The sequence below is a fragment of the Tursiops truncatus genome, chromosome 15, assembly GCF_011762595.2.
Source record: "Tursiops truncatus isolate mTurTru1 chromosome 15, mTurTru1.mat.Y, whole genome shotgun sequence".
NCBI classification, from domain to species: domain Eukaryota; kingdom Metazoa; phylum Chordata; class Mammalia; order Artiodactyla; family Delphinidae; genus Tursiops; species Tursiops truncatus.
In genome coordinates this window covers 73786616-74030408 of record NC_047048.1, presented here as the reverse complement: position 1 = coordinate 74030408, position 243793 = coordinate 73786616, and the positions used below count along the sequence as shown (strand labels likewise).

The window sequence follows — 243793 nt, the reverse complement described above, 5'->3', positions numbered from 1 at the left end:
GATATTACATGAGTCAGCCGATCCACTGCAGAGACACAATCTCTGGCCCTTGAACAGGGGCAGGTTAGGAACTGTGTGGACAGTATGGAAAGTGGGGCTGGGCTAAGAGGGCTGTTCATACATGCAATATTAATAATAAACATTTATAGAGAAATTTCTAGGTGCTGGGCACTGTTCCAAGTACCCCTATGGATTAACACATAACCCTGTAGGACCCCATTAGCTACGTACCATGATTATTCCCACTGTAATGATAACACTGAGGCTGTTGAGGTAAGGATACCAGGGCACGGTCACCCGAGGAAACTAGCAAGTGCGGGAGCTGGGATTTTAACCTGAACAGGTCCCAGAGGGATCGTCCCTTCACATCGTCTAGTGCGGCAGGTGAGGACACTTGTCTAGCAGTTTGCTGATTATCAAGGTCACACAGAGCAGCCTAGACTAGAAGCCGGGTTTCCAAAGGCCTTGTGGGGGCTGGGGGTGTATGGAAGGAGGCACGGGCAGAGCAGCTGCCGCTTGATTAGTGACTGGAGAGCAAATAATTTCCTCTGAGAAAGGTTGGAAAGGGCAGGCTCATCTCATGGGAGGCATAGAAGTTATAAAGAAAGAGAAAAAGAGAAGAAGGAAGGAAAGAAAAAGGAAGGGGAAAGAGAAAAGAGGGGGTAAGAGAGAGAACGAGAGAGCCGTGCGTCTTCCTTCCCAAGGTCGTGGCAGCGCCCGAGGGCACCCAAAGGCCTGGGTGTCCCAAAGGCAGGGGCTGGGGTCACCGCTTTCTTCCCGGGGCCGGCGGGGGCGCGCATGGTGGGGAGGGCTTTCTCCTGCGCGGCTCCGCTGCCAGCTTTTCCAACAGGGTGTTGACTCAGCCCGAGCGGCGGCGGCCGGCGACCGGACCTGCGTGTTTGTGCTGCGCGCGGTGGGTGTCGCGTGTGTCGGGGTGGGAGTGGCGTAGCCCGCGGCGGACGGGGGGGCGCCACGCGTCCTGGCGCGGAGTTGGTGCGTTGGCCGCGGCGGGCGCGCTGCTTCGGACTCTCGGGGCTCTGCGGGGCCCCTCGCGGAAGATTTTCGCCCAAGAGCCCCGGACGCCCAGCTCAGGCCAAGCCGAGCTTCCGACGTACCAGCCCAGCGCCGCGGCGCGTCTCCAAGGGGCCCAGTGCGCGCACGGAGCGCCTCTGCGGCCCGAGCACGGCGTGGTACTTGGCAGACGCTCCCTTGGCGGCGGGGGAGGCGGCGGCCTGGCCAGCCGTCTGGGAGCCCCGAGGGCCGGCCTCCTCCCGCCCCTCGTCCTGCCTCCGCGCGCTGCCTCCGCCCCCGGCCCGGGCCGCCCGCCCCCAGTCCCGCCTGCTCGCCCGCCGCGCCATGCGCCGGGCCCGCCGCTGAGCCCGGCCCGCCGGCGCGCCCCGTCCGGGATGGAGTGCCTGGACGCCTGACTCGCCGCTCGGCGCGACCTCCGCGCGGGGGAAGGAGCCGGTGCCGCGCGGCCGCGCTAGGATGGAGGTGCCCGGCGGCAGCGATCCCAGCGGCGACGGGGCTGGGGACGGTGCCCACCTGGACCCCCGGGCACCCGGCGCCGCTGCGCCCATCTCCGGCCAGTGCGCGGCCGCCCGGGAGTCGGAGCGCCAGCTGCGCCTCCGCCTTTGCGTCCTCAACGAGATCTTGGGCACCGAGAGGGACTACGTGGGCACCTTGCGCTTCTTGCAGTCGGTGAGTGTAGCCCGGGGAGCGCGGGGACAGCCTCCGCTCCAGCCGCCAGCCCCGCTGCGGAGCGCAGGGGCCTCCGGCGCGGGGTGGTCCCCACAACCTGTGGCCACGGCCCCCGGGCGGCGCGAGAATCACCTCAGACGTGGGGAGGGCGGCCTCCTCCAGAGCGGGGCTGTCGCCTCCCTGGCCGGCCCCGACCCGGGGTCTCCCTCACTCCGTTTCTCCTCACGGCACGCTGTCCTTTTGTCTTTTTCTTTCCCCTTCTCCGCCTTTCAAATAGTTTTAAAATTAGTTACATCCGTGAGGCAGGGTCTCTGGGAGCCAGGCGCCGGGAGCTTGGGCTTGCGTTTTTTTTCCCGGGGATTTCTTCGCCACCTAGTGCATCACAGACTACTCATCTAGGACGGACCCTAGAAATCCTAGAGCCCAGAGTCCCTAAGCGCCCAGTAGAGTAGGATAAAACCCAAAGCCCGGAGTAGGGACAGAAGTCGACAAAACCTCGGGGTAGGACCCCTCTTTCCCACGCACACGCTTTTGCTGGAGCTTGGGGACAGTGGGTTTCGAACTCACGACTCCGAGGTTCAGTCCCATCCTCCCCATCCCCAACTCCAAGTTGCAAAACCACAGCGTCAGATGCTGTAAAATAATTGACCACTTATTATGTGCCAGGCGCTTACATTTGTCATGAGAAGGTTGAACCTTCACAAGTGGCCCATGAAGTAGGGACGAATATTTCCCTCATTTTTTAGATGGGCGAGTTTAGCTCCAGAGAGGTTGAGTAACTTGCCCAGAATCAAACAACTGGTTACTTGGGGATACCGGATTTTGAACCAGGGCAGTCTGAGCTAGTGCTCCAAACCCCTATTCTCGGCTGCATTTTTCTTTCTTCTCCTTCTTCTTCTTTTTTTTTTTCTCTGTGAGAGGGAGGAAGGGGCCACTTCCCTACTCTCCTAGGAAGTGAGAAAAGTGGCTAGGGGGTGGGAGTGGGGTGAGCCTTGCTGGAAATTAGGAGACTCCGAGGGCTTTAATCTCCAAACCTCCTACTGGGACCTCATTTACTCCCTTCTCTGCTCTAGGAAGTCTTTTAATCCTGGTTCAGGAAGGGCTGGTTGGGGGGGTGGGGCGGGGGCGGTTGATGTTTCCTTCAGAAACCCCAGAGCCAGGCTCTACAGCTCCCAGTCTCCGGGGAAAGAGGGAGACTCTGGCATCCTCTGGGGTCCCCCGTGGCTTGGGGGTGCAGCTGAGGCTGTGTGAGGTCCGAGTTTTAACTCAAGGAGGACAGAGCCCTTCTCTCTGTGAAAAGAGGTGTGTGTGTTGAGGGGTGGATGGGCGGGGAGGAGAGTTGTGCAGAGGCATTGAAAACCATTTGGCTAAAGGACCCTTCTAGAAAGGCCTGTGAGAATGAGGCAGGGTTGACCTTTCTTTCCCATTCCTCCCTCTCTCACAGTTAAAAAGAAAAGAAAAGAAAAGAAAAGAAAAAAGAATCTGCTCAGTTTGAATTAAAGATGTAGACAGCCCTGGTATCTCTGAGCAACGTCAGATTCTAGGGGACTCCTCATTTCTCCTTCTAGCCACTCCCTGCTTCTCAGTCTGGAAGGGAAAGAGGAAAGACAAGCCGATTTTTATATTAATAGGAAAGAAAATATACATCTTCCTCCCACGTCCTTGCTCTGGACGGTGTGGTGCCTTTCAGAACAGATAGAGATGGCATTTGGGTTCACTGTGGTTTTAAATTGTCCATGTGTAGAGTCTGAGGAAGCTGGAATGATGGAAATTGATTGGAATCAACCATCCTTATTAAAGAAACAGAAAAAAAAAGATTTCTCTACTTCCATAGTATCTCCTTGACACTTTGAATTTGCTGAGCTCATCAGTTTTTTGTTTTTTTGTTTTTTTTGTATTGACCTGTCAGTTTTGAGATGAGCTGGTTCTGACTTGGACATCTTGGATCAGTCGTGCACATGTCCTGGCCTCAGTTTCCCCACTTGTCAAATGAGGGAAGGGGAATCCAGGCTTTCTTTCTGCCATGTCCTTTTGGGTGTCCCCAAGCTGGTGCCAGAAACAGACTGGTTGTGTAACCCGACTAGCGGTACCTCGTTTGTGAGCTGTAGGAGACCTCTCTTGTTTGGCTCCATCAGAAACGGTCCCTAAACGACGCAAGATCTTTCAGTTTTGAAAACCCAGGGCTTAGAGCTTCACGAACTGCTAATTACCAAGGTTTTCCATGGCAGCGAGGCTGGCAACTTGCACGTTGTGATTCTCTCCTGTCTTCCCACTCTCTCCTCCCAGCCTTTATACTTACTGAGGGCTTGTTCCCACTCGGAAGAATGCTGGGTAATCCCTCCCTGCTTTTAATTCCATGTGGCAGAGGCAGGTCTCGAAGGGTTGCCTTGGCCTCCTTGTGTCCCTTGCTTTAAGGTCCTGTCGCCAGTAGAAATGAAGTCTTTGGGGTAGACTGAGCATTGTGCGAAATGCGGACAAGCCAGTTCTAAGCTCCTGCCCTCGAGGAGGGCCAGGTTCTAGTCAAAGGTGGCGAAATGGGTGTTTACAGAAATCCAAGTATGAGGCTGGGCTGGAGCCAGACTGCTTGGGGTCGGGTCCTTGGGCTGTGTGACCTTAGGCAAGTGGCTTGACCTTTCTGAACCTCACTTTCCTCATCTGTGAAATGGAGAATGATAATAGATCTTATAGGGTTTTTAAGAGGATAAGTGAGTTATATAAATATATATAAAGCACTTAGAACAGTGCCTAGCAGGTAGTAAGGCATTTCTAAATATTAGTTATTATCATTAATTGTTATATGATAATTAAATATTACAGATGATTATTATTAAATATTAAAGATGATTAAGATGATAGGATTCTAGCATCTAGCAAGCAGGAGTAGTCAGGGAGGGCTGCTTGGAGGAAGTGAGATGTGAGTCAGCACTGAAAGGAGGACAGGAACTCTGAGTGAATTTCCTTTTGACCATCTACACTCCGGAACCAGTGGTTTTGTTTGGTTCCGGGCCTGGGGCTCTCTGGTTCCTCTAGAATCTCCCCATCATTGCCCACCTCCTTCAGGAACTGGATTGCACCTCCTCCCCTATCTCCGATGGGGACTGATGACTTTGGTGCCGTATTTTGTGTGTTTATTGAAGAGTCATGGAAAGGCAAGGACAGCCCTCTTGTATGGATGCTGGATCTCTCTTGGGGGACCCCATAGAGATTGTGGGAGAAAATGCCCCGGGTTTTGGCTGAAACTTGGATCTCAACATCTAGAAGCCCCGGCTGTGTTGGGTGCACTGTGTGTACTCTTGGGCAGTGTTAATAATGATAATAATAATGGCAGTCATTACTGTGTAGGAGCTGACACTGATTCATCATTTACCCTTCTATCAACTCATTTGATCTTTCCAACACCCCTATGAAGGAAGTGCTGTCCTTATCCCTATTGGCAGATGAGGAAACTGAGGCATAGATAGTTTAAGTGAGCTGCCCTGGGTCATGTAGACAGCTGCCCACCCCAGAACTCATGTTCCTAGCCACTTCGCAGACTACCTCTGGCTTATAAAGGGCTTGACACCTGCCTTATTAGGGTGGCAAAACTGGGATTCGAATCCAGGTCTCTGTGACAATTACCCTCTGCCTATGCTTCCTCTGGTTACTTCCCCTCTGTGACTCCTGTTCTCTCTTCCGCACAACGGGCAGAACTTAGAAGAATGGAAACGTCAGGCTGCTGGGTTCCTCCTTTGCACTCTGTGTCTGTTCATGGCGTGAGGGTTGAATGTGGGGCTCTGGAGCCAGGCTGCTGGTGTTCAAATCCTGGCTTTACTCCGCACCGCCTGTAGGTGGCCCTGGGCAGGTCACCAGCCTACTCTGTGCCTCAGTTTCCCCATCTGTACAATGGGCATAGTACAGCACCTGCTGCATCATAGGGGTGTTGTTGAATCCTCAATGAGCCTGAGGTTAACGCTCTTAGCACTGTACCAGGCACCAGTAGGTGCCCAGAATGCTCTGGTGGCTTTTGGGGGGATGTGCAGCAACGGGGGGCAGTTGAGGTTGTCTCTTTGGGGCTCAAAGTCTTCCCCCTTAAAGAAAGGCCGGGTGAGCCTTGAACCCACTTGCCTCTTGGTTGGATTGGTTTGGGGTCTCTGCCTGCAAGCGGGGTGGGGGGTCTGTCGTCAGGGGTAGGTGCCAGTGGGTCCCCTGATGGACGTGCCATCCAGCCTGGGCGGATGAGCTGAGAGACTCCTGAGAGATGAGCTGAGAGTGAGTGGTCAGCAGCCCCCCCTGAAGGGCTCCCGTTGGCTGAGGACAGAGACCTGTCACTCTCAGGCAGCCAGAGGGTCTGCCTGAGCTGGCTGGGCCAGGGTCCCTGAGGATCAGGGGGTGTGGGCAGAAGGCTCCCAGAATATCTTCTGTGGTTCTGCTTTTTGGGGTTAGGAGACGAAAGCTTTTCTTTTCATTGGAGCTCTGCTTGCCGAAACAAGAAACTGTGTGGTTTTGTGTTGTCACTATTTTTTTTTTTTTTTTTTAAGATTTTTGTAGTCCTAGTCTGACACTAGGGAGCAGTGCTGGGGAGTGGGGACGGGGGGGTACGTTTTAAATTCCGCGGTCACTGAAACAGAATGACCTAACCAGTGATGTGGGGGTTCTTCACAAGCTTGTGTTGTGCAAAGTAGGATGCTAAGAAGTTCTGCCTTGGGAAAAACACTAACCATAACATGATGTACGTTGTATGTATAACATTACAGGAGTTTGGAGAGAAAGATGAAAAGACGTGTATCTTGTGAAGAAAGGCAAGCAGAAAGATGAAAAAGGAAAAAATGTTCTAAGAAAGGCTGTTTGTAATGCCCTTTGCACGTAAAATTATGCATATGTATGAGAATATATTTTTTACAAATCGCCGATGGAAGTAATTGCATTTTCAGCATGATTATTAGATGAATGTACAGCAATAGTAATAATAATTTTGCTAACATTTATGTAGTGCTAGATGTTTGTAAGCCCCATATAAAGCATTCTCTGTGTATCAGCTCAAAAGTTCCAGGTATTATTGTGCTTACCATTTTACAAATGAAACAAAAGCACAGAGAGGCCAAGTCAGTTTCCCAAGGTCACACAACCTGACCCAGCTGGGATTCAAACCCAGGTAGTCTGGCTGCATAGCCCCCATTCTTTACCACTACCCTTAACTGCCCCAACATGGTGCTGTGTTCATGACCCAAATTACTGTCTTTGGGAGGCCTCTGGGCTGCCCAGGTGGGCAAGAATTAAGCCAAAAGGTCCAAATTATCTGAGCTTCAGGATGCTAGAGGGCCAGGACCAGGCCACTTTGTATTGGCCTGAACATTTTCAGGAAGCAAGTGAAAATTTTGTGCTGATAAAAACCTAAGCACCAGTAAGAGTTAGGTGAGGCCCATCTTTTGTGTATTGCAAACAGAGCTACGCATAGGTAAAGCCATAAAGAAATTAGACAGTTTTTCTCAGCGTGTACGTGTATAGGGAGCACCTGCTGTATATTCCGGGCAGTGTTTTAGGCCACAAAGATGCAGCCGTCAACAGGGCAAACGTGGTCCTTGTCCTTATGAGAAAGATGACTCAGGGATGCTAGAACTCGTGCATTTGAATGAGAGTGCTCTTCAGAGAAGCATCCCGGACATCCATTCACTATTATTTTGGTGTTTGCTCTTGTGACCATTTCTCTGTCACTTTAAGAAGAGATGGATGGGATTGGTGTCCCTGGCTTCTGGAGGCTTCAAGGGGCATCTCTTTCTTAGAGAGTATCCCTCCTTTATCAAGCCAGTGAGCAGAAGAGCTGTTGGGCTTGGGGCCACACCCTCAGATTAAGAAACCCACATCCTCTCTGCTTTACAGCGCTCCTCTCTTAAAGCTTTTGCAAGAGTTGAGTCTTTGAAGTAAGCCATGCCTTGCTGCAGAACTTTACTTCCCAGATTTTTGTGATTTCTCTTCTTTTTTCCAATAGACACAGGTTCTCTGGCTGGAACCCTAGTGAGAGGTGGGCAACCAGAGTATCGTGTCCCACTGGCTTTGTTTCGCAGGCACCAGGTGAGGTCAGAGCTGGTTCTTGCCCCAGAATTTAGGAGACGTAGAACTTGCGAGCAAGCCAGGGGGTGGAGGGTCTGAGACCCCCCTGGAGGGACCCCCTGCAGCAGTTGCGGCCCCAAGGGGGAGGTGAGCCCTGGTGAAGGGTGGTGACTCTGCAGCTGGTCAGGGTTCCAACCTGAGAGTTCTGGGGAGAGAGGGCTTGGGGGCCTTCTCTGGGGATTTGTGTTTTAGCCTGGGTTCAACATCCTCCTTAAACAGGTTCACCTACAGGGGGCATTTCCAGCCCTAGTACCTGGTCTGGGGTGAATCCCTCCATCTTCCAACCTTCGGCACTATTGACATATTGGGCGGGATTATTCTTTGTTGTGGGGTTGTCCTGTGCATTGCGGGATGTTTGACAGCAGCCTTGGCTTCTACCCACTAGATGCCAGTAGCATCCCCTTCCCCCAGTTGGGATAATCAGAAATGTCTCTAAACGTTGCCACATGTCCCCTGGGGACAAAATAGCTCCGGGCTGGGAATCACTGGCTGAAACCTCCTTTGACCACCAGCTCTGATTTCAGACCATTTTAGGGCATTTACAGGCCTACATAGCCATGTATAGCATTGATGTGTATGTGTAAATGTGTGTGTGTTTACATAAATGGCATGGTACGGTTTGTTCTTTTCACTCCGCAGTGTGTCTTGGGTTCGTGGTTAAGAGCACAGACTCTACAGACAAATGGTCTGGGTTTGAAACCCAGCGCTGTGACCTTGGACAAGTCCTTTTGCCTCTATGAGCCCTGGTTTCCCCATCTGTAAGATGGTCGTAGCCCTCCTAGGGTGGCTGCAAGGATGGAGTGTAGTCTTCCATGCACCTGGCACAGCTGAGTGTTGAGCAGGGTCAGCCTTCTTGAAGTACTTGCCACAGAAGGAAGCCCTGAGGAAGGAGGGAAGCCCTCCAGCCTCCCAGCCGAGTGTGGAGTTTTAGCTTTATTTTTATTTTCTCGGCTCCTGGAGGACCAGAAGAGGATCTGCCTGCCCGCCCCTCTTTTGTCTTGTGGTCAGACACACAATCTGTGTTTACCCGCCTGGTTCCTTCCCCAGGGTGGAGCTGACAGCCGATCCCTTGTTTCTGGGCCAGGAGAGGTGAGGCTATTTCAGGCTGGCAGGACTAGGGCCACTGAAGGTTGGTAGAGGCAGGTGGCCAGTTGCCACGGAGATCTGAGGTCTTTCCTCCCCTCGCTGGAGAGGGTGGGTGGCTTCTGCAAGGGGCTACTCCCAGGAGGGGTGAGGCCAGGGTCAGAGCGGGGCGTGGGCAGTCAGTGCTTTCATTCACAGATTCACTTGTTCATTCACTAAACGGACGTTAAGCACCTACTAAGTGCCAGACACTGGGCTAGGTGTTGGCATGTGGCCAGTACAAGATGGACAAGGTTCTTGCCCTCATAGAATCTTCAGACCGTACAAAAAGAGATCACTTGGGAAAGTGACAAGAGGTGTAATAATGATAAACTAATCCACTGAGGCCCTGCTGTGTGCCAGGTGCTATGTGAATTATCTCCTTGAACCCTTGCAACAACCCTCTGAAGTAGAGACCATCATTATACCTATTTTGCAGGTGGGGAAACTAAGGCCCAGAGAGGTTGAGTGACTTGCTCAAGTCCACACAGTTTGAGAGTGGGTGCACCAAGGAGGAAATAAAATGGGGATATGTTGGTGACAGGGACGGTGGCATCTATTGAGATGGGGTGGTCAAGGGAGGCCTCTCTGAAGAGGTGGCATCTGAGCTGAGTCCTGTGGCAGAGAAGGAACCAACTGTGGAAAGAGTCGAGAGAAGTGTGTTCCAGGTAGAGGGAATGGCATGTGCCAAGGCCCTGAGGCAGGACCGTGTTTGGCTTGTTTGAGGAATAGCAAGAGGCCAGGGTGACTGGAGGGGAGGGGAGGTTGGCATGGGCAGCGGGGGCCTGGTGGCATGGGCCTCACACACATGGTGAGCAGTTTGGGTTTGAGTCTTAGTGGGCTGAGGAGCCCCTGGGGGGTGAGATGGCTTCCTGCTTCCCGGGAGGGAGGGGGCACCCCTTGTTTTCTGTTCAAGAAACTGATTTGTATGATTAAAAACTGTTAGGTGGCACCTTGGACTCCACCCTCCACTCACAGCTGTCATAACAGCACTTTATCTGGTATCAGCTCCCACCCCTGCCCTTGGGGGGAAAAAAAAAGTCTTTTTCAGACCCACTTCACAGATGAGGAAAACTGAGGCACAGAGGGTAACTTGCCCAGGGACACACCATCTGGAACTGGCCATCGCCTCCTCTGCTCTCACCCTTGCCTCCCACGGTCTGTTCACCATACACAGCCTGAGGAGTCTAGTTAGCACTTAAGTTAGGTCATGCCGCTGCACCACTCAAAGCCTTCCTGTGGCTGCCACCGCCCTCAGAGTAAAAGCCACGTCCTTAGAGTGGCCTGGAAGGTCCTGCATGCTCTGCCCCTGTCACTTCTCCCATCCCTCTCCTAGTCATCTTTTTTTCTCATACAGTTTTTTTTCTTTAATTGAGATGTGATTCACACATGGTAAATTTTACCCCCTAAAGCGTACGATTCTGGGGTTTGGGGTCTATTCACAAGTTGTGCAATCATCACCGCCATCTAATTCCAGAATCTCCTGTTGCTCTCATTCCCTCCCTCACTTCCCTCCAGCCACACTGGCCCTTTCTCAGATGCACCTGGCATGCTCCTGCTTCAGGGTCTTCTCACTTGTTCTTTCTGGAATGCTCTTCCTCCAGTATCCCTGTGGCTCACTCCTTCAGGCCTCTGCTCAAATGTCATGGTCTCCATGAGGTCTTTTCTGACCAACCCCCACTTCTAATTTGAAATTGTACTCCACCCTCACTCACCACTTCCTGTCTCCTTTTCAATTTTAATTTATTTAAATTTAATAAATTTTTAATTTTATTCTCTCTCTGGTTTTTAATTTATTCTCTCTCTCCAGCACCAAGAACAATGCCTAGCACATAGTAGGTCCTCATTAAATATTTGTTGAATGAAGGAAATAAAAGCCTCTCTTCTGTATACATGTTTATATATTTTTTAAATAATGTGATTATCTTGATTTATATAACTGCTAAATTTTGTGTGTGTGTGTGTGTGTGTGTGTTACGTGGGCCCCTCACTGCTGTGGCCTCTCCCGTTGCGGAGCACAGGCTCCAGATGCGCAGGCTCAGTGGCCATGGCTCACGGGCCCAGCCACTCCACGACATGTGGGATCCTCCCGGACCGGGGCACGAACCCGTGTCCCCTCCATCGGCAGGCAGACTCTCAACCACCTCGCCACCAGGGAAGCCCCCTAAATATTTCTGTGTGGACTTTTGGGGCCCAGGGTCTGGCCCAGACTGTCTGGGTCTGAATTGTGTCTCTGCCCCTCAGTGGTTGTGTGGCCCTAGGCAAGGATCTTCCCCTCTCTGGGCCTCAGTTTCCTCATGTGTAAATGGGTTGGGACACTTTGCTCAGTGTCTGGGACATGGCCAGGCTCCAGTCAATGGTGGTCGTTCTTTCATTAAAATTATTATTATGTTTTAAATTCTTAGTATTTCCCTATTTTTTGTACAAGGACAGTTACAGGGCCTCATCTTGAAAAAAGTGCCTCAGATCATTCCTGGGGCTTGAAATAAGCAACTGAATTCATTTTGACCAAGTGGCCCCTTGCCCGGGACTCCTGGTCTCTGTACTCTGAAGGCAGTTGGAAACAAGGGCATCTCTGGAATGACTGGCATTTGGAGCTAGAAGAGAATAGCCATCTCCTTCCCTAAGGAACCCACTTAAGGATAGAAAAAAAATGGTCAACTTCTCAAAAATGCGTTAAGGCCCCCCAGCACCCCACTCTGAGATCCCTCCACAGACTTGAGTAGACATGGAATAAACCATTCCCTACTTCCTGGGTGAGGCTGTTACACATCCTGCTTCCTTTGCATTCTCACAGTTGTGCAGATGAAGAAAGTGAGGCCAGAAATGTGAGGCCACTTGCCCAGGATCACAAGAGAGGACATATCCGTTATCTGTTGCTGTGTAACAAATTACTCCACAGTTAGTAGTTTGAAGCAGCCCTATGGATAATCACCTTGCAGTTCCTGTGGTCAGAATTCCGGGCATGATGTAATTGGGTTTCCTGCTGCAGGTCTCACGAGGCTGCAGTCATGGTATTGGCCAGGGCTGTGGTCTTGTCTGAGTCTTGGGGGCCTCTGCTTAGGTTCTTGGTTGAATTTACTTTCTTGTGGCTGTAGGACTGAAGTCCCCATTTTCCTGCAGGCTATTTGCTTGTGATGACTCTCACCTCCTAGAGGCTGCCCTCAGGTCCTTGTCATGTGCCCCCTTAAACATGGCCCCTTCCCATAACCTCATCACAGGAATGAACTCAGCTGCATGGTCCCACCTATTCAAAAGGAGAACAGATCCTCCAGGGCATGGACACAAGAGGGCAGGACACCTGGGGGCCATCTCAGGCTTCTGCTTACCACCATGGTAGGTGGTGGATTTGAACTCAGATTGATTCCAAAGTTCATGTTCTTGACCACTGTATGTTGTTTTTTCCCTCTCTGGCCCTGTCCAGGATGGACCCTGAGTGAGGTGGATTGATTGGTTGGTGGAGTCATTGGGTTCATTTTGAGCGAGATGGCTTAAGTGGGATGTCAGTGGGATGCCACTTCCCTCCCTGGCAGGACCTGGTCTCTCTAACACAGACCCCTGGTATGTCTTGAAGTGATTTGCTGATGGGGTTGTTGAGGATGAGCCCGGAGCATCTGCTCCCCTAGGTCCCCTCCCCCTCCTAGTGGGGGTTTAGGCTCAGACCTGGCCATGGGGCAGGTGCCTGATGGCTCCCTCCTTTAGGAGACATTTGTGTCATATGTTGTCACCCTAAGGGTGGGATAGGGATTGCGGCAGCCATGCTGGTTGGTATTAATTTCTATATATTGGGGCTTTTTCAGATAACTTACTATTTAGTGATTTTTAATTTAATTCTGTTGTGCTCAGAGGATATGCTCTGTGGATTTCCAGCCCTTTGAAATGCTGGTTTACGACCCAGCATACGTCTGCCTTAGTGACCATTCCCTGTGCACTGGAAAAGAATGTGTGTAGGCAGACCTCAGAGATATTGCGGGTTTGGTTCTAGACCACCGTAATAAAGTGAAGATCGCAATTCGGGGAATCACACTAAATTTTTGGTTTCCCAGTGCATATAAAACTATGTTTACACTATACTGTAGTCTATTAAGTGTGCAATAACATTATGTCTAAAAAAAACAATGTACATACCTTAATTAAAAAATAGTTTATTGCTAAAAATGCCAAAACAATTGCAATAGTAACATCAAAGATCACTGATCACAGGTCACCATAACAAATATAATAAAGAAAAGGTTTGAAATATTGTAAGAATTACTAAAAGTGACCCAGAGACATGAAGTAAGCAAATACTGTTGGAAAAATGGTGCCTACAGACTTGTTCGACACAGGATTGCCACAAACCTTCAATTTGTAAAAAACACAATATTTGCGAAGCATGATAAAGTGAAGCGCGATAAAATGAGGTCTGCCTGGGCTCCTCTGTTGTTGGGTAGAATGTTCAACAAATGTCATTTAGATCAGCGTGGTTTATAGTGTTGTTCAGGTCTTCTGTGTCCTTACTGACTTTTTTTTTTTTTTTGCGGTATGCGGGCCTCTCACTGTTGTGGCCTCTCCCATTGCAGAGCACAGGCTCTGTACGTGCAGGCTCAGCGGCCATGGCTCACGGGCCTAGCTGCTCCACGGCATGTGGGATCTTCCCGGACCGGGGCACGAACCCGCGTCCCCTGCATTGACAGGCGGACTCTCAACCACCGCGCCACCAGGGAAGCCTCCTTACCGACTTTTGGTCCCCTTGTTCTACCAGTTACTGGTAGAAGTCTCCAACTATGGTTGTAGGTCTGTGTATCTCTTCCTTGAATTCTTTCAGTTTTACTTTAAAGTCATTTTGTTGGAACATACACGTTTATGATTGTGTCTTCCTGATGAATTGAGTCTTTTATCATCATGAAATACTGCTCTTCACCCCGATAATGCTCACTGTCTTGAAGTCTCTTTAGTCTGATATTAATATAGCCACGCCAGCTCACTTATGCTTTCTGCTTTCTGTCTCTTTCCTGTTAGCCTCTTTGTGTCTTTATATTTCAAGTCCATCTCTTATAGGCATCACAGAGCTGAATCTTGCTTTTTTATCCATACTGACAGTCTCTGCCTTTTAATTGGACTATTTAGCTCACATACATTTAATGTAATTATTGACAGGGCTGGGTTTAGGTCTAATATCCTGCCATTTCATTCTGGTTTGTTTGATGAGGCAATGGCAATCAAAAAGGATCTCCTTCTTCCCCATCCCCATTGCACTAAAGGTAAGGGGAGCAGGAAATTGAGGTTGATTGAATCCAGACTCCTTGCTGTGGCTTACAAGGCCTCTGTGATCTGGACTCTGCTCACCACGCCAACCTCATCTCTCCCTACGTTCACTATGTCCTGGTCCCATCAGCTTTCTTTCTGTTCTTGAACTTGCTAGGCTGGTGAACCTTTTCATTTGCTGTTCCTCTTGCCTGCATCACCCTTAACTGTGCCACATCAGGGGTCCTTCCGTCTTGTTCAGCTGTAACTCCAGTGTCACTTCCTCAGAGAGCCTTCAAGTCATGGTCTCTGTATTCTTGGTTCCTGTCACTCCCTGAAATAATCTTGTCTGTTTACTTGCTTAGTGTCTGTCTACTCCCCTAGGATGTAAGTCATATGGTCTGCTGTGTTCACTGACACCCCTCCAGCACCTAGCACATAATGGGTGCTGTTAGTATGGGTCGAGGGAGCGAATGTGTGACTGAAAGGGATCGAATGGGGTGCACTCTGTGGCAGAGGCCCTCCTGGTTCCTGCCACCAGGCCTCCCTGGTTCCTTGACTTTGGGGAGCATGGGCCACAGCATGGGGAGGGGCTGCAGGCTAGCATCCTTGACCTCCTGCCCCTACCACACTGGGAGGGCAGAGGGAGCTCTGTGTGGTCCCAGCCACTAGCTGATGGCTGGCCAGGCTGTCGATTGGGTGGTCTTTTAAGGTTTATTTCCCCTCAATCACAAAGGTAACAAATACAGTGGGGGCGTGTGTGTCAAAAGCCCATTCCCTTATGTCCGTTCAATTACAGGCTCTCTCTTATGGAACCAAGTGTGGTAAAAGGATGTTTTATGTATGTACCTGGCTGTGTATGTTATACCTTTCTACATATGTTCAGGGGTCTAGACGTAGAACTCCAGTGTGCTGAATTTGTGGACATTTTAATGCATTTTTTTCAAAGTTAATTTTTTGGTAACTTTTTATTTTGACATTTCAAGAATATAGAGCACCCCGTGTACCTTTCACCTGAATTCACCGATTGTTGGCCCTGGGCTACATTTGTTTTAAAATTCTCCCCTTGTCTTTCCCTTCCTCCCCACTTCCCCTGCCCTCTACATACAAACATATGCGTGCATACACACACACACAGACACACACACACACATTATTATTATTACTTTGATCCATTTGAGAGTAATTGCAGACATGATGCCCCTAAATAATTCAGCATGTATCTCCTAAGAACACAGACATTCTCTAATATAACCACAAGACACTGAACAAAATCAGGAAATGTAACACTGATGGTAAATTATACAATCCATGGGAATTCCCTGGCTCTCCAGTGGTTGGGACTCCACGCTTTCACTACCGAGGGCCCAGGTTCAGTTCCTGGTTGGGGAACTAAGATCTCATCAGCCATGTGGTACAGCCGAAAAAAAAAAAATTATACAATCTGCAATCTATATTCAAATTTCACCTATTTTCCCAAAAATGTTCTTTATACCTCCCCTCCCCTCCTTCCCCATCCCCAGTCCAGGGTCCAATCCTGGATCATGCATCATATTTCGTTGCTTTCTTTGGCAATTTTGACTGTGTGTGACTTTTAGCCTTGTGCGGGTAGTAGGAACTCTCCACTAAGACGTGGCTCTGACAGTGCTTCTCCCAGGCCACTACTTACCAGCTCTGTAATGCTGGGCAAATGCCTCTTGGGCCTCAGTTTCTTTGGCTATAAAAAGGGGAAATCTCTGTTTCTCCCCCATAGGCTTCTTCTCTGCCACACATTTTATTGAGCGTCTACTGAGTGCCTGGCTGTGTTGTAGATGCTGGTGAGTCAGCAGTCTCACCCATTCATTTCATTTTTCCAGGCAAACATCTGGGCCCCCGGGGCAGCGGCTGAGAGGAGAAGGTATGGTGGAGTAAAATAGTAGGTGTTGGGCACAGAGCTGGCTTCCAGGGACGCCCTCCATGCATTGGCCGTTTTTGCTGTCTCTGCTCTTTGTAGAACATTTGGAAAATCAAGACAAGCAAAAAGATCTCACCCTTCCAAACAGTCACTTCACCTTTTGGTACATTTCCTGCTTGCTGTCTGCGTTCTGTTTGAGCTGAGGTGTGATCACGCCGCACACACTATGTTTCGTCTTCTCTTGCCCCTTCTGTGCAGCTCCTCGTGTCCCTGCCAAGCACTCTTCGTCACTAAGCCTTTAATGGCTTCGTAGTGAAACGTGGGGCTCTGGATCTGCTCTGTCCAGGTCGAGTTGTTAGGGAACTGTTGACTGAAATCGCCCACCTTGACCAGGCCTGCTCGCCTGAGTTGTCTCGCAACCGGAGGTCCCGATAAGGAACATGGTGCCGCTGTGGAAAACTAACGGAAAGAATTCGGGAGGGGCCTAAAGAGGGACGAGACAACCAACCTCCCAGAGTCCCTCGCGCTGGAATCCATCTTGGCTGAGAGATGCGTGCGCCACGAGGAAGGATCCTGACTCAGACTATGGGTCACGCAAGGTGATTGGCCAGAGACAACACGGAAACTAACGCCATTACCGTAAAACCTGAGGCTGCAAACCACGTGGCAGAGCAGTTCTCCTGGGGTCCCTGACCCTGCTGCTCTCTGCCCAGGCGCCCCTTTCTAGTAAAGTCTCCTGCTTTGTCAGCACGTGTGTCTCCTTGGACAATTCATTTCCAGATGTAGACAAGAGCCCACTCTCGGGCCCTGGAAGGGGTCCCCCATCCTGCAACAAAATCCTGGCTACTTACCGGCTGTGTAATGGTGGTCAAGCTGCTTTACCTGGGCATGCCTCGCTTCCGGAAATAGTGCCCACCTCTTAGATTGATGGGGAATTAGATGAATTAAGATCCGTAAGATCTGTAAGCTCTCAAAACAGTGCCTGGCACATGGTAAGCACTCCGTATTTATTAGCTATAATTATAATAATTATTATAATAACATAATAATTACAAATAAAATTATTATCAGTTAACCATTCCATTTATATTGGGCATTTACATAGATTTCAGCTTTTCACAATTACAGAGTACATACGTCTTTGTTCTAGTTGCCAGTTCTTTTATTGATTCAGTAACTGGGGGCTGAAGAAACTTTGGTTTAGGGCCTTTTGGTTTTTAAAAAAAATTTTTTTATTTTTGGCTGCGTTGGGTCTTCGTTGCTGCACGCGGGCTTCCTCTAGTTGCGGTGAGTGGGGGCTACTCTTCATTGTGGTGCGTGGGCTTCTCACCGCAGTGGTTTCCCTTGTTGCGGAGCACGGGCTCTAGGCACGAGGCTTCAGTAGTTGTGGAACATGGGCTCAGTAGTTGTGGCTCGCGGGCTCTAGGCATGCAGGCTTCAGTAGTTGTGGCACATGGGCTCAGTAGTTGTGGCGCACAGGCTTAGTTGCTCCGTGGCACATGGGATCTTCCCGGACCAGGGCTCGAACCCATGTCCCCAGCATTGGCAGGTGGATTCTTAACCACTGTGCCACCAGGGGAGCCCCGGGCCTTTTGGTCTTTACTAACCCAAAGAAATCGTTGGCACCTAGAATCCTAGAATCGGGTTGTCAGAGCTGAGAGAGACCATGACATCATCTCACCCATTCATTTCATTTTTCCAGAAGGGGAAACTGAGGCCCAGAACTGTTCAGTGACTTGGTCCAGGCTTACCAATTGAGTTTGTGACGGAACTTGAAATTGAAAGCAGTTTTCCTGACTCCTATCCCATGATTGTTCTGCTTTTGTCCAACAGCTCAGATGCTTGGAGGGCAGAGAGGGAGCTTTAAGTTGTGTCCAGATGAGTTGGAGGAATCCTGTGTGCCTAGAGGATGCTTGGGAAACTTTATTTTCAGATTCTGTAACTTTAGTGACCATAAATGGTATGCGTGTGTCTGTGTCTGTCTGTCTGTCTTACTGTCATTAATCCTCCATGGGTCCATAGCACCATGAGTTCCAAATTGGGGGTCCTCAAGCCAGCGCAGGCCCGTAAATAGGTTTTGTCAGGCCTGTACAGTGTTTTAAAATTTTTTAATTGGTTGCCAGCATTGAAAAATCAAGAAATTTCGTACAAAAATTTATATTTCTGATTTCTTAAATAATCAGAAGATCTGCCCACATCAAGCTTGCATGCCTACAGGCCAACGCTTGGCTGGAGCTGAACAGTAGCTGCCGTCTTTAGACAGGGCTTGCAGTCTTCAGTTTGCCACAGTCTCCACCCTTCCGTAATGTCCCTGACATTGAAACCAAATATTGGTTGCCATTTATCATTGTGCTTGCTCTGCTGTTTTTTAGTTTTTTTTTTTTTTTTTTTTTTTGCGGTACGCGGGCCTCTCACTGTTGTGGCCTCTCCCGTTGAGGAGCACAGGCTCCGGACGTGCAGGCTCAGCAGCCATGGCTCACGGGCCCAGCCACTCCGCGGCATGTGGGATCTTCCCGGACCGGGGCACGAACCCGCATCCCCTGCGTCGGCAGGCGGACTCTCAATCACTGCGCCACCAGGGAAGCCCTTTTTTTTTTAATACAGTTAAGAGGATATTGGAATATTTTTTCTAAACCTTGTTTCTATCAAATGGAAAACTGAAAGCCAGACCAAGAGGGTTACATATTTTAAGAAACAAAGGAGGGACAGGTCTATTCTCTGAGGTGAGTAGAGGGGGAGAAGGTTGTTGTCTCTTAGAGAGGGTGACTCTCTTGTCCTGACTTCCATTTCCTGTGGCCTGTGGGCAATCATTCTCTTTTCTTTTTTGCAACATCAGCTGTTGAACTGGAGGTTGCCACATTCATCTGTCCTACTTCCTGCATCTTGTTCTGTACTTACGCTCCTTTGGGAGATCCTGGGGTGCACATCCCAGAGAGGAAGCAGTGAGCATCCTACAAGGGTGTTAGGGGTTCCCTCAGCTACCGTCTGGGGCCTCCTCTTGGACTTCAGGACGCTGGTACTATCCCAGTCAGGCTTGGTGTTTTCCTGCGCTTGTGCAGCCCCGTGGAAACCTCTCCCCTGCTTTGTTTCTCCCAAATCTAGAAGGTTTTAAAACAATAACAACAACAGCAATAACAACTATAACAACAACAGCAATAACAACAACAACTATAACAACAGTAATAGCACTGCTCTTGCTCACAAGATCAGCAAATGCTGGTTGTCAAGATTCTTTGGTTGCAAGTGACAGAAAACCCAGCTTAAACTGCCTTCAGCAAAGATGGGAATTGCTTGGCTTGTGTTAAGGAAGGGTCTGTCTGTTGTCCTGGGGTGGCCTCTGATTGGCTGCCTTGAGTCATGTGCCCATCACTGAGACTGACTGGCCAGGTCTGGGTGAGGGGCCCACCTGTACCACATGGCAGTGGGGGAGCCATGGTTCCTGGAAGGAAGACTCCAGGCTGCTGGGACCAGAAGAAGGGGAGGGATGCCAGCTGGGAGCATCTCTCCTCCTCTGTGCTGGTACCATCATCCCAGATTGGAAGGCTTTACCTTCTCCAGAGTCTTGGGTCGCAGGGAACCCTGTTGTCACTTGGGCTGCCTGCAGTGCCCCATGGCTTTTCCACATCCTACCTCAAAGCCTTGCTCATCTCCTGCTTCCTCAAGAGGTCCTCCCTGTTCTGGCTCTTTCCATGGACCTAATAATAGCATCAGCATCCACATGTGTGAGATGTCTTCAGTGGACGTGTCTCAAGCAGCATAACCTCCCAGGAATCTGGAGGGGAAGATGTTCCAACGTTGCCTATTTTATGGATGAGGAAACAAAGGCTCAGAGAGGTTCAGCAACCAGAAAGGCTTGAGGGTCACACAGCATCCTTTTCTCTCATTGGAGGCTCCATCGTGTGTGTTTTGTCTTCTCTAAGGCCATACAACCTGGATTTGAATCCAGGTTCTGCCCCTTCTAGGTGTTGTCACCTTAGGAAAATGGCTTAACCTCTGTATCTGGGGGAAGAGCATTCCAGGCACAGGGAACAGCAAGTGCAAAGGCACTGAGGCAGGAGCATGTTTCAGGAACAGCGAGGAGGCCAGAGTGGCTGGAGTAGAGTGAGCCAGGTGAAGCGTGAATCAGAGGTGAAGTCAGGGAGGTAACAGAAGGATGGGGGAGGCTGGTGGGCAGATTGTACAGGGTCTTATGGGCCATTGTAAGGACTTTGCATTTTACTTTGAGTGAGGTGGGAGCCCTTGGAGCTTTTGAGCAGAGGAGGGACAGAATCTCACTTAGTTGTCACAGGATCCCTCTGGCTACCAGCGGAGAATGGACTGTAGCGGGGCAGGGTGGAGGCAGAGGGAGGAGGCTGCATGGTAGCCCAGGTGGAACAACATGGCAGCTGGGGTGTGGGGTGTTCCACAGGTGGCTTGAAGTTAGTTAATTGCCCCTCCTTTGTGTTCCTGTGTTGTTCGTTAGCTGTATTGGTTTGGGTCCTGGCTTTATCTCACTGAGCCTCAGTTTTCACATCTGTAAAACGGGGTTAATGGTGCTACTTCTCTTATCAGGCTGTGGGCGTGAGTTACATGCGATGATAAATGTAAAGTGTTTCCCGGAGTGCCTGGCACGTTGTAAGCTCTCAGCAGATATTTGTGGAATAAACCAGTGAGTGAACGACAGGGAGTTTGGGGCTGCTCCAGCTCTGCCCAAGGCATCTACCCATGAGGTAGCCCCAGAGCGGGAAGCATCCCGTCTCCCTGCCCAACTCTACCCTCCTTCCCACACACACGGAGATTTGAATGAACAGAACCCAGAATGTTCTGGCAACAGTCGCTCCCTCTTTCCTAGTGACAAAGACATCTTTGTTATGCCTGGGTGTGAAATCCGTCTCAGAAACGAGGATGGTGCAGGCTCAGGAGGCAGCTGGCAAGGAAGGGGAGGAGCTTGGGAGGAAGGCATCTCAGGGCCCTGTGGAGGGACAGCCTGCCCCCGCACAGTCATCTAGCCTCATGTGGGTCAGAATGCTCTTGCACTGGTAGTGCTTTGTGGAACGAGAACTATGCGGGGCCACATTTCTGCTGAGTAACCACATCGGTCAGCATTACCTTCTGTAGCGTTACCATTATCTCTCTCTCACACACAGAAAAAGTGATAATACCCAGTGCTGGTGTGCCTGCTGGGAAGTGCACAGTTCCATAGGGTTGCTGTCAGGAGTCTTAATGCTGCTGTCTTTTGGGAAAAATAGTCTGGCCATGTTTTCTTATTTATTTATTTTCCTTCTCGTTTCATTGAGATATAATTCACCTACAGCCCTGTGTAAGTTTAAGGTGTACAGCGTAATGATGTGACTTACGTCACGAAATGATGATCCCAGGAAGTTCAGTGAACATCCATCAGCTCACAGAGCTACAAAATAAGAGAAGTAGAAAACATTGTCCTTGTGATGAGAACTCTTAGGATTTACTCTCTTGACAACTTTCATATCTAACGTACAGCTGTGTTAAGGATATTTATCGTGTTGTTGTCTGGCAATGTTTTCAAAAGTGAAAACCCAGGATACCCTTTGAATCAGTTCCTTTGGGAATCTCTCCCGTAGAACCAAGAAGAAAAAGTCTGTAAAGATGTCAGAAAGTTGTTTGTTCCGGTTTTGTTTATCATGGCCCTCCCCGCACAAAAGGCAACCACTTGGGTACTCATTCGCAGAGAAAAGGCTAAGGTCTTTGCTCACCCGTGGTTGGGATGTTGGGCAGCTGTTTAAAAGAATGAACTAGATCTCTTCTCTTGATGTGAAGGGCCGTACGTGCTGTACTGTTGAGAAAGGTTGAGTTGCGAGTCAAGTGTAGAGCGTGATCCCAGTTTTGTAGGAGGAAACCCAACAGCCCAAAGACCCTCTGGATGGGTGTTGACGAATGTCGAGAGAGGCACTGGAGGCTGCAGCCCAGGATATTAACATTGGTGGCCTTGGGCTGAGAATGGGGAGGGTTTTAGAGAAAGATATTTTGTTTATCTTTGTATTTTTTTTCATTGTTCACTAATAATGAACACATTATTTTTCAAATTAAGATAAACTGACACTTAAAAAAAGACAGTTGCTGGCTTCTCACTCATGTGTGGCGGACCCGTACATAATATTGGGTCATATGAACCCTCCCATAGTCCTTTGAGAATCAGGATAATGGGGTGGTTGAACAAGATTCTGAATCCAGGCCCCTTATGTTAAATCTGGGCCCCAGATTTGGCCAGTGGATCTTTGCCCTTGTGGAGCTGACATCCTGGTCAGTGTAGAACTGCGCCCAGAACAGGGGTGTCCGAACGAGGGCACGTTTTGCTCCCCAGGGGACAGCTGGCAAAGTGTGCAGATGTTCTTCGTTGTCATAATTGCAGAGGAAGGATGCTACTGGCATCTGGTGGGTAGAAGCCAAGGATGTTGCTAAATAACCTACAGTGCCTTAGGACCACCTCCGTGGCATGAATTATCTGGTCCCGAACATCAGTAGTGCTGAGACTGAGAACCATGGGCTAGGTCAGTGTCTGGCACACATTAGAAGCTCAACAAATATTAGCTGCTGTGATGAAAAGATGACATAAACGTGTCTTTGTTTGCCGCCCATCTTAACAGACAAGGAAATTGAGGCTTGGAGAGAGGTGCGCCATCCCTGGGGTAGGGAGGTGGAGTTCGGGGCTCGGGGCTGGCCTGTAAGTCCAAGAAGTGGGAGACCTCGATGCTGGGGAGACTCTGGAGACCCAGGCCTGAGCTGGGTGCTGGCCACCCCTCCTGGCTCCGCAGCTTGGTGCCAGCACTGTCGTCTGCCAGTCACCACGATATCTCGATGTCTCGGGCCAAGGTATGTTCTCAGCCCCCTCCCCACGTGTCAGTCTTTGTCGCGTCCTCTGTGCTGGCAGCCCCGGAAGGTGGGGTGGGGGGGGCGGGGGTCCTTTTTATTTCTGCTCAGGAAAAGCTGTGTTTGGTAGCAGCACATGGTGTCGACAGCCAGGGGCCCGATTCGGGCAGGTCTGCCAGCTGACAGCCTTTGGACTACCTTGCGACAGCCTTGTCCCTCCCCGAGCCTCAGATTCCTCAGCTGGGTGATGCAGTGGGGCGGGCAGTGCTGTATCCTCCCCTGCCTCTTTCTTGGACGCAGGTGAGATGCTGGATGTGCAGCTCCTTTGTCCACAGCAGGTCCTTCTAGAAGGAGGAGCTGACGTCATTATTACTCTTTATCACCTGTGGGGGTGGGAGCCCAGTGTCAGGGGGCTGGGGATGGCTCCTTCCTTCTCTCCCTCTGTCATTTTCTCCTCATTCTGTGATCGAGTTCGTCTTGTTCAATCACTTTAACTGCCATCCCTTTGCTGACATTTCCCAAATTTGTATTTCCTGCTCTGACCTCTGCCCTGACCTCCAAGCATCTGTATCCGGATGATGATGACGTCTCTCCTTGGGCGTCTAGCGGGCATTGCCAACACCCCACCTTCACCAGCTCGCCCTGCTCACAGCCCCTTCTGTCTAGGTAATGGTCCCTCCATCCTTCCACCTGCTCAGACTCATCCCTGGGGCCATCTCGATTCTCTTCTTCCTCTTACATCCTGCATCCGAAAGCTCAGAAGGTCCAGCTGGCTCCACTTTCAACGAGCGTCCGGAATATGGTTACTCCTCACCCCTCTGCGCTGCCACCATGGTCTCGGCCACCATCGTGTCCTGCCAGGACTGTTGTGGTCACCTCCTCCCTGGTCTCTTGCTTCTGCCCTTGCCCCGGACAGGTGGTTCTCCACACACATTGTCTGTAAGTCAGGTTACATTCCTCCTCTGCTCAAAACCCTCCTATGACTCCCACGTCACTTGCTGTAAATGTCAAGGCCTTGATGATGACCTAGGAAGCCCTTCAGTATCTGTTTTTCCTGCTCCACGTGTCTGTCTGCCTGACTTCATCTCCAAACATACCTGACACATTCCTGCCTCAGGGCCTTGGCACTTACTGTCTGCTTGCTCTAGAACACTCTCCAGGTATTCTTGTGGTTAGTTACCTCTTTGGGTCTCTGCTCTGATATCCCACTTTCTCAGTGCAACCTTCCCTGACCTTCCCATCTAAAAGCATACCTCTTCCCCATGCTCCCTCTCCCCCTTCTCCATTGCACTTAGATTTTACTTACTTGTTTGATGATTGTCTGCTCTCCTCTCACTAGAATTTAAACTCCTAAAGGGCAGGGATTTTTGTCCCTCCTGTTCCCTGCTGCTCCCAGACCTAGAGCAATGTCCGGCATACAGAGGGTGCTCAGTGAATATTTGTAGAGTGAAGGAAGGAAGAGCCACCCATTCATTGTCCCATATCTCTTGAGATTATTTTGTATGTCAGGCTTTCTTCTAGGCATCAGGGACAGCACTAAATCAAACAATGGTTTGTGTCCTCAAGGAGTTCTAATCCAGGGGAGAGAATAGACACAAGTAATGACATTACAGTGTGGTAAGTGCTTTAACAGATATATTAGTCAGAACTCTTTGGGTTGTGAATGACAGAAACTCCAAGTCAGAGTCTTAAGGACAAAAAAAAAGGCTATTCTGGGCTCAGTTGACTCAGGAAAAATGGCTTCAGGCATAGCTGGATCCAGGTGCTCTCCGGCCTGACCCTTAGGACATGGACCCGTCCATGAACCAAGTATTGCTTATCTAGGAGCCCAGAACTCGGATTGCCTGGCTTGGGTCACATGTTCATCCTTATCGATGGAAGTGAGGGATCAGCTTCTCCACAGGTACATGTACCAAGAGCAGGGCTCAGGATTGACTTTCAGGAGGTCACATCTCCGGGAGCTACAGAAAGGGTGGATTCACATAGATTCTAAGCAGTTTTTGGGGTGTGTGGCCCTGTCTGTTACAGGTGGCTGGGAGGTGGAGGAGGGGGTGCTGCAGGTTTCCTGGTGACAGGTGGCCCCCTGCCTCTCCCTGCACTTACCTCCTTTGCCCCCTTGTCCCATGCTTTGTAAATATTTCCGGCTCGCTGCCTCTCCACTGTCCTCCCTTCCCTGTATCACAAAGGGGCTCCAGATGGTGTGGCTCTCGGGGAGTCTGCCACATAAATCTGTTGGGTTCTAATCCCCCTTCTCCCTCCCCACCCACATATGCAAGGCTCTGGGCTTCTCGGATCCTATTTCGGGCCTGAGGGAGGAAGGATGCTCAGGGACCCCGATGGGCCTCACCACTCTTTCTGGCCTGTGGTGCTGGGGGGCCACTTTTTATATGAAGGTGGCTTCATAGGCCTGCCCTCGGTCTTTTGTTTCCCAGGGACACCCTGAACCAGACATGCCTGCTATTGCCTACTCTTCCCGGGGTCTAACCCAGGATGTCTCAAGTTTTACTATACATAGAACTGCCTGGGGTAGGTCTAATTAAAATGCAGATTCTGGGTCAGCAGGTCTGGGGTGGGGTCTGAGATGCTGCATTTGTAACAGGCTCCCAGGAGATGAGATGCCCGTGCTGTTGGTCCAGGGACCACACTCTGAGGGGCGAGGGTCTCAAGTACTTTCTACTCCTTGGCTCGTCCCTCCCCCTCCCCAGGCTGGGTCAGGTTCCCCATTGCTCTCTGCACTGTCTGTCTTCTCTCAGAGCCCTTGTCACACAGGGAATAGGTGATCTACTGTGTTAGATACATTTTAAGCTCCAGGAATCTTATTTTCTAATGTCTTCATACTGTCAGGAAATACTGATTAAGGTCCTACTAGGTGCCAGGCATTGGAGGAGCAACAGAGAGCAAAGCAGACAAAATCCTTGCCCTCAAAGACCTGGCATCTAAATAGGAGGAGATGGACAATAAACAACAAAAATTCTGCAAGTGACAAGTGCTATGAATACCGTAATACAGGGATTATAAATTAGATAGTGTTGGGGGCTGTTTTGGATCTGATGATCAGAGAAGGCCTGTCTGGTGAGATGACTTTTGAACTGGAACCTGGTTGCCAAGAAGCCAGCCATGGGAAGAAGGGCAGGAGGAATTGTGTTCCAGGCAGAGGGAGCAGCCTGTGCAAAGGCCCTGGGGCAGGGATGAGCTTGGCCAGTTTTAGGATCAGCAGGGAGGCCGGTGTGGGGCTGGGGTGGAGTGAGTGAGGGGACAGTGGGTGGGGGAGGAGGTCTGAACAGCGTTGTGGGGTCCGCATCACACGGAGCCCAGGGGAGGAGCTGGGCTTTTATTCTAAGAGCAGCAGAGGGTTTTTGGCCAGGGGGTCACGGTGAATGAGTTATCTTAGAAGAATCCCTCTGGCTGCTATGAAGAAAGTAGATGGATGGGGAGAAGGGGAGAGGAGCGGCCAAGTTCAGGATTTGGGCTGGTTTCTGAGCAGAAAGCCAGTTTCCATGTGGCGGGAACTGTTGCCTTGGCTCTCACCTACTAAAGGATCGTGCTTTGGCCAGAACGGATCCCATTAATGGGTGGTTTTAGGAGCCTTCTGGGTGCTGCTGAGTGGTGGGCCGGTCTGGACTTGCTTCTGTGGAGATGGCTGTTGCTGGGTGGGCGGCTGGGAGGGTCTCATCTCCATGCTTGTCAGCGAGGGGGAGGGCCCGGCTGGGCCTGGCCTCTCGCAGTTTGACATCATTTATCCACACAGACATGGAGAGTTGCTGAAAGAGGGAGTGTGCCTTATCTTGTTTACATGGTTTCCATAAAACTACGCTGCATGTGATGTCAATACATAGTGATACCAATACTACTACAGCCATTAATACTAATAGCTGATACTTATTGTTTCCTTTGTAGATCATGTTCTAAGCCCTGCAGTGTGATCTCACAGGATGCTCACTGTCATCTGTGAGGAGAGGACTCTTATTATCCCCATTTTACAGACGAGGGAACTGAGGCCCAGAGAAGTACAGGAACTTGCCCAAAGGCCACCCAGTTTTTTTTTTTGTTTTTTTTTGTTTTTGTTTTTTTTTGCGGTACGCGGGCCTCTCACTGTTGTGGCCTCTCCCGTTGCAGAGCACAGGCTCCGGACGCGCAGGCTCAGTGGCCATGGCTCACGGGCCCAGCCGCTCCGCGGCATGTGGGATTTTCCCGGACCGGGGCACAAACCCGTGTCCCCTGCATCGGCAGGCGGACTTTCAACCACTGCGCCACCAGGGAAGCCCTGGCCACCCAGTTTTTAAGTGGCACATTGTAAGTTCACATTTTTAGAAATCCTGTGACGATTTGCAGCCACAATAGTTTGGTCCCGTGTCATGTATGTTAAAGACACTGCTCTCATAAAGGTCAGTGCTGAAAGCGGACCATGGCTCCTGGGGTTGTTTTGGCCCACTCCAAGAGCCTCAGGACGTGGCGAGTGGGACCCTCCTGCCATCCGAGAGGCTGTGTGCCCTCTACTTGGTGCTGACCGTGGGCAAGTTGTGCGGCCTCCCATCCTCAGTTTCCTCATCTGTGAAATGGGGGAGGAGGGGAGGCGAACAAAAGCCCCGCCTCCAGGCCTGTGTGGTGAGGAGTCAAGGAAAATCCTGCTTCGGGGGTTTGGACAGAGCCTGGCACGTGTAAGTGCTCAGTGGTTTTCAGCTGCTGTTACTTTCACTGTTATTATTATCTTTATTTTTATTGATGGGTAGAGTGGTAAATAGAGTGACCAGCTGCCTTGGTTTGCTTGAGACTGTTCTGGTTTTAAAACTAAAAGTCCTGGGCTTCCCTGTGGCGCAGTGGTTGAGAGTCCGCCTGCCAATGCCGGGAACACAGGTTCGATCCCTGGCCCGGGAGGATCCCACATGCCGCAGAGCAACTAGGCCCGTGCACCACAACTGCTGAGGCCACATGCCACAACTACTGAAGCCTGTGCGCCTAGAGCCCGTGCTCTGCAACAAGAGAAGCCACGACAGTGAGAAGCCCACACAACGCAGTGAAGAGTAGCCCCTGCTCGCCTCAACTAGAGAAAGTCCATGTGCAGCAGCGAAGACCCAACACAGTCAAAAATAAAACAAACAAACAAATAAATTAGAACAAAAAACCCAAAAAAAAAACCAAGAAAAAAACCTAAAAGTCCCTCATCCCAGGAAGCCCCTCAGTCTTAGATAAACCAGGATGGTTGGTCACCCTCTGGTTAAAGTACTTATAAATAAGTTTAGGCCTGCCCTGGCATCAGCTGAGCCTAGATTTGAATCCAGCTCTGCCACTTGAGCAGGTCACTTAGCCTCTCTGTGCCTCAGTTTCCCCACCTCTAAAATGGGGAGTGATTGTTGTACCTAACTCGAAGGATTTTTATGAGGTTTAAATGCGGTCAGGAGTAAAAGGGTTTGGTGGAACAGTTACACTGAAACTACCTGGGGGGCCCAAGTGGACTGGAGAGAGGCTGAGACCATGTTGAAGGCTGGGTGTGGGTCTTCCCCTCCCCCACAGCTGGCCCCGGCTTCTGAGTCAGGCTGGCTCCATCCTCCACCACATCAAAGTTCTCCCAGGGCCCCTTTATGGCAGGGGCTGCTGGGCCCCTGGTGCGGCGGCTGATGAGAGCAAGATCCTATCTGCATGGGTGGAGGTGCCCAGCAGCGGGGAGGCAGCCCCTGCCCCTCCCACACAGGCCCTCGCTGGTCCTCTTGGGGTGGACAGAAGCCTGCACGCCAGCAGGACCCCAGACAAGCTGGTCAACCTCTCTGCTCCTCATTTTCCTCCTGTCTAAATGGCGATGCTAGAGTCTCCCCGTGGGGTGCACGGGGGGGCCCCTCCAGTCTTGGGCTATGTGAACAGAATGCATCTTGGACCGAACTGGGTCCCAGATAGTGGCGTTTGAAATACTTTACTGTGAACCAACCGTTGCTTTGAAAGCACACCAGCTCCAGGGCAGTGGTGGGACTGTGCTGCTCAAAGAAGGGTTACAGGATTTATAGAAGTTGCTCTTCATTCTTAGGAGGCTACAGACCGTGTGTTGGGGAGCATCTTAAACTCGGTGGTTGCGAGGGTCTCCGTGCAGTGAGCCCCTGCCACCCCCAGCCTAGTGTGCAGGGGAGTGCTGAGAATTAAATGGAGGAAAATAAGTGGCTTCTCAATAAATGGTAGCTGCTAATTTTTTAAGATTAACCTTTTATTTATGTTTACAGATTTAAGTCAGGGTCTCGCAGAGATCTGAAAAGATTCCAACGTAATCCCAGTAGGAGGACAGATACACAGCCCTCTGCAGACTCATTTAGACAGATGACAGTGAGTACAGGATATACATTTTACTGAGCACGTACTGTATGCGAAAGCCGCAAAGTCCTTGCTCTCCTCTGGGTTTGCTCCAGGGACCGACAGCATCCACAAGGGAGTTTGGACCCACTCCAGCGCCACTGTATCAGAATCTGCTCCTAACAGGCCCCCCGATGATTTCCAAGCACTCTGCAGTTTGAGAAGTGTTGGTTTAGCTGTTTTTCCCTCCTTCAGTCCCTCCAACTACCCTGTGAGGTAGAGCTCCTTAAAAAAGGGGAAACTGAGGCACAGAGAGGCTCAGTAACCTGCCCAGGCTCACGCAGCCAGCAGAGTTTCTAAGAGTCTATGACAAGAGGCGGAGGCAGGATTCGAACTCAGGCCTCGCTGCACCAGAACCCTGCTCTTGACCGTCATGTTTCCACTCAGCGGTGCAGCAGCTGAGAATGTGGGAAAGGAGTGGGTGATTCTGGCGGGGGAAGGATTGGCCTCCGGGGCACCCTGATTGAGTTGGGCCTGCAGAGAGGAGGAGGTCTCGGCCAGCAGGGGGGTGGGGTGATCAGTCCCCAGAGCGAGCCTTCATTTGCCCATCCCTGCCCGGCACCTGGTAGGAGGCCCCCGCCCCTTCTCTCTGCTCCAGCTTCAGGAGCTGTATGGAAACCCTGAAATGCAGACCCTCCTCATACTGCAGGGAGATCTTGGCTGGTCCAGTTAGTAGCCCAAGAGCTGGTCAGCAGCAGTTGGTTAGTAGTGCCTGCTTACTGTAACAGAGCATGAGGCAGCTCTTTTTTTTTTTTTTTTGCGGTACGCGGGCCTCTCACTGTTGTGGCCTCTCCCGTTGTGGAGCACAGGCTCCGGACGCGCAGGCTCAGCAGCCATGGCTCACGGGCCCAGCCGCTCCGCGGCGTGTGGGATCTTCCCGGACTGGGGCACGAACCCGTGTCCCCTGCATCGGCAGGCAGACTCTCAACCACTGCGCCACCAGGGAAGCCCATGAGGCAGCTCTTGAATTAAATGCAGTTAAAGAAAAATAGGAGCAATCTTTTGCTAATTAATCAAATCCCCCATCTTTATTGAGCACCTCCTTTTTTTAAAAAATAAATTTATTTTATTTATTTATCCTTGGCCTCCCTGGTTCCCCATCGCTGGGCGCGGCCCTCTCCCCTTGCGGTGAGCTGGGGCCACTGCTTGCCAAGGTGCGCGGGCTTCTTATCATCGTGGCCTCTCCTGTTACGGAGCACGGGCTCTAGGCGTGCGGGCCTCAGCAGGTGTGGCTCGCAGACTCCAGAGCGCAGGCTCAGCAGCTGTGATGCACGGACCTAGTTGCCCCGCGGCATGTGGGATCCTCCCGGACCAGGGCTCGAACCTGTGTCCCCTGCATTGGCAGGTGGACTCTTAACCACTGCGCCACCAGGGAAGCCCTGTTGAGCACCTCCTGTGTGCCAGATGCTGTACTAGGTGCTGGGGACACAGGAGTGAACAAAACAGACAAAGTCCCTGCTCTGGTGGAGCTGATGTTCTAACAGGGGGGCGACAGAGAAATAACAAGTGCAAAGGAGCCGGACCATTCCAAATTTTAACACCTGCATGCTGGGATGGAATCAGGGCAGGGAGGATGGCGGGTGTGATGAAGAGCGACCTGGAGGAGGTTCTGCCTTCTGCTGGGTGCTCAGAAAAGGCCTGACCTGGGAGCAAAGCCATGAATGATGCATGGGAGCCAGGTATGTGCCACTTTTGGGGGAAGAGAGTTCCAGGAGGAAATGGCAAGTGCAGAGACTGGGAGGTGAGCGAGAACTTGGTGAGTTTGAAGTGCAGCAGGTGCTGGAGTGGAGGGAGGGAGGGGAGGACATCAGGTGAGGAAGGTAATGGGCACTTGGGCAGAGCCTGGCAGGTAAAGGTGAGCGGGGCTAGGGGAGGCCCTTCCTCCTGGCGTGGCGGGCAGACCTGGAGGGCTGTAAGCCGGCGGGAGTATGGTCTGATTTATGTTTTAAAAGGGGCCGCTTGGGTCAGAGTGTGGAGGCTGGGCTGTAGGACCAGCAAGACTGATTGGTGGCAGTAACTGGCAAAGGATGGTGGCAGCTTGCACCAGGAGGTGGTACAAAGAGAGGGTGACAAATTCAGGATGGTGATAGAGCTGGCTCAGACTTGAATTGGTGGTGGAGGAATGTGGGAGGTGAGGCTTTTCAGCAGAGGGGAAGTTAGACCTTGACTGGTGTAACCTGGAAGGCTTCCTGGAGGAGGCGTAGGTGGTCAGGATGGGTGTTACAGGCTAGGGGACATTCTGGCAGTAGAAATCCATGAACCAGGGCCAAAGTGGGTTCCTGTGAAGGGCAGTGGGCTCATATGGCTTATGTAACCTCCTTCCCACCCTTAAAGGTCACCAGCTCAGAGTTGTCCCTGAGGTTTCGAAGCTAGAGAGGGGATTAAGGGTCAAAGGTTTAGGTCGCACCCTTGAGTACGGGCAAGAAGACAGCTAAGGGAAAATCAGGACACCCAGGTGGAGGAGTTTTGAGGCTCTTAGCCCTGGCCCTGGCTGGACGGCAGGCCTGTCACCCACCGTTCCTGGACCTCGGTTTCCTCAAGCATCAAGTGGGGTACCAGGGAGGTGCAAAGTGAGCCTGCGGCAGCCTGGCAGGTTGGAACAGAGGTTGCCTGCCGCCCCCGTGCCAGGGCCCAGAGCAGCTTGGTTTGCAAGGCGGCACTTTCTGGGTGAGAACAGAGTTTTTGAGGAGGGCGTGGAGGAGGGAGGAAGGGGGGCTCTTTCTTTTTTCTCTCTGGACAGATCATTGTGGAGGAGCGGGCTCACAGAGGGGCAGTGAACAGAGACAGCGCTGTGGGCCTCTTTTTTGGGGGGCGGGGAGGGGAGAGGGAACTAGGTTAGCTGTATGGGCCACTTAATACCCATGAACTTGCAATTAAATGCGGAAGTGGGAGACAAGGGGGTGGTCAAAGGGGATATTGTTCCGGCTCCGGAGAGAAGGGCGGCTGGAGCCCTGGGGAAATGGCCAGCCTCCAATATGAATGGGCTTCAGTGTCCTAGGGGGGCTGGAGGGGGCAGGGGGCCGTCATTTGGCCCTTTGTCCTGTTCTGCTGGACCCGGCCACAAAGGCCAGCTTGATTCCCGTTTGGTTTCTTTTGGGGGGCCGAGGTGGGGGGGGTGCCTCGACCCCAGCTTGGCCCCCTCCCAGGGCCCCAAGCAAAGTGTTCCCTCTGGCCATGAGGGGCTCTCTAGAAATGCCCCTCACTGTGATTGAACTTTGTTTTTTCCTGAAAAATTTTAATTTTCATTTTTTTAGGCATGTCTTACATGCAGATTTTTTCGGGCCTGTCTTACCTACAATATTAAGTGTACAGCTTGATGAATTTTTACATGTAATTTATCTGTGTAACCTTCACCCACATCAGCTGGTAAATATTGCCAGCACCCCAGAGGGTGTTCCCTCCCAAGTCAGTATCCCTCAGAGTAACTACTGTTCTGATTTCAGTCATCACAGATTAGTTTTGCCTGCTTTTGAACTTTATGTAAAGTAGAATCATACAGTATATGCTCTTTTGTGCCTTTTAATTTTTAAAATATTATAAATATACACGTATACATAACTATATATGTATATATGTGTGTACCTAAAAATTATATATACGTATACTATATATTATTTTTATATGTATTGTATGTAATCATGTCCACGGTTCAAATTAAAAAGGCATAAGTAACGCAGATTAAAAAGTCAGCCTCCCAGAACTATGGAGACAGTGAAAAGATCAGTAGTTGCAAGGGGTTGGGGTGTGTGGAGGGGTGAAGAGGTGGAGCACAGAGGAGTTTTAGGGCAGTGGAACTGCTCTGTGTGGTGGCATAGTGATGGTTGCATGTCATTATGCATTTGTCCAAACCTGTAGAATGTACACGACATAATGTAAGCTGTGGATTCTGGGTGATTCTCGGTAACGTATGAGCGCACGTTCATTGATTGGAACAAATGCACCACTCTGGTGGGGGACGCCGATAAGGGGGAGGCTGTGCGTGTGTGGGGCAGGGGTAGAGGGGACATTTCTGTACCTTCTGCTCCATTTTGCTGTGAACCCAAAACTACTCTAAAAAAATAAGTCAAAAAAAAAAAGAGTCAGCCTCCCAGGTCCCGCCCCAAAGCTAGCCGCTGACCTTGGGCCCTTCAGATGGGACACACCCCTTTTGTTACATGAAAGTGATGGCTTGTTGTACTCACATTTCTGCACTTGGCTTTGTCCCCCTTTCCACCCTGTATCCTGGAGCTTGTTCTATAATAGCACATAGAATTCCACTGGATGGATGCATGGTGGCTTTTTTTTTTTTTTTTTTTTTTTTTTTGCGGTACGCGGACCTCTCACTGTTGTGGCCTCTCCCGTTGCGGAGCACAGGCTCCGCAGGCTCAGCGGCCATGGCTCACGGGCCCAGCCGCTCCGCGGCATGTGGGATCCTCCCGGACCGGGGCACGAACCCGTGTCCCCTGCATCGGCAGGCAGACTCTCAACCACTGCGCCACCAGGGAAGCCCCATGGTGGCTTTTTTTAAGCTGGTCTCCTCTTGATAGACACTGAGGTTGTTCCCATCTTTCGCCATTACAAACGATGGTATGACAGATGCAGACTGCTTCACACCTGTAAGTTCATTCATTTCTGGAAAGGGAACTTTTGGGTTAAGGGTATACACATCTGTTTTAGTATTTATTTATTTAATTTTCCTTCCAGTTTTATTGAGATGTAATTGAGCTACAGCACTGTGTGTCAGCGTAATGACCTGACCTCGTCCATCATGAAATGATCACCACAGTAAGATTAGTGAACGCCCATCATCTCCGGCAGATACAAAACAAAAGAAACAGAAAAAAGTGTTTTTCCTTGTGGTGAGAGCTCAGGATTTACTGTCTTAACACCTTTTATGAATAACATACAGTGGTGCTAATTGTATTCGTCATGTCGTGTATTACATCCCTAGTATTTGTATATCTTATAAGTGGAAGTTAGTACCTTTTGACCAAATTTTCTTACGCCCTGCCTCTGGTAACTACGAATCTGATCTCTTTTTCTGTGAGTTTGTTTTCTGAAGTATAATTGACCTGCAACACTATGTTAGCTCCTGGTGCATATCGTAGTGATTTAGTATTTCTATACATTACCAAGTGATCACCCCAAAGGGTCTGTCCATGTGTAATTTATCGCTCATCTTTAATTACATGACAGATATGAATGCAAAATCTCCTTGTAGAAAATTACAGACAAGGGAACCTTTTCCTTCCTATCCCTGGTTGCCCCCACCTCCAGTGTCTCTTGTTAGTAGTCTACTGTGCAGTGTTCCAGATCTTTCCCTGTGTGTTTGTGTCGTTGACATACATAAACATGAACCTGTGGAAAAGACAGGGTGTGTTTTTAAGCGTGTGCATTTGTTTAAGTAAAAGGCCTCAAACCGAGGCCATGTTTAAAGCTGTAGGCTCCGGAGCCAGCCTCCTGGTTTAAATTCTAGCTCCGTCCCTTTACCTGCTCCCTGAGCGTAATCTCTTGTGATCACCCAGTATTCCGCAGCCTTGTTCACTGTCTAGGGGATCTTTTTATGTTGTTTTGCACACTTCCAGCTCATTCCTTCTAACTTATGCCTACTCTTTCACGGGACAATTATACTGGAGTTTATACATCCGTTCCCCTCTTAATAGGTATCTAGGTGATTCTTTTTCTTTTATATTAGGAATTCTCAACCTTCACATAATTGATAGTTTGGGCTGCGTAATTGCTTGGTGTGGGGGGCTCTCCCGTGCACTGTAGGGTGTTTAGCAGCATCCCCGGCCTCTACCCACTAGATGCCAGTAGCAACCCCCCTCACCCCCGAGTTGTGACAACTGAAAATGTCTCCAGACATTGCCAAGTGTAGTGCTGAGAAGTGCTACAGGGAGCATCGTTCTTCAAGCCTCCCTGTACGCATGGGCAATGGCGTCATTATTGTATTGCTATCTCACAGATAAGGAAATGGAGGCCCAGAGAGGTTGAGTCATTTGCTTAAGGTCACACAGCAAATACATGGCAGAACCAGGATTTGAGTTCATGCTTCTTCCCATTTTGAGGGCACCCGCCAAGTGCCAGGCATGGTTCTAGGCTGAGGTGGGTGTTTAATGGGTACCAGCACTGACCCAAGCCCCTGCCCTCATAGAGCTAGCATTCTCGCGGGAACGGCAGACAGTAAGCTAGTCATCTTAATAGATACGTGACTCATCTGGTGGCGGTTGATGGGTGAGGGTGAGGAGATAGAGAGTCACAGTAACAATGCCACCTGACATTTAATGATATTTTACAGTAATAAATGATGTTTAGTGAGGGTTTAAATACATCAGTTACCGTTCTAAAGAGTTTCGCAGGATTGACTCATTGAATCCCCACCCAAAACCCTTATGACATACCATGAGTCTTATTCTCATATTGCAGATAGGGAAACTGAGGCACAGAGGTATTGAAGTCCTTTGCCAGGAAGTGGCAGGGCCGGTACAAGGACCTGGGCTGCTAGAACTCTTAGCCATTGTGCAGGCCGCCCTCATGCCTGCTCTAGGACCTACTTCCTGGGTGGTCGTGAGGGTCACCTGCTCTAAGAGTGTGACTCAGTGTGGTTTGCATGGAGATAAGGACAGAAACTGAGAGTAAACGTTTAAAGTTTTATAGCAATTTCACAGAGTAATTTTATGCCAGTTTAGTCCAGGACTAGAAAATTAGGCATGTAGTCTGCCTTTTTACTTTGTTTTTCTAGTAATTCACTTTTACTGCAATTTTCGAAAGTATTAGTCTCAAACGGATTAGAAATTAAAGACAAAAATAGTTCTTCCCAACAGATAGTTGGAGGAATGCTGTGTTAGGATGGGGAAAGTGCTAAGAGCAGGCCCTGGCCCATGGTATGACCTCCATAAATGTGAGCTTTATTATTAATCTGTTGTTCTGACATTTGATTCTCTCCATATAAGCTCCTTACCCCTGGGAGCTAGAATGAGCTGAGGGATCTTCTTCCCATTTAATGGATGAAAAAATTGAGGCCCAGGCAGGTTAGGTGTTTAGGATTGGCTGGCAAAGTCTAGGTGCTTGGGGATCTTTTCTTTGCTGACCCTGCCTGGGCCATGATTTTCATGCCCCTCTCCAACCCAGGCAGCTGGATAGGCCCTGACCTGCAGGCTTCCCCGTGGACGTGCGGTTGGCCAACAGCCTGGAGCCCTGGTTAAGCAGGTCCTAGAGAGAGACTGGGCTTCCCTGGGGACTGTAGGCGGCTGGGGCCCCTCATCAGCCCCTCTCTTTGTCTCCGTGGCCATGACAACCTGGCTGGATGCTTGGCACATCCAAACCCAGCCCCCAGCCTGACCAGCCGGCTTCCTCCCTGGCTGAGGCTGCCCTGGCAGGCTGCTGCCTGGCTGGGGAAGCTGCCCCCCAGCCCCCATTCCCCTCTCTCCCACTGATGGGGGCTCCTGGGCAGGCCTGGTGCTGCCATTTCTTTTTTGTTTGTTTTGTTTTTTGTTTTGATTACTAATTGTGTATTGAAAGCAGTAAGAGGTTCCACGACACCAAATAAACCAGTTCTGAGGTTTTCCCCAAGATAAAGTTTAACAGCTCCAGCTTCTTCAGTGTTTATCAAAATACAAAAGAAAAAAGTAGAGGTTATCATTTTTTGATGGCAGATCTGACCCTTGCAGGCTGAGGGAGTGAAAGCACATGTAGACAGGGGCTCCGAGGTGCTGGGGCTCAAGGATGACCAGCCGCGCTCCTGCTGGTGAGACCCCAGAGAGCCCGGAGCAGGCAAGCAAGGGGACTGCAGGGCTCCCGCTCAAACAAGAGTGTTCCAGCCGAAGTGCCCGTGCTGACCCGAGAAAAGGCTGGGCTTCCTCCAAGGGGTCTGAGAGCGGTGGCTGCAGCCTCCAGCCCATCTCCTGGGCAGCCACGTAAGCACAGATACAAGCACAAACGCTATGGAGTGTGGGATGACCCAAGACAGAGCAAATCACAGGGACCCCCTATTGTGACTATGCAGAATGGATCATAGCTGGTTCTGCCCCGTTTCATGTTCCCAACGGGAAACAGACCACTGGTGGACTGGCCTCAGGCCATTACTGCAGAACCTACACTAGGCACATTTCTCCCTTCTGTGTGTCCAAGTGTTCTCCTTATCTTGTATTTGTAACTATTTTAAAAAATGCACTGAGTTTGGGTTAAAAACCAACCACCAAAATGGATCTCAACACAGATGTAAGGCCCAGAAGAGGAACATCAGGCTTTTCTGACACAGCGACTCCTGGATGACCCGTGTGCCTAAAATCCCTTCTCAGTACTAAACAATGGGTTGGTTTTCTTTTTATAATTGAAAAAAGCGGAGTAATATTGCATAGGAGTACCAGAAACTGCCTCATTGGAAACAAAAACCATTTACGTTAAATAAAAACCCAGGTGCAGGCGGCGTCTGCACACTTACAGCACAGTGAAGCACACCGTGACCGACCATGGAGACAGCTTCTGGCCCTCACACCCCAGGGGCACGTTTGCCACGTGAGAGTAAAGCGAGGGTAGAAGGAGGGAGTGAGAGGGGAGGAGAGAGGAGTACAGCTCACTTCTGGTTCTGGAGCTGATTGGACAGCCAGTCCAGTCCCTCATAGAGCCCGTCCCCGCTGGTAGCACAGGTGGCCTGAATGTACCAGTTCCTGTGGCACAGAGAGTGCAGACCCAGCTTGTCCGCGATCTCAGCTGCATTCATGGCATTGGGGAGGTCCTGTTTGTTAGCAGACACGAGCGGAACGGCGTCCCTGAGCTCGTCTTCTGCCAGCATCCTCATGAGCTCCTCTCGGGCCTCATTCACACGCTCTCTGTCATTGCTGTCAACCACGAAGTCACATGAGACCTTGTGTGTTCTGGAAGTAGTGGCGCCACAGAGGCCGGATCTTGTCCTGGCCGCCCACGTCCCACACAGTGAAGCTGATGGTCTTGTATTCCACGGTTTCCACGTGGAAGCCTATAGTGGGAATGGTGGCCACGATTTCACCCAGCTTCAGTTTGCACAGGATGGTGGGCTTTCCCGCAGCATCTAGGTCCACCATGAGAATGTGCATTTCTTTTTTGCCAAAAAGGCCCTTGAAGAGGTTTGCAGAGATATGCCCCACGCTGTAGACCCGTGGGAGCAGCACGGGCCAGAGAAACCCTGGACGGCCGCGGCGCTGGTGCTGCCATTTCGTGTGGGAAGGACCCCCAAACTCAGGCCTCTGGGGGGTCCTCCCTCTGCATCCGGGCCTCTTTGCTGCTGGCTTTGAGCACACTTGTGTTCATTCTCCCCATTTGCTTTCTGTCCCCAGCCCTGCCTCCAGCTTCCTACTGAGCTCTCTGTCAACCTGGGTCTGTCCCTTCCCTTCCCTTCCCTCTGCTTTTCCTCCTCGGTCATATTCTCTGTTTCTTTCTCTGTGTCTCTCCCTCTCTCTGTCTGGCTTCTAATGCATCATCATTTGCAGATTGGTCCCTGCATCTGAGACTGGGGCTGCCTCAGAGACCCCCAATGCAGGGCACCCTTGGGGACCCTTCCGTGCTCAGAGAAAGGACTGCACTTTCTAGGTGCTTGTTTGCAGAAAAGCTGCAGCTCCAGCCACCACCAGCCCAGTGAGATCCTGCTGCCCCAAATGGGGTAAGGATGGTCTTCCCATCTTGCGAGGGAGGAGTTTCTGTTGTCCCATGGAGGGGTCTTCCAGGTGAGGGAGGGGTGGTCCTCCCACCCTGTGAACAGGAGGCTCCTCTTGTCTCGTGGGGTTTCCTCCTGCTGAGGGAGGTGGCCCTCTAACCCGGTGAGGTAGTCTTCCTGCCTGGTGAGTAAGGCATCCTCCCCTGATGGGACGGTCCTCCTGGTCAGACCCTCTTAGGAGGAGGTGGGCTGCTGAGCCCCCTTGCTCTGACATTTGAGCCAGCCATGTGAAGGGCTTGGACTCAGAAAACCCAGAATGTTTTCTTCCCATGCACCTGGGAGAGGGCCATTTCCCACTGTCGGTCGTTAAAGTCATCATTTATTAATGGCCACAGCTGTCCCTATAGATATGAATAAATAGTGTTCCACTACAATGCCCTAGTCTTGTAGGATCCTTGAAGACCTTAAAGGGATCTAGATAAGAGCCATCTCAGTCTGGCCATTTCCCAGAGAGAGGAAATGATTTGCCTGTGTGAAGTTGCAAACCCAGATGCCCATGGGTTGACAGGTAGAGTAGCCAGGTGTAGGAAACATGACGTCACCTCACCATCTGTCTTTTTGTTTCTCTTGTTTCAGCATCAGCCTGGATATCTTTAATCTCCATGTGCCTTGGTTTTTTCATGTATAAAACAGAGATAAGAATACTTGTCTCATAGATTTCTTTAATTTTTTTTTAAATTGAGATACAATTCATACACTGCAAAATTTACCGTTAACAACGTCCGTACCACTGGCTTTTACATAGTCACAAGGCTGTGCACCATCACTGCTTCCTAATTCCAGAACATTCCATCACCCCAAGAAGAAACCCCAAACCCATTAGTAGACCCCTCCATTCTTCCCCTCCCCCATCCCTGGCAGCCACCAATCTGTTTTCTGTCTCTACAGATCTGGAATTATACAATGTGTGGCTTCTTGCGCTTCGCATGACTTTTTCAAGGTTCATCCATGTTGTAGATGTGTCAGAATTTCATTCCTTTTTATGGCTGAATATTAGTCCATCATCTGGATATATCACCTTTTTTTATCCATTCATTAGTGGATGGACATTTGGGTTGTTTCCACTGTCTGGCTGTTATGAATAATGCTACTATGAACATTTGTGTACAAGTTTTTGTACAGACATAGGTTTTCACTTTTCTTGAGTATATATACCTAGGAGTGGCCTCATGGCTTTCTTGGGAAGATTGAATGAGCCCTTAAAAGTACAACTCCTGGGACTACCCTGGTGGTGCAGTGGTTAGGAATCTGCCTGCCAATGCAGGCGACATGGGTTCAAGCCCTGGTGCGGGAAGATCCCACATGCCGCGGAGCAGCTAACCCCTGTGCCACAATTACTAAGCCTGTGCTCTAGAGCCCGCGAGCTACAACTACTGAGCCCATGTGCCACAACTACTGAAGCCCGCGCGCCAAGAGCCCGTGCTGTGCAGCAAGAGAAGCCACCGCAATGAGAAGCCCGTGCACCGCAACGAAGAGTAGCCCCCGCTCGCCGCAACTAGAGAAAGCCTGCGTGCAGCAATGAAGACCCAACGCAGCCCAAAATAAATAAATAAGTAAATTTATAAAAAAAGGAAAAAAAAAAGTACAACCCTTAGGACAGGTCTCGGCAATAGCAAGTACTATATGTGTGCTAGCTCTTACTATTACAAAACAGTACCTCAAGCCTTTGGCCTTGATGTTGGAGAGACAGCGATGCCATTTAACACTTATCGAGTGCTTACTGGGTTCCAGGCACCTGTCCTATTGGGTGGCTGCCCTTTTACAGGTGAGGAAACTGAGGCACAGAAGCAGTAATTGGCCCACGATCACACAGTGAGGGCATGGCAGGGCTCAGATAGCAGTGAGCCTGGCGGACGAGCTCCAGAGCCCTGACCGCATGCCTTCTGGAGGACCGGAGGTCCCGTGTCCCATGTCCCATGTAAAGGGGCAGCTGAGCAGCAGTTCCTGTGTGGGAACACAAACCCAGTGTTGCCAGATCTCCTGACTTTTTAAAGATGTTTTCCAACAGCCGGAAACATGGAGTCTTGTGTATGAAATCACTCAATTTTTAAAAGTTGGCAACTCAGTCATATTTTTAACAGACACTGTGTTGGCCAAACAAAACACGTCTGTGGGCCAAGCCCGTGGGTTGCCAGTTTGCACACTCTGCCCTTGGGGCGACTTGTTGGGTGGGGAGGGGCGTCGCTGGGCCCCCGACCTTGACTGCGGGCATTTCTGGACCTTCCCTGGGGGTTTCGGGCTCATGTCTGGCCAGTCGTGTTTCAGTCTGGCCCCTCACTGGCATGGTGGGCTTGGTGAGGGCCCCAGTGGCATCTGGTCATTGGGGATCCCTGCCTCTTCCCCCCAGGGTCATGAAACCGTGGCTCGCTCATAACGGGTGCTCGCTGTACAGCCCCTGCCTTTGACTTTAGGAGTTAACTACCTTTCTACAGCTGGAAGCCCCCTGGCGCATCAGGGCCTGGGATCTAGAGTCAATCTCTGGTTCCATCCCCAGCCCTGCCCCGTCCCAGCTGTGACCTTGGGCAAGTTGTTTAACCTCTTGGTGCCTCTGTTCTCTAATCTGTACATCCACAAAATGGGGCTAACCCATTATTTCAGGAATTAATATGTAGCTGGTGCTCAGGGTGCATGTGGAGCCCGGCTGGCTGCAGCAGCATAAAGCAGTGACGTGGGTGCAGGCTTGGGAGCCGGACTCCCTGGGTTTGAATTCCAGCTCTGCCACTCACCAGCAGCATAATCTCGGGGCCAGTGACTCTGCCTCCGTGTTTCAGTTTCCTCATCTGTCAGATAGGGGTAATAATAATACCTACGTTATGGGGTTGATGTAGCACGTAGGACAGTGCCTGGCATATGGCAGGAGCCCAGTAACATCAGCCATCGTTAATATTACACACACACACAAGCGCAGACAGACGTGCAGACAGATGCAGGAACCACCAAGGCTCTGCCGTCTGGCAGAAACAGCGCGAAGGTGACTATTTCCGCGTGCGTTTCTCTGTGTGTTTACTGCAGGGAGTGATGTGAGCGTGTGATGCGCGAGCGTGAATCTGCATGTGGGCCTGAGCTCGTTAGCGGGGGTGCTATATTCTGCATAGGCATCGCCACGCATTAGTAGAGTGTGTACATTATGCGTGCATGTGCTCGCTCTATTTCCTTTTCCTCCAGAAATAAACCCATGCTGGGGTTCTTGGGCAGTGAACCCAGCCACCTGAGCAGCCAGTGACGTTTGAGCTGATTGGGGAGGGCAGGTGGCCACAGGTGGTCGGTGGATGGAGGAGTTGTTTGCTGCTCCTGAGGTCGGGATGTGGCAGGGAAAGTGTTGGGGGCGCTGAGGGCTGGGCTGTGGGCCGTGGGTATGACCCTGCCGGCCGTGGCCTTGGGGGAAGGCTCTGCGATTTGACTTTGACCCTTTGGGCAGTCAGCGCAGGTTTGGCAGGCCCAGCGGACTCTGAGTCTTTCTCTGCTTCTCCTCACCTTCCCTTTCTTCTCTGCGGCATATTGCAGGCACTAATTTAGGCAAAAGCCCCTTGGAGGCTAAGAAAAGCTGAAGCACGCAGAAGTAACAGAGCAGAATTTAGCTATCTGGAGAGGCAGCCTGGGCGACTGAATTTAGCCTCTGTTTCTCCCCCACCCCGTGTTCTTTTTTCCCTGTTAAACTTCTCAGATTACCTTGCTGCCCACTGCCCTCCTACTCCCATTGAGCCTGGGGGCTGTGGAGGCCTTTGTTCACCTCTTTTCTCTTTCATTCCTGGAAAACTTTCTGGGGAGGCCAGTGGGACTTCAGGCTGCTTTTGAAGAGGTGAAGGGGTGAGATTTTGGGTCATTTTCCTGTGCTGGTCTGAGGATGGATTCAGTTACTTTTTCTTACTATTAGCTGATACATACCAAGCACTTCGGGTGTATCAAGCTGCGTCCTGGGCATTCGACGCCCGTGAGCTTGCTTAGTCCTTCTGACACCTTAATGGAGGTAATTCTTATTGTTCCATTTTACAGATGAGGGAACTGAGGCACAGAGAGGTTATGTCACTTGCCCAGGGCCCCACAGGGAGGAGAGGCTGAACCAGGATGTGACCCAGCAGTGCGGTTCTAGGGCTCTGGCTCCTCAACACAGCACTGTGCTTCCTTCGTTGACGGGTTAATTCAGTATATTTTTTGAGCCCCTACTATGTGTGTGGCCCATTTTTCTCCTTCTTTCCTCCCTTTCACTTCATTCTTTTTCTCCTTCTTCCCTCCCTCCTGTTCATGCATCCATCCACCTATCCATCCATCCACCCATCCATCCGTATCCATCCTCCCTCCCATCCATCCATCCACCCATCCATCACTCCACCCACCCATCCATCCTTCCATCCATATATATCTATCCATCCATCCATCCATCCTTCCATCCATCCATCCATCCATTAGTGTTTCCTAAGACTTACTGCAATATCAGTCTTATGATTTTTGTCATATTCATATACCGGCTACAACATGATTTATATAATATTTTTACTTAATCTGACCCTCCTTCCTTTTTTAAAACTTCAGTCTCCTCTTTTTTTTAAAATAGTTTTTAAATATATTTATTTATTTGGCTGTGCCAGGTCTTAGTTGCAGCATGCGAGATCTTTGATCTTTGTTGCGGCATGTGGGATCCCCAGTTGTGGCACGCAGGATCTTTTAGTTGTGTCATGCGGCTTCTTTGTTGTGGCATGCGAACTCTTAGTTGCGGCATGTGGGATCTAGTTCCCTGACCAGGGATCAAACTCGGGCCCCCCACACTGGGAGCGTGGAGCCCCTGCCACTGGACCACCAGGGAAGTCCCTAAAACTTCAGTCTGCTCTTAAGCAAGAGCGTTCATGACTCATGGATTTGATAGGATAGCCGTAGTTATTAAGATCAAGATAAAAGTATTCTCGAGTGCTGCCCCTAGGTCGCCTCTCCCCAGCCTCGCTGGGCCCACTCGGAGAATCCTGTCACACGGTGAGACAGAGATCACAGCTCGATGCCAGGCCCAGGGTGGCTGTGTGTCCTTCTGACCAGAACTTCCCAGCTGGAGGACAGTGGGGAGGGTGCCATGCTGTGGTAAAGAACTCTGGGAGGCCACCAGAGATCGCCTCTGGCTGGAGCGTTAGGGAGAGGTGACATTTGAGCTGGAACCCAACATAAGAGCTTAGATTTTGATTCTTCAAATATTTTTCTAGTTCCTGGTATGGGTGTGTGCTGGGCATACGGGGTTAACGGGAGCGTTATTCCTGACCTTGTCGGTCTCACAGCTGGGGTGCTTGAGGTGGGTGGGAGACAGACAGAACCTGAAAGCATGAGTCACGGATCACTTCAGACTGTGTCAGGGCTGTGAAAACTGTAATGCAGGGCGTGGGGTTGATAGCGTCAGGGGTGGGTGTGGATGGCCTGTGTTAGGAGGGCAGGCAGGGAGGCCCGGCAAGGAGGTGGCATTGTCACTGAGCCTTGGGAGGGAGCAGCCGCGTAGAGTACCTAGAGTTTTTTGGGCAGAAGGACTAGGAAGTGCAAAGGCCCTGGGATGCGAGGTGGGCGTGAGGAGCGGTGTGAGTGGGCAGGTGTCTGGGGCCAGATCTTTCCTGGCGAGGTAAGGAATTGGGATTTGTTTCCAGGTGCTTGGGAAGCCGGCCTTTGGCGGGGTGAGAGCAGGGGAGGAACGTGAGTGGGTTGTGTTTCTACAGGATCCCTCAGTTGCTGTGTGGGCTGGACCAGGAGAGACAGCAGGCTGACCAGGGAAGAGGCAGTGCCGTAGTCCAGGTGGGAGATGGTGGTGGCCCTGACCAGGGAGGTGGCAGAGAGGGGACAGGCGTTTAGAAGGTGGTGCCGACAGGATTTGCTGGTGGTTGGATGTGCAGGGAGACCCAGGAGACTAGGGTGAGGCAAGGGGGATGTGCTTTTAGGGGCTGACTCCACCTTGCAGGGCCCTGAGGGTGAGCCCCTCCTCATCCACCTCCCTCTCCCCCATAGCTGCCCCGAAGATGACTCCAGGGTTTGTCTGAGCGTCTAAGTTGGAGGCATCAGGAGGGAGAGAGATCTTCCAGCCAGAGCTCTGTGAGGGAGGAGTCACAGAGCATTTGTGGTTCCCACGGCGGCCCGGGGACCCCCTTCTCTGAGCTCTGCACAGGAGGGTCTCTGCGGGGCTTCCTCCTTCCATTCATCTGTGGCTCTTTTTTCTCTCATGGACGAGGGTTGTCTTCCTATGACTGATCCGTGCATGAGAGAGGCTGAGTCTGAGACAGCCCCAGATGGACTGTGAGGCCGCAGAGATGCTCGTGCTTGCGTACATTCATTCATTCACAGACCTGCCCACCACCCTAGGTGCTATGATAGTGAACAAGGCCAGGAGCTTCTCCCCCTCCTGGAGCTTGCATATGGGTGGAAGGACAGACAGTGAACAAATAAACAAGCAAATACACAGAGTGCCAGCTAGTGATAAATGCTAGTGAGGAAAACAAGGCAGAGACGGGGATAAAGGGTGCAGGGGTGGGAGGGAGTTGCTCTTCTTAGGTAGGCTGAGTGGGGATGGCTTCACAGAGGTAGTGATGTTTGAACAGGGGGCTTTAAGAAGTTAGCCATGGGAGCATCCAGGGAAAGCATTCCAGGCTGAGGGAACAGTAAGTGCAAAGGCCCTGGGGCAGGGGGGTCATGCTGGTGTGGTGAAGGCTCATGTGGCTGGAGCAGCTTGCATGGAGAGTGGCAGGAGGTGAGGGCTGGTGAGAATGTTGGACCTGATTCTCAGTGGGGTGGAAGCCACTAGAGCCCTTGGAGCAGAGGAGGGACATAATCTAAGACTCAGAGAGGCTGAGGCTGCTTGACTGGACAGCAAAGAAGTAACTGATAAGAACAGAGTGAAAGAGCAGAGGAGCTCTCAGTTGTTGAGGGCTGGAGTGCTCCATGCAGGCGTGGGTCTGGGAAAGGGGAGGGACGGGCAGTTCCTGGCAGTGGACAGGTCAGCGTTTGGGGTGGCTGGGTGTGGGCTGGCTGATAGCCTGGCCCTGCCATGGACAGGCTGTGTGACCCTGGCAAGTGACTTATCCTTCTGCAGCTCAGTTTCCTTATCTGGAGCATGAGGATGATAACAATACCTACCTCTGAGGGTTTTGTGAGGATTAAATGAGATACTACATCAAAGTGCTTATGCCGGGCTTCCCTGGTGGCGCAGTGGTTGAGAGTCCGCCTGCCGATGCAGGGGACACGGGTTCGTGCCCCGGTCCGGGAAGATCCCACATGCCGCGGAGCGGCTGGGCCCGTAAGCCATGGCCGCTGAGCCTGCGCGTCCGGAGCCTGTGCTCCACAATGGGAGCGGCCACAACGGTGAGAGGCCCGCGTACCGCCAAAAAAAAAAAAAAAAAAGTGCTTATGCCTTATGCTTGTGGCTGCTCAGCCCATCCTGAGCTCTCAGGAAGAGCTTCCTGTTGATATTCACCCCCTCCCCTCCCCCTCTCCTCCCCTCCTTCACCTTCCCTCTCCCTTCTCCCCCTCTCCTTCTTCGTCTCTTTTCCTTCCCCTTCCCCCTCCTCTTCCAGAAAAGCACTGTGGTGAGGGCTAGAGTCAGGGACTGAGGCTCATAGGTTGTCCTGGCAGTGACGGTGGATGGAGACATTGAGGAAGCCGTTGCCAGATTTCATCGTGAAGCTGGACACTTCACCCATGACACATAAAGGACTTGTTTCATTATGAACTGGTGGTTATTTGGAAGGAGTGGGCATAGCTGGACTTCTGAGTTCCTAGCTAAGGTCAGGGTTTTATTTAGTCAGTGGATGGTGGACTCTCTGTGTGAGTGACTGAAAAAGGAAACCAAACTGATTTAAACAAGAGAGGAATGTAATAGCTCATGCAGCTGGGATGTCAGCTTCAGGTAGAGTTTCATCTAGGTGCTCAGTATTTGTCTCTGTTCCACTGCCCTTCCCATTGCCTTCATTCTTATGCCCTGTGTGGCTCAGGTGGAGGTCAGGTAACACCCCCTTAAGCTGCATTGGGGTGCTTTACTACGAAAAGGGGAAACAAGCTGATGGCAAAAGGCGAGATGCTTGAAAGAGGGGAGAGCCCTGTGTGAGGTGGGTGTGGGTGGGTTTTGGGTCTAAGCCCAGTGTTCTGCAACTGAGATTTCTAAAGGATATTTGAGGACTGCTTTCATGACTCATTCTTGGGTGAATTCACTTCACCCAGGTTACATCATATCCTCAAACATCTGCCCTCCATGCTGCAAAAGGCTCTAGGACACTGCCTGCTTGGTCCTTGGGTGGTGGAGAACAGGGCTTCATGGTGGATGCAGTCTTAACAGTAAAATGTTCTTGGCTTACAGAACACTTCCCATGGGTCCTTTAAACACATCAAGTGAATTGCAAGTTCCATTTGGGTTTGCACACGACCTCTCGTGGTCCCCTCTCCAGCTGTAGAGGTTTGGGTCTGGGTGCGTTCACCGTGAAGCCTCTGGCAGTCTGCAAGTTTAGTCACCACGTTGGCAATTTTCTGAGTTTTTCTTTCCCTGGGTATTTGTGACTTCCCTAATTTTTAGGTTTCTTAAAAGCAAAGAAAATAAAACAAGCCACAGTCGTATTTCCAGACCCCAGCATCTGGTGGCCACTTATAATTTGGGATGTTTGGGAGAAAAAAGTGTTTTGATCATTCTTCAAAATTAGACTTTAAAAATGTATCATTGGGTATTTCTATATTAAAAGTTTTTTTTTTCCTTTTAAAAACATTTTGCAACCAGGCTTCTTTAGAGATTTTCTTAGTCCTTCCCCTACTCTGCAGATCTGCTTATAAAATTCCTTGCAAAAATGGGTATTTCTTTTTTGCGAGAGGTTTTTTTTTTTTTTTTTTTTAACCTTTGTATAAATCTATAATGTTGTAAGCAGCAGAAAGAGGAAACGAACTAGAACAGTGCTCAGGTCTTTGAAGCAGTCTTTCGTGGACCCTGGTTGGCCAGAGGCTCTGCTGCCAGCGGGGATTTGGGCATCCGTTGCCCCTTCAAACACTTGTTACGTGTGACGTTTTGGAATCAGCCTTTTTTTTTTTTTTTTTTTTTTTAAAGAAAAGGATCTTTATGATGCCTTTTAATAGAACTCATTGGAACCGTTTCACCTGGTTAGAAGATTGGTATGTTCAGAGGTGACGTGTAGTCCCGTGGGCTAGGCAAGCAGACGCAGCTGTCAGTGTTTCCAGGGTTAAAAGAATTCTCTTTGTCCCTCTTCAGGACGCTGGTGCACTGCCCACCACCATGGGGGGCAAGGAGGGCATCCTGAATGGCCTGCCCGGCTTTGCGAGACTTGCTGGCCACCAGTGAGGCCCAAGGAGTGAATCCCCAGAGAGTCATCAGCATGCTGTGCTCAAGGGGGTTTCTGAGAGGTGCCCGGAGTATGGGGTGGGGAGGGGGCTGGGAGGGTCATGGGTCATAGGCCAGAGATGCTCTGACCCAGCCCAGTGACCTCTTGCCCTTCCCACCCCTCCTCTTCCCACCCCTCCTCTCCCTCCCCTCCCCCACTCCCTTTCCTCTCTTTCTTTCCCCTCCCCCTCCCACCTCCCTCCTCCTCTCCCCACCTCTCTCCCTGCGCTCGGCCTTCAGAATCCTTGCTCTTCACTCCTTGGCTCTCTGCCTCTTTGCATGTAATGTCTTGGGTCACAGGTGCTGGGGGTCTCTGTAGGATTGATTCCAGAAGGGGATTGGTTTGCTTCTTCTGAGGACACATGGATTTTAGATTTTCGTAGTTGTTGCTCATTTGTCCTGCAAAGGGGTCTCACCACTTGCCCTCCCCCTTCCAACGTAGCACCAAGGTCCCTTTCCCAGGGAACTTTGTGCAAACCTAGATTCCTGGGTCTGCCGAGTGGCGCTGCCCTCCCCCCATCCTCCCCTCTGTCTGGGGGCACCCCAGGCACAGTCCTGCCTCACCCTCTTCCTGCTGCTAACACCCTCCCCCAGGATCCACCGAACCCTCCTCCTTTAGGCCTCTCTCCCCTCAAATACCCTCTGCAGAGAGGCCCTCCCTGGCCGCCCTGTCTGAGAAAACCCACCTTCCCCAGCTTTACCCTTCCGCGTAGCACCTCTCCTCTGGGTCCATCAGGATGTTTGTCGGCTGGTTGCGCATGTGTCTCCTTTTACTAGAAGGCAGCTCTGCGTTTCTCTTGTTCCTGCGACTCCATTGCCTGGCCCATGGTAGGAGGCTGATAAATATTTGTGGAAATAATTTGGGGGAATGTACTCAAACTTTTTTCTCCGGCTGGGACATGGGGGGATCAAAAACCTCAGAGGTACACAGGCTTAAAGGGGGAAAGAAGAGGGGCCACTGGCCGGGGCTTATCGGAGGAGGTGAAATCTTGAAGGTTGGCCGTAAAAACCCAGAGAGGCTGGCCAGTTGGGATGAGTCCTTGTGGCCGAGGGGCTGTGACCATGGGGTGAGAGGAGGAGCCCCCGAGTTTGTATCTCAGCAGTGATTCCTGAGCTTGAAACTGGCTGGGACAGCTCTCCTGCCCTGGTGCCAGGCCCCCTGGAAGGGGTTTTGGGAGCCCTGGGTAGCACAGTGGCTGGAGCTAAGCCTGAAGCCAGTTTCTTGGGGCAGAGTGGACAGCAGTGGAGGACCAGTGGCTCTTAGCGTCCTTTGCATTTTTGTAAATGAATCTGAATGGTGCTCCCTGGTGCTGTTAGCCCTCACTGATTACTGGTGGGGGGCTGTTACAGGAGACCCCAGGCAGGGTACTCACAAGCAGATCAACACTTCTTAAATATATAAACTTTATTGAGATGTAATTTACATAAAATAAAATGTACCCATTTAAAGGCATGCCTCTATCAGATTTCACCAGGCTGGGCCCACTGGCTACAGGCAGGGCAGCCGACAGCTGCTTTCTGCCCAGACAGCAGGGCAGGGAGGGGCTGCTGAGGGGTCAGATGGGTTCAGGAGACGCGCTGGGCACTTGTCACTCAAGGTTTCACACCCAAAGGTCCACTAGCCTTTCTCTTCTGGTGGGTTTGTGGTTCCCGTGAGCAAGTCAGCTTCTTGCCCCTGGTGACGAGGTTTCTCCAGGGAAGGCGGGGAGGCCTTTAGGTCCAGGAGGGCCCAGCAATCTGCATATCTAGGACAACCTCACTGTCCCAGAATGATTTGTACCAGGAAGAGGACTGTGACCAAGAATCCGCTGGAAATAGACCCTAACATAGCAATATTGGGAGTGGGGGGGTGAAGGGCTAGCTGAGGACTTTACCTTGTGGAGGTATCCTAAAAATAAGTTGAATTTTATCCTTTCATTAATTAGGATATAGGATTTAGGATACAGTAGCAACTTTGCATGAATTCTTAGATCAGTAAAGAGGGACTCAAGTGTTGGTTTTTTTTTTTGCGGTACGCGGGCCTCTCACTGTTGCGGCCTCTCCCGTTGTGGAGCACAGGCTCCGGACGCGCAAGCTCAGCGGCCATGGCTCACGGGCCCAGCCGCTCCGCGGCATGTGGGATCTTCCCGGACCAGGGCACGAACCCGCGTCCCCTGCATCGGCAGGCGGACTCTCAACCACTGCGCCACCAGGGAAGCCCTGGTGTTGGTTTTTTTTTTCTCCATTGGAGGATGCGTAATTTTTCTGATGAAATTAAATGGTCTGATGTGATGTCATTTCACATAAAGTTGCCGTTTTCAGTGTGATGGTAAAGACTATGACAGTAAAGAGTCATTCTGCAAAAGCATTAGAGCTGGTTTTCGGTGCTCACGCCTGCCTCCCTTTGATGGTCTGATCACCTCCTGGAACTCTGCTATCTTGTGTCCTTCCTTTCTGTGTGAAGTGGTCCACCTGCTAGGTCCTCATGTGTTTACAGCTTTGCCAGCACCATGTGCTGTTTGCCAACATCACTTTCATCGATGTCATGAAATCTAGCATCTCTTGCAAAACTTGCAGTTTCACTTTGCAACCGATTTGCTTTCATTTTGCCTTGTATTTTGACTGCGGCGTATTCGGGACAGCGGGAGCTGCAAAGATACGGAAGGGATGCTAAGTAGAGTTTGCTGTTTGGGGGATAATTTTAGAAGTGGTCAGCTTGTTTGGAATATGTTGAAGACAGGGTGACCTTTCTCCCTGGGAGGACTTGGATGATGGGCGAATTGGAGTGGACCGTGGAGCATTTTAGGGTGTGTCTTTGTTGCGGAGAAGTTGCCGAGTGGTCCAGGGGACCAGTCTCATTCCTGAAACGAGCGGAGACAATTCAGGGGCAGTGCCCGGATGCCGTGGGTTCCTGCTTTTCCTTCTGTGCCGCTGCTCAGTCTGTTTGCTGAATCCTTCTCTTCCTCCTGGCCTCTGATTGTCGGGGTTTGCCAGGCTCAGCCCGTGGACCTCTTTCCATCCCAGTACTCTCATCTCTACTGTGGATTTCACAGTCGTGTGGCTACTGCCTCCTTACTGTTGCCACGCACATGGATATCTTATAACATCTTATGCTAAACCTGTATCAAACCGAGTTCCTCATCTTGCCGGTGAAACCAGCTCCCCTCTGTCTTTCTATCCCAGTTAATGTCAGCTCCATCCTTCCAGGTGCTGAGGCCACAACACTCCCAGGGGTTGTGAATACCAGGAGAGGGGTTTCACTGGGGTCCATCTCAGAAGCTGCTAACCTCATGGCTCTCTTGAGCAATGTTGCTGTGAACCTTGCTGAAACACCTCCTGGTGCCTATGTGCCGGAGGAGTGGAGGTGCTGGGTTGTGAGGCCCGCTTTGCTTGTTTTTCTCTTATTAATGTATCTTGGAGCTTGTTCTCTATCAGTACATAAAGAGCTTCCTCATTCTTTTTCACAGCTGCACAGTTTTCTGTGTCTTAAATGGACCATCATCTGTTCAGAACTGTTTAAATTGTCCTGTAGTTAATATCCTTTTTAACAGCATTTCTGTGCCTGTGTATGAGGATGTCCCCACTAGGAACTGGGCTGGGTCACCTTCAGCTGTCAACAGGAGATCATTGCTCTGCCCTGCATCCTTGCCTTGCAGAGTTCTGATGCTCATGGAAAGTGCTGTAGGCGAAGTGGGATGTGACTGTGCCTGTGTTCAATTTGAATTTCCGCTTCCTCTCCTAAATCATAGATGAAATGTACCTGTCCTTTAGCCCCTGTATGTGTTGATGTAATGAGAAAATTAACAACACTCAGCATTAGTGGACTGTAGCTTTCATAGCAACTTCATAGCCAGGCCCTTTCATCTGAGCTTCCTGATAACCCCTGAAGGTTGACCCCTGCCCCATTTTCAGAAGAAGAAGGGGAGTCCCTTATCCAGGATCCCCCAGTGAGTTTGTAGCAAGGCCTGGGTTTGAACCCAGATCTTGTTTGTAGGCTACTGCCCTTTTTGCTCCATCCTCTAAGTCTGGCCATAAAAAGCCAGTTGAGAGGATGGGGCTGGGGAACCCGACTTGGGGATTCTTCTCTGCACAAGTTCAGAGAGTTCTGTCTTGGGCCTCCCTGGGGAGGAATGGTGGTGACAGCCATAGACCAGTGTATTAGTCTGCTCAGGCTGCTATGACAAAACGCACAGGCTGGCGGCTTAAACAAGACGTCTGTTTTCTCACAGTCTGGAGTCTGGGAAGTCCAAGAGCAAAGAGTGCGCAGGTTGGTTCTTGGTGAGGGCTCTTTTCCTGGTTTGTAGCTGGCTGCCTTTAGGCTGTGTCCTCAGCTGGCAAAGAGAGAGCTCCGTTGTCCCTTCCTCTTATAAGGGCACTAAACCTATGTTGAGAACCCCACCCTCACGGCCCTATCTAAACCTAATTACCTCCGAGTGCCCCACCTCTAGATACCATCACACTGGGGAGTAGGACTTCAGCAAATGAATTGGGGGGCAAGACAGAAACATTCAGTCCCTAACAACCAGGATTGCAAACCTGTGGTTTCTCGGGCTGCATTTGTTGTGTAGATGTGCGTTATTTGGCCAGTAGATGATTTAGCTTGGTCAGCACAGGGTTTTTGTTTTTTTAATTATCTTAAAATTTTTTTTTAAATATCTGTATTGGAGTATAATTGCTTTACAATGGTGTGTTAGTTTCTGCTGTATAACAAAGTGAATCAGCTATACATATACATATATACCCATATCCCCTCCCTCTTGCGTCTACCTCCCACCCTCCCTATCCCACCCCTCTAGGTGGTCACAGAGCACCGAGCGGATCTCCCGGTGTTATGTGGCTGCTTCCCACTAGCTATCTGTTTTACATTTGGTAGTGTATATATGTCCATACCACTCTCTCACTTTGTCCCAGCTTACCCGTCCCCCTCCCTGTGTCCTCAAGTCCATTCTCTGTGTCTGTGTCTTTATTCCTGTCCTGCCCCTAGGTTCTTCAGAACCATTTTTTTTTTTTTTTTTTTTTAGATTCCATATTTGAGCACAGGGTTTTTTAAACTTTTGATTTTGAGATAATTTTAGATGTCTAGCAAAGTTGCAAATATAGTAGAGTTCCTGTATATCCTTCACCCAACATCCTCTTATGTTAACATTTTATATAAATGTAGTGTAATAAGCAAAACTAAGAAATCAGTCTTGATATAACACTGTTAACTAAACTACAGAATTTATTTGGATTGCACTCGTTTTCCTACTGATGTCTTTTTTCTTTCCAGGATCCAAGCCAGGTCACCATGTTGTAGTTACATATCAGGTCTCCTTAGTCTCCTCCTAATCTGTGACAGTTCCCCAGTTTTTCCTTATCTTCATGATCTTGACACTCTTGAAGAGTACTGGCCAGGTGTTCTGTAGATTGTCCCTCATTTGGGTCTGAGGTTGTGCATTATTGGGAGGAATACCTCAGGGTGATGTGTCCTTCTCAGTACATCCTCTCAGAGGCACATGGTGTCAGTATTTACTGCTGCTGATGTTAACCTGATCACTTGGCTAAGATGCTGAAAGTCAGGATTCTCCAGGGCAGTTACTATCTTTTCCTTTGTAATGGCTGGGTATTTGGGGGGAAGATCGAGACTATGGAGATATCCAAATTAGCTTAAAGTTTCACCCACAAAGTTTAGCGTCCATCCGTGTATCTTGCCTGTGTCAGTTCTTACTGGAGTGTTCTAATGGTGACTTTTTATTTCCTTCCTTCCTTCTGCTTTTATTAACTGGAGCTCTTCTGGAAGGAAGAATTCTCCCCTGTTTACTTATTTATTCATTCAGTTATTTATATCAGTATGGGCTCATACACCAGTGCTGTCATTATTTATTCTGTTCAAATTGTTTCGACTTTGGCCATTGGGAGTTCTCTCTGGTTGACCCCTGTGCTCTCTTAATATGCCTCCATCCTTTTCTTTCTCTTTCTTTTGAGCATTTCTTTCCTTGGTACCATGTGATTTTCCAGGTTCATCTTGCATTTCCCCTATTAAAATAGGGCTAAGGCTAAGGCCCTGGAATCAACTGCTATCCAAGGAGCTCTGGTTCCTTTTATTGGAAGATGGTATTTAGAAACCGAGGTCTGGGGGCCAGGTGTGCTTGTTGCTACTCTGACTGCATGTCACTGCTTCTGGGCCCTGTTGGTGGATAGAGCTAGGAAATGTACATATATGTGCTATTCACACATGTGCACACATCTATATTTCTATAGCATTCTCTCTGTATATAGTCATCCCTTGGTATCCAGGAGGCATTGACTCCAGGACCCCCGCAGATAGCAGAATCCGAGGATGCTGAAGTCCCTTATATGAAACGTCATAGTATTTGCGTGTAACCTATGCACATCCTCCCATGTACTTTAAATCATCTCTAGGTTACTTATAATACCTAATACAATGTAAATGCTATGTAAATAGTTGCCAGTGCGTGGCAAATTCAAGTTTTGCTCTTTAGAATTTTCTGGAATTTTGGGAGAATATTTTTGATCCGTAGTTGGTTGAATCCCCAGATGCAGAACCTGTGGCCATGGAGGAGCGACTGTACGTTAAAAAAAACCCCTCCAAGTTCGTATTGATATCCAATGCAAGACTTTTGAAGATTTAATTTAAAAAACTTATACACAATAAAAATGACTTTGTGGGGGTATAGAGTTTTATGAGTTTTAACACACTTAGAGAGTCATGTTACTACTGGATACAGAACAGTTCCGTCACCACCAAAAAGCTCTCTCGTGCTGCCACCCAGAGGTCACGCCCTCCACACACCTACAACCCTTGAAAAACACTCATCTGGTTTCTATCCCTATAGTTTTGCCTTTTCCAGAACGTATATCTTCCTTATAAACGGAAGCACACAGCACGTAGCATTTTAAGACTGGCGTCTTTCACTTAACATAAGGCCTCTGAGATTCATCCATGGTGCTGTGTGTTTCCAGAGTTTGTTCCTTTTCATTGCTGCGTCGTGTTCCATTGTTTGGATATGTCCATCTGTCGAAGGACATATTGTTTGTTTCCAGTTTTTGACACTTATAAATAGAGCTGCATAAACATTTGTGTACAGGTTTTGATGTGAACAGAAGTCTTCATTTCTCAAGGGTGAATGCCCAGGAGTGGGGCTATATGCTAAGTGGGTGTTTATGAGAAACTGCTACACTGTTTTCCAAAGTTGCTGTGCCGTTTCACATTCCCAGTGGCAGCATCTGAGAGGTCCTGTGGTTTTACATCCTCGCCAGCACTTGGTATTGTCAGGTTTTTGGTTTCTTTTTCTTTAAGCCATTCCCATAGAAGATAGTGGTATCTTATTGTGGTTTTAATCTGCCTTTCCCTAATGGCTAATCATGTTGAATATCTTTTCATGTGCAAATGTACCATCCATATATCCTCTTTGGGGACGTGTACCCATTTTTTGGGGGGGGTTGTTTGTCTTCTTACTGTAGAATTTAGAGTTATATTCTGGATACAGATCTTTTGTCAGACAAGGTCATTTGCAAATGTTTTCTCCCAGTCTGTAGCTTGTTTCTTCATTCTCTTAACAGTATCTTTGGCATAGCAAACGTTTTAAATTTTAATGTATCATTTATTTTCTTTTGTAGATCTTGCTTTTAATGTCATATCTAAGAACTTTTTGCTTGACCTCGGGGCACAAAGATTTTCTCTTATGTCCTCATAAAAGTTCTGTAGTTTTACATTTTGATCCCCCTGATCCATTTTGAGTTAACTTTCATATAAAGTGTGTAGCTTAGGTTGAGATTCATTAATTTGCATATAATGTCAGCTGTTCCAGCACCATCTGTTGAAAAGTCTATCCCTTCTGCATTGAATTGTCTTTGCACCTTCATCAAAAATCAAATGGTTGTATTTGTGTGGGTCTGTTTTTGGACTGTATTCCACTCCTTTGATCTATGTGTCTAACTTCACCAGTACCATACTGTCTTGACAACTGTAACTTTATAGTAATTCTCAAAACTTAGGTAGTGTGAACCCTCCAACATTGTTCTTCTTTTTCAAAATTGTTTCGGCTATTCTAGTTTCTTTGCCTTTCCATGTACATTTTATTTTTTTAATTTATTTTTTTGAAAATTTATTTATTTTAATTATTTCTGGCTGCATTGGGTCTTTGTTGCTGCATGTGGGCTTTCTCTAGTTGCTGCAATGGGGGGCTTCTCTTCATTGCAGTGTGTGGGCTTCTCCTTGCGGTGGCTTCTCTTGTTGCCGAGCACGGACTCTAGGCACGCGGGCTCAGTAGTTGTGGTGCACGGTCTTAGTTGCTCCGAGGCATGCAGGATCTTCCCGGACAAGGGCTCGAACCCGTGTCCCCTGCATTGGCAGGCGGATTCTTAACCACTGCGCCACCAGGGAAGCCCCGTTTTAGATTTAGCTAGCACAGGGTTTTAAAAGTTGGAAAAATTGTTACAAATATGTAGATTTCCAATTTCTCTTGGAAACCAGAGAGATCTGCCTCTATTTCTGCTTGGTGACAGCTGATTGGAGCGGAGTAGCAGCCGCCCTTTTAGATGAGCATCTGCTGTCCAGTTTGCCACAGTCCCTACCCTCCCTTTTGTCCTTCACCTGGCCAGCTTCACTCGTGCACTCTTCTTTCATGGCTTCTGGTATTTGCGGTCCCTGGTGTAGACTTCTTGGGCACTTCTGGCTGTGGGATCTGACCTACTGGTAATCCTGCTGCTGCTGATGGAGCAACAGAAGTTCCTCTCAGAGCTTTGTTTTTGGTGCTATTCTGAGCCCCTGGTCCATGATCTCTCCTCAGATCTTTGCCGCTATAGGGTACGACTCTCATTATGCCCATTTTACAGATGTGGAAGCTGAGTCTCAGAGAGGTAGGTGAGGCTGCTGGCCCCAGGCCATAACAGCTTGGGTTTGCTGTGACCTCAAGCCTATGTTACATCAGAGTTCATTTTTTGTGGTTCTGGCTGCCTGGAAGCTGAGGGCGGAGACCTCGTCAGCATCTCAGTTCTCACTTCCTCACCCGGCTCTACACTGTCAAGGTTTGTTCTCAGATATTTGTAACGTGACATTAAGAGGCCATTCATTTCCTCACAGTAGCTATCTGTAGATGATTCTGGGTGGCAGGAGTGGGATGAATAGCCAGCCTAGTGGCCAGCCCCGAGGGACACTTGGGTTAGCAGCCTTCTGCGTGGTTTCTTGAGGTTGGGGTCCACTGAAAGTATAATGGTGGGGTGTGGCCAGAGTCCCTGGGCCTCAGGCTGGAATCAGGAGAGTCAGAGAACTGGGGACTTGGAGGCTTTTCCAAATTCAGACCCAGATTGTGATTATCGAACACCTGGTAAGTGCCTAGTGTCGTCTGGCAGGTTTCGGTGTCCGAATGCCGGCATTTTTGCTGCAGTTTCACCACTTTTTAGTGAACCTTCTTAGGCAGGTTCTTTACCTCCCTGGGCCTCAGTTTGCTCCTCTGTAAAAAGGGCTGTTCATAACGGCCACCTCCCAAGTTTGTGAGGGTAAAGTGAGCCAATGCAGTCGAGTACTTAGAAGAGTGCTTGGACCATACAACATGCTCAATAAACATTAGCAACTATTATTACCATCATTATTAATGCTGTAGAAAGACTTGCAGACTGGACTAGTGGGTGAGAGAAGCACCCCAGGCCCTTTACACACCAGAGACAGGATGGTAGCATGGGTGAGAGGCCTGGCGTGGAGGTCAGCCTCGCTGACGCTGCCCCTTCCTGTTTGCGTGTGATGCTGTCCCTCTCTGTGCCTCAGTGTTCTCATCTGTGAAATAGGATTAGTCAGAATACCACCTACCTCAGGAGAATTAAATGAGATAGCGGCACATAAAATACTTAGCCCGGAGCCTGGCACACAGGCAGTGCTCCCTATAAATGCTTGCTGTTCTTATTTGTATTTATTAATGCTGAATTCGCACATGTCCCCATGGGGTAGGTGTTGGTCTTCCTTCTGGAGAGAAGCGAAGTGAACCACTCTGGGATCCAGTGCTAGGCAGGATCCTTCACTGAGTGAAGCCTGGGCCTCCAGTCCTGCAAGCCGTGCCTGCTGGCTTTTCTGAGGGCCCATGAGTCACGCTGCTTTAGAGAGGAGCCTGGGAACCCTCCCTTCCCCATTGACTCCCCCTCTGAAGCAGTGCCCAGCCTCAGGCCCCAGCTGCCGGTTGCCATGGAGTCCGGCTGCCATTCCAGTGCACCGTTGCTAGGCAGGCGTCTGGTTGCCAGGCACCACCTCCTAGGACACCTTAGCTCTCAGAGAGCCTATTTCAGGCTGTCTGAGGGGGGTTGGGTCCCTGGGGGTCCAGCATTTCTGTTACACACTGGAACCTGGGAGGTTTGTTCTAGGGGGCAAAGGGGTCGGAGCAGCTGTGAGGCTGGGGTCTGGGATGCCCCAGCCTCCAGTGCCAATGTCTCAGCATGTTCCTCATTGGGCCCCTACAGGAGGCTGGGCAGGCCTTGCATCTCTGTTTTACAGATGGGGACAAATGAGGCTTGTGGCAGGGAGGGGAGGGCCCCAGGGGGGCCGCCGAGTCCTCTGCACTGTCCTAGGGGAAACGGGGCATTACTCACCCCCCGGCACTGAGGAGTAGGGTCTTTCCCCTGCTTGTCCAAGGTGCTGGGTGACCTTCTTCCTCAGGGCCTCGCCCATCATGCTTAGAACACAGTCCGTCTCCTGAGCCTGCATGGTCCAGCTCCTGCTTACCTTTCTGCCTGAGTCCATGACCCATCCCCGCCTAGATCACCTTGCCTAGTCCTTCTACTTACCTGTTTGCTCTGCTCCAGCCACAGTGGTTTCCTTGCTGTTCCTCAGACACACCAGGCAGGCCCCTGCCTCAGGGCCTTTGCACTTGCTGTCCCTACTGCCTGGGCCATGCTCTCCCCTGGTATCCCATGGTTCACTCCCTCATTTCCTCAGGGTCTCAACTGGATGTCCCCTGATCAGGGAGGCCTTTCCTGGCCACTGCATTTAAAATAGCACCCATCCCCCCGCTTTATATCTCCCTTTGCTGCTGAGTTTTCTTTGTAATGCTTAGTATATTGTTGTTTATTGCCTGTGCTTCATCCATCAGCTCTCTGACAGTGGGAGCATCCTCTTTTGTTTATTGTTCTATCCCCAGGGCCCAGAACAGTGCCTGGCCCTTAGTAGGTGCCAAATGTGTTATTTGCTGAGTGAGTGCATGAATGACTTCGTAGGGTTATCAAGGATGCAGAAGCAGTGTGTTCTGGGCTGCAGAGTGGGTGTGAGTGAGAGTGTGGCAGCTGGCTTGCAGAGGAGCTGGCCCGTGGGCATCCCGTGTCCCCAAAGCTGAGAAGACATTGGGTTCTGGTTGCCCGCCGACCGGTCCCCCTCCTCTTCCCCAAAGGGCAGTGGCCCCTGCTGCTCTGCACAGCAGTTTAAGACCAAATTCAGCCTCACTGGGAAAAACGCCCCAGCCCCAAGGAAGCTGTGCATTTTCAGAGAGTCCCATGTTGAACTGACGGAAAATCCCAGCAGGACCTGCCAGGGCCGTGGGGGGCGGGAGGCTCCCCTGGAGCCAGTGGTCCCGGCTGTGGTTTTAGCCCTGCAGGTCCCGCAGCCTCCCTGACAAAGGAGCTTTCACTGAGGCTAGGGGGAGGCACGCCGTGTGGCAGGGCAGGGGGATGGCAACCCTCTCTGGGTTTCCAGAGCTTCACACCGCCCCCCCTCCGCAAGCAGGGACAATCACCCCCTTTCAGAAATGAAGAAACTGAAGCCTACAGGGGTGAAGTTGCCAGTTCAAGGCCACACAACAAGAAAGAGGTGAGTCTGGGATTTGACCTCACTCTGTCTGACCCCACAGCTCAGCCACAGAAGCCATGTTGCCTTCGTTCTTGGACTCTTTCCCCACCGGGTGAGAAGTGGGAGGTGAAGCGATGGGGAAAGTGGAGAACACACGGAGGTAGCGGCTTTCACCGCCTCCCTCGCGTCCCCGGCTCCTCAACCCTCTTGCCTTAGCTCTGATTGTGCCTCCTCCAGGCAGCCTTCCCTGAATGCCCCTGCCTGGGTCACCTCTCCCAGTCCTGCTTCCTGGCACTCAGCACGATTGCCGTTGAGTCCACGCTGTGCAATGTTTTGCTGACCATCTGTTTCTCTTGCCAGACTGGCTTGCATGACAGACACTTAAAATGTCCCCAATTCAACTCTTGCTCTGCATGCTCCCCCCACGCCCAAACCACAGTATTTCCTGTCTCAGTTAGAGTGACCTCCATCCTGCCCGTGTCTCAGGCCAGACACCAGGGAGTCAGCCTCCTCTCACCTCTCACATCCCATCCATTAGCACAATCCTATGGGATCTGCCTTCAAAGTACATCTAGAGTCTGACCGTTTCTCCCACCCCCACATCACCACCCTGGTCGAGTCCACCATCATCTTCCACCTGGACTCATGCCGGCGCCCCCCTCCCTGGGCTCCCTTGGTCCGCCCCACCCCCTGACAACTGCAGTCCACCAGGATGAGAAGCTTGAACTTAATCATTATGAGGGACATTTGTGGAGCACATGCTGTGTGTTGGGCCCTGGGCCAGTTAGCGCTTTACAGATATTCTCTTATTTAGATCGTCATCGTAGCCCTGGCGCGTAGGCACCATTTGACTCGTTTTATAGATGAGTAAAACCGAGGCCACTGAAGGTAGTGAGTGACCTGCCTATGGACACAGTCTCTGAGTAGACTTGTTTGATTTCTCCAGACAGCTTCTCCAGCTGCCCTGGCGTGCTGCCACGTGGTCAGCCCTGGCTGGACGATGGTGGCCAGATGAGCCCTCGGCCAGTCCGAGCAGCCTCTTCCTCTTTCCTCAGTAGGTGTGAAATGATTTGTGTTGCTGTCACCATTCCTCCCTGTGGGAGGCTGACTTCCTTTTTAGCTTGATGTGGCGGGAAGTTCCGCAAAGAGAAAAAGGGAACTGGGCTGTCTGTGCGGAGCTGAGTACAGGATTCTGGGTCTGTGTTGCCTGGCTTGTGGCTGGTGGTCGGGGTGAGATTTGGGGCACTGGGGCGCTCTTCTCCAGGGGCACCGCCTCGCCCGCTGCCGTCTCTGCAGACTCATGCCTTCCTTCAGTCATTATGTTCTGTGCCGTCCTGAGGACTTGGCCCCAGGCCCTGGGCCACGGGCTTGGGCATCTCTTCAGCAGGCAGAGTCCAGCCATACCCACGGATACATGTCACCCAGTGTCGCAGGGACCAGGGCTGGCTTGTCGCCAGGAATGGCTCTGCCACCGGTTGTAGACGGATGATCTCTTGTCCCTTCTCGGGGGTGTGGGTGCCCTGCCAGGCCATCTCCTGTGCCACCTGAGAAACCCAGCCAGCTTCCTGGAACCCTGATTTTGCTCAACAATGTGGTTGGACGATCGTTTTTTTTCCATTTATTTAATTTTTATTGGAGTGTAGTTGCTTTACAGTGTTGTGTTGGTTTCTACCGTACAGCAAAGTGAATCAGCTGTACTTATTGGCAAAGCAGAAACAGAGGCACAGATGTAGAGAACAAACGTATGGATACCAAGGGGGAAGTGGGGGGTGGGGTGGGATGAATTGGGAGATTGGGATTGCCATATATACACTATTGACACTATGTATAAAATAGATAACTAATGAGAACCTGCTGAATAGCGCAGGGAGCTCTACTCAATGCTCTGTCGTGACCTCAATGGGAAGGAAATCCAAAAAAGTGCACAGATCATTTTTATAGGAAAATTGAGTACAGGTGATGATGATGGTGCTGAAACGTGCTTACTGAGTGCTCACTGCAGGCCAGCACGGGGTCGTCAGCCCCAGCCCGCAGGGTTGTGGTGAGGGTCACAGGAATTCACGTTGGTGAATCACTCAGAACTGCATCCAGCATAAAGTCAGTTTCCAGAGAGCGTTAGCCACGGACACTTTGCTCTCTGGGCCTCGGTTCCTCCTCTGTAAGGTGGTGGGGCTGCACCTCTGATAAGGCTCTACCTTGTGGCCTTGGGCATCATTTGGGGGCAGTAAATTGGTGCAAACTCTTTGGTGAAACATTTAGCAGAGTTTGCAGGAACCTCCCAAACATGATGCCCTGGGATCCCTGGATCGCACACTGCAAATGGAGTGCGAGAAAAAGTCCTAAGCATGGGGGAAACTGCCAGACACTTATGTGCCGCAATGTTCATCAGAGCACCGTGTGTGAGAACTCAGCGTTGGAAACACCTAAATGTCCCCAAATGGGGAAATGGTAAGGTGACCAGGCACGCCCCCTTCTCTAGCTGCCGCAGACCAAGGAGAAGGTGACACGCCTGATTATGTACAGCCTGTGATGGCATCTGTGCTTTCAAAAGTGCACAGAGAGAACCATTGAAAGTGACACACCAAAGTGTTAGTGGTGGGTGTGGTTGGAATGCATGATTTCCAGTTTTCTTATTGTGATTTTATTAAGTTTCGCCTTGAAAGGCAACTGTATACATTCAAACCAGAAGGTTAGACTCAACCAGCGCTTCCTAAACTTCAGTGCCTGCCCCAGGCACCTGGGAAAGTGTATTACAAATGCAGATGCCCGGGCTCCACCCATCCCACTGCACTGGAGCCTGTGAGTAGAAGTGCCCAGGAATCAGCCTAGTCTGATTCTGGCTGTTTGTCAGGATCCTCTGTGTCCTCCTCCTCTGAGCAGCCCTCCTTGACTGCCTGCCTGCTCCTGAGTTCCCCATGCTCCCTTGATCCCTGCAGGGTATCTGGGAGCTTCTACAAAGGTACAAGTTCCCTGGCTTTCCCATATCTCTTGAATCAGATTAGCACTTCCTGGACAAATGTGTCTTTTGAAAAGCTCCCTGGGTCATTTTTACACCACCCTTTGGACATCAGACCCCCTGACCTAGGGATTGCCCCCACTTGGCTTTTAAAACCAGACTTCTAGTTGTGCCTTAATTTTAAGTTGTAGAGATAGCACATGCTCATAACATTGAAAAGGACTGAAATGAGGCAGAAAATTATAGGAAAGTCAATCTTGTGATAAGCCTCTGGTTTACCTCCTTGTGCCTATAAGCAATTTATTGGTCATGTACTATGTACCAGGTGCTGGGAATGCCGCAGTGCACAAGACAGACAAAAGCCCTCATCCGCATTGAGTTTACAGTGAAGCTAGACCACGAAGATATTAAGGAAGCAAAGTCTGTAGGGTTAGTAGGAAGTGCTGTGGAAAAAAATGAAGCAAGGTAAGGGCAGTGGGGTACTGGGACGGAGTGGTCAGGGTGGGCCTCCCTGAGGAGGAGATGTGGAGATGTTTGAGCAAAGACCTGAAGGAGGAGAGGAAATGAGTGTGTGGCTACCTGGGGACAGGTGTTCCAGGCAGAGGGGACAGCCAGTGCAAAGGCGCTGTGGCGGGAGCCTGCTGGGTATGTTCCTGGAACATCATGGGGGCCCGTGTGGGAGGAGAGGAGGGAGAAGGAAGTCAGAGGGGTTAGGAAGCGAAGTTGTGTCAGGCGTTGAAGGCTGCCGTTGGGAGTGTGGTTTTATTCTGAGAGTGGTAGGCGCTGTGGGAGGGTTTTAAACAGGGAAGCACCATGCAGTGGCTTGTGATAGACTGTGGTGCACGGGGTGTGCCCACAGCTGGGGCTCCTGGAGGTGCCCCCTTAGTAACTGTACAGCAAACGTTTGTGGATGTCTCTCTGCCCATGGTGGGTGGGGGACACCCGTCAAATACCTGGATAGGATCCTCCTACAGTATTCAAGGCACTTCTCATTCAGTGGGGACCCCTCCCTGCTCCCAGCTCCCCCCTCCCCTGCACGACCACCCTGATCTTTTTGCTTCAGAACCTCAGAGCAGACCGTCTTCCTGTTCTTGCATCTTCTCAGAAGCTGGGCCGCGGGGGGCAGTGAAGGGGTGTGTGTGGAGGGCGGCTTGTCTCTTTGGCAATAGGCCCCACCGAAGCCAGGGCTGCGTGCATGAGGGCCCGGTCTGCCTGAAGCCAGAGGGACGTGTTGGCTGCCAGAGCCTGGGAGACCCACGTGTGGGCAGGTGGTTGAGCCAGGGTGGATGGGAACAGTCTCCTTTCCATCCGTTTGCTGAAAAAAAAGTGTTTGGAATAATTTTTAGAGCAGTATAATTACATCCATTAAAGTACACAGTCTTAAGTGCACATCTCCATGGCTTTTTACTTGTGCGTCACCAAGTGAAGTTCTAGAACGTGTGCTCACGCCAGAGGACACTTCATGCCCCTTGCCAGTCAGCACCTGGAGAGAAAAAGTTATGTCTTTGGTTTTTTGATGAGAAAAATAACCATTTTGGCAACCTCTGTCATCAAAGATGCATTTTGCCAGTTTGTTGGCTTTTGTAGAAGTGCAATCCCACAGGATACACCCTTCTGTGTCTGGCTTCTTTGACTCGGGCAGTGTTTTTAGGGCACACCCATGTCGTCATGTGTGTCAGCAGTTTTTCTCCTGATTGCAGAGTTGTATTCCACTGTGTGAACGCACTACAATTTGTGATCCATTCGCCTGTTGATGGACATCTGTGATTTTTTAAAATCTGAGTTTTTATTGGGTTCTCTTCCCCGTGCTAAGCACTTTATGTTATACGTAATGTTTCCTTTAATCCTCCAAAGAAACCTAAGAGAAAGAGGCTCTTATTTATCCTGTAGAAACGAAGGCTCAGGGGCTTATGTGACTTCCCTTCCTTTCTTCTCTTAAATATTTTTTCAGCCTCTTATATCTGCCTTGTACCAGTCTAAGTGCTGTGGAGACAGTAGTGAACCAGACACACAGAAATCCCAGCCCTCGTGGAGCTGGCGTTCCATGGAGAGAAGGACCACTCGTCAGTGTATAAAATAACATGTAGATTGTGATAACTGCCTTATAGAGAATTAAAGCAAGGTGTGGTGGCAGAGAGTGTCCTGTGCTGTAATAACCTGGAGGAGGAGCCTTCCAGACTGAGAGAACAGCACGTGCAAAGGCCCTGAGGTGGGAATAAGCCTGGCGTGTCATAGGAAAAGGCAGATTAGCCAGTATGTTTGGAGTGGAGTGAGACACCCAGTTTCGGGGAGATGTGAGGAAAATACATTGTGGTCTGTGTGTTGGGGGTGGGGTTTCTTCTGTCATCACGCACTGACAGATAAAAATAACATCAGTGATGGGGATGTAAGTGCTGGCATTTCACGAGGCCTCACTCTGGCACGATGCTGATGTTCAGGTCCATTACTCTTTTATCTCCTGAGGTAGGTGTTTGAATCTCTGTTTACAGATGAGGAAGCCGAAGTTAGCACTTATGCACCTTCTCCCGCTGGGAGGTGGGGGTCTTGAACCAGAGCCTCCCCCTCCCCTCCTCTCCCCTCCCTCTCGGGGTCGCTGGGTGGTGGTTGAGTCCCCCAGGAAAGGAGCTGTTGAAAGACTCGCTTGGAAAAATCTCTGGTGACCTGTCGGACCTGTTGGTCTGCGGTGGGGCTTGTTTTACTGGCAGGGTGTGGGGTGATTAAAGTGTGTGGGTCTGACCCCCAGTTCCAGATCTGGGGGATCCTTCGGGAGCTTCTCATCCAACCCCTGCTATCCCCATTTCACAGAAGAGGGAATAGAGGATGGAATATGGGAACGGCTTCCCCAGGGTCACACAGTGAGTCCATGGCAGGGTCGCATTTGGAAACCAAGTCAGAGGGTCCTGAGCAGTGGGCACTGTGTGGTCCCCATTGTGCGGAAGGGGAAGCTGAGGCCCAGAGAGGAGTCATTCTCCCCAGGTCACCTAGCTAGTGTGCATCATTTCTTAGAATCCTTGTGGTGACCATTGTGGTTGGCACTATTACTCTTCCTGTTTTATAGATGAGGAAACTGAGCCCCAGAGAAAGGGATGTTTCATTCATTCATTCATTCATTATCACCTATTCATTCATCAGAAATGTATTGAGTGCCAGGCACTAAGTGCTGGGGCTGTAGCTATGAATAAAACAGAGTGAATGAAACAGGAATAAAACTGTGGCTAAGCAAGACCTCTAGGAGTTCTGGTGAGGAAGACAGGCATGAATTGAATAATCTCGTAGGTTATTAGAGCTACGAGGGCTCTAAGAAGGGTTTACGGAGCTGCTGGAGCCTGTACGTGGGCTTTGACCTGGTTGGGAGGGCAGGGAAGGTGAATCGATGTTAACTGGGTAAAGGGAGGGCAATGAGCGTTGTGGTTGGGGGGAACCGCATGTGCAAAGGCCCAGGGGCAGGAGCAAGCTTGGTGTCTTTTTGGAACGGCCTGAAGAGCCTAAAGGCTTGGCGGTGGTGGCGAGGTGGGGTCCTGCATGGCCTTTTTGGTTGTTATCCTCAGAGCAATGGGGAGCCATTGGTAAGTGTGGCAGGGCAATGGGGGACCACATTTGCGTTTTGTAAAGATCCCCCTTGTCACTTGCCTAGGGTCGCTCCAGCCAGGGATGCCTAACTGACCTAGGCCTCCCGACTCCTGGTCATCCCACCAGGCCACACCACTCCCCCACCCCCAACTAAATTCTACTCCCTTTTGAACCCAAGAGGCCATCTAGTCCCACGGGAAACACTCTTGACTCTGGAGCTCCATGGGCCTGGGCTCAGTACTGGCTCCGTCCTTTCCTCCCTGCATGACCTTGAGCAAATGACCTGAGATCCCATTTCCTTGTCTGTGAACAGGGCTGCAGCAGTCACCTCCTCATAGACTCTTGGCGTTGGCATACAGTAAGTACTTAATTCATGGTGCTGCTGGTTCTTGTGTCCTACTCCACTGGACACGTGAGCATCATATAGTTCAGCTAACTCGGCATCCTGAGGTTTCCCACATCTGATCTTACTAAATGGCTTCTTGGTTTCTAAATTCAGGAACTGAATAGAGCTGGGTAGTTAAGGAGAGTTGATATTATTATAATTATTATGATAATTTTTGTTTTCAGACCACCAGTCCTTAATGAATATTTGTTAATAGAGACCATCAGTGGTAGGGAAAGAAGATATTTCACAGCTTACTAATTATAAGACTAAATAGAAATGTATGAACTGTGTAGCTGTACTACGTAATAGTGTCTGTTATGTATTCGTAATAATTAACAGTGGAGTATTAGGATTGTGTCAGGCTATTGATGGAGATGTGATGGAGGTTTTGTTTTCTTTCCTGTATGTGTCTCCAGGTGGGTGGTTGTATCAGTTTCCCTTTGCTGCTGTAGCAAATTGCTACCAAATTGGTGACTTAAAGCAACATAGATTTATTATCTTAGATTTCTGGAGGTCACATGTCTGCAGTGGGACTTACAGGGCTAAAATTAAGTTGCTGACAGGGCCGTGTTCCCTCTGGAGGCTCTAGGGGAGCATTCATTTACTTGCCTTTTCAGTTGCTAGAGGCTGCCCGCATTCCTGGGCTCCAGGCCCCCATCCATCTTCACAGCCAGGGATAGCAGGTCTTCCTCACGCTGTATCACCTGACACTCACTCTCTGGCTTCCTTCTTTCTCTTTTAAGGACCCTACGTCCTCAAAGCGCCCAGTTGGGTAATCTGCCGTAATTTCCCCATCTCAAGATCATTACCCAGATCACATCTGCAAGGTCCCTTTTGCTATGTAAGGTCACATATTCATAGGTTTGGGGATTACGATGTGAACATCTTCGGGGGGATCCTTATTCAGCCGACCTTGGTGGTCAAGGGCAGCAGGGGCCTCTCTGCCCCCTGGTGTCCTCAGGCTCCCCTTGCAACATCTCCCTCTCTTTATCTCCTGGACCTGGAAGGCCAGAGGCTGTGCTGGACCATGGGGACAAAGGTGACGGCCCTTGTGGAGCTAGAAGGGAGAGGACTTCAACAAAGCGGCCCCATCACAAGTGGAATGTGGGTGGGCGGTCAGTCAGGGAAGCTAAGAGCACAAGACTAGGTCAGCAGATGCAGCAGAAGGCCAGTGTTCGGACTCTGGTGGCCCAGAGGTCAGATCCCAGCTCTGTCCACTTAGCTGTGTGCTCTGGGGCTGGTGCTTCATCCACTGAGAACCTCGGTCTCCTTTTCTGAAAAACGGGGGTGAGCTTGTCTGGGATAAGGCAGTGTGTGGGAAGCAGTGGGAGCAGAGCTGACACTCCCTAAATTTAAGACCCCAAACTCCATCTGAGCTGCAAATGTCAGTGCTCCTGAGACTGGCACGGCTGTCAGCAGCCTCTTCGAGCGCCTGAATTCCTTCCCTGGGGCCTGAGCAGGCGCTGGGAAAAATAAACCGAAGGAAACCTCCACGCTGAGACCCCTCCCCCGGCCGGTCGCTGAGTGCCACTATTTTTACATTCTCTCACTTTTGTGCATTGTTTCCTGACTCTCCAAAGACAATTCTTCACAAGCCCCGGGGGGGACCGCTCCCCCACCAGCCCCAGGAACAATTGTTTAGGGAAATGGAAAAAAAAGCTGGGCCGAGGAAAAAACAAAACCTCTTGAAAGTCATTGTCTTCAGATGTCAAGTGTCAGCTCCGTGGAGAGGAGACCACATTCCACCCATTGTCCTGCCACAGACAGGCACAGGGACCCCAGGATGCCCAGCCGCCCCACCCTGCATCCTGGGGCCCCCGAGTGACTTGGTTTGCTTTGTCTGGGACATTCCGGCGGGAAATACCACCCAAAGTGGAGCCCGTTCCCAGACACCACTGTCTCAGTCATTGCGGGCTTTTCCTCGAAGCTGCCCGCCCATCTGCATCCCCTGATCGGTGTGGGCTGATGTTGATACTATGGGCTAAGACTCATTTTGTGCTTACTAAGGTACTTTATCCTAAATCATCAAATTCTCACAATACCCCTGTGAGGTAAATACCGTGTGTGTGTGTGTGTGTGTGTGTGTGTGTGTGTGTGTGTGTGTGTGTGTGTGTGTAACAGCTTACTGAGATAGAATTCACGCACCATATAATTTACCCACTTAAAGTGTGTAATTCAGTGGTTCTTAGTATATTCACAGAATTGTGCAACCATCAACTACCCATCTAATTTAAGGACATTTTCATCACCCGCAAAAGAAACTCCATACTCATTAGCAGTCAGGTACCGTTTTTGTATCTGCATTTTGCAGAGAAAGAAACTGAGACAGAGAGGCTGCCCAGGGTCACACAGCCAGTAAATGACAGAGCCAGCATTGGCTTGGCTCTAGTGACATTTTCTTAACTATGATGTAATACAGTGGTTCTTGACTGGGGGAGATTCCCCCTTTGTCCCACAGGAGATATTGGGCAATGTTTGGAGACATTTCTGGTCACAACTGAGGGTGGGGTTTGCTACTAGTTTCTAGAGGGTAGAGGCCAGGGGTGCTGCTAAATGTCCTATAATACACAGGACAGCCCACACAGCAAAGAATTATCTGCTCAGATATCAGTGGTTCCAGGGTTGAGATACCCTGCTCTAATCCCACAATGATGAGCCCATTCTTCAGGAAAAAAAGCCGAGGGGCCCAAAGGAGAAGGGGGAGAAGTTGAGGTTAGAATAGGCAGGATCTCAGATCATGTTATGGGTGTGGGTGATAACAGCGAGGGGAGAGAGATTCTCGACAGTGTAGAGAAGACTCAGCAGGAAAGAGATCTGTGCTCCATCAGTGATGTCTGCTCTGGGTACCGGTATGGGGAGAATTGGTAGGCGTCACATTTGCCAGGTCTAGGATCGGGGTCTCACATTCAAATGCCCACAGGGCCAGGTAGGAAGATGACTGTAGCAAGAGGTTGGGTAGTGGAAAAGCAGCAGCACCTGCCCTGGGTAAATTTGGTAGCTGCCACTCTCCTACAGCCAGCTGTGGCTCTGTGGGCTTTTGAGACCTGTGGTCAGCTTTTTCAAGAGAAGCTGAGATTTTAATGGGAAATCTGGTATTCAGACTTAGGCCTGAATTTCCTCAAAGCACATTGCTGGTCAAACTAAACATGCCTGTGGGCCACCAGTTTGAGACCCATGAGAGTAAATTATAGCTTGGTAGCATGTTGGAGGCACTGGGTGTATCGTTGCTGAAGGAATGACGTGTCATGGGGGAATTCAGGGAGATTGCAGGCCAAGCCCCAGCCCCTGGGGTGGGATCTGTGTGGGGAAGAGTGTTGGCTTCCCCTCTATGGCCCCCCTCCCCCTTCTATTGCATCAGACCTGTTCACAACAGGTTGTAGCAACTCAGTTTTTGCTTTAACTTCCTCCATGGTGGGGAATGGGGTGGGGCTCCAGAGCTCGTGGGCACCTTTTTTCAGGGCCTAGAAGCTGTGTGGTGTGTAGCGGGAGTCTTCTCCAGATGATTAGTTGATTAGTCAATTAAACACGTGTTTGTCAAGGGTATTCTGTGTGCTGGGCCCAATCCCAGACTCTGGGGATACACTAGTGACATAGACAAAAACCTCATTGCCTTTCTGGAACCCATATTCTGGTGGGCTAGAGGGACAGTAGACAGATAAGTGGACACACATAATGTCCACAGTGACTGGTGTTGTGAAGAAAACAGGCCAGGAGGAGGGACAGATATTTTAGTTAGGCTGCTCTTAGATGGATTGAATGTGCCTGAGGGACTTTGCACTGACTGTTCCCTCTACCTGGAATGCCCTTCCCTCGGATGCCTGCAGAGCTGCTTCTTCACCTCAGTCCCCGAGTATCTGCTCAAATGCTGGCTCCTCAGAGAGGCTTTCCTTGAACATCTCTGTGAAATACCTCCCTCACCTGATCCCTCTCTGTTGCCTCATCTTGCTTTATTTTTCTTCATAGCGCTCGTCCCCACCTGCCATTTAATTTTGAAACCTATTTATGGTCAGTCTTGCCACTGCTCCATGAGGGCAGATTTGGTCTGATTTGTTCATTTACCGATGTGTCGTTGGCTCCTAACAGTGCCTGGCACACAAGAGGTGTGCAGTGAGCGTTGAGTAAACAGGTGAGCGCAGGAGTAATCGATCCCCCCGTGGCAAGGTCATGTCTGTGTCTCCAGCGCCCAGCTCCATGTTTGGCACACAGTACGCCCCAGGTCATGCTTGTTGGCGTGGGTGGTCCTTGGTGACAGCCTTTTCCCCTGAGAATACAATTATAAGCAAGTTCCTGTTTCCTTGCATAGTCTAGCTCACCTCCCTCTGCCCCGCTTCTGTGCCACTTCTTCCAGGAAGTCTTCGTAGTTAGTTTTTACGTGCATCATCTTGCTTACGCCTCAGCAACTGCCTCTTTTCCTTGGACGAAGAAATAGGCTCCGAGGAAGAAGTTCAGTGACTCTGAGGTCACGCGGTTGGCAGGCGGATGGAGCAGGGTGGCGAGGTGCCGTGGCAGCAGCGGACGGCTTTGCATGGTGCCAGGCAGATGTGGTGGCACAATACAGTCTGTAAAGCCTTCCCCCTCATCTCACCCCGGAGCCGGGGAAGCCGTTGGTAATAGGACTGTTTTTAGGGTGAAAAAGACAAATAACAAGTCAACGTAACGTAGGATAGATGGAAACGTCTCTGGCGCATAGTAGGAGGTCTATAAATGGGGTTGCTCCAATTCCAGAAGCTTCCTTAAGAAACACAGTGTGTTCATGTCTGTCTCCCTATCAGCTTGAGATGGGGCTGTGGAGGTTATAGCAGCTGATACTTGATTGAGCACTTACCGTGTATCAGGCACCTTTCAAAGTGCCTGCTGTGTGTGTTAGGGTCTGTAATCCTCATTGGAGTCCTGTGTACTCATTTTACAGAGGTGGAAACTGAGGCAGAGAGAGGTTGAGTGAGTTGCTCAAGGTCACACAGCCTGTCACTGGCAGAGCCGGTGTTTGAGCACTTTGCCTGTAGTATTTCATTTTAGCCTCATGGTAGCCTGTGGTGTCAGTAACTTTAGTATCCCCATCCATTTCATAGACGGGGCACAGAGAGGTGGTCTAGTCTAAGTCACACAGCGGTAAGTGACAAAGGCGGGATCTGAACCAGGTGGTCGGTTCCAACCTCTGAAGCTCAGCCCTTCTCATATATACGCTTCCTTAAGAGATGCAGGACCCTTCTGGCATTTGAGAAGGGAGAGTTTCTCAGAGCTGGAGGAGACCTTGGGATGCTGCGGCCTCGTGGCGGGTATGTGCAGATGCCCTGTGACACAGCCGCTGTGCGAAGTCCCCTCCAGGTCTGACTGGGCTTGCCCGCGGCTTCTCAGCTACCTCCTCTGACCTCAGCCCCCACACACTGAGAGATGTTGCCAGTCACCAAAGTATTTCCCAACCAGGAGGGTCATCCTAGTGCAGACCAGGAGAACATCAGTTTGACCTGGGAGGCCCTCTGTCACAATAACCAGCTGGTGCAGCCTTCATTTCTCAGAGGCTGGCCTTGTGCCTTGGAGCAGACGCAGCCGCTCCCCGACTCTCGGCGGCCCTAAACCCTCTTTCTTCTGGAGGCTGCGTTTGGCTCCCCAGCCACTCAGGGCTCTCCAGCTGGATTTCCCCCTGCCAGTACCTGCAGTCCTCCGCCTGCTGGCTTTATCTGGCCAACTGAGCTGCTTCCACACTTACAGGGCAGACTGGAAGTGCCGGTGAATTAGCGCCCAGCCTCCTGCCCTCCATCCAGTGGCCAACAGGATGGGTGTATAAATGCCCCAGCTCCCTCGGCCCCCTCTCGCCCCACCCCGGGGATCACTCAGAGGTGACCACTCTGGCTGTCAGGGGGCCTCAAAGGGATTGAGCCCCCATGGTCCACCCTGGCCACTTGCTTGATCTCATACCCTAAATTGGCTGCCCTCTCTTCCTGGGCCCACTTCTCCCCTCCCCTGCCTGCGTTTGCCAACGTCACCTCCCAGATCAACTACTTGTCTCAGACCTTTGTCTCAGGGTCTGCTCCTGGCGAGCCAGCCCAGGGCTCCCGTCGTGGTAAAGCTACTAAGACATGCCCGTGCTCCCCGTATGTGCAGCTATGAGGGGAACTGATTGGTACTTGATGCGCGGACACAGGTTATGCTTTGCAGACATTTAAATGAAGATTTAATAATTTTGACAGCAGAGTTTTCTTTCTGTATTTGGGGCCAACACCCGTATTTTTAAAGGGCCCCAGTGTTTTTGTAGGTCCAAGGAACGGTACCGCCTGTGGCCAGAGGCTGGCGGGAAAGGGCCTCTTCTTGTTCAGGGGCGACATGGAATTAAAAGTGCCCACCCCTTCTGTGCTCATCTGTTCACCAGGCACCTCCTGTGAGCCTGGCACCGAGCCTGATTGGGGGTCCCTGCGTGGGGTGGGGAGAGACCCTAGGCAATGGACTGTTGACCTGCAGTGTGGCATTTAATCCTTACTTCAACACCTGGCGGGGTGGGGCTCCAGGCACAAAGCTTGACCGTCGGGCTTCAGAGCCCCACTGGTGATTCATGTCCTGGTTTCCTTTTTCCTAAAAAGGGGGTACTCACAACATACCTCATGGGATTGTTACCACGGATAGGCAGGCTGGTCACCAGTAGCCCGCTGAAGCCCTTTTTACTGAGCACCTACTCTGTGCCAGGCATTGGTCAGGCCCGCGAGGTGGATGCCGTATGAACAAGCCACTGCTCCGCTGGAGCTGATGTTGCAGGGCACACGTAGCAACAAGCAGAGATGTAGATTCGTGTAGGTGGAGGCCAGTGCTGTAGCGGGGATAGAGAAGGATAAGAGGGGGAGGGGGGAGGGGGGCTTCTGCTTTAAAGCGGGTGGTGGGAGAAGGCCTCTCGGAAGTGAGCAAGGGGCCCTGCAGATTTCTGAAGAGAGTCTTCCAGGAAAAGGGAAAGCACATGCAAAGGCCCTGAGGTGGGACGGTAAGGACGGTGCCTGGGATGTTCACAGAACGGTCGGGAGGCCTCAATTGTAGCTCATTTTTAGTGCTGAAATGGAAGCCTGTTGAAGACACAATACAAGGCAGCTTATTTTTGCTATTACTATAAAATATCATGATCTCTCGATACATAACGTGCTATGTGAGATGTGAGGTACAGGAGGAAGTCTGAAGTTGTAACAAACGTTATTTTCTCTCAATCCTCTTAGGTAGGACTGTGAGTGAGTAGGTAACCTTCCTTGGGGATGACGTCTCAAATCTGAAATTTGGGCCTCTTGGGAAAGCTAGTTTTGGGCCAGTGGCTCTGTGCTCCTGGCATAGGCCTGACGAAAGGGGGTGCTTGCAGAGAATGGAGTGGAGAGGTTTTTAATCTCTGCCTGGGTGGTGGTAGTGGCTGCGGGTGGGGGAAGCTCTTATGTTCTGCCCAAGGCCAGCTCCTGGGGGGCTCGGCCAGTATGGGCACCTTCCTGGGGAGCCTGGTGGTTTCCAGAGTCAACACGGAGAACGAGGGGTAGGCAGCTCAGAGGCCCCACTGCGGACGGACAGCCTTCTCATCTCACATGTGTCTGGTTTCGTCTCTGCCGGTGGGCACTCCCCTTTCCACCCGGGGACACATGCCCTCTAGGAGGAAAATGCAGACTAGTCTTCCTGATGCTGAAGAAGTGATGATTGGGGTGAGAGCCTGGTATGTGTAGTAACCTCTCCTGTCCAAAATTAAAAAAGGAAACCATACATTTATGTTACAAAATGACTTTTGATTTGAAAGTAGAAATTTGGAAAAAAACAGAAATGAAGAAAGGAGAAAATTGAAATTACTTCTAATTCCACCCTCAGAGTTAGGTTCCATGGCTAGTGATAAAACCCAAACAACAGTGCCTTAAATGATGTGGAATTTTCTTTCTTACTGAATTATAGGCTGCCCAGGATAGATATGTTGGCTCCACTGTCATTAGGGACATAAGCTCCTTCTGTATTGCTGCTCCATCTTCTTCAACCCCTGGCTTTTACTTCGTGGTATAAGATAGCTGCCTGACCTCCAGGCATCACATTTGCTATCCAAGCAGCAAGAAGGAGGAATAGCAAGAGAGAATCCCTGCCTGTGCCTCCCATCATCTCCAAGGATACTTCCATGATGTCGTATGTCATACATCCACTTATACCTCCCTAGCCCAAACTAAGTAATGGGACCACACCTAGTTGCAAGGGAAGCTGGGAAATACAGTCTTTATTCTAAAATCTGGAAAAGGAGAGACCAGATATTGGGCAACAGCTAGTAATCTTGGCCATACTCTCACACAGTTTAGGGTATTTCATTCCATACTTCTTTTTTCTATGCTTACGTAGAAATAATTTATTTAACCAAAAATGAGACTATATTTTATGTGCTCTTCTGTAACTTGGCTTTTTCCCCCCTAGAGATACATTAACAGTCTTTTTCTGTATCATTATATGGATTTCTGCAAATCATTTTTAGCACGATGTCCTTTTGTCAAGATGGACCATAACTAAACCCCAAGTATTAGAATTTTAAATCAGATACTAAAGTTAAATTTTTTTTTTTTTTTTTTGTGGTACATGTGGGCCTCTCACTACTGTGGCCTCTCCCGTTGCGGAGCACAGGCTCCGGACGCGCAGGCTCAGCGGCCATGGCTCACGGGCCCAGCCGCTCCGCGGCATGTGGGATCTTCCCGGACCCGGGCACGAACCCGCGTCCCCTGCATCGGCAGGCGGACCCTCAACCACTGCGCCACCAGGGAAGCCCTAAAGTTAAATCTTGATGCCACATGTGAGATTTAGTTTTTCCTGCAGGATAAGTGCTCAGAACTTAAGTGGATGGAGCATAGCACTTGGGCTTTGTAGGAGCCGCTGCTCATTTGGGCGTCTTCCCAACTCTGGCCTGCGTGTGGCTGCTTGGTGCAGGCTCTCAAAAAGCCCCTTCTGCTGTTGTTGTTGTTACTTTATTATTATTACTTCGATTCACTGCTGTTCTATGACACTCTGCTTCCCTGGACCCTGGGCCACCCAGATCACATAGGGGTTTGGGGTCTTCAGGGCACCTCCTTTCCTCTGTCCTTGTTATGGTCTGGGGGCTGCCCTGCCCCCACCTCCCCTACTTCTAGCCATTCCCCTGGCCCTCTCAGGTTTCGCCATATGTCTGATGAGGTCACCCCAGCCGAGGCGGGGGTGTCCTTGGGGGCAGGCGGGCCCTCTCCTCTCAGTGATCAGGTTGCTGGCATCCGTCTCAGAGGGTACCTTCGAGGCCTCTTTCCCTCCTTTTTATCTCCAGGGAGAGAATTATCCTCCCAAGGCTGTGGCTACAGGTTCCAGACAGATGGAGCCTCCCCAGGGGCACCCCAAAGGGCAGCTGCTACCTTATGCGGTTTTTTGTGTACAGTTACTCACTGCGGATGCATGTTGGAAATGGATTGGAGACTGCCTGGGTTTGAGGCCCAGCTCTGCTACCTACTAGCTGTGTGGCTTTGGGTAATCTCTTCACTACACTGGGCTTCAGTTCCCTCCTCTGTAAAATGGGCACAGTAATAATAGTACCTACCTCCTAGGATTGTTTGAGGAGTAAAACACTTAGAGTAGCACCTGTCACATACTAAGGTCCAGAGGTGTCAGGTATGATAATAATTGCTAAAAAATCTGTTATTGTTATTAATATACTTTTCAATTCTGTACCTGTTACTTCTGGAGCCTATTCTGGGGCTCCTTCCTCAGTTTTTCTCCCTCTCTCCCACCTTTCCTCCACATGTTTCTTGAGCACCTACCGTGTGTCAGACAGTGTTCTGGATGCAAGGGGACAGCAGTGAACGAAACCATCTTCCACTGTGAGAGGGTGGACACTCTCTGGGGAAGGTGTTACCGAACAATCAGATATATACAAAACTTAGTTGATACGAGCACTGCCGATAGTGATGCATTCTGTGAAGGGTAACAGGGTTCAGACGGCTGTGAGGAGTGAGGCGAGACCCTCCTTTATACGGAGCCCGAGAGGGAGACATCCTCGACGAGGGGGCTCCCCTGCCAGTTGAACATCTTGCAGCGGTGGCTTTATAGGCAGAGAGCTGCAACGGCAAAGGCCTGGGCGGGAGGACAGGGTCAGTGTGTTCAGGAAACAAAAAGGAGCCGGCACGGCTGCACCTGAAAGAGTAAAGCCCGAGTGGGGTGGGAAGGGCCCTTATCCTGCAGGATCTCGTCAGCTGTAGAAGGGAGCGGATTGTTTCCTAGGTTTTAGTAAGAGCCACTTCTAAGGCAAGGGTTTCTCTGCATCGACACTATTGACGTTTGGGGCCAGATACATCTTCGTGGAGGCTGTCCTGGGCATTGTAGGATATTTAGCAGTATCCTTGTCCTCTACCCTTGAGACGCCAGCAGCACCCACATCCCCAACTGCGATAACTAAAAATGTCTTCAGACATTGTCACATCTCTTCTGGGGGATAAAATCAGCCCCCCTGGTCAAGGACCACTGCTCTAAGGCAAAGGGGGGCAGGGACAAGGCTGGCCTGGCATCAGGAAACCTGGTTCTGAACTGTGTCTTATCACCAACTTTTTGTTTGAACTCAGACCTGTGTCTCTCACCCTCTGGGTTTCTCAGTCAAGTTGGAGCTCGCTGGACATGGCAAATGCACAGCTCTGCTCCTCTTCTCCTTCCCATGGCCGTGGCAGACATCACTAATCAATTATGCTGTGTCTTCCTGTTCAGCTCAGAGCTCTGGGGACCGTGAAGGCACTTGGGTTAGAAGCTCTATGAGCGGCCTGTCTGGTCCCCTCCTCCCAAGCAGCAAGCAGGAACCAGACAGTCCTGGGCTCAGGTTCGGCTCTCTTGGTTTCTGGCTGCGTGACTTCTGTTAGGTTACTTCACTTATGAGCCTCAGTTTTTCTCATCTATAGAGTGGGACCAAAATAGCTACCCTGAAAGCTGATCATGGGGGTTGCATTGAACTCATGTCGGGACTTTGCTGGTCTCAGCAAATGTTTGTTGCATGAACGAATGAGAGCATGTGGGTCTCGTTCTGGGTATGGAATGGTGGGAACTCTCATCCGCAGCTGGTTGGAGTGTAGGTTGGTACATTCGCGTTGGAGACCCATTTGTCATTAACCAGTCAAGTTGAACATGTCTCTAATCTACGGCCAACCACTCCATACCTAGGTGTACACTTGGAGGAACTTGCACACCTGTGCTCAGGAGATTCAGGTGCGCCTAGAGGATCTGGAGCACCTGAGCCCCAGTGGGCCTCTTCATCATAGCATCGTTTATAGAGAGAACATTTGAAACAGCTTAAACGTCTGCAGCCTGATATACTTACATCTGCTCAGCAATGAAATGGACAACTTGAGGTCTTAGTGTGGGGCTCCCCAGAAACAGATCCTGAGACTGATTCAAGGGCGAGCAGTTTCCTTGGGAGTTCGCCCCAGGAAGCACCAATAGCAGAGTCGGGGAGTGAGGCAGGGAAGGGAGGGCAGCTGAGAAAGGTGTGTCATCAAGCAGGTGACCAGTGCGGGCCCCTGGGGCCCTCGGGGAAGCAGGCCCTCACGTGCCTCAGTCCTCGTCTGTCTTTGCAGCCTGCTCTGCGTGTGAGAGAGGGTCCTCACGCCAAGAGACGCGGGTGCTGGTGGCTGAAGTGGTGCTGGGGCGCACCCCAGGGCTAAGAACCAAGGGAGGTGGGTGGGGTTTGGGCGGCAGGCGTTGCCAAGTGCACGTATGGATGTGGGTAAAGGTGGAAGATGTGATGTTGAGTGAGAAAAGGAAGTTGCTGAAAGGACGTCATTTATAAAAATGTCGTAAGCACGCAGAACGGTGTTCTTCATCGCTCGTCAATTCACACGTGCCTGGTAAGCAGGCGGAGGCATGTGTGGGAGCGAGGACCACATATCCAGGGCAGTGGGTGCCTTGCAGGATGGGCAGGTGCACAGGTAGCTCACCTCTCTCTGTAGTGATGCCTTTCTTCCTGTGTCTCCACTGAGGTTTAATATTTACAAGGTACCTGGATAAAGTGCACGGATCTCAGGTGCACACTGATTAGGCTTTGCATATGCACTTGCCTGTGTAACCGCCACTCAGATCAAGAAGTAGAATATTTCCAGCCTCCGCCCTGAGGGCTTCCTCGTGGCCCTTCCCTGTCTGCACCTCCTCCAGACTTGATGAATTTCTTTTTGAAAATAGTTTAAAGCAAATTTGACATAATGCTAATAAGATTTGCTGAAACTGGGTAGCGATGCGTTTGTGGGTGTTTGTTAAATTTTCCTCTGTCCTTTTCTGGCTCCTTGACGTATTTCATCATCATCATAAAGAGAAGAGGCGGACTTGGCCACATGCAGGGAAGCGGCCCAGGCAGGGGTGCGGCATGGACACGGCATGGGCAAAGATTCCAAGGCCGGAGGAGAGTTTCAGGCAGCCCTGGAAACCCTGAGAACGGGCTTGTCTCTAAGGGAGGTTTCCAAGATGAGAGCTGCTTTTGGCCGAGTGTTTCAAAGCTGTCAAGATTTGGACACGGAGTCACCCTGGAGGGTCCCTTTCACCATCCTGCCTGCACAGAGGGCATTGGCGCCGCCTGGAAAAGCCAGTCGTGCCGTGGGCAGCACGGGGGCTGGGCCCAGAGCCCCTGCCTGCCCATTCTTTCCGGGTCACGAGCTGCCCATTATGCCCATCACAGCAGCCTGTTTGCGGCTCCTCTGTGGGTGGCCCGAGCCTCGCATTGTCCCAGCACAATAGTGGTGGCCGTGCTCTTGTGGAGAAAGTGGGACAGGAAGCTGTGATCTAGGCCAGCCGAGCTGCGCTCCCAGCTTCCTGCTCTCCCTGGCGGTGCTGGGTGAGGCTGCCTTTGTCGCTCTCCTGTCTGAGGAGGCTGGAGGCTGGACTTCCCGGCAGCATCACAGGCCCTGTTAAAACATCCTCTAGGAACTCCTGTCTCCTGACCCCTCTACCCGTTGTCCTTTAAAGAGAAGGATCATCAGGCTTCCAAGAAGCCCGAGTTGAGGTTCCTGCCATGTGTCGGGCACTGTGTCAGGCAAATTTTATCCTTCCTTTGATACGTGAGGGTTTACTGTGTTCCAGGCACTAGTCTAGGCCCTGGGGGTACAGCTGGGAAGCAGACCCTGCCCTCATGGAGCTCCCATTCACTTTATCCTAGTGCATTCTGAAAGGTAGGACGACAGTATTACTATGATCTACGTATTTGCGAAGAGTAAACTGAGACTCAGAGAGGCTAATGCACTTTCCTGAGGTCACACCACACGGAGGAGGAGGAATGCAGTTTAAACCCAAATCATTAGTCTCCAAACCTGGCCTCTGTTGCTGGATTGGGATAAATGTTTCATTCCAGCCATGCTCCCTTCTTATTTTGGTCTTTCCCTTAGGCACTGGTGTAGACTGCTTAATCTTAGTCTTTTTATCTGACAAATGGGCTCTTAATGCAAGATGAGAAGGTGATAAGTGCATGAAGACAAGGAGGGCATCCTGGAGGAGGTGACATTTGAGCTAAGGTCTGATGAATGAGAAAAAGCTGTCTCAGGACAGAGCTCGGAGAGAATATCCTTGCAGGTAAGAACAGCATGTGCAAAGGTCCTGAGGTAGGGATGTGCCTGGCAGGTGGAAGGAATAGAGGGGTTGAAGATGTGGCTGAAGATTATTGAAGTGTGGGGTGAGGGTGGAATGCTGGAAGATGAGTTCAAAGAGATTAACTAGTACAGGTCATGGGGACCTGTAGCTGTGGAAAGATGTGGATTTTTTTTTTTTAAGTGTATGGAGTAGCCATGGAGAGTTTCAAGCCATGGATTGATAGGATCTGATTTACATATTTAAAAGGATCCCTCTGGCTGTGTGTGTGGAGAGAGGAATAGGGATGAGGTGATTGCATTAGTCCAGGCAGGAGGTGTTGGTGACTCGGACCAGGTGGGTGGCTGAGGAGGTGGGGAGAAGTGGTCCAATGTTTAATACATGTTGAAGGTGAAGCTGATAGCATTTGCTGATGGATGGAAATGGAGTGTCAGAGAAAGAGGGGGGTCGAGGACGACACGGGGTGGGGGTTTGGCTGGAGCACTTGGAAGGCAGAGGTGCCATTCCTCAGGCTGGGAAGGGCTTGGTGGTGTGTGGGTTTGGAGGGAAGTTCAGGAACTAGGTTTTGGATGTGTTAATTTGAGATGCCTCTTGGACATCCAGGTGGAGTTGTCGCGTTGTCAGAAATCCACCTAAGTCCAGGCTGGGGATATACACTTGGGCTGCAGGAACTGGTCGAGAACATGCTGCGGTGAGTGTGGACAGAGAGGCAGGGCCACTTTGCTGTGTGTCCCTGACTTTCCTCTCTGTGACCTGCCAGGTGGAGTGTCAGCACACCTCTTCCTAGGAAAGCAGAGTCTGCAGGTGGCCGGCTCCCCGTAACATCCATGGATGTCCCTTCTCATGATGGGAAGGGATCCAGCAACCTCCTCTCTGCTGGCCTGCCCCTGCTTCCCTCCATCCTGGGCTGTCCCTTCCACCTCTCCGCACTCAGAGATCTCCCCTTTGCTCTAAACACCCATGGCAGGGAAGGTGACTGACAGGCCACCATGCCTCATCGTGGCCAGTGGACCGTGAAGTCATTTTCGCAGGGGACTCCGTGTTGTCAAGCTGGGGACAAGCCCTCGAGTCGGGGCACCCCCGGCAGAGTTCGCTGTCAGCGGGGCTGGCCTCAGTCTCCCTCCGATGCTCGCATGTCCTCCTCCCCACGCCCATGTCTGTTCTGTTTCCCCGGCCTGTCCACGGGGTGTCTCAGTGGCTCGTCCTCTGCCTGCTCTGTCCCACCCGTACCAGTGCCAGGCCGCTGTCGTTGCTCATCAGTGGAGGGGCTGCACCCCTCCACTCTGGTCCCTCCACTTTCATGCCTGACCCCTAAAACCTAGTTCCTCACAAAGACAGATGGCTCTTTGCCACCATTTAAAAGCTGGGAGACTTTGCTTTAAAAAAAAATCCTAATTTCTGGTTTCTCTTGGGAAATAAAACAAAAACCCAAACCCGGAACGTCTGGTGATACTGGGCCTGCTGCCCTCCCACCTGGCCGCACTCGGCGGGGACGAGTAGCCACCCCGCTTCGACGCATGTGAGCTTGCCTGTTCCCCACAGTCCCTGCCAGGCCCCGCCTTTATCGTCTGTCACATCACAGAGGAGGGAAATGATTTCTCTGTTCCAAGACCTTGAAAAAAGTGGCAGAACGACTCCGGTCTGTCCATACAGTAGGATCCTGGGCAGCCATGAAAAGAGAATGAGGGTGCTCCCCATGTAATGATATGGAGAGATCTCTAAGTGGAAGAAGCAGGTGCAGTGCATCCTGTGTATGCTGCTATCCCTTGGTGTGTAAAAAGGGGAAAATAAGAATATATGTGTGTGTGTGTGTGTGTGTGTGTGTGTGTGTGTGTGTGTATGTATATACATAAATATATTTGTGTTTTTTCCCCCAGCTTTATCGAGATACAATTGACATGTAACACTGTGTAAGTTTAAGGTGTACAGCTGCCTTTAGTACATTTATATATTGCTAAATGATTACCACCATAGTGCAACTTTAAGTATTTAATAGAGTATAATTAACCATAATCACTGTGCTGTACATTAGATCCCTAGAACTTATTCATCCAATAACTGGAACTTTGTACTCGTTGATCAACCTGTGTATGTTTATTTGGAATGATACACAAGCCCCTAGGAGCTGTGGTTCCCATGGGGTATGGGAAGGACTGGATGGATGGGGCCTGTGGTATAGGAGACGTTTCATAGTTTTGACTTTTTATATTTTTGATTTTTGAGCCATGTGGATGGTTATTATTTAGAAGTTAAGTTTTTAAGCAAGAGGGAAAAAAAGGAAAATGAATTGTAGTCTGAGAGGGTCCTGCAGGTGATGCAGCAGGTGTGAGTGCAGCTCATGAGGGCGGGGTTTGTGTTGGTCTCTGCAGAGCCTGGTGGAGTAGATACTCCGTAAACACATGTTGGCTGAAGGGCAGAGTAGGTTGTTGCTTATTTCCTGCCCACGTCCCTGGATTGTGGTGCCTCCCGGGGCCTAGTTGGCATTTGAACTGGTAACCCTTTTTTCGGGCCACCTCCGGGGGACTGGAGGCGTGGACGCTCACCTCTCCCTGCTTCTCTCCTCCAGGCATTCCTGCATCGCATCCGGCAGAACACGGCGGACTCGGTGGAGAAGGGCCTGACGGAGGAGAACGTCAAGGTGTGGACCCGGGGCTGGCCCCTTTCCCGACTGTCCCTGCTGCTGTGTGTGGAGCTGCCTGTTCCTCCCGGGTGATGCTCAGAGGGTGCCCGGGTCCACCCCGCGGGCAGCTGCCTTTGGCCTCCCAATGGCTTGCCCCCCGCAGCCCCTGGAGGGCTCTGGGTCCTGCAAGCAGACAGTGCTTGGGGGATGTGAGGAGGACTCAGCCTCAGGGCCCCACTCCCCACCTCGAGGCTTTCCCCTTGCTCAATGCAACCAGCCTGTCTTCCAGCCTCCTTATGCCAGGGACCCTGGCTTGGAGCCAGTGGAAAATCCCTTCCCAAGTGCCCCTGGGAGCCTGGCACCTCCATCTGCCCTCCTGGCAGCCCTGGCCCCTGCCCTGCACTGGGTGTTGAGTGTCGAGGCTGGGCGGATGAGGAATTGGGTCCAGGCTAAGTTTGGCTGTGGCTCTGGGGAGTTTTGAAAGGAAGTCAGTAGACCTTGTGTGTGCATGGTGGAGGCCCCAGCGGTCCCCAGGCCTGGCTTTCTAATGTGGCCTCACTCTCTGGGAAGCCACCTCCAGTCCTTGGGGCTCCAGGGTCCTGGTCCTCAGAGAGAGGGGAGACGGGGCAGGGTCGGGGTCAGAGGTACCAGCATGTACAGCATATAAAGGGCTTGGTCAAGCAGGACATCCCCTTGTGTGTGTCCTGGTTAATAAGGATACCTTGTACATTGACAATTCTGAGTCCAGTATTTTGGATAAGAAAGCTGAGGCTTAGAGATGTAAAGAGACCTACACAGGGCCAGTGCATGGCAGGTCCCTGGTAGGGCTGGGATCAAAGCTTTTCATTCATTCTTTGGGCAAATACTTACTGAGTACCTACTGTTTATTAGGTCTGTTTATTACAAACTATTTATTACAACTTAAAAACTATTATAATTAAAATTTATAATTTATTACAGTTTGAAAAAATTACCTTTTTTAGGAGGTATAATTCACACACAGTAAAGGGTACAATCTTAAGTGCAGGCTCCTCTGTGCCCCCCCAGTACATGCCCCCACCCCAAAGATAACCACTGACTTCTAGTGGCGTTAATTAGCTTTGCCTGTTCTTGCACTATATATAAAAATGAGCTCTTTCGTCACGCCCGGCATCTTTTGCTCACTGTTATGTCTCTGAGATTTGCCCATGTTGTGGTATGTAGCCGGAAGCCATTCTTTTTCATTGCTGTGTAGTATTCTGTAGTATGACTGTGCCGTGATTGACTCATTCATTCTCCCGTGGATGGATATGTGTGCCATCTCCAGCTTTTGGCTGTGATGACCGTTCTTGTCTATGTCTTTTGGGGGACACAGGCTCTAATTTCTTTGGGGTATACACTCAGGTGACAGATACTTATTTTGAAGTTCTGTAGCCATTCCTTGAAGTAAGTATAACAATAGGATCTATCCTATGTGTCTTTAATGTAAGCAGATTTAACCATGTGAGCTGGACAGAAGAAGAGAGAAAAATAACCCAACAGTGTGGGTGATTCTTCCAGCCACTTCATGGGACAAGTGTCCCTCAGGGTGAGTTTGAGGAGGACGAAGAGGTACCTTGGCCTTCTGGGACTGCAGCTTTGACGAGTGGTCTCCTGCCCCTTGGCCTTCCCTGCTCACTTTCAGGGCTCTCCCCCTGCAGACTGTCTGGTGCCTCCATAGGGTCCATGGAGTTGGTCTTCATTCCTTGGGACCTTGACTCAAATGTCACCTTCTCAGAGCGGTTGTCCCTGGCCTCCATGTTTATTGATTGATTGATTGATTGATTTTTAATAACATCTTTATTGGAGTATAATTGCTTTACAATGGTGTGTTAGTTTCTGCTTTACAAAAAAGTGAATCAGCTATACATGTACATATAATCCCATATCCCCTCCCTCTTGTGTCTCCCTCCCACCCTCCCTATCCCACCCCTCCAGGCGGTCACAAAGCACCGAGCTGATCTCCCTGTGCTATGCGGCTGCTTCCCACTAGCTATCTATTTTACATTTGGTAGTGTAGATATGGCAGTGCTACTCTCTCACTTCGTCCCAGCTTACCCTTCCCCTCCCCGTGTCCTCAAGTCCATTCTCTATGTCTGCGTCATTATTCCTGTCCTACCCCTAGGTTCATCAGAACCATTTTTTCCACATATATGTGTTAGCATACAGTATTTGTATTTCTCTTTCTGACCTACTTCACTCTGTATGACAGACTCTAGGTCCATCCACCTCACTACAAATAACTCAATTTCGTTCCTTTTTATGGCTGAGTAATATTCCATTGTATATATGTGCCACATCTTCTTTATCCATTCATCTGTCGATGGACACTTAGGTTGTTTCCATGTCCTGGCTGTTGTAAATAGAGCTGCAGTGAACATTGTGGTACATGACTCTTTTTGAATTATGGTTTTCTCAGCGTATATGCCCAGTAGTGGGATTGCTGGGTCGTATGGTAATTCTATTTTTAGTTTTTTAAGGAACCTCCATACTGTTCTCTATAGTGGCTGTATCAGTTTGCATTCTCACCAACAGTGCAAGAGGGTTCCCTTTTCTCCACACCCTCTCCAGCATTTATTGTTTCTAGATTTTTTGATGATGGCCATTCTGACTGGTGTGAGATGATATCTCATTGTAGTTTTGATTTGCATTTCTCTAATGATTAATGGTGTTGAGCATTCTTTCATGTGTTTGTTGGCAATCTGTACATTTTCTATGGAGAAATGCCTGTTTAGGTCTTCTGCCCATTTTTGGATTGGGTTGTTTGTTTTTTTGATATTGAGCTGCATGAGCTGCTTGTATATTTTGGAGATTAATCCTTTGTTGGTTGCTTCGTTTGCAAATATTTTCTCCCATTCTGAGGGTTGTCTTTTTGTCTTGTTTATGGTTTCCTTTGCTGAGCAAAAGCTTTTAAGTTTCATTAGGTCCCATTTGTTTATTTTTGTTTTTATTTCCATTTCTCTAGGAGGTGGGTCAGAAAGGATCTTGCTGTGCTTTATGTCATAGAGCGTTCTGCCTATGTTTTCCTCTAAGAGTTTGGTAGCGTCTGGCCTTACATTTTTGGCCTCCGTGTTTAAATGTCCAAATTCTTCCTCCTGCTCCACCCTGGGACTCCCTTCCTGTTTTATGTTTGTCTTTAGTGCTTCTTTTCACCTAGAAAACTATAGTTATTTGTTGGTTGTCTGTCCCCTTCCAGTAGAATGTCACCTCCATGGAGGCAGGCACTTCCGTTGTTCCCTGTTGTGTCCCCAGGGCCTGGCACACAGTAGGGGCTCAGTTAGTACTTGCTGAATGAATGAATGGTGAGAAACCCTAGGGGGAACCGTAGCCCTAGCGACACTGGTGACCCCTGGCTGCCAGCTGCTGTGGGTGGTGAGTGGGGGGTTGGGTGGGAGAGGGACTCTGTACCATATTTATTTTACTGTTTTGATTTTTGAACCCTGTGAATGCCTTCTTCAAAATTGAATTTAAAATGCACCTGTTTAGGGAATTCCCTGGTGGTCCAGTAGTTAGGAATCGGCGTTTTCACTGCCAGGGCCTGGGTTTGATCCCTGGTTGGGGAACTGAGATTCTGCAAGCCGCACCGTGTGGCCAAATTAAAAAGAAAAAATGCACCTATCTAAAAAAAAAAACAAAACAGAAAAAGTAATTCATGCAGTTCAAAGGGCCTTAAGTCAGTGAAAATCTCCCCTAGTTCTTCTTCTTAGAGGCCCTGACGGTTAGCAGCTTGTGTTATTGTCCAGGGGGGTCTCTGCTTCTGCCAACATAGGAGTGGCCTTTGCGTGTGTTATTTTACACAAATGGACCCATATTGGAATCCCACGTGGCACCATGATTCCCCTCCTCCCCCTGCAGTATAGATCAAGGATCATTCCAGGGCTCCAGATCCATGTCTACAGGCCTGCAGATTCTTTTCACAGGCTCAAAGTATTTCAGAATATGGCGTGTATTTAAGTATAGCCAATCCACTTTATTTAACTGTTTGACGAGTCCCCATTAATGGATATTTGGCTTTTGTCTAATCTTTTACTAGTGCACATAAGGCTGCAGTATATGGTCTTGGCCATCCACCCAGTGCTCAACCTGGGTGCAATGAACAAGTTGGGCTGGACGATTCTTTGCCATGGGGGCCGTCCTGTGTTATAGGATGTGTAGTGGCATCGCTGGCCTCTACCTATAAGACACCGGTAGGATCCTTCTCCCCAGTTTGTGACAACTGAAAATGTCCCCAAACGTTGGCAGATGTCCCCTGGGAGGCAAAACTAGCCCTGGTTGGAAATGACTGGTCAAAAGGTTAAATTCTGAAATGTAGAATTGTGGGTCAGATTGTGCATTTCAAACTTCATAGGTTCCTGTGGGGAAACAGGCGCTCATATATTGTTTGACAGTTTAAATGGCACATTGGGAACATCCTTCCCTATTGTATTTTCTGCTATCAGGTCATTTTAATAGGTGCCTGGAAGTACCCTCGTCGTTTTTAAAAATCAGTCCTATGTGTATGCATGTGGCTGATTCACTTCGCTGTACGGCAGAAAGTAACACAACCTTGTAAAGCAATTATACTCCAATAAAAAAAAATCAGCCCTATGGTTGGACATAGCAGGTGTGTCTGGCCGTGATGAAGATTGTGATGGATGTCTTGGTGTATATTCCTCTGCAGGCTGAGTGTGAAGTTCAGTTCCGCTGCTTCACTGGACCACGTGACCTTGGGAATGTTAATTCTCTTCTCTGAGCGTCCGTTCTTCATCTATGAATTGGGGATGATAATAGCTCCTGCCTCGTGGAGTTATAGTGAGGATTAGATGCCATAAGTGCATATAAAGTTACTGGCACAGGATTAGGCATTAATCCTGTTTAGTAAACGTTGGCAGTACTTTTGTCAGTATCATGATTTCTGTTAGCTCCAGCGTATGAGACTGCCCATTTTCCTACACCCTCCTCGCCTGCACCGGGGGGTTATGTAATTTTTTTTTAAGATTTATTATTTATTTATTTAATTTATTTTTGGCTGTGTCAGGTCCTGGTTGCGGCACGTGGGATCTCTGTTGAGGCATACAGGATCTTTTGTTGGGGTGCGTGGGCTTCTCTCTAGTTGTGGCGTGCAGGCTGGGCGGGTGGGCTCTGTAGCCGTGGCACGCGGGTTCCAGAGCACGTGGGCTCTGTAGTTTGCGGCACGCAGACTCTCTAGTAGAGGTGTGTGAGCTCGGTAGTTGTGGTGCGTGGGCTTAGTTGCCCTGCAGCATGTGGGATCTTAGTTCCCTGACCAGGGATCAAACCCACGTCCCCTGCATTGCAAGGTGGATTCTTCCCCACTGGACCACGAGGGAAGTCCCTATGTATTTTTTTTTTTTTTATGCTTCATTTTGGTCTCCTCTACGCCTTGATTAATGTTCTCCTTGGGCCTCATTTTCCCCTCACAGATCCTGTTCTCAAACATTGAAGACATCCTGGAAGTTCATAAGGATTTCCTGGCTGCCTTGGAGTTTTGTTTACATCCGGAGCCGCAGTCTCAGCATGAACTTGGGAATGTTTTCTTAAAATTCGTGAGTACGATGCCCCAGCCCCTACCAGAGCCTGCAGCTTTTGGGAAGTGGGCTTCCCCGGGTCCCCATTCCATCCACCCTTGGCTAGCTTCGTCTGCAGGTCTATCTGGGATGGGGAGAGGCAGGTGGGCAGGTGGGTCCAGCCTCCACCCCCGGGAACAATGGACAGAGGGTTGGACCCAGCAGACTGGGGCTCTTTTTAGTTGGCTCTCCCTCCCTATAATGTTATGTAGAGTGTGGTCCCCTTTTCCTCAGAGCTCTTTGCTGAATGACTGCGTCCTGGGGCTCCTCCTGGCCTGGCCTGGCGGGGCCCCTCTGCTGCAGCATGACTAAGAGGGTGGACTCGGGTCAGACACACCTGCATTTGAATCCCGGTCTGGCCACCCACTGGCCACCGAGGGTGTCTGACCCTTGGGTGCCCCCTTGGGCTGCTGGACAGGGAGACTGATCCTTGTTGTAATAGCCACTCTCTTCCCAAGTCACTTAGAATTGTGAGGGGACAGCTGGAGGGAGGGGGGCAGCCTAGCCCACAGGAGGCAACTGCTTTTCTCTACCTGTGCTGCGTGGGACCCTCCCCACTGGGAGGAAACCCGCACTGGCCTCACGGGCATGAGGCCTGGGCCAGATTCCAGTCCTCTCTGAGCCTCAGTTTCCTCCTCAGATGGAGCAGTAGGGATAATGGTGCCTCCTTGGGTTGATGGAAGGACTCAAAGAGGTAAAGCAAAAAAGTGTGTAGCCGAGAGCAGCAGTTCTCAACCAGGGGGTGATTTTGCCCCCAGGGGACATTTGGCCACATCTGGAGACATGTTTGGTTGTCACAGCTTGGGGAGGGGCCATGCTACTGGCTTCTAGTGCATGGAGGCCAGCGATGCTACCAAATAGCCCATAATGTGCAGGACGGTCCCCACAGCAGAGGATTATCCGACCTCAAGTGTCAGCAGTGCTGAGATGAGAGACCTTGGCCTGGAGCAAGCACTCGGTCCATGTCGGTGCTTACTTTCGTTGTCATTGTCATCGTTACTAACTCCCTTCTCCAGGGAATCACATCTGTATGGTCTGAGATTAGCATGGCAGAGCCGGGCTGCTCGTGGGCTGTGTCATCCTTGGCAAGTTGTTTTAACTTATCTGTGCCTCAGTGTCCTCACCTGTAAAATGGGTAAAAAACTAGACCTGACCCTTGATGTCCTTGAGGATCGAGTGAGCTAATGCAAGGAAGGAGAGGGCTCCGAACAGCTCCTGGCCCACAGTAAGTGCTCACTAAATGTTGGCTATTAGCTCTTCACGTGGCCACCATTCCTCAGCGTTTGAAATAGGATGAATGTGAGAGCAGACGGGTGAGATGGGCACTAATGGAGGGCATGGTGCAGGGCAGGGATGTGATCTGCTTTGCATTTAAAGGGCTGCTGCTGGGGAAGTGGGGAGACCAGGAAGAGGTCACTGCACGTCTGAGATGATGGTGCCCATCGGCCAGGGTGGTAGCCATGCATGTGGTGAGAGGGGCTGGTGGCAGTACTGGTTAAGGACACATCTTGGTTTTTTTTCTCTTCCCGAGCCGCGAGGCCTGCAGGATCTTAGTTTCCCAACCAAGGATTGAACCCAGGCCCTAGCAGTGAAAGCACCAAGTCCTAACCACTGGACCGCCAGGGAATTCCCCAGGACAAGTATCTTGAATAGGAAAATAGAAAAGATGGGAGGGACAGTCTTCCCTTTGGGTTCAGAGGAAGGAGTGAGCCCCTATTTCTCTGGAGCCAGGCTGCTTAGGTTCCATTCCCTGTTCCATCACTGAAAAGCTGAGTGACCTTGGGCAAGTCACTTCACCTCTCCAGGCCTCAGTCTCCAACTCTGTAAAATGGGAGTAATGACAGTACCTGCTGTATGGTGCTGTCATGAGGATGAAATGAGTTAATTCGAGTAAAGCAGTGAGATCTGGCCTGGCTCCAAGCTGGTGCTGCATGAGTGTCAGCAATGGATGTTATTCCAGCTGGGGCACCAAGGAAGGCTTTTGGGAGGTGGTGGCATAGTTGGGGATGCCTGTGACGTGATGACATCTGAGCCGAAAGTGGAAGAGTCCATACTTTAGACGAAGTGGGAAAGGGGTCCTCAGGGTGCATTTTCCAGCTTGCCAATAACTCCAGGCCCCATGTGTCCCCCGACTTCTCTGCCTGAGCCGCAGAGGTGTGGTAAGCAGGTTTAGCGCACTGGCCAGTGAGGGTCTCCGGCTCCTGAGTCCCTACTTGGGCTAATTTGCTCGGAGATGCAGGGGACGGCTGGAGGAAGGAAGGTGGGGATTTTAGAGCCCAGGAGGCAGCCTCTTTTCCATACCCTCTCCTGCGCTGCCCGGAACCCTCGTCATGTAGCCTCATCAAACTGGACATCTGTGAGGGCAGTGCCTACCCTCAGAATCCGGATGTGCCGACGGTGGGTGTTCAGGCCTTTGTGGGGAGTCAAAAAAACTTATTTAAAAGGGAAATTTGCATGATTATTGGATGTGGAAAATGAGTGTCTCTTGCTATTAAAAATAAATGCAGGGCTTCCCTGGTGGCGCAGTGGTTGAGAATCTGCCTGCCAATGCAGGGGACATGGGTTCAAGCCCTGGTCTGGGAAGATCCCACATGCCGCGGAGCAACTAGCCCCGTGAGCCACAATTACTGAGCCTGCGCGGTGTCTGGAGCCTGTGCTCTGCAGCAAGAGAGGCTGCAATAGTGAGAGGCCCGCGCACCGCGATGAGGAGTGGCCCCCACTTGCCACAACTAGAGAAAGCCCTCGCACAGAAACGAAGACCCAACACAGCCATAAATAAATAAATAAATATTTAAAAAAAAAAATAAATGCAATAGAAACCAAGCTGTGTTACAGCATTCTGTCTAGAAACTCTTGCCCACCTGAGTCTCTGAGCCTGAGACCTGCGCTGGGTTTGATCAAAAGGAAGATGAACGGTGTCAGACTGGCTTTGGTGTCACAGCGCACCTTGCTGAGACCCTTCCTTGAGGTAATTGGAACAGCTGAAAAAGGAGTCAGCTTTCTCCACGTATGATTCCGTGTTTTTAATTTAAAGTCATCTTTTTCATTTAACGTTTGCAATCATCACCCCGCTCCCCCCAGGCTCATGGCAGACGGTGCTGAGTTCTTTTTAAAAGCGGCCACTGCTGTAGGTTGGTTTCCAGGAGATGGAGGCCTGCGTACAGGTGGCCTGTTGGAAGCAGCTGAAGAAGGTTGCACAGTCTCCACCTGGCCTGACCCAACCTGGGGTTGGGGGAGCTCTGGAGCTGGCGTGCCTCTTCCTTCAGGTCGCCTTGAATTGCCATGAGGTGGCGGGGCCTTTGCACCCCCATTGGACATGGGCTGTCCCGGGGAGTGGGTGGACAGCCTCAGGCCAGCCAGGCAGCTGTCTCAGGCTGAGGACGGTCCCTGGGGAGGGACTCACGGATAGGACACACTCACCACAGCATCCCCCGACAGCCCCAAAGGGAGGGGGCACCAGGGCCAGCCAGACAGCATCAGGGTTGTAAGGTGGTGACTGGGAACAGAGCTCTGTGGACAGGCTCTCCAGGAGAGGAAGGGGCACATCAGACCCTGTGAGGGGCCCTGGCTTACAGACCAGCCCACCGCTGCTGCCCAGCCAGTGGACAGTGGGGGACTCCCTCACACCCTCACCCCCAAACCCAACCACTAACTACTGAGGTGATTGCAAACTAGCACTCAGTGAACCTTCTCTTGGTGCTGGGTGCTGGTCTGAGTGCTTTACGTATATTAATTCATTACAACGTCACAACAACCTTTAACAGTGGGTGCTGTTATTATACCCACTCTACAGATGAGGAAACTGAGGCCCAGAGAGGGTAAGTCAGTGCGCAAGCTTACTCAGGCAGTGAGTGTTGGAGCCAGGATTTGAGCCAATGTCATCTGACTCCTGGACTTGTGTTTCTCACCGTCTTACATGATAAAGTCCCTTTAAATCATTATTAAGCACCTACCGTGCACCAGGCACTGTACTTGGCCCTGAGGATGGTGCCCTGAATAAGACAGATTTGCTTTTTGCTGCCATGAGGCTCCATGAGTAGGGTTAGTCGGTTGACAGAGGAGGTCGTTTCAGATGTGGACGTGGGTTTGTGAAGAATATAAAATGCAGATGTGAGGAGTGACTCTCCTTGAGGTTGTCTGAAGTTGGGAAGTCAGGGCCAGGGTTGCTAGATTGAGCAAATAACAACACCCAGAATGGTGGGTGTTTGGATGAATTTGGATTTCAGGTAAGCGACAAATAATATTTTAGCATAAGTATGTCTCATACAATGTTTGGGACATACTTCTACTGAAACACGATTTGTTGTTTATCTGACGTGAGCACTCAGCTGAGTGTCTTGTGTTTTATCTGGCGATCCTGGTCAGGGAAGGCTTCTGTGAGGTGGTGACGTAGGGGATCTTGGAGAAGGATATTCCACATGGAGAGGAAGCCAGGGCAGGGGCCCTGGATGGAGCTGGAGCAGGCTTGGTCCACTGGAGGAAGGCAGGGAGGCCAGAGTGGTTGGAGCAGAGTCAGTGATGGAGCGAATCCAGGGATGTCACGGGGGGGCCCTGTCCTGCAGGGACTGCATTATGAGAGTTGGAGGGTTTAGCAAGAATTGGTGTGGTCTGTGTTAGGTTTTAGCCTCTTCACCCCACAGCTGTGTGGACAGGCGGAAGATAGCTTGCGGAAAGTGACCTGAATCTCATACTCTCCTCCCCACCAGAGAGGTCTACATGGCCAGCTCCTTCCCTTCTCCAAGTCTCAGTCTCTGTGGGTGTGAAATGAGTGGTTGGGAGCAGATGGTCTCCGTGGAGCTAGTGTCACCCCCTGGGTACTGTGGACGGCAGCCACCACTTCTGACAATCCTCGAGCTCTCTCTGGGGGCTAGAGCCTCTCCCCCAGCTGTCCCCAGCTGGCAGCTGTCCTCTTCTCCTCCTTCACAGCCCAAATCCATGGCCACACGCCCCCCACCCCCACGTCTGTGTGTGCGCAATGGTTTGTCCATTTCCTCCAAGCCAAACAAGCAAAGCCCCATGGGGCGCCCCTGGGAGGAAATGGAACACTTGGCCTCTTAGCTGTCAAGGGTAGCATTTCCACATTTGCTGCATCTTCGGCCTGCGATGCAGCTGGGCTTGAGCTCAATGAAAGGAGATGGGAGTGATGAAACTCGGCATGGTTTTGAAGAGGGGTGTTGTCCTTTACTAAACTTAACTTCTCCAAGTCTCAAGCCTTCTCCCCTGGCCTTTTCACAGGCCGAAGGAGAGGATGACATCGCACAGTGTGTCAGAGAAGGGGCTCAGGGAATGAGGAATGACAGACCTGTGGCGATCTTACGACTTATCCCCCTCTCCTGCATCCATGGCAGACATTGCTAGTCAATCACAGCATTCTCCACGGGGTTCCAGAATTCTTGTCACTAGCGTTTCAGACAGCAGCACTTATTGATTGGGGTTGGCATGTGAGAATGAACAGATTTGGCTGTGCTTCTTGGTCCAACCCCTTCACGGTACAGATGGAGATGAACAGGGAGACGGTCATCACACCAGACTTGGGTCCATGTTTTTCATTTTCTTCCCCTTTTAGAGTGTGCATATATTAGGACTGTCTTCACTGCGAGTGACAAAAACAACTCAAATAGGCTTAAAAAAAAAAAGGACTTTATTGGCTCCTACAAATGAAATGTTCAGGGTGTGTTGACATCAGGTATAGCTGGATCCAGGACCCCATATGATGTTTTCAAAACTGGGTTTTTCTTTATCTCTAGGCTCTGCTTTCCTCTGTTTCGGCTTAATTCTTAGCGTGGTGGCAGAGGTGACCCTCAGCAGCTTCAGGGTGACAGTCAGCTAGCTTAGTAACAGAAGTTCAGAGAGAGCTTCTCTTCACAGCAGTTCCAACCTGAGTCCTTAAGGGCTCTCACTGGCCCAGTTTGGGTTGCATGGCCATTGCTGCCAGGACCGGGAGCTCTTTGATTGGTTTGGCCTGGGTCACACACTCACGCATGGTGCCTGGGAGTGGAGTGGAGTCAGTGGGGTCAGAGTGTAGGAGGCAGATTTCCCAGGGGAAAAACTGGGGGCTGTGACCAGAACAAGGGGGAGTGGCTGCTGGGTGGGTGAAACAACACACGGGCCACCGAAAAGCTGAGGCTGCCTTGCGGTGCACCAGGGCTGTCCGGAAGAAACGTGGGGCTGGTGTGAGGGTCTCGGGCACCACTCAATTCCTCCCTCTGCTCTCTTGCTTCATTCATCAAGTAGTCACGAGGCCTGCGCTCTGTCTGGGACTTCAGTCCCCACTGGCCATAGCCATGACCTCATCAGTTTGCAAAGCCTGCCTCCATGGAGCTCATGGTCCAGGGGGTGGTGGTGGGGAGGTGAACAGTGCAAGAATGAGAAATCAAATATACCGGGAGGCGAGAGCCACCACAGTCCTCAAAATCTGCCTGGTGCCTTCCCTGGTGGCCTTCCCCAGACCTAAGAGTCCACTCAGCTCCCTTCCTCCTGACTCTGCCTGTCTCTTTTTTACCATCAAATCCTACCCATCCGGGCTTCCCTGGTGGCGCAGTGGTTGAGAATCCGCCTGCCAATGCAGGGGACACGGGTTCGTGCCCCGGTCTGGGAAGATCCCATGTGCCGCGGAGCGGCTGGGCCCGTGAGCCATGGCCGCTGAGTCTGCACGTCTGGAGCCTGTGCTCCGCAACGGGAGAGGCCTCAACAGTGAGAAGCCCGCGTACCGCAAACAAAACAAAACAAAACAAAACAAAACCTACCCATCCACTGTCCCACCTGTCCTAGATGGATTCACCAGCGGGATGATGAATTTGCTGAAATAGTAACCATGGCAATAACAGCAACGTGGACCACACCGATAACAATAGCGGCTAATAGTTACGGAGCCCTTACTATGCACTGTTTCACGCATTTACTGTGAATTCACCTGATAACCCTCACAGCGACCTTATGACGGGGAGATCATGACTGTCTATAATTTATAGGCACGAATGCAGAGGCTCTGAAACAGTACGTGCCTTGCCCAAGGTCACAGAGCTGGTGAGCTGGGGAGCCGGGCTGTGAACCTGGGTGGTCTGGCTGTAGAACCTGGACTTGCGCTTGTGAGGCTGACGCTGATCGTAGCCATGGGGGCTCCGGTGTCTTATCTTGGAGCTGTGCTAACAGCAGGGCCTCTAGGCTCTTGGCTGCAGAGCCAGACATCAGCGTGGGGGTTAAGAGAGGTTGGATCCTCCTTCTGCCACTTCGCTACGTGTGAGACCGTGGGCTCGTGACCTTTCATTGGTTTCCCACGTGTGAATGGGTTGAGTACAGTGATGACCGTGTCAGGTTACTGTGAGGTGTGAGTGAGCCTACCCGCACGCATTCCAGGAGAGCAGAGGGTGGCGTGTCCTAACTGCTCAGTACATACTACGTGTTGGCCATCGGCTCTGGCTGTGGACACTTCGCTGCTCAGGGCATCTGCTCAGATGGTGTACACGGAGCCCCAGGGGGAGCTGGGCCGGGTTGGGGTGGCTTACTGATTCTGAAACCCATTCTTTCTCCTCGTTGGTTTCCTCTTTCCTGCAGCCACCCACCGGCAGGATGACTGGGGGCTTGTGCAGAAGCAAGACGAGCTGCTTACTTTGCAGACCCACCTTTTCCTTCCTTAGCTTCTTGGGGTCTCCTGGCCACCCCCCAGCCCAAGGTCAAGGCCCTTCAGCCACCTTCAGCCCTTCCTGTCCTGCAGCCTTCCCCAGGACATCCTTGTTTGGGGTTTGGTGGGTTGGAAGGAGGTGTTCTGTGAGCCTTTGGGAACCGAGTATGCTCAGTGGAGAGCTTCCTGCTAACTAAGACGGCTCCTGTCCCTTTCAGTCCCGGAAACCCTGACTGATGGTTACAGACCTGGTGACTCACAGGTGACCTCTAGGCTGGAAAGAGTCCAGCTTTGGGCTCAGGGGTATCTGGAGGTCAAGACAACTATCCCCCTGCCTCAGCACTGCCACTGCTGTGTGGCAGTGACCAGAGATCTACTTGTTCCCCCCAATTCCCGAGTCTTATTTAGACTCTTCTGGTTCATATATACAGGGCATTGTACCTAGTAGGTGTGTAGAGTTCATTCATTTAGTAAGTATTTATTGAGGGCCTACTGTGTGCCAGGCATTGTGCTAGGACCTGGGGACACCTCAGTGAACAAGAGGATGTGGTCACTGCCTTCAGGGAGCCGACTGCCAAGTGGGAAAAGACAGATGATGAACAAATAATCTGGATAATTCCAGATTGTGAGAATGCTATAAAGAAAATGAAGACGGGGGTGGGGGGATGATAGAGTACACCCGAGTGGCCACTTTAGCCAGGGGTCATTTGAGGAAGTGGCATTTGAGTTGAGACCCAAATGCTGGGGAGTAGCCAGGCTTTGGGCAAAAGTGTTCCAGGTAGAAAGAACAGCAAGAGCAAGGGCCCTGAGGTAGGAACAGCCTTGGCAAGTTCAAGGAGCAGATAGAAGGCCAGTGAGATGAGATCTGAGAAACTCAGGGTCACATTGTCTGGCCCTTGAAAGGTATAATAAAGTGTTGGATTTCATTCCTAGTGTAATAGAACACCACTGGAGGGTTTTAAGCAGTGGGGTGACACAGTCTGACTTGTGTGTTGATTCTAAAGACATTTATCGAGCACTTCTTGTATGCTGAAACCTCACCTATTAAATCATTTAATTTCAGTAACAATCCCATGAGTTAGGGACTATAATTAACTCCACCTTAACAGATGAGGAAACCAAGGTCAGGTAACTTGCCCAAGTTCACAGCTGGAAATGCACAGCCAGGGTTCAAGCCCAGGCTGCCTGGCTTGAGTCTGTGTACTTGACCCTGGGCCCTGCTGCTTCCTGAGAGGTTACTGGGTGCAGAACTGGGGCAAGAGTGGAGGCTGAGAGGCCTGTAGTGAGTGGGAGCGACTTCATGTGAAATCCCGCCTGCTGGGTATGTCTCAGGGTCAGGGTGTGGGGTAGGCCTTTCCTCGCAGGCCTGCTGGCCCAGCTGTCCATACATCTCAGAGCGTCTGCCTTCCTGCCATGACCTGTCTCCCACAGGCTCTGTCCTTGTCTTGCAGAAGGACAAGTTCTGCGTATATGAAGAATATTGCAGCAACCACGAGAAGGCCCTGCGTCTGCTTGTGGAGCTGAACAAGATCCCCACCGTGCGGGCCTTCCTTTTGGTGAGTTAACCACTGCCCTGCTTCTCCCTTCCTCTCTGCCTCAGCCTGGTGAATCCACACAGACCCATGGTACCTGATCCCTCCCTCAGCTAGGGCAGTCTGTGTACAGCAGGTATCGCAAACGTTTTCTGTAAAGGGCTAGATAGTGAATACTTTTTGCCTTTTTGCATCATACAGCCCTGTCATCACGACTCTACTCTGCTGCTGTAGCATGAAAACAGCCATAAGTAATATGTAAGAAATGAGCATGGCTGTATTCCAATAAAACTTTATTTATAAAAATAGGCATAGAGGGCTGGATTGGCTCTAGGGCCAAATTTGCCGATTCCTGTTTAAAGTAATGATCCTGATAAGACTGATAACAATAGTATTAATAATTGTATTCAATATTATTAGTATTATTTAATTATAAGTGAAAGAAAATCTGGTTAAAATTGGCTTAAGGAAAAAAAAAGATTTACTGGTTCACTTTCTTTGGAAAGACCTGAGAGAGCTTCAGGTACAGCAGAATCTGGGTGTTCCAGTGACATCATCAGGAGTGTGTCTCTTGGTTCTGCTTTTCTCACCTTGGCTCCATTCCCAGGCAGGCTCTCCGCATGTGGTGGCAACGTAGCCTCCAGTGGCTCCACGCTTATACCTCTCATAGCCGAGCAACTCCAGGATAAAGAGGGCTCCTCTTTTCTAATGGAAACAACAAAAATTCTGGGTCTGATGCTCATTGGCTCAGCTTGGCTCAAGACCATATCCGTGAACCAGTTGCTGTAGACAGAGGGAGTGGCTGGTGCTTGGATTGGTCACTTCTCGAGCTGGAGGGCGGGGTCAACTCCATTCATACTACAGGCCCTAAGGCTGTGGGTGGATCCCTAAAGGATGTTGGTTTGCACTTGCGGAACTAAGTTGGGAATGGATGTTGGTCAGGCAAAACCACAGACACCCATGATGGTCTTTCCTACCATCGCACGATTCACTTGTGTATAAAACGGGTTCTCATTTGTGATCTCCTTGGAGCTTTACCAGCCGCTGTCTGTTGTGTATGAGTTGAGGTATTCATTTGTCTGCCTTACAGACATCCCAAGTAACAGTGGTCTAAACAAGGTAGACATTTATTTCTCTCCCATGTTAAGAACGTGGAAGTAGGCAGTCTGGGGGTGGTATGGGGGTCCCGGTGTCAGGGGCCAGTGCCCTAGTATGTGGCCTCATCGATATGGTCTAAGATGACTTCTCCCCACTTCCACACTCCAGGTGGTGGGATGCAGGAAGGGTGGGAAGGAGGGCCTGCCCCTCCCCTTTTAAGGGCACAGTAGGAAGCTGCACACATCTGCTTACATCCCATTGGCCAGAACTTAGTCACGTGGCCACACCTAGCTGCAAGGGAGGCTGGGAAATGTAGGCTTTATTCTGGGCAGCCCTGTGCCCAGCTGAAAATTCTGTCGCTTTGGAAGAAGAGTACATTCAGGGACACCGCATAGCCTTTGCCACAGGTGGTTTTGACGACTCCAAAATATTAAGTGACTTGCTGAGAGTACATACTTGAAAAGTGATTGAGCTTCTCATGGGTTCCAGTCTTCCTCTTTTGCCTCCAAATTCCCTGCTCATTCAGTCACAGACCACCCACCCCCTGAGCCCCCATGCTGTTTTATTTCCCAGTGGCACACACAGAATTCAGCACACAAAAGTAGAAGAGTTAACTGCCATGGCACGAGGAGTCTTAACCGTGTGCCCAGAGAGCTAAACTATATAGTACAATTCTTAATTGCACTTCTCCCTAATGCACAGTCTCCAAGAAAATACTTCCAGGATCTTGATTCAGAATGTGTGTTTCCTTCACCAGTGAGTTCGTGTTGCTTGGCCCACTTCCAGTGAGCATCTGAGGCAGGGGAGCTTGGCCAGCTGATCGCCACCTTTGTCTCAAGCGTCTTAGGTGTTCAGGACTGGTGCATTTTCTTGTTGGTATCTGCATCTTTACACTTCTGGTTTTTCACTTATAGTCGTAAGAGTCTGGGCACAAAGCAAAGATAAGTCAGGTAGTGTAAGGTCACACACGTGGCCACGTCTCTGTGGTTGGCCCGGGACTTTGAGGCAGCACCGCTCTGCAGTGGTCCTGCTGCCCAGGCTTGGGCTCCCTGAGTCCCACTGTCTGGACTCGGCTGTGTCTTGGGAGGCAGGAAGATGCCCAGGAGGTGTTTGCAGGGGTGCGGGAAGGAAGCGCTTCACTTCTTCTTTTTTCCTTCCTCTCTCTCCTGCAGTCTTCCTGGTAGGCCAGGCTGCCCTTTTCCTGGCAGCAGCTGGGCTGGGCCAGATTGGGCAGGGGGAGGAGGTGTGGGGTGCCAGCACACACGCCATCTGTCTCCCTCCTTGCTGGCATCTCCCAGCTTCTGGCCACCTGCAGAAGAGCCGTCTCGAGTCTATTATGGGATGTTAAGGCATTGGGAACAGACCCAATCTGGCTTTCCATTCATGAGGTACTGTACACTACAGAGAGATGGGGCGGGGACTTTGTCTTTCTGTGCCTCAATTTCTTGTCTATAAAATGGGGATAATTGATTCATGTATTCATTCAACAGCTTTGTTTTGAGCACCTACCAAGTGGTAGGGATCATTCTAAGTACTGGCGATATAACAGTGACCAAGGCAAGAAAAGTCCCTGCTCTCATGGGGTGGCCATTCTCGTAGGGGGGACTTCCATGGCATGTCTCATGGCATTTAGTTCTCTGCAGGGAATAAAGTGAGTTAAGGATGGCAGGAGGTTTGAGCAAGTTTGGGTGGTGGCTGCTGTTTTAGATAGCTCTTTGGGAACACAGTGTCTTAGGTGACATTCAAGCAGAGACCTGGATAAAGTTAAGTGAGAGAGGCAAGGAGTATCTGGAGGGAAAGCATTCTAGGTAGAGGACCTGCGAGTGCAAAGGTCCTGAGGTCCTACTGTGTTTGAGGAATAGCAAGAAGGCCAGGGTGGCTGGATTGGAGAGTATGAGAGGAAAAGTAGAAGGACATGGGGTCAGAGAGATTGAAAGAGGCCAGATAATGAAGGAGCATTTAGACAATGGGACGGATCTGAGAGTTTTAGAAAGCTTTGTTATTGCCGCGTAGCACACTTGTGGTGAGTGTACTCACAGCATAATGAGTATTCGCATATGTGTGCTCCCGTGGAACCACCCCCTGAGATCAAGATTTAGAACACTCCACTCCAGAAGGTTCACTCCAGAAGGTTCCCTGTGCCCTTTCCCAGGCATGCCCCTCTGTGCAGCCAGAGGCAACCTCTATGCCGATTTCTCTCACTAAAGGTTAGGTTTGCCTGTTCTAGAATGTTTCACGAATGGAATCACACAGGAGGCTTTTGTGTCTGCCTTCTTTTGCTCAACATAATGTCTGTGAGGTTCGTCCAGGTTGGAGCATGCGGCAGTACTTTCAATAGAGTATTCAATTTTAGTCTGAGTGGGATGGCAAACTGTGGGATGGTTTCGAGCAGAGGAATGATGTGAACCAATTTGCATTTTGAGCGGCTCCCCTTGGCCGTGTGAGGGTAGGAGCAAGGAGACCAGGGTGGAGGCTTGTGTGAGTTTCCTAGGGCTGCTGTGACAATGACCACAGACTGGGTGGCTTAAAACAAAATTTATTCTCTCACAGTTCTGAGGCCCGAAGTCTGAGATCAAGGTGTCAGCAGGGTTCTGCTTCCTCCGAAGGCTCCGGGGAAGGGTCCTGCCTTTCCTCTTCCAGCTTCGGGTGGCCTCACGTGTTTCTTGCCTTGTGGAACCAGAACTCCAGTCTCCGCCTCCCTCTTCACACAGCTGCCTTCTCTGTGTCCTGTCCTCCTCTTATAAGAACATGGAGCCTGTTGATTTCAGGCCCACCCTAATCCAGAATGAGAATGACCTCATCTTAATGGGACTAATTATATCTGTAAAGACTTTATTTCCAAATAAGGTCACATTCTGAGTTTCCGGGTGGACATGGCATTTTGGGGGACACTATTCAACCCACTCTGGGGCTGCTACAGTGGTCCGGGCGGGAGATGACGGTGGTGAGGGTGGGGCGGTAGCGCTTGGAGAGGTGGTTGGATTTACATAGAGTCCGATTGTCCAGCTGACACGATGTGCCGTGTGGTTGGCTTTGGGGTATTAACGAATGGGAAGAATCAAAGATGTCTCCAGGGCTTGGGGCCCAAACAACTGGAAGAATGGAGGTACAATTTCCTGAAATGGTGAAGGTTGGGTAGGAGCAGGTAGGAGAGGTAAATTTAAAAATTCCCTTTTGTGGAATTCCCTGGCGGTCCGGTGGTTAGGAGTCAGCGCTTTCACTGCCGAGGCCGGGTTCGATCCCTGTTTGGGGAACTAAGATTTCGCAAGCTGCGGGGCGCGGCCAAAAAAAAAAAAATTCCCTTTTGGATGTGTGAGGTTTAAGGATGCCTGTTAGATGTCCAGGTGGGGATTTGGGCCTAGAATCAGAGATGTGAGTCTCGGGTTTTGGGAAGGGAGGGGCCGGGCTGGAGATAGAAAGCTGAGTAGTTTCTGCGTAAAGGATGGTTAAAGTGGTGAAAGTGGTGGGTCTGGATGAGGTCAGCGGGGAAAGAGTGTGGATGGAAAGGATGACCCAGGGGCATGGCTGCCATTAGGAGGTTGGGAAGAGGGTGAGGATGACACCTCACCTGAATCAATTCTGTGAAATTAGGATGGTTTAAAGAGAGGATTCTGAAAAGTTCTTCCCATAGTGCCTGGGGCATAATATTATTAGAATAGTGAATAGCTCTGTGTGTGCTTGCTTCTTTTTTTTTTGTGTCTTTTTAAATGAAAATCTAGGGTGTTTGGGGTGAAGAGGAATTGGTGGCTGTGACAGTCCTGTGAAAACTTCTTGATCCTGGGCAAAGAGACAGGCCTTTCTCCAGCCAAGCCCTGGGGGCGTCTGGAAAGCACACCCCACTCCCAGGCTCCCTCTCTCTGCCTGGAGCTGACATCATCAGGGCAGCTTGTGGGGAGCGCTGGCTTGGAGGACAAAGGCCTGAGTGTGAGCAGTGTGGGACCTGGCACATCCCAGCTGCTGCAGCCCTGATCCCCCGTCTGTGCCAGGGCTGGATGTGGGGCTGGGAGCCATGCAGCTCCTGCTAGAGCAGGGACCCAGGGTCCCTGGGACTATTTCTCTAAGGAGAGGGTCCCCAAAGATCCCCGAGAGGCAGAGGACTTAGCTCTGAGACTTGGGCCAGTGCTTCTGGCCTCTGAGTGCCAGTTTGCCCATCTGGAATAGGGATCTTGCTTATTCTAGGGCTGTGAGGATGAACTTTGCCTATGGGTGAAACACAAGGCACAGAGCCTTAGGCCTGGTAAGCACACGGTAAATGTTCTCTGGTCTTATTTTGCCTTGAGTATAAGCAGGGAAATCGTCTGCTTTTTTGGGCAGTTCCCCAGTGCTTGGAACTGTGCCCGGCACATAGTAAGCATACAGTGTGTATTTGGAGGATGAATGAATGAATAAATGATTGGATGGGGATCCAATGGGATCCATTTTCCCAAGAGTCCCGTTCCATTTCCATTCTGCTAGCACGGTGTTGAGGCGGAAGGCTGAGACCCCTTCATTGCTGGCAGCTTGTTCATCCATTCATTAGTCCATTCATCCATTCATTAGTCTGTTCCTTCATTCATTCATACATTGGGCACACGGTGAGCCCTAGGGACCCAGGACTGTGAGGGGCGTGGTAGGAGACCACAGACATGTAACTCGGTACACTTCTTTCCCGTGCATGACTTTCTACTTCACTACGGATAGGTTCTCCATAAACAATGCCTAGTTTTGTTTTGTGTGTCATTAAAAGCTTGATGTAAATGGGTTCATACCATACGTATCCTTTTGTTTTCCTTTTGTGCACAAGAGCATGTTTTCTAGGTTCACCCGCATTGCTATACATAGCTTTAGTTCTCCCATTTTCACCACTGCGTGGTGTGGAAATGTGCTGCAGACGTTTTTCATTCTCCAGGTGATGGATATTTAGGTTGCTTTCCACTTTTTGCTGTTTCAAGCAAGGCAGTTTTGAGTGTCCATGTTCCTGTGTCCTGTGCATGTGTGTGAGTTTCTGTAGAATGAGGGTTGGCAGACTTTTCTGTAAAAGGCCAGATAGTAAATATTTTAGGTTTTGCAACTATAAGGTCTTTGTTACAACTACTCAGCCCTCAGACGCAGCCATGGACGTTATGTAAACAAATGGGTATGGCTGTGTTCCAGTAAAAATTTAATTGCCAAAACAGGGAGTAGGCAGGATTTGGCCCACGGGCAATAGTTTGCTAGCCTCTGATATAGGCTTTGGGCTGGGTTGTAGAATATACACATTTCTTCCTCCCCTGGGTATTGTTAAGTTGCTTCCAAAGTGATTGTCTGTAGCTGCATTTTGAGAGTGCTTCCCGTGATTATTTGAGGGTGGCCAAGTTCCTTTGCTGTCCTTGGTGAGTTCTAACGAAGGTCTCCTGTCCCTTTTCAGAGCTGCATGCTCCTGGGAGGCCGGAAGACCACGGACATCCCTCTGGAGGGCTACCTGTTATCTCCTATTCAGAGGATCTGCAAGTACCCCCTCCTCCTCAAGGTGAGACGTTCCCCCTGTTCCTTTCCCCTATTTTGAAGCGACAGAAGATTCAGCTTTGCCTGGCTTAATCAAAAAAAATTAAAACTTGTTAGTTCAGGTAGCTGAGAAGTTTAGGGGCAGCATCGGTTTTGGGCCAGGCTGCATCCAGGCCAGGACCCTGCCTCTTTCTCCCTGGTTCAATTCCGCTTCCCACCTTTCAGCTCTTATTTTCAGCACGGTAGCAGATGGCTGTAGTTACTGTGGCTTTGCACCCTCTCAAGTTCAAAGACAATGGGGAAGAGTGAGCCTCTCTTCCAGTAGCTCTGACAAAAGTCCTGAGAGTCACTGAGGCTTTGGTCATCTGTGGCCAGGAGAATGCAATATTAGGAATGCTTTGGGCCTGAGTCATGTGCTTTAATTTGAACCAATTACAGGAAGCCTTTGCTTGTGCTGTTTGCCCTCCTCTCATATGCTCGGACTTGCGCTCTACCCCTGACCCAATCACTGTGAACTGGGTAGTGTTGTGCTTTGATTGGCTGAGATATGGTCCAATGACAGTGAGCAGGGCAGTGTCGTGTTCTGATTGGCTGAGACCACAGTCGGGTGCTCCACCCCTGAACCGATCAACCCTGAGCAAGCCAGCTCTGATTGGCACAGACTTGTGTCATGCGCTCCCACCAGTCACTGGATCCCACAGGCCAAAAGTCCAGTGATGGAGAGAGAGGGACCCCCTCACCCAAATCTGGGCTCTTGGTGGAAGAGGGGTGCGGGTGCAGATGCAGGGGGCATAAACCAGAGCCATCGACACACCTGCTGTCTCCCTCCCCACCCGGCCACATTTGACTTACTCTTGGTCAGGCGGACCAGGGGAAGATGTGCTGCCTGTGGGAGGGCCCAAGAAGTCTCGATCCTCAACTTCTGAGTCAGCTTCCAGGCAGATCTCCAGCTGGGTGCATGGCTCTGCCGCCATCCACTGCTTTCAGCCCAGGCTTTTCCGCCCTTGGAGATGGTGGCCATTGGCCTGAGCCTGCCCTGGCTCCATCCTGAAGGCCTTCTGTCTGACAGCTGTTTCCTGGGGTCCCTGCTGGTGGATTAATTTGGCTGTGGTGCCTCATTCATGCACCTGCACACTGGGGCCACATGCATCTTTGCTCCATGAGCTGAAAGGGAGAGGGGAGGGGAAAGGTAATGGGGATTCTTGAACTTGCCTTTCTGCTGGAGACAGTGTTTGGCCAGACCCTCGCGGGGGCCATCAGCTCTGCCTGTGAACACAGGCCTTTAACATGCGTATCCATGGGTGGTGGGACCCAGCTCTCCCTGCACCTCCTCTGGCCTGCTGCTGTCGATGCCTCCCAGGGAGCTGAAAGAACCGTCTGCAGTTGTTCTTGCAGCTGCTTTGATCCCCAGACAGGTGTTGGAAATGCCGTAAGTAGCTCAGCTCTTCATCATGGTGCTGAAGAAGCTGCAGGTGGAACTTGTGAATTGGTAACCTGTGGACTGCAGTGGACCTGCAGATGTGCTTCACTTGATTCGTTTGGTGTGTTTTCCAAACTTGAATCAGTTGCCGGCATTTAAGAGGTAGTATTCTGCAGCGGTTTAGGGCAGGGGTTGGCAAAACTGTGGCCTGTGGGCCACATCCAGCCCATGGGCTGTTTTTGTACAATCCGTGAGCTAAGAATGGTGTTGACATTTTTTTAAGGGTTGTTAAGAAAGCCCCCCAAACAAGCAAAGAAGAATATGTGACAGAGACCGGCTGTGGCCAGCAAAGCCTAAAATATTTACAGTCCGGCCATGTACAGAAAGAATTTGCTGACCCCTGGATTGGAGCCAGGCTTTGCAGTCACAGGCTGACTGGGTTTGAATTCTAGCTCTGCCATTTACTGGCTGCTTAACCTTGGGAAAGTCACTTCCCGGGGCCTCAGTTTCCCTGTCTGTAATACAGCCTTTGTATTAATAGTACTGATAGGGTTGATATGATGATGAAAGATTTATTTACTTAACTCTTACAGCAACTCAGTGAAGTAGGCGCTGTGATCAGCCCCACTTTAGAGATGAGGCACAGAGGCACAGACAAGGGAAGCGGCCCGTTTAAGGTCTCACGTTAGGTGAGCGGGAGGAACCATGATTGGAACCTGGGCAGAGTCTGATTCTAGAGTTCTGCGCCCTAACCATCAGGCTACACTGCCTGTTGAGAAGCGCTTTGGAGAGTTAAGCCGCCGAAGTGCTGGGGTGTCGGGGATGCTGACCTTCTCAGTTCCCTAGGGGGGGGTCTGGGAAGGTTGGTGGCCTTGTGTTTTGTGGCTTGGTGGCCAGTTTGCTCCTTTCCTGGGTTTCAAAACCTTGAATATCTGACCCATTGGAAGAATCGCCAGCTACAGCCCCAGACCCCAGCCAAGGTTCCCTAGGTACGAACACTTTGGTTTCTGGATCTTGGGAAAGTCTGGTATCCCAGTGGCTGCTTGGAGTGGCAGTTACCGTAATGTATTTTAACAACCAGTGGGGCTGGACCCGTATGTCCTGGTGGACTCTAAGCTCTCGATGTGAAGTCCAGGTGTTTCTGAGGCCTGCTCAGCCCCAGGGGCCACAGTCTGGCCCGGTGAGATTCCTGGACTGTGGCTTCCCAGGAGAGGAGAGAGAGAGAGAGAGGGAGGGAGGGAGGGAGGGAGCGGGGGGGAGAGAGAGAGAGAGAGAGAGAGAGAGAGAGAGAGAGAGAGAGAGAGAGAGAGAACCTGCTTGCAATTGATGGAGGAATAACTGCCCACAGGAAACAATGAGGAAGCGGAGCTGTGGGTTTTCCTCCAAACCAAATGGCTGTTTACATGTCCCGTTTCCTCCATCTCCAGCTGTGTTTATCCGGGGCTCAGAGAGCACTGGGGCACCTGCCAGCAGGGCCTGAGATTCCTGTGGGGACATGCCACGCTCCCCGCCCGACAGAATTGCTCAGAGTGCTGGCCTTTGGCACCCACAGCTGGAATGTTTGCATCAGAAAACAGCTGGGATTGAGGGGAACTCTACGTACCCCTCCTGAGTTCCTTTTTTCTGTCACATTTTCCAGTGGATTTTCAAAGATGATCCTATGAGCCTGGGGCAGCTGAGCCCGAACCCTCAGTCCTGCCCACACCCCCTCCGATTCTGACGCCCTCGCAGATGTCCCTGTGACCTTCCGAGCCCCATTGTTTGAGCTGAACTTTGAACTGAGTAGGCGAACAGGGTCGAGGAGCCTGGGTGGGAAGGGGGACGAGGCGAAAATGAAAGTCTCTTTGGGAATAGCCCCCAAAAGCTGACCTTGAAACGTTGCCTAAGAATAGCCATAACGTTCTGTTCCAGCCTTCAGCCCAGGTCTGGGGTAGCCAGTTGGCATTTGCAGGCTCTGCTGAGTTTTCCATCACCGTTGCCCAGAAAATGATTCGGATTTGGGGTGATGCCCCTGAGGCTCAAATGGCAAGCTCCGAGGGGAGACCCACTGTCACGGACCCTTTTAGTTATTGCCTGGTGACGTGCAGATCTTACTGGCATGCGCACCAGCTGCTGGCACGGCTCAGGGCCACCGTTGTGAGTAAGACAGACCCAGTGCCTGTCCCTTGGAGCTTCGGTCTCGGACTGGACCCACCAGGGCCTGGTATGTAATGGAAGCGGGTTGAGGCCGGCAGGGGGCAAACAGGAGGGGCACATCTGTCTAAAGGGGCAGCTTCCCCTCCAGTCCCCTGTTCCCTTTGTCTCCTGCCTCTCTGACCCCTTGCTTTCAGTCTCCTTTGCTGATTCCTCACCTTCCAGGCCTCCAAGTGTAGGTGGGCTCAGTCCATGGGCCATTTTTCTATCCGGATTTGCACCTGCGGTGGCCTCATCCATTCCACGCCCCACCCCCCTTTGAAAGTATATTCCAAAGTTGTGCAACCATCACCACAATAATTTTAGAACATTTGCATCACCCCCAAGAGAAACTCTGGATCCACGAACAGCCACTTCCCTTTCCCCTCCTTCCCGCAGCCCCCGGCAAGCACTCATCTACTTTCTATCTCTGTGAATTTGCCTACTCTGGGCATTTCATATGCATGGAATCACATAATACGTAGCTTTTTGTGTCTGGCTTCTTCCACTTAGCACACTGTTTTCAGGGTTCATCCATGTTGTAGTATACATCACCACTTTATTCCTTTTTGTGGCGGAATAATATTCCATTGTGTGGGTATACCGTGTTTTGCTTATCCGTTCATCAGTTGATGGGCGCTTGGGTTGTTTCCACTTTCTGGAGGTTATGAATACTGCTGCTGTGAACATCCACGTAGAAGTTTCTAGGTGGACATTCCCATGGCTTTAGACCCCGTCTCTGTCCGATGACTTCCAGCCTGGACCTCTCACCTAAACCTGGTCTTGTTCTCCTGCCCACTTGACTTCTCCGCTTGAAAGTCTCACAGGCACCTTCTACCCACCATATCCCAAAGCAAACGCTTGGCTCTCCCCTTCCCCCAGACCTGTCTCCCCTCCCACCTACCGCCTCGCCCTCATCTCCTTAGATGGCCAGATCAAACATTCTGGGCCCAAACTGGGCACGTCCTGGGAGCCACCTTCTGGGACAGCAGCTGCAGAGGGGTTGCGTCAGGGATGCTTCTGCAGGATCTCTGCTCAGGGTATAGCCTCGGGACCCTGCATAGGCTCCAGTGTCTTCTGTGCCTCCCACGTCTATCTATGGGTGATGCAGCTGTCACCTACACAGAGTGTGAGCACCTTGCCATTTGGTTGTTACCTCTGTCTCCTTGGCCGTCAGGAGTGTGGTGCCCCTGGGGATGGCCCGTGGTCCATCACTAAGGAGGTGTCGGCATCAGTTCTTGGTGCAGGGGGATGACTGGGGAGTGGTGTGTTTCCCAGAATGTGGGACGTGTACCGCTCACAGCTCACCAAAGGATTTTAGGTGGCACAGGAGGAAACTTTACGTGGGGTGGGTGGTGGGAGAGGGGAGAAGATAACACCAAGCACAGTGAATCACACCGTGAGACTAGTACTTCCGTAACGAATCTCTTTCAGTCTTCCTGATTATCTCCAGGAGGGGAGCCACAGTGGGTGCTACACTGTCTAGGGTTTTTGGAGCCGTTCATTCATTCACCAACCATTGAGCAGCTATTATATGTCAGGCATTATAGTAGGTGCTGGAGATACAAAGTGAACCAAAACTGCCCAAACCCCTTCTTCTGTGGTCTGACATTCTACCGGGGGGGTAGAAACAGACAACAAATGAATGAATAGGAAATGTGTATACTTGTTTAGATGGCATGAATACTATGGAAAAAAAAAATCAGGGTTAGTAAGGTCCAGGAGCGATGGATGGAGAAAGTGACATCTGTGCCAAGACCTCAAGGAGGTGAGGAAGGGGGCCATACAGGTACCTGAGGGAAGAGTCTTCCAGACAGAGGGAAGAGCCAGTGCAAAGGCCCTGAGGCAGGAGTGCATCTGAGGAACAGTGAGGAGGCCTGTGTGACCAGAGGGGAGGACCTGAGGGAGAGAGTCGGGGAGTGAGGTTAGAGAGGTGGTGGGCCCGGATTATGTGGGGCCTTGTGGGGTCTTTGTCTGCTCTGAGTGAGGTGCGCACCGTGGGAAGGTTTTGAGCAGAGGAGGGACAGGATCTTAGTTCTCACGGGATCCCTCAGGCTGTTTGTGGAGAAGGGGCTGTGGGGTGATGAGGGTGGAGGCGAGGGGCGGGGAGACCAGGGAGGCGTTGATACGAACGAGTGGTCCAGGCAGGAGGTGACAGGACCAGGGTGGTGGCAGTGGAGACAGGCATTTTATGAGAACCGCCTCTTCATGTCATTTGCTCATGTTCTGTTGGATAGGTGTCTTTTGTGTTGATTTGCCGGAGTTCTTTCTCTTCATTCTGGCTACCTCGGGTCATCTCTTTGGAATTCTTCTCTGACCCTGATGTTACGAGGTGAGTTCCTAATCTGCTGGGGATCTGGCATTGTTGCCGTCTTGCCGAGAAGGCACAGGAAGTCACAGGTCTCTTTTCTGTGGCCCCCTTTGCCCCCGCTCTCGTCTTCCCCCCCAACCACAATGCCCGCCCTGCATCTTGCCTCTCGGGCTGAGCGCTGACACCTTGCCCACATCTGCTTCAGCACCTCTGACTGCACCAGCCCCAATTCAGGCTCTTTCCGTGTGGTGAGCAGCAATAGCCTCGGGCTGCTCGACTCCCTCAGGGTGGGGGACCTGCTCTCTCCTCTCCCTTTCAAAGCCAAGCTGCAATTCCTGGTCTTACTCGGGGCCTCTGAGACCACTCTTCCTCGGAGTCCTGCCTGCATTCTGCTTTCTGCCATGCTCTGCGTGATGGTTAAGAGTCTAAGGTTGAAAATCCAGCTCCACCTCTTCTTAGCTGTGTGACTGAGGGCAAGTTGCTGAACCTCTCTGTGCCCCCATTACCCTATCTGTAAAGTCACTACCTCCCAGGCTTGCTGCAAAGATCGATGAGACAATGCCTGAGAAAACCCATGAGAGCGCTTTGCATTTTACTAGGTATAGTCAGTCATGCTTGGTAAATGTTAGCTACTCTAATAATGTAATGATTTTTATTTTTATTGATCCCAACTCCTCCTCTTATTAGTATTACCTCTTTGAGAAATGACAAACTCTCTGTGCCTCAGTTTGCTCCTCTGTCAAATAGTGCCTTATCATTGGTTACTGTGAAGATTAAATGAAATAATACCTATAAAGGGCTTATAAGTGCCTAGTAAGTATGAGCTATTTTTATTGTCTCAAAGTCTGTTTTGTTCAATATTAATAAGCTACCATAGGTTTCTTTTGATTAGTCTTTTCACGATATATCTTATTTCATCCTCTTACTATTAACAATTCTGTACCGTTAGATTTTTTTAAAATTAATTTTTATTGGAGTATAGTTGCTTTACAATGTTGTGTTAGTTTGTGCTGTGCAGCAAAGTGAATCAGCTATATGCATACATATATCCCCTCTTTTTTGGATTTCCTTCCCATTTAGGTCACCACAGAGCACTGAGTAGAGTTCCCTGTGCTATACAGTAGGTTCTCATTAGTTATTTATTTTATACATAGCAGTGTATATATGTCAATCCCAATCTCCCAATTCATCCCACCCCTCCTTCCCCCCTGCCAGCCCCATCCCCATCCCCATATATCTGTTCTCTACGTCTGTGTCTCTATTTCTGCTTTGCAGATAAGTTCATCTCTGTCATTTTTCTAGATTCCACATATAAGCGATATTGTACGATATTTGTTTTTCTCTTTCTGACTTACTTCACTCTGTACGACAGTCTTGAGGTCCATCCACGTCTCTGCAAATTGCACAATTTCATTCCTTGTTCTGGCTGAGTGATATTCCATTGTATACATGTACCACATCTTCTTTATTCATTCTTCTGTTGACGCACACTTAGGTTGCTTCCATGTCCTGGCTATTGTAAATAGTGCTGCAGTGAACATTGGGGTGCACGTATCTTTTTTTTTTTTTTTTTTGCGGTACGCGGGCCTCTCACTGTTGTGGCCTCTCCCGTTGCGGAGCACAGGCTCCAGACTCACAGGCTCAGCGGCCATGGCTCACGGGCCCAGCCGCTCCGCGGCATGAGGGATCTTCCCGGACCGGGGCACGAACCCGTGTCCCCTGCATCGGCAGGTGGACTCTAAACCACTGCGCCACCAGGGAAGCCCGCATGTATCATTTTGAATTATGTTTTTCTCCAGGTGCGTGCCGAGGAGTGGGATTGCTGGGTCATACAGTAGTTCTGGTAGTTCTGTCTTTAGTTTTTTTTTTTTTTTTTTTTTTGGTACGCGGGCCTCTCACTGTTGTGGCCTCTCCTGCTGCGGAGCACAGGCTCCGGACGCGCAGGCTCAACGGCCATGGCTCACGGGCCCAGCCGCTCCGCGGCACGTGGGATCTTCCCGGACCGGGGCACGAACCCGCGTCCCCTGCATCGGCAGGCGGACTCTCAACCACTGCACCACCAGGGAAGCCCTGTCTTTAGTTTTTTAACGAACCTCCATACTGTTCTCCTTAGTGGCTGTATCAATTTATTGATACCTTCCCACCAACAGCGTAAGAGGGTTCCCTTTTCTCCACACCGTCTCCAGCATTTATTGTTTGTAGATTTTTTGATGATGGCCATTCTGACCGGTGTGAGGTGATACCTCATTATAATTTTATTTGCATTTCTCTAATAATTAGTGACGTTGAGCATCTTTTCATGTGTTTGTTGGCCATCTGTATTGTATCCTTAGATTTTAGATACTTCTTTTGTAAGCAGTATGAAGTTAAAGTTTTAAAATCTGTCCTGTCAGTCTCTATCTTTGAACAGGAGAGTTTATTTAGTCTACTTATATTTATTGATATATTTGATCTTGTTTCTACCACCTTTATAAAATTTTTCAATTTGTCCTCTTTTTTTTAATGCTTCTTTTTTCCCCCTTTCTTGCTTTATTTTGGATAGTTTTAGTTTCTTTGGTTTAGTTACTCTTGTTTTCTTCCTTCATTTCTCCTTCCCTCACCCCCTTCCTTCCTTTCTTTCTTTTTTTTCTTCTACTAAATTGGAATTTAAAACTACCACTACCACCATCATTATCTCTCCCAAGTTTACCCTCTCCTCTCTAGAACCTGGAATTGGGAGTGCAGGATGTAGACTTTGGCAGTAAGGTGTGCTAGGACCTCCTTTGGAAGTTGGATATAGAGTCACTGCATGTTGGAGCCCCACCACTGAATGTCAGTAGATACCAACCCAGGGTGTCAAACACAGGTGCCTGCAGGGCAGGTGAAATAAGTGAGTAGATTGGATGTAACCCAGTGGGTTGGGATGGGGATTGTGACAGACTATATAGCACACAGGTCCCGTCTAAGGGGGTGACCACCAGTCAGGTCAGCCAATTGCTGTTGTCCGGTGGAAGCACAGACCAAAGGTGGCTAGAACTTCTGCTTTGCTGAGAGAGCCTGGCAATAGCATTTGGCCTGCAGCATCTGGATTGTGACCCAGGCTCTGATCCAGTCGTGCATTGCGTAGCCAGGAGACCAAGGCTCGGAAAGGGGATGAGACTTGCCCAAGTCCACATGGCATGTCCTCATCAAAGCCAGAACGTGAACTCCCAGAACTGAGCCCTCTTCCTGCTGTCTCCCGCCATCTCTCCAAGTGGAATGAAGGAGTTTTTAAGACCCATGAGCATTATTTCCTTTCCCCCATTAATTCCTAATCCAAGGGGCTACAATTTTCAACCTGCAGCAGGGGCTGGGATTGTTAAAATCGGAACTATGTTGTCATGAAATATATTTCATATAATAGGCACGCATGGAGGTTTTCTTTACCGTGCCGGGCAGCTTTTCAGTTCTGGGTTTTCACGGACTTACAGCTGTTTTTCGTTTCTTGTTTTTTTTTTCTTTTCTTTTCTTTTTTCTTTTTCTTCTTCTTTCAAGTGGTGGTGGGTCTTGCTAGTGCCTCTTCATTTGCATCTTGCTGTCACCCTAGACAGGGCATGCAGGGACCCAGAACTGAAATACCAGGAAGTCTTGGTCATGAGGTCAGAGCTTGGCTTCCTGAGCTTTGATGGTGGTGCCTTGGGCAGAGGTCTGTGGACAGACACACAGCTGGTGCAGGATCAGCCCCTCCTGGAGCTGGATGAGGTGTCCCCAGAAAGTGGGTGTGCTCCGTGGGATCCAGCCCCCATTGGTGACGTTCCCATCCTCAAGGCTGCCTTTTTCTCTTTGTAGAGAAGACAACGTGGCTTTCTAACCACATGTCTCCTTTTGAGCCTCCAGGAGCCCCAAGTCGCAGCAAGTAACGGGTATGGTCACTTCTTCCAGTGACAAATCCAGCTGTGTTTTCACTCTGTGGTTTTATGGCTCCGTCTCCGTATGGCTGCATCCAGGAGCTCAGATGATGCCATCGAGAATCAGGCTCTTCCCATCTCCTGGCTCAGATTTCCTCTGTGTCAGCTTTAGTCCTGGGAGGCTCCCTTCTCATGGTGGCAACGTGGGCCTCCAGCAACCTCAGGCCTGTGTCTGATGAGCACGGCTACCAAGGGAGAAGAGAGTGTTTTTCCCGAATGTCCCAGGGCTCGTTGGGTCAGCTCGGATCCCACAGGGATCAGACCCGCAACCGTAGCAGTGAAAGCATGGAGTCCTAACCACTGGACTGCCAGGGAGTTCCCCACTATGCTCTCCTTGAGCCGGTAGCTATGGCTGGGAGATGGAAGGCTCTGGAACACGCCCTGGGAGCTGGCCGGGAGTGGCCCCTCTTGGACTCCAGGACGGGAGAGAGGACAGGGGAAAACTGGGGCCGCATCGCCTCCCTGTCTCGTGTCCTCTGCACCCTGTCTGCCTCTGCCTCTGCCTCTGGGCCCTGTGTTTTTCTCCTGGTCCTTTTCTGAATCTCAAGCAAAGCAGAGCAAGAAAGGGGGAGTTGGCTGCAGCTGTTTCCTTGACGCCCGGTTTGGCCTGGAGTTTGAGGCCCAGTGCCCACACCTCCGGGGACATGATGGGGCCGCACAGAGCGGACACAAGCGGGCACCCTTTTGGTAAATGTGATGGGAGGGGAGCGGAAGTGGTGGGTTCCTGTGCTCTGACATCTTCTCTTCCAGGAAGCCCTCACCTCGAGCCCTGCTTGCAAAACCACACGGGGCTGGCAGGACGGATGTTGGGGAAAAGTTACCCAGCCTGGCTCTAGAGGGATTTCCGCTGCTGATTCGCTGGGTGACCCCCGCACACCCCCTCCCTTCTCTGCTCTCAGTGTTTTTAAGGAATACCCAGGGCCTGCCCCTGCTCAGACATTTCGTGTTTGTTCTAAGAGCCTACTTGTGGGGGTGTTCACGCCCTACTGTACTGTTTCTGGAGGGGCCTGTGGATGTGGTGAGGTGTCTACCAGGTCCTGCTTTCTGGCTCTGTGGCCTTGGGCAAGAGGCCTTGCTTCTTTGTGCCTCAGTCTCCTCACCTGTAGAGTGAAGATAAAAACAGTACCTACCTCTTTGGGATGATTTGAGGATGAAATGACTTAAGAAACTGAAGTTTGGAACAGTGCTTGGTACACGTAGTGAGTGCTCAAGTGCTAGCTATCATGATTACTACTATGATTACGACTTTTACTGTTATTATTACTAGAAATAATAGTAAATGTAACAGCTATGATTAGTATGGAAATAATTATGATGATGATAAATATTGTGTCCTTACTGATTACCAACACTTTTACATTCACCATTCCATTCGATCCACACAACAACCTTAGGATCTGATTGTGATCCCATTTCACAGATGTGCACACTTGGTCCACTTGGACCCTCTGAGGTCTTGCAGATCCAGAGGGTTTCTTCTTAGTTTTGTGGTTCTCCCAAGATTCTTAACAAGCAGCTTTTGGGCTCCTTCCAGAAATACTGTTCTCAGCGTCAAGCCCTGTAAGTTCATGTAGCTATTCCACCTTGGATGTGGATTCCAGGGTTTTCAACACCATAGACCGTCTCTTTTGAACTTGACTCTGTTGTAACTTATTAAGACAGTGTGTTAAGTTCGGAACTGGGCAGGAGCCTCCTCACCTCCCTCCTTTTGCATGTGAGGCTTTTGTAGGGCAGCTCAAGCTTCCATTAATTTTGAAGATACCCATATTTTATGCTTGTCTGGGGCTGACTGGGGACACCTTTGGGATTCCGAGATCCTTGCAGTCTCTCTGGGATTGTGAGGCAGTAGAGACTCTCAAATACAAGGAATGGAAAAACTAGCTCAAACAGGCTTAAAAAAAAAAAAAAAAGAGCCCACGTAACTGAAAAGTATGTGGCTAGATGGTTTCGGGTGGGGCTAAATCCAGCTGTCATTAGGGAATTGCCAAACTCTTTTCCAAAGCTGCTGCACCGTTTTATATTTTCTCCTGCCCTGTATGAGGATTCCAGTTTCTCTCCATCCTCAAGAACACTTGTTATTGTTTGTCTTTTTGATTATAGCCATTTTGGGGGGTGTGAAGTGGTGTCTCATTGTGGTTTTGTTTTGCATTTCTGTAATGACTAGTGATATTGAGCATCTTTTCATGAGCTTATTGGCCATTTGTGTATCGTCTTTGGAGAAATGTCTGTTTAAATCCTTTGCTTATTTTTTAATTGAGTTGTCTTTTTTTAAAATCAATCAATTAATTAATTAAATTTTTGGCTGCGTTGGGTCCTCGTTGCTGTGTGTGGACTTTCTTTTAGTTGCGGCGAAAGAGGGCTACCCTTTGTTATGGTACACGGGCTTCTCATTGCGGTGGCTTCTCTTGTTGTGGAGCACGGGCTCTAGGTGCGTGGGCTCAGTAGTTGCAGCACGTGGGCTCAGTAGTTGTGGCTCGCGGGCTCTAGAGTGCGGGCTCAGTAGTTGCGGCGCACAGGCTTAGTTGCTCCGTGGCATGTGGGATCTTCCCGGACCAGGGATCAAACCTGTGTCCCCTGCATTGGCAGGTGGATTCTTAACCACTGTACTACCCGGGAAGCCCTGAGTTGTCTTTTTGTTAAGTTGTGAGAGTTCTTTGTATATACTGGATGCAAGTCCCTTGTCATATATATAATTTACATATTCTGTAGATTGTTTTTTCACTTTCTTTATAGTCTTTGAAGCACAATGTTTTAAATTTTGCTGAAGTCCAGTTTATCTAATTTATTTTTAGTTGCCTGTATATTTGGTGTCATATCTAGTAATGCTTTGCCTAACCCAAGGTCAAGAAGATTTACACCTTTGTTTTCTTCTAACAGTTTTATAGTTTCAGCTCTTACATTTAGTATTTATTTTTGTCTGTGTTGGGTCTCCGTTGCTGCACACGGGCTTTCTCTAGCTGTGGCGAGCGGGGGCTACTTTTCATTGTGGTACATGGGCTTCTCATTGTGGTGGCTTCTCTTGTTGCAGAACACGGACTCTAGGCGTGTGGGCATCAGGAGTTGTGGCACGCAGTCTCAGTAGTTGTGGCACGCGGGCTCAGTAGTTGTGGCACACAGGCTTAGTTGCTCCATGGCATGTGGGATCTTCCTGGACCAGGGATCGAACCTGTGTCCCCTGCATTGGCAGGTGGATTCTTAACCACTACGCCACCAGGGAAGTCCCTATGATCCACTTTGAGTTAATTTTTGTGTGTAGTGTGAGGAAGGGGTCCAATTTTATTTTTTTGCATGTGGATACCCAGTTTTCCCTGCAGCATTTGTTGAAAAGACTGTCCTTTCCCCATTTAATTGTCTTAGCACCTTGTTAAAAATTTATTGACTATAAATGTAAGGATTTCTTTCTGGACTCTCACTTCTTTTCCGTTGACCTATATGCCTATCCTTATGCCAGTACTGTACCACCTCTTACGATTTGGAGAAAGAGTGTGCCCGTAAAGGGCACAGCAAGTGCAAAGGCCCAGAGGCAGGAATGGGCCCTGAGTCTGTGGCTGGGCAGAGCGGAGTCAACACTCCCTTGTGAACCAAGACACCAAAGCCAATACCTTCCCCTCAGTTTTGGCCCAGCCAGGAACCTAGCCAGAAGGTCCTGCTCAGTTTCAATTCTCCATGCCCAGCAGCGATCTCAGGCAGGAGGAGAGGTGGGAGCAGGCAGACGGAAGAGGGAAATGACCTTTTTCTCATTTTTACTAGCTACTGGGTGTTGGCAGCCCCTCAGGGAACCATCAGTAGAGGATTGCTGAAATTCCAACTTCCAGGGGTTTGGGATGTGGTGGCAGTGCCTCCCAGGGTGTGACAGGCCCTAAAACTCTTAGTCTCAAGAATAAGAGAGCTGAGGGCTTTGCACTTGTGGAGGGAGGTGGGAGGAGGTAGGATCCCAGGGACACAGGCTGGAGAAGCATGGAGTAGTGGTTAAAAACGTGGGCTCTGGACTTCAATTGCATGGGTTGGAATGTTGGCTCCACCCCTTAGCAATCTTCGACCTTGGACAAGTGACCTCGCCTCTGGGTCCACCTCAACTTCCTCATGTATCAGGATATATTTTAGCTACAGTGACGGAGACCCGAAACAACAGTGACTTAACGTGTAATTTTATTTCTGTACAAGGCAGTCCAGGGTTTATGTTCTTCCACCCCTGGGCTCTCAGATGTTCACACTGTGTCCACGTACCAGCCAGGGAAAGGGGAGACAGGCAAGGAAAACGGAAGCTGCACGCACCCCAGTGATCAGAACCTGTGTCCTGGTGGACGGGAATGTTGCCTTTATTCCGGGTGGCCTTGTGCTCAGCTAAGAATCTGTTCTGTTGCTTTTGACCAGGGATCAGCAAGCTTTTCCTTTAAAGGACCGGATAGTAAATATTACAGGCTTCACAGGCCGTATGGTCTCTGTCGCGACGATTCCACTCTGATGATGTGGCTACAAAGAAGTGAGGACAGCGGGGAAATGACTGAGCGTAAAGCTTCGTTCGTTGCAACAGGTGGTGGGTTGGACTTGGTCCGCAGGCTTTCATTTGACCCCCTGCTTTTAGAAGGAGAGCATGCTGGATCTGCTTTGGGGGTTGAGCCCCTGTCACTGCTCACTCGGAGGAAACAGGGAGCTGGCTGGCTACACTCCCCTTTTGTGCCTTGGCTGGCTTGGCAGAAGTTCAGATGCTCAAAATTACTTACATTGGAGCATGGGGCTGGGGGTGCTTCGGGGAGTTCAACTGAATCCCGCATCATGGGTCACAGGCTTCTATCGTAGTTTTATCTGTGGACATGTCTACAAGCAGGCCGTCAGCTCCAGGAGAGTTGGGGCAGTGTCTGTGTCATCTGTGTCCTCAACAGAGGGCCCAGCCTGAGGCCAGGTACACAGGAGGCCTCACTGGATGGATGAATGGGGCACAGAGCTTCCTGGTTCCAGCCTTGAGCATCTCTTGCCTGGACCATTGCAGTAGCCACTAGCCAGTCTTCCTGCTTTTACATCCACTTTATGTTCCCTCCAGTGCATCTTCCACTTGGCAGTCAGGGTTTTTTTTTTTTCTTTTTTCTTTTTTCCCGGTACACGGGCCTCTCACCACTGTGGCCTCTCCCGCCTCAGAGCACAGGCTCCAGATGTGCAGGCCCAGCGGCTATGGCTCATGGGCCCAGCCGCTCCGCGGCATGTGGGATCCTCCTGGACCGGGGCACGAACCCGTGTCCCCTGCATCGGCAGGCGGACTCCCAACCACTGCGCCACCAGGGAAGCCCCTAGAGAGGTTTTTTAAAGGCTAAATAAATTGGATGGTGTTAGGCCTCAGCTTATAACCCCCCATCACCTCCCCATGGCTCTTGGGATGAAACCCGGAGACCACACCCAGGCCTTACCTGATCTGTGTTTGGTGTGTGCATCCGACCTCAGCACCCATCCTTCTCCTTGCTCACTCTGCTGCGGCTTCCCTGGCCTCCTTGCTGTTTCTCACTGCCTCAGGGCCTTTGCTTGTGCTCTTCTCTTGCCTGGAGTGCTGTTCCCACAGATGTTTGTATAGCCTGTGCCCTTACTTCGTTCAGGTCTCCACCCTGAGGCCCTTCTCCTCAGAGAGACCTTCTCAGACCAGTGCACCTCCCTCACTGTCTGTCCCTTCACTTGCCTGATGTTTCACCTAGCACTTAATCAATAATATAAATTATATTTACCAGAGAGGAAAGTATTCCTATTTAACTATCTGAAAGGTTATAATAGTATAGATGTTCAGCGCACTAACCTCAGAGCCAGACTGGTTAGGCTCAAGTCTGCTCCGTGACCCCAGGCAGATGACCTGACCTCTCTGTGCCTCAGTTCTCAAATCTGTCAAATGAGGATAATAATAACTACCTCATAGGGTTGATGTGAGGATTGAGTGAGCTCAGAAAGAGTGCAAGCACTCACGAAATGCTGACTCTTACTATTACCGTTAGTGGTAATACTCAACTTCTGGACTGCTCTCTCGACTGTGAGCTCCCTGAGGGCCGTCTCAGTCTCTGTCCAGACCCCGGTGCTCTGGTACATACCTGTTGCTCAGTCTGTGTTTGTTGAGTGAGGAGTGAATGGAAATACGTCGCCTTTGTACAAAAAGCTCAACCCTCAGTGACCAGCCTGCCTCTGTCTTACTTCCTCCTTGAAGCCTTTCCGGCCACACTGTCCTTCCCCTTCTCTGATTTATCACGAGCGCCTTCACCACTTGGGGCTGTTGTTTGTGCCCCCACCCCACTTCCTCCCTTCCTTCCTCCCTCCATCCCTCCCTCCCCCTTCCCTGGGAGCACCTTTCCCAGCTCTGTTGCCTCCAGAGAGAGGGCTCCATCCTTCCCCACCCCTTGCTTCCTTTCTGGTCTGTCCCTGGGCCCAAGGCAGGTGCTCAGCAAACCCACAGGGTCCTGATGTTACAGAACATCTGGTCCTTGGGCCATTCGGATCCGCTCTGCAGAAAAGAGGCTGTTCACGTTCAGGCAGAGAAGAAATGAAGTGACTAGAGAAGACCTATTTTTGGAGCTGGTGCTCCGCAGGGCGTTCTCAGAACAACACCTGCCTGGCCCATTGTGGCCTGCGGGCCCTGCTAACGTGTACCATCCTACGGAAGCGGGACTGATAATGGTCAGCGTAGACTGAGTGTGCACTGAGGCTGTACTTTCCCCCAGAGCTACTTTTCCTGCAGCGTCTGATTTACCCCTCGCCATGACCGTGAGCGGAACCAGATGGCCAGGTTCAAACCCACGTTCCTCCTCCTACTTCCTGGAGCCTTTGGACCATCCCTCTGAGCCTGCATCTCCTCCTCTGTTAAACGGATAATAACAGAACCTACCTCCCAGGCACAGAGTAAAGGCTCATCGTCACCATCCTCCCCCACATCACTGGTTTTCAGTCGATGAACCTGAGGCTGGGCATGGAGGGCATCTGGCCCGAGGTCACCCAGCCGCCCAGGGGCGGAGCTAGCCCTGGAACCCATGTGGGACTGTACTGGGAACCAGCCCACTGGAGTGTCATGTCTGTGATTTTTGAGGGAGCAGAGAGATGGAGAGATACTGGAACATCTGAGCATGTCAGAGCAGGATGATTAGAGAAACTTATCTCTGCAGGCGTGACGCGGCCTGAAAATCTTCCCTGATATCTTGAGACCCAGCTGGTCTCTGCCGTCTCAGTTCCTTTCTCATCACACTTACTATGGGACTGAAACCCTTTGATTAAGACCAGCCTGACCTTTAGAGTGTCCCAGCCTGTGCCGGTGGTGAGGTGCGAGATGAGAGTGAGAAACAGTGGGAGGGGGGCTTGCGGATTAAGCCCCCGACTGGCGTCTTTGTCCTCTACATGTTTCCTCCACGTCCCTGTGAAGGCAAGGGGTTCTTTATACCCATTTTACAGATGAGAAAAACTGGGGGCTAGGGAGAGGCAGTGTCTATGGCCACCTCTCTGGCCAACTGGTCTCTGTCTCTTTCTTTCTCCTTCTCTCTCGCATTTACTCTCCTCCAGCCACACTGCCTCCTGGCTGTTTCCCTTACAGACCCCATACACTCCCACCATGCCCCTTTGCGTTTGCTGTTCCTGTTACCAGGCATGCCCTTCCCCCAGATTTTTGCAGGACTCTCTCCCTTCCTTTATCCAGACTCTCTGTTCAGATGTCACCCCCTCAGAGGGGCTTCCTTGACCTCCCTATTTGAAAGAACACCTCCTTTCCCAGGACCTTCTAGCCCCTCATTCTGATGTGTCTTTGTAATATTTGTCACTGATTTTTCTTAATTTTGGCCCACCTCCTTTATTAGAATGTAATAGCCACCAGATGAGGAATTTTTCTGTTTTATTAACAAATTTGTCCACAGACTCCAGAACACTGCCTGTTGTGGAGGAGCTGCTCAGGGGACATTTATTAAATGAATGAATGAATGAATGAATGAGTGATGTTCTCCAGCTCCAGATCACACCTTTTGTCCAGAGTAGAGCTGGGACTTGGTTCAGGCCCAGGTGTCCTGGAGGCTGTTTGGTGCCCTGTGGGTTGATATCCCTCATTCCTGCCCTCTCCTCTACCCTAGGAACTCGCCAAGAGGACCCCCGGCAAGCACCCGGACCACCCCGCGGTCCAGAGCGCCCTGCAGGCCATGAAGACCGTCTGTTCCAACATCAACGAGACCAAGAGGCAGATGGAGAAGCTGGAGGCCCTGGAGCAGCTGCAGTCGCACATCGAAGGCTGGGAGGTGTGTCTGGGGCAGGAGGAACCTTCTGGGCTGGGGACGGGCCCGGAGGGTGCACAACTTGGGTTCAGACTGTGGTCTGGGCACCAGATTTGGCCTGTAGCATATTTTGTTTGGCCTCCATGGTGTTTGCAAAAAAAAAAAAAAAAAAAAAAAGTTTAATTATTTTTCAATTAGGTCCACATAAAAGTCTAGATTTAAAGTTTCTCTTAAAAAATTGGTAACACTGAGCCCCCATTTTCCATGGCAACAGCCTCTGGAGCCTCTAGATTTCCTCCATCCCCACCACTCCCCAGTCACTCTCCTTCACATGTTGCCTGTCTGCCTGGTGTCCCTTGAGCTTTTGATGCCAAGGTCAAGGGTAGCTTTTAAGGGTTCACTCCAGGATAGAATTCTGGCTTTGACACTCCCTTACTGGGTGACTGTAGGCAAATGTCTTAACTTCTCTGAACTTCGGTTTCCTTATCTATACCTGCATATAGTCGGTACTCAATAAGTGATAGGTATGGATATTACTATGATGATGATTATTAAGGGATGGGATTCTTGAGATCTTCTGTTGTGTCTTCCTTAAATTATTAGAGCTGTCCTAAAAGATCTGTAGAATGAAATGGGAAAATCTGAATCAATAAAAAAGTCAATATCCGAGTAAGTACAGCTGGAATGGGAGATGAAGACTGAGAGGAACGACTCTTGGACGCAGATAATTCTCTGAATCATCTGCCTTAGACCCTTTGGATGTGCTGGCACTGGCTGCATTTGGGATTTCCACTTCATCTCCCTGTGTTGGGGAGTCCTAAATGAGACTGTATAGCTGCGAGGTTGAGGGTATGGCTGCAAAGGGGAAGGACCTGTGCTCTGGAGGAGGTGGGAGTTGTGGATTAATGTTTGCCATGTACCCACTCTCCTCTGCCTGGCCTTCCCGCCCGGCTGGAGAACAAATAGTTGCATTTCTCAGACTCCTTTGTAGCTCAGGTTTGGGATATGATTGGCCAAGATCAGATCCAGCTGCTCGAGATTTGGAAAGCAGGAGTGGGGCGGAGGCCACCCTTGTGCTGTTGGTGCAGCAAAGCACAGCCGTGGTTGTGTTTGACTTTCTGTGATAGCATTTGCAGGGGCCCGGTTTCCAGCTTCTGAGTGTCAAGAGGAAGGGCATCCATTGTGTTGTTGGTGGTGTGTATCTAGCAGGATGGGGTGGCTTTGTAGCTGAGAGTTGAGGCAGCAGCTTCTGAGGGCCTGGAAGCAGCTTGGGCAGGATTTCCCTAGAATATCAGCTCGGGCAGGTGGTGGTCTGATTCTCCTTTTCCCCAGTTGGAGCAGGGGCAGTGGCTTCCCTGGAGGGCCAGTTCTACAGTGTTCTTGGTTTTTCTGGCAGCTGTGATTCTAGGCTCTTCTAACCCCTCCAAGGATTGGATAAGGCCCTCATTTCTTTCTGCTTAAAATGCATAGCTTGGTTTCTGTTCCTGCAGCTGAAAATTGTGTCAGGATGTGTCCTCTGAGGAATCACATTTCACCTTCATGATGTCAGAGCTCTGATTTGGTTTCTTGTGATCCTCTCAGCCTTCCCCTCTATGGTTCCATGATGGCAGCAGCTCCAGGCATCATGTGTTCCAAAGCAGGAGGAGACAGGGGCTCGGCCAGGGCAGTGAGGGGGAGCTCTCCTCCCTAGTGGAGGAAAACCTTTCCCAGAAGACCTTTCCAACTCTTTGGCCAGAAGTGCGTCACTTTCGGCAAATATGCTGACCTAAAGAGCACATAGAGTGGATACGTTTAAACATCTGCCTGTTTGGGCTTTGAGCTTCCTGGCAGCCAAGGTAAAAAGAGCAGGACACCGAAGTTACTCAACATTCATTGTCAAAAAAGGAACAAGCTGAGCAGTTCTTCTGGGTGACAGAGAGTTTCCTGACATCCAGCTAGAAGGGAAATTTCTCACGTGAGCCCCTGTGGAGAGAGTATTAAGCAAGCGATTTGGCAGCTAGAGCAGAAGTGATTTCCAGATGCCTCCTGGTAAGGGCCTAGGGAAATAGGAACTAAGGGTCTTTGGGGTCCTTGTTGACCCTGAAATATCTGCAGTTTGAGAGTGGCCCTTATTTTGACCTCTGTCGCTGGTAAAGTAGGAAATAAAGTGACGTAGAATAAGAATTGCTGACAATTTACTGAGCACCTATTACACATTTTCAACGCTAGAAGAGAGGGCAGTTGTTATCCCTATTTTACAGATGAGAAAACTGACGTGCAGGGTCTTGGCTTTGGTGCCCATCCTTTTTTTGTTTTAATTAATTTATTTAGTTTTGGCTGTATTGGGTCTTCGTTGCTGCACGTGGGCTTTCTCTAGTTGCAGCGAGCAGGGGCTACTCTTTGTTGCAGTGCACGGGCTTCTCATTTCAGTGGCTTCTGTTGTTGTGGAGCACAGATTCGAGGCACGCGGTCTTCAGTAGTTGTGGCGCATGGGCTCAGTAGTTGGAGCTTGCAGTCTCTAGAGCACAGGCTCAGTAGTTGTGGCGCACAGGCTTAGTTGCTCCGTGGCATGTGAGATCTTCCCGGACCAGGGCTCGAACCTTGTCCCCTGCATTGGTAGGCGGATTCTTAACCACTGTGCCACCAGGGAAGCCCCCAGCCTTTTAACTTACAGATTATCCTGCCTTATGCAAGTTTGTCCTACTCTCCTGGCCTCATTTTCCCCTATTTGTCTAATTTCAGAAATAACATCTCTGAAGTTATCTCCTGGCGTCGTTGTGAGGGTCAAGCGAAGGGTAGAACGTGAATGTTCTTCGGAAAATGTGAAATGGTTTTCTGTATAGTAGAAAGGTTTTTAAGTTTAATCCTCAAGATGACTTGGGAAAATAATACATTCTAGCTAGAAAAAATAATGTTTAACAGTGAAGCTGCTTGTAATAGCTTCATGCCCTCAGTAGTTAGAACCTCAGGGGACAGTGTGACTTACAGGTGTAGTTCACAGTGAACGATGGTGGTTGCAAATCCTGATTTCTGATTCTCTCCTTGATCCTTTCTAATCTTTTTTTTTTTTTTTTTTTTGCGGTACGCGGGCCTCTCGCTGATGTGGCCTCTCCCGTTGCAGAGCACAGGCTCCAGACACGCAGGCCCAGCGGCCATGGCTCACGGGCCCAGCCGCTCCGCGGCATGTGGGATCCTCCCAGGCCAGGGCATGAACCCGCGTCCCCTGCATCGGCAGGCGGACTCCCAACCACTGCGCCACCAGGGAAGCCTGCTTTCTAATCTTTTGTTTGACCTCTTGCCAATCTGATTAGAGGGCTGTCATCTCTCTTGGAATATGGCTGACAAGGGACTTATTTCTGGAGGAGGGGGAGTCTTTTCTTGGCCACTTTCTTGCTGTGCGCTTGGGCTTGCATCATTAGTTTGATCTCCAGTCTCTGGGTTGTTTTTTTTTTTTTGGCCCGATCCTCTGTAAGCCAATTGTCCTTTTTAGCTGTGGGACTGGTTTAGTTAAAACCGGATAAGTTAATCCATAAATCCATTTTACTGAGCACAAGTAAATGGGAGTATGTCGCAATACTGTGGATGTGAGTGTATGAGCCCACCCCCTCTGCTTGGTGGGGTACCTTTGCCTCAGTTTCCTCATCTGTACAGTCTGGCTAATGGCAGGATGCCCCACGGGTCACTTGAGTATTCAGGGAGTGGATACATGCAAAGCGCTCAGAGCGGTGCTTTCTTTATCGGATCAGAGTAAGCGCTCAATAAACGTCAGGAGGAGCCGTGGCAGCAAAGCAGGATTTCTTTCTTCATTTTTTTTTAGATGAGAAAACATCATGCAACTTTGCCTAGGGCTCATACCAGTGTGGGCTGACCCTCCTGCAGAGGGACACTCCGGACGTTGGGCCCCGCAGACTTTCGTGAGAAGCTCACGGTCGTAAAAAGAAGTGCATGTTCTTAATAAGAAAGAAATAGAACACACCACTCTTGCTGGCTCTGGAAGCCCTGCTTTAAGAGACCATCAACTGCACTCACCCACGAGGGACAGAAGGAAATAGGGGTGAGGAAACATAAGACCATTAAAAACAAGGACCATAAACAGAAGTTCTTGTATGTTCTTCCCACCCTCCCTGGGATGCCTTGTGCTCTCGCCCCTTCGAAGACCCCTGCTCTAGACCAACAGCTGCATAAAAAACCCTTCAGGTTACCTTCTAGGAGGCAGCACAGGGTAGTAGAGGTGAGTGGATAGGATGGTGGGACCACCTCTCTGGGTTCAGGTCCCAGCTCACTCACTGACCATCCCTATGACCTTGAACAAGTCACTTCACTGCCCCGTGCCTCAGCTTCCTCCTCTGTAAAATGAGAGTCGTAAGGGTTAACGGAGTTTTGTAAGATCCTTAGAGCTGGAGTTGGTGGGTGGTGAGCCCTGTGCCTGTGTTAGCTTTTGTCGTCTTCTCTGAGTGTCACCACTTCAGTTCTGCACCGTCTGAAAGAGGACTCCAGCCCCGACTGGGGGACACCTTGGTGCGCAGCCTCTTCCCTGTGCATCTGATCCTTAGCGCCACCCCTGACCTGGGTTCAAGGATTCCGGGGAAACCGAGTGTCAGCTGGGCTTCTTAGGCCTGGGATGGAAGGGACCTCCCTCCATAGTGTCCTTGGCATTTCAGATGCAGTTTGCTGGGTGGTCCTTGGCCAAGGCCAGGGAGGCAGCTTCCCAGGCTGGGTGTGCTTCTTCTCTGCCATCCTCTGACATTGGTCTAGGTCTGTGTGACCTCCAGGCTCTTGGGCCCTACAGCTGGGCCAGGTACTAGGTTCATATACAGTACATACGAACGAGTTCCATTCCAAGAGTGTGTTTGTAAGTCCAGTTTGTTCACGAGTCCAACAAAGTTAGCCTAGGTACCCAACTTTTTTTTTTTTTTAACTTATTTATTTTTGGCTGCGTTGGGTCTTAATTGCCGCGTGCGGGCTTTCTCTAGTTGCAGAGAATGGGGGCTACTCTTCCTTGCGGTGCGCGGGCTTCTCATTGCGGTGGCTTCTCTTGTTGCGGAGCACGGGCTCTAGAGCGCAGGCTCAGTAGTTGTGGCACGCAGGCTCAGCAGTTGTGGCTCACGGGCTCTGAGCACAGGCTCAGTAGTTGTGGCGCACGGGCTTAGTTGCTCTGCAGCATGTGGGATCTTCCCGGACCAGGGCTTGAACCCGTGTCCCCTGCATTGGCAGGCAAATTCCTAACCACTGCGCCACCAGGGAAGCCCGGTACCCAACTTTTACAGATAACGCCAGACACGAAAACTAAGTTATGTGATTGGACATGCAAACACATGTTCGCATCTTTGAAAGTTCGCAACTTGAAGGTTCGTATGTAGGAGACTTACTGTACAAGCAGCCAAAATCTCCCTTTGGAGCCTGGAAGGGCTGGTGGGTGGACATGAGTGAGGTGGAGGAGACAGGAAGCACATGGTCTCGAAGGAACTGTCGAGTTGCTCTGTGCTCTGAGCTGGCCCATGGGCCACTGATGGAGTCTTTTCTACCAGGGAATCGCACTCTCCCTGTTTGCAAGGATGCTGGGCTCCAAGGGGCTCTTCATCCCCTAGCCCCAGGGCAGCAGGGGTGCTACCTCGCTGGGTCACTGTGCTGTGGGCATCACACATCTGCCTGTGGCACGCAAGTGTCCAGGCTGTGATTTCTGTTAACGGGTGTGTGCTTCTGTCCTGGGCTGCACAGCTCTTGATTGCAAAGAAGCTGGTTCCCCAGGACCCCGAGTGGGCCCCAGAGAGGGTCTCTGGCACCATTGGGCAAATGGATTTGCTGCTTCTAGCCGGCCCGTGGGCACAGAGCAAACCGACTTTGACGGCAGTTGGGGAGACTGCAGTGGGCAGTTAGAAAACAGCCTGATTTCTGAGTTGCCAAAACCAGTTTCCCATACTGGGTATCAGAAATAATTGAGTCAGCAGATATTTCTGGGGTACGAACTCCTTGTCAGTTCTGGGCGTTGAGTGTCTGGGGAAGGAGATTCTATGAAGAATTCTCCTTCTTTCCTCCCCAAGTTCCTTTCCAGGCAGAGGTAGCATCACGTCTCTTTGTTGTGATCTGCAGGTTGGTGAAATGAACTTCCCCTAAAATACCACTTTTGCATAATATCCCCTGGGCCCAAATGTCAGAGGCACCCCCTTGCCCACCTGTGGATAGGGCCTCCAACCTTATCTTGATGTATTTAAAAGTACATCAAGTATTTAAAGTTGGCGGCTGTAAGAGAGACTTCAGTGGCTTAAATGAGATAAAAGTTTATTTCTCAGTAGTGATGCAGGCTTGGGGTGGGGCACCTCTGCTCCATTCGGACCCTGGTCCCTTCCAACGCCTTCCTCCGTCCTTTGCTGCGTTGTATTCCACTACCGTGGCCATCTTCCAGCCTATGGCAAGAGGAGGGAAGGGAGGAAAGGGAGGGAGGCAGTTTTCTCAAGGAAATGATGTAGAAGTGAGGCATACTGGCCATAATGTGGTCACGTGACCACGCCTGGCACAAGGGATGCTGGGAAGTGGAGTCTGTGGTTGGGCAGCCACGTGCCAGCTGAAACTCCATGCCTATGACAGAAGAGGAGCACGGATTTGGGGGCCCTCCGGGGGCTTCCTTAGCCGGCATTCTGTGCCCTCCAAGGTCTCTTTCCAGCTTCCTCTCTGTTAGCACTTTGGGATCTCTCTGCCCCTGCCTTGGTCCCCCCAGAGTTCCAGATGGACCTGTGTGGTCCCTGGCTCTGAGGACTCCTCCCAGCAGGGACCTTGCCTATCCCTATCCTCAGCCTCTTTATCTTCGCCATCCTCCCAGGCCCATCTTGCTCCTCCCCGGTGCCTTTCCTGACCACATCGCCCTGAACCCCATGGAGGTTCAGTGAACGTCATGCACACCTAACATCTTGGTCATTTAGCATAGATGACCAGGTAGAATTTGGGAACTGTTCCCGTCTATTCTCACGTCCTGAGCTAGAGAGGGTGCTCTCAGAATCCTCTGCCCCTGGTGGAACTCACATTGCATTGATCACCTGTTCTGCAAGCATTTATTGAGCACCTACTGTGTGCCAGAGAGTGTAGTAGGTGCTGGGAATACCGTGGCAAATGCTTGATAGATGCTTGATAACGCTTCCTGTCCTTATGGAAGTGGCATTCTTGTGGAGGAGATAAAGTAACAAGTCAAGACACGAATAAATAAAGGGGGGAGGAGAGAGGCAAAAACCCAACCAAACAAAACTCATAACAAAACCAGATGTCCACTAGGGCCGTGTGAGCTGAGTGAGTCCTTTCACCTCGCTGAGCCCCAAGTGCCTGTTCTGTGAAATGGTCATCTGTGTGTGCTCCTGCTAGCGTTGTCCTGGCACACTCACCAGACGGAAGCCACCGATCAGGCTGTGTTGGGTTTCTGTCTGCTCACAGATGCGCCTCCAGTGGTGCATTGAGATTTTGGGGGTGCGAGGGAGGCAGGGGCAGGTTCTGTGTGTGGGAAGGAAGGGGGGCATTCCCAGGGGAGCTCCTGCATTTGCCAGCTCATGCACCGCAACCCCCCATCGCTCTCCCAGGGCTCCAACCTCACGGACATCTGCACCCAGCTCCTCCTGCAAGGGACTTTGTTAAAAATCTCCGCCGGCAATATCCAGGAGAGAGCCTTCTTCCTCTTTGACAACCTCCTTGTCTATTGCAAGCGGAAATCCAGGTGAGTTGCTGGGGAGACTGGGACAGGGCTGCCCGGGTGGGCTGGGAGACTGGGACAGGGCTGCCCGGGTGGGCCGGGAGGCTGGGATTGGGTTGAACTCTTGACATAGGCTTGTCACTTCCCTCTCTAGGCCTCCCTTTTCTCTTCTGAGTTCAGGGATTTGTTCTAGATCAGCACTATTCAAGAACATAGGTTATTTAAAATTTTCTGGTAATCACGTTACAAAGAGCAAAAGAAATAGGTGGAATGAATTTAAATAACATTTCATTTACCCCAATATGTGCCCAAATATTATTATTTCAACTTAACTTAAAAATTTATTAAATAGGTATTTTGCATTCTTTTTAAAAATTTACACTAAAGCTTCAAAATCTAGTCTGTATGTTACACTTCTAGCACCTCTCAATTTGTACTAGGCACCTTTTAAGTGTTCAGTAGCCGCCTGTGGCTTGTGGCTGCCACAGTGGACAGTGTAGGTCGAGACGATCATGGAAGTTTGGAGAGTCTTTGTGCCACCAGAATCCTGTGATTCTAAGATCCAAAGGTAGATGGTTTGAGGGGAGGGAAGTCCTCTCCTGTTAAGTTTTTTGAGGGAAAGATAGTATCTTTGTCATCTTTGTGTCTTTCACTGGAGCTTCTTAAACTTTGTAGCGTGAACGGATGGGTGGATGAGTGGTAGACTGATGCGGATGTATGTGTGGTTGGATGTGTGGGCAAATGGGAGGAGGGATAGATGGGTAGTTGCAGGTTTGGGAGATGAATGGGAGTGATTGTCTATGTGTGTATGAATTGGTTCGTGGATGGATGAACGAGTAGATGAATGAGTGAGCAGTCAAGTGGTTGGAGATTTAGGAGATGGCTGGATGGAGGGATAGGTAGAAAGTTGGGGGAATCTGTGAATGTTTGGGTAGTTGGAGAAATGGAAATGAAGACATGATGAGCCGGCAGAGGTTATATTTATTTATTTATTTAAATATGTATTTATTTATTTTTATTTGGTTGTGCCAGGTCTTAGTTATGGCTCGTGGGCTCCTTAGTTGTGGGATCTAGTTCCCTGACCAGGGATTGAACCCAGGCCCCCCTGCATTGGGAGTGCAGAGTCTTAACCACTGCACTACCGTGGAAGTCCCTAGGACAGGTGTATTTAAATGAAAGGCGTGTTGGGGTCTTTATGTATGGTTTGTTGAGTGAATGGGTAGATGGATGGATGGTTGGATGGTCATAAACTTGGGAGGCTGAGTGGGTGGTGGAGGTTTGGAGATCAGTGGAGGGATGATCAGTTGGATGGGTGTGTTGAAGGATGATTGGTTGATAGTTGCCAGGGTGGTTGGACTCTGGTACGGGAGGTTGGTTGATAGGATGGTTGAGTTGATGGATAGGTGGATGAATGATTGGAGAGATGGAAAGTTAGGAGACGGAGGGGTAGGGGCACGAGTGGATGGTTGGATGCATGAGTGGGTGGGTAGATTGGTGGACCAAGAGAATTCTTGCCTTTCAGTTTTCTCGCTGAGGAGGTAGAGGACAACTGACCAGTGCAGCCCTTTTTGAATTAAGCTTCCTGTTATTTTGTCTTAGGGATGAAATGGTGACTTTCCAGAGGCTTCTTTACTCTTTTATCTAGCAAAAGTTAGGGCTGAGGGGAGGTCCAGATCCTGGGTCCTACTGTCAGCATCACCTCCAACTTCCCTTGTGGCTCTGGGCTTGTCACTTCCTGTCTGTCTGAGCCTCGTTTTCCTTGTCTGATTCTGCTGGCCTCCTAAGGTGGTGGTGAGGAACCTTTCCACAGGATGAATGAGGGCTTTCCGTGTGAGTGTGGGGAAGCTTCTCATGGTCTTCCTTCTCCAGCCTGACCTCTCTGAGCCTCAGTTTTCTCTTCTGTAAAATGAGGTTGATAAACCCCTTCTTACAGTAGTGTTTGCTTAAGAGCAACTGTTGAATCCCTGCTCAGCCATTTCTCTAGCTCTGTGACTTTGCCTCTCTTTGCTTCAGTTTCCTCATCTGTAAACTAGGATGAACTATCATGTATCTTGTACCGTGTACAAGGGCAAACATGTTAAGTGTGCCTGGCACATAGTAAGTGCCCAGAATAAGGAGTAGCTGCCATTAATGTTAACTTACCTCCACATGTGATGTGTTCCTATTCAGTGCGATCCCACGGGTGCAGCACCTGGCACATAGTAGGTGCTTTAGCCACAGGCCCCTCCCCTTCCTCCCTTTCCTCCCTGTTCTGGGACTTGGTCCTTCCGGTCAGAGATCTCCATCTCCCTCTTTCACCATCTCTGAGTGGCTGGGTCAGTGTGTCTCTTTCTCATTTGATATTTTATTCCCGTTAGTCTGTCTGCATCTGTCTCATGTCCTCCTATCCCCCCATCAATGCCCCCTTCTCCTTCCTCCTTGCTTCCTGCCTGTTCTCACTGGAGCCATCCTGAGAGTCCTTCTTCGACAATGCCAAGGCCACTGCCAGCGTCCACCCCTAGCCCTTCCCCCCCACCTGCCGTGGGCTGTCTGAAGCAGGCACTTGTCCCAGAACACTGGGGTTTAGAAAGCAGAATGTCCCTTCAGGCCTCTGTGACCTCCCAGCCTGGGCCACGTTTGCTCAGCCTTCAGTCACCCTGTCGTGGGCCCTTCCTCCACTGGAGCAGAAGCAGCTGATGCCGATTGTACTGGACACCCAGTGGGTCGTCTAGGGCGCACGCACTCTTGTAAGGCCGTTTCCTGTCTCAGGCCTGCAAATGAGCTGGGCTGGCTAGAAGGAGAGGGCACATCTGTCGCCTGGGAGAACCTGGCAGGCGGCCTCCGCCCCTGCTCTGGGTCAGGAGCCAGAGGGCTGGACTCCGAGAGGTCTCAGAGGGATTGGGCATTGGTGGATGGAACTCGCAGCGTGGCTCTGATGTAGTCACAGGAAACGCCTGACGCTGGTAGGTGTCTGTCTACGGTCGTGTCTTTGCCTGGGCCGTGCCAGGCACTGCCTCTCCGGGTTGTGGGTCAGGGGAGGTCTCTGACTCGGAGTGCTTCTGGTCTGGTTCAAAAGCAGAGGCTCCTTGGATGTCAGAAGTGGAAGGGAGAGTTTTTAAAAACGCACCTCCCCATTCTTCAGAAGGCAAAACTGAGACACAGAAGAGCTAAGTCTCATGTATCTCGACTGCTTGTTTAACATCTTAGAGGCGTCAGCAGCGTGTAGTGGTTAAAGACTCAGAGACGCTGCTGCTTGCAAGCTGTGTGACCTTGGGCAAGTTATGTCAGCTCTTTGTGCCTCTGTTTTCCTGTCTGTTTAATGGGGATGAAAGCAGTCTCCGTCTCATGAGCTGTTTTTTATAGATTAAGATAAAACATGTAACGTGGTTAGAATGATGCCTGGCACATGGTATGTAAGGTAGAAGCATCTAAATCTGTGTCTTCCCTTGGGTGTGTCACAGACAGCTTACCCTTAACTTGGGTCTAAAACAAGACTCTTCATTTTCATTGTAACTCCTGCTCCAAACCTTTTCCTCCTTGAGTCGTCGTCATTCCCAGTAAATGGCATCATTTACCTAGGATCTCAGGCCAGAATCTTAGTTGTCCTTGATTCTGACCTGCCTCACCCCCCATCACCAGCAAGTGCTTTGCATTCTCTCATCAAACGTTGGTCAGAACCTCAATGTAATTATGATAAAAATTCCAGGAGGGAGGTTGTGTGTATAGGTACGTAAATGATTTTAAAATTTACGTGGAAACAGAAAGAGACAAAAATAGCTAAAGACAGTTTTGAAGAAGAACAAAGCTGGAGGACTTTTATTACTGATACCACGGCTCACTATAAAGCTATAGTAATTAAGACAACGTAGTACTGGTGTAAAAACAGACAGATTAACGGAATGGAGTAGTGAGTCCAGAAGCAGACGTACATGTAAGCAGTCATTTGAATTTCAACAGAAGCACCAATGAGGTGCAATAAATGGTGCTTGGTCAGTTTGATATCCAGTGGGAAAAATGAGTCTTGAACCCTTACTTCACACAGTATACAGAAGTCATCCTCAGATGGATTATTGATTTAACTGTGAAAGATAAAACAATAAAGCTTCTAGAAGAAGGCATAGGAGGCTATCTTCATGATCTGGGGGTAAGCAAAGATTTCTTAGATTGGACAGAAAGTATAATTATAAAGGAAAAATAGATTTATCAGACTACCTTAAAATTAAGAACTTCCGTTCATCAAAAGACACCAAGATGAGAGTAAAAAGGCAAGCCACAGAGGAGGAGAAGATCTTTGCAATCCACTTTGCAAAGGACTCATATCCAAAATATATAGGCCAAATTTGGCCCTCTGCCTATTTTTATAAATAAAGTTTTATTGGCACACAGCCATGCCCATTCATTTTTGTGTTGTCTGTGGATGCTCTCATGCCTCAAGGGCTGAGTTAAGTAGTTGTAACAGAGACCATATGGCCCACACAATTGAAAATGTTTACTCTCTGGCCCTTTTTCAGACGAAATTTGCCGAGCTCTGCTATAAATCATTAAGAAAAAGACAGACAACCCAACAGAAGAATGGTCAAGGGACAGTCATTTCACAAGTGGAAGATACCAGATGGCCCATAAACATGAAAAAGTGCTCGGCCTCATTATTCATCAGGGAAATACAGATGAAATCTTTATTAGAGACACTCCTTTCTGCTGCCAGAATGGCCCAAATGAGAAATTAAATACCAGTTGTGGAGGATGTGGAGCAACTGGAATGTCCCTCTGCTGCTAGGGGTGGGAGAATTGATACGGCTTGGCAGTATCTACCAAAGCCGATCGTATGCATTCCTTATAACTGAGCAATTCAACTCCTAGGTAGATAACCCGGAGAAATGCACACGTATGTTCTTCATAAGACATGTGCCAGAACATTCCCAGCAGCACCAAACTGGAAGCACCCAAATGTCCATCACCATCACCCTGTGCGATTCCACGTATGTGAAGTTCTAAAACAGGCAGAGTGAATCTATGAGTTTAGACGTCAGGGTAGTGGTTACCCTTGCAGGGGGTAGTGACCAGAAGGGGGCGTGATGGAGGGCTTTCGGGGTACCTTCTGCCCTCCTGTATTGGAAGGTATATTCTCAGAGACTTTGTTTTGTTCCCTGCTGCAGCCCTAGCACCTAGAATAGTGCTTGGTGCCCAGCAGGTATTTTCTTGAGTGCCTGTTGAATGCATGGGTGAGTGACTCCCCTGGTCCCAACTTGGTATCCTTCCCATACGAAGCACTGGTCAGATTGTTTGTTGAGTGACTAAATGGGTGAGCAAGAGAATTCACCTGAATGAATGAATGAATGGTGGGTAGGTAGATGTAAGTGGATGGATGGATGGACTTCCTACTCCAAGTTCCTTTCCATTCTGGTTTTATTTCAGGAAGTTCCTGTTTGTTAGACACCCTGAGAGTCTCTACCCATTTTCTAGCCTAGAAGAGTGGGTTTCTGTTGCTTCTTGTTGGTTTCACATCCACATCTCCTGTTGGCTCAGAAGTAGCTCTGGGAGGTCAGCAAGGCTATTAACCCATTTTCCAGATGAGGAAGCTGTGGCTGAGAGTGGAAAAGTGACTTGCTCAAGTCACCCAACCACAGCCAAAATGCCATACTTCTGACCTGGTTCCCGCACTTCTCCTGTCCCCGGGCGCCCTTCTGTGTTACTGCCTTGCTTCCCTTTGCTCTGTTGAAGATGGTTGAGCCCCAAGGAGAGGAGGCATAGGGGACATTGACTTCCCACTGTCTTTCAGGGTCACTGGGAGCAAGAAATCCACTAAGAGGACCAAATCCATCAACGGCTCCCTGTATATCTTCCGGGGTCGAATCAACACTGAAGTCATGGAGGTGGAGAACGTGGAGGATGGGACAGGTAGGTCCCCACCCATGCCCTGCCCGAGCCCAGCCCCCCTGCTCTACAGCACAGTCTCTGCTGCGGTTCACCAGTGTTTTCCTTTGATCGGGAAAGATAACCTGTCCACAGAAAAGTGCCTAAAACATATGCACATAAAGCCAACCCCTGGGTGGTCACCATTCAGGTTAAGAAATAAACTGCTACCTGCACCCCAGAAGCCCCTCACACGCCCCTCCCTGGCCACAGTGCCTCCTTCCCCCAGAAGTAACCACTCTCTGAATTTTGTGATGATTATTTTCTTGCTTTTTAAACATATTTTTACCTCCAAAATATGCATTGCTAAACATTTTAATTAAAATTTCTGTTTTCGAACCTTATTTAAATGGTTATATGATTACAAATAAATATAAAATTATATATATGTATTTCTTATTATTATTGCTTCTCACTGTGTTTCTCTGGGTAGCACTGGCCCAGAATGTGGATTCTTTTTTTTTTTTTTAAATTGAGGGTTAGTTGATTTACAACATTCTATTCGTTTCAGGTGTACAACATAGTGATGCAATATTTGTATAGATTGTACTCCATTTAGTTACTACAAAACAGTGGCTGTGTTCCCCTGTGCTGTACAATATATCCGTGTTGCTTATCTATTTTATATGTAGTAGTCTGTATCTCTTAATCCCATACCCCTATCTTGTCCCTTCCCCCTTCCCTCTCCCCCCTGGTAACCACTAGTTTGTTCTCTATATGGTATAAAGGGTCATAAAGTGTACTGTATATTCTCTCGCATCTTGCTTCTTTCACTCAGCCCCGTGGTGGTGAGAGTCATCCGTGTTTCTGCATGTCGCTCTCTGTAGCCTGTCGGTTTCCGTTGCTGTGTAGTTTTCTCTTGCACAGATAGTCCCCAGTTTACCCATTCCTTTTGTGAGGGCCATTTGGGTCGTTTCTGTCGTTTACCATTATAGACAGTGATCCTGTGAGTATTCTTGTGTGTACACCTCTTGGTGTTTTTGTCCTTGAGCTTGTCCAGGACAGGGGTTCTGAATTGGTTTTGAGCCACAGACCCCTTTGGCAGTCTCACGAAACCTGTGGACCCCTCCTCAGATTCAGGGTATAGCTGGCTGCAACATTCCTGGATAACGTCAGCCTGTTTTCAGAGAGGTTTGCCAATTCCCATCCCAGCCAACACTCTGTAAGGGCCCGTGACTTGGCATCATCAGGCTTACACTAGGGTTTTATGTAGCCCAAGTGCCAGAAAGAGATGGGCAAGGAGGCATAAGGTGTCTCCCTTTGCAATCGAGGGGGTGGGAGGCTCTTTGCTTGAGGTCTTTGTTGCCCACCAGAGAATAGATAGGAGAGGGAGCATCTGGAGGATAGTAAGTTCAACTCCCAGATCCTGATGCCATTGATGCCTCTGCCGCCCTGTCCTTCTGGAGGAGGAAGGGCTGGTCCTGTGACCTCACTCGTAAGCATATAATGATGAATGTTGGGTTGTATGGCTGAGCTCTTGCTGACCCCACTTTGCCTCCTTCCCTTGCCAGCGGATTATCACAGCAATGGCTACACCGTCACCAACGGCTGGAAGATCCACAACACGGCCAAGAACAAGTGGTTTGTCTGCATGGCCAAGACAGCGGAGGAGAAGCAGAAGTGGCTGGATGCCATCATCCGTGAGCGGGAGCAACGCGAGAGTGAGTGTCTGGGGGCTTCCCCAGATCCCTGGGGCGTATATGGCTTCCTGCAGCCTCGTCCCTTCTGTAGAGTGAGCTGTGTCTAGGGGAGGGGTGTAGGATCCTTTCCAGAAAGGTCAGAGCTACAGAAAGCAGGTCTCTGAAGGGGCAGAGAGCTCTGGGACTGTTAGAACTTGGTGGGATCTCAGCTCATCTGGTTTAGCCCGCCAGACAGATGGGGAAACTGAGGCCCCATGGAAGGGAATTGCCCAAGGTCATGCCAATGTAGTTGATCATCCTGATTCTTTGCTTCCTTCACCCTTGAGGGTTAGTAGTCAAGATGCTCCCTACGTGCCTCTGTCCCCTCCACGGTTCTGCTCCCTTCACCTGGGGTTGTTTTTGTTTGACATTCACCAAGTCTTTGGGAGGAGGGTCCCGGGGGCTGCCCCTAACTGTCGTCATGAATGCTTGGGCCAGGCACTTCTGAGGCCCCTGCGTTAGGAAGTGCAGAGCTGGGTGATAGTTGGGTGCAGTTTGGGGGTGGGAAACTCTGAACTGCTGTACAGAGACCACCGTGCTCGGAAGGGGAGGCCATGGTGTGTTTGGGGGTGAGTTGCTTCCGCTTTCCAGACCTCAGCGATGTGGCCTGGTAAATGGGGATAAAGCTCCTGCCGCAGAGGGTTGTAATGCTGCTAAATGAGGTTTGGATTTGATGATAAATACTTGCAGATTTGACTCATGGTCCTAAAAATGATACCTACCGCCCAGCTTTACAGAGGAGAAAACAGAGGCCCGGTTTCCTCCATATCTATATTCTGTTCTCTTGAAATCCCTACTTGGATGTGTCGTGGACATCTCACACTTACCATGTCTAGTCAGAATTCTTAATTTCCACCCTGTCTTCTGCCCCAAACCCGCTCATTCCCTGGACTTCCCCGTCTCAGTAAGTGGCGCCTTCAGTCATCCAGGAGCTCAGATTGCAACCGTTGGTGTCACCCTGATGTCTGCCGACTCCCCAAACTCAGTAGATCAAGTCCCTTTAATTCTGCCTTCCACTCACATGCCAGGGCCATCTACTTCTGTCCTCTCCCTGCTTCCACCCAAGTACAAGTCACCATCATCTCTCAGGAATGAGTATGGGCCCAGCATGGCCAGGTCCACTGAATTTTTTTTTTTTTTTTTGAGAAGTTAGACATCAGGATTTTTAGGTGACATGTCTTGATTTTAAATGTTGCATCAAAATTTATTAAAATGCCATTAGGCCAGGTAAACAACTGAACTTAGCCCCTGCTGGGGCAGGTTTATGACTTCTGACATGGATCAGGGCTGGGTGTGTGGTCAGGACTGGGGGTGGGGGTCAGGGGTGTGGCCTGGCCTGGGTGGGGCTGATCAGTATCTTTGTGGTCAGAATGGATGGCTGTGGTCAGTGCTGGACATATGTGCTCATGAGTGGAGTGTGGCCTGAGTAGGCCTTGGTTGTTAGAATCGGGGTATCACCCAAACCCTGAGCTCAGGGCTGAGTTTCCAGGCGTGGTACATGCTGTGGTCAAGAGCACAGATCTGGAGCCAAGCTTGAGGGTCTAAATCCTGGTTCCACTACTTCTAGACGGGCAACCTTGGACAGGAACTTAATTTCTAAGGACCTCAGTTTCTTCAGCTGTAAAATGGGGATAATGGAACTTGCCTTGTAGGTTTCCTGTGAGGATCAAGTGGCATAGAGTAGGCACTATAAAAGCATTTGCTATTATTATTTGTCACTACTCTTATTGTCAGGATTGGATGGGGTCCAGGTAGAAAATATGGGGCAGTGATTGGGATCATAGTCTGTGTGTATTGTCTAGAGAAACGGGGAAATTTCCATCCCTGGCCTGGAAGGAAGGTCTCAGTAGGTTTTCTGATAACCTCAGAATTTGGAAACCCATTCTCAGGTTGAAGGGTCGACTGCTTATTACCCTGGGACTTAGCCTCTCTGGACCTCAGCTTTGCAATCTGTGAAATGGGGGACTTACCCACCCTCCTCTACAAGGTCTTGTGTGGGGTCACTGGCAGGTGCCTAGAACAGTGTCCGACATGCAGAGAGTGCTCTATGGGTGACCACTGGCTGTGGCGGTAGTTGGGGGCAGCTGGGGGAAAGGCTTTCAGGAACCACATGCCCGCCTGCTCTGCTCCCCAGCGCTGGTGCTGACCGTGTCCCCTCCGCAGGCCTGAAGCTGGGCATGGAACGGGATGCGTACGTCATGATCGCGGAGAAGGGGGAGAAGCTTTACCACATGATGATGAACAAGAAGGTGAACCTGATCAAGGACCGTCGGAGAAAGCTGAGCACCGTCCCCAAGTGCTTCCTTGGCAAGTGAGTGACCCCATCCTGGCCTCTGCTGTGTCCCTGGGTCTTGGCTGGAGGCTGGAGGTGGGCAGACCCTCTGCACCCACGTGGCTTTTCCCAGCCCTGCCCCTTCCGCCATGGGCAGAGCCACTAAGGCACCTCGAATCCTTGTGGAACAGTCCTTGGAGATCAAGGACAGTGGGGTGCCCATATCAGGGCTTTCAAATGTTTTGACCACAACTCACTGCAAAATGTAAGTTTTATATTGTGACCTGGTACACACCTTCACGTAATATATGACTGAAGCCAAAGTTTCACAAAATTTACTGTGCTTGTTACACTCTGAAAATACCTGTCTATTCTGTTCTATTCTATTCTATTCTACTCATTTCTTCATTCATTTCAAAAATAGTGCTGAGTGAAACGCATGAAATTGATTTCACAAACTGTGAGCGGGTTTTCCACCACGGATTGAAAAACGCTGCTCTAGCATTCAAGCAAAGAGAAGCCCCTCTAGATATGTCAAGCAGAAAGGTATTTAATGCAGGGAGTTGATTTCAAAGGTTTTGGAAGAGCAAATGTAGACCTTTGAATTAGCCTTTTTGGACTGTCATAACAAAGTATCACCGTCATGGCAGCTTAAACAATAGAAATTTATTTTCTCATAGTTCTAGAGGCTGGAAGTCTGAGATCAAGATGTTGGCTGGGTTGGTGTCTGGTGAGGCCTCCCTTCCTGAGATACACAAGGGGAAGGGGAGGTCCATATGGTTTCAGTACTTAGGGCTTCCAATTTCTCTGTCTGGGAATTACGTTATTTCCTAATAATAAAATATTATTACTCCCCACCCTTATTTTATAACCAAGGATCAAAGGATCAGAGCACAGGTGAGATGGGATTGGATCCTAAACCCACGTTTAAATCTCATTCACCTGGGGGAGGGGGCTGGGGATTGGGAGAAGCAGGAGAAATGCATTCCTTGTGAAACCATCAGGCTGTTTCCAGGCCCTACTGTGTGTTAGACCTAGTGGTCGGTGCTCTGGAGAGGGTAGAAGAATGCCCAGGGCTCCTGACCGCACGAAGCTTGTGGGGAGAGAAGCTTGCCTGTGAGGCTGGGATTTTGTTGAGAATTTATTAACTTACACCCCACCCGCTTCCCAAAAGATTTTGAAGAGTCCTGGGGTAAAAGCGGCTGTAATTATTGTATTGCCGTAGACCAGGTGAGAGGTGCCGTGGACTAGGGTAGTCACCGTGGAGATGGGGGCAGGTAGTTGCATTCTGGATCATGTGGAAGGTGACAGCATTGGCTCATGGGGTGGAGAAAAAGGGAATTAAGGATCCTGAGCACCTGGAAGGGCTGGAGTGCTGATTGCTGCGAAAGGGGAGACAGAGGCAGGTTTCAGAGGGTGGGAGTAGAGCCCAGAGGCTCCACTTGGATGCCTACACTGAGACAGGCTCCCGGACAGAGATGTCAACTTGTTAGTTGGATATGAAATCTTGACCTGGGGAGAAAAGTTCTGGCTTGGAGACCTAAGTGCAGGGGATGTGGGCATTTAGATGGTTTTCAAAGCCATGAGACTGAATGAAATCCTGCAGGGGGATGGATAGAGAGAGGGATGAGGCAGAGACTGGGCTCTGGGGCGGAGGAGGAAGCAGCAAAGGAGACTGAGAGGGAGCGGGCAGAGGGGTGGGAGGCACGCTGGCGAGTGCAGTGATCTGGAAGCCAGCTGAGGGAAGATGCAGAGCCCATTTGCACGTGTTAAGGTCGAGATGCCCAGGAGACGTTCGCATATTGAACAGATGTTGGATGGGCAGCTGGAGACCAGTGTGAAGCCGGGGGCAGGGGGCCAGGGGGAGCTGATTGGTCATGGCTTGGGGCAGCAGGCAGGGGATTTTGGGGGTGTTTGGGCCCCTGGAGTTGGCCTGGATGCCTTGGAGTCAGGCTGCCCCTTTGCCCTCAGGATTAGTTGACCCCAGCTCCATATTCCCTGGGAGGGTCTGTGGAGGGGAGGCTGTGGGCCCCAGACCTGTGGGAAGCAGGGAGGGGGCAGCCGGGCTGGTCTCCATCAGCTAATTCCTAATCCCTGGGCAGAAAGGAGGTTTCTCTCGAGGAGGGGTTTGCTTCCGGCCCCCCCAGGGTCAGAGGACCCCCCCCCCCCCCGCCTCTTTCCAAACCCTTTGGAGAGCTTAGTCCAGCTGGATGGGCTAACCTGTCTGTGATTAGGGCTTCAGCAGGGTGTTCTGTCTCCTCAGGAAGGATTAGGGGAGATTTCTTTTACTGCCCATTTGAAACAGGGCCAGGATTGAAGCTTGTTTGGCAATCATTGGGCCCTCAAGGACCAGACTTCCTGCAGGAGATCGTGCTGATAAAAACTCTCCTTGTGTGGCTTTGCTCTGCATACAGCCCTGGGCTCGTGGTCCTCCTTCCTGGTCAGGGCCCAGCTCCTCCTCCAGGAGCACCCGGGCCCCCTCCAGTGGAAGGAACCAGCAGCCACAGAGACACAATCGCGGAGCCTTTCTCTGCCCCAGGTGCTGCCATGTGGCCATGCCTTTTAATCTTTGTGTGACACTGTGAGGCAGTTTACTGCCATTGTTCGCATTTTAAGGGTGAGGACACTGAGGCACAGAGAGAGAAAAGGTCCTACACAAGGTCACATGGGCACAAATTGGGGGCTGGGATTTGAACCCAGTACTTTCTCTCACCACACTCTGCTGCGTTTATCCATTTTTATCTCTATTCACCACATTTGGTTTTTCCTTGATCGTTACCTGTCTCTACTAGATGGGGGACTCCAGGAATACAAAAAGTGTCTGATTTATCTTTATAACCTTCAAGGGTTAGGCTTTGAATCAGACTTGGACTCAAGTCCTGCTTCCCCTGCCTTCTAGCTGTGTGACTTTGGGTAAGTTTCTTAACCTCTCTGAGCCTCAGTAAATGACCAATTAATGAGAGAGAATGAAATGTTTGCCTTGCCGGATTTTCGGAGGATACAGAGAGAAAACACATGTGACATGCTCAGCACATTGTGGGCAAGAGTGATGGAAATGTGATGGAGCTTAAGGAGTGGCCTGTTTCTGCCCTCATCAGAGACAAAGCTCATGGATGCCACGTGAAGAAAAACCAAGGAACGAAATCTGTGTATTTTTGTGGAGGCTTCATGGGAGGAACATGGCGTTTGCCCTCTAGGATCCTCGGATTCTAGGGAGACAAAACTGATTCCTTCATCTATCCCAGTCATTGTTTATTGAGCCCTTACTGTGTGCAAGCAGTGAACAGGACAGAGGAAACCCCTGCCCTCGTGGAGACAACAGGCCAGTAGGGGAATCAGAAACTAGATAAGTACAAATAAGGAAGGGAATTTCAGTGACTTGATGAGTGCTTTAAGGAAATAAGTAGGTTGATGTGAGGAGGTGAGGAAAGGGGGTGTGGTTTCAGCCAGGGTGGTCAGGAAGGGCCTCTTGGGGGAGGTGACATTTTAACCACGATCTAGATGACAAGCAAGAGCCAACCATGAGAAGATCTGGGGGAACAGCATTCCTGGCAGAGGGAATAGCAGGTGCGAAAGCCCCAAGGCTGCAATGAGCCTTGAGTAAATTGAGGAACAGCGAGGAGGCCAGCGTGGCTGGAGGGAGTGAGTGGCTGGGGGGTGTCGAGATGAGGCCACAGGGGGTAGCAGGGGCCAAATCAGGCAGGTAAGGGCTGAGGGGTTCAGATTCTATCCCAGGTGCTCTGGGAATCCATTGAAAGAGTTTGCGTGGGAGAGTGAAGTGAGCGAGGATGAACTCATTATACAGGCCTGGGATGAGGGCACTGTCAGAGCTTTAAGAACTCAGGGCACAAGGTGTGATGGTCTGTCTGGCAGGGCAGTCAGGGAAGGCTTCCTGGAAGAAGAAGGCCTTTGGTTATACTCTAGACAGAGTTAGATGTCATTCATTAATTGAAGTCTGCCAGAATGGGAGCACCTAGGTGCAAGAGGCCACACTGTCTCACTCACCTGTGGGCACAGGTACACGGTATTAGCGCATAATAGCTGATCAATAATGATTCGTCAGGCATTGCTGCAGACACCACCCGGAAGCATCTCAGGCAGTGGAGTCACAGGGATGAACATAAAACCCCCAGTTCCTACCCTTGTGGAGCTCAAGGCCATGGAGGAGACGGGCAAGAGAAATGGGATTCTTGTATTGGGGATGAGTAGACATTGGATCTCAGCTTGGGGGCTCCCCCGGGAAGACTGCCAGGGTGTACCTGTGTGTCCCCTGTGCCTAGCCTTGGACTTGACACTTAAAATTCATGTTTACTGGGTGCACGATACTGGGGGGCAGGAAGGAAGAGGGATGCTGCCGTTAGCTGACACATGCTAACTCTCAACTAGTCCCCCATTCCCTGAATCTCAGACTCCCCGCCAAAGCAGGCTGACCTGCTCCCTGTGTCCGCAGCGTACGTCACCCTGCTCCCGGTTAGGTCTTTCTGGAAGACTGGATCTCGCTTCTCTTTGCCCCCACCCCCACCAACTGGCAGATTGCTGGTTCCCTAACCTTCTTACTCAGGGCCTTGGTGTATGCTGACCCTCCTGCCTGTAACACATTTCCTTGCACCCAGCGGTAGCACATGGCGCCCCACTGACACAGTGTGGTTCGCAGATGTGTTTTCCCTGGGCCACACGGTGCTTTCAGAACATTTTGGATTCAATATCAACATTTAACAGTTGGGAGATTTCACAGGAAATGCTGGGTTTCCAGCTTCTCTTGAAAAGTCGTAAGATGCTTTAGTCTTCCCATGCGGCCACAGTTGGCCGCAGTGAGTGGCTGCCGTCTTCAGAAACGCTGGCTGGTTCAGCAGAGTTTCCACCTGGTCCCTTTTACTCATTTATGAGAGTTTAAGGTCCCTGCATCAGAGGTGAATTTTGTCTGGTTTTGTAGGCTGGATCCCAGCTTAGGACTCAACATGATTTGAAAGTTACCGACTAAATCCAGAAGACCCCTGAATGAACCCCTTGCCAGATGGACCCGGCTGAGGCCCAGAGAGGGACAGCAGTTTGCCCAAATTTGCCCAGTAAGTTGATCCTCAAAAAGGCTCAAGACTCAGCTCAGGGCAGAAACCTGGGTCACAGTTGCTGTCCTCTGGGCTGCATTTTTCTGCCCTTGCAGCTGCTGTGGGCAACTTCCTGTCCCCCTTTTGGGACCTGCTGTGGTCCCTGTTGGGACCCCCCACAGGGCTGCCGGTCCGTGCCAGAGGTGGCCCCCGATGGGACAGCTGGTGGGCAGCCAGAGGCCGAGTCTCCAGCTTCCGAGAGTGGGCACTCAATATCTGTTCACCTCCCCCAGCTGCCGGCAGCTTTCTTTCTGCCTCTGATTTTTGGGACTTCAAGAAGAGACCTGGGGGAGGCCAGGACCATCTCTCCCCCACTCGGGGCTCCCGCTCCACAGAATAGATCCATTTCTTCTACGCCCCCCACCCCCGGCTCTCACTGGGGTTCCCTGAATGCCTCAGCACACACTGCTACCTACACACAGGGCAGGTCTTTGCTAGCCAAACACTGCAAAGCTAAAAATAGCCCTGCCCCTCTCTGGCCCTGTAATTGGAGGCAGGACAGCTGGTTTTGATAAGCTCCCCACTCTGGCCAGCTGCCACCCGCTTTCATTGAGAACAGAATGACCACATCCCCAGCTCTCCCCTGGCCTGCTGACTTCCAGTGGGTGGAGCGCTGCATGGAGCCCAAACTCTCCTCCGAGAACCAGGACCTGGGCTCTCACTGAGCCTCTGCCCCTCTGGGTAGTCACGTTGGATTTGCCTCATTTCCTCTGGGCTTTTGAGCACTTCTTTCTTACTGAGACCTTCCTGCTTACCCCAGAACATTCCTTCTTGTTTGATGGTTCATTCCTTTATTTGTTCAAAAGATTATTGAGCCTTGCTGTGCTTTGGACCATCTTCCAGGTGCGGCGGGTGTAGAGTTGTGAATCAGACAGAGCTCCCCATCAGCATGGAGGTGGCATTCTGGTTCAGGGAGATGGTTGATAAACACATAAATAAATCTGTAAATAGTATAATACAAATCCAGTGATAAGTGCTAAAAAGGAAGTAAAACGGAAAGATGGGGATGGTTTGTGTGGGTGTGGGGTGTCTTGATGAGGTGGTCAGGGAAGACTTCTCCGAGGAGGTGATATTTGAGCTGAGACCTAAAGATGAAAGAGAAAGGCTGTGTGAAGAGCTGGGGAAGGGTGTTTCTAGGCAGTGGGAACAGCAAGTGCAAAGGCCCTGAGGCAGGCAGGAGTCTGGCAGTTTTTTTTTAAGCAGGGGAAGATGGTGGGTGAGACTAAAGCAGAATAAGTGAAAGGTATAGGAGATGAGGAAGGGGCAGTTCATCGTGTCAGGGCCTTGCCATCATGTGGGCAGAGTTTGGATGTTTTTCTGAGAGTAACCAGGAAGCCCACCGGAGGGTTTTAAGTGGGAGAATGAGATGACTTGATCACCCTTAGCTCTTCTGACTCTCCACAATCATCTTTCTGGGTCCTTATTTCTTCCTGCTTATTGGTTTCTTCATTCCCTCTGTCTGTTCATCCAGCCAGCCAGCCATCATCCATCTCCCCACTCATCTACCCAGTAATCTCTCCACTTATCACCCACCCATCTGTTGCCCTCCCCACCCACCTACCCACTAATTTTCCCAGCCACCTAGTCATTTATCTGCCTGTCAGATCATCCAGTCATCTGCTCACTTTTCATTCATTTATCCACTCATGTGTCCATCCCCTCTCTCTGTCTCTCTCATCCATCCTCCCGTCCATCCATCCATCCATCCATCCATCCAGTGAGCCTGAGGCGGGGCCTGGGTCTGCTCACACCCACCTCTCTGCCATTGGTCTTGGGGAAAAGCATCTGGCCTCAGCACGACCCCCAGGCCTGTGGTGTCCTAAGCTCTGCTTTCCTGTGGGCAGTTCTGGCTGTCTCTCCTGGGAGTCGGGGGGCCAGGCCAGTTCAGTGCTGGCCCCTGTGGCCTCAGGACTGGGGAGGTCCTCTCAACCGCATGTCATGTTCCTGGCAGTGAGTTTGTTGCCTGGCTCCTGGAAATTGGCGAAATCAGCAAGACGGAAGAAGGCGTGAACCTGGGCCAAGCCTTGCTGGAGAACGGTATCATCCACCATGGTGAGTGCAGGCTAGGCCTGGGGGGCCGAACAGTAGGACCAGGTCAGAGCTCAACAGTGCTGTGCTTCCACTAACTCAGAGGCCATTTCTACACTTCTGTGTGGCCAGCTGTTCCTTCATGGTTTGAAGGAAGAGCCTACAGGATCAGCTAATGGATCCAAAGTGGAGAGTGAGACAGGGAAGCGCTAGGGGCGACTCGGGGCCATTGTGTAGAGATGGGTTCATAAATCTTGACGGTGGGGTCTCACACCCCAGCCTGCTTCGTGATCTAGCTCCAGGGAGATGCTGGGCAGGTGGGCCTCAGGGCAGACTGGAGCGGGCATTTCTGGGCCTCTCATGAGACCGGCAGATGCCCCAGCCCCCAGCTGTGGGTCTCAGCGGGCCCTGCACGTAGCCGGAGGACCTGGAGTGTGGGCAGGGGCTTTGGAGAAAGTGTGCTTGGCATGGAGCCTGGCCGAGTGGAGAGTGAGGATGGTGGGCGTGGGTCAGGAGGGGCCGAGGGGGCGCCCAGCCTCACCAGCCCTGGGGTCCCTCCAGTCTCTGACAAGCACCAGTTCAAGAACGAGCAGGTGATGTACCGCTTCCGCTACGACGACGGCACCTACAAGGCCCGGAGTGAACTGGAGGACATCATGTCCAAGGTGGGAACCCCTCCACCCTGACCCCATGACCTTGACCCCACAGTCACCGCAGAGCAGGCCTCTGCCCCAGTGACCTGTTCTCCACTGCCCTCACCAGTCTCCCCTCTCCCCCCACCCTCTCTCCCAGCAGCCTGGATTTGGAGGCCCCTGAAGGATGTGGCCTGATCACAGACTCCCGTTTTTTCTCTTTCAGGGTGTGAGGCTTTACTGCCGTCTTCACAGCCTCTACATCCCTGTGATCAAGTAAGTTACTCTCTCCAGGCTTCAGTTTCACCTCTGTCTCTTCTCAGCTGTGTGGCCTTGGGCCAATAACTTAACCTGTCTGAGCCTCAGTCTCCTTCTCCATCAAATGGGGCTAATAACTGTACCTACCCTGTAGGTTTGTCATGAGGGTCAAGTGAGTAAATTTGTGGGAAACACTGCAGTGTGGTGGTGAAGGGTGTTAGTTCTGGATCTCAGCCTGCTAGTCAGCGGCTGTATGCTCTTGGGCAGTTATTTAACCTGCTGGGGCCTCAACTTTTCCCTCTGTGGAATGGCGATAATAATAGGATACACCTCAGGGCCTTTGCACTTGCTGTTTCCTCTGCCTGGGGTGTTCTTCCCCTACATATCTGCATATCTGCTTCCTTACTTCAAATGTCTCCAATTCAGAGGGCCCCTCCCTGACCATGTGTGTAAAACATCACCATCTGGAACACGCTACCCTCCTTACTTCACTTTGGTTTTCTTCTTGAAGCTTGTCAGTAGCTGACATACTGTATATTTATTTCTTAGTCTGTATACTGTCTGTACCCCAGGGAATTGTACACTCACCAAGGGCAGGGAATTTGCTCACTGCTGTGTCCCCAGACCCTTGACAACACCTAGAGCGGTGCTGGCCAGTAGAACTTCCCGCACTGATAGAGATGCTCTGTGCCTGTGCTGTCCAATGCAGTAGCCGCTAGTCACACGTGGGTTTCACACTCTTGAGACTGAAGAGTGTAATCTTAACTCTGATTTAACATTAATTGGTTGAAAAACCGCCATGTACTGGAGAACGCAGTCCAGGGCAAAGGAGCCCTCAGTAAATGTTTGTTGAGTGATTGTTGAAAGGTAATTAACTTCTTTTGCCTCTGTTTCTGCATCTGTGAAATGGGCATAAGAATAGCTCACACCCCTTGGCTGATCTTGAAGATTAAATTTGACTGGCGCCTGGCACACAGTGAAGGCTCTGTCAGTGCCAGTGATTGGTGGTTGTCTTTACTGTGAAGCTTGTGGCTGTGGACGAAGGCACAGGGGGGGTGACCTGGTCCTTACCAGCTACAGAGACCTCTGCCCTCTGTCTTGACAGCTCTTGTCACCTCTCAGGAGCAGAGAGGAAGAGTCTTTTCCCAGCATTCGCTGGAGGCCAGGCCCAGGGAGCCCCTTTCACCTCCAGACCTGCCCCGCTGGCTCCTCCCCTGCTGCCTTTGTGCAGGCCCAGGAGGCAGGCGGGCCGCCCGGGTCCAGCCTTGGCCCTTGCAGGAGAGGCCTCTCTATCGGCCCCTAGAGGAGGAAGTGGCTGGGCTGGCAGCGGGTCCCCAGTTACCGCGCACGTGACCTGCTGGGCTCCTCAGTTCCTGAAAGCCTGAGAAGAACTCCCCAACCGGCCTTTCTCAGCCCCGATAGGGGCTCCCCAACCGGCCTTTCTCAGCCCCGATAGGGGCTCCCCAACTGGTCTTTCTCAGCCCCGACAGGGGCTCCCCAACTGGCCTTTCTCAGCCCTGACAGGGGCTCCCCAACCGGCCTTTCTCAGCCCCGACAGGGGCTCCCCAACCGGCCTTTCTCAGCCCCGACAGGGCCCGGCCGCAGAAACTCACTCTTGTCAGCTTCAAAGGCTGAGAGATTGTTGCAGTTTGGCGGCAAGGTCCGCACAACCCTTTGTACCAAGACTTGGCAGGAATTAGTTGCTACAACAGGTCAAAGCAAAGAACCAGGACCCTGACAGCCCCCTGCCTTCTGCTCTGTCCTGACTGCCCACACCAGCCCACGGAGAAGCATTTCCATGTCGGTATTGTTTTGTTACCTTTAGACATACGAATGTTAACAGCAAAACAAAAGGAAAGAATTGGAAGTTTTTCTTATTACTCAGAGTAAATCAGGGTTCCGTAGGCTCAGCGTTTTTGACGTTTTGGTCTGGATAATTGTTTGGGGGCTGTTCTGGGCAGTTTTGAATGTTTAACAGCATCCTGGAGTCTATCTGCTGGTTGCTGGTAGTACCTCCGCACTCCGCCCCCCAGCCAGGTCATGGCAGCCAAAAATGTCACTAGACACGGCCAGGTGTTCCTTGGGGGGCATAGCCATCCCTGCTTGAGAACCGCAGGCTGGGGAAGCTTCCAGAGCCTTAGAGCCACCTACTCCTGCCCCTTGATGCTGTTGGTGAGGATGGGGTCCTGGGTTGGGACAGACCTGCCCTCAGTGACACTGTGAGTGAGGTGTGGAGTCAGGGCTGGACTCCCTGCCTGCTGCTCTCCCCAGCCCCCCTGCCTCTGACCCGTGGCTGGAGAGCCTGGAGATCCTCGGACCCCGAGCTCTTTGAGTAGGGACATTGGGACTATTTCCCCTCCCTCCTCCCTGATCTGCTCATGGCCTGCTTCCTCTCCACAGGGACCGCGATTACCACCTGAAGACGTACAAGTCGGTGCTGCCCGGGAGCAAGCTGGTGGACTGGCTGCTGGCCCAGGTGAGAGCCCCGCCGAGCAAATGTGACCCGTCGTCCCCTCTGCCCAGGCCTGAGGGGCTAACCAGGATGTTGGCCTTTGAGGTTTAAAAAAAATTTTTTTTAATTATTTTTTAAATTGTGGTAAAATACACATAATATAACATTGATCATCTTAACCAATTTTAAGTATACAGTCCAGTAGCCCTAAGTCCACTTCCATTATTACACAGCCATCACCCCCATGCACTTCCAGAGCTCTTTCCATCTTGCAGAACTGAAACTCTGTCCCCATTAAATAGTAACTTCCCATTCCTCCCTCCCCCCCGGCCCCTGGCAGCCGTCCTTCCACTTTCTCTCTCTGAGTTGGCCGGCTGTAGGTGCCCTGTGCAGGTGGAATCATGCAGTGTTTGTACTTCTGTGTCTGGCTTGTTTCACTCAGTATAATGTCTTCAGCGTTCATCCACGTTGTAGTCTGTATCAGAATTTCCTGCCTTTTAAAGGCTGAATAATATTCTCTTTTGAGGATAGAGCACATTTTATTTATCTATCAGTTAAGGGACACTTGGGTGGCTGCCACCTTGAGGCTTTCCTTTTTAAAAGTAGGACGGTCCCGGGCAAACTGGGACAAGTTGGTCTCATCCTGCCACAGAGCCTCCATATAGGGCTTGCCAAGCTATTCCCTTATCTTAGGTTCCCAGTGAGTGGGGGCCGGGCAGAGTCTTGGAAAAATCTCTGTGCTGATTTTGCTGCAACTTCCCAAAGGTGATTTGTTCCATCGAGGTGCCGTGGACACTCTTACCTACCTGCCTCTTATACCTTATGGCTTCTGTTTGCAGGGCACTTACTCTGGGCCAGGCCCTGTCTGGACTTTGTGCAGTATCTCATTGAGTCCTCCAACCCATTTCCAGGCAGGGAACTGGGGCCCAGAGAGGCCAAGTGCCTGGTTCAAGGGCACACAGCCTGGCAGCAGTAAAGCTGGGAATCGGATGGGTGCATCGTACGTACTTAGGCCTCATTTCTGCAAACTTGTCAGGGAACCTGCAAGAATGTTCATTCATAGTCTATAAGAAGAACGTAATGTCTCCAAAGACAAGAAGACAACTGTGAAATCTAAATGTTTAAACTTTCATAGAGTGCAGCTTTATGGCAGCCTTATTAATTGTTAAGTTTAGCATTCATAGAAACTTCATTCCATTCAAACACAATTTGTTGCCTGGATTTTCTCATGTCGAACAAATTCCTGATGATTGCCTAGAAATCATAGCCAATCTATGTAAAGTAAATGCTTCTTGGTGTCAAATAACTTCAAAATCAAGTTTAGAAAAATTCTTGAAAAAAAATTTTCAAGCCCCCAAAACGTATTTAATGTAGGATGTGTGTGCATTTTAATGTTTGCTATGATGTGGGGCCCTAAGACTTGGGAGGTCTTAAAATGACCTTGGATTTGAATTCAGATTTGCACAGCTGGGAAGCACAGAGGTGCTAACCATTGCACTACACCGCACACTGCCCCCTCCTTAGGATCCCCTGAAGCCAGCTCAGAGCATGTGCTTTATTTATAGACAGGCAGACCTGGGTTCAAATCTCAGCACTGCCACTTCTCAGCTGAGTGATCTTGGACAAGCCGCTTAACCTCTCTGTGCCTCAGTTTCCACACCAGTAAAATGAAGCTCAAAACAATACCTTCCCCTTTAGATTATTTTGAGGATTCAGTGAGTTAATCATCTAAAGTGCTTATTAGAACAGTGCCTGGCACAGAGTAATTGCTTAGTAAATGGAACTGTTATTATAATAATTCCTCATTTCCTTCCCAGAGGATTCAGGGTGCCTCAAAATTCCACGCAGTGAGGAAGGAAGGCTGAAGAAATTACAGAGGGACTTGGGGGTGCAGGAACAGATGGCTGGGGAGAGCCGAGGGGCAATCTGTTTGGGCTCCCATCCTCTGAGTGGGCTGTGACAGGGGAGGGGTGATTTATCTTGTGGTTTAGGTTCTTCGTTCAGACCCCAGGCATGCCGGGGTGTAGGGCTCTCGGAAACGCTGCTTCTCCCCACCTTGGACCTTTGTGGCCTCATGTTTCCTGAGCTCCACGGCTGACTGTTGGTTTCAAGGTGCGATGTGGACTTTGCCTTAAGTGGCGAATCCCAGGCCTGAGCTGGGAGTGGGGTGGGTTACCGAGCTGATGAGAAGTCAGTGAACCTGGGAAATATCTGGAGATGGAATCACAGGATGCACCGCTCTGGGGCTGGGAAGGGGTCACGGATAGGTCCTGGGGTTTTGGCGCGATGGGTTTTCCCTTCGTTCACAGTGATGGGAAGGCGGTGGCGGGGGGAGAAGTTGAGCATTCTCCTTGGCCGTGGAAAGGCGCTGCCTTTGGGGTGCCCACTGTACTCCCTAGTGGAGTGGAGGAGGTGGGTGGGGGAGGGGCAGGCTTTGCACACCTGCTGCTCAGGAGGCATCTCTACTGCAGATACTCTGTTCCTTGTCAGCTCCTGGGTGGTATTTACAATGAGGGGCAGAAGAGAGTGTAGAAAAATCCGACAAGAGGGCTCATGGGCTCATCCCTTTTTTCCTCCTAACACCTGCTGTGTATAAGGCACTGTTTTGGGTTCTGGGGGGACAGCAGTGGACAAGACAGACAACGCTCCTGCCCTCATGGACGTTAAATTCTGGTGAGGGGTAGGAGAGGCATTTAATAAACAAGGAAAAGTAGTAAAACACTTTGTTAGCTGGTGCTGGGTGCCAGCTCGGGGGGAGCTACGGGCGGGAGTCGACCTTTCACGTGGGTGGGTGGGGATGTGGTTGTTCACAGGCGGCAGAGAAGGTGGTGTTTTGAGCAGGGACCTTTGAGTAGAGACCGGAGGGAGGTGGGGAACGAGCCAGGGGGCCGTCTGGGGCCGGAGCTTTCTCTGAGCAGACAGCAGCTCGGAGGCTCTGAGTGGGGTGAGCTTGGAGGGTCTGGGGGTGGGGAGAGGCCAGTGTGGCTGGAATGGCGTGAGCGAGAGGGGGGGTGATGGGGAAGCTGGTGGGCAGCCAGCCCCAAGGGGCCTTGTGAGCTCTTGGGAGGATTTGGGCCACTGCAGGGGTCTGAGCACAGGTGGGACAGCAGCTGACTTCGGTGGGATAAGGTGCTCGGGCTGTCGGGGGACCAGTGAGGAGGCGGCTTCAGAGCTGCAGGTGGGGAGTGTGGTGGCTGAGAACCGGGTGGCCGCGGGGGAGGGAACAAGAGTGGTCAGGTCTGGGATTCTTTGAAGGGAGACCTAACAGAGCCTGCTGTTGAATGGACGGAGCGGGCGGCAGTGGTGAGAGACACAGGAGTCCTGAATGACCGCAAGGCCCTTGGCTGAGCTGGGAGGCTCAAGAGTGCGCCCTGGAGCACCCCGGCAAGGAGGAGAACCAGCCAGAGCAGCGGCCTCTGTTGGTTTCTCTTTATGATCGGTGTTGGGCACGGCAGGGGCCTGCTTGTGGCCCGTGCTGTCAGATTAGCTGTGATCCTGGCCGAAGGCCCCGTGGAGTAGCCCGAGTCATTGTCAGTTGGTCCAGAGGACCCCCCTCCCCGCCCCCTGCCGCCATCTCCCAGCATACAGTCACAGTGGAGGCAGGGGACGGACGGTGGAGTGAAGGTTGCAGCTGACCCTCTGTCCACTTCAGCAGGCCTCGCATGGCTTGGCCTGGTCTGGGGACACAGGGAAGCTAATTGGAGTTGACATAGGATGGCTTCCATGCGATTGACCGAACGACAGCTGGCATCTGGCTCCGGGTCAGGGAAAGGGGGGGACGGTGTGCGTGTGGGTCTCTCTGTGGGGGAGAGGTTGGTGATGAGGATGTGGCCTTGAAGACTGCTTACAGCAGGTCTTGATTTCAAGAGTCATCCCCACCTGCACTTTAGCAGGCAAGTCAAGAAGAAAACATATAATTGTGTAGTTCAGCAGGGTTATTTTGCTTTGAACACATGTTCATTTCTAACTCTAGGTCATTCTGCTCCTTGAAACAAAATGTTGATTGAAACCCCTTAGATCAGCTAGAAATACTTTTGGCCGCACATAGTAGGAAACCTGACTTACACAGTCAAGACATTTTTCTCTCATACAATAGGAAATCTAAATTATACAGTAAAGACATTTTTTGCTCATATAACTAGGCGTCCAGAGTTCATGGTCCTAGAGCTCAACAATGCCATTTATACCCATGCTCTTTCCATCTTTTTGTTCTGCCATCTTGCCAGCTGCCTCATTGTCATAAGACAGCTGCCACAGCTCCAGGTATCACATCTATGTAGACCTATGGCCAAAGGCAGGCAGCAGGGGCAGTTGGAAAGAGCTTTCTCACTATGTTTATTAGGAGAGGAAACTTCCCCCAGTCCCCTCCCTTGCCCAGTGGTCTTCCCCTTAGGTCTCATGGCCAGGTGGGTCCCTCATGTACCCCTAAACCACTCCCTGGGGGAAACAATAAGGATTGCTGAGAGTGCCTTAGAATTCCTCAGAATTCATCCCTTGAGGCTGGGGGAAGGGCTCCCTACAAACTACTCAGATGAACGAGAGTTCTTTTAGCTCAGAGGATAAGGAGGGTATTAATCATTTGATTGACAAGCTATGTACTGTATCACTTCTGATCTTCTGTGTGTATTATCTCATTTAATCTTCAGAAAACAGTTGTTGTCCCCATCGTACTGATGAGGAAACTGAGGCTCAGATTATGTAACTTGCCTCAGGATACACAGAAACGAGGTACTCCTATAAGATTGTGTGTGGTGGGGGGCCTTCATGACGCCTTGGTACTCAATAATAATAGAAATTGTAATAATAATCCTCTGTATTGATTATAGCTTGTACTGTGGAGTCTGAGTGGGGAATACCACTGAGAGGTGGCAGAGGCCTTGGAAAGTCAAGGGCAAATCTGGGGATAAAAAGTACAAATGAGGAAATGAAAGTCAGAGAGGTTAAGGAATTCCCCACGGTCACGGTTGGCCAAACAGGGGTTTGAACCCGGGAGATCCAGCTCCAGGGTTTGCTCTCCTCACCTCTTTGCTCATGGTTTTTTGGTCTGTGCTGCCTGGACTCCAGGATGCCGTAGGCTGTGGCCATCAAAAGGAGGTCGGGGATCAGTGGGCTGGGGCAGGAGAGAGCAGGGACAGGCCAGGAGCCAGGTGCGGGACGGCTCCTATCTGCCGGCTCCTGTTCTGGCTCCACAGAAGTGTGCCCTGAGCGCCCGCTACGCTGACCTCCATGCTCAGGCAGATGGCAGTGCTGACGGCGGCGGGGTTTCTAGCATCTGGGGTGGGGCGGCAAGGCTGGGGTGGGTGAGCGGGCAAAGGGCCAGGCCGGCGGCTCAAGGCACTAGCAGAGGCAACAAAGGATAAACAAGGACAGGGCAGGAGCCCTGGCCGTAACGCTGGGTAACTCTCCTCCCCTCCTGGAGCCTCAGTTTCCCTATTTGTAACTTGGAGGGAAGGTCCGGCTGTAAAAGGATTCCACTCTCATGCTGTAAACTTGGGCAAGTGCCAAGCCTGTCTGTGCCTCAATTTCTTCATCTGTCAAATGGGGTTAATAAGAGCGATTGCCTCTGGGTTGACCATCTAGGTAGTTAGGAGGAGCTGACATGGGCACTGAGACCTGAAAAGCCAGGGCAGGGCATTCCAGGGGGAGGAAGGAGTAGGTGCAAAGGCCCTGAGGTGGGGTCTCATGTCGTGTGTGGAAGGAGCAGCAAGGAGGCCGTCGTGGATGGAGCCCGCGGTGAGGGGGGCTGGTGGGCGAGTGGGGGATGAAGGGGAAGTGTGCTGCGGAAGTTGACTGCACAGGGCTGTGTGTGCCTGTGCCTTCCTCTGGGAGGGGAGGAAATGGGGACTGGATGACTTCCGGTTTCCCCACGGCTGGCAGCATGTGGGGTGGGGCTTGCTTTTCAGGCGGTGGACACATCCCGCGTTGGCATATTTCACTCTTGACCAGAGAATCCCTGTGCTGTTCTCACTTTGGGAGCCACCCCATGGGTCACCCCAGGGCCCTTTGGAGAGAAGAGAGGCCGGGACGGGCTGGGATGGGCTGGGAGCCCAGGTTGTGAGAGCTTCGGAAAGCTAGGTGGGCTCCAGACGCCTGCCCGGGCCCCCTGGGCTGCAGGGCTGGGCCTGCCCGCCTCCTGGGCCCCTCACAGCTGGGGGCGGCTGCTCCGGATGTGGCCTCTTGCATGGATGGCCGCCCTGCTGGCGGGGCTGTGAGCGTGCTGGCTCTCCAGCCACTGGCCCGCGGTCCCGCAGGACAGATTTGCCATCTCTGAGTCAGCCTGGGGCAGCTAGAGCAGCTGAGGCCAGTGGCTCCCCCAGGCTCTGCTCTGGGGCCTTGGCAGGCTGGGGCCTGCAGCTCTGAATTCATTTCTGCTGTAGCTGAGGAATTCCCTCCCGGGCCCCTCCGCTGCTGGCAGGGGCCTGGGGGGATACACCAACAGTGGAGGCCTCTGGCCTGGCTCTGTCGGGCCAGTGCCTCTTGGAATAACTTCTCACTTGGGCAGTATTTTAAACGAGAGGCTGGCTGAGCGGAGCGAAGCTCATTGACCTGGCTACAGACTAATGCCTGAGTTAGTCCCTGCTGACAATGTCGTTATTCAATCAGCAAGTATGTACTGAGCACCTACTGCATGCCAGGCTCTGTTCTAAGCACTTAGGATTCAGCAGGGAACACAATAGATCAAAGGCCTTTTCCTTAGAGCCGACCTTCTCACTCACCCTGCTTTCGCCGGCCATGTTATTTTCTGTACTCTAAGCTTTGTCCACCTCTGGACCTCTGTCCGTGCTGTTTCCGTGGCCTGTCACTTCCCCTACGTACACACACAACTCACATACTTTGCCTGGATATACTGAGATGATTTGGGTTGCAAGAAACAGAAACAGTATCTGGCTAACTTAAGGAAAGTAAAAAAGAGAAGGTGACTTATTGAGAAGTCCACAGAGCACCCACAGAGTCAGGGGGAGACCCAGGAGCCAGGTCCTAGGAGGAGCTGGCACCAGGAGACTCCCAGCTTCTCGGGAGCAGGCGCGGAGGGGCACCGTCTCCAGGGCACACTCTCGGGGAGAATCGGCACCAGCTGTTCCCTGACCTTGGGTTCCTCTGCTCAGGGAGCAGCCAGGTCAGTTAGGAGTTGAACTTGATTTCTAGTATCAGAGAGCCAACTACAGAGGCTGAAACAAATTAGGGGTTTATTTTTCTCTGGTATGAGAGAAGCCCGGAGGTTGGTGGCCCAGAGTTGCTAGTACAATCTCATGATATCTTTGAAGACCACCCCTGCTCTTTCTTTTTGCTCTGCCATCCTTAGTATGTTTCTATTTTTGAGGTCACATTGTGCTCTAGGGTGACTGCAGGAGCTCCAGCCATCGCACCTTTGTTTCAGGCAGGAGGAAGAGAAAGGAAGGACCGGGGACAAAGAGTGTTTTGCCAGAGCTCCCTATCAGTGGTTTCTGCTTGTATCTCATTGGCCACCTCTAGCTGTAAAGGAGGCTGGGATCTGTGGTTGTCTAGGTAGATGAATTGCTGTCTGTAAGAGTGAGGGTTTCAGTACTAGGGCGGGATGGGGCCGGGGAGGGTTGTTGCTGGACAGCCAGCAGTGTCTGCCACATAAAATCGCCCTTTCTCGTTTGTGGTGTTTATGGCGCACCATGCATTTCTCACATGTAAATAATTAACATGCAATCAAATGCTTCTCTTGTTTGGTGTTTATTAATAACAGTCACAGACACGGTTGGGGGATACCACAGGAAACAAGACAGACACACATCCCTGCCCTCGCGGAGTCTCCATTCCCGGTGGTGGTGGGCTTTTTCCCAGCCTGGCTCAGCCCCTTGGCTCAGCGGGTCCACCTAACACCCTCTGCTTCTTGTTCTGTTCCAGGGCGATTGCCAGACACGCGAGGAGGCGGTGGCGCTTGGTGTGGGCCTGTGTAACAATGGCTTCATGCACCACGGTAATCCGCCCCTTCCCCTTCAGCCCAGCCTCCCCGGGGTGGGGTGGGGGTCCTGTCCTGGAACAGAAGAGCTGGCAGGGACCCTGGTCCCTGGTGCATTTTATGGCGGGGGGAAACTGAGGCCCAGAGAGAGCAAGTGGTGGGCTGGCGGCTGCCCAGCGTGCCCGTGGGTGAGCCCGGGCTGGATGCCAAGTGGGCCTGTGCTGCCCTTCCCCACCCCACCCGCCCCGTTCTTCACTGATGGGGACATCACTTCAGGTGGCCAGTGGGGACCAAGGTGGCTGGTAAAACACAGACCGGATGTGAGGTCAAATCCATGGATTTCCTAAACCCTTCCTCCCTCATGGGATGTGGCCTCCCAGGGTGGGCAGTGAGGGTGGACGACGCGGACCTGGCCCACGGGCATCCGGGGAGGAGAGGAGAGGAGAGGAGAGGGGTCCGTGGGGACAGAGGACGGGCGGGTTGTGAGCGTGAGAGAAAAGAGGCCAGGGGGGCCTCGCCCCTCAGGTGCCTCACTCCTCCCCACACAGGGAGAAGCACCTAAGAGGGAGAGAGGCGGACGGTCCGAGATGGTCCTGGGGCAGGAAGCTGGGGAGAGGGAGGGAGAAAATGGTTCCATTGACACCATTTTCAGTTAACACAGAAGTGATACTCTGCGTGCCCGGCCTCCTCCTAAGAACTCTGCATGTAGTAATGAGTTTCGTCCTTGGGGTGATCGATCCTTTGATGTTGGTATGAATGTCATCCCCGTCTGTAAACGAGGAATGGAAGCTCAGGCAGCTGGGACACTTGCTCAAGGTCACCTGACAAGGAGGGGCTGGGATTTGAACCCAGGCAGGCTGGCGTTGCAGGCCACATGTCGACCACTGAGCTCTGTGCCCTGTCCTTGTGGCCCTTGGGGAGCCCTGAGGCTCCCACCCTTTTGGGACGAGTGGACTTTGAACCTCCACTGAGGAGCCTTTCTCCTGTTTCCAGAACACTCCCCAGGGCCTTGTCACTTGCAGTGTCTCTCGCCCGGGTGTCCCTCCCTCCCTGCCTCACCCGCTCACTTCTTCGGTGTTTCTGCTCAATTCGTGCCTCCCCAGCGAGGTCACCTGGCCACCTGCTAGGATGGCTCCTCTCTTTCCTCACCCCCTGGACCAGCTCAGATTCGCTTTTCTCCCTGGAGCTGCTCTGTCCCTGCGTGGCTGATTCCACCCCTCCCCTCCGTCTTTGCTCATCCTGCTGTCTTCCAGAGGCCGCCTCCTGCGTGCAGGCACTGTGCTAGGCTCTGGGGACTGGGGTGAGCACGCTGGATGCAAGTCTTGCCCTCGTGTGCCCGTAAGCGCGTGTGCGCGTGTGCGCATCACACGACAGTAAATAAGTACATTTTCTGGACTCTTGTGAGTGTGTGAGGAGGACTTTGGCTCTTACTCTAGTGAGCTGGGCGTCCTGGAGGCTTCTGAGCAGGGGAAGGATGTGCCTGGCTGGGCTTCTGCAGGTCCCCTCTGGCTGCCTGCGGAGAGTGTCTGTGAGGGTGGGGGCGGAAGCAGGGAGGCCAGGGAGAAGGCGGCTGTTATAGTCCAGAGGAGGGACCATGCTGCCTGGATGCACGTGGTGGCAGCGGAGGCCTGAGACTCGGGAAGGCTTCTGGCCCTTCCTCCTCCCAGCGTCTGCTCTGTGCTCCAGCTCAGGGGTTGGCAGACTCTGTCTGCAGAGGGTCAGACAGTAAATATCTTCATCCTTGGAGGCCACGCGGTCTCTGTCACAGCCCAGCTCTGCCCGTGTAGCCTGAAAGCAGCTGCAGGGGGATGTGTAAGCAAGTGGGTGTGGCTCTGAGCCAGTAAAACTTCATTTAGCAAAACAAGTTTTCTACCCCTGGTCTAGCTGCTGGATTTCCTCTCCCTTCAGCAGGGAGAGAGAGGCGCCCCTGGGGTGACAGGTCATCGGATTTGCCCCCTGCCTCGTAGCCGGCAGGCCCAGTTTTGGGCCTGACTCGGCGGACTGCCGGCAAAGCCCTGCTCCTCCCCGGCCTCAGTTTCCCCATCTTTTTTTTCCCGTCTGAGCTCAGCGTGGCCACGGCTCTGTGGGGTTGGGACTCACTCTGGGGCAGGTCGGGAGCCCGGCAGCCTCGGTCATTCCCGAAAGCCGCTCTGTTCCCTGCGGGGGCCCTCGCAGCTCCATCCCCCCCCCTCCCGTCAGCTGGGCAGAGCCTCTCATTTGTGGGTGAGAGTAATTAGGGGTCCACCCCAGCTACTATTTTGGGAAGGCGGCTAGCTGAGGACACTGTGGTGGGGGTGATCCCAGGCAACAGCAACACCCTCAGGGTCGCTCAGGGAGAGAAATTGCAGGGCGCGGTCCTTGCTCCCTTGTTCCTGCCACGAACTCAAAAATAGGCTGAAAGAGGAAAGGGCCAGGTCCTAGGGTTGTGGCCGCTGCGGAATGCAGGTTAGGGTGCAGGGTGGGGCGCGGGGCGGGGCCCGTGGGGCGCCTCCCGTGGTGTCCGACCCGAGCTCCCGGGGCTCTGAGGTGTCCCCGGGGAGGGACCCAGAGGCCAGCGGTCCAGTGCCTTGGGCACATACAGGGAAACTGAGGCTCACCATTTAATCCTCGCAGCCACCCCGGGAAGTTGGTGCTGTTATTATCCCCACAGATGAGGAACCTGAGGCTCAGAAGTTGGGAGGGGCCGGGCAGGGATTTGAACGTGGATCTGTGCCCGTCTCATGAAGCCTGGCCAGTGGCCTCCACTGGAAGTTGGGAGTGGTTGGCTCTCACCTGGCTGAGCTCCCTGACTCCGGGATTCCAGATGTTTCCCCACATATTTCAGCCGAGACACGAGACACAACACGGTGCTTCCTCTTCCCACTCCCTGAGTCTTTTAGCCTTGTGTTTACAGTGGAGGGGAAGCCAGCCGGCCTCCTGGGGCCTGGCTCCCAGCTCTGGGGAAAGCAGCAATCTGTGTGTCTGTTGTCTCCAAGGAGGTAATAGAGGTGGCCTGAGAACGGTGCTCACAAACAGCGAGCTGTCCCGGGAAAGGAAGGAGACAGGAAGGAAGGGCTCCTGATGCTTTCCATGTCACCAAAGGTCTTCAGGGACGGCGGGGACATCGCAAAGCTAAGGCAGCTGCTTGTCCTTCTTTCGGGGACCTGCTGACTTCAGACGATTGCCTCGATTTCTCCCCTTTATTTAATTTGTCCTCGCCCCCATCTATCAGGCCAGGCTGGGCAGTATGGTGAAGAGGAGGAGCCTGGGCTCTGTGACCTTGGGCAGTTTATTTAGCTCCTCTGGGCTTCAGTCTTCCTGTCTTTAAAAGGGGTGCAGCAGGTCCTTCTTTGTCTGCGGAGTAAGTGAACTTAAGCCTGTATCCCCGGCGTGCCCTGCACGAGAAGGTATTTAGTTAAATTGTAATCCACAGGGACCACATCACATGCTGATTGTTACTGGTTCTTTTTATTCATTTTCCTGAGACTTGTCTTAGAACAGAGGTCAGAAGACTTTTTCTGTAAAGGCCCAGATAGTAAATATTTTAGATTTTGTGGACCATACAGTCTCTTGCAATTATTTAGTTCTGTCATTGTGGCCCCAAAGCATCCCCAGACAATATGTCAATAAATGGGTGTGGCTGTGTCCCAATAAAACTATTTCTAAAAGGCAGGAGTGGGCCACACTTGGCCCACAGGGACTGCGTGTGTTAGTCCCTGGTCTAAAGGGTTTCACTGTGGTCTCTTTCTGATTGTCAGTGAGGGTGAGTTCATACAACTGCTGCCCACTTAGATTTTCCCATATGTTAGTTGCTCATTCATATCCTTTGCCCTTTTATCGATGAGTTTCCCAGCTTTCTCTCGTTGATTTGTTGGAATTTCCTATATGTTCTAGGTATTTATTCTTTGTTGGTTTTAGACAGTACAGTTAGTTTTGAATCTGCGGCCTGCCTATGGCCTTCCTACTGAATGGAAGAAGTCCTTAATTTTATCATAGTGCTTTCTGGGGGGTCTCGTATATGAGCTCCTTTTCTGCTCTAGGACAGAGATATTCTCCTGCATTCTTGTTTGGTGAGCTTTAGCTGTTCTGTTCCTATGTAGGTGTTTAATCCAAAAGGAGTTTATTGTTACATATGGTATGAGGTAGGGATCCGGTTTTATTTTTTCTTTTCCCGTGAGTCAGTTTTCCCTGTACCATCTGTGGAACACTCCACGTGATCGTTCAGCATCCATCAGACGCTGAGTTCCCATAAACACAGCGTCCTCTTACGTGATTGCTGTTCTCTTCCGCTGGCTTTTAATCTGCTTCTGCTGTGGTTCCACACAGGTTTTGTTACCATGGCTTTGTAATATGCCTTTATAGCAGTGGGGCGAGTTCAGCTTTTTCAAGGGAAGTCAGAAAGCCAGGATTTTATGTCGAATATCCTAATATGTTAGTATTGGCACAGGATTTTACTTAATAGAGCACCGTGCTGGCCAAACCAAACTTGTCCAGGGGCTGGTTCCGGCCCGTGGCTGCCAGTTGGCATATGCTCCTGAAAACTTCCCGTGTGAGCCTGACCTTGCGCTTGCATGTCTGTGGGTTCACAGTGCTGGAGAAGAGCGAGTTCAAGGATGAGTCCCAGTACTTCCGTTTCCACGCAGACGAGGAGATGGAGGGAACCAGCAGCAAGAACAAACAGCTTCGCAGCGACTTCAAGTTGGTGGAGAACATTCTGGCCAAGCGCCTGCTGGTAGGAGCAGAGCTGTGCCGCTGCCTCTTCCTTCCCAGACCCGCCTGCAGGCCCGGGAACTGGGCAACCTTCAGGTTATGGCTGGAGAAGTTGAGGTCAACTTGGAGTACCCAAGAGTATGGGGGATTCTAGGCAGTGGCTGGCAACGCTGCCCAGAGGCCAGGTTGCTTTACTGGACAGACTACCCTCTTGACAGATGAGATTGGGCTCGCTGGGCTCCTTTTCTTTTCCTTCCCATCTCCTCTTGTCTGCCCCACACCCCAGCCTAGCCTTGTGCAGGGAGGATGGCCTCCTGAGTCCTGCAGGACTCCTCCTGCACATGAAAACCTTGTGTCTTCTGGGCTGTCACCCTGTCCTTGTTGAGTTGCTGTAAATAGCCTTGCAGTTAAGGTAGAATATTTACCAGCCTGTGCAGATGTTTCACTAGCCTAGCCCACCAAATGCTGTTTCTCTCCCCCTGGTGAGCAGCGGCCCCCATCTTAAGGCCTGGCCCACAGCAGGCAACTGGGAGAGAGGCTTGGAGAGGTTAGGTCTCTTGTCATTGCCAGAGTTGAGGCCGAGGTCCACCTGATGGGAAGGCAGCTCCATTAACTTCTTTCCTATAGTACTTACGGGGGCTGCTGTTCCAATTCCCATTTATTGCACAACGAAGCCCTCCAGTACTCCCAGTCACACTTAGGATAAATCCAGTCTCTCACCATGGCCTTCAAGACTCGTCATGCCTCTCCGGCTTCATCTCCTGTGCTCTCCCCTTCTTCGTCCCACCCACCCCAGCCACTCCAGCCACCCTGATCTTCTTTCTTATCCTCCAGTACTTTGGAGCCTGACTCAGGGCCTTTGCACATGCTGTGCCCTCCGCCTGAAGCACTTTTCTCCACCCTTTATAAACTTCTGTTCCTCACTTTATTCAGGTCTCAGCTCAGATATCACCTTCTCTGGCCCCACTGCCACACCACTTCCTGTCCCTTTAAGTCATTTGTTAATTCAAACTACATACACTCCCTGCACCACATTCTATAGTTCTTTGTTTGTAGTCTGTCTCCCCCAGTAGATAGTCAGCTGCACGAGGGCAGGAACCGTCTGTCTTGTTCAGTGCTGTTTCTGGAACAGTAAAGTACCTGGCCCATATAACAGGCAGCAGCTCAGCACATATCTATTGAACGAATAAATGCATTTCCCTGTATCCCCACCACCACTGACCCCCCCGAACCCACCAACCTGCCTGTCATCCTGTGATGGGGAGGGACGGCTCCTCCCTAAACCCCCTTCCTGTCCCCAAGTTCTTGGTGGCCGGATACCTTTGGATCTATTTTATTCATTAAGTCAGTAAGTTGTTATTGAGCACCTACTGTATGCCAGCAGATGGGGAGACAGTGGTGCATAAATAAGGAGGCTCTGTCCTCAGGTTGGGGAGAGGAAGGGGAGACAGGCAATGAAAAGTAACCTAATACGTGTGGTCAGCAGCAGGCTGAAGCACGAGCCCAGTGGCGGGTCTTCACGTGACAGATACGTATTGAGCATCTTCTGCGTCCTGGCACCATCCTGCCGCACCCCACCCCCCAGTCTGTACCCTGAGTAGATCTGGGGCACGAAGAGCTGGCAGGATCACGGTTCTCACCATGGGGGCCAAGGTGGGGTTGGCTCCAGGCCCCCCTCCCTGCCTCATCATCTCTCCTGCCTCGGACCCTCAGATCCTGCCCCAGGAGGACGACTATGGCTTCGACATCGAGGAGAAGAACAAGGCCGTGGTGGTGAAGTCGGTCCAGAGGGGCTCGCTGGCGGAGGTGAGGCCGCTCAGAGGGGCCGCCCTGGCTCGGGCTGGGTGCGGATGGGAAAGTGGGGCATCTCTCCTCGTTTCTCGAGGCAGGCCGGCTCAGAAAGCCCTGGGATGTCAGTGGTCCCTCCTTGTTCATCGCCCTGGTGGGGAAAACGAGGGTGGGGCAGTCTTGTCTGCAGAACCCACGGCTTGGGGCTGCCCTCCCAGCATGTGCCACCGGCTCCCCCTGCTGGCCGTACGGGGTGGTGCATGAAAACGACCCGAGGGTCTGAATCCGCTCGGATTATGGAACAAATATCCGGGGTTACTGTGACATGGATACAAGGTCTGGAGCAGGACAGCCAAGGATTCAGCCCCGGGTCCTCTCAGCTGTTCCCAGGGGGTGTGCAGGTGGGTGGGAGAGAGGCACCTGCCGCTTTGTCCAGGTGCTCTGGTTGCTTCCTCGTAGCGATTGGCAATGTGTACGGCTGCGAGTAGCCACATGCTGGCCTCAGTGGCAGGAACCGCGGGGCTTCATTTTTCTAATAACATAAGCAGTGAGAAGGAGGTGGTTGTGTCTTGGTTCGGGGTCGATGTCTCTTTGCCTTTCCTGGCCAAGCCCTCGTGGTCACAAGGTGGCTGCCCCAGGTCCATGCCTTGTGTCCTCACACGGCTGGGCGGGAAGCACTGACAGCTCCTCCTCAGGGGAAAAGCGTCTTTCCCGTTAGCGCCCCCTGTAGGCCTCCCTCCATAGCTCGTTGGCCAGAACGGGTCTCCCCAGCGCCCTAACTGCTTACCACAGAGGGGAGCGGGGCCGCCCTGGGGGGCTCCCGCTGGTTGTGCTTGGTGCCTGGTGCCGGCTCTGTGCTGCCTGAGTGCATTCAAGGCTCCTTAGTGAGGAGGAGAAGGGAGGGGAGGGGCCAGTTACCTGGTGTGCTTGTCTCCCGCCCCACCCCCGCCCAGATGGCCGGCCTGCAGGTGGGGAGGAAGATCTACTCCGTCAACGAGGACCTGGTGTTCCTGCGGCCCTTCGCAGAGGTGGAGTCCATCGTCAGCCAGTCCTTCTGTTCCCGCCGCCCGCTGCGTCTCCTGGTAGCCACCAAGGCCAAAGAGTGAGTGTCCCCCCGGGTGGGGTGTCTGGTGACCTTCCTCTCAGGTTGAGGAGTTGCCCGAGTCCTAGAGGTGTTGCTGGGGGCCCGAGCCATCCCGATTCCCCGTGCTTTGGGCTCCTTCTGCAGGCACGTGACACAGTGCTGCTGCCTTTGTTCAGTCGACAGATGTTTGAGTGCCTGCTGTGTGCCCACTGCTGTGTCAGGCTCTGAGGATGCAGCCCCGTCTGGATAGATTCATTTCTACCCTCGTAGATCTCAGTCTGTTTGGAGGGTAGAGCAGGAGACAGACAAAAAACAAAGCAGAAAAGTAAGAGACGTACTGAGCCAGGTAGTTCAGGTAGTAGTGAGTGTGGACCAATATATAAAGCTGGTACAGGAGATGGGCTGTGTGGAGGGGTGGTGGTCAGGGAGATGCCCCTGAGAACTGAGGTGAAGACCTGAAGGAGGTAAGGGAGCGAGTCAAGGGGACTTCTGGGGAGGAGGGTTCCAGGCAGGGGAAACAGCGAGTGCAAAGGCCCTGGGGTGGAACTGTGGCTGGTGTGTTTGAAGAACAATGGGGAAGCTGATGGGGCTGGAAGAGAGTGAATGAGAAAGAGGGGTGGGCAATGAGGTCAGCCAGGCCCTATAGGGCCTGTGCCCACGTTAAGGACCATGGAGCTACTGGAAGGTTCTGAGCAGAGGGGCGGCATGATCTGATGTAGGTTCTGGCTGAATCTCTCTGGCTGCAGGTGGAGAAGAGATTGTCAGGGGCAGAGGTAGAAGCAGGGGGAGTGGTAAGGAGGCTGGTGGCCCAGCCCCGCGTGGCAATGGTGGGGTGGAGAGAAGTGGTCGGGTACCAGATATAGGTACAGGGAGAAGCATTTTCTATTTCATAACCTGTGGATTTGGTTTTCACTTCTCCCTTCTATTTAAGGCAGATGCTCCCGGTTTTCTATTGATGAGCGTGATGGAAAGTTTTAAATAGGATTATTTCAGTAAAAAGACGTGTCAATTTAAGGAAAATGATTGATAGTTTGGTTGGTATTTAGAAGTGGCAGAAATCACCAAGGTGGAACGTTCCTGCTTCAAGTTCCAGAAATACCTGGTGTTTGAGAACAGGCTCTCAAGACGGCCCTATCTGGCAGGTGGGGACGATCCAAGGCCCAATGTAGGGGGCACGCCCTTAGTAGGGAAGCTCCTGGATTAATGACACCTGCTGTATGACCCTGGGAAGGTGTTGCCCCCTCTGCCCTGGTGACCCACCGCAGAATGGCCAACACCTGGGCTTTCAAATCATGCTCTCTGGGGGACACATGGGCATTTTTCTAGAGTCCGCACCAAGATGTGCTGGGTCACTTGTCACTCTCCCAAATCTGTGATTATTGAATAAAATGTTCACTGGCCAAGGTGCTGGTCTGGCTGCCACGAGGCCTCCTCTCACCAAGAGAATGATGGAGAAGGGGTAGGAGGGTGAGTGGGAATTTCTGTGCATGGACTGAATCTCCAAGGGTGGGCCAGCTGGTTCTGATCAATCAAAGATCCTGCTGCCGTGGGCTTTGGTTAGACGAGGTTTCTCTATACATTTGGACAGCGTGGTGCTACTGCTGTTTGGGGTTTGATTTCCCAAAAGCCTGGGGGGCAGGGGCTCCCGGGGTGACCCCCTGGGCTGTCGGGAGCGGTACTGCTTTACCTTATGGCTGCTTTTGCTTGCTGCAGGATCATCAAAGTCCCCGATCGTCCAGAGGCTCTGTGCTTCCAGATCCGTGGAGCTGCCCCGCCGTACGTCTATGCTGTGGGGAGAGGTGAGCGGGAGCCTAAGAGGTGGAGAGGGGAGCTTTGGGAGATGGGTTTGTGTGTGTGTGGAAGGAGTTCAGAGGCCCCCAAACCATTACCTCCAGGCCTGTGCTTCTTAGTGCACCATTAGCACTTACCTTCTTTGCCTGAAGCCAAGGCTTGCAAACTCTTGTGGAGGGGGGGTCAGGCAGTTACAAATGGGCAACTAAAATGAAGGCACTAGGGAGTGGCGAGGACTATGGCAAAGTGAGAAAAATACATGTTCAATCGAAAAGGGGCAGTTTTTCTTCAGCTGAAGCTCATTATTGCCAGGCAGGAATGTGGACCTCCTCCGGCCATATTTGTTTTTTTTTTTTTTTAAAGAAACCAGAAATAGGAATTTGGCCACACTTCTGTGGCCAGATAGATCCAGGCCATAGGCCAGCAGTTTGAGACCTCTGATTTCTTATTGCCTTCTCTTGTGTGCTGTTTAAGAGGTTACTCTGTCCAGGAGATGAAACCAGATTGACCTGAGATATAGGATTCCCAGCCCTCTTTGCATCTGAGGGCCCCGTTTTTAAAGTTGAAACATTCATTGCCCACTCTTGTGGTCATAGTTGTACTTTTAATATGTATTGATCGAAAATGCATGTCACGATAGAAAGCTATGGAGAATTTGTTAATATCTTCAAGTAGGTTTTAATTTTATTTATCCCTAAAGCAGTGGTTCTCAACTGGGGGCAGTTTCACTCTCCAGAGACATCTGACAATGTCTGGAGACATCTTTGGTTGTTATAACTTGGGGTGCGGGTGCTACTGGCATCTCATGGGTAGAGACCAGGGATGGTGCTGGACATCCTCCAGTGCCCAGGACAGCTCCCCACAGCAGAGAATTATGCAGCCCAGAATGTCAGTAGTGTTGAGGTGAGAAACCCTGCCTTAGAGCAGAATAGGTGTGTATAGGCAAACTAGGCAAAAATAGTAAGACAGCTGACATTTCTTGAGTCCTTACTAAGAGCTAGGTACGGGGCTAAATGTTTAACATGTTTCAACTCACCGAATCTCTCAAGAACCCTATGAGTAGATATTATTAGTGTCTTCATTTTACAGACGAGGCAGCCAAGGCACAGAGAGATTATGGAACTTGCCTGAGGTCCCACAGTTGGTCAATGACAGAGCCAGAATTTGAACCCGGGCTCCTGGGGTCCAGGCCTGTACTTGTCCGCATCACACCACGCAGGCCTGATTTTTTTCCTGTGTACAAAGCTTGACATTCACTTGCATTTCTAGACCCTTCATATTAACCACACAAAACCCTGGGGTCTAAGCCCTGCAGTTTGGGAGTTGTGGTATAGCTGAGAAAACATGCCCTTAGAGTTTGGTAGACCTGGGTTCAAAACCTGCCTTATCCTAGGCACGTGACCTTGAGAGAGTCACTTTGCCTCTCCGAGCCTCTGTCTCCCTGTCTGCAAAACGGGGCTGATCCCGGCCCCAGTATCATGGGTTGTAGTTGGACTTTAAAGGAGATGAAGCTCTAGAGTGAAACGTTTCTGGATTCAAGTCCATTCTCCCTTGCTGCATGACCTTGGGCTAGCTGCTGCTTCTCTGAACCTCAGTCTCTTCTTCTGCAAAATGGGAATGCCAGTCCCTGTCCTGCCCACTGGCATGGGGTGGAGAGTGGCTGCAGGGTGCGGGGAATGGAGGTGGCGTTTGGGGGAGTTGGGGTGGTGGGTGGGGTGGGTGACAGGTTCATCTGGTTACTTGCCCTTGCCTGGCACTGCCCCAGGCTCTCTTCGCCTGGCATCCAGCCTCGAGCACTCTTGTTCCCCTTAGGCTCTGAGGCCGTGGCCGCAGGCCTCTGTGCCGGCCAGTGCATTCTGAAGGTCAATGGCAACAACGTGATGAACGATGGAGCCCCAGAGGTCCTGGAGCACTTCCAGGCTTTCCGGAGCCACCGAGAAGAGGCCCTGGTGAGCCCCCCAGCAGCTAAGGGGATGGGGAAGCCCTGCTCATTGGCGTAGGGGCTGAGGACCACGTTCCCTTCTCTGGGGAAAAGCCTGAAGGCACCACAGCATTTTGGGTGGGGTGGGGTGGGGTGGGGCTGCCTACCTGGCAGAGCTGAGCTGGGCTTGGGCTCTAGGACCTCTCTGCTTCCTAAACCTCATGGCCTTGGTTTTCATAGCTGTGAAACGGGTGTGATAAGACCCTCTTTTCTTACCACATGGGCACGTCGGGCAAATAATCACGTCAGTGGTAAAAAATTGATGTTATACTTGGGTTGGGGACCAGAGTTCTGTGGAGGGTGATCCTAATTCATTGGTTCATTTAATAAGTGTTTATTGAGCACCTGCTGTGTGCCTGGCATGTCTCGAGGCCCTGGGGCCACGGGAGAGACAAGGTTTCTGCTCCCATGGAGCTGACTTACATTTCCTAAGGCTCCTCCTTCCCTGGCTTCTGTGTGGAGCATAGACTATAGACAGTGAGGGCTGAATGTGACTGCAGGTCCCTCAGGAAGGTTCCAGAGTGAAGTCTGGGAATGCTCTCTGAAGGTGGTGTTGCCGACAGGCTAAAAGCCTGAGCTTTGGAATTAGGGAACAGTGTGCACCTCGGCCCCTTCCCTTCCTCCCTGGGCTCCTGGCGTCGTGGCCGCCCCTCTTACTCTGCTCCCTGCACAGGGCCTGTACCAGTGGGTCTACCACACCCACGAGGATGCCCAGGAGGCCCGGGAGGCCCCCAGCGAGGACCCTAGTGGCGAGGGGGCCCGAGAGGAAGACCAGTCCAACTCAGGTAACAGGACAGGTGGGCCGTGTGACGGAGGTGCCAGTAGGGACTGGGTCCTCCTCTGTGTGCACAGCCCTCCCGATCCCATCCAGTCCATCTCGACGCCATGGGTTCTGTGTTAGTCTCTGACTGCTGCCGTAACAAAGTACCGCAAACCTGGTGGTGTAAAACAACACACACTGGGGGCTTCCCTGGTGGCGCAGTGGTTGAGGGTCCGCCTGCCGATGCAGGGGACGCGGGTTCCTGCACCGGTCCGGGAAGATTCCACATGCCGCGGAGCGGCTGGGCCCGTGAGCCATGGCCGCTGAGCCTGTGCGTCCGGAGCCTGTGCTCCGCAGCGGGAGAGGCCACAACAGTGAGAGGCCCGCGTACCGCAAAAAAAAACACAACCAAACAACACACATTTATTATGTTACAGTTCTGGAGGTCTGGAGTCCGAAGTGAGACTCACCAGCCTATAGTCAGGGTGTCAGCAGGGCTGCTTCCTTTCTGTGGCTTTATGGGAGAATCCATTCACTTGCCTGTTTCAGGTTCTAGAAGCTTGGCTCGTGGCCCCCTTCCTCCATCTTCAGAGCCAGCAGTGTTGGCCTGCGTCCTTCTCACACTGCCACCTCCCTAATTCTAACTCTCCTGACTCCATCTTCCCCATTTAAGAACCCTTGTGATTACACTGGGTTCACCTGGATCACCTGGAATAATCTTACTGTAAAGTCAGCTGATTAGCAACTCTATTTCCAGCTGCAACCCCAATTCCTCCTTGCCGGGTAACATAGCGTACGCACAGGGCCCAGGGATGGGATGTGGGTATTTTTTAGGGGTTGTTATTCTTTTTCTTTTAATATTTTGTTGCAGTGTTTGTTTTGTTTTATAAATTTATTTATTTTATTTTTGGCTGCGTTGGGTCTTCATTGCTGCGCGCGGGCTTTCTCTAGTTGCAGCGAGTGGGGGCTACTCTTTGTCGCAGTGCGCGGGCTTCTCATTGCGGTGGCTTCTCTTGTTGCGGAGCGTGGGCTCTAGGCACGCGGGCTTCAGTAGTTGTGGCTCGTGGACTCCAGAGTGCAGGCTCAGTAGTTGTGGTACACGGACTTAGTTGCTCCACAGCATGTGGGATCTTCCTGGACCAGGGCTCGAACCCATGTCCCCTGCATTGGCAGGCAGATTCTTAACCACTGCGCCACCAGGGAAGCCCCAGGGGCTGTTATTCTGTCCACCACGGGCTCCCATGTTTTTCTCTCTGCCCAGCCTCAGCCCTGGACCCCCAGACCTGTCATTCTACCTGACATCCCCGGATGTCTAACAGGCATCATGGCCAAAATTGAACTCCTGAACTTCCTCTGAAGCTTGTTCCTCCCCTCAGGGTCCCCTCTCCATCCTTCCAGATTCTTAGGCCCCAAACTCAGAGTTCTCCCTGACTGTTCTTTCTCCTGTATCCTGCCACCTTGCTTCCAGCATCCAGGCTCATTGCCTGTACCTTCCCCTTGCAACCAGAATCACCACCTCCATTGCTGCCTGGTCCGAGCCACCATCATTTCTCACCAGGACTATTGTAATGGCCTGCTCACTCTTCTCCCTGCCCTGCCTTACCTCTCCTCCTATAGGCTAGTCTCAAAAAATAGAACAGAACCTTCCAGTGGCTTCCACCCTATGCAGGGCAAAGACCAAGTCCTTGTCATGGTTTTCCAGGCCCAGCCTTGCTTCCCAGCCTCACCTCTCATCACTTTCCCACTTGCCCTCACTGCTCCATCCACTCCAGCCTCTTGTTCTTAAATACCAAATGGACTCCTGCCCCAGGGCCTTTGCACTTGCAGTTCCCTCCGCCTGGAATGCTCTTCCCCTGAGTACTTCTTACCCATGCTCCTCACCTCACTCAGCTCTCTGCTCAAATGTCACCTCCTCAGAGAGGCCACCTTGAGTGCTGTAATTAAATAAGCCCTTTCTGTCCCTCAGTGTCTCCTTATCCTGCTTTATTTTCTTCACCATGTGCATTACTTGACATATATCATACAGTTATTTATTGCTTTTCTCTGTTTTCCCCACTAGCGTAAGCTCCCCGAAGGCAGGGATTTTGTTTGTTTCATTCCTTGCTGGATGCTCCGAGCCTTGAACTGTGCCTGGCGCGTCGTAGGCGCTGAGTGAATACTTGTAGTTTGAATAATAGCCCCTCCTCTCCGGTTGCTTCTCTGGACTCTGCCCTGTACTTCTGCTGGGCTGGGGGTGGGGGCAGATGCCGTGGGTAGACCAGGGGCTTGGGTGCCTCTGTGTCCAACAGCTCTGGGCTCCTGACTGGTGACTTTGGGGTCAGAAAAGAACCAGGGTTTATGGGGTTGGCTGGGGAGCTATCCTGCACTGCTGAAACACCCACAGCCTGGCAGAGGGGTCCTAAAGGGGACAGGCTGATGGGGAGGGGGGAGAGGCCAGCTGGCAGGTGTGAGCTCAGTTTGTGCCCCTCTGAGAGGAATGGGCTGTGGGCCTCCTTCCTCAACACGTGGGCGACCCCTGATGATGACCGTAAACCACGCTGAGAGGAGTTGGCGGTTTCTACTCTTCTGTTCAACAAGTAGAAGCACCTACTATGTGCCAGGTTCTGTTCTAGGAGCTGGGAGACACGAGTGAGCAAGGCAGACAGGGTCCCTGCCCTCAGGACACGGATGTGAGGGGAGCCAGACAGTGAACAACAGAACAAAAAACCTGACAAGTGGTGACACAGTATGAGGGTGAGGGGAGAAGGAGTGATGGGGTGTGTGTTGAGAGGTCCTCTTTGGAGCTGGTGGGGAGGAAGGCAGTTCACGCCAATAAAGTGTCTACTTTCTCCTTAGATACATCACTGCCTAGCTGTGTGGCTCTGAGGAGTCACAGCCTCTCTGGGCCCATATTAATCAGGACTGAAACTGAGCTACATAAAAACATTGGCTCAGCAAACTAAGATGTCTGAGTAGGGTCAGCAAGCTTCAGTTCTCGCTCAGTCCAGCACTTTATATAGTGAAGAGGCTCTTGCTTTTTCTCCAGTTCTCAGCTCTGCTCCCTCTGTGTTGGTTTCCCTCTTACATGCTGTTTTTCCCACCTGGTGGCTCTAGTGACTTGGGATCCAGTTGAAAAAGAGAATGTCTCCTTCTCTTTGCAGATGCAACAGAAGTGCCAGACTTTACTCTCATTGACTCAGCTTGGGTCACGTGCTCACTCCTGAACCAATCACTATGAACAGAGGAAATCAAACTTGCTGATTGGCCAGGCCTTTGCCTCTGGGGGAGGGTGTGGTTGGGGGGAGCCCTTTTCTGAGTCACATAGACTGAGAAAGGGGCTCAAGGGTAGATTCCTAGAAGGACAATCTTCTAGAACAAGAGGTGAACGATAGCGGGCTGGCAAAAATGAACAGAGCTGCAGCACTTTAGTCCCCCCATCCGTCCAACACAAGCCATCTGCGGTGCTGGGTCAGGAGGCTGGCTTGGTGTGGGGTGGTGCCCCCTCCTCAGGGCTGCCTGTCCCTCTGGCTTCCAGCCTTCCCCCTGCTGTCCCTGGGTCCCCAGCTGAGCCTGCACGAGGACAGCCCTGTGGTCAGCCTGACGGTGGACAACGTGCACCTGGAGCATGGCGTGGTGTACGAGTACGTGAGCACAGCGGGCATCAAGTGTCACGTGCTGGAGAAGATCGTGGAGCCCCGTGGCTGCTTCGGCCTCACTGCCAAGGTCTTGCTGGGTGCTGCCCTGCCCTGGGGGGTGGGGCAGCCTGATTCCCATGTCCTCAGAGTTAGCCTGGAGCCCTGCATCCTAGTTCCTCCCCCTCCACTCGGTAGCTGTGGGGCTTAGGAGACTGACTTGTTATCTCTTAGCCTCAGTTTACTCATCTGCTAAATGGGCCAGTAATAGAGCTGACCTCACACACGTATTATGAGGCATATAGTAGTCACCCCAGATAAACCCATTAAGACCCTCCCAGGTGCACAGCGAGTGCTCAGTAGCTGTTAATATTTCTGCAGATCCTTGAGGCCTTTGCCACCGATGACAGTGTCTTTGTGCAGAACTGTGGGCGGCTTATGGCCCTGAGCAACAACATAAGGACCATGTCCCACTATGAGTTCCGCAACATCTGTGACACCAAGCTGGAGAGCATCGGCCAGAGGATCGCCTTGTACCAGGAGGTGCCTGCACCCTACAGGGTCTCAACTTGGGGTATTTTGGTTGTAAAAGTCAAAACCCAACCCAATTTAGCTTAAACAAACAGGAGAATTTATTGGTTTATATTACTGAAGCGTCCAGAGGTGAGCTTCAGGCATGGTTGTATCCAGGCACTCAAACATCACACTATTACAAGAACAGGGCCTCTCTCTTTCTCTTGACTTTATTCTTCTGTCTTGGCTTTGCTCTCAGGCAGTTCCTTTTCATGTGGTGACAACATGGCCCCCAATGGCTCTAGCCTTAGCAACCCCAGTAGAAAAGGAACTCGAAGAGAGCTTTTGTTGACTTGGCTTGGGTCCCTTGCCTAGGCCTGTACCAGTCTCTGCAAGGATGGGGAGGTAGCCTTACCTGAACCTCACGGACTGTGGGTCAGGGAGAGATGTTCCTCAAGGACAGCTCAGGTAAAATGGAGAAATGAACGTGGGTAGGTACTTGGAGGCCTCACATTTCTCCAGGCCTTCCCTGAAATCTGGGTCCAGTAAAAGGCACTGCAAGGGAATTTACTTTTCCATTTGGAGCTATTGACATTTTGTCCAATTTTGGATTGTCTGACCTAGGCCAGGATAAAGCGGGTACTGGTGGTGGGCCAGGATTTCCAGACCCCTGTATCACGACTCCACGTCCCCCACCTTTCTCAGTTTGCAGCTCAGCTAAAGAGCAGGGTCAGCCCGCCCTTCAAACAAGCACCCCTGGAACCCCATCCGCTGTGTGGCCTGGACTTTTGCCCCACCAATTGCCACGTCAACCTCATGGAAGTGTCCTACCCCAAGACTACTCCCTCGGTTGGCAGGTCCTTCAGCATCCGCTTTGGTCGCAAACCCTCCCTCATCGGCCTTGACCCAGAGCAAGGTAACTGTGTGTGTCTGTCAAAAACTGTGTCCAGATCTCACACTACAGATACTTAAACAGAAGTATGTCTGAAGGCCAGCAGTCCAGAGCTGGATTGATAGCTCCACGGTCATCAGGGATCCAGGCTCCTTCTATCTTTCTGTGCCACCATCTCTAGATGTTGCTTTTATCCTGAAGGATGCCTCATGGTATATAGAATGGCTGCTGGAGGACCAGCCATCATGTCTACATTCCAGGCAGGAAAAAGATCACAGTAGTTAAAAGTATATTAGCACCAAACCGAAACTTTCTTACTGAAGTAATTCAATGTATTAAAAGAATATTTAAAAGAGAAATATTTCTCATTCATTGGGATCCTTAAAATGAATTTGTATACCTCTGTCTAAGGGGCTTGTGGGTGTCTGGGGGCTGTTTCCAAGTGAACTCTCCCTCCCTCCACTGTAGGTCACCTGAACCCCATGTCCTACACCCAACACTGCATCACCACCATGGCTGCCCCATCCTGGAAGTGCCTACCTGCTGCGGATGGGGACCCCCAAAGCCAGGGTCCCAACGACAGCAGCTTTGGGTCAGCCAATGGAACCCTTGGCCAGGAGCACCGGGGTTTGAGCTTCCTACTCAAGCAGGAGGACCGTGAGATCCAGGATGCCTACCTGCAGCTCTTTATCAGACTGGATGTGGCCCTGAAGGAGATGAAGCAATATGTTACCCAGATCAACAGGTGAGCCCTGGGCCCAGGAGAGAATGGCCCGAGTGTCAGGGTCAGGATTTCTCAACATCAGCGGCATCAACATTTTGGGTAGGATCATTCTTCGGAGTTGGGAGCTGTCCTGTACATTATAGGCTATTAGTGGTATCCCTGCCTTCTACCCACTAGATGCCAGTAGCACCCCCTGCCCCAGTTGTGACAATCACACGTCTTCAGACATTGTCAAATGCCCTCTGGGGGGCAAAATCACCCCGATTGAGAACCACTGATCTAATGAAAGGACGGATGTAGACAGAATCATCAGTAGAAGCTAAAACTATTTGTTGAGAGGTTTGGGGGGAACTTTATCATTTTAATGTTGCAGAAAGAGAGACGGCTAGACGTGATGTCCCTTTTGGTGCGAAGCAGCAGGACACACGCACCGCATCACCTACAAAACGTTCTTGCAGCACAGGTCGCACCATTCTCTGATCAAAGTTCTAGGTCTCACTACTCAGCTGGAGGACTGGGTTTTAAGGGAGGATGAAATGCCACCTCAGGGACGCAGTTGGCTAAATTCAGAGGGTGGGTGATTCTAGATGACAAATGACCCAGTTTCTTTAACAAATAAATGATTGGAGGGGAAGCAGGTACAGGGAGGCGGGGGAGGAGGAACTGTTAGGGAAGAGACTTGAGAGACACATCAACCGAATACAGTGTCTGGACCTGGTTCGGGTTCTGTTTCTAACATACCATCTGTGAGAAGACACTTTGGGGAGCATCAGGGATCCCGTGGTCTGGGAACTAGATGGTATTAGGGAATGATTGATTTAGTTAGGTGTGGTAACAGTGACTGGTTATGTTTACAACAGTGTTTCTCAGCCTCAGTACGGTTGACATTTTGGGCCCGATAATTCTTTGTTGTGGGATACTTAGTGGCATTCCTGGCCTCTACTCCTTGGATGCCAGTAGCTAGCCCACCCCTCCCTGCCCTGCTTCAGTTGTGACAACTAAAAATGTCTCTGGACGTTGCTAAATGTTTGTGCCTGAGGGAACTTGCTAAATTGCTAACCGTTTCCTGGAGTGGGAGAGTGGGGGACAGAAAGCACCCTCAGTTGAGAACCGTTGCTTTAAAAATAAATCCTTATGTGCTAGAGACACATATGGAAGTGTTTATAGGAGAAATTATATGATATCTTAGGTTTGTTTTAAACACTCCAGAAAAAGAAAAAGCAACAGGAAAGATGGAGGAAAGAAAAGTGGATCCTGAGTTGCCACTGTTGAAGCTGGCAGCTGGTTACCTGGGGTCCATCATACTGGTCCCTCTCCTTTTGTGTATGATAGAAATTGTCAATGAGAATAGGAAAAATAATGTAGGGTCTGGAGGCAGGAGGCCTGGGTTTGATCCTGGCCCTGCCACTTATTAGCTGTGTGACCTTAGGCAAGTCACTTAACCTCTCTGAGCCTTGATGGTCTCACCTGTTAAAATGGGGCTAATCATAATACTGACCTCATTGAGATGTAGTAGGATTATATCAGCCAGGGTTTACTGATCACTTACAAGGCACCAGACACTCTTCTAAGCACTTTACATATTTTAACTCCCTTAATCTTTACAGCAGCTTAGGACATAGATAGTGATATTACTCCAGATGAGGAAACTGAGTCTCAGAGAGGTTTAATAATTAGCTTTAGGTCTCTGAACTAGGAATTGGTAGCATTGGGATTTGAACCTGGGGTCTGTCTGTCTTAAAAACCTATAGTCTTAACAATTATACTCTATGCCAGGGATTGACACACTAGGGCCTATGGGCCAAATCCAGCCCACTGCTTTTTTTAAAGAAAATAAAGGTTTATTGGAACACAGCCGTGCCCATTTCTTTACATGTTGTCTGTGGTGCTGTCACAGTACAGCAGCAGAGTTGAGTGTATGGTTGTAACTGAGACCATATGGCCCTTATAGGCCACGTTTCCCAGTTGCCTTCTTTTCTCTGGAGCCTGTGTGTAGCTTGGCTGTGAAATAAAGAGTATCCATATGTCACGCCCCCTACAGGAGGGACAATGGATTCACATCTGCAAAGTTGCTGGTGGGATTTTCTTATTTATTTATTTATTTATTTATGGCTGCGTTGGGTCTTCGTTGCTGTGCGCGGGCTTTCTCTAGTTGTGGGCAGCGGAGGCTACTCTTCGTTGCGGTGCGCAGGCTTCTCATTGCGGTGGCTTCTCTTGTTAGAGAGCACGGGCTCTAGGCACGCGGGCTTCAGTAGTCGTGTCATAAGGGCTCAGTGGTTGTGGCTCGCGGGCTCTAGAGCGCAGGCTCGGTAGTTGTGGCGCACGGGCTTAGTTGCTCCGCGGTATGTGGGATTTTCCCGGGCCAGGGATGGAACCCACGTCCCCTGCATTGGCAGGCGGATTCTTAACCACTGCGCCACCAGGGAAGCCCTGCTGGTGGGATTTTCAGGGAAGGGCCACAGAGCATTTGATGGTTCCCTCTGCTTAGGATCAAAGGTGAGGCCTGAGCTTCCCTGGTGGCGCAGTGGTTGAGAGTCCGCCTGCCGATGCAGGGGACACGGGTTCGTGCCCCAGTCCAGGAAGATCCCACGTGCCGCGGAGCGGCTGGGCCCGTGAGCCATGGCCGCTGAGCCTGCGCGTCCGGAGCCTGTGCTCCGCAGCGGGAGAGGCCACGACAGTGAGAGGCCCGCATACCACAAAAAAAAAAAAAAAAAGGTGAGGCCTGAGGTCAGGGCCTTGTCTGGGGCCTCCGTGGAGGCAAGTGGAGCCACGGGCCTCTGCCTTTAAGTTCAAAGTCCTTGCTCCTGCAGGCTGCTGTCCACCATCACGGAGCCCACCTCGGGTGGGTCCTGCGATCCGCCCTTGGCCGAGGAGGCCTCATCCCCCCAGCTGGTCAGCGAAGAGACCGAGATGGACAGGACCGACCACGGGGGCAGCAAGAAAGTGTGCTTCAAGGTGTCAGAGGACGATCAGGAGGACTCGGGCCATGACACCATGAGCTACCGGGACTCCTACAGGTGGGGGCAAGCGGGGCTCTCGTGGGGTTTGCTGTGAATGGCCAGTGGCACAGTTGAGGCCTCCGCTGTGGGAAAGTCAGAATCAGAGGGCATTTCCCAGGAAGCAGTGGGACGGGGCGCTGTCGCCTAGCCATGTGGTCCTGGGAGGTTAGGCCGTGCCCCACAGCACACCCCAGATGCCCCCTTCGGCTCCCCGTCCCCTGGTGGACACCACCCATCCTTTCTGCCTTGGTTCCACTCCGCACACGTTGTAGGAATGTGGTCCAAGGAAAAGTCAATATCTGCAGTGTGTTTTAAAATCAACGTTAAGACCTCTGGTTTCTGCAACAAACACTATTTTTACTTGATCCAGGGAGTAAGACCATTTTTTCCCCTGCTGACTCAGAGGATCTGAATTGTTTTCTCCTGGTTAAGTTAATTATTAACAAGATCAGGGAAGTTTGAATTAGTGGGTTAAATAGACTGAAACCCCAATTTCCTGTAATAAACCATAGAGTGAGTGAATGGAATTCCTTACCACAAATAAACAAGCACCATAGCCTCCAGTGAAAGGTTACATAACATCTGACCATTGTGGTTAAAGCAGAGTCTTGGAGGGCACTTCAGTTGTTCGTGGGCAAAATACAGAACTGATAGAATTTGGCAAGAAAGGCTTTGGTCCCCATCCTTCCAGCTTTTATATCCTTTCAGTCTTCAAGGGACCAGATTGGTCGGTGTTTCTTGGTGTCTGTATTACGAAATGGTCTGGCTGACTGGGTACCGTGTGTTCCTGGAGCCTCTTGTCCACAGACCAAGATCTCTCCATCTCTCTGGGTTTCCATCCTGACATTTTTGGGTCCTCCGATTTTTCCTTTAATTGTCAGAAAGGTGAAGGAAAGAATTTCAGGGTTGTGGTTTTTAATTCCCCATGCCTTCTGACTTCCTGGGATACAAGCCAAGCAAACACAGTCCTTGTTCTTAGGAGGTTTCTAGCCAGGCTGGGGAGACAAAATATGGAACCATGTGGCCAAGTGTGGTGAATGCAGGTGTGTCCAGGGACAAGGCTGTCCCACGAAGACAGTGACAGGAGTTACACCCAAACGAAAATGATTCATTATCCACCTACCACTTCTGTACTGAGGCCTGGAAATGTTTCCCCAGCGTCAGACCTAGAAAACGCACCAGGACAACCCTGCCCGTCTATGGCTCTGGCGCTTGGCCCACAGTGCCTTCTCTGGGCCAATCGTCCACCCAAGGGTTTTGTCTACACTCCAGAAAGTGGGTTCGGGTGCTGGGACCAGAGGCTGTGAGTGGGAGGGTGACTCATGCCTTCGTCTCTGCTGCTTTGCAGTGAGTGTAACAGTAATCGGGACTCCGTCCTGTCTTACACCAGCGTGAGAAGTAACAGCTCCTACCTGGGCAGCGACGAGATGGGGTCTGGTGAGTGCAGAGGCTCGTGCTCCAGGAGAGGGGTCCCCCAGCGCGATTCTGTTTTGTTTATTTTGTTATGCTTCACTCCATGTTATATTGTCTTCTATTACTTTGCATGGTGTGGTAGTGGTTTTCCTTCAGTCCTTTAGCAAACATTTATTGCACACCAGTTATGTGCTGGGACCACGGCAGTGAATGAAAAGACAAAGATCCCGGCCCTCACGTTCTCCGTGAACGCCACGGACACGGGACAAATAAAAACATACACGATGCAGTTACATGTTGTGGTGAGGGCTCCAACGTTACTAAAATAGGGCGACCTGATGGTTTCCGTGAATGATGCATGCGCAAACCAAAAATTCAAATGACACAGGAAAGTTCAAAAGAAGTATGTGGAAATAAGTCAGAATCTCAACCTCTCCCCCAGAAATGACTATTGATTATATTTGGGGATTGCTGGTGAACATGTATTTCTGCACAGATGTGGAGAAATGTGGGTGGACGGCTGGAGGGACAGACAGACATAAATAAGATTTTATAAATTAGATTCTATGTTACTTGGAATTTTTACTGAAAGACTGAAATTCGTTTTTATTTTAGTTTTATTGATTTCAGCCTTTAAAAATTTTATTTTGTGAATAAGACAGACATCCACATGGTTCATAATTCAAAAGGCATGAGAGGGTGGGTAGTGACAAACCTCCCTCCCACCCTTGTTACCCGGCCTCCCGGTTCCCAAGCTCCCGCTGTCACTACTGCCCTACGTGTCCTTCCAGAGGCAGTATCTGTGCATAAGAATTTAATTTAATTATACTTCAGTTTAACAGAAGAAAGAGAAGCTCACGTAAAGTCAGAGACATTTCTGAACTTTAGGTAAATATTTCATCACATAAGATATTCAGCTGCAAAAACTATCCCTGGGGAGGTTTTAGGAAGGCACTCACATGTGGCAGCTGATTTAAATGCAATGGCTGGGGGATGAATCAGGAGACTGGGATCCAGTTCCTTATATCTGACTTTCTGTCTCCTCGTCTGCAGAGTGAAAACTAATAACATTGACTTACAATTGCGTAATGTTTTAGTTCCTGTTGCCCATTTTGCAGATGAAGAAACCGAGGTGCAGAGAGGTCAAGTGGCTTGTGCAGTGTCACACAGCCAGGACCTGGGTCTATCAGACTCCAAGTCCACTGTGGGTTTTGGAGCTCTGTAGCTACATTGCTTTCTTGAGAAAGAGGCTGGGAAGGTGTGAGATGGGGCAGGAATAGTTGATGGCTGTGGTTTCTTCCTTCTGCAAGGGGACGAGCTGCCCTGTGACATGAGGATCCCGTCGGACAAGCAGGACAAGCTTCATGGCTGCCTGGAGCACCTCTTTAACCAGGTAGGACGTTTGTCCCAACCCCGGCCTGACCTTGAGTTCTTCCCATCACCCCTGGTAAGAACCCATAAGCCAGGAGCCGGGGCAGGGGCTATGAGTAATGGGTCCCTGCAACTTGGAGGGCCCTGTGGGCCAAACTAACCCAGAGCTTCCCGCCACCCAGGTGGACTCCATCCATGCACTCCTCAAGGGGCCAGTCATGAGCAGAGCTTTTGAAGAGACCAGGCATTTCCCCATGGACCACAGCTTACAAGGTGAGCAGAGAAGAGTCCCCAGGCAGGGCGAGGGATGACATCCAGCATCCGTCAGGGAGACGGGCTGCAATGGGTGACGTGTGCTGGACAGGTGTCAGGCCACCTGGGCCACGTTCTCCGCTTTGCCCCTCACCTGTTGAATGGCCGTGGGTCAGTCCAGGGGCAGTCAGCAGATCCAGCCCATGGCCTGTTTTCGTACAGACTGTGAGCTCAGAATGACCTTTCATTAATAATGGATTGTTAAAACGGAACGAAAGAAAGAAAGAATATGTGACAGAGACTGAATGCCCTGCAAAGCCTAAATCAGTTCCTATCTGACTCTTCACAGAAAAAGTGTGTGGACCGCTGGGCTGGTCCCTGAGCCTTTCTGGGCCTCCGTCTGCCTGTTTATAACATGAGGGGAAGGACTGGAGCACGATTTGCCAAACCTCAGACACCCCACCCACAGCCCCTTCATCGTTTTAGACATATTCATAGAATCTGCCAACATCTTTACATTTTTTAAACCATATTCATTTGCTGCCCATATTATTGATAGATCAAACTGTCTCCCTTTAAAAAATTCAGTTTTGAAAGGACCTTATTTAACTCCCCGTAAATGGAAAACCAGTATAAACTGTCATAAAATAATGATAAATCCAATGGAAACAGCAACAAAAAATGTCATTGTACTGTAGTTAGGCACTGTTGCCTGCCCAGAACTCTTTGTTCCTTATTCCTGAGGGGGATTAGTGAGTTAAAGAAGTGTTAAGGACTTACCAGCACCAAACTGAGACCTTCTTCTTGAAATGATTGAAAGAAAAAGATTGACTTTTATGTCCCTCTATTTACTTCTCCTCCCATTTACCCATCCACCCACCTATTTAATCTCTCCACCCATCTGTCCATCCATCCATCCATCCATCATCCATCCATCCATTCATCTATCCATCCATCCATCCACCCATCCACCCATCCACCTACCCACTCATCCACCCATCTGTCTACTCCATGCATCCATGCATTCATACATCCAGTAAATAATTTCCAAGAACCAGCTTGTGTCAGGCCTTGTGCTGGGCCCTGGGGCCCATTAGATGAAAGTGACACTGCCTCTGACCTCAAGGAGCTTCCAGTAGAGTTCAGGAGATAGGAAAAGAAACAGGCAGTTGCTCCTAAGTGAGGGTCAGAAGTGGTGAGAAGTTGGGGTGCCCTAGCTCAGCTCTCCCTCCTGCTGTCTCAGGATCATCTCTTCCTGGGATGGACCTTAGGAAGAAGAAATGTCAAACTCAGAGGAAACAAAACCACACATATCTCAGAAACCTGGGACTTTGTAGCAGGGAAGAGGCCAAAGGAGCAGGGACCTGTGTTTGCTTGTCTGGGGCCAGGTTCAAGTCCCTTTTCTGTCACTACCCTGCTGTGTGACTTGAGGCAAGTCACTTTTCCACTCTGTGCCTGGACTTCCTCCTCTGTGTAGGGAAAAGGTTACGCTAGGTTACAACTGACGTGCCAGCTCGATTGGTTGTGGCTGTGAGGAGGTAGTACCCGAGAATCCTTCCGTGACTACATCCAGGCTTAGGAGACAAGCATGCCCTGATTGATTTGTGATGTCTGCATTGGATTTGTTGTACCTGTGAGGAGTCGCGGCCTCAGACGAGCGGGAAGGAGTGCTGAGATTGATCAGCAATGTCTGCCATGAGTGTGATACTATGAATTCGTAGCACACTTACCATGTATTTGCCTTCCATGGACCAGATAGTACCCTAGAGTCCTGCCAGCATCCTTGACCTAAGATTCTGAGCTTTGGAATCTAGTGATGGTACAGAGGCCTTCGTGCCACCATTTTCCAAAGCTATCTAATTGTCCCTTTCCTGCCCTCATGTCACTTTCTGCCCCAGAGTTCAAACAGAAAGAGGAGTGTACAATTCGTGGCCGCAGCTTGATCCAGATCAGCATCCAGGAGGACCCCTGGAACCTCCCCAATTCCATCAAGACCCTGGTGGACAACATTCAGAGATACGTGGAAGGTCAGCTGGGCAGGGAAGGCTGTGATGTGGAGGTTTTGTGGCCTTTGGTTCTTGATGTGCAACGTGGAAGGATCAGGAATGGGTCCATCTCCGTGCCCCATGTCTCTCCAGGCCCAGGGAGAGGATAGGAAGAGAGAGTGTCCCTTTCTCAGCTGTGTCCTGCCCTGGGCAAGGCCCTGGGACAGTACACACTTGATCAAGGAACTGCTGATTTGGGGTGCCTGGGGCTTCCTTGCAGAGTCAGGAGGCTAAGAAGGCTGAACTTGTTGCTTCTCAGCTTCCAAAATTGTGGATGTAGTTCAGTTCCTTTTGTTTATTAACCAGGTTACAAGTTGGGGGGTGGGTGGGTCCTGATCAGACTTGGGCCGCCAGGTAATTTTTGATGCCACAGCATTAAACACGGTGAACCTGCTGCCAGCATTTCTAATCCGAGACCCCACTTGGCTGGAGATGAGTGGTGGCCACCCTCTTTAGGTGGGGGAGGGGCGCCTCCCAGTCCACACGGATCCCACCATGGCCTGTGGCCTGGGGTCTGCTTCATGCACCTTATGTTACCTGCCTGGCCCTTGGCAGCATTTGAGCCTGGGACTCCTGGGTTAGAAGGATCCCAGGCCAGGGAGACATCTGACCAGGACAGCAGGAGGTGCTTGGCCCCAGGGTCATGACCCCAGGAACAGCACCCTCTGACTTGGAAGTCTGTGTTGGCCCTGAACTGTCCTGTCTTCCAAAACTGTGACTGGTGAAGAGCATGGACTCCAGAGCCAGATGGCCGGTGCTCGAACCCCAGCTCTCCCACTTACTGGCTGTGCGACCTTAGCAAGTTCCTTGACTTCTCTGTGCTCCAGTCTCTTCATGTGTAAAATGGGTTCATAGTGTTGTTGTGAGGGATAAACGAGTCGGTACAAACAAGGCACTTAGTACAGTGCCTGGCACACAGTAAGTCCTCAGTAAGCATTTGCTGGTGTTATTACCACACCCTGCCCTGCATCTTAGTGCCTCCCGAGGACAGAATGTATCACAAGAGGGCAAATCCAGGGGCCTTTCAGATTTTTCTTTTAAGCCCCTTCTGGGCCCAAGAGCCTTTATTTGACGGAAAGAGACCAGGGTGTTAGGCCTGTGTCTGGAAGGTCTGGGCTTTGTCTACCCGTGGGCAGGGCTTGGCTGTGTAGGACGATGTGAATAAGTACCTGAGTACACGTGTGAGTGTACGTGGTCTGAGTGTGCTCCCACATGTACGTACACACGTGTGTCAGGGTGTGCCCACGCACAGGTACAAGGTGTGGGCTGGGGGCTCTGGCCCATTAGTTGGAGGGGCTGGTTTGAGTCTCTGTGTAGACAGTTGGGGTGCAGCTGACCGTTGGGGTTTCTAGAATCTGCTCAACATTCAGTCAGAGCTTGTTGAGCACGGCTCTGTGTGCCCAGAGCTTCGCTGCAAGAAGGGGTCAGGCATGTGGGCTGTGGGGAGGCCTGGCTCGACTTGCTGCTTCCGCTAACCCCTCTCAGCCCATCTCCTTCTCCTTCCAGATGGAAAGAACCAGCTTCTCCTGGCCTTGCTGAAATGCACAGGTGAGGGCTTCGAAGGGGCAGCTGTCTGTGATTTGCACACACCCAGGTGCATCTGGGAGAGGCTCCCCGGCAGCCAGTGCCCATGACCGCACCCCGGGGAAGGCCTCTTCCGCCGGCCAAGGTTGACTTTCCCCTGGTCGTCGGGGTCTGCACAGGGGGAGGTAACACCATGGCCTCTAGCCCCTCCAAGAACTACTCGGACCTCACGTCTTCCTCTTGTGTCTGGGGGACAAGTCTCAGGGCCCTGGAGCCAGGAGCACTGTCTCTTGCCACTTCCCAGGCCTGGGCTGATCTTGACGAGGACACAGGATAGAGCACCGACAATTAGGGAGGCTCTTTGCCGGTAGAGCCCTCAGCCCCAGCCTGGGGCTTCCTACCCCGAAGACAGTGGGGTGGAGGAGGGGCTGACGGGGGCCTAGGGGAATCTTGGAGGTGTTCTCTGTCCCTCCCTTCCTTCCAGAAATTCTCAGCCAAGGGGCAGCTAGAATGGGATCTGGGTCAAAATTGGTCACTGAAAACCCATTGGCGAGAGCCAGTCATCAAAAATAATCCCTTCCAGGGCTTCCCTGGTGGCGCAAGTGGTTGAGAGCCCGCCTGCCGATGCAGGAGACACGGGTTCGTGCCCTGGTCCGGGAAGATCCCACATGCCGCGGAGCGGCTGGGCCTGTGAGCCATGGCTGCCGAGCCTGCGCGTCCGGAGCCTGTGCTCCGCAATGGGAGAGGCCACAACAGTGACAGGCCCGCGTACCGCAAAAATAAAAACAAAAAACAAACAAACAAAAATAATCCCTTCCAGGGAATTCCCTGGTGGTCCGGTGGTTAGGACTCGGTGCTTTCACTGCTGGGGCCCGGGTTCGATCCCTGGTCAGGGAACTAAGATCCCGAAAGCTGCGTGGCACAGCCAAAAGAAAAGAAAAAAATCCCTTCCAGGATATTAGGACCCTGAATGACTGATTGCCCCAAATTGGCCAGTTCTGTAAATCACATCACAAGCAGGGGGCAAGGAAGTGGTGGTGGGGGATGATAAGAAGAAGGCATACTTCTCAAAAATAGAGAAAATGGTAAACTGCATTTCTTAAAACATGGAGCCGGCATCATCACTCTCAATCAATGCTGAGAAATTTCCTAATAAATGAACAGCTGAGGGTAAGGGTTTGGGGAAAGCCCTTGGAAAATCACAAGTTGTTTTGTTGTTTTACGTAGGCAGATGGGTCATTGGAGGGCCGAGTTTTTCCACGGATTGGCTTGGCTTTTGGAGAATTGAGTTTTATGGAGTTGCCTTTGGTGCCTGGGATGAATGAATTCTGTCTGCCAGTTGGCCCCGGATGGGTGGTCATGTTGGGGAGAGGAGGCTGGTCCCGGGCCCCGGGTTGTGGGGTACAGGCCTGCTGATGGCACAGGAGCCCCCTGCCCAGCGCGGCCCCATCCCCTCTGTCCACAGACACGGAGCTGCAGCTGCGGAGGGACAGCATCTTCTGCCAGGCACTGGTGGCTGCCGTGTGCACCTTCTCCGAGCAGCTGCTGGCGGCCCTGAGCTACCGCTACAACAACAATGGCGAGTACGAGGAGAGCAGCCGGGACGCCAGCCGCAAGTGGCTGGAGCAGGTGGCGGCCACTGGCGTCCTCCTGCACTGCCAGTCCCTGCTCTCGCCGGCTGCGGTGAGTGGGGGGCGGGGGAGGTCTTGCTCAGGCTGTCACTCACCCCGTTCATTTATTCAGCGGCTGTTTATCGAGCACCTACTATGTGTCACTGTTACAGGCACTGGGGACCCAGCAGTGGACAAAACAGAGAGTTCATTTACTCAGGGACCTTATACCCTGATTTTGGGGAGATAGACATAAACAACTACGGACCAGGGATGGTACAGACCAGTGGTTCTCACCAGGGCAGTTTTGCCTCCAGGGTACACTTGGCAAACTCTGGAGACATTTTTGGTTGTCACAACTGAGGGAAGAGGAAGTACTACTGGCATCTGGTGTGTAGAGGCCAGGGAGGCTGCTGAACCTCCTACAACACACAGAATGCTCACCCCCGTGCCCACCCCCCGGCAGAGAATTATCTGGCCCCAAGTGTCAGTAGTGCTGCAGTTGAGAAACCCTCATTTATAGTGTTAAGGGCTAAGGGGAAGGTCTGGGGTGGTGGCAGTTGAAAGTTTTGATAAGGCAGCCACTGAGGGCCTCAGTGAGAGGTGACATCTGACCTAAGAACCGAAGGAGGGGAGGGGGTGAGCCATGAGGACACTGGGGAGGAGCCCTCCAGGCAGAGAGAACAGCAGGTACAAAGGTCCTGAGGCAGGAGGATGCACGCAGTGTTTGAGATACAACGAGGTACCCAGTGCGGCTGGAATAGAGTGCGTGAGCCCGGGGAAGGTGGGGGAGGTGAGTCCTGAGAATTAACTGGGGTCTGACTGTTCGGGGTCTTGCAGGCTGTTGTAGGACTTTGGCTGTTACTCTGAGTGGGTGGCAGTCAGGGGAGGGTTTTGAGGAGAGGAGGGACAGGATCTGACTTTGATACTTAAAGGATCACCCAGGCTGCGGGGTGGGGCAGAGTGTAGAGGGGCAAGGGCAGAAACTGGGAGACCAGTGAGCAGGCTTTTGTGGTAATCCAGGTGAACTTTGTTGATGCAAATAGCACCTTGTTTAGTCCTTGCAGTGGCCCCCAGATAGGTCCTTTCACCACCCACTTTTTAAGGATGAGAACACTGAGGCCCAGGGAACCTGTGTGAACCTGGGAGTCTGACTCTAGACCTGGTTCCCCCAGACTGCCCTGCCTTCTCCACATCTCTTTTATCTCTGAGTGCCCTGTCCGTCCACTCGCAGGGCTCAGAATCAGGGTGGGTCCCTCTACCAGCTCCGGGAGGAGGCAGAGCCAATGACTCAGCATTTCAGGGTACTGGTACCCAGAGCCAATGCCCCCCCAGAAATCCAGCCGGCAGCAGTACTTGCTCTGTGCTGTTTGCCCCTCCACCCGTGTGCCCAGGCCTGAGCTCCCCACACCTTGCAGCCCTGAGCGTCCTAGACATTTTCCCAGGCCAGACAGGAAGCCACAGCTGCGGCGGTTTGGGAAAGAGTGGCCGTGGTGCGCCCTCTGCTGGCCGATATTGCAGACGGGTGCCTGCCTGGTGGGAGACACCCTCTCATTGGTTTCTGGAACTGAGCACCCAGCCCTCACTTTCTTCTTCTCTGATGAGGACACTGGGACCCAGTGTGTTAATTCAGCAGTTGCCAGGATATGCAGGCTCTGAGCTGGGTGCTGCATTGGAATGGTTCAGTGGGATTGGTGGGTTGACCCGGGTAAGAGGACCACCCAGCATGATAGAGCAGAGATGGGCTCTGACCTGGGAGGTGCAGGACAGGCCTGGAGCAAACACGATCTCACGTCCAGCCCCAGAGAGACCTGCGCAAGACCTCATGCCTGGTAGCGCCACAGCCTGGTGTGTCAACTAGAGTTGAATCACAGCATCTTGAAGTGAAACCTGGGGCAGGGGTGGCACCTGTGACGCCTCCACTCTGTCTTGCTCTTGCAGAAAGAGGAACGGACCATGTTGGAGGACATCTGGGTGACCCTGTCGGAGCTGGACAACGTCACCTTCTCCTTCAAGCAGCTGGACGAGAACTACGTGGCCAGTGAGTGATTCCTCCTACCCCCACCGTGAGAGTCGGGGTTCTGGAATGGAAGGGACTGCTCTGGGGTCACCCTGTCCCTCCCCCTGCCACCAGGCTAGCTGCCTAAAGTTGACCCAGGACCCAGTGCTTTCAAACCTCATGCTCCCAGCATACAGGGAAGGAGAAGGTCTCTTTTTTTTATAAACCCAGCCGTCTCCAAGAGCGCTTAAGAGGGAAAAACAGCCAGTACCGAGTTCTTATTAAAACTCCTAGAGATAACCTTCGGTGGGATGAAGACGTGTTAAGATTTTCTAAGAACTTACACCATAATTTTCTTCTTTCCTTTCTTTCTCCCTCCCTCCCACCCATCTTTCCACTCGCCTACCCACTCATCTACTCATTCATCTACTCATCCATCCACCCATCCATTTATCCATCCATCCATCACCCATCCACCCACACGCTCATCCATCTATCCACATACCCATAATTTCGAGCACATGATACGTGTCAGGCTCAGTTTTAGGTTATGGGCCATAGTGGAGAGATACACGGCCATGGTTTCTGCCCTCCTGGAGCTCACATTGCGGTCCAGTGGGTCTCAGCCCTGGCTGCCCTGGGATCGCCCAGGGAGCTTTTCAGATACTGATGCCTCAGTCCCAGCCCCAGCCCTGGTGATTTGGATTCAGCCTGTGGGGTGGATCCTGGGCCTTGGGATTCAAGATAAGCTTTCCAGGTGGCTTTGATGTATAGCCAGGACTGAGAATCCCTGCGCTCGGTTCTACAGCCATGGTTCTCTGAGTGTGATCCCTGGACCAGCGGCACCTGGAAGCTTGTTAGCCTCATTCTCAGGCCCCATCCCAGACCTGCTGAATCCCAAACCGGAAGCAGAGCCCAGAAATGTGTGTCAGCAAGCCCTCCCGGTGATTTGGAAGCATGCCAGTTTGAGAACCCCTGCTTTTCTTGTTGTTGTTTTTTATTATCACCTCCCTGAGGAGCTTGTTGAGACAATTTTTTCCTAATCACCCACACCCCCGTGAAATCTTTATATCATGGATATGCTATATCTCTGTTATGTACTATATGTATATATGTGCTTTACATATAAAAAGAGTTAAGTTTTTTTTTTTTTTTGCCTTTGCCCCCAAAACCAATTTTTACCTCCTTGGAGGTGATATCACCCTGTTAAGAATGTGTAAACTGGAGTCTAGAAGCACAGTGGGTTTCATTTCAGGTACCAATTGGAATTGGTTGGCAGTGCCTGTCTGTAGGCCAGCTTGGGCTCAGGGAGAATTATCCATCAATTAGTGATGTCTGCTATGGGTGCAGGATGGGGTGTTGGTGCCACCCCTGCCACAAGCTCTTTGCTGTGGGTGTAAATAAGATGCAGGTGCTGTGTGAGGGTAGCTTTTGCCAGGTAGAGGCCCTGGGCTACCAGGTGAGGGGTAGAAGGAGCATCGGTGAGGCTCTGAAGATAAACAGGGACAACTCCGCAGCTGGGCAGAATCAATGTCAGGTGTAAGAATTAAGCAGTAGAAACTGGGACCTGTCAAGGGAGGTGAAAAGGGAGGTCAGAGGTTGCTCCTCTGAGTAGTAGGGGGACGGGGCTATCTGAGGTGCCCCGAGACTGTGGGAGGGCAGGAAGGTCTGAAGCCGCGACTCTGGGGTGGGCAGACAGGGAGGTCCTGGGACATCACAGTGGCGACCTGAAGGAGGTCTGTAGCTGCCCTTGCAGAGGTGGGGCGGGGCCCCTCCGGCCTTGACGGTGAGCCCTCTGCCCCACCACGTCCCCCACCAGACACCAACGTCTTCTACCACATCGAGGGCAGCCGGCAGGCACTGAAGGTCATCTTCTACCTGGATAGCTATCACTTCTCCAAGCTGCCCTCCCGCCTGGAGAGCGGGGCCAGTCTAAGGCTGCACACCGTGCTCTTCACGAAAGGTGAGCCGCGGGGACGGGCTGAGTGGGGCCCACTGGGGATGGCCGTGCACACCGGGAGCCAAGCACCTGCCCTCGCTCTTCTTCCTTCACAGCTCTGGAGAACATGGAGGTGCCGCCTCCTCCAGGCAGCCAGACGGTGGAAGATTTGCAGCAGGAGATCAATGCCCAGTCCCTGGAGAAGGTTCAGCAGTATTACCGCAAACTCAGGTATCTGCATGGGCTACATGATGGAGGCAGGATTCTGAACACTGTCACGGGGAGTGAGCATTAGCGTGTAAGGCACCGGACGGGCCCCCAATGCGGGGGCGGGCAATGCCCTTTCTTGAGCATCTACTGTGCGCCAAGCCCTCTGCCTACACGAGCTCATCAGATTCTCCCAGCAGTCACTGGCAGCCATTCTAACCCACTTTGAAGATGAGGAAACTGATGTCCAGAGAGCACACCCAGCTTGCCCAAGTCACGCAGCTAGGCTGGGTCTGCCTGGCTTCAAAGCAGGTCCTTCCATCTCGGGGGAGATGCCTGTTTCACTCTGCATGGGGGTGGGAGCCGGGACAGGGGCCCTGGGGTTCTTGAGCCTGTGAGTGAGGGACATGACTCCAGAGCCTCGGCCCTGCTCAGGGGAGACCCCCAGAGAGAAGAAAGAGTAGGGGTCACATCCGCCAGGAGGAAGCCTGGCGCCCAAGGAGGCAGCTCCCACTACTGCTGCCCCCATCCCAGCCCGTTCCTACTTCTGCCTCACCTTCTCCCTCCACGAGGAAGGTGGGCTGAGAATTAGGAGATGGGGTTTCAGGGTGTGGTAAGGGCTTTACTATTTGGAAATGGGAGAATGATGCTTTCACATGCCTGTTCAGAGAAAATATCTACCTGTATTATTATAACTGGCATCTCTCTGGATCATTCGACGCCATCAATCTGTTCTGTGCCGTTCGCTGAATATTTTAAAAATTGCCACTGTGATCATTCATTCATCTCTTTCATTCAGCACCTGTCACTCAAGGCCTTCCATAGGCCAGGTTCTGTTCTGGGTGCTCACTTAGGAGTCAACAGTGACCAAACAAAGCCTGTTCTTCATGGAGGGTAGATTCTAGAGCTGCTGTGGTCTGGCCCACCCCCTGTTTTGTCAATAAAGTTTTATTAGCACACAGCCACGTTCATCTGTGTGTGTATCGTCTCTGGCTGCTTTTGTGTTGCAACAGCAGAGCTGAGTAGCATCTTCACAGAGACTGGTCTACACAGCCTAAAATATTTACTCTTTGGCCCTTTACAAAAAAAGTTGGCCGAGCGCTGTTCTAGAAGGGGAGATAAGCAATAACCCAGTAAACAGAGCAGTGTGACGTGTCAAGTGATGAGGGTGCTCAGAGGAGACACAGCAGGATGGGAGAGAGAGTGGGGTGTCAGTGCTGATTCTGACGGCCAGTCGGGGGGAGGTGGCATTTGAGGAGTGCCCGGGAGGCCCCTTCCTGCTTCCCCCAGGGCTGTTGGAGGAACAGGTGACTGTGGGTGTGGAGAGCTGTGCCAGCCGCTCTTAATGATTTGTTTCCTCCAGTTGTTGGAGGGCAAAGAGGCTGCGGCTGCAGTGGGGCAGGGGCTGGGAGGACGGTGGGCGTGGCGGCCCTACCCTCACCCCCGTCTTTCTCTCTCAGGGCATTTTACCTGGAACGGTCTAACCTGCCCACGGACGCCAGCACCACAGCGGTGAAGATAGACCAGGTGTGCCCTCCTTCCCCTCACCTGCCGTGGAGCTTGGGCAGGGCTGGGGGTTCGTGCGGTCAGACAGGGCCCAGGGTCACACCCCAGCCAGAATCCTGGCCGAGATGCCCCAGAGGCCTCTGCCGTCCCTCCTCCAGGAAGTCTTCTGTGATAACTCCTTCCCCATTCGAGAAATCCTGACATCTTCCCCACCTGCTTCAGAACTCCTTAGATGATGTATTCTCACTGGCACCCACTCACCTGTGCCTCTTGCATCTCCCTTGTTCATCACAGCATCTCTCTGAGGCTGGAGCCTCACACCAGATGCGGCCATGCAGTGCTCTTTTTGTGTGTTTCCAATTTGTTGCCAGCATTTAAAAGTCAAAAGATTTCCCGCAAAACGGAGGCTTCTAGTTTATCTTTAGCAGTGGGAATACCTGGCTGTCTGGGCCACATTCCTGCGTGTTGCACTCAGCCTTGCGGGGGCTGTGCCCCCCCCCGCCTACTGCTGCATGCTGCAGGCCTTTCCCCCTCTGCCCAGGTTCTATCAGGCCTCGATTTCTTTTTTTTTTAATTAATTAATTTATTTATTTGGCTGCATTGGGTCTTCGCTGCGGCACACGGGAGCTTCGTTGCAGCGCTTGTTGCGGCGCGCAGGCTTCTCTCTAGTTGTGGCGTGCGGGTTTTCTCTTCTCTCATTGTGGCGCGGGCTCCAGAGCGCGTGGGCTCTGTAGTTTGCGGCACGCGGGCTCCAGTTGAGGCGTGTGAGCTCAGTAGTCGTGGCGCGCAGGCTGAGTTGCCCTGCGGTGTGTGGGATCTTAGTTCCCCGACCAGGGATCGAACCCGCGTCCCCTGCATTGGAAGGCAGATTCTTTACCACTGGACCACCAGGGAAGTCCCTGTCAGGCCTTGATTTTGACAGTGGTTTTGGGGCTCCTGGCCTCGGACCGCGAGGCTGGGCTCCGAGAGAAGGGCTGGGCACAGCCCTTCGGGAGTTTGTATAATAGTCTGGCTGGCAGAGTCTTGAGCCGACACAGGAAGCACTGGCCAGTGTTCTGTGCCTGCACAGGCGACGCAGGAAAGGGGAGGTGGGGCAGAGCAGAAGGGAAGGCTGGTCCTGGGGAGGTGCTGCTATTTGGAGAGGACAGGAGTGGGTATTCGCTGAGGCTTGGTCGTGGGCGCACCTGGGCAGGTGAAGAGAATTAGATGGGAGGGTTAGGCCTGAAATATATCGTGAGCATAGGAGGTGAGCCGAGAGGACAGCTGCTGTAACGGAGCTGGATTGGAGGTGATGACGGAGAGGAAGGACAGGTGGGGGCCTCCTCCGACCGTCCGGGTATGTGTGCCTCGCAGCTGATCCGCCCCATCAATGCCCTGGACGAGCTCTGCCGCCTCATGAAGTCCTTCGTCTACCACAAGCCCGGTGCCACTGGGAGCTTGGGCGCCGGCCTCATCCCCATCTCCTCCGAGCTCTGCTACCGCCTGGGGGCCTGCCAGATGACCATGTGCGGCACGGGCATGCAGAGGTGTGCGGGCCCTGAGCGGGGGCGGGCCTCTGGGCGGTTTTGGGGCCCGGGACGGGAGGACGAAGGCCAGGTTTGAATCCCGATTCTGCCACTGCCTGTTGAGCCCAGACGAGGCCGTGGCTGCCCCCGCCCCCCACCGAGCCTCAGTTTGTCTGCTGTGAGATGGGACCTCGGGAGGAGGTGGTCCTCGGAGGGCTGCTGCGCTTCCCGCTTCTCTCACCCTGGTTGGCGTGACTGAGCGTCTCTGCAGCCTGGTTCTGCTGGAGCATCCGTTCAACATAAGCAGGAATGATCGTGCCTCTTGGTTGGGGCAGATCTGGACACTTTCCCACTTCTGTCCTCTGTCCCTGCTGCTCTGATTGGGGCCTTGGGGGCCGTGGGGGGCCAGGCAGTCGCCCCCGTCTCACCTGCCGCCCCTGTTGCCGCCCCCCTGCAGGAGCACCCTGAGCCTCTCCCTGGAGCAGGCGGCCATCCTGGCGCGGAGCCACGGGCTGCTGCCCAAGTGCATCATGCAGGCCACGGACATCATGCGGAAGCAGGTGAGGGGACCCATCCCCCGGGGCCCCACCGGGCTGCGTGCAGGGCACCCAGATCCGGGCCCGGTGGACACAGGGAGAGGTGGACTCACAGCGCGTCTGGGGACTGGGCTGCGGCCCGTCTCCCCATCTAGAGGGCTGAGGATTTCAGCTCCCATTATGCCCACCCACACCCACATGCTTGCTCAAGCGCCCTGGACTCCGTGCGGAGGCAGCCCAGGGCCTCACCGTGCTTTCTTCCCAGGGCCCCAGGGTGGAGATTCTGGCCAAAAACCTCCGAGTCAAGGACCAGATGCCCCAGGGTGCACCGCGGTGAGTGGCTGTCCCTCCCCGTCTCCTTTCCTCTCCTCCCTTCTGTGAAGGCCAGGACTTGGGCTGGGCTTCACCCCAGACAGACCCATTGGTGTTCAGATGGGGCTTCCCCTCTCATTTACGGGACCCCATTTGGGAAACAACAAATACGACTCAGTCTGTTACCTCCCAGAGCTCCCACTTTGGCTGGGAAAGTGAGGCAGGGCCCCCACAGTGAACCATGGGGCAGTAATTTGTGTGCCCCCCACCGGCTCACCCACCGCCCTCCTCTGCCGCCCTGCTACCATCAGAGCCCTCAGCCCACCTACCTCATCCTGTCCTCACGGCCCATCATCTCCACATTGATGTCAGACCTTCTCGTGGTACTGTGTGCAGCCCCCTTTCCCAGGAATAACTCATTTTTATGCGTCCTCCCTCTCCATCCACACTGCCCTGCTTTGCTGTTGACATAGGCCCACAATTTTTTTTTTTTTTTTTGCGGCACGCGGGCCTCTCACTGCTGTGGCCTCTCCCGTTGCGGAGCACAGGCTCCGGACGCGCAGGCTCAGCGGCCATGGCTCACGGGCCCAGCTGCTCCGCGGCACGTGGGATCCTCCTGGACCGGGGCACGAACCCACGTCCCCTGCATCGGCAGGTGGGCTCCCAACCACTGCGCCACCAGGGAAGCCCCAGGCCCACAATTTTTAAATAACTTTTTAATTTTGAAATAGTTTGACTATCTGACTATTTTGAAATAGTTTGACTCACAGGAAGTTGCAAAAATTATACAGGGAGTTTCCATGTGGTCCTTCACTCAGCTCCCCCCGCCAAGAATAATGTCTCACGTAACCACAGGACATTGTCAAGACCAGGAAACGGTGTTGGAGCAATACAAGAACTCATACAGATCTTATATATGATTCACTAGTTTTTGCATGCGCTCTCTTAGCCCTCGTTATTATTATTATTATTATTATTTTTAGGCCACGTGGCATGGCTTTTGGGATCTTAGTTCCCCGGCCATGAATTGAATCCGGGCCCTCAGCAGTGGAAGTGCGGAGTCCTAACCACTGGACTGCGAGGGAATTCCCCTCATTACTTTTACTTTTTTATTTCTAATTTTTATTTTTTGGCCTCACCGTTTGCCATGCGGGATGTTAGTTCCCTGACCAAACCCATGCCCCTTGCAGTGGGAGCATGGACTCTTAACCACTGGACTGTCAGGGAGGCCCCTCCCCTCATTACTTTTAAATACTTTTATATGTCGCTTCCCCCGCTCCAGGCACCACTCTAGTATCTTTACCTATATTAACTTATTTGCTCCGAACAACAACTCTGTGAGCAAGGTACTATTACTACCCCCCATTGGCAGGTGGGGACACTGAGGCCCAGAGAGGTTAAGTATCTTGTCCAAGGTCACACAGCTAGCACACAGGACCACAGAGTTGCGCTTCTGAACCCAGCCATTCTAGGCCCAGAGGCCACACTCCTGACCACTGTGCCACCTTGCTTCCCTGTCTTGTCTGTGTCACCACAGCAGCCTCCTGTCTGGTCCCTCTGCCATCATTCTCCCCACAGCAGATCTACCATCTCCCCTGCTTGAAACCCATTAGTGGCTCCTTCTTACTTGACGGTAGAGCTCAGAATCCTCCCAATGCAGAAAGAAAACCAAGGTAGCTCCCCACGTACTGCAGGGAGAGGCCCCCAAGATATATTAAGTAAAAGACTCCAGTGGCAGAGTGCTGGGTCTACTTTGCCACCATTAGCGTGGAAAAATGCACACCCACCCACACAAGGATCTTAACATAAACATGCGCACATATATGTGTCTGTTTTTGTAAGCCCCTTGCCAGTCTGGAGAGAGCAAGGCTCCTGTGGGGTGGGGACTGTACCACTAGGGGAAAGTGGGTGGCATCAGTTTTTCACCCTGCATCTTTTTACACCTGTTGAGTTTTGTTTTCTGGGCATGGATTACACGCTCACATAGATCACATGTTGCAATAATAATAATAGGCGTTGGCCTGCCTGGCTCGTCCTCATCCTCTGCACCTCCATCCACCAGGCTCTACCGCCTCTGCCAGCCGCCGGTGGACGGAGACCTGTAGACACTGAGGTGCCTGGTACTTGGCTGCGTCCTCTGGAGCTGGGATTTGGGAGGACACAGGGGGCCGTGTGGCCTTCTCCAGAGCTGGCCCGAGACCTCCTCTCCTGCCTGCTTGAAGATCTGTCCGGCCTCCTCCATCACCTCCTGGGAGGATAAGCAGTGCCCCCCCTCCTGGATGAGACGGTGGATCGGCCCTGGGCTGGCATGTTCTTCACACTTCGGCCAGAAGCCCGAGGGGTGCTGGGGACCCACAGAACTGATGGGTGCAGCCAGGGCCTGCGCTCCGGCCTGCAGGTCCCCAGAACACAGGGGAGAAGTCACGGGCACTGCAGCTGGAGGCCCGCGGCCCCAGCTCCCTCGGGATGGCTCAACCTGCACTTTGGAAACCTCTGGTTTCCTTCTACGTCCACATTCCAGGCGACCACATGTGTCTGCTCTTCTTCCTCACCTTAGCTTCCAGATTCCCCCCTAACCCTGTACTAATCTGCGCGATGGACTCGGAGAAGCCGGGCCTCTGCCATAAAGACAGAGGGACAGGGCACAGCGCCTGTTACCAAGAGGACGGTCGGAAGCCACACCGGCTTCCGCCATCAGCGCCATTGGAACTCGAGCCATCAGCCCTGGGCACAAGATTTGCTCTGACCTTATTTATACGGCGTGAACTCTCTATGGTTTATTTTGAGGTTTTTATGTTGTCGTTGGTATCGCTGAGATTTTTTTTTCCCCCAGGTTGCGTGATTATATATTTGACATTTTAAATTTCAAAGAAAGCTATATTGTCTAACAGGGGACCAGCATAAGGTAGTATTGACAACTTTTCCCAGTTCTACTAAAAAAAAAAAAGAAAAACTAAATTATTGAAAAGTTAAAAGATGTCAGTATTTCATCTTTTTAATATTAGGGTCTTAAGCTGTGGCTTACAGGTATCGACTAGGGTTCCTTTTCCCACCCACCCTCAGTTCTCCAGCAGTTGGTCTGTATCAGGGTGAATTACTTTGTTCTTTGAACAACTGGCTACAAGGGTTTGAGAGGTGGCTGGGCCAGGCCTGGGGGCTGGAGGGGGTTGAACCATCCATTGGAGAGGCAGCCCCACCCTGGTGTCTGTCCTCTGCAGGTAGAAGGGCTGCCAGGAAACACTGAGTGGTACCTTCTGTAATTTATTTTTTGATGTTAGCTCAGAGCAGGGCATTTGGGACTTCTCAGCCAGCTAGAGAGACAGGAAGCTACCCTGCCCACCTGGGCACAAGGACCCACACAGGATCCCCCCTCTGCCCCCCCCCCCCCCCAGCAGTTTGTCCCCTCTAGGTTCTGTTGCCAGCAGGGAAATGTCACAGCTGGGACAGAAGGGAGGAGTCTTTACAGCCTTGGCTGATGGGTGAAATCAGGTGTGGGTTTCCCGCTGCCCTGGAGGCTTGAAGACCCATCAGCATCTTGGCCCCGTGCACCCCCAGGGGCCGCCTTCCCTCTCTTGCCACCCTGCACCAGATTGCAAGAGGTGGGCTTGTTGCAGGACAGAGACGGCACAGATACAAACGAGGACCCCATGGCAGAAACGGAGAGGGGCCCCCAAGGGCAAGGGCATCGTGCACTGGTTTACTTTGAAATGTACAGATCTTCTCATTCAATTCATGATAGATTTTTTATTATTATTATTAAAAGTCGGTTTATAATACAAAGATCCTGATCTGTGGCGAGTTCCTTTGGGGCCAACCCTGGTGGCGTGGACGTGGCTAGGCTGGCCAGCGTCACAGGCGGAGTGAGCAACGGCTTTGAAGATGGGACGGAGGACGATCGCTTCGATACCGTCAGGGTTCTTGAGGCAGCGATCCCTGCTCAGTGAGTTACCACTCTGAACCTCAGTTTCCTTCTCTAAAATGGCAGAGTATATATATTCCCTCACAGGGGACTGGCGAGGAATACCCGAGATTGTACCGCGGCTCTGCCATTCAGGTGTGCCAGGAAAATTACTGTCTTTATAGGTATTTCACCTTTATTTTGGATTCTCAGTTCCTATTTCACTGTGATGGTGGGAAAATGTGACTGTTCTTCCAGGCATTCCCTCGCCTCCTTCTGATGTCATGCTAGGACTCTCTGTCTCACATGTGCCTGCGGATTAGGGTGGGTCTGAGGGACGCGCCATCCTCCGCCCCAATTTGCAAGGCCCGTCTGGTCTGGAATCTGCTGGAGTGGAGTTCCAAGTACTCAACACGAGATTGGGCTGGTTCCTGGCCAATCAGAATCCACGCTGGCCGCAAACGGACCAATCAGAACAGACGCCAGCACAGATTTTGTTCCTGCACACCGGGACCTGCGATCTCGGTCCCATGCTGAGAGCGCCTTATCACCGGCCCAAGCCCGAGCCATGTTTATGAAGCTGCCTGAGTCCATCTGCCGAGTCAGAGAAATCTCATTGCCGGGCCGAATTGGCCTGCAGACTTGTTTTGCCAGGCCTGCCCCATGCCTTTCTCCGTCTCCCTCCCTCCTTTCCTCCTCACTCCTTCATCCCGACCTCTTCCCTCCTTCGTTTCTTTCCCTCCTTTCCCATGCTTTGGAAAACACTGACCTCTATGAAAGGCTTCTTTCGGGTGCCTTCCTCTTGAAGGCCCCCCACTATCATGGCCACACTTGGGACTCCCCTAAGTCCTGCCATTTTGGAAGAGAGCCCCTTCTCTTTTAATCTCTTTTCCTTCTAAACTACCTGTCCCAGAGCTCATTCTCTCCAGGCCCAGACTGGGATCCTCCCAGAGAGAGAGCCTTGTGTCTTTCAATTACAGGTTTCAAAAGACTCAATACTATAATCGACGAGAGTGAATCCTGGTGGGATTTCGGGCACAGTGATGGACTGATTTTTTGGATTGTCTGAAGCCAGTGTTTGGATACAGGGAAAATCACTCTAAGGGGACAGCCATCAGCTCGATCTGTATTTGGGGGTCAAACAGGGAGGATTTGATGCCTTCCTCCAGGCAGATACTTTTATAGGAAGCAGGAATGTCTGCCTGTTCTGCACCCTGAGGGCCTGCAATGAGAAAAGTGAGTTCTCCTGCGGTGATGGACAGGGGCAGCTTTGGTTTAGGAGCTGAGAAGTGGGGTCTCTGAGGCCTTGAGCTAGTCACACTCCTTCTTAGACAACAGAGCTGCATCAGCAAACAGGGTGGAAGCCCAGGGCTGTTTCTTTCTCTGGAAGGCCTTTCTCTCAGTACAAAGTGGAGTGTGAAGGGCTGCTTACAGCAGGGGGGTGTTTTGTAAGAGACAAGAGGTCTCAAACTGGCAGCCAGTGGACTGAAACTTGGAAATTGATGTGGGTTTTGTTTTTGTTTTCCCGATACGGTGTTTTTATAATTTTGAACTAGACACTCATACTTAAGAACCAGCAGCTTTTACTTCCAGATTCTGATTTGGGGTTTGTCTTGAAAATTCAGAAGCTCTGGCCCCAGTGGCCCTTGTGGTACCACGTGTCCTGCCTGGTCACATATCCACTGGAGCTGAGGAGTGGCCACTGCCTTTGGGCAATGTGCCAGCTTTCCATCCCCCACCTGGCCCGACACACTCCTTTACCTCACCTGCTCGGCTACAGGATGGCCCTGCCAGCGCTGGCCTCTTGACCATTCAGATCTTCACCTCTGGAGTTGCCATGGTGATGTTGGCTAAGAGAGGAGCTGGTGACCAGGAGTTGCAGTGCTGACCAGTGGAGCATCAAGAGGTGGGTGAATCCCCGCAGCTGATGAGTCTCTCGAACCCTGGTTCTCTGCTCCCTTTGAGCCTCAGAGCTGACTCGGATAATGTCCGTTGGTGTAGGTTGTGTTAGGGGCCACTCAGGAAACCAAAGGTGGGATGGAGTGTTCTGGCCACTTTGTGATTTTATCTAAATTTAACTGTTTATATATTTACCATCTTCCTCTTCCATCAGTGAAGCACCCTGAGAGAAGGAGTCACATCAGTCCTGTCTGCTGTGTCCCAGTGTCTGGCCCACTACCAGGCATCCGTGAACCATGGCTAAATAAAAGAAAGAAGGCTCATAACTGTTAGAGCCAGGAACCCACACCCCAGCTGTGTGCGGCCAAGGCACATGCCTCCAACCACATGCTCTGCACCTGGCTTTGTTCCGGGACTGGGCTGGATTGTTGACAACTGGGAAGGCCTGGGCTGAGACCTTTGAAGTCAGATACCCTCGCCTGCCCCCTGACCTGGCAGGCTGCTGTACTTGCGGGAAGTCACCATCTCTCTTAGAGCCTCAGTTTCCTTCTCTGAGAAATGGAGACGTTCACACCCAAATTTAACTTTCAGGGGATATATGCCATGCCCTATCTTTCCAGCAGATGCCGCTAGGGACCGTGTAGTGCCCAGAGCTTGCGGTTACCTGGGTTTGAGTCCAGCCGAGTCCTGCCTACCTGACTTCCAACCCAAGCACTTGTTCCTGGGTGCCCACATTTGGGATAGAGGCAGCCTGGAGGCAGGGGCTGGGACTGTTTAGATGATGGGTACCGGCCCCTGCCCTTATGGGCTGGGCTTGGCCTAACTTGGTATGGGTATTTTATTTTTGTCTATTAAACATTTTTTTAAATTTCTCTTTCTTATTTTTATCTCTTTCCTCTCCATTTTCTTTCCTTCCTAACTTTTTAGTTTTTTTTTTCCTTTGTCCTGTAACATATGTCTGTGAGCTGCTCTCTGTTTTTATATTCTCTTCCCTTATGTGCTTTTCCTTCTCTCCCTTCTTTCTTCCCTTGCAACTGGATGTATGAGAAGGATGTGAAAGACCCTTGTAAACTGTAAAGTGAAGTGCTCATGAGGGCTGTGACCAGGAACCTGCAGTTACTAATGTCCACCCCTCCACTGCCGTGAGCCCTGACCTGCCTGGAATCGCTGACCACCAGGTGGCGCTTTGGACCAACCTCTGAGGGCAACTGCAGGGGCTTCGGTTTTAAGTCCCCAGGGTTTCGGGGCTTTGAGGGGAGGTGAATCAGAAAGCCTAGCAAAAAGCTGCCCCTCTCTGGGCACTAGTAACATCCCTGGAGGGTTGGGAGGAGGAGAGGACAGCAGGGCCCAAGTTAGAGTCCCCTGATGAGCTATGTGACCTTGAGCAGGGCCCTGTCCTTCTCTGTGCCTCAGTTCTCCCACCTATGATGAGAGGACATACAATTCCTCAAAAAGGACTTCTGGTCTTCTAGCCAGCCTGTCCTAGACTTCTCTGAAGGACCAATAGCAATGTTCAGAATCTCACGTGTTTTCTTTTGAATTTTATTTTATTGTATTTTTTAATACAGCAGGTTCTTATTAGTTACCTATTTTATACATATTAGTGTAAATATGTCAATCCCAATCTCCCACTTCATCCCACCTCACTCCCCACCCCCCACTTTCCCCCCTTGGTGTCCCTACGTTTGTTCTCTACATCTGTGTCTCTATTTCTGCCCTGCAAACCGGTTCATCTGTACCATTTTTCTAGTTTCCACATATATGCGTTAATATGTGATATTTGTTTTTCTCTTTCTGACTGACTTCACTCTGTATGACAGTCTCTAGATCCATCCATGTCTCTACAAATGACCCAATTTCTTTCCTTTTTATGGCTGAGTAATATTCCATTGTATATATGTACCACATCTTCTTTACCCATTTGTCTGTCAGTGGGCATTTAGGTTGCTTCCATGACCTGGCTATTGTAAATAGTGCTGCAATGAACACTGGAGTGCATGTGTCTTTTTGAATTATGGTTTTCTCTGGGTATATGCCCAGTAATGGGATTGCTGGATCATATGGTGATTCTATTTTTAGTTTTTTAAGGAACCTCCATACTGTTCTCCATAGTGGCTGTATCAATTTACATTCCCACAAACAGTGCAAGAGGGTTCCCTTTTCTTCACACCCTCTCCAGCATTTATTGTTTATAGATTTCCTGATGATGCCCATTCTAACTGGTGTTAGGTGATACCTCATTGTAGTTTTGATTTGCATTTCTCTAATAATTAGTGACGTTGAGCAGCTTTTCATGTGCTTCTTGGCCATCTGTATGTCTTCTTTGGAGAAAGGTCTATTTAGGTCTTCTGCCCATTTTTGGATTGGGTTGGTTTTTTTTAAATATTGAACTGCATGAGCTGTTTATATATTTTGGAGATTCTTTGTCCGTTGATTCATTTGCAAATATTTTCTCCCATTCTGAGGGTTGTCTTTTCGTCTTGTTTATAGTTTCCTTTGCTGTGCAAAAGCATTTAAGTTTCATTAGATCCAATTTATTTACTTTTCCTTTTATTTCCAAAAAAGATTTTGCTGTGATTTATGTCAAAGAGTGTTCTTCTTATGTTTTCCTCTAAGAGTTTTATTATTTTTGTGTGTGATGTTAGGGGGTGTTCTAACTTCATTCTTTTACATGTAGCTGTCCAGTTTTCCAGCACCACTTATTGAAGAGACTGTCTTTTCTCCATTGTATTATCCTTGCCTCCGTTGTCATAGATTAGTTGACCGTAGGTGCGTGGGTTTGTCTCTGGGCTTTCTATCCTGTTCCTTTGATCTATATTTCTGTTTTTGTGCCGGTACCATATTGTCTTGATTACTGTAGCTTTGTAGTATAGTCTGAAGTCAGAGAGTCTGATTAGTCTAGCTCTCTTTTTTTCCCTCAAGATTGCTTTGGCTATTCGGAGTCTTTTGTGTCTCCATACAAATTTTAAGATTTTTTGTTCTAGTTCTGTAAAAAATGCCGTTGGTAGTTTGATAGGGATTGCATTGAATCTATAGATTGCTTTGGGTAGTATAGTCATTTTCACAATATTGATTCTTCCAGTCCAAGAGCATGGTATATCTCTCCACCTGTTTGTGTCATCTTTGATTTCTTTCAGCATTGTCTTATAGTTTTCTGAGTACAGGTCTTTTACCTCCTTAGGTAGGTTTATTCCTAGGTATTTTATTCCTTTTGTTGTAGTGGTGAATGGGATTGTTTCCTTAATTTCTCTTTCTGATCTTTTGTTGTTAGTGTACAGGAATGCAAAAGATTTCTGTGCATTAATTTTGTATCCTGCAACTTTACCACATTCATTGATTAGCTCTAGTAGTTTTCTGGTAGCATCTTTAGGATTCTCTATGTATAGTATCATGTCATCTGCAAACAGTGACAGTTTTACTTCTTCTTTTCCAATTTGTATTCCTTTTATTTCTTTTTCTTCTCTGATTGCCGTGGCTAGGACTTCCAAAACTATGTTGAGTAATAGTGGTGAGAGTGGACATCCTTGTCTTGTTCCTGATCTTAGAGGAAATGCTTTCAGTTTTTCACCATTGAGAATGATGGTTGCTGTGGGTTTGTCATATATGGCCTTTATTATGTTGAGGTAGGTTCCCTCTATGCCCACTTTCTGGAGAGTTTTTATCATAAATGGGTGTTGAACTTTGTCCAAAGCTTTTTCTGCATCTATTGAGATGATCATATGGTTTTTATTCTTCAGTTTGTTAATTTGCTGTATCACATTGATTGATTTGCGTATACTGAAGAATCCTTGCATCCCTGGGATAAATCCCACTGGATCATGGTGTATGATCCTTTTAATGTGTTGTTGGATTCTGTTTGCTAGTATTTTGTTGAGGATTTTTGCATCATATTCATCAGTGATACTGTTCTGTAATTTTCTTTTTTTGTAGTATCTTTGCCTGGTTTTGGTATCAGGGTGCTGGTGGCCTCGTAGAATGACTTTTGGAGTGTTCCCTCCTCTGCAATTTTTTGGAAGAGTTTGAGAAGGATAGGTGTTAGCTCTTCTCTAAGTGTTTGATAGAATTCACCTGTGAAGCCATCTGTCCTGGACTTTTGTTTGTTGGAAGAGTTTTAATCACAGTTTCAATTTCATTACTTGTGATTGGTCTGTTCATGTTTTCTATTTCTTCTTGTTTCAGTCTTGCAAGGTTGTACCTATTTAAGAATTTGTCCATTTCTTCCAGGTTGTCCATTTAATGACATAGAGTTGCTTGTAGTAGTCTCTTAGGATGCTTTGTATTTCTGCGGTGTCCATTGTAGCTTCTCCGTTTTCATTTCTAATTTTATTGATTTGAGTCCTTTCCTTCTTTTTCTTGATGAGTCTGGCTAAAGGTTTATCAATTTTGTTTATCTTCTCAGAGAACCAGCTTTTAGTTTTATTGATCTTTGTTACTGTTTTCTTTGCTTCTATTTCATTTATTTCTGCTCTGATCTTTATGGTTTCTTTCCTTCTACTAACTTTGGGTTTTGTTTGTTCTCCTTTCTCTAGTTCCTTTAGGTGTAAGGTTAGATTGTTCATTTGAGATGTTTGTTGTTTATTGAGGTAGGATTGTATTGCTATAAAATTCCCTCTTAGAACTACTTCTGCTGCATCCCATAGGTTTTGGATCGTCGTGCTTTCATTGTCATTTGTCTCTAGGTATTTTTTGATTTCCTCTTAGATTTCTTCAGTGGTCTCTTGGTTATTTAGTAACATATCGTTTAGCCTCCATGTGTTTCTGTGTTTTATGTTTTTCTCCCTGTAATTTATTTCTAATCTCATAGAGTTGTGGTCGGAAAAGATGCTTGATATGATTTCAATCATATCAAGAGAGCCATGCGGGCTCTGGGCTGCCCCCACCAGGTGTCCCAAACGATGTGCCTGTCACCAGGGCGGAGGGAGAGGAAACCCACTTGAGCTGAGGCCTGGCAGAGTGGGAAGGGGCACAGACACTGGCAGCAGCTGTGCCGTGAGCACCTGTTGTGAACCTGCTGCTGTGCTGGGCGTGTTAGCACAGTGCCCGGTCAGTACTTGTTGTAGGTACTCAAGCAGTACATGTTGGCCTTAGGGGAATGAATCAGTGAATGAGTGGCCATGGCTGGGAGAACAACAGCTCAGCGCCACGGACAAGGATTCTGATCACTAAACCTCACCAGTTCTCATGGTGACTGTGAGAAGAAGACAGTTATTAGTCCCATTTTACAGATGAGAAAACAGAGACCAAGAGTGTAAGTGACCTGCTTGAAGTCATGTAGCCTTGGGGTTTGAACCGAGAGTGACTGACTCCAATGCCCCAGCTGTTTCAACACCACCGAGGCCTCCTGGGCCCGCCGAACAGCCAGCAGGCAGCGCTGACTTCCCAGCCTTACCCCTCACCCTCTGCCTTGCTGCCTCACTGGTCTGGCTGTTATCTGCCAGGGCCTTGTTTCTGTTCCTCAAGCTCTCTGGTCTCGTTACTTGTTCCACCGCAGGAGTTTTGCCCTTGCTGTATTTTCTGTCTGGAACCCTCTTCCCACCTGACTCTCCCGTGGCTGCCTCCTTCCTGCAATTCAGGTCTCAGTTGGAACCACCTCCTCTGAGAAGCCTTCGAACCACCTCCTCTGAGAAGCCTTCCTTACTGAGTAAAAATAGCATCACTTATTGACTCCCTAACACAGCATGCTGTTTCCTTCTGCCATGGCACAGATCCCAGTCTTTAGTTTACTTTTGTATTTTTAACCCCATGTATTGTCCGTCTATTCCAACCAGACTGCAGGTTCCGTCAGGGCAGGGACCCAGCCTGCCTTGCTCCCAGCCATATCGCAGCTCCTAGCACAGCAGCTGGCGCATAGTAGGGGCTCAGTCAATCCCTGCTGACTTTGGTGGAGTGAATCAGCGCATGAGGGAGGATTCCGACCAATATACTGCCACCCCCCGCCCCACCCACGAGAGGTGTTGGTGCTAGTTTTATCTTCAGGTTTTGGAAAGTCCATGATTATGTCTCTACTGGCTGCAACAGTTCGGGCCCTCACCCACCTTCCTTGAAGTCTTTCTGCTCTGTTTCCCTCACTGGTAATTGATAGCTGAGCTGCCACCCTGACCAGGGCCTCAAGGCCCTTGCAGGAGAGCAAGATGGAGCTGAGAGTCCCCACGAGAATATTCCTCCATCAAGCTGGGTCTGAGTCACTGAGTGCTGGGTCTAATTTGGCAGGAGGGCACAGCTGATGATGCAAAGCCACTTGGGCTGAGGACACCCACTGTGGGCTGAGGACACCCACTGTGTCCGGAATGTGTTTGCAGAAACCATACAGGCTTGCTTCATTTTATCGAGCTGTGCTTTATTGCACTTCTCAGATACTGCGTTTTTTACAAATGGAAGGTTTGTGGCAACCCTGCATTGTCAGATGATGGTTAGCACTTTTTATCAATATAGTATTTTTAAATTAAGGCCCATGCATTGTTTTTTTTAGACATAATGCTATTGTACACTTAATAGACTGCAACATAGGGTAAATACAACTGTTATATACACTGGGAAACCAAAAATTCACGTGACTCACATTATTGCGACGGTCTGGAACCCAACCCACAGTATCTCCGAGATTTGCCTGTACGTCATTCTAGGTCTGGTACAGCAGCTCATTTGGGCTCACCTCTTACCCTCATCGGCATCATTAAAAAATATTTATTGAGGGCCTACTGAGTGCCAGGCACTGTTCTAGGCCCACAGTCACATCAGTGAAGAGTTTGTGGAGTTTATTTTCTGCTGGAAGGAGACAGACAAAAAAGCCCATGGACACATGGGTGTGTAATACGTCAGATGGCATAAATGCCAATAAGGTAAATCAGGCAAGAGGAAGGACGGGCAGATGTGGGAGCTATTTTAATAGATGGTCAGGGAAGGCCTCTCTGGGGCAGACCCATGAATGGAGACGTAAGGAGCAGAAAGCTTGTTCCAGGCAGAAGAAACAGCAGGTGTAAAGGCCCGGAGGTGGGAATTCTCCTGGTGAGTTGGAGGAGGAGTGAGAAAGCCACTGGAGCAGGGGGGCTGGTGAGGAGGATATGACAGAGCAGGCAGGGACCAGGGCACATAGATGGCTGGTGGTTTTGGAGTTAACGTCTAGAATTGGGAAGGCATGGGGGGTTTTGAGCAAAGGACAAGCAGTTTTCTCATATGAAAACAGAGCAATCATAGCTCCCCGCCTACCAGGCCTGTCCGTTTGAGTGCTTTCAAAAGTAAGCCGAGGGCTTCCCTGGTGGTGCAGTGGTTGAGAGTCCGCCTGCCAATGCAGGGGATGCGGGTTCGTGCCCTGGTCCGGGAAGATCCCACATGCCGCGGAGCGGCTGGGCCCGTGAGCCATGGCCGCTGAGCCTGCGCTTCCGGAGCCTGTGCTCCGCAACGGGCGAGGCCACAGCAGTGAGAGGCCCGCGTACTGCAAAAAAACAAACAAAGTAAGCCGAGAATACTCTCCAGGGTGAAAGTGGTATTATAACATTTTATTTCCATAAAATGTTATGCTTTTCCTATTGTGTTTTATGAAATATGTATCATTATGGTGACATATAATTATATATCTGTCTATTCTCTGCGGCCACCTCTCTGATGAACTTCAAAGCAGGGACTTCAAGGCTCTTCTGGAGATGACGTACGTGACTGATTGGGAAGTTGCAGGCACTCAGGCTGGTGGTGGGGTGGGGAAGAGAAATTCTCCTGGAGTCCTGGGGTTACAACTGAGTGACACCAATAGGCTGGGAACGAGGCAGACCTCGTCCCTAGAAGTAACGAAAATAATAAGTGACACTGTTCTAAACACTTGATATGTGTCGCTCACATCTTCCCAGCAGCACCCTGGGCTATTACCCCATTATAGGGACCAGCAAAGCCGGGCACAGTAACTCATGTACCCGGATCTCACGCTGCTGAGGCTGCAGCCAACACGGGCGCCACCTCCCCACTGCCCTCCCTCCTGCAGTCTGTCTCGGGGCGGGGTGGGGGGGGCGCCCATGCTCAGCCCAGGGGGTGAATCATGGGGTCAGGGCTGCCTTCACTGGTGTGTGACCTAGGCAGTTCCACAGGGATCTGTGCTTAGAAGAGCCTGTGATTGGCTTAAGGCTCTGCTGTCACAGTCTTCAAATTCGTAATAATTTTTGAAGAAGCGGCTCTACGTTTTTTAAATTAATTAATTAATTTTTTGGCCGCGTTGGGTCTTTGTTGCTGTGTGCGGGCTTTCTCTAGTTGCGGCGAGCGGGGGCTACTCTTCGTTGCGGTGCGCGGGCTTCTCATTGCAGTGGCTTCTCGTTGCGGAGCACGGGCTCTAGGCATGTAGGCTTCAGTAGTTTGGCATTCGGGCTCAGTAGTTGTGGCTCGCGAGCTCTAGAGCGCAGGCTCAGTAGTTGTGGTGCATGGGCTTAGTTGCTCCGCAGCATGTGGGATCTTCCTTGACCGGGGATCGAACCAGTGTCCCCTGCATTGGCAGGTGGATTCTTAACCACTGTGCCACCAGGGAAGTCCCAGGGGCTCTACATTTTTATTTTGCATTGGACTCCACAAATTATGAAGGTGGTCTTGCATGAGGATACAAGCCAATTATAGGATCCCACCCCTTTGCTGGGATTGGTGGATGTTAACCCACGTCTGACCAATGAGATGTAAGCATTGTGCTCTGGGGGAGTCTGGGAAGGTCTTTTCTCCCTGGAAAGGGACGGCTCGTGAGGAACATTTCTTTTATCTCTGTGCCCCGTGCCTTTCTGCTTTGGATTTTGGACACTTGGTACTTCTGTGCACATCTACTGCTACCACTCTGATCTAAACTATCATTTTTGCCTAGAATATTCCAGTCTCCTCACTGGCATCCCTGCTGCCACGCTCACCCATCACCCCCACTGCAGCCAGAGGGATCCTGTCTAATCTAAGTCAGGCCATGTCCCTCCTCACTCAGACCCTCCAGGGACTTCCCATCTCACTCTGAGTGAGAGCCCAACCCCCCATCCCCTACAAGACCCCACTCGACCCCTGTCCCACCCCCTCCCTGACCTCCTGCCCTGCTTCTCTCCCCCTCACTCGCTCTGTTGCAGCCACTCTGGCCTCACTGAAATCACCAGGCAGCTGTCTCAGGGCCTTTGCATAAGCTGCTCCCTGTGCTGGGAATACTCTTCCCCAGGAATCCCCTCAGCTCCCTCCCCCGAGCTGAATGGGGAGCCTGGGCAGGGACCCTGATGACTCAGCAGAGCTCCTGCCAGCCATGGCCCTCCTGTTCCAGATTCTCCTTGATGGAGGTGAGGAAGTGTCAGCACCTTCACCAGTTTGATCTCCTGTTATTGCCGCTAAAATCCTCTCACAGGGACAGTGGCTGGGATTTGAGCCCAGGGTTCCAGTTGGGGTGTGGCCTAGGGGCAGGTCCTGGGGTGAAAGGGTTGGGGAGGTCGGAGGCTCTGCTCCCTGAATCCCTGCGGCAGTGGTCGGCCCTTCTGCCTTCCTGCCCAGAAGCCCCGAGGGGCCCCAGTGAGGGGCCTGGTCCCACAAGTCAGTCCCCTCCTGGGCAGACCTCAGCCTCTGCCCAGTGTGTGGGGAGGGCCCTGCCCTGTCCTCCCTGCTGTTTGCCGTCCAGCAGTTTCCAGGCCCAGGTTCCCAGGACAGAGCTGCCCCAGAATCCCCACCATGGGGTCCCTCCCTGCTGACCTGGGTTTGGCCTCCAGATCTTTCCAGATCCTTTTGGCCACGTCACCCTCTCTCCAATCAAAGCCTATGCATCCTCTGTCCCCCTCGCTCTGGCCCTGCTGAGGGACATGGACATCACAGTGCACGGGGGCCCATGGGCAATGGGGAGCTGCCCCCAGTTCCCTATCTGTGCTTCACCAGAGCCCCCCTTGACTGTGGGAGTGGCAAGTGGGGGTCTTTCAGACACCATGACGGGGGGGGGATGGGCTGTTCCAGGGACAGGAGCACTGCAGGCCAACAGGCTGGAGGAGGGCCAGCCCTGGGGGCCTGCACAGACTTGCCGCTCTCTTTCTTGGCTTTTGGCCCAAACAGCCCTTAGGAAAAGAACGCGGGGTGACCGTGGCAGGTGGGACTTGTTTCCATGGTGTGTGGCTGACACCCGAGGACGATGGAGCTACAGGCTCCTGGGGACCAGCCCGCCTGGAGCCGGGGGTGGGGGAGCTCAGGTGCGGGTGGCAGGGCTGCCCCTCCATCCATCATGCCACCCGCTGTCAGGGAGCTGGCGGGGATCCTGGCTGCTGTCACCTGGGGGGCTGTGGGAAGGGCTGCCAAGTCTGTGTCCTGGCAGGGCCCAGCCAGACCAGGGTCCTGTGTGCAGAGTCTCAGCTGTAAAAAGGGGCCCAGGCCACAGTGCCTCCCTCACCCACGAACCGCTTCTCTGTTCCAACTGGGTCCGACCCAGTGGCAGCGGCCCAGAATGTCTGACCCTGCCTGCTGGGCATCAGAGGAAATCTAGCCTCTCTCCTCCCGATTAATAAAGGAGTGGGATCCCCGTGCCTGTCTGGGACCGGAGAGTCGATGTCATGTGCAGTGTTATTTGAACACCTACTGTGCGCTGGGCTTGGTGTTCACATGTGCATGCCATTTCCTTGATTCCTCCCAAGGAAGGGGCACTGTGATCACCAGCTTCCTGTTGTGCAGGCGGAGGTGATGGAGGAGGTGGGGGGCCGGAGGGTTCGCTCAGCCTCACAAGGTCCCGGAGCATCAGAGCCGAAGTTTGAGAGCATGGTGTCTGGTCCCAGCATCTTGCTCCCAATCCCCAGGCCTGCCCGCCACTCGTGGAATGAGAGATGCTGCTGCTGAGCGCAGGGTCCATCAGAGATGGGAGCCTCAGGGTGCATCTCTCCTGGGGGCCTCCTGGTATATAGAAAATGAAGAAATGGCAAAACAGGGCTGTGAAAACCATGGGCCGTCTGAAAGGTTGAGATGGACAAATGAACACATTTCGTGGTGCTATTCACAGAGTAAGAACTACATTGATTAAAAACAACCACACCAATTCCAGGTGCGCTCAGGCATGAGGACGGGGATGGAGGGACAGGTGAAGACGGAGAGACGGGTGAAGACGTAGGTGATTTAGCGCTTGAGCTCTGCGGCTGGACTTCCTGGGTTCAAATTCCTGGGTAAGTGACGTGACTTTCTGTGCCTCAGTCTCCGCATCTGTAGCATGGGCTCAGCAGCATGTTCCTCACGGGGCTGGTTTGGGGCTTGGCTGAGTGAGCACAGGTAAAGCCTCAGCAGCGCTGGGTCACGGGAACCGCCCAGGTTGCTGCGATAGTTACTCGGCCACACAGCCCACAGTTTGTTTCTCTTTGACTCAGGACGCAGCCTCATTTGGAGGCACCTCCAAAAGTCTAAGATTCACGCCTTTTGTGAAAGTGAAGCCCAGGGCCTGGGATAGGCTTGGGCCCTGGGGACGACCTGCATTCATTTATTTGACAAGGACGTGTGTCTATCTGCATTTTCCAGCTGAGTGCTCCAGGGAAACATCGTGAGGTCGCTGCTCCCAAAATAACCCACGATTCCCTTGGAGGAGCTCATTAGGAGGAATCAATGAGGTTAGCTCCAGGGAGGGGTCCGTTCCAGACCAGGAGGCGTGGAGATGGTGGAGGGGCACCGCCTGGCTGAATGCAGAGTGGGTGAAGGGCTGTGCTGACCACGCTGCCCCTGCCCACGGGCTCACCTCCGTCCAGTCGCCAGGAGCTGCAAGATTCAAGCCTGTGCTGCTCCTGGTGGGCACCCTCAGGGTTGGACGTGGCAGAGGGTGTAGAACACACAGCCCCTGGGCATCTGCACCCTACAGCCTGTCCTAGCCCTCAGGTCACCTCCAGTGCCCAGGGTGACTTCAGCAGGAACCGGAAATGAGGAGTCAGATGGGCCTTGGTTCAGATTCCAGCTCTGCTACTTACTGGCTCTGTGGTCCTGGGTACATGCATGACCATTCTGAGCCTCAGTTTCCTCCTCTGTAAAATGGGAATAAATAAAAGCACTTCCCTCCCAGGCCTGTTGTGAGGCTTGAAGAAGTTCTGTTAAAGTGCGTAGCAAGTCCCTACCACATCGTCACTGTTCAGTGGGTGTGGGCTGTTACTGTTATTTCCTCCTTTGTAAAATGGAGAAGACTAATTACCCCGCCAATATTTGTCATACATATTATATCCGTTATATGACCGAGCACAGTGTCTGCACCATGTGGAGGGCTCAGCAAATGGCGACAGTTCTCCTCTTGGGGGGTGGATCCGTCTGGACACCCGATGCCCAGTCAGGTGGGCTGGGTTATGCCGCATAACAAACAGCCTCCCGAGCTAGAAGGCCTGAACTATCAAGGCTGATTTCTTGCTCAAACTGCAGGTCCCCAGAGGGGCGGCTGGGACCGTGCACAATCTCCACCTCGTGACCCAGGGTGAAGGGGCAGCTGCCCTCTCCAGCGTCACCACTGCCTTGGTGGGAGGAAGACAAGCTTGGGGGAGGAGTCTCACCCTGGCAGTTAAGCGCCCCCGCCTGTGGGTGACGTGATCACTGCTCACAGCTTACTGGCCAGAACCAGGAAGTGCAGCCCTGTGTGTGCCCGGAGCGGGGGACAGCACCACTGTCTTCCAGATTCCCTGGGAACAAGAACTCGGTAACTTCCTCCAAGAGCACGACCAGCGGCAGACGGTGCGGCCCGGCTCCATCGGGGCAGACGGTGCGGTACGGCTCCATCGGGGCAGACGGTGCAGTCCTGGTCCATTGGGGCAGACAGTGCGGCCCGGCTCCATCGGGGCAGGTGGTGCGGTCCGGCTCCATCGGGGCAGACGGTGCAGTCCTGCTCCATCGGGGCAGGCGGTGCGGTCCGGCTCCATCGGGGCAGGCGGTGCGGTCCGGCGCCATCGGGGCCAGCAGAGGAACGCAGCAGGGGCTCCGCATCCTTCTCCTCATTCGTGACGCAGGTTCAACAACAGACGCCTCATGGAGAACAGCGTGGCCTGTAGCTAATTCTCCCTCAGGTCTGCCCTCCTGGATAATCCCTTTAATGTCGAAAAACTAACCTTGTGAGGAGGTAAAAACAGGATTTGTTTGATTCTGCAGGAATCATGCTCTGTCTACGTGGCATTTCCCCAAGAGAAGTGTTTGCTGCAGCAAGAGCTTCTGTCTTCATGACAGCAATTGATAAACAGTCTCACTCACAGCTGTGTGTGTGTGTGTGTGTGTGTGTGTGTGTGTGTGTACGTGTACACATGGCGGTGTGTGTTGAGACTTTCACAAGCCTTCTGAGTTTGCACAGCCTCTGCCTCTCATCAGTGCCCCTGGCTTTCAGAGGCCCGATTAAACAAACACAAGAGTCCCGAGAGCAGACGTGGTAAAGGAGCCCCGTGTCGATGTTTCTTATTCCTCCTCACTTTGGACAGTGCATCTCCAGCTCCACTCTGCACACTGGAGATGCCAGCTTGGGTGCAGAAAATTCCAGAGCAAAGACAGTTCAGCCTGGCTCTGGGTTGCTCTGGTGCTCCTTCCTGACCCCTCGGTGCTCTCAAATGTCAAGCCCCTCGTGGAAGTGTAGATGAGGGGCTCAGCTCTGGCCTCCTGTGTCACCCTTTATATCCGGCTTCCCCCTCTGCCTGGCATCACCTGTTCATTCCTCAGGCCAGGCTCCCTGGGCACAAGGGGCCATTCTCAGAGGCCCACCTTGACACGGGAGAAGGGCCTTCCCATTAGGTGGGTCTTAGCTCCTCCAGATGGGGTCTCCCTGACCACCTTGTCTAAGGAAGCCCGTCTCCTGTGGAGTCTCTTCCTGTTCTGTCACACTGTACGTGGCGTTTATTAAATCTGTGATCCTACTCACATGACTATTGACCATCTCCCACTTGAAGGCCAGCTCTGTGAGGGCGGGACAGTGGCTGGCCCAAGGCTGGGACTCCAGGACATAGGATGCACTTAATAAATTTTCACTGAGTGAGTGTAGGAATGAATGAATGAATGAAAACTCACCCTGATACCATAAGTAGATTCAGCTCAAAACTTACCTGTCCCATGTCCTGTTTCTTTCAGAGCTTGCCACATCTGAGAACTAATGAAGAACTCATTTGTGCTAATAAATATGTATTAGTTCTTTCAAGATGAAATGTGCATATTTTAATGAGGACTGTCTAGAGACTTGGGTTTTTAATCCAGGGAAGCTTCCCCACTAATGAGAATGTAAAGTGATGATGATGAGGGGCTGTAGATATTTAGGGCATGGAGGCCTGGAAGACACATCAAATCACAGGACTGAGGAAGCCCCCTGGATGCAGTGTGGGGTGGGAGGAGCTCTGTAGCGGGACTCAGCACAGGACCAGAGCAAATCCCAGCTCAGCCTCTGCCTGTGTGTCTGACTTCCTTGGCCTCAACATTCCTACCTGTAAATGGGGACCGTAAGCCACACCTCACAGTGATAGGATGTAATTCTGGTGCTTTGTAAATTACAGTCTTTGCTCACCAAACAGAAGGGATTATGGTAATGAGCAGAAGTGGCCCTACCTATCACAGATGGGATATTTTTGGCTTCAAGGAACAGAGAACTCCCGAACAAGTAGCTAAATAATAAGGACAATTTATTACATCATAAACCAAGAATCCAGGGGGCATTCCAGGTAGCTCTGGGTTTGGCTGGCTCAGAGGCCATGTCTCAGGTACCCGGGTTCTTTCCAGCTTCCGGCTGTGCTGTCTTCCTTATGTTGGCTAGATTCTCAGGCTTTCCCGCTGACCATTGCAGGAAGGTTCCACAGCTCCACATATCACAACCTCATGCGACAGTGTCCAGAAGCAGAAAGGGAAGAAGAATGTGTTTCTTCTTACTGCTTCTTTTTTTTTTTTTTTTTTGCAGTACGCGGGCCTCTCACTGCTGTGGCCTCTCCCGTTGCGGAGCACAGGCTCCAGATGCGCAGGCTCAGCGGCCATGGCTCACGGGCCCAGCCGCTCCGCGGCATGTGGGATCCTCCCGGACCGGGGCACGAACCCGTGTCCCCTGCATCAGCAGGCGGACTCCCAACCACTGCGCCACCAGGGAAGCCCTCGTACTGCTTCTTTATAAGACTCAGGACACCTGTCCCAGAAGCCCTCAGAAGGTTTTTTCTCAGGTTACTTCAGCCAAACTTGCATCCTGTGCTTATTCCTAGACCAGCTGCTGGCAAAAGAAATGGACTGAGCACGATTGGCCAGTGGTTTTCTACCAGAGAGGTAACCCCCCGAAGACGTGTTAGAAATAGGGGGGTGTTTTGGCTGGGCTCAATGATTGGTGACATTGCTGGCATTTAGGAGGGTGGGGCTAGGAATGCTGGATGTCCTACAATGTGTAGGACAGTCTACACAGGACAGACTGGTCGTTCACCTGTGTGAAGAGCCACTTTAATCAGCCTAGAACCTGTGTCGACTTTACATCCAAACAAAATATTTTTGCAAGATTTTAATATATACGGAATATGCTACTTATATTCTCGTATCTCCTTCATTTTCCCGCCCTTCTGTTGTGGGGTGACTTCTGATCTTAACTTCTCTTACATCCAAACTTATTCTCCAGATGTCGGCAAGGATCTAACTCTTCATCATGTGTTTTTGTGTGTCTGTGCCTGTTCATTTGCATACTGAAGTATGATTTATTTTATTACAAATTATTTTCCTTTTATTTCTTTTTTGTAATCCACTTAGAGCATTATAATTGGTTTTTAAGTACTTGTGATGTTGTAGGTTAATTATTTATGACCTTCATTTCAAGGAGGTAGAAAGGTCATCAAGTACATTTCTTCTTTGGAGAGGTCATTGGGTCTGATGGGATTGAGAACCACTGGCTTGAATCCATCAAGATTCACATCCTGGGGCTGGGAGGGGAGTCTGCGTTCTGAAACTCGTGGCTTCCTGGTACCTGAACCATGTCAGAGTTGGGTTGAGACTGGAGGCTGGGAGTAGCTGTTGGCTCGGCACCCATGATGTCAGACCTTATCACCCATGTACAGCCCCTTAGCTGCCCCTGAGTCACAGTACATGTCTGGGAGGGAGTGCCATGGAGCGGCTTCAGGACGCCAAAAGGGCCACTGAGGCAGGTCTGGGTTTGTGTTAAGCCCTGAGACCCGACAGTGGAAACCCATCACGCTCATGGCCTGCCAGCTGTTGATCGTAGAACTGCAACAGTTTACACCTAGGAGAGAACTTGCTGGTTGAAATGAAAGATTAGTTTATCTCTTTGAGTATGACCCAAAGAAGACAGGGCAGCGAAGGTGTGACCAATACCCAGCAGAGATGGATGGTTCTGGAAGAGGCCTCTGGAAAGCAATCCCCCACATTCATTCACTCAGCCATTACTGAGGATCTATGAGGTGCCAAGAATGATGTTCCCAGATGTGAAAGTTTGGGAGGCACCAGGTCTGAGCCTGCCCTATAGGGTCTTCTCATTAGTCAGAGAGAGGACTTCTGAGGAGCTGGACAGTTGGGGGTTCTGTTTAAGGGAGGTTTAACTAGAGGAAAAGGCTAAGTTTTGGTAGTTGCTTTATTACAAATTAAAAATAAAATAGAATTTCAAATGCTTGACTCTTACCTTAAAATGTTATTAATCCGGGCTTCCCTGGTGGCGCAGTGGTTGAGAGTCCACCTGCCGATGCAGGGTACGCGGGTTCGTGCCCTGGTCCGGGAAGATCCCACATGCTGCAGGGCAGCTAGGCCCGTGAGCCATGGCCGCTGAGCCTGCGCATCCGGAGCCTGTGCTCCGCAACGGGAGAGGCCACAACAGTGAGAGGCCCGCGTACCACAAAAAAAAAAAAAAATGTTATTAATTCATCCAAACAATATTTATTGTGTACCTACCAAGTGCCTGCCCTTGTAGCGAGCACTGGAAATCACACAAACATTGAAAAGAAGGAACAGGGACCAAATAGAAGCAGGTAGAACTAAGTAGAAGCAGCCTCCTTCCCAGGTCTCCCTACAAGGTTGGTACAAGGTTTTCTTGCAGGCAACTACCTACTCCCATCAAGCCCCACCCCCAACTACCCTTGTTGCTCCTAAACTAGGGTCAGAGGTCAGCATGTTCCAGGGGGACAAGTACAAAGTCTTGCCTGGGAGGAAACAGCATATACACCAAAGTGATTGCAAGATTGGCTGATTCACACTGGCAGAAACCTGGGGAGTATGTCTACGAATTATAAGACTGTTAGACTAAGGAGGACAGCTCATAACATTGGATCAAGGGAAATTTTTGATATGGATACACTTAGGGATTCTAAATTTAATGGTTAGCTCATGAAGCTGAAAATTGCCTCTGTTTATTTTGGTGGCGACGAACCTTGGTTTCAATGGTGGCTGTCATTTAACGGGGTTGGGATGACAATGTTCCTTGCATGACGTAAAGGAAGAAATGCAAAGGCTTGGGGATACAAGGATGCTGGAGGGACTGCATCGTGAATGACATGCACAACCGTTCCCCCAGCCCACTGTATGCCCCCAAGGGTCTGGCGGACGCTCCGTTCACTGAGGCATTAAGGAGTACAGCAGCAGGGGGGAACCTGTATCCTTGAGAGTCTCCCTGTGTCTGTTCTCAGTAGGCCGGATGTAATGGTGGAGATGCCAGAGGGAGATGCCAGATGGGAGATGTAAGGATGAGGAAAAGTGATAGCATTTGTCCCCCAGACACAAGATGGGCACACTTACCATATTTTCCAGAAGAAAAGAAGCGGTAATCAGAATGTCTCAGGAAATCTTTTCACGGCTTACTCATCGTGGTGTCCTTAGAAATGAAATAGATGGGCAGTGAATCAAAATATAATTTGAACTATATAATAGAAAAAGATCTGGTGGCCAGAAACCACTACAGTGGAGAGTCATGACCTCTTGTCTAATTTTTTTTTGAGAGATCAGGTAATAAATTGAATTTTGGCCCACGTTCAAATCCCAGTGACCCCAGTAGGTCTGCAGATCCACCCTATGCCATTTCCCGAGCTTCTTGGCAACTAGAAGGACTCTAGAGTAAAGTCCATGACAGTAATAAGACCCAAGTGAAACCCTTTGGTAATTTTCTTCCTAACCAGGATAGCATTTGGGGGTAAATTGCAGAGATTAGTGCCACCCTCAAAGACTTGAAAGATGCAGGGGTGGGGAATCCAATCACGTCTCCATTTCACTTGCCTGTTTGGCCTGCGCAGAGGCAGATGGTCCTTGGAGAACGACTGTGGATTACCATAAACCTAGTCAGGTGGTGACTTCAGTTGCAGCTGCTGTTGCAGACATATTATCTTTGTCTGAGTAGATCAACAACCCCCCTGACACCTCCTACGCAGCTATTGACCTGGCAGATGCTTTACTTTTTCTAGACCAGTTTGCCAGGACCTAAGAAGCAGTTTGCTTTTATTGCTCAGAGCCAGCAGTACACATTCAAAATCTTGCCCCTCATCTATGGCAGCTCTCCTGCTTTTTGCCACAGTATTGTCTTCAGAGATTATTTATTTATTTATTTTTTTGCGATATGCGGGCCTCTCACCGTTGCGGCCTCTCCCGTTGCGGAGCACAGGCTCCGGATGCGCAGGCTGAGCAGCCATGGCTCACGGGCCCAGCCGCTCCGCGGCATGTGGGATCCTCCCGGACCGGGGCACGAACCCGTGTCCCCTGCATCGGCAGGCGGACTCTCAACCACTGCGCCACCAGGGAAGCCCGAGATTCTTTTCATTGTACCAGACATCACACTGCTCCACTGCATTGTTGGCATTCTGCTGTTTGGACTCAATGGGCAGAAAGGAGCAAGCACATTAAATGCCTTATTTAGTAAGTCAATTATGAACCCTAATCTTGGTTCCAGTATCTGTAGGAGGAAGAGTCCAGTCAGAAGACAGAAACCATGCCAGTTATTTTAAGAACAATAAAAATAGTATATTTGTATAATTGTTAACCAGGTATTGAAGGGTTACAATGCAAAGAGAGGCAGGGATCAGTAAACCACTGGTCACGGGTGAGCAGTCTGCCTTTGTAAATAAAGTTTTATTGGCACACGGCCACGCCCACATATTGTCTGTGGTATGTAAAGTATTTACTATATGGCTCTTAAAAAAACTTGCCATCCTTACACTAAGGTGTCACAGAGGTGGCAGCTGCAGGAATCAGCTACTGCTTTAGGGCTGGGGAACCAAAGGAAGAGCTGTAATGAGTAAAACAGAAGCTTGGAAGAGGGACCTTGTAGAACTAGAACTGTGGGGCTCAGAATCATCTAGCTCTGGCTGGTTGGTGCTGGTATGCCTGAGGGCGCCAAGGTGATATTAACAAGGACAATAAAACAAACAGGAAGAAGCAACAAAACAGGGACAGGAAGCAGACAGGAAAGAGCACATCCTTTCTTCCTGTCCAGTCTCCAGGTCTTCCTCTAGCCCTCCCTGCTGGAGCCCTCACAAAGCCGGAACACGGTTTGCAGAGACAACCCCAGTATCCCAGAGTAACACATAGCAGGGAGGGTTCTCAGCTGAGACAATGGTTTAAGAACTGGTAAAAGGAGCAAGGCATTCCTTTCCTCAGTCGTCCAGGCAAATGAATTTAGAGATGGAAGATAGGTATGTATCAAATAGGAATGTCTTGATGGTTATAGATTCCACAGTAGGTCTCAGTTTCCTCATCTGTAAAATGTAAAATGAAAATAGTAACGATAATAATATATCTGTTAATGAATATATTTGGTAGCATTCAGTCCTGACACCCAGGAACAGAACCCAGCACACTCATAGCTGGCAGCTGCTGGAGACCAGATCTGCATGGATTTATGGCTCTAGTAGGCTCTGACGACCTGGGCCAGAACAGAGGGCTCTTCTCACCCACACTCACTGTCACAGGTCCTGTTGCACTCACTTCCCAGACCTTATCACTGTCTGTGCTTCCCCAGGCAGCAGTCTTCTTCCCTTGTCTCTTCTCTCCAAGCACCCTGAGGTCAGGGACCTTGTCCATCCTTGTGTCTCCTGCTTCCCCAGAGGATAGACCAGGGCCTGACACAGAGAAAGTGCCCAACAACGATTCCATTCAGAACTGCATTTAACCTTCCACCACCTGTTTTGGTAGGTTTTGTTGTCCCCAGTGGCAGGTGAGGAAACTCAAGCCCAGAGGGGTTAAGTCACCTGCCTGATGTCACAAAGCAATGAACGTGCACAGCTGGTCTACAAAGCCGTATCTCTCATACTGTGCTCTTGCTACAACCCTGAGCATCCCCCTTTCCTGTCTTACCTTCCAGGGGCCTTTCTTAGGCCAGATTGCCCCCAGTTCACAGAGGACCAGGCCCGCCCCAGACAGCACAGGAGTTTGCCTGAGACAGAAGTTCACTGCCTTTTTCAATTTTATAACTGAACGAAGGCCGTAAATCCAGCGATATGTGCGTGGTCAGCTGCCCCATTTTTCCCCCTAAGAAGCATATTTATAGGACATCCACACTCAGGGATGATTATTCCCCAATAGTTTACAGTATCAAGGCTCCTTTATTTTCCCCCAATAAACCTAATTTATATGGACTGGCAGATTAGGCCATGCATTTCCTGGAGTCAGAAGGCCGTGAATCATTCGCAGTACTTTTAGAAACTTGAGATGAAGGTTTTGCATAATGCAAATTGGGGAGAGAAGATGATTGCTCTGCCTCGCTGTGGATGCAATTAGAGCAGGAGAAGTTCATTTTCCGGGGACAGAGAAAGGTCTGCTTGGTATGCAAAAGAGCACAGTTATTTGCAACACAGGAGCCTGGAACTTGGTGAGCAAAGCACCCAGTGACTGTTTGATTTGCGGCTTTAAAGAATTCAAGGATGAATAAAACACTGAATAAATTTTCAAAGAACTGTTGTCAGACAGCATAAGATCTAAGCATCTGAGGGGGGACAAAAAGGAAGTCTGTACCTGTGATATCCCAGCTCCAGACCCTGGGGAAACTTCGTTTGGTTTTGAATCCTTTATGCAGCCTGGAATTTTCTCCCACCAACTTTATGCCTTTCCTAATCCCATCAGTCCCAACTAAAGTCCCCTCTTCCAGGAAGTTCTCTCTGTTTACCCCAGCCTACTTACCCCAGCTCCTTTGTCTGGCCTCCAGTTCACTCATTCATGTGGCAAGTTTTTACTGACCGTGTACTGTGTTCAGAGAGCAGGGGATAGAACAGCCAATAAAACAGACAAAAATCCCCTCCTTCTTGGAGCTGATGTGCTCACGGAGAGTGGGAAGCAATAAACAAAGTAGAGAAGTTATTATTACATTAGAAGGTGCTAAGTGCTGTGGAGAAAAGAAAGCCGAGGTGGGGGTGGGAGGGTAGGAAATGCCAGAAGTTGGGGGTCCTTTGCAATTTTAGGCAAGGTGGTCAGAGAGGGCCTGAGATGATGGCAGTTAAACAGACACCAGAAGGAGGTAAGGAGTGGGGCATGAATATATCTGGGGAAGAGTGTTCCGGGAGCAGGAAAAGCAGGTGTTCCTGGGTGGTCCTGAGGCAGGGGTAAGTGAGGGGGAGGGAGAAGGGTGTGTGCTGAGTCCAGGTCAGGAGCAAGGCCAAGCTTGTATAAAGCCCTTCATTCATTCATTTATTCATTCATTTACTTAATCATTCCTTCAACAAATACCCTTGTAGCCTCACTATGTCCAGGACTTGCTGTTCTAGAGCCTGGAAATCCAACACTAGACACAACAGAAAAGGTCCCTGCTCTCAGGGGGCTCATTCTGGTGGGAAAGTAGAGAACAAGCCAATAAACAAATGAGGTAATTTCAGGGAGTGACAAGCTAGAGAAGATAGATAGGGGAATCCAATCACCATCGGCTTCCAGGAGAGCTTGGGCCTGAGAGGACATACTAGCGACCGCGCCCTCTGAGCCAGGCCCCGCCAGGGGCTCCTAGCACCTTCGAGTTAATCCTCCAACTGCCCTTCAGTGGGGACTGTTGTCATCCTCACCTTCTGGTTGGGGAACCCCCATAGCACTTGAATGAACGAAGAACAGTGGGGTGACCCCCTTCTCCGCTGCCCCGGGGTCTTGTGAGGGAGCGGAGGAGGGGCTTGTGATGGGTTCAGGTGGGAGTCCCTCCTTGGGGGCTGCTTCTGCTCCAGCAGAGATGCCCGCTCTGCTCTTCACTATGTCGGGGGCACTGGGTATCCCCTCAAAATGGGAGGCCCTGCCCACACTCACCGGGCCCCAGCCAGTCCAGCCCACTGGGTGATCCCATCCTGTGGCCTCAGAGGTGGGGCTGGGGTTGGGGGAGGGGGAGGAAACAGGTGTGATTTTTCTGGGTAGAGGATGGACAGGGCTGGGAGGGAGCAAGGCCACGGGCAGAACAAGCACCGACCAGAGGCCGTTTGTCCAGGGGCCACTCCAGGCACCTGGTGTGGACGTGGCCTCGGGTCCCCACTGCCCGGCCAGGCCAGCTTGGTGGACATCTGTCTGGCTGTCTCCCCCCATTTTCATGTGAAAGGCAGGCAGGACATGACACGGGGACTGGGGGCCGCCATCTGCTCATGGAGCACATTGTGCTGGGACCCCAGGTCCCACCACAAGGACGGAGGGTCGAGGATGAGCAGGAAGCCGACAGAAGGCGCTTTCAGGGACGAGGGTGGCTCTGAGGGGCAGGGCCACTTGGGGTCGCTGTCACCATCTGTGCCCGTCCCTCCCAGGTGGTTCTGGGCTAGCTCCTCTCAGATGTCCCCTCCCCGCCCAGGGCCAGGCTGCTCTGATGCAGCGGGTGCTCAACCCTTCCCAGCGGGCAGCCACGGAGCCAGGATCTGCACACTGGGGCGGGCTCTCCACTGGCTTCAGACGCCCCTGGGTCAGGGGGACCCACTCCCTCACTGCAGACGCCCCTCTGGGCCGGAGCCTGAGCCCATCTGACAGCGCTGACCTCAGAGTGATTGCTTTTCCGTTTTGGCTGAAACTCGGCGGTGCTCCCTCTGGAGCTGCTGCAGGCCTTGGGAGGGGGCGGGCTGCGGGGCGGATGTGCTGCCCACGTGGAGCAGAGCCCGAGGGTAGATCTGAGGGGTCTGACTGGTGACCGGGCAGGAGGGGCACCTGGACACGCTCACGACCTTCAGACATGACAGAGGAAGGGACCATTCTCGCTGGGCCCCAGCAGGGCGGCCCGTGTTGATTCTGACGTGCGGGAAAGTGGGCGGGAAATGCCAGCCCGGCCCCTTCCTGCTTGGCTGTCTTCATTTCTCTCCCCTCCACACCCGCCTGAGCCCACTCAGGGGAATGCACACATATTCTGTTTGTAATTGAAAAGTAATTTCATTATCTGCTGAAGATGAGGTTCCAGAATTCGTATTGCAATGAATTCTAGCGGTGCTCTCCAACATCTTTCCTCCCTGCTTGTTAGAAAACTGGGGGGATGGAGGGAGAAGAGCCCCGGGGGGAAGCGTGCGGGGTCCTCCGCTCCTTCCTGGCAGCTGCTGCAGCGCCCCAGAGCTGGGAGAGGGGGGAGATGCAGCCCAGGACACCCCCAGACCTGGAGCACGCCGAGGGTCTGAGGGAGACAGCGGAGGAGCAGAGTCACAGCCAGTCTGCAGGGGCCGGAACCGGCTCTGTCCCTCAGCGGCTGTGTGGCTGTGGGGTAGTCACTGACCCCCTCTGAGCCTCACTTTCCTCACGTGGAAAATAAGGATGACTGTGGTCTCTCCCTCCTAGGGTTGTGGGAAGGAGCCAACAGCCTCCTTGAGGTCTTGACTAAAAAATCACTTCTGAGTGAGACTGTCCCTGGCCACCTCATTTAAAGCCCCAAACCTGCCCCTTGATACTTCTTCGTCCCTCCCCCGCTCAGTTCTCTCCACGGCCCTGACCCCCATCGGACACACTGTGTGTTGTGCTTCTCTCTCTCTTGCTCTTTGTCTGGCGTCCGCCACCAATGTAAAGGGATTTTTGTCTATTTTGCTCATTGTTTTAGCTCTAGAACCAATAATAATTGCTGGGATGTAATAGGTGCTCAGTAGAGACTTGTTTGGGTGAAATAATGAATGAATGAATGGATAGTGAATGAATGAATAAGATGTAGAGCCCTCAGAGAGGTGTCTGCACGCAATAGGCTCCACAGGAGTGTTACCCAAAGTGCCATCCATATCCTGGTCCCTCTCTATTCATTTTCCTCCCTTCATTTATTCCATTATTGTCTGCTGACCTCCTACTAAGTGCCAGATGCTGTTTCTAAGCCCTGTGTGAATACAGCAGTGGGGAAAAAAGCCTTAAATTCCTGCTCCAGCAGCATGAGATCCAGGCCCTGCGAGTTCCTGTCCCTGGACTCCAGGCATTTGTAAAGCACAGCGAGTAAATTGCTGCTCCTATTAACTATTTATAATAAAGATTGAAAAGTATGAATGCCAACCTTTGGGGCCCAGATGGTGGCAGGGCAGAATCCCAGGTCTTGACTCCCCTGGGGTCCTCTGCCTGTGCCCACCTGCCTCCTACAGAAGCCTCCAGAATGCTCCCTGGCCCTGAGAGGACGGTCTCCTGGAGCAGAGGGTCACAGAGGTCTAGCAGGAAGCCCGGGCAGTTCAAGGCTCCCATCGACCTCTGATCAATACTCTGTCAGCTGAAGCTTCCCGGCAGGGGACTGCTTCCCAGAACTGGGCACTTAGGGCAAGGGCTGTGACAGGCAGGGACACTGGGGACCTGGCTTCCTGGATGCCCTGGCAGGTGGGTGGACACACGTCTCTGATAGTGGCTCTGACAAGGGCCTCATCAGTTACAACTAGAGGGTCCCAGAATCTGCAGGCAAATGAGGGCAGGACCACAGGGCATAAGGCAGAGCAGGTACTTAACACGGTGCGCACCTGCTGGGCAGTGCCACTTATTTAGGACTGCTGTCCATCTTGATTTACCTGTTGTCTGAGTGTTGAACACCCTCTACCCCTCGCACACCCGCAGGCTGGATTTGCCCCTGGGATGCCCAGCCGTGGCCCCTGCACATCGGGCATTCGGTAAATGTAATTGAGTTGGTGGTGAGGCCAGTCACGGGGCACCACGGGCCCCAACACCTGCTGAAGGGGGGCCTTCTCCAGGGCCTCCGAGGATTTTCTGCCCCCTTCTCTTCTCACTCTGCCATCCCCCACCTCCCTCTCTGACCAGGCACAGCTGACACTTGAGCCCCCAAGGGTCAGGGATTGTGGAGTCTGGGCAGACGCATGCCTGGGGCTGAGGAAACACCTGGCAGCTGTTGGGCCCCAGGCAGCGGCAGGGGGTGGGGTGGCGCCACCTCTCAGCCTCAGGGTTGGGGGGATGTGGCCTGCGGACCCCTCACTGGGATGTGCCACGTGGAGACAGTGTGTGTGCAGCCCGGGGCTGGGGCTGGGCTGGGTGTTGGGGAAGCAGGAAGAAAGGGACTCTGTCCCCACCCTAGTGACACTCCTGTCCCACAGGTATGAGCCTTAAAGGCAAAACTACAACTTTGAAGCTCTGTAAATATTGAAAAGTAATGAAATTATCTTTCAAGTTTTACAAAGATAGTCATAAATCAGGAGTTCATGTTGATTATATGTGGGTCCTCCAACGTAATAAAAATGTACACATCATACATTATAAATGTACCTCTCTAGGTCCATAAATTTGATGTAAAACTAACATATGAGCTATAACAGGCATTACACATTTCATTAACACTAGCTTTGCTTGTCTTCTTAGAAATTAGGTTGTCTATTTTGGAATAACTGGGTGGCGCAAGACGGTGATAAAAAGCTGATATGGGAACGTGTGTGAGTTTAGCAAGCAGGGAGGTATAAAATTCCTGTTGTTGACCTTGGAATGTTGTTGATTTGAAAAAATAGCCTGCAGCCCCTCCCACCCATTTCCTTCTTACTGGCAAACTCATGTGTGAGTCTCATGTGGGAGGCGAGCAACAAATATCGAGGACCTACTGTGTGCTGTGTTGTCACATTTAGTTATAACATTTGTCTGTGAAGCCATTTGTCCATGAATAATCATGGAGATTGCCACTTGCTTTAGAGTGTTGTAGTCTCTGTAGTAGACAGAAGGTTTTTTGATTGCAACGCTATAAGCCAATTCAAACTGACTTAAGCTAAAATGGGAAATTACTGGCCCAGCCATGGGCAAGTCCAGGGGTTTCAGGAGGGGCTGGGTCCAGGAGCTTGAATGTGACTATAAAGTATTTGTCTCCATCTCTCATCCTTCATTCCCTGGAAGGCTCTTCCCTCCCAGTGATAGAGATGGTCCCCATTAACTGTAGCATGCTAGCCCACCAGCTCAGCAACCCCAGTGGAAAGATATTTCCTCCTTTGTGAGAGTTCCAGCAATATCCCAGACTGACTCTCACTAGACTATAGTGAGAATCACTCACTCTGGCTAAAGGATTGCCTGCTCTGCTTGGCCAGGCTTAGGTCACATGCCCATCCTTACACAGGGTGCGGGAGTCATCTCCTCCAAAATACATGGACCAGCTGTGGGAGATGAGCTATCCATTTGGTCTCCTTGTTTTCCAGTAACAGAAACTGAATTCAGCTAACTGAGGCAAAAATGGGAATTTACTGGATGCAAAAAAAGTTGTTCAGATAATCAGAGATGGCTGAGAAATAGACTTAGAACAGGTGAAAATCAGGTGTGTTCCAGAACAATCCTGCAGCAGGAATTCCCTAAGTGGGTGACCTTGAGACCAATACACAATGGAATGAGTCCAGTGAGTATTTGTTGGTTGAGTGAATGACTAATTAATTAAAAGGAGGGGGCTTAGAAACTGCTCAGACAATACCACAGATATCCATTTCTTCCCAAATTCTTTCCCCATCACTTATTTTGGGCCGTTTTGCAGGATCCAACCCTGGTAATGACCTCCACCTTCCTAATGCCCATTACTCTCCTGGCTTCCAAGATCCTGATGTCAGGATTTTCCTCCTTCCTCTCTCACTTTCTCCCTCCTCCCGCCCCTAACATCAGCATGTCCCAGGATTCTGCCTCCCCCTCTCCTCCCTCCACCTGCTCCCTTGGGCAGCTTCTCTTTGCTCACAGCTTCAAGTGTCACTTCATTTCTGGTCTCTCAAATTCTGATCCTAGGTTTCCACAAACTCAGATTCCAATTCCATTTACTAGGCACCTGCTATATGCTGAATCCTTTGCTAAGCATATAAGTGTCTCATTTAACCTCCATGACAACCCAGAGAAGAAAATTCTTGGCCCCATTTTACAGATGGGTGACAGGAGGCTCAGAGAGGTAAGGAGTCTTGCCCAAGGCTGCTCTGCCAGTTGGTCACAGATTCAGGATTCAAACTCCAAAGTCTATAACTTTAGCCCTGCATTAGTACTTCCAACTAAGTCAACTGAGACTTAGCTCTTCACTCAACTTCTTTAAGATGAACAAACCATTCCTTTAGATACCAGGGTCAAAATTTGGTCACATTTCCTAATTGCCTCCCTTTGTCCACCATGTCCAAGCAAACACTTAGTCCTACTCTGTTACTCTTCATGGGCCCCTTCTTCCTAAAATAAATAAATAAAAATGATGTTTTATGACTATGTTAGTATAAAGATGAATATATTCCAGGATGGATTATAATTCATTTTTTTCTTCATGGTTTTCAAAGAAATTAGAATATTTTTATGGGCTTTCAGGAGTATCATGAGCTCTAGGCACTGTTCCCACTCTGCCTTGTTCATCTCTCCACTGGCCTATCGCATAGCTGACTCTTCATCTGCAGCCCATCCCAAACACGCTGGCAGAGCAATCCTTCAGCAGTGGTCACCTGATGTAGGTGCCCATCAAGCATCCATCCCTCCTTTGTCTTCTGGAGACAGTGACCCGGGTTTCCTTTGGAGAATCTCCCCTCCACACTCTCAGGCTGATTCTACTCTAGCTCCAGGGGAGGGCATGTGACCAAGGTGGTCTAGCCAGTCAGAGTACTGCATTCCCGCAGCCTCAGTGATTAGCTCAGGAGGTGGAGCTCCTGGAACCAGTTGGAAAGAGGCACTCCGTTTCCTTGAGGGTACTGAGAGGGTATGAGGGAGGCTGGGGGCTTCCTGTGGTGCTACTCAGAGTGGGCTTGTGGGGAATAAAGTTAATAGAAAGGAAGGTAGAGCCAAAAGGAGTGAGAGAGAGAGAGAATGAAAAAGAGGGAGAGGGAGGAGGAGAAGAAGGAGAAAAACAAGAAGGAATAGGAGAAGGAAGAGGAAGAAGAGAGAGAAGAGGAGGAAGACCAGGTCTGATGGTATCGTTGGAACCCCTGGATCCAGCCATGCCTGAAGCAGTACAATTTTTGGACTCTTCAGTTCCATGAGCCAAAAATCTACCCCCTTTGCTTTGGGTTTCTGTGACTTGTAACTGAATAACAACATACTTCCTAACAAATAGCTCCTCACACCCCAGCTGCCCCTTCATTTAGACTCTGCTCTGACTGCACAGGTTGACAGGATCAAGCCCCAACTTTCCATCTTGGCAGTCCAGCTCCTTACAGCCAGGCCCATCTTCCTTTACCTCTGACAGAGCTTAAAAAAAATCAAACGAGAAAGAAACCACCCAGATGTCCTCCATAGGTGAATGTTTAAACAAACTCTAGCAGATCCATGTCATGGAACATGGAATACAACTGAACCGTAAAACGGAGTGAATTAGTGATGTGTGCCACTGCCCCGATGGATCTCAAGGGCATTATACTGAATGAAAAAGACAATTGTAAGAGGTTACAAACTGTGAGATTCCATTACATGGCACTCTTGAAATGACAAAACTATAGAGACAGAATAGATTAGTGGTTGCCAGATGATAGAGATAGGAGTGGGGTTTTGAGTGGAGTGGGTGTGAATATAAAGGGGCAGCAGAAGGGATTTCCTTTGTCATGAAGTGACCGTCCTATATCTTGATGGCTGTCGTGCTTACATGAACCTATATGTGCAATAAAATTGCATAGACTATATGCACATGCATGCACACACACTCATTTGTTCACACACAAATGAGTGAACATAAATAATGATGAAACTGCATAAGGTTTGTAGTCTAGTTAACAGTTGTGTATCAAGGTCAATTTCCTGGCTCTGCTATAGAATTACAACTATATAAAATCTCACCATGGGGGAAGATGGGGGAAGGGTACACAGGGCTCAATGTAATATTATTTGCAGCTTCCTGTGAATTTATAATTATTTCAAAATTAAAAATTAAAAAATTCCAACGAAATATGGCTACTTCCCATTCCTCAAGCATTCCCATCCCTTTCTGAGATCCTTGTCCCTATTCATGTGTTTATAGCTCCTGGGAAACCCTTACTACCCCCCTTGTATGCTTTCCCAAAAAAGGCCGTTTAACTTTGTGGTTCAAAGTATGGGCATTGTTTTGGGTGACAACAGTTCTAGGTTTTCTGGGGCTCAAGGGGTTTCCAGGATGTGGGACTTTCAGTTTTCAAGATGGGACAGTTCTGGGCAAACTGGGACAAGTTGATCACCCTAGCTTTAGATAAGTCATGTGAACCTGGGTTTAAGTCCGAACTCTGCTGCTTAAGAGCTGTGTCACCTTGTGAAAAGTGCTAGACTTCTCTGTTCTTCTGTTCCCTTGTTTGTAAAATGGAAATAATAATGAGACTCGGCAGAATGGGGTCGTCCTGAGGAGTCAATGAAATCGCACATGTGAACGCTGACATGGGACCTGGCATGTAGTATGTGCTCATTAAATCAGAAGACTTCGTTGCTATTTGGCTACCCAGCAGACCATCCCTCTGCCCCCCACGGAGCACCCCCTGTGCCCCGGGCTCTGCTGAATTCTCCGGGTGCAGAGACCCCATGCTGTACCTCCATCTCCATCAATAGTTAAAACAATGAACATATGAACTGGGATTTAATAAAACATATTGATTACACAAAGTTATTTTATGTAATAAAACACATACACACAGCACTTTAAAATACAGCTCTCTCTGGCCCATAAATTTGACCTACAACTTGCACATGAGCTGGAGCAGACATCAAACGTTTCATTAACACTTGTTTGCCCTCTTAGAATTCAGAAGGTCTGGTGACACCTGTCACTTTCTGCTGGGCGATTCAGTTCCCTGTAGGCAGTCTGTTGCCCCTGTCTTTGATCTGCATTTCTGGAATTTGGCGTTTATCCCAGGCTCCTCTCCAGTCAACCCAAGGGGCTTTCCATCTGCTCAGGACTCAGGGGATTCACCCTTCGATAAATTTTTTTGGAGCACTTGCTGGTTTTCTTATTCACCCCATTCCCCAGACCAGAATGTAGCCCCACCAGGCAGGGTTTTTATCTGTCTTGTTTATTGCTGTATCCCCAGGGCCTAGAATGTGGCTGGCGCACAAAAGCTGTTCAACAGATTTTTGTGGACTGAATGAATGTGAAAAAAAGCAGTGACATTAGCCTTCAGGGGGTGGGGTGGGGGAGTCACATTTGAGCTGAGATATGCACAATAAGAAAGGGCCAACAGGAAAAGATGTGGGTAAACAGCAGGTGCAAAGGGCCTGGGGTAGGATTGAGCTTAGTGAGTTGAAAGAACAATAAAGAGGTCGGTGTGGCTGCAGTGGACTGAGCCAGGGGAGACTGGAGGGAGATGAGTCTGAGAGATGGTCAGACCATGCAGGGCCTTGGAGGCCAGGATCTGGAGTTTAGATTTTATTCTAAGAGCAATGGGGAGCCATTGAAGTTTTCAGAGCAGAGGGTGACATGATTTAATTTAGATTTCTAAACCTCACCCTGACTGCAATATGTGTTGATTGACTGGGGATTTGGATTAAAGGGAGCTGGGTGGAAGCCAGGAAACCAGGGAGGAGGCTGTTATAATTATCCAGGAAGAAAAAAATATATACAGGAAGGCCATGATGGATGACGGGGCTCAACCCAGGGAGGCAGTGGCCATGAAGAAACGTGGGTGGACAGAGGACATGCTTTGGAGATAGACTCAGCATTCCAGCTTGGCTGAGCTGAAATTTGGGAACAGTGAGGTGTGGCTTTGTCTGGAAATTCTCTTGATTCCTGGAGATATTCACCTCGGGACCTCGTGGGATGGAAAGGGGATGAGATGTAATTTTAATAGCACCCTCAAATCCCCACTTCCTCCAAGAGGCTCCAGGGATCTTAACTCCTGGGCTTCCCTGCTGGGCTTCATGCTTCTAAGGTTGTTCTTTATTCCGAGTTTGCACAAAGCTCATGTTTATTTTTGCTAATTGATATAAATGACTTGTCTTTGCTGTCGTACTTCAGTGCTGTGCACTTTCATATTAATGGATTTGGAGGAGGAAAATTAAGTGCTTCAGTTTGCCATCTTTCCAGATGATAAAATGGGAAGAAAGAAAATTACTCGGCCAAAAGAGACGAGCTGTGAGTACCTGAAATTCCCTTTGGAGGAGGAAGCAGCGGCTGCCCTGGGGAAGGGTCTGGACTCCTGAAGAGAGCAACCTGGGAGGAGAGGAGGGATGGTGGGGATGAGGTCAATGTCTGCCGGCACCTCCAGCTGCCCTTCTTATATATGAAGTGCTTAAAACAGACAAAGTGCTTTTCAAGGACGGGGTCTCATTTAACCACACACCTGCCCCGCAGGGTATCATTGCCCCACCTCCTGGGTCAGATAGAAAGGTTTCCAGCAGATGTCAGTGATATATCATCCAGTGCCAACAGATGTGAGCAAAAAGGGAATCGGTGATTGGGCTCATAGAACTGAAAAGGCCCGAGGATAGTTCTGGCCTCAGGTAGCGCTGGATCCAAGGGCTCTAGTCAGTTTCGCCCTTCCTCTTCCCTCGCTGGGTGAAGAAGCCCCCACCAGTGCAGCAACCCTAGAAGGAAGATGTTCTCTTCCTTCCACCCTCCTGGGTCCATTCCGAACAAGGGTCCTCCTGCCCCGTGTTGTTTGAGCCGACAGAAGGAGACAGAGTTCAGTTCAGAAGCAAAGGAAAGCTTTATTCTTTGTGTGTGTGTGTGTGTGTGTGTGTGTGTGTGGTACGCGGGCCTCTCACTGTTGTGGCCTTTCCCGTTGCAGAGCACAGGCTCCGGACGCGCAGGCTCAGCGGCCATGGCTCACGGGCCCAGCCGCTCCGCGGCATGTGGGATCTTCCCGGACCAGGGCACGAACCCGTGTGCCCTGCATCGGCAGGCGGACTCTCAACCACTGCGCCACCAGGGAAGCCCGAAAGCTCTATTCTTTGATCCAAGAATGGAGAGGCGCCAGCTCCCGCTCCAGAGCACACGCTCTCCCGCAACCTCCCATAAGCCGTGGGCGGGCCTGCCTATAGGGTTTCCTCAGTGGAGCGGGGAGGGGCAGGGTTTTCCCAGGGCGGGCGCAGGCGCAGCTGTGTCGTTCACGCTCCAGATCGCAGGGCTCTGCAGAGCGCGTCTGCACACGGCCTCCCGCCGCCATCTTGGACTGCGTGTCACGGGCAGCGCTTCTGTGCGCCGTCCGGGGCTGAGGTTCCTGCACAGCCGTTTCCCACAGCAGCTCTGGTCTGAAGGGCCGGGCGCGAGCCCTCTGCATGCAGCACCCTGTAAACAAGCAAAACCAGACGAAGCACACAGGAAAAGAAAAAGGTTAGATTTTATTTTGTTGCTACAGATTTTTATTTCGCAGGAATTTTTAATGGACTCTGCCAGTAACAGTGGCACCTGCGGAGTTCTCAGGATTCATCTGATTGGAGCAACCAGGTCACATGCCCATCTCTGACCCAAACACTGGGGTCAAGGTGGTAGGATTACCTCATGGCCAGGGCTACCCCTTGAGGTGCCTTGGTGTCAGGAAATGTGCCCTTTTCTCCTGGGAGAAGCAGCCCTGTGCCAGGACACTGGCTTGGTGGGGGGGGGGGGGGCGGGGGCGGGATTTCAGCCCCTTGTGCGGGTACCACCTGCCCAGGTGTAGCCAGCGGTCCTGGATATGCCAATTGCCAGGCCTGGGTCATGGACCCGCATGCAGTGGGTGTGGGGCTCCCTCCCTCATAGCTCGTGAGCCAAGAGTGCAGGACAGAGATTCCCCAAAGGACAGTTGGGGTGCTGTGCCCAGAAGGGAGAGTTCATTCCTCCTGTGAACATATTTCTATATAGCTCCCACTATGTGCCAGGGCTGTGCAGTGAAGACCGTGGACCGAGATCCCTGCCCTCATGGAACTTCCAGCCTAGTTTGGGGGAAGAGACAAAACACGTAATCATGACTGCAGAGCTGGTCATGTAATTTACTAGTTACACGTATTTATTAGTTACATGTAATCATGTGTTAATTACATGCTTTATTTATTGATTACATGTAATCATGACCACAGAGCTGTGGAAAAAAGAAAGCAGGACAGAGGACAGTGGCAGCGTCAGATGGGGCAGCCATCCGTTTTTCAAGTGGGCACGTGTCCCATGTTCCTCTCTTCCCTCATCCCACTCAGATTCTGCTCTCCAGGAAGCCTCCTCTGACTCTCTTTGTCCAGAGCCACCTGACTGGGCCTGGCGGAGTCAACTGTGTGGTCCATGGAAAGAGGGCTGTGAGCTGGGTGCTCAGGGGACCATGGGGGCCATCCTGGGGTGGGGGAGAGAACTCAGCACTGCCCCAACCTCATGCCTGGTCCCAGACACCCAGGACACAGCCTTCCTGAAGCGCCCCCTTCTGAGGGTCTGCTTGGACCCACCACTTAGATGTCCCCAGAGCAAACTCTGGGTTCTAGTAGTTGGGATTCTTCTGGTTGCCAGTGGCAGAACTCGATCCAAATGGGCTTAAGTTAAAAAAGAAAATTTAGTCTCAGGTAATAAAAGTCAGGTGTATTGGGCTTCTGACCCAGCTGGATCCAGGGACTCCAACAATTCAGTCATGACTCAGTCTCTCTCCGTGTCTGGGCTCTGCTTTCCTCTGGGTTGGCTTCACTCTCAAGCAGGTTGTCTCCATGGAGTGACCAAGGTGACCATCAGAAGCTCCCAGCTTCCGTCCCACCAGCCCAGCAGCCCCATCGCACAGAGAGAGTCTCTTCCCACCAGATCCAGCAAAAGCCCCAGGGCAGGCCCTCATTGGCCCATTTTGGGTCACACGTCCATCCCACAGCCAATCTGAGTGTCCAAGAGGCTGGATGGGTCTGCTTGGCCACTCCTAGGTCGCACGCCCACCCCAGTGTTGGGGTTTGGGGTCAGCCCTGCCCAGTTCACACAGTGGCTCAGTGTGAGGGAGGCCTGGTCCACAGAGGGGAATCAAAGGTGGACAGGGATGGACACCTAGACACAGAAATCATGGATGTCACTGAGGTTCCTTATCTCCGAGCAGGAGAGTGAGTCTGAGAGGTGGGACAGGCCTCAGCCAAGGTCAAGATGCTCCAACATCCAGATGAGGGCTTGCAGCTCAGGATTTCACAGGCAGTGGTGCCTGGGGGAGTGGCGTCCTCATTCTTTTCCATCCATGACACCTGTGAAGTTCCCAGGAGGCACGGGGTCTTGGGTGGAGGCCTCTCTCCAGAGCCGCACCCCTTGTCTCATGAGGGCAAGCCTCCTGTGCACACCCCGAAATGCAACCTGTGGCATATGAGCAACCCCAGGAAGCCCGCCCTCCTCCCCAGGGGCTGCTGACACCCCACCAGTGCTCTGCCCCCAGCTTGGAGAACACAAATGAGCAGCATCTAATGCAGACTCATCGTCAGGCTGCCTTTCTCCTCCCCAGCTGAGAGGACCCGCAGGGACACAGTGGGAAGAGGGGGAGAAGCTGCAGGGCAAGGAGTGTGGGGAGGGGGGGAGGGGGGAGGGAAGGGAGGATGTCGGCTTCCCTCAGAGCTCCGCCAGGGCCCTGAGATCCCTCCATCACGCCTGGGCGCAAATCCACACCTTGTTCCCAAATGAGCGTGCCTGCCTGAGCACACACCCACAGGGACGCTGTGGATACCCACGTGTGAGCACATACCCACCCTTGTACCAAGCTGTCTACAGTACGTGCATGTGTTTGCACACATGTATACTCCCGTGTACGCACACATCCATGGAGCCATGCATGTGTGCACACACACACAAAGCGTTTTCCCACCGTCTCATACACACATGTGGACACACTGCCTGTAACAGTTGTATGCATAGCGCCCTACTGTGTCCATACACCCTCACATGTAAGGAGTCGAATCACTGATTCTGGGGCCAGGCTATCGGGTCCAGATCCCAGCACCAAACTGTGTGACTTGGCTCAGCGATTTAACCCCTCTGTGCCTCGGTTTCTTAAAACTAAGAACCTGTCTCAGATAAAGCTGTTGTGAGGATCACGTGAGTCAATACATGGAAAGTACTTCGAAGAATGTCTGGCAAACAGTGGGCACTTTACAGACATCAGTCATAATCACAGTCCCATGTACAGGTCCACACGTTCACTTCCGCACTTGCGCCCCCTGCAAGCACCTACCTGCATGCACCTGCACTTACCACACCTGAACCAATACCAGCCCTGGCAGCACACACATGGAGATGCATGTTCATATGTGCACAAACATAGCAAGCCCAGGCTGCAAGCTTGCACGTGACTCCTGCAAATCAGCACACACACACACCATGTGCACCATACGTGTGTTCGCATGCACACCATACGTACGTGCACCTCCATGCATACCGTAATCTGTGTCCCCCATGCACACGTGTGCTCACGAGCACCATACTCCCCATGCACACCACATCCCTCCTCTCCCCAGCAGGGCCGATTCTTCATCCCCTCCCTCTTGGACTCAACATGATGCCCTGCAGGTCTGAGTCTCACCAGGAGCCCCAGGCAGAGGGAGATCTTCATCTCTGAAAACGTCAGGTGTGTGTATCCCATGACCTAGCTAGTCCGCCCTCAGTCATAGCTTGTCCTTGGGAAAATTTCACCCACATGGACATGGAGCTGTGTCTGAGGCTGCTCATTGCAGCAAAAATTGCAGTTGACCTAAATGTCCCTCAGCAGAGGAACAGCTAAGTCAATGTGACTTTCTCCAAACTAAAGAATACAGAGATTGAACAGAATTTTTAGATCTTTATTACTGTCATGGAAACATCTTCAAGACATGGTGTTCAGATGTAAAATAGGTAGCTAGTGGGAAGCAGCCGCATAGCACAGGGAGATCAGCTCAGTGCTTTGTGACCACCTAGAGGGGTGGGATAGGGAGGGTGGGAGGGAGATGCAAGAGGGAGGGGATATGGGGATATATGTATCCATATAGCTGATTCACTTTGTTATACAGCAGAAACTAACACAACATTGTAAAGCAATTATACTCCAATAAGGATGTTAAAACAAAAATTTTAAAAATTGAAAAAAAAAAGACATGGTGTTGAGTGAAAGCGAGTTGAAGAGTGAAACAAGTTGAAGAATAACACAGTTTGATACCATTTGCATGAAATAAGATAAAATATTATGTCCTTTTTGTGGGCCCGTATTTATATGGGAAAAATGTATGAAAAATGATCTAGAAAGATGCATTTAACAGATCACAGAGGTTACTTCCAAGGAGGGGACCAAGGCTGGATACCAGAGACATTTGTCCTAAAGAGTCAGCAAAATAACTGACAAGAAGTAATAAGCGAATTTAGAAAGATCACAGGGTAGAAGATCAATAGAAAAAATCAATTTAAATTCTATATGCTAGCAATGAACAGTTGGGAAATGAAATTTTAAAATGCCATTTGCAAGAGCATCAGAAAATGTTAAAATACCTTGGGATATATTTAACCGAATATACACAAGACCTGTGTTCTAAAAACTACAAACAAATTAAACACTGAAATAAATGGAAGGATATACCTAGTTCCTGGATTGGCAGACTGAATATTATCATTAAGATGGCAATGCTCCCCAAACTGATTTATAGATTTAATGGAATACCAACTGAAATTCCAGGAGGCATTTTGAGAAATTGATGAGCTGGTTATAAGGTTTAAATGAAAACACAAAGGACCTGGCATAGTAAAAAAATAAAAAAAATAAAAAATTGAATATAACTAAGTTCGGGGACTTACACTATCTGATTTCAAGACTTACTATAAAGCTACAGTAATCAAGATAGAGTGGTATTGGTGTAAGGAAAGATGTAGAGATCAGTGGAACAGAAGAGACACTCCACAAATACACCGCTCATATATATTCAATTGGTGTTCAACAGGGGTGCCCAGGTAATTCAGTGTGGAAAAGAAAGTCTTTTTGACAGATGGTTCAGAAATAAATGAATATTTATATGGGGAAAAATGAACTTCAACCACTAACTCATACCATATAAAAATTAACTTCAAATGGATCATAGACTTAAACATAAGAGCTAAAACTTTAGAAGAAAACAGAGGTGGAAATCTTGGAGATATTGAGGAAAGCAAATATTTCTTAGACAGGACATACATAGTAATAACAATTGCAAATAAAGATAAATTGGACTTCATAAAAATTAAAAACTTCTGCCCCCTCCCCCCAGTATATCTGGGAAAGGACTTGCAGTGCAGAGGTTGGCAAAGGCTGAGTTTCTCTTCCTTCCTTTGCTCATGTCAGGCTCCCCTCTCCTGCAACCACAGCCCTCCCTAGGCTCTAGATCAGCTTCTGCCTTCAGGCCTGGGGAGGTATAGTTTCCCTCTGGTGCTAATCCTCAGGGCCCTCACCATCCCTTCTTGGTTCCCTTAACCTGCAGTCACCTTGTCAACACTGCCTCCCTCACCCTGCTCAGTCTCCGTCTTGAGATTTGCCTTCTGTTTCCTGCTAGGACCCAGCCTGGGACAGAGACTGTTGCAGCCGCTGGTATGAGGTCTGTCTGGAGACGCAGGCACAGGTAAGCCAGCAGAGGAGAGCTCAACTTCATACACGGTGGAGACAGAGCAAGGGTCACAGGAAAGTTTGCCCCTGGGAGTATTGCCTACTCCACCCCCAGCCCAGGTGGGGTTAATCCCTCAGGATTATCTGAGGAACCTCAGATAACTGGAATGGACAGAAATGGGGGGCGTCCCCATGATATGAGCTTCTGTAGGTCGCCCCTCTGTGCTCTGCACTATGTTGTCAGAAGAAGAATTTTCTAAGTTTTTTTTTTTTTTTTTTTTTGCGGTACGCGGGCCTCTCACTGCTGTGGCCTCTCCCGTTGCGGAGCACAGGCTCCAGACGCGCAGGCTCAGCGGCCATGGCTCACGGGCCCAGCCGCTCCGCAGCATGTGGGATCCTCCCGGACCGGGGCACGAACCCGTGTCCCCTGCATCGGCAGGCAGACTCTCAACCACTGCGCCACCAGGGAAGCCCCTCTAAGTTTGTTTTGTGCCTTCTGTTTCAAGGGGAGGTCACCTAGTCCTTGGACTATCACAGATGGACATCTCCCCATCCAGGGCTTACTACTCCATGTCTAGGTCGACAACTTGCTCTATAGGACAGTTTTTCTCTTTGTCTAACCTGTGGCTCACATGCTGCAGCTTAATGACTTCCCACTTATTCAGCCTTTGAGAGAATTGAAATGAGCTTTTCCAAAGTGAATCAAAAATTTCAATCCTTATGACAGTTTTTGACGTGTCAAGACAACAGGATATTACGTATTGGATATCTTTTTTCTCTTTCTTTCTATTCATGTTTTTAACATCCATGATGAATTCAGAACCAAACTCATACATTTTGGAAATGCTGCGTTAACCATGCGTGTGTCTTGGCTGCAGGGCTCTTCAGAGCCTTTAACATGCTGACATTCTAAAGAGGAAGCTAGGGGGCGCAGCGTTGCCCTGACCCATTGACCTTGGAACCTTTCTATAGCAGAGCTTTACATGGTACTGACACCACAAGGAACATCCTTGGGAACACACTGATAGAACCCAGCTCAGTTATTGCATAGACGAAGAACTGAGGCTTGGAGGATGTGACTTGCAATACCGCACTGTGAGTTAGTGTCACACTGGGGTCTGCAGCCCAGCTTAATAACATTAAATAAAGCAACGAGAGAGTGGATTGAAAGTAGCAGATAATAACCATCAGTTCCTTCCCTTTTCTTGTCTTCTGCTTGCAGCCTTAGTTTTATCACCTGTCCAATGGGAGCACTAATGTTTTCCCTACAATATCTGTCATGACACTTTTGGTTACAGGTGATGGAAAAACCAACTTAAAATGGCTTAAGCACAAAGGGAATTTATTGGGTTATATAAAGCTCAGCTTAATCCCGATACTGACAGTGTCGTCTGGACTCTTTTTATCTCCATAGTGGCTTTATGCTAAGGCAGGCCTTCCCCTGGAAGCATCAGGGATGATCCCCAGCAGCTCTGGGCTGATATCCTCCTAGCTTAGCTACCCCAGAAGATGGAGAGCACCTCTTTCCCAACATCACTGAAAAGTCCCAGGCTAACTGTATCTGGAGCAACTTGGGTCACATCCAGAGCCAGTCGCCAGAGTCTGGAGAACGGGGTGCTCTGGTTGGTCAGATCTTGATCACATGATAACATTGACCCAGCTCCCAGGAGTTGCTCATTGACAACAAGTGGGTTGCTTAGCAGCCGGCTCCTGTCTCTTTTCCGCCATACAGGACTGGCGAAATCCTGCCAGGGTCCTGATTATTGAATTTCAGCGCTCAGCATCTGTTTTTTTAGCCATTGCATTTCCTTGGAGAAGAGGCAAGATGGCAGAGTGATTAAAATAGACTGTGAAATTCAATGAACTATGGTTCAAATTCTGACCGTGCTATTTACTCACTAGATTAAATTACTTAATCTCTATGTGCCTCAGTTCCCTTGCCTATAAAATGCAGTTAGTAATGCTGTGCACCTCTTGGGTTGTGAGGGTTAAATAAAGTGATTCATATAGATGACTTAGAGCCATGCCTCACCTACCGTGGGGGACAGGGCTCCGTAAAAGTGAGCTAAATGTTAGCTACTTATTGGAGGGGGCAGGAGTCATGGCAACCACCGGACCCGCCTTATCATGTCCACTCTATCCCTCTATCTCCCAGGGACCACCCTGCAGCCAGGGGGGATTGCAGTCCATGTTATCTGTCTCTCCACTAAAAGCCTTTAGTGACCCGGTCAAGTCCAGTGCTTGGCACATAGTAGGTGCTCAATGAATATTTGTTGAATGCAGAATCCGGGGCACCTCAGGCAGAATCAACCTTTTGCCTGCTGTTCACAAGTAATGATGAAGTAGTTTGTGCGGAGAACTCGTCCTCTGTGGGTCTCCAGAGACTACCGCAGAAGCAAAAAGAGCAAAAGCTGGCTGCCCATCCACCTGTTAGACCTGTCTCCCGAGCGCAGGGGAAGCCGCCACCTGGTGAATAAGTCACCTGCTCCAGTCAGCAGCTCCGAATGCCGTGTTGGCAAAAAGCAAGCAGCCTGCAGAACCGTTTCTTATTTTTACCAGATGTACAACCAGGGTCTTGGGCGCTTATGTTTCCATCCTGCTCATTTCAGAGGCAATTAGCTGTTGGGTACTTTTGCCCGTAAGCTGCTCTGCACACTTACTTGTTAGATGCACTCATCCCTGTCCAAATAGGCCAATGGAAGATTGATGTCAACGCGCTGTTAAAGTACAATTTTAGCAGTCCTTTTAAACGACAGCAGCATCTATGCATAAGTGACACTGTGTTAAGCCTCCCCTCGGGGACCTGCTTCATTAAAACAGCTGTTAATGAAGAGGCTTTATAAACCAGCCTCTTTTACACAAAAACATATGATCTAAACCCTTTCTGCAGCCCCTCCCTGCCTCAGACAGACAGCCCAGAAGGGAGGTAAGCACCTGGAAGACATCGCCATGAAGGGCAGAAGAAGACAGTTTGAAATATTTTAAGTGAAGCCAGGCCAGCCAACTAAATTGTTTTCTCCAGTGTTAGCTTGGGGATGTGTGGAGAAAAACAGACCCAATTTCTTTCCATGACCAAACCTTCTTACTTCACTGGGCTGGGGTGAGGTCACCCTGACACCTCTCTCTGGGACTTTAATGGGATGGGGATGCGACTCGAACTCCAGTGCCCAGACACCAGGCTGCCAGCAGCTCAGCGGCTCCTGAGCGGCACCCGTTCGCACTCCACGGCAAGATTGTTGTTCTGGGCCATCTCAGTGCACTGTCTGTACTACTATTTAATATTCTTCTTTAAATTGACTTCTTTTAAATTAAACCTCAGCCCATGCAGTTATGGCTGTGAAATCATGGAGCTCATGTCCATGTTTTCTATTTTTTCCTAATATACATTGAAATAAATGCATTCCTTAAAAATACATAATGTTTATGGACATGGCATGTAAAATTACCTTGTGTACTCCAGTGTCACCACAGGGCACCTACTTTTGGAAATGCTGAATTAACTCAGTATTCCCAAGGACTGGGTCCAAACAACCACTGTTTACTGAGATTTGGCATTTGCTAGACATTATGATGATTAAGACCTAATTTGCCAGTCCAGAGACTTCTGTCCAAGAGACCTGCTTCGCCCAGGCAGCTGATACACACAAGGCTACCTCCAGACCAATTCTGGACTTGGGGGACCCAGGAGGACTGTGAGTGATAGAGAACTAATGTGATGATGTCTTTAATATATAGATAAATAGTTTATGTGATGGCAGGAACTTTTTGGGTAAGTCAAGGGAGGGAGGTTGGGAGTGAGAATAATGAAGCTGGAGTCGGTAGACCCAGGGTCTTGACTTAAATCTGTGCGAACAGCTGTCATCTCTTGCCTGGACTGTTACGAGTCTCCTAATTGGTCTTCTGGCATCCACCCTACGCCTTCACCCTGTGTGTTCCACTTGACAGCCAGTGGTCCTTTTAATACATTAAGTCAGATAATCATATTTTATCGTGAAAAAATCCTGCATTGACTTCCACTCTTGCTTAGAATAGAGGCCAGAGTCTTCACCACGGCCTACAAGGCTCTATGTGATCTGACCACCCATTCTCTCTTCAACCCCAACTCCTATCACTCCCCTGCCTCACTCACTCAGCTCCAGCCCCGCTGGCCTCCTTGCTGTTCTTCAAACACATTGAAAATGCTCCTGCCTCAGGGCCTTTGCACATGTTCATCTCTCTGCCAGGACTTCTCTTCCCTCAGATATTTGTATAGCTCGTTCTCTTATTTCATTCTCTGCAGATGTAAGCTCCTCAGAGAGGCTCTCCCATTATCTAATGGTCCCATTATCTAAGAGATCACTCTGTTACTCTCTGTCTCCCTCTCTTTATTTTTCTTTGTGTGTGTGTATTTCTGTATACTTTTAGAGGATACATGTCACATTGAAAATGATAGTGGCCTGGGGTGACAAGTTGAGAAGTGGGTGGGGAGGGAGGTGCTACTTTTGAATTTTAAAAATTACAAGGATATTATTCATGTAATTAAGATCACTTGGCAAAGTAAAGAAAGAAGAGAACTGTCTAGAAACAACCAAGTCTGGATAAGAACCAAGATGTCTGGGAATTCTCCATTCCCTCCCTCCACCCCACCATCATCTCACACCTGAGGAAAGGACACTATAAATGGCATAGTCTGGAATGTCTAGTGGAGACCCTGGAGCAAGAACCCACCTCTCTCTGCAGGTGAATACTAAACCACACAGTCCACAGGCCAGATCTGGGTTCCATCTCCCTGATTCATTCAGAGTTCACCAGGGGACCAAGCCAGGCCAAATCAGACTCCATTTGGGGGCTTTTCCTGCCATAATGGGAACGAGTAACCATCATCCCTATGGTATGGCTTGCTGTACAGGTGCCACCACATGGAGAGCTGGCCTGAGCGTGAAGCCATGAAGGGGGAAAGCTGAGATCAGAGAGATGAGGACTCAGGAGATACAGCTGGAGCTCCTGGATCCAGCCATACCTGAAGCAAGCTATATTTGAACTTTTAATTTTCATGAGACAAACTTTTTTTTTGTTTGCTCGGTCTTGCTTGAGTTGAATTTCTG

At 50.9% G+C, this 243793-nt stretch overlaps 1 protein-coding gene, 1 long non-coding RNA gene and 1 pseudogene across 5 annotated transcripts; 1 reads left to right on the top strand and 2 right to left on the bottom strand.

Annotated features, from left to right (window-relative positions):
- The first annotated feature begins 1017 nt into the window (after positions 1-1017).
- PREX1 (phosphatidylinositol-3,4,5-trisphosphate dependent Rac exchange factor 1) lies at positions 1018-199085 on the top strand. 4 transcript variants are annotated; one of them, XM_033839558.2, is made up of 40 exons: positions 1019-1701; positions 82964-83035; positions 88456-88578; positions 97672-97776; positions 104237-104338; positions 122218-122379; positions 129897-130030; positions 135765-135883; positions 137410-137559; positions 139741-139888; positions 146906-147006; positions 147544-147647; positions 147841-147890; positions 150273-150348; positions 158200-158272; positions 162823-162965; positions 164657-164749; positions 165685-165833; positions 167529-167614; positions 169419-169555; positions 170261-170372; positions 173862-174049; positions 174340-174501; positions 175177-175387; positions 175832-176108; positions 178898-179104; positions 180435-180523; positions 181810-181892; positions 182053-182143; positions 184021-184149; positions 185674-185715; positions 187157-187374; positions 189243-189342; positions 191120-191263; positions 191356-191470; positions 192907-192973; positions 194306-194478; positions 194915-195017; positions 195259-195326; positions 197368-199085. In XM_033839558.2, exons 1-40 carry the CDS (start codon positions 1489-1491, stop codon positions 197408-197410), a joined length of 4962 nt encoding a protein of 1653 aa, XP_033695449.1. In that variant the 5' UTR covers positions 1019-1488; the 3' UTR covers positions 197411-199085. The 4 variants fall into 4 exon arrangements, with proteins under 4 accessions (XP_033695450.1, XP_033695449.1, XP_073649182.1 ...); XM_033839559.2 differs by lacking the exon at positions 174340-174501 and having other exon boundaries at positions 1018-1701; XM_073793081.1 differs by lacking the exon at positions 82964-83035 and having other exon boundaries at positions 1020-1701.
- On the bottom strand, positions 37728-71376 carry LOC117308126 (ADP-ribosylation factor 1 pseudogene; annotated as a pseudogene).
- LOC141276551 (uncharacterized) lies at positions 118440-120267 on the bottom strand. Its single transcript, XR_012326382.1, has 2 exons — positions 119545-120267; positions 118440-119447 (listed from the first exon to the last, which is right to left on the bottom strand). It is a non-coding gene; the product is annotated as an uncharacterized lncRNA (long non-coding RNA).
- Positions 199086-243793: the final 44708 nt, after the last annotated feature.

Coding starts and splice junctions, on each gene's coding strand:
- PREX1 (XM_033839558.2), top strand. CDS start 1,489: ATGGAGGTGCCCGGCGGCAGCGATCCCAGCGGCGACGGGGCTGGGGAC. Junction 122,380..129,896: donor CGCACATCGAAGGCTGGGAG/GTGTGTCTGGGG, acceptor TCGCTCTCCCAG/GGCTCCAACCTCACGGACAT. Junction 169,556..170,260: donor GCCACCGAGAAGAGGCCCTG/GTGAGCCCCCCA, acceptor CTCCCTGCACAG/GGCCTGTACCAGTGGGTCTA.